The 243,266-nt window shown below is 43.1% G+C and overlaps 7 protein-coding genes, 1 non-coding gene and 5 pseudogenes across 18 annotated transcripts; 8 read left to right on the top strand and 5 right to left on the bottom strand.

Moving 5' to 3' along the window:
* Window positions 1-25,882: 25,882 nt before the first annotated feature.
* PRDX1 (peroxiredoxin 1) lies at window positions 25,883-38,205 on the top strand. Its single transcript, XM_070404869.1, has 6 exons — window positions 25,883-25,975; window positions 28,268-28,384; window positions 30,540-30,693; window positions 31,060-31,182; window positions 32,433-32,563; window positions 37,892-38,205. The coding sequence occupies exons 2-6, from the start codon at window positions 28,279-28,281 to the stop codon at window positions 37,975-37,977; spliced, it is 600 nt and encodes a 199-aa protein (XP_070260970.1). The 5' UTR covers window positions 25,883-25,975; window positions 28,268-28,278; the 3' UTR covers window positions 37,978-38,205.
* Window positions 38,206-39,799: 1,594 nt separating this feature from the next.
* On the bottom strand, window positions 39,800-46,008 carry MMACHC (metabolism of cobalamin associated C). Of its 2 annotated transcripts, none has more exons than XM_070404867.1 (4): window positions 45,914-46,008; window positions 42,306-42,500; window positions 41,505-41,657; window positions 39,800-40,641 (listed from the first exon to the last, which is right to left on the bottom strand). In XM_070404867.1, the coding sequence occupies exons 1-4, from the start codon at window positions 45,992-45,994 to the stop codon at window positions 40,225-40,227; spliced, it is 846 nt and encodes a 281-aa protein (XP_070260968.1). In that variant the 5' UTR covers window positions 45,995-46,008; the 3' UTR covers window positions 39,800-40,224. The 2 variants fall into 2 exon arrangements, with proteins under 2 accessions (XP_070260968.1, XP_070260969.1); XM_070404868.1 differs by lacking the exon at window positions 45,914-46,008 and adding an exon at window positions 45,434-45,506.
* Window positions 46,009-46,317: 309 nt separating this feature from the next.
* Window positions 46,318-53,496, top strand: CCDC163 (CCDC163 homolog). 3 transcript variants are annotated; one of them, XM_070404870.1, is made up of 11 exons: window positions 46,318-46,760; window positions 46,851-46,884; window positions 47,111-47,301; window positions 47,402-47,483; window positions 47,649-47,835; window positions 47,947-48,014; window positions 48,457-48,524; window positions 48,765-48,853; window positions 49,143-49,270; window positions 49,503-49,617; window positions 53,357-53,496. In XM_070404870.1, exons 1-11 carry the CDS (start codon window positions 46,689-46,691, stop codon window positions 53,379-53,381), a joined length of 1,059 nt encoding a protein of 352 aa, XP_070260971.1. In that variant the 5' UTR covers window positions 46,318-46,688; the 3' UTR covers window positions 53,382-53,496. The 3 variants fall into 3 exon arrangements, with proteins under 3 accessions (XP_070260971.1, XP_070260973.1, XP_070260972.1); XM_070404872.1 differs by having other exon boundaries at window positions 49,215-49,270; XM_070404871.1 differs by having other exon boundaries at window positions 47,114-47,301.
* A 1,034-nt stretch (window positions 53,497-54,530) lies between these two features.
* TESK2 (testis associated actin remodelling kinase 2) lies at window positions 54,531-180,225 on the top strand. Of its 2 annotated transcripts, none has more exons than XM_070404879.1 (11): window positions 54,531-54,843; window positions 67,065-67,374; window positions 105,220-105,341; window positions 133,081-133,129; window positions 169,653-169,799; window positions 176,543-176,625; window positions 176,865-176,949; window positions 177,184-177,267; window positions 177,489-177,575; window positions 178,260-178,359; window positions 178,640-180,225. In XM_070404879.1, exons 2-11 carry the CDS (start codon window positions 67,153-67,155, stop codon window positions 179,356-179,358), a joined length of 1,698 nt encoding a protein of 565 aa, XP_070260980.1. In that variant the 5' UTR covers window positions 54,531-54,843; window positions 67,065-67,152; the 3' UTR covers window positions 179,359-180,225. The 2 variants fall into 2 exon arrangements, with proteins under 2 accessions (XP_070260980.1, XP_070260981.1); XM_070404880.1 differs by lacking the exon at window positions 54,531-54,843 and adding an exon at window positions 77,566-77,658 and having other exon boundaries at window positions 67,297-67,374.
* Window positions 94,143-94,270, top strand: LOC139004677 (small nucleolar RNA SNORA24). The gene has a single exon (XR_011470526.1). It is a non-coding gene; the product is annotated as a small nucleolar RNA SNORA24 (small nucleolar RNA).
* LOC139004476 (U4 spliceosomal RNA) lies at window positions 109,267-109,421 on the top strand (annotated as a pseudogene).
* On the bottom strand, window positions 164,287-164,824 carry LOC139001739 (prefoldin subunit 3-like; annotated as a pseudogene).
* On the top strand, window positions 174,455-174,542 carry LOC139004775 (small nucleolar RNA U13; annotated as a pseudogene).
* Window positions 180,069-184,264, bottom strand: TOE1 (target of EGR1, exonuclease). 2 transcript variants are annotated; one of them, XM_070404881.1, is made up of 8 exons: window positions 183,875-184,264; window positions 182,930-183,072; window positions 182,802-182,842; window positions 182,556-182,652; window positions 182,071-182,229; window positions 181,556-181,815; window positions 181,210-181,369; window positions 180,069-181,128 (listed from the first exon to the last, which is right to left on the bottom strand). In XM_070404881.1, the coding sequence occupies exons 1-8, from the start codon at window positions 183,918-183,920 to the stop codon at window positions 180,508-180,510; spliced, it is 1,527 nt and encodes a 508-aa protein (XP_070260982.1). In that variant the 5' UTR covers window positions 183,921-184,264; the 3' UTR covers window positions 180,069-180,507. The 2 variants fall into 2 exon arrangements, with proteins under 2 accessions (XP_070260982.1, XP_070260983.1); XM_070404882.1 differs by having other exon boundaries at window positions 182,930-183,068; window positions 183,875-184,263.
* MUTYH (mutY DNA glycosylase) lies at window positions 184,026-191,801 on the top strand. Of its 6 annotated transcripts, XM_070404876.1 has the most exons (17): window positions 184,149-184,216; window positions 186,588-186,734; window positions 187,461-187,581; window positions 188,047-188,252; window positions 188,340-188,379; window positions 188,501-188,574; window positions 188,711-188,752; window positions 188,836-188,907; window positions 188,986-189,099; window positions 189,181-189,278; window positions 189,361-189,505; window positions 189,584-189,647; window positions 189,828-190,019; window positions 190,123-190,259; window positions 190,343-190,495; window positions 190,646-190,687; window positions 191,629-191,801. In XM_070404876.1, exons 3-17 carry the CDS (start codon window positions 187,467-187,469, stop codon window positions 191,758-191,760), a joined length of 1,626 nt encoding a protein of 541 aa, XP_070260977.1. In that variant the 5' UTR covers window positions 184,149-184,216; window positions 186,588-186,734; window positions 187,461-187,466; the 3' UTR covers window positions 191,761-191,801. The 6 variants fall into 6 exon arrangements, with proteins under 6 accessions (XP_070260975.1, XP_070260976.1, XP_070260974.1 ...); XM_070404874.1 differs by lacking the exon at window positions 186,588-186,734 and having other exon boundaries at window positions 184,026-184,216; XM_070404875.1 differs by lacking the exon at window positions 186,588-186,734 and having other exon boundaries at window positions 184,026-184,216; window positions 188,104-188,252.
* A 709-nt stretch (window positions 191,802-192,510) lies between these two features.
* HPDL (4-hydroxyphenylpyruvate dioxygenase like) lies at window positions 192,511-194,248 on the bottom strand. The gene has a single exon (XM_070403259.1). It carries the CDS (start codon window positions 194,014-194,016, stop codon window positions 192,910-192,912), a length of 1,107 nt encoding a protein of 368 aa, XP_070259360.1. The 5' UTR covers window positions 194,017-194,248; the 3' UTR covers window positions 192,511-192,909.
* Window positions 194,249-208,247: 13,999 nt separating this feature from the next.
* Window positions 208,248-208,632, bottom strand: LOC139002378 (small ribosomal subunit protein uS8-like; annotated as a pseudogene).
* A 4,145-nt stretch (window positions 208,633-212,777) lies between these two features.
* On the top strand, window positions 212,778-227,072 carry LOC139002379 (probable protein BRICK1 pseudogene; annotated as a pseudogene).
* The last annotated feature ends 16,194 nt before the right edge of the window (window positions 227,073-243,266 follow it).

Consider the following 243,266-nt stretch of genomic DNA (forward strand, 5'->3'; position numbering starts at 1 on the left):
GGATTTTCTGCTCTGTGAATTGGAATATACACTATTACAGTGGGTCATGTGCTGATCCAGCATAGTGAGAAAAATGGAAAATTTAGTAGAAAGAGAAATTAATTACAGGAGCAGTATCCTTGAGTAGGCAAGAGAATTCGTGCATTTCAGGCCTTAGAGAGGAGAGCAAACTAGTAAATACTTTTTAAAGTCATTTGAGTCCTGATCTCAACAGTAACCCAGCACATTGGTATTTAATCCCCACAGTAACCCAGCACATTGGTATTTTCATCCTTATCTTAAAGTGGAGTAAATTGAGTATCAAAGAGGTTTAGTGACTTCCTTAAGATGACATAGTGGTAACCCTAGCCAGTTTGGCTCAGTGGATAGAGTGCTGACCTGTGGACTGAAAGGTCCCAGGTTTGATTCCCTCCAAGGGCACATGCCTGGGATGCGGGCTTGATTCCCAGTAGGGGGCATGCAGGAGGCAACCAATTGGTGATTCTCATTGGTGATTCTCATTGATGTTTCATGTTTCTCTCTTCCTCTCTGAAATCAATAAAAAAATATATATTTAAAAAAAATGTTGCCACAGAAGTCCAAAATGGCCCCTTCCAACTTCCTCTTTCCGTCTATAAAAGCAAACCCAGCTTCTTTGTTCTTGGGACTTGCCTATGGTTCCACCATAGTTTGCCTGCCCTCAGTTGAAATTCCTCCGCTATTTCCGAAAAAAAACAAATTTTGCTGGTAAAATAATTGGCTCTTTGTCTTTTTTAAGGTCAACAGATTAAATGAAACAATGGGTGTAAAGTGCCTGGCAGTACATAGTAGGACTTGGTGAATGGCAGTGATTATTATCTGTATTCAGAATAAACTGTTGCAAGCTCGGCTGGGGGAGGGACAACTATCCCCTCCTCACCCAGTGAAGCTGCTGAAACTCTTCCCCAGATTCAGGAGAGATAGCCGGACTACTGAATGGAGGAGGATTCTGCAGAAGGATTGCCCCCTCTCTCTCACACTCGGACATGTGTGTGCACACACATTTATGTAGCACTCCAGGTGTTGTATAGAAACTAATTGTATTAGGGCAGCAATCACAGTCACACAGAACAATGCTGCAGTGAAGTAGAGGAAAGGAGGCTGCAGCCAAATGAAACCATTAGTCTGGGGCTGGAAAGGGGAGGTGAAGAGGATGGAGTGGTATGGGTGGTGCTGGCAAGGCAAGGCAGAACCACAGCAGGAAGCTGACAGATTAAGTCATGTGGCAGTGTGGATTTCTCCTGTGTACTTCCCAATTTTACATCTTTCCATTGCACATCACCCACAGAGGCCACTCTGTGCTAAAACTGGGTAGAAGTGATTGGTTTATTTATTAATCGACAAACATTTAACCCTAACTATCACATGTCAGGAACTTTCTGGAAGGATAAACATTTGTTGGATTTAAAAGTAGCTGGGAGGGGTGGTGTGGGCAGAAGAACTAACATGTCCCAAGCTGTGGTGAAATGAAGCCGGCAGGATGTTACCTTCCAGGAACTATATGTGGTTTGATGAGAAGGGAGCATAGGATTCCTGGGAGAAAAGTAGGAGGTGAAACTGGAGAGGTAGGATAAGGCCAGTTCATAAAGATCCTGAGCTGGCACATTAAATGTCTAGATTGACTAACCATTTTGGGCGGGGGGAAGGGGCAGGGATTAAACTATTTCATACTAAACACAAAAGTAAATTTCAGAAAGTTTAAAGGTTTGAATATTAAAATACTAAAAGAAGAAATAAGAGACTGTATAATCTTGGGGTGGAGAAGGCCTTTTTAAAATTTTATTTATTGATTTTATTGATTTATTTTTTAATACAAGGAAATAGGACTTTATTAGCAGTGTAAGAGGTGTTGCATTACATAGGAACTGATCCTTAGCATGTACAACACCAATTGAGCTTTGAGGAGATAAATCATAGGAGAAATAAAATCAACATCGAATTTCAAATAAAAGTTGTAAGTTCACCTTACAAAAAGATAAAAAGAAAACCCCTTTTTACATCTTAAGCAGCAGAACATTTCTGTTAGGTTAGGTGGCTCAGGAGGCGACAAAGGAAATAAAGAGAGTTGATCAGAAAAGGAAGGAAGGAAGGAAAGTTTATTCTGCGTCCCCGGGAGACCCACATACCCTCAAGGATGGGGCACGTGGATTCACGCCAACAGGGAGGGGGGCGACTGCGGTTGGGTGAGGGGCGGGGACATGAGCTGAGGTATTCAGCTGAGGAAGTTTCAGCTGCAGGGGGTCAGCAAGGTATTCAGGAGTGAGTCAGTATCTGTGTGGGGGTCGGTGTTGATTCAGGGAGAAGCCAGTATCTGTGTCTGGCATGCTGATCTGTTAGGAATGCAGGGGGAGTCCATTATCTCGTCACATGTCTGCATGTATCCGATCCTGGGCTCTCTCCAACCTAACAATTTCAAATATGAAAGTTTGCCCAATCACCTTCCCATCATGCTTGAGTCCTTGACTACACTAGAGATTACTTGATTTTTTTTTTTTTTTAAGCTTTAAGATTTGTGTAGGAAGCAGCTATAGGGTCAAGCCTCTCACTGACCTGTGGCAGGGCCACAAACAAGTCCCAGCTTGGAGGGCAGAGCCCTCCTAGCATGATTAAGCTTGACCTTATAGTCCTCCCTAGTTCCTTCCTAGGTAGCCAATGGGCTGTGGGAGGTGCAGCAAGTGCTGCCAAACAAGGTGAAACTCACAAGAACATTGTAAACATGTTGACCACTTCCCTTGTTTTGCTTTGTGTGCTCTGACTATAAAATAAAGCTTCAGCTTGCAGGCTGGGTCTCTCTGTGTCAGAGATCCAGGTAGCCCCACCTGTATTCTCTTTGTCTTCTTTAATCCTTCACTGCCCCTCCTCTGGCTCTCCGAACCTGGCTGTGCTGAGGGCGGCACAATTTGTGTCTATCTTTTGTGGCGCTTTATGTTATAATTTTTTATTCTCTTGAATTTTGAATTTTGTAAAGTGTTAGCAAAATAATTGTAAAAGCTAGTGCCTTGCACACATAGAGATCTAGTGAGACAGGACCCAGCTTCTATCCCACTGTCCTTTTGGAGCTGGGGATGGACCGTGTGACTGCAGCATTCACTTTGGCCCAGCCCTGTGGGGTCTTTATGAATTGGGCTGGCTCTGGTGAGGCGGGAAGTCTGGTCCAGCCTGGAGCCCCTTCTCACAGACATGCTATAGAAGACACTCCCTGGCTGTTCCTCCCACCCAGAGAGGATGGCAGTGGCTCTGTTTTTGGCTGTGGTTACAGATAGAATGGACAAGACTGTTGTGCCCAGATTTCAAGATTCCCAAGAAACCACATCAGGGAGCCAATTCGATGTAAAAACATAAGAATCTGTATTCAAGCTAGCTAGCTTGGGCCCCCCATCCATATCAAGGCAAAACCAAATGGCTGAGCCCCCCAACCCCGCCCGAAGACTGGTTATATAGGGGGGGGTTGGAGAAAGGGGAGGAGAAAGAACTGTGCTCTGCCGCCTGGGTGTGGCTAGCAGAGTAGGATGTGGCCCCCTACCCTGGGGCAACCTAGCCCTCGCCCTTTCATTCCCCCCTTTGTCTTGGAACTTCCGGCTCAATCATGAGACGGACTGATTCCACCGTTGCTAGAGGCCCGTACTGGGCATATTTTAACAAATGGTCTGGTGGAGGGGAAAGAAACCATTTTAGCTTTAACAATTTCTATTGAAATAGGATTTTTCTTCTTAAAATTCCTCCATGGCTATCAAAAAGCCAAATCAAGATTAATTTATTTACTGTCCTGATGTTTGCATAAACACAACAAGAATGGTGATTGACTACCTTTGCTGGAATCTCATGGTTGAATCTTAATGTGCCCCGTAGGGCCAGGAAGCCACGCCATCCAGCTGCCATCAGGCCCGCCTGCAGTATCTGCTGAGTTAGGTGAATTCTTCACCTGTATTCCACCTGAGCCCACGCTCCAGGCTTTAAGGCCCATTTCAGTAGCTCTCCTACCCATTGCGGTCCAGAGTGTGTGGGGGTTTTGCAGGAATGTAGAGGCATTCCTACTGCTCCCCTTTTTACCAACCGCCAGTGATGGTAGGGCATTGGCCTGACACTCCAGCGCCAGCCATCTTCAGGGCTTCCAAGCAGGATACCAGGCTTTCTTCGTGGCATTCTTACTGGCTTCAAGTCTTTAGAGCTCAGACAGGGCTCTTTAAAACATGATACTCCAGTCAAAGTTTTCCGTTAATAAAATCACTATTAGGAACCGGTCTTATTGAATTTATGCAAAGAAATGTATTGCCATGTTAGCATTGCCAACTTTCGGAGGAATTACATAAGAAGAAAGACATAATGATCTACTCTAAGATTTGCTGACTTTCTTTGCTAATTCCTTTTAATTGTTGGCATTAAATTTTCTTTCTATGCGTAACCATGCCTTAGATCTTCTATTCTAAACAGGCTGTTTTTCAGACTACCCCTGACATGGGCATGGTCATAAAGGCCTGCAAGCAGTATACAGGCTGCCAACTGTTAGCTGTCTCTCAACAGAGACCAAAACCTGATGGGCACTGTTCCCTGCCCAGGTGGGCACCTGCCCTCTTGGCAGCTAGGCATCTTTTACTTTTTGGGGTTTACCCCACATAGTATCCTTCCAGGACAGCCAACATACATTCAAACCTGCAAGAGAATTAAAGGTCAATATAACACATCAATACAATGAAACATAATATAGGCATCATGGCCGCTTTAGGCAGCCACATCTTCTGCTACTAAATATGTGATACTAAAGTCTATTTTTTGACCTTCCTATGAATTGTCCTTGTCTCTTTGGAGCCATGTCCATGAAGATGCAGGCATTATCTAAGTCTATTCAATGTTACTAGCATCGGGCAGGTTGAGCATGCCATAGCAGGTTGCGTTGATCTCGATCGATGCTCCATTTGGTAATGAAGTCTTTCCGGATCATGGATGGGTCCGCTGACCGGACGTGGGTGTGATGGACCCAGGTCGCACGTGCAGGGCTGCCAGGGCCTCGTCTATGGCAGACAGTTAGTCAGGCAGCAGGTCCAGGAGACAGGTGGCCAGAAACACACCTCCGACAAAGCAGCTTACCAGGCTCAGGACTTTCTGGCAGAAGGCTGAGGCTTCCGGGCTGGCTCCCGGTCGGCGCAGCACACAGATGGGCACCAGACTGCAGATGAGCATGAGCACCAGCAGGAGCACCAGGGCCCCTAATTTCACCTCCAGGCCCACAGGCAGTGGGGGAGCCGAGGCTACTGCCTCTGGGCGACACACCAGGAGCTCTGGTTCTCCCCAGGGCCCCATGGTGGCCGGCTGCTCCAGTGACTCTCAGACCTCGCGAGGGTTTTACTCCATGGCCCTCACCAGGTTCAGCAACCAGGCCTCTTTCAAGGGAGTGCGCTAGGACCAAACTTTTTATCAGCTTCATTCCCGCTTATCTTTATAGATTTTAAGGCCTATTAAGTCTTTGCCTCGGGGAACTGAGCCCCATTCTTAAATGTTATTAGAAAAGCCACAAAATACCTTTTAAATTACCCCAGAATTCTAAAATTTTAACCCAGCACAGAATATCACATAGAAAATCAAAGTTCCCAGTAAACAACAGAGATGCTTATAAACATCAAATAAACATTTACACTTACACCTTTTTAGTGAACAAGTATTTTTACAGCCTTGGGCTCTTGAGCAGATAACAGGAACACCACCCGAGTCCCCTGATTGGGGGCCTGACAGGAACAGATGTGAGGGTCTTCCCTTTCCCACATCTCAGGACAGGATTCTTGACCTATGTCTTATTTAGATAGAAATGGTATTTATCACAAACAAACAAACAAATCCAAAACCAAGAAAATCAAGGCCAGAAGTACCCTCTGATGTTTTAGGGGTACCAAGGAAGGAGAAGTTAGGCAGTGTCCAGTCCTTCTCACAATCCACCAGTGACCAGTCCCAGCTCACTGGTTTATCATTTATTTATATTAAAGCCATGCCTTCCAGTTAGAACTCTTGGCCTTAATTTTTAGGTTTTATGTAAGAGACATAGAAATTTTCAAAATGCAATGTTTAAAGATAAAGTCCATCTGTAATAAAGCGAAAATAAGCCCTAAGCTCCAGTTAGCATTGTTAGGCATGCCCATGAAATTAGCGGTACCCAGGAAATAAACGCCTGGGAGCCATTTTTGCCATTTTTTTCCCCATTTCATCTGATATCCAAAATATACCAGGTTACATAGCCAACCGGCTTCCTATTCCGACCAGCACCCTCTTGTGTTGCTCCTTGGCTGCCTCAGGCCAGGTCACTTGGTGCAGCCTCAGAATGGAAAACGCATCGACATCCAGGACTAATGTCAGCATTTTATCAGAATTTACCTTTTCTACCTGAAATAATTGTACTTTAGAAATTGGATTACTGCTATCAGTTCCTTTTAAAGACTTGGCTATAATCTTTAATTGTCTTTAGTTTAAGGAAAGCAGGGTTTTCTAGATTTAAGAGATTAGTTTAAAAATAAATCCGCGAAGCAAGCACGCTTGCAGCCTTAGAAAACTTTGCCTTAAAGCTCCACCCCCGACTAAATCAGAGGGCGGGGCCTTTGCTGTTTCAAGATGGCGGCCCCCAGGGGCACGGCAATCCATGTGGCCAACATGGCGGCAGCCAAGTTATGCAGCTTCTAAACTGTTCTCTGATAGCAATACTAGTAGAAAGCTGATTTCAAAGGAGCCACCTCTTGGCCGCTTGAATGTTGGTTGGCAAGAGGTGTAGCCATTGAAATGCAAATTAACATTTCTAAAGATGACTGCAGGCGGAATTGGACCACCTGCATGCTAGGGAAAGGGCGTGTCTGCCCTGCTCTCCATCAAAAAAAGGTGTAACTTCAGACTTAAAAAAGATTTTAAACTTTTAGCTGGTAAGTTAAATATTCAGTTCTTTAGATTTTTCATCAGGTAAACTAGAGCAAACCATTTCTTTATCTCCAATGGGCTCTGGAAAACCACATTCGAGTCCCGTAAACAGACTCTGGCCCCTCTGGTCTTTTTTTTTTTTTTCCTTCTTTCAGATGTAAATTGATTACATTCCCCAGGACCATCCCTTCAAGACCAAAATAGTCCTGGGCCTCTACTCTGCATACAGCAAAAGTCCGGCCCAGCCCAAAACTATGCTCATTCGTTTTTAAACTGGCCCTTCTCCCTTTACACGTGCACAGAAATCCCGGATGCATTTTAAAACTTTTACATTTCTAGCTGGGGCGATCTCCATGGGAAGAGGCCAGCTCGCGCGGCCGCCGCCGCCGCTAGGTGTCCGGCCCTCAGGCTCCGCGGGGGACCCTTCCCAGACCTTCCCCCGGACCCGACGCTGCCGGGGGCCTCGCTGCTCCGGCATCCCGCAAGCGACCCGCCGGCCTTGCTCCCCTGTGCTCCGCCCAGCTCCACTCGCTCGACACAAGCCCCCAGGGGTCAACACCCTGCCGCCGCCACCGCGGCCATGCTCCGCGAACGAGCTTGTCCGCGCCCGGCCCGAGCCTCCAGGGCCGCCCCCCGAAGGCGCGCCACCGCTCAAGGTGCTGAGCGCAGGCTGCGGGGCTCGGGCTGCCCGGGCTGCCGCCGCCTCTCCCGGCCTCCGGCCTCTTCCAGGCCACGCCGCTCGGGCTCTGGCTCCGGCCCAGCGCCTGCCGCCGACCGGGCCGGAGGCCGAGCCTCCAGGGCCGCCGGCGCCGCAGCCGAGCCACCCGGCCCGCGGCGTGGCCGGGCTCCGGGGCAGCCGCGCGCCGCTCCCGCACGCCTGCCCCCGGCTGCAGAGCAAGCGGCTCCCGGGGCCCCAGGCACAGTGACACCCGATCACCCTCCCTGCCTGGGAGGCGCGCGGGCGGGCAGGGACCTCTCCCCTGCTTCCACATTCACATATTTTCACCAGATATTTACTCAGAGTTCAAACAATCCATTCAATTTCTAACAATTTCCCAATTTCTGAGGGAGCTCTAAAGCCTCCCGCAATCTCCTTGAAATGATCAATCACAATACCCAAAAGAGTCCACAGAAAACAAAAACACAGACAGACAAACAGGGCTCGAAACAGCCTTCCAATTCCATGGAAGAAACAGACGGCGGCATTATGCCAAACCTTTTCAGATTGGGATTTCTACAGACCCCTCGACCTCGGGAGCAAAGCTACCAATACAGATGGCGAAGCTACTCGCCTACAGATCCCCCGACCTCGGGAGCAAAGCTACCAATACAGATGGCGAAGCTACTCGCCTACAGATCCCCCGACCTCGGGAGCAAAGCTACCAATACAGATGGAGGATCGAGGCGTCCCCCGACTCCTCCCGCCCTTTGACCTCCATGTGCGTCCACGGTCAATGTGGGCGAATACAGATTTCAGAAGTGAGCTCACACAGAACAGACAAACATAATACAGACACTTACCGCGGTCATGCAGATTCTACGAATTGGGGAAGTCCCTACATGGTCTTGGGAACCCCGGGCGAGCCCCCAAATGTTGTGCCCAGATTTCAAGATTCCCAAGAAACCACATCAGGGAGCCAATTCGATGTAAAAACATAAGAATCTGTATTCAAGCTAGCTAGCTTGGGCCCCCCATCCATATCAAGGCAAAACCAAATGGCTGAGCCCCCCAACCCCGCCCGAAGACTGGTTATATAGGGGGGGGTTGGAGAAAGGGGAGGAGAAAGAACTGTGCTCTGCCGCCTGGGTGTGGCTAGCAGAGTAGGATGTGGCCCCCTACCCTGGGGCAACCTAGCCCTCGCCCTTTCAAAGACAAGTCTGACATAGGACTGAGGGTACCTCCCAAGTTGCAGACTCATGATGGTCTACCAGCTTAAGATCCTTTTGAGGAAAGGTGGTGAGTGTGGGAGTGGGAGTGTGCCATGTGGGAGAACTCTGGAGTCCTGGAGATGACCTCTCAGTCCTCACTCTGCTCCCGCTTTGCTCCTGAGCATAACGAAGGCCAGCAAGGGGGCAGCCTATCTTTGCTGGGGACCTGTGGCCAGTTAATGGTAGAGTTGGGACCAGAGCCCAGGCCTCCTATTCCAACATACTGCTCTTCCTGTTTCAACAAGAGTAGTTGGCCCAGTTCTTCCTGATGCTGGGAGACCTGGGAGCTGGGGAAACATGGCTGCCCCAGTCTTCTGGGCAGGTCTCTGCTCCCTAGGTCGCACTAGCTGTCGTCACCAAACTGGTCCTTGTGGGCAGACATTTCCTCCCCATTTTCTTCTCATCGCCTTCCACAGGGGTTTGTGATTCTAGGTTTCAGGTGCAGGGTGGGGCTTCCCCCTCAGATGGAAAAGGTGGACCCTGGGGTGTGAGCTCCAGAAGGGCAAGGTCTCACTGTTTTATTCACAGTTCTAGTCCTTGTCCCCTAGAATGTGGCCTGGCTACAGGACACTCACTACATTTAAAAAATATTTTTATTGATTTTTAGAGAGAGAGGAAAGGACAGGGGGAGAGAGAGAGAAAGAGAGAGAGAGAGAGAGAGAGACATGGATGTTTCCCTCTCACATCTATTGGTTGCCTCCTACATGACCCCCTACTAGGGATTATACCTGAAACCGGGGCTTGTGCTCCAACCGGAATCACACTAGCAACCCTTCAGTGAAGGGGGCAGTGAACACCCAACCAGCCGAGCCACTCCACCCAGGACAGACACTCACTACACTTTCAAAAAGTGAGTGAAGAAATGAGTAAATGACCGTTGCATTAAGGGCTGGCTCTGAGCAAAATTGTAAAGTGGACCAAGTTTGCTCTGAGGGGACTTCAAGTCCAATGTTGTTGTGTCTGTCCCTCCCAGGGTCACTTTCCTGCCCTGAGGCACCTGGTCACAGAGGCTACAAGTGACCCACCCCTCCATCTTAAGGTACTACCTCTGACTTAGACGATGACACTCAGAGAAAGGAAAAGGTATCTCAGGAGGGAGGGTCAGATGATGGTGAAGTTTCTGTCAACATGTTTGGGTAGCAAAGAAGTCTGATTTCCCCTGAGTTTTAGGAAAGGGTGGCCTTGGTCTGCTGAATGCATCAAATACTAAAGGTAAGAGAGTCCAGGGGGCGAGCTGTGAGGGGCCCTCAGGAACCTTGAGCTGTGGCCTGTGAGGAGGAGGATGGAGCAGCCAGCAGCAGTGGCTGCTTCTTCCTGCTTGGGGAGCAAAGGCCCTCCTCCTGATGGATGCAGGACTCACTTCTCTCCCTCCCCCTAGTTGGGCCTGGACTCACCTGGCACAGCTTTGAGTTCTCATCAGAAGTGGGGTTCTTCGACACGCTGGAGAGGACTGAACCTGGTCACACCCACCCCCCAAGGCTTTGCAGACGGTGCCCGCATCTCAGCCCCTGGACATCAGGCTCTGCAGCTGCACCGAGTGTTTGTTATATTAGAAATCACATGTGCCTGGGTTGCGGGCACATCCCCAGTGGGAGATGTGCAGGAGGCAGCTGGTCGATGTTTCTCTCTCATTGATGTTTCTGACTTTCTATCTCTCTCCCTTCCTCTCTGTGAAAAATCAATAAAATATATTTAAAAAAAAAAAAGAAAAGAAAAGAAATCAGTGAGCTGAACAGAAGACGCCAAATTTGGAGTCATTATTACGCCAGCAGTCTCAGAGGAGTAGCCTCCAGATCTGAGGCAAAGCAACATGGAAGAAACTTTCCCTTTATACCCCTCTCCCCCATTTCTTTGTCTCCTAAATTTGGGGCTTCCGGACCTTTTGCAGGCTTTACAAAGAGCCCTATGTACTGGGAGATAGATATTTTGCAGGAAGCTTGTAGCCTCAAGCACAGCATAATTCAGTAACCTTGAGCACAACACAATTCAGATAACTAAAAGACACCTGGCATGGGAGTAACCAGGGACGGACCAGACCCTTATGTCAGCAGAGCGGCTTGCAAGGTCAGATAATTGAGCTTATTTTCCCTATTATTCAAGCAAGCATGTTTACAGAAGCCAAGAATAGTAGAGTTAATTCACAGAACAAAGGACCATCTATGTTTAGTGGAAAATTTCAAACAGTTTTTACAACATAGAGGTTACGGGAACAAGATGGAGTGCCTATGCTTCATGTTGTCCCATAAAGTGCTCATGCTTTTGCTTGTCCAGTCTGAAGCTGAGGCAGGGCTGGCGCATTGCCTGTGGCACAGCCTGCTCACTACTGTTCCCTGCCTGGGTGGTCATAAACACACAGACATGGCACTTGGGAGTCTTGAGGTAGCCATTCTCTAGGCAGGGACCCCAGAGCCATGAGGCCTAGACTAGAAACAGTTAGGTTCTCCCTGCAGTTGTGTTCCGTTCCTGGCCTCTCTAAACCAGCGCCATCCTCCCTGGAGCATCAAGGACAAGGCTGCAGACCAGCTGGGGCAGCACTCGTGGGGCAATAACATGTCCAACAGCATGACAGTGTATCACTTGGCCCTATTGATTTGAGGGAGAGAGAGAAAGATCAATTTGTTGTTCCACTTATTTATGCATGCATTAATTGATTCTTGTATGTGTCCTGTCTGGGGATCGAATCTGCAGCCTTGGTGTATGGGGATGAGACTCTAACCAATTGAGCTACCCGGTCAGGGCGAGAAAGCCTTTCTTAATTTTACAACCAAAGTTAGAAATTATAAAGGAAAATATTGACAGTTTTCACTAACTAAAAGTGAAAGTTGGTCAGCAAAAGTCAGCATAAGCAAGATTAAAAGACAAATGACAAAATAGGAAAACACTTCAATATTTAATGGTTGAAGTGTTCAAATCTTACTTTATAAAGAACTGATACAGTCCTAGCTGGTTTGGCTCCGTGGATAGAGCGTCAGCCTGTGGACTGAAGGGTCCCAGGTTCAATTCAGGTAAAGGGCACATGCTCCGGTTGCAGGCTTGATCCCCAGTAGGGGGCGTGCAGGAGGCAGCCAATCAAAGATTCTCTCTAGTCATTGATGTTTCTATCTCTCTCTCCCTTCCTATCTGAAATCAATAAAAATATATTTTTAAAAATAATTGATATAAAATCAATAAGAGAAAGACAAATATTTTGGTAAAAAGTTTGTAACAGGTATTTCTCAAGAGAAGAAAAATGGCTATAAAAAGATTCTTGAAACACACTAATGATGAAAGAATCATTGCAAATCACTTTTCCCATTAGATTGATAAAATATCAAACCCCAGTGTTTGGCCCTGACCAGTTTGGCTCAGTGGATAGAGCGTCGGCCTGCGGACTCAAGGGTCCCAGGTTCGGTTCCGGTCAAGGGCATATACCTTGGTTGCGGGCACATCCCCAGTAGGGGTTGTGCAGGAGGCAGCTTATCGATGTTTCTCTCTCATCGATGTTTCTAACTTTCTATCCTTCTCCCTTCCTCTCTGTAAAAAATCAATAAAATATATTTTTAAAAAAACAAAAAACCCCAGTGTTTGGGACAGTATAAAAAAAAAGGATCTAAACAGTGTTGATGGGAGTGCAAATGGTATATATTGTTGCATGTGTTTTTTTTCCAACTATAAGATAAAGTTTAGAAAATCACAGAGGTTGAAGAAATTTGGCTCAGAAAACAAGTTACAGAGGCAAAAGAAGGGCCCTTGGAGCTTAAGAGAAAGAGAGAAGCAAGGAAAACATACCTGGGGGAAGGGAATAGGAAAAGGAGATGAGGGAAGGGAATGGGGGAGCGAGTGGAGAAAAGCCAGGGTGTGCTCCATAGAGAGAACTGCCTATAGTATATAATCTTTATAGGGTAATTTGGTAATATATATTAAAATTTTAAGTGTGTATTCCTTCTGATTCAGCAATTTAAAGGAATTTAGCCAAAGGAAATAATAAAATTGTGACAAGGGTAGTTACTGTATTGTTTATAGGAAAGAAAAATTACCCAAATGCTCATAATAAATTAATTATTGTGCTTCTGTAGAATAAAAACTATACAGTCACAAGGATAAAGTAGACATATAATCGTTAGTGGGAAAATGTCCATGATATGTTGTTAAATGGGAAAATTCAAAAAACAAGAAAGGTTACAAAAAGCAGGTTTGGTATTAGCTGTGTTCAGCTAATTCAGTTGCAAAGACCAAAGTCCTAGGGCTTCAGAAGGCCAGGGTGCCAGTTCCTGCCCCTGGATCTAGGTTGTGCAATCTGAGGGAGGAGGCTGGCCATGAGCCCACAGTAGGGGTGGGGATTGCTTCTCCAACTTCTGCAATCATTACAGAGCCCAAGAGCCAGATCCCTGCAACTGGAGCCTGGATTTCCTTCTCTGGGCAGAATGGGGGTGAGGGTTAAAGTCCTGTGTAGGTATTGATGCCCTTCCCATTTCATTAGGGTAAGAAGGTGATGTCTCTGAGTTCTGCTAGTGTTGGGCTTTGGGAATCTGGTTTCCTTTTACTAGGAAATCTAGCAGATAAGCCTTTGCCATAAAGCTGCTCTTTCAGTCATACACCAACTATAGACAAGCGACTTGTCTTGATCATGTTCAGGAGAGACATTTGAGCCCATTTCTGAAAGGCAAGAGGATCATTAGATTTCAGAAGAAATTTGGCTCAGGAAACAAGTTACAGAGGCAAGAGAAGGGCCCTTGGAGCTTAGGAGAAAGAGAGAAGCAAGGAAAACATACCTGGGGGAAGGGAATAGGAAAAGGAGACGAGGGAAGGGAGTGGGGGAAGGGGGTGGAGAAAAGCCAGGGTGTGCTCCATAGAACTGCCCAGGAATAAAATAGTAGGCTCTTGATAAAGACTGATTAAGCTTCACATAAGCCTGAGCTTCCATGGAGATGCTAGGAAGCAAAATAGTTTCTTCATTATATGAAATATTTAGAAATCTGAACATTAGAAAGACCAAGCTATTATTACTTAAATGGCCAGTTAGTAACAAATTAGAGCTCTGGGACTCCCTGGCCAGGCCCTGTCTGGAAATATTCTTGGGACTGAGGTAGTAAATGCAATTTGTAACACTTACTAATCAAAAACATTCTCCAGCCCCCAGTTAGTAACAAATTAGAGCTCTGGGACTCCCTGGCCAGGCCCTGTCTGGAAATATTCTTGGGACTGAGGTAGTAAATGCAATTTATAACACTTACTGATCAAAAACATTCTCCAGTCCTCGCCAGTTTTGCTCAGTGGATAGAACGTCAGCCTGTGGACTGGAGGGTCCCACGTTCGATTCTGGTCAAGGACATGTACCTCAGGTGCAGGCTCGATCCCTGGCCCTGGGTTGGCCTTGGTAGAGGTACATGAGGGAGGCAAACAATCAATGTGTCCCTCTCACATCGAAGTTTCTATCTCTCCCTCTCACTCTCACTCTCTCTAAAAATCAATGGAAAAATATCCTTGGATGAGGATTAACAACAAAAATACATTTTCCAGCTGGTTGGAGCAATGTCCCTTACAGCAAAGGTTGCAGGCTCAATTTACAGTCGGGGCGTATATCTAGGTTTTGGGTTTGATCCTGGTGGGGCACACATGGGAGCCAACTGATTGATGTTTCTCTCTCACATCAATGATTCTCTCCCCTTCCTCTCTCTCAAAAATTTAATTAAAAAATAATAATGATTTAAAAAATATTCTCCAGTGAAAATCCTCATGCTGGCTTTTCCCACCTAAGGTACTAATGTCCCAATTCTTAAACACTGAAATAATGCCTGCAGCCCGGCTGGAGTGGCTCAGTTGGTTGGAGCGTCATCTCAGGCTCTAGAAGGTTTCCAGTTAGATTTCAGGTCAAAGCACATACCTGGATTGTGGATTCGATCCTTGCTTGGGGTGTGTTAAGGAAGGCAACCAATCAATGTCTCTCTCTCTCTCTCTCTCTCTCCCCCTTCCTCTCTCTCTAAAAATCAATAAAACATATCTTTAGGTGAGGAATAAAAATATGATCACCAAAAGTGTGGCTAGTCCCCTGAGAGCAATGCCTGACTCATTCATGTATTTATTCCACATTCATTGAGCACCAACTGCTTGCAGGCCAAATGCTGGAGATGTGGAGGTGAAGATGTGGCACTGTCCTCAAGGAATGTACAGTCTAACGCAATTGTTCTCAGTCTTTTTTCTCTTCAATGCTATGAAGTACTTACTACCACCATCACTTAATCTATCAAGGGTTCTTCTAGGAGACAGAAAAAGAATCAGTAATTACAGAATGAAGTGATAAATGCTATCGGTGATAGAAATAAGCGTAAAGTATAGTGGAAATACAGAGGAAGGACTACTGAAAGACAGATTGGTAATGGGGAGATTGTCAAGAAAGTTATTCCAGAATGGTGACAATTGAGCCCAGTTTTGAGAGATAAGCAAGAGTTAGGCAAAAAAGAGTAAGCAAATAGGATGTGGGAGATCTGTAGTATCATGATACACCCAGGGATAGTATGCAATGCTATATTGTTAGAGCAACATAAGGTAAACGTGAGGGAAGAAAGACAAGGCATCAGTTAATGGAAGGCCTGCGTGTCAAGATTATGCTGAACATTACGCTAAGCTAAATGCTATGGAGGTAGATATCAGCAAGGGGTTTGGAAATCATGTCACATAAGGAACAGTTGTAGAAATGGAGCTATTTAAACAGTTGAAGAGCCTTGGCCGGGTAGCTCAGTTGGCTAGAGCATTGTCCTATTACTCCAAGGTTGCAGGTTTGAACCTCAGTCAGGCCACATACAAGAATCAACCAATGAGTGCATAAATAAGTGGAACAACAAATCAGTGTTTCTCTTTCTTTCCCTCCCTTTCTCTTTCCCTCTTTCTTTAAAATCAATCAATAAAAAAATTTTAAAAATGTTAAACAGTTGAAGAAAAGACTTAGAGGAGAAAAATCTTCTGGTTTATAACATTGCAGAGTTTTTTATTTTGTGTTACTTCAGAATTAGAAAGGGCCAACTTTTCTCCTGGCTTGGCAAACCAAATACGATGAGCAGGTTAGGGGCAGGTACCAGACCTCTACTAACCTCTTTGATCAGGTGCCCAAACTGCAGTCATATGGGATGGCCCTGGCTTCTATCCCACTCCAGTCAGAGTTTCCAAATGAGGGTCCAAATGTTCCTCTGGAGAAGGTGAAAGGAGAGAATGTAGAGAAGCCTCTAGTTGCAGAACTGTGGCTTGCAGAGGGGCAAGGCAATATGACTCAGGGCACCATTTACAGGCATGTTCCCAGCTTGTGGTTATAGGTGTGGTTGAGGCTAGGAATGAATCAGTGAGGCCTTCTTGCACAGAGGTAAAGCTCTCTTTTTCCATCTGTAAGCTTTCTCAGAGCCTTTTGTCCTTTGTCTCCCATTCTCTCCCATCTGTCAGTGTCAGAAGAACAAGCCAGAGAGTCATTACAATGGGTGTGATTCTTTCTAGTTCCAACATCATCACTTTCCTAATTGCCATGGTTCTGACAAGCAAGGCACTCTTTTCTGGAAGCTTTGGCCAAAATGTCTAGAAATAAAGTAGGAATTATGAGAGAATGAAATGAATCACCCCCCCAACCCCACCCCTACTTCCAGGCAGAGAAGACCCTACCAACCAGGACAAATGAAATGGCAAATGGGCCAGAAGGTTGGACAGGCTAGAAGTCCTCAAGTCATTTATTTGACTTTCTCTAACTCAGAGGTTCTCAACCTGGGGCAATTTTGTCCTCCCAGGGGACATTTGGCCCTGTATGTGTGGGGTGCTACTGGCATCTAGAAGGCAGGATATTGCTAAACATCTTATTATGATCAATATAGCCCCCCTCCACACACCACACACACACACACACACACACACACACACACACACACACACAGAATTATCAGATTCAAGATGTTCATAGCAGTGAGGTTGAAAAATAACTGATAAATTCTTATGTTTATAAGGATTTGGTTGTAGGAAGGGATTTGAGCATTAGTCCCTGAGGCATCAGGTGGCTATAAGTAAAAACCAACTTTAATTCTATAAACATAGACTGCAAGTCCCCTGAGAGTCTGGCTTGTACCTATGCTATGATTGATCCAGTTTGGGCACTTCCCCTTTACTGCTCTGGTCTGGATTGTATATGTGCATTCATTCCAGATCTCCTAAAATGGGAGGGGAAGGAAGATGAAGTAAAAGAAGAGAAATCAACACTTTTATTATATTTCTAGTTAGGTATGGGAGCATGTAAACTTGAGCCTAAAATCAAGAATTCAGTGTCCTAAATGCATGCCTCATTTAATTATGAACAGCAGCTCAGTATAAAACAGGACAGCTGGGCTGCGTATGGCTCAGCAATTGAACATCCACCCAGGAACCAAGAGGTCACTGGTTCGATTCCCAGTGGGGGCATATGCCTGGGTTGTGGGCTTGATCTCCAGTGTGGGGCGTGCAGAAGGCAGCTGATCGATAATTCTCTCTCATCATTGATGTTTTTATCTTTCTCCTTCACCCTTCCTCTCTGAAATAATTTTAAAAAATTAAAAATCTATACTAATAAAAGGGTAATATGCTAATTAGAAAGGACATCTTCCAGATGTCCTTCCAGACAAAGCCATGGTGGCGGGGCCGAGGCCAAGGTGGTTAGGGGAGATCAGGTGATCAGGCTGGCAGGGGAGGGCATTTAGAGTGATCAGGCCAGCAGGGGAGGGCAGTTAGGGGCAATCAGGCTGGCAGGCAGAGGCAGTTAGGGGTGATCAGGCAAGCAGGTAAACAGTTAGGAGCCAGCGATCCTGAATTGTGAGAGGGATGTCCGAGGAGTCCTGGATTGGAGAGGGTGCAGGCCGGGCTGAGGGACCCTTCTCCTCTCCCCGCCACCCCTGTGCACAAATTTTGTGCACCGGCCCTCTAGTAAATTAATAAAACAGAACAATGACAGAAGATAACAGATACCAAATCATGCTTGAATTTAAGGTAGAAATTTGATTAAAAATGTAGAAATTGAGATGTTAGATTTGTAAAAATACAAACCATAAATATGAATAGAAATAAGTTCAAGTAATGATTAAAAAGCTATGTTAAATACATTTCTTTTTTTTTTCTTTTTATGATTTGAGGGAGAGAAAGAGAGAAAGAAAGAAAGATTGAGAAACATCAATTTGTTGCTCCACTTATTTATGTATTCATTGGTTGCTTCTTGCATGTGCCTGACCAGGAATTGAACCTGCCATCAGTTGAGCTACCTGACCAGGACCTAAATACTGTTGATGGACTCAAATGATGGGGTGAAGTCAAACCAAAACAACAAACATTTTTAAAAGAATACTTTATTGATTTTTAGAGAGAGAGGAAGGGAGAGGGAGAGAGAAAAAAATGTTGATGTCAGAGCCCCCTGTACCTTCCCTACCCAGGATAGAGCATGCAACCCAGGCATCTGACCTTGACCAGAAATCGAACTGGTAACCTTTTGGTATATGGGATGATCCCCAACCAACTGAGCCTTACCAGCTAGGGCTCAAACCAACAAATTTTAACACAGATAATAACCATAAGAATGATGATGAAAATGATCTTGTCTTAAGCACTTACACTGTGCCTAAGATATAACTCTCATATCTTAAGATATGAGATAACTTAAGTGCTAGAGATAACTCTCATACTGTTTTTTCAAAATATTATTAGTGTTATTTTTTTCTTACTATTATTACTTTTTAAAAAATATAATTTTATTGATTTCAGATAGGAAGGGGGGGAGAGAGAGAGAGACATCAATGATGAGAGAGGATCATTGATCGGCTGCCTTTTGCATGCCCCCTACTGGGGATTGAGCCCACAACCTGGGCATGTACCATTGACTGGAATTGAACCTGGGACCCTTCAGTCCGAAGGCTGAATCTCTATCCACTGAGCCAAACCAGCCAGGGCTGTCATACTGTTTTAATGAGGAGAAAACTGAGGCTGAGGGGAACTACATGGGGTCTCAGTTATCCATGTTTGTGTAACAAATTACTTCAGAACTTGGTGGGCAGATCAAGGCAGGGAGTCAGTTCCACTGTATTCTACATGGGTAGTACTGTAGTCTGTTCCTTCCTTCCTTCCTTCCTTCCTTCCTTCCTTCCTTCCTTCCTTCCTTTTCTCTCTCTCTCTCTCTCTCCTCTCTTTTCTTATTTATTATAAAGAGAGAGAGGAAAAGAGAGAGAAGTATTGATTTGTTTTTCACCACTGGTTAATTCTGTATGTGCCCTAAGAATCAAACTGCAACCTTGGTGCATTGGGATGACACTCTAACCACCTGAGCTACTTGCCAAGGGCTAACACTGTAATCTTATACAACTGAATTGCTGCCCACTTTTATGAACACTTGGAGGAAGGTGATCCAGACAGAAAGGAGTTATCACTGAAGTGTTCAAGCCAAGGCCCAGGGACTGTTAGGTCTATTAAAGAAGGGATTCTTGTAATGGGTAGAAGGTTAGATGTTAAGCTCTCTGTTCAGTGCAATGCACAAAGGGCAGGAGCTAGGATAGTACATGGCACATAGTGGGAACTTAATTGTTAAATTAGTTAACTGTGATTCCTTCCAACTCTGAGGGTCTAGGTCACGATTTTTTTTTTAATTTTTTTTTTAGGGCTTGATATTTTTTGAAGAGATAACAGTTCAATAAGAAAATATTTAATTGTTCAAGTAGCCAAGAGTTATATATCATTTCATGAAAGGTCTAAAGACCAAAAACATCACTACAAATAGGGTTGCTGTTACCCAATTAGAGGGGCACTATTCACATAGAATATAATGTATAGATAACCCCCTGAAGTTGTGCAACACAGAGGCCCTTATTATAAATATAAAGCAATCTTTTTAAAAATATATTTTATTGATTTTTTTACAGAGAGGAAGGGAGAGGAATAGAGAGAAACATAGATGAGAAAGAAACATCGACCAGCTGCCTCCTGCACACCTGCTACTGGGCATGTGCCCACAACCAAGGTACATGCCCTTGACTGGAATCGAACCCAGGACCCTTCAGTCTGCAGGCTGATGCTCTATCCACTGAGCCAAACTGGTTAGGGCTAAAGCAATCTTAATAAAACAAACTACCACCTAGCAAGTTTAGAAAACACACACACAAAACCATTAGAGTCTTTTAACATGCTTAGATGCTCCCAATCAGAATTCTAAGTTTCTCCTTTCAAATTTCATCAAGGTTAATCACTCTACTTGCCTATCCAATGTCTTCTCCCTTCCTAATGAAATCTTAATTATATTAGGAGTGGACGTATGCTGAACTAATAAAAACAATTCCCAGCCAGCACTGGTTTGGCTCAGTGGATAGAGCGTCAGCCTGTGGACTGAAGGGTCCCGGGTTCAATTCCGGTCAAGGGCATGTACCTTGGTTGCAGGCACATCCCCAGTGGGACATGTGCAGGAGGCAGCTGATTGATGTTTCTAACTCTCTATCCCTCTCCCTTCCTCTCTGTAAAAAAAGCAATAAAATATATTAAAAAAAACAAAAACAATTCCCAGCCTCCCTTACAGCTAGGAGAGGCCATGTCACATGGTTCTGGTATAGGGTATGCAATCAGAGGGTTTCTGGGAATGCTTTGCTTCATCATTATAGTACCTAGTCACTTCTGGCTGCCTTTTACTGTCTCCCTGCCTGGAATATAGGTATAAATGGGAAGTAGAACAGACATTACCCTATATAATAAAAGCCCAGTGACCATAACGGTGTAACGACCAGAATGACCGCTTGACCAATCACTATGAGGTGCATTGACCATCTCTCGGTCCCTCCCCCTGCCGGCCTACAGCTTAGATTGCAGGATGGTGAATGGGGAACCGGGGTGGGTGGCAGTGGGGTGAGACTGGGGACTGGTGAGCGGGAGGAAGATGGCCCTGATCGCAGGCTAGGCCTAGGGACCCTACCCACGCATGATTTTGTGCGCTGGGCTTCTAGTATAACTATAAGTTAATTATAAGAATGAAAGTGCATATGCTAGGGTTTTCAGAACAGCCGGCAAAAGAAGTCTGAATCACTGACAGCAGCATGGAATCCCCATACCATCCTTGGACTGCCCACTTGTTAAATAGGACAAAATTAATCCCTTATTTGGTTAAGCTTGTTATTTGAATTTAATCTGTTTTTTGCAGCTGTATTAAACTCTAATAACCATATTATCCTTGATAATAGTATTTCTCAAAATGGTATCTGTTGGGTTCCAAATGTAATTTTATAAATTAAATTATTGTAAATGTAAGGACTCAAGTGTTCTTTGAGAACTGTTAAATGTAATATTTCCTTTCTGTAATAATTTAAAACATTAGCTTGGTCAGTGTGGCTCAGTGGTTGAGCTTGAGCCATGCACCAAGAGGTCACATCGCCCTAGCTGGTTTGGCTCAGTGGATAGAGTGTCCCAGGTTCAATTCCAGTCAAGGGCACATGCTGGGGTTGGGATTGCAGGATGGATCCTCAGCAGGAGGCATGCAAGAAGCAGCTGATGGATGTTAATGTTTCTCTTTCATTGATGTTTCTATCTCTCTTTCCCTCTCCCTTCTTCTCTCTCTAAAAATCAATTAAAAATATATTTAAAAAATTTAACATGCCCTGACTGGTTTGGCTCAGTGGATAGAGCATTTGCCTGCGATCTGAAGGGTCCCAGGTTTGATTCCGGTCGGGGGCATGTACCTTGGTTGCAGGCACATCCCCACTTGGGGGTGTGCAGAAGGCAGCTGATTGATGTTTCTAACTCTCTATCCCTCTCCCTTCCTCTCTGTGAAAAATCAATAAAAAATATATTTAAAAAAAAATTTAACATAAACATATTCTGAATCACCTGGATGTTCTCATACTGACTTCTGTCCTGTAATTTTGTTGTTACAATTATAGGAAAGCATTTAGCTTTAATGGTTTATAGGTTTAACTTTAATGGTTTACAGGTTTAACTCTAATGGTTTATAAGTATACACAAGTTGTGGTTAGCAAGTCCTAATGTTAAAATGATTACTGTTTTAGGACTTCTGCTTTAAACTCATATTGAATTGCCTTACCTGTTGTATCTAGTTAGCTATCAAGAGGGGAAATGGCTGTTGATGAGTCAGTTAACTGTCTACTACAGCAACTCAGTGCAGTGATTTAACTACTGCTTTGTTAAGTGAATGCCAGATTCCAGGTCAGTAAACATGCTGGGTTGTGGGTTCTCTCCCCAGTGGGGGGCTTGTGGGAAGTAGTGGAATGATTTTCATCATTCATATTTCTACCTCTCTCCTCCCTCCCTCCCTCTCCATCTGAAATTTAAAAAAAAAATTAAGAAAAGGGGGTGTTGGGGACAGGTTCAGGGGGTTTGCCTGGGGCCAACTGCTGCTGCCCATTGCTGCCCTAGTTGCAAGCCTCATGGGGTCCCTTAGAGTTTAGGAGATGCATGCCTGTGAGGGAAGAAGGGGGTGGGGTGGGAGGTGTAGGCATGCCCCCTGGAGGGAGAGAAGTAGGTGGGTCCTTTGTCTTGAGGCTTTTATCTCCGTCTTGCAGGCAGGCGGGAATCTTAGGGGAAGTCTCAGGGAAGGGTTTTAGCAGAATATTAGTCAGTTTTCTAAGTATGCTCCGTCAAGATCCTGGTCTCCACTGATTGGTCAGTGTCAGGGCACGGGGTACTTAGTCATTTCAGCTGGTCCTGGTGCTGCCCACCTGGTTTTGCTGCTTTTTTGGATCTGGGGCTGAAATACAACTGAGGCCTGGATGTTATTTCTAGGGAGGTGACCTTCTGTGTGTGCTGTAAATTGCTCTGTGTCCGTTTGTTCAGCTATCTGTCTCAGTTTCCCTATTCCACTTGTGCTGGCTTTCTGGCCTGTCTCAATATCATGATGAACAAGGCAGATATCCCAAAGGCTTACCCTCAAGTTTACACATTTCCAACTTCCTCTTAGCTATCTTCCCCTGGAATCCCAAATTTGACATGCCTCAAAGCGGGCTCTTAATAATCTGCTCCAAAATCTGTTTCACTGCATTTCTGTGAATTTCACCACTCCTCATCCAATTCACCCATTTAATGATTATTCAAAACACCTCAATAGATGGTGTCTCATTTGTCTTGCATGTCTGGTACCTAGCAGAGTATAGGCCTCCTGTAAATGTAATTAAACCTCTGTGCTGCTGATTCTAAATGTACATCTCCAGCAGTGACCTCTGAACATCTCCACCTGGATGTCTTGAGGGTATTTCAATGTTGTTTGCCTCAAACCAAACTGATTATCTTCTCCTTTAAAAGAGAAATCAAGCCGTGGCCGGTTTGGCTCAGTGGATGGAGCGTCAGCCTGCGGACTGAAGGGTCCCAGGTTCGATTCTGGTCAAGGGCATGTGCCTTAGTTGCGGGCACATCCCAGTGGGGGGGTGTGAGGAGGCAGCTGATGTTTCTCTCTCATTGATGTTTCTGACTCTCTGTCCCTCTCTCTTCCTCTCTGTAAAAAATCAATAAAATATATTAAAAAAAATAAAAGAGAAATCAATAATAGGGTGGACTCCAGAGTTATACAACCTGGCCATAACACTGTAAGGCACAACTCCACTCCATGGGGCACCATTCATATCATAATCTCTATAATATCACATTACATATTGTACAACATGATGGCTCTGCTCCCTGTAGAAATATTCTTTCTTTCCTTTTTCCCATTCTGCTGTCAATGTCATATGACAGTCCTGAGAATTCTCTTGTCTGGACTATTGAAGTAGCCTTCCAATTGTTTTCTTTAGGTTCTGGTACTATAAAGATAAAGAGGTAAAAGCCTTCCTAGACATACTGCTGAACAAATGAGGATAAAACAATGGCATTTTTGTAAAAATGGAGATAGAGATTTATACCAAGCCCTACAGAAGAATAAAGGAAGAAACCCCTCATTTCTGAAATTGTTACTGCTTTCTGAGGAAAGACTCCACAATCATTTAATTAAACAAAAAATATTTAACAGATTTCTCTTTTTAGAACTCTGTTCTGCTGTTTAATTTTTTTATATTCCCATGGGGATAGGTTGTTGCCATTTCCCTGGGCCATGGTAACTCTTTTGGTTCTTAAATGAAGCAAGCCCAAGTGCCCAGTCCAGGACCTGGCACATGGGAGATACAATAAATGGTAATTTTCTTTTGGTTGAAGTAGGACAGTGTGTTGTTGGTTTAATCTGCTCAGACCATTAATCATCCATAGTTAAGCTCTGAAATCTAGGTCTCTCCTGCCTCCTCAAGAAGGAAATGAATAATGGCCAAATAACTGTTCAACCTCAGGCAGGGAAGGAAAAACAAATAAAAAAATCACTACTATTGCAAGGTAGGATGATAAATACTAAAAAAGAATTGAGATGCTCAGTCAGCATGACATAGCACTTCTCCATTTCCTACCCTGCTGTAAGGTCCAAAGGAATTGTGGGGGGTGGAGGCAGAGCTGGGGACATAACACTATTTATTAAATGCTCCTATTTTAACATCAGGTGCTCTATTGTCACCTGGGGGCATAGAGATGACAGGAAAATCAACCTAGCAAGGAGAGGCAGACATGTAAATAAGTAAAATAGCTTAATTTTTTTTTTTTTTTTGTGGCTCTACAGGCTATTGTTTGGATACAAAGGCAAGAATGGTCAATACTGGGGATGAGCAAAATTCAGAACAACTTTAGAGGAATTCTGGGGATGAGCCAAGGCCAAGAACCGTTTCAGCTGCATCTTTAAAGACTTTAGGCCAACTAGGAGGGAACAGTTTCTGCGATAGCACCGGGACCTGGGCCAGGATCCCAAGGACACCGGGTAAGAAAAACCACAGAGCTGATGCTACTCCTCTCCCTGGCAGGGGATCCCAGAGTCAAAAGGCCAGAAAAAACACACCTGGTAAGCCTACCACAAAAATGAAACCACTCCTCTTCCTTGGAAAAAAGTCTTATCTTCCTTCTAAGGACTTGCTCCTCATACACTGACAACCAAAATTCCACAAGCCCGGTCTCCTGCCCCACCCCCGGAAAAAAGCTCGCCTTTCACAAAAGTCGGCTTTGCCTCCAGCTTATAAAAACAGCCAAGCAGAGCCAGTCCCCTGGCTAGTTCAGAGGACCTTCCTCTCCTCTATGCTGCCTCCGTTGTGCTCAGGCTTAAGTTTAATAAAAATCTGTCTGGAAATTTCTCTGGGGGTTCCCCCTGATTTCTATCTTGGGGAACCCAAGAACCCTAACAGTGGTAACATTTCTTCATGCTTGAACAAAAACCTGAGGGCTTGAAACAGCCACACACTGTTCTGGGTGTTACAATCGAGACGCAAAAGTTAGAGTAATAACAGATAACATTTCTACTGTGTAGTAAGAACTGGGTACTGTGCTAAATAAACTACATAGAGGATCTCAATAAAGAATAGTATTCCCATTTTACAAGTAAGAAAAGTAAAGCTAGAGGATTAAGACTCTTGCCTGAAGGCCACACATAAAATGGCAGTGAGATGCTTTAATTCAGGAAATTGCCCCAGTTTTTGAAACCACAAATCAGAGGAGTGATACGGTCAGATTTCAAAAATATTCCCTCCAGACTTAGTGGAAGGGATGGATGGAGATGGAAGCAGCAATCTTGTAATTGGAACAACGAAGGAGGCTAAGCACTGAGGGGTACTGAGGATCAACACTAAGGCAGAGGATGTGGGGGCCCGAGGGGAACATTCGGATAGCTCGCAGGGCTCGTTGCGGTTAAATGTGGTGCAGCCGCGAGACCCTCTATCCAGGTTTGGGTTTTGCGCGCCAGGCACGCTCCCCCTTACCTCCCATCCCCCCCCCCCCCCCTACCTCCCCACCCCCGTTCCTGAAGAAATCCCTGATAACGGAGCGTCTGGAGTCGATCCAGAGTGTGTGTGTGCCTCACTCCGACCCCGACCACGGGTGGCAGGTACGGGGGATTGGTACTTTGGGCACCGAGCCCGCCCCTAGGGAAAGCGCTGAGTCATTCTGGCTGGGAGCGTTGGATCCGGACTGGGCTCCGGCCAGATCCCCCTCCCCTCTCCCCCTCCCGCACCCGGACCCGCTCTGACTCTCGCGAGAACCATACCGGCTATAAAAGCAGCGCTGCGAGGCCGCGCGCGCTTTTCGTGCGTCTTCCTGCTTGACTGGTTTTGCCATTTTTGCTTCAGTGCTGGTGAGTATGTGGGCCGCGCGGCCTCTGCAGGTGGAGCGCCCCGCATTCCGCAGGTCGCCTTTTATTCCCCTCCCAGCCCCCCCGCAACCTCCGGGCTGAACTGGGGGTGCTGTGACTGGGGAGGCGTCCGGGCGCGGCCTGCCGCCCCAGAGTGGCCAGGCGGTTTGCGCACCTTCGCGTGGACACACCTGTGGGTCCTGGGGGTTGGGTGAACCCCGAGGCTCACGCAGGCTCGAGTCCCCTCCCGTCCACCAGGGCACAGGGCACGGATTGGCTCGGAGGGGCGGGCTGGTGGTGGTGTCCCCTCGATTAGGGCGGTTCGAGAAGCTTCTGGAATGGACTCGGAAGCTGACCTGAGGTCACCCCTCTTTCACGTGGTAGGTGTAAAAAAGCTGTGCCCTGGTCTGGGCCGTTACTAGCCGTGAAGCTTCAGATATTACGGTTCCCTTCCCCGCCTTTCTTTTTCCACCTGCAGAATGGGGATGGTGGTGATCCCCGGTGCCTCGGGAAGACGGCTCTTTCCTGCGGGCGCTCCCCGAAGTGCTGGGGTGGGAGTGATGGCGGGAGGGGACCTTCAGTGCGGTTTGAGGGTGTGGTTTTCGGCTGGGAAGTTCTTGGGCTGATCTGAAGAGTCCCGCCCGGGCTGGAAGTCCAACGGGCTTTTCCCGATTGGTCCGGCCTTAGTGGGGGCCGCCTGGAAAAGCAGGTTCCGACGAGGCCACTTATGTTAGGGTCACACTCTGTATTTGGTCGCCAAGTTGCAACGTCCCTTACCGTTTTTTGTTTTTTAAATTGTTGTTATGAAGGGTATTAGGCAGTAAAAAGTTTGAGATAATCAATGCTCACAACGTTTCTTTAGGTTGTGGTAGTGTGACCCCAAACCGTTGGTACTAGAAAATGAGCTTGTTGAGGCTTTCAAACCCATGGCTTACCTGCACCTAATTCTTAACTCCTTGGAGTTGACCTGGGTGAATCCAGTGCAGCATTCCTGTTTAGCAATAGGTTGGCTCTTGTACTTATTGCCCCAGGCTCTTGACCCTGAGGTCAGACACCCATTTTTGAAAGGACTTGTAGGGCTTAAACACAAATACCTAAAGTTTTGAGATTGAGCAGATGCCAGAATTCTGGTCTTGCCTCTTAAAAGGCTGGATGGGCTTTAGGGTATGTGTTCTTGGCAAACCAGCACGTGTGCTTGAATATCAAGTGTGCTTCCCACGTTATGAATACAGATGGAGGCGCAGCCCAGGGAAAGGGCAGTATTACCCGCTTTTGGGAGTCCGGCACTCTGGCATTTGTGCATTTGGGTTCAGGTTTGAGAGTCTCCAGCCCCCCTCCCCTCTCTGCTTCTGTATGATGAAATTATAGAGGAAAATGCCATTTCATTGCACAAATGATGGTTCAGAAAAAGTCATGGAGGTTACTTCAATTATTAAAGAAATTGCTGTTTTTAAATGAAAACAAAAGTTGATATTCAGAGATGTGTAATATCTGGTTTTCTTTCAAAAACTGGAAAGCTAAGTGTATGCTTCTTACTAATCTAAAAGTTAACGTAGGTGACAGGGGAAGATTTAACTTCGAGTGGTGGGCACACGGTGCAATATATAAAGATCTTGTAACAGAAACCCACACCTGAAACCTATGTGACCATGTTGACCAATGTCACCCCTGTAAAATTAATTTTTAAAAAAGTTAATGTAGCCCTAGCTCAGTGATGGCGAACCTTTTGAGCTCGTCATGTCAGTATTTTGAAAAACCCTAACTTAACTCTGGTGCTGTGTCACATACAGAAATTTTTTGATATTTGCAACCATAGTAAAACAAAGACTTATATTTTTGATATTTATTTTATATATTTAAATGCCATTTAACAAAAATCAACCAAAAAAAGAGTTCGCGTGTCATAGGTTTGCCATCACTGCCCTAGCTGGTTTGGCTCAGTGGATAGAGCGTCGGCCTGCGGACTCAAGGGTCCCGGGTTCGATTCCGGTCAAGGGCATGTACCTTGGTTGCAGGCACATCCCCAGTAGGGAGTGTGCAGGAGGCAGCTGATCAATGTTTCTCTCCCATCGATGTTTCTAAATCTCTATCCCTCTCCCTTCCTCTCTGTAAAAAAATCAATAGGATATATTTTTTAAAAAGTTAATGTAAAAACAAAACAAAAAATAAAATAAAAAACTTAATGTATATATTCAGGGCCACCAGGTAAATCCTTTATTGTTCTACAGTTAAGTCTACAGTTAAGTTGATGGAGAGTACTGGTTTCAAGTTAATTTCCTCTTTTATCCTTTCCAGCTGATAGCAAGATGTCTTCAGGAAATGCTAAAATCGGCCACCCTGCCCCCAACTTCAAAGCCACAGCTGTTATGCCTGATGGTCAGTTCAAAGATATCAGCCTATCTGACTACAAAGGTAAGCCTATTACATTAGGTTCATTGAAGTGCAATTATTTTGCTATTTAGAGATGGCTTGTTGGATATTTGTATTTCTGTATTTTTGATTGTAAAATGATTTATGTCTCCTAGATCAAGGTGTTCAGGGTGGTAGGCTGTTGCCTTTAGGTTGAAGTGAAATGGTGATTATCGATAGTTATCCTAGGTCCAGACTATTTTGGAGAAAGCACATGCTTCATTTTGCCTAAACTAATATATTAGCTCATTTATCTTCTCAGTACTCCTCAGTTGTATTATTGGAGACAATCTGATTATCTCAGTCTTACTATTTCATTATAAGAAGTCTTCAACAATTTAAAATCTCAGAGCTCATATTTGGAGCTGTGACAGTGCTTGTTCAGTTTATGAACTATGTGTCATAGCTACTGTATTAGTAGAGGGTTTAGGCACATTCACTTGTCTGTTTTGCCCCCAAGGGAGAGTTGATGTCATCGTTGGAATAGCTCTCTTTTCTGTTAGAGATTCATGCAGACACTTGTCAGGTTCTAATAAGGTTCTCTTTTACCTCACAGTTGGGAGCAGCTGGGTCTTCTGGGACAATTGAACGCAAACCTCAAACTCCTGTGTCAAGTATAGTGATGTGTGTAGTGATCAGTTCCTGGAGTCAGTTTTTGGATAGAACATGTGACTAGGTTTCCTAACACACTTGTTGGTTGGAATGAGAGCAGGTTAGTGGGATCCTATTGAGGGAAGCTTCTGGCAAAACATGGTAAGTAGGATCATAGAGCGGTGGCCCTAGCGCAAGGGTAAACGTAGGATGTGTGGGAAGAGCTGCTTTCTGCCCACCAGGGCTTGACCTGCTGAGGCCTTAAAGTGCTTGTTAGGCAAAGCCCTGGTGTTTAGAGGAGTTTCTAGTGATTCTAATTTTCAAAGTGAATGTCAAAGGAACAACTTGTTTTGACTCTCAAACATGGCTGCTGCCTGGAAGTGAGTGAGTCGTCTAATTGAACTGTTGTAATAGCCCAGCGCATTAGGTGTGAGAGGCTACCTGGCCTTTGAAGAGCTATTCAGTTGGTAATCTGAGTGACTTCAGTAAAAGTCCAACTGGAAGTCCTGTTAACTACCAGGATTTTTGGAATGTTTGCCACATAAAATTTTTCTTATCAGGCTGATTAGGAACGTATTTGTGGTGATTCAGGCGATCACTTAAAGCTTACCCACTCCATTACTGTGGTTCATTGTGAAAGAAGTGCAAAGGCTCTGACTTCTTGTTGGTCTCTTACTACCCTGCAGCAGAGAACTCAGCATTTCAGCTTTTTATTGGGCACTGATTGCAAGCATTGGCATTGGACTATCCAGTAGATAACTGCATTCTTGTTTTTGCTTTTCTTCATTGGAGAACTTGGTATCTGTGCTAATTTTTTAAAAATATATTTTATTGATTTTTTACTGAGAGGAAGGGGGAGGGATAGAGAGTTCGAAACACCAATGAGAGAGAAACATTGATCAGCTGCCTCCTGCACACCTCCTACTGGGGATGTGCCTGCAACCAAGGTACATGCCCTTGACCGGAATTGAACCTGGGACCGGACCTTTCAGTCTGCAGGCTGACGCTCTATTCACCGAGCCAAACCGGTTAGGGCCTGTGCTAATTTTAACTATCCAGAGAAGATAAAAATTAGACTGAACAGCCTGGCCGGTATGGCTCAGTGGTTGAGTGTCCACCTAAGAAAAGGTTCGATTCCTGGTCAGGGCACATGCCCAGTTTGTGAACTTGATCCCCAGGAGGGTACGTGCAGGAGGCAACTAATCAATGATTCTCTCTCTTCATCATTGATGCTTTTGTCTCTCTCTTCCTCTCCCTTCCTCTCTGAAATCAATAAAAATATATTTTTAAAAAATTTAGTTCTGTATTTGGCAGCTAATATGGAGACAGAAAAATAAAGCATGGACTGGGAAGGAACTTTTCCATGCAGGTCCTCCTGCAAGAGGTTCTGAAAGTGGCTGCCAGGAGACATCTATGTTTGAGCATCTTGACATCTAGCAATTGTGTCTGGCATCAACTTAAAAGGGCCTCTTTTTCTGTTGGTATATGTATTTTCTTGTCTATTCTCTATAAAGCAAGGATGTCTGTTTCAAAGGCTAACTTGGGGTTCTTTTTTTCTTTTTTCCAGGAAAATATGTGGTGTTCTTCTTTTACCCTCTTGACTTTACCTTTGTGTGCCCCACGGAGATCATTGCTTTCAGTGATAGGGCAGAAGAATTTAAGAAAATCAACTGCCAAGTGATTGGTGCTTCTGTGGATTCTCACTTCTGTCACCTGGCATGGTAAATCCGTTGGTCCATTTGACATATGGACTTTTTAACTAAGCAGGAACTGGGATTAGGAGGCTTTGGCAATAGACTTTCTCAAGTATTGGCTTCTGGCTCCTCATGGAAGGAGTGCAAAGGCTCTGGCTTCCTCTTGTTGCTTTCTTATTACTTGGCAGCAGAGGAGAAGCAGCTTGGGTTGCAGCTGAGTGTACCCTGATGACCTTAACTATCCTGAGCCATTCAGTTTACTGCTGGAAAAGTTTGAAGTTTCTGGGAACTAGGTTAGAAATGTTGGAAAGGGGGAGTGTGTAGATACAGTTAATGTATTTGCTACACAAGAGTTTGAGTGAATGTGATTTATATGTGTGCCCTTTGCTGTAGGATCAACACACCCAAGAAACAAGGAGGACTGGGTCCCATGAACATTCCTTTGGTGTCAGACCCCAAGCGCACCATTGCTCAGGACTACGGAGTCTTAAAGGCTGATGAAGGCATCTCATTCAGGTATATACCTGGGGGCGGGGCTGTTGCTGACATTTATTGTGATAGATATGATTGACTGAGGCCCTTTTATTTGGAGAAAGGTAGAGCCCTGATCTGTACAGACTCCTTTCTCATTTCATTTTCTTAATCAGTTTTATTAAGAAATAATTGATATACCCTCGCTAGTTTGGCTCAGTTGATAGAATGTTATTCTGCAGACTTAAGGGTCCCGGGTTTGATTTCCAGTCAAGGGCACCTACCTTGGTTGCAGGCTCAATCCCTGGCCCTGGTCGGGGCATATATGTTAGGCAACCAACCCATGTCACTTTGATGTTTCTCTCTGTCTTTTCCTCTCCCTTCCACTCTCTAAAATCAGTGGAAAGATATCCTCAGACGAGGATCAACAAAAAAATGAAATGAAATAATTGATATACATCACTATATTAAATTTAAGGTGTACAGCATGATGGTCTCATTTAAAAAATATATATTTTTTTATTGATTTCAGAGAGGAAGAGAGAGATTGAAACATCAATGATGAGAGAGAATCACTGGGCTACCTTCTGCATGCCCCCCACGGAGGATTGAGCCCAAACCTGGGCATGTGCCCTGACTGGGAATTGAACTGTGACCTCCTGGTTCATAGGTCGACACTCAACAGCTGAGCCATGCTGGCCAGGGATTGGTCTCATTCTTTATACAGGGGCATCCTCACTAAGGGCAAGGCCTGTGCACGTCTGGGAGACCAGCCCATTTCCATTGCTTCTCTATTCTAATAAACCAGTTTTTTTTTTAATTTTAAAAAAAGTACATTTTATTGATTTTTTACAGAGAGGAAGGGAGAGGGATAGAGAGTTAGAAACATCGATGAGAGAGAAACATCGATCAGCTGCCTCCTGCACACCCCATACTGGGGATGTGCCTGCAACCAAGGTACATGCCCTTGACTGGAATTGAACCTGGGACCTTTAAGTCTGCAGGCCAATGCTCTATCCACTGAGCCAAACCGGTTAGGGCAAACCAGTTTTTAATTTTTAGAAATTTATTGATTAATTTTAGAGAGAGAGGAAGGAGAGAGAAACATCAATTTATTGTTCCGCTTATTTATGCATTTATTGGTTGCTTTTTGTATGTGCCCTGACCAGGAATCAAACCCGTAATTTTGGCGTATCAGGACAACACTAAGCTACTGAGTTACCCAGCCAGGGCTGCCTAACCACTTGTTAAATCTGTACTGCCTCTTTCTCAAACCTTCAATCTTTTCTTCCCAGGGGCCTCTTTATCATTGATGATAAAGGTATCCTTCGCCAGATCACCGTGAATGACCTTCCTGTTGGCCGCTCTGTGGATGAGACTCTGAGACTAGTTCAGGCTTTCCAGTTCACTGACAAACATGGGGAAGGTAATTCAGTCTGTTTGGTGACAAGACAACAAAATGGTGGATGGGAAAGATGTGGTAGGAACAAAGTCTACCAAACAAAGAGAGTGATTATGTTTCTTTAAGAAATTGAAGTTTCTGGATTATAGTGCGTTGTGGGGGTGGGGTAATAGAAAAGCTTGGGGAGAAGACTATAAAGCAGTGGTTCTCAACCTGTGGGTCGCAACCCCTTTGGGGATCGAATGACCCTTTCACAGGGGTCGCCTAAGACCATCAGAAAACACATATATAATTACGTATTGTTTTTGTGATTAATCACTATGCTTTCATTATGTTCAATTTGTAACAATGAAAATACATCCTGCATATCAGACATTTACATTACAATTCATAACAGTAGCAAAATTACAGTTATGAAGTAGCAACGAAAATAATTTTATGGTTGGGGGTCACCACAACATGAGGAACTGTGTTAAAGGGTTGCAGCATTAGGAAGGTTGAGAACCACTGCTATAAAGGCTTTTTAAAAAATATATATATTTTTTTATTGATTTCAGAGAGGAATGGAGAGGGAGAGAGACATAGAAACATCAATGATGAGGGAGAATCATTGATTGGCTGCCTCCTGCACGCCCCCTATTGTGGATTGAGCCTGCAACCCAGGCATTTGCCCTTGACTGGAATCGAACCTGGGACCCTTCACAGCCCATAGTCCGATGCTCTATCCAATGAGCTAAACTGGCTAGGGCTATAAAACCAGTTAGGGCAGTGATGGTGAACCTCTGACACGTGAACTCATTTTTTTGGTTGATTTTTCTTTGTTAAATGGCATTTAAATATATAAAATAAATATCAAAAATATAAGTCTTCATTTTACTATGGTTGCAAATATCACAAAATTTCTATATGTGACACGGCACCAAAGTTAAGCTAGGGTTTTTTAAAATGCTGACATGCTGATCTCAAAAGGTTCGCCATCACTGGGTTAGGGCATACATAGCAAATTTACCATCTTTTTTTTTTTTTTTTTTTTTTTTTGTGGAGGCACTCATATTTTATTGAGGTGCACAAAGAAGCAAACAGACAGTTATAATATAGAATGAGAAAAACTGAGTTACAGGTAAATGCAAAATGCTGAGGGATTAGAATGGGCACATAACTGCAAATTTACCATCTTAACCATTTTTAAGTGTACAACCCAGTGACATTTAAAAAAAAATTTTTTTTTTAAGGAGAGGTTAGGCCTAGAGGGTTTCAAATGAAATATCAAGGTTCTTAATTTAATTTAGAAGTTTCAGGATCAAGGATAATGTGTTTGTGGGTGTGACTTTGTAAAGTCTAAGCATAACTGAGCAGATTCAACATAAGGTTTTTAATCCAGCATTTGCTAAGAGTGTAGCCTTTTTTTATGGCTCCAGCACTAGTACTTCTCTCCTTAAATATTCTGATTGCAAGTATTGAACTACTTGATCCCATCTTTTGAGTTTGTAAGGCTATAGCTTTTTTACTCCCAACCCAACTCTTCCTCCCCTCCCCCATGCAATTGTTGCTGGAATGAAACAACCATATCCCAACTAAGAGTTAATTAGTTTTGCCCTGACTAGTTTGGCTCAGTGGATAGAGCGTCAGCCTGTGGACTTAAGGGTCCCAGGTTCGATTCCAGTCAAGGGCACCAAAAAAAAAAAAAAAAGAGTTAGTTTTAAGGACTCAGTTCCTGAGGCTGCAGGTAGAAGAGGATCTTGAAAACCCCCTCCCCCCCCAACTTAATGTAATTGAGAACAAAATAGTTGTGATTAAGTGCTACTGATAACAGATCAAGTACACAGGTGGGCTTGGACAAATTTCTTGTCTTACTTCATTTTCCCTAGAAGTTAAGTATTTCAAACTAACTTTCTAAGGCCAATTCAACTCTGATATTGTGACTTTTAAAGAAAGCGGAAGTTGTTAGTCTGGATTAATGTCCTCATTTTGGGGGACCCAAAAATGAAACTTGGCTGTAGTGGAAGGCTAGTAGGGATCAGTGAACACTGATATCAGAAGGCACCATTTACAGAAGCTCCCTTGGGAGTAGATTGAAAGAGCAGACAGCTGCTGATACTGCCCCCTGGTGTGGGGTATGAGGTTCAGCACAAAGACTGGAGTCGCAAAATTAACTGCAGAGAACAAAGCAGCATGAAAGCAAAGACCAGGCTACAGGCAGACAAAAGTTTGGCAGTCAGTCCTAATAAGCAACCAAAAAGATTGTTTTGTCTAGAAGAAAACAAAGCTTTAGAACAACCCAATTATAACACAGAGAGGAAGAATAATGAACCAGGATAAAGAGACCTTGCCAATTTAGTCTCGTTGGCCCTAAAGTCATGGCACTTAACCATTTGAGTCCCAAGCATGCGATCGCGCTGCTTGGTATTTCTCGACATAAAATAAAACAAGCGCTATCACGCTGTTTGGGTCTTTTCGTACTCATTTAGAGAAAGCACGGTTGCACTGTTTGGGATTCTTTGACAGTGTTTTTTCAATACCCCCTGGGACTCAAACGAATCGTATGTTTTCTCGACATAAAATCTCAGCAGCGTGATCGCGCTGCTTGGGACTCAAACGGTTAAGACCATACCAGTAATTAGAAAGATCCACACTTAGATGTTTCACTCAAATTCAAGTGTTGGTTTTTTAAAAATATTTTTTTATTGATTTGAGAGAGGAAGGGAGGAGAGTGATAGAAACATCAATGATGAGAGAGAATCATTGATCGGCTGTCTCTTGCACGCCCCCTACTGGGGACCAAGCCTGCAACCTGGGCATGTGCCCTTGACTGGAATCGAACCCGGGACTCTTCATTCCTTAGGCTGACACTCTATCCACTGAGCCAAACCAGCTGGTGCTGTTTTTACAATATTGTTAACTATACTAGAGGCCTGGTGCACAGATTTGTGCACTGGTGGGGTCCCTCGGCCTGGCCTGCGAGGATGAGACCTGAAGTTGGTTGATTCTTATATGTGCCCTGACGGGGGTTGGAAAACGGGCTGGAACCCACAACCGTGGCATATCAGGGAGATATGCCACTCATGCTCTCACAAGTGGCAAGATTTCATTCTTTTTTATGGCCAATATTCCATTGTAGATATGTACCTCAACTTTTTTTATCCACTCATGTATTGATGTTTTGCTCATTTTTGAATTTTTTTGTGTGTGGTTGAATTGCAGGAATTCTTTTTGCATTTTGGATATTAGTCCCTTATTAGATATATGATTCATAAGTATTTTCTCCCATTCTGTGGGTTGCCTTTACTCTCTTTATAATGTTCTAAAAGTTCTTAATTTGGATCAAGTCCAACTTATCTGTTTTTTTATTGTTGCTTGTGCTTTTAGCATCATATCTAAGAATACATTTCCAAATCCAAGATCATGAAGTTTATGCAGAAAGCATAGCCTTCAATCTTTCCCTGCCATCCTGAACTAGCAGTGCTCCTTAGGCTAACCTGAGGAAAGTGAGGCAAGGGATTAATCGTGATTTTCCACTTTGAAGAGTTAATGATTTTAGCCCTTATATTTATTTCATTAATCCATTTTAAAAAATATATATATTTTATTGATTTTTTTACAGAGAGGAAGGGAGAGGGATAGAGAGTTAGAAACATCGATGAGAGAGAAACATCGATTCAGCTACCTCCTGCACACTCCCCACTGGGGATATGCCCGCAACCAAGGTACATGCCCTTGACCGGAATCGAACCTGGGACCCTTCAGTCTGCAGGCCGACGCTTTATCCACTGAGCCAAACTGCTTAGGGCCATTAATCCATTTTTTAAAAATTGATTTCTAGACAGGGGAGAGAGAGAAATGTTGATCTGTAGTCCCACTTATTTATGAATTCATTGGTTGATTCTTTAAAAAAAGTTTTTTTTTTTATATATATATACACTAGAGGCCTCGTGCACAAAAATTTGTGCACTCGGGTGTCCCTCAGCCCGGCCTATGCCCTCTTGCAGTCTGGGACCCCTTAGAGGATGTCCACCTGCTGGCTTAGGCCTGCTCCCTGGGGGATCAGGCCCAAGCTGGCAGTCAGACATCCCTCTGGCAGCCCAGCAGCCCTCAGGGGATGTCCACTTACCAGCAGGGAGCAGACCTAAGCTGCAGTCGGACATCCTTAGTGCTGCTGAGGAGGCGGGAGAGGCTCCCACCACCACTGCTGTGCTGGCAGCCATCAGCCTGGCTTGTGGCTGAGCAGAGCTCCCCCTGTGGGAGCGCAGTGACCACCAGAGGACAGCTCCTGCAATAAGCGTCTGCCCCCTGGTGGTCAGTGTGTGTCATAGTGACCAATCATTCCCAGTCGTTCTGCTGTTAGGGTCAATTTGCATATTACCCTTTTATTATATAGGATTTAAATATATATTTTTATTTCAGAGAGGAAGGAAGTAATATGTTTTTATTTCAAGGGAGGAAGGGATAGGAAGATAGAAACATCAATGAAAATCATCCATTGGCTGTCTTCTGCAAGCCCCCTACTGGGGATAAAGCCCACAACCTGCACATGTACTCTGGCAGTGGAACTGTGACCTGGTTCATAGGTTGACACTGAACCATTGAGCCACACCGGCCGGGCCATTGATCCATTTTTGAGTTATTTCTTTTTAAGTTTGGAGTCTAGTGTTATTCTTTTGCATGTGGAAATCAGCTGTCCCAGCACCTTTTTTGGTTTTTTAAAAATATATCTTTATTGATTTCAGAGAGGAAGGGAGAGGGAAAGAGTGATAGAAACATCAATGATGAGAGAGAATCATTGATTGGCTGCCTCCTGCACATCCCCTACTTGGGGATCAAGCCTGAAATCCAGGTATGTGCCCTTGACCAGAATCGAACCTGGGACCCTTCAGTTTGCAGGCTGATGCTCTATCCACTTAGCCAAACTAGCTAGGGTAGCACCACTTTTTTAAGAGCAGCATTTAAGCTTATTTTTTAAAAGATGCATTTGAAGCATACATAAAATTATAGAGAACATGAGTACCCCTTTATCTACTATCTACTGTTAACAAATCTTGCCTCACATGTTTTAGGTTTTTTTGAACAAAGCCTACAGTTGAAGCTATTGCTTTTTTAAAAAATAAATGTCAGGTGCGGAATGAATAAACTAGGTATAATAGTAATGGGGCTATAGAGAGGATTAAATTGCATGTTTGTTGTTAGCCTTGAACTAAAAGGCTTTTATACTTATGATCTTAGACTGTAGGTTAGGCTTCCTGGTGCTTATTACAGGCTCTTTAGGGCTCAGATTTAGTTTTGAGGAATCCATTTGTTCATGAGAGTTCACTACTGAGCAAATTACTATTACTAATTAGTGGTAACTTTCTCTTGCAGTGTGCCCAGCTGGCTGGAAACCTGGCAGTGATACCATCAAGCCTGATGTCCAGAAGAGCAAAGAATATTTCTCTAAGCAGAAGTGAGCACTGGGTCATTATAGGGTCATGCGGCAATGTACAGCCATGAGAACAGAACCTCTCTTTTACTATTGTCATACTTAAAACAAGATCTTAGACTTAGCCCAGATGTGGCCTTTCCTGTAGGGTTTGGGGAGGGTCAGCCATACTTCCTCTGGAGGAAATTATCTAATGTAAACAGTAGTTGGACATCACTTTTGATCTTTTGTGGTTTCTATTAAACTTGAACTGAGACCTTGTTGTTTCTTCATTTTATTTTATTATTTTTTTAAATTTTGTTTTATTGCTTAAAGTATTACAAAGAGTAGTACATATGTCTCCTTTTTATTTTTTTTCCCCACTTGACCTTCCCCCGGCCTCCCCTACCCCCTTTTCTTCATTTTAGGGGCATTATTAGCCTTTGCTTTATTCTTTGCTTTCCTTATGGGAAAATAAGTGAGAGCTGCTTCAGAAACAGGAAATTATAGAGGGGAAATGCAAGACACAGGGAATGGAATTGAACCAAGGTGTTAACTTTATTTTTTTAATTTATTTTAATATATTTTATTGGTTTTTTACAGAGAGTAAGGGAGAGGAATAGAGAGTTAAAAACACAGACCAGCTGCCTTTTGCACACCTCCCACTGGGGATCTGACCACAACCAAGGCACATGCCCTTACCGGAATCGAACCTGGGACCCCTCAGTCCACAGGCGGACACTCCATCCACTGAACTAAACCCGTCAGGGCAACTTTATTTTTTTTAAATTTTTTTTATTGATTTCAGAGAGAGGGTTAGAAATATCAATGCTGAGAGAATCATTGATTGGCTGCTTCCTGCACGCCCCCTGCTGGGGATTGCACTGGCAACCTGGGCTTGTGCCCACTGGGAATTGAACTGTGACCTTTTGCTTCATGGGTAAATGCTCAATCACTGAGCCACACCCACACCAGCTGGGCAAGGTGTTAACTTTTTTTTTGGTTATATCTGGGAAGAAGAGCAAGACCTGTTCTGGTGTTATCCAAGGTACTTACGTTTATTTTATAGGCTGCATTTTAAGTTAAGGCACCAATGATGTTGATTACTTGGGCATTTGTTCTTTATAGTATAGGGAGGGCTGCATGAGAACCTGAAGATTGACTTCCTTTTTTTGTGTGTTTTTGTTTTTAAACCTTTACTCGATATTTCATTGGTTTTTAGAGAGAGGGGAATGGAGAGAGAGAATCATCAATGTGAGAAACATTGATCAGTTGTCTTCCACATGTGCCCTGAATGGGCATTGAACCTGCAATCTCTATGTGCCCTGACCGGGAATGAAACCTGCAGCCTTTTGGTGTACAGGACAGTTGTTCAACCAACTGAGCCACCCGGCCCAGGGAAGATTAGCTTCTGATGAAAATCTGGTACTGGCTTTGTAAAAGATGAGAATTAGAGGCTCTGTAACTTTATAACTGCAAGGGGGAGAAGATAAGCACTGTGTTGGTATTTGTAGGATAGAACCTTGCAAATCAAAAGCATAAGGTTGAACACCTCACCTTCCCTGGGTTCTAACCTTGATTTGAGGTAGTCCTTTTTTTTGCCCTCATTCATATCATTGTCCTGAGAGAGGTATTGGTGGGGGTTGGGGTACCTCGTAGGCCCTTAAAGCTAGGGCAGATTCAGAACTGAGGATATATTATATGGCGACCTTCCATACACTTGTTTTTATCAGCTACCCCAGCCTACCAGACATCAAGACATATGAGCAGCATTACAGAATTCCTAGGGCCTTCAAGAACAGCTGATAATACTGCAGTAAGCTAGGCTGTTTCAGAAATGCTTTACATGTATTCAGTCCACACAACAACACTATGATACATTATTTATTTATATTATTGCTTAGAGGATTAGTTGTCCCTTAGGCCCTATGTATGGTAACATCTTGGAGCATTGCAGATAAACGGTAACAGGCAATAAATACCCCTTTGTCCTTGTAACATGTAGCACTGCAGACTAATGGTAACAGGCAAGAATTCCATATGACAAGGCAGGTGGGAATTCAGAGTCTGCCTTTGTCTTTTTTCCTATTGAAATATTAACTAATATTGATTAGTCTTTGATTTCTGTTTTGACCAGACTTCTGAACCTCATTATCTTCATTGAAGATTTCTACTATAATTCTTTTATCAAAAGTAATAATCTTTTAGCCAAAATAAAACCTTTGCCTTGCCAAAGCCAGGTAAGTCTTAGCAAGTACCATTGGTATAAATAGGGATCCCACAGGGGAGGAGGGTATCAAGGGCCAGGGGATGCAGGTGGTGAAACCCTGGGGCTGAGCCACCCCCTGGCTCTGCTGAGATTCTGAGATTTGGGTATCAATGTGGTGAAGAGAAGCTCGTGGGATGCAGAACTAGGCTCCTCTGAGGGTTGGGCCAAGCCCAACAAGGCCAAGCGCTGGGCAGGTGGTGTGGAAAAGTAGGCCTTCTGCTCTTCTGAGTAGCGCTCCTGGGGTGTCACAGCATCCCGGTAAGCCCAGTCACGCCAATGAAAATTGAAGCTTTCAAGCAGGGCGATTCGGTCAGTTCTTGTTGGTACACAGTCGAGGGGTTTAGTGGGTGGCAGATCTGGCACTTCTATTCCTGGCAGCAGCAATACCCCTCGGATGGCAAACCAGCCCCCAAATCGGGGATGTATGCACACACCTGATATATGCTGGGGAGAGGGTAAAGAAAAGCAAGGTCATGGACATCATCTTGGCACAAAGTTCAACTACTATCACGGCAACTAGGCTTTTTCACTTATTCACACTCAATGGACACTGATTCCACATGTGAGCCTCATCTACTCTTGTAGATGAGCTCACTCTGGCCATGAGGAAGGGTTTCTTAAGCTGAGCCTCAATTTCAGAGTCTCACCACTGACCCAATCACTGCTCTGCCCCCTCCATTTTGTAACAGTTCTATGAATAGACTAGGTCTGTGGTCGGCAAACTGCGGCTCTCGAGCCACATGCGGCTTTTTGGCCCCTTGAGTGTGGCTCTTCACCAAAATACCATGTGCGGGCGCATGTACAGTGCGATTGAAACTCCGTGGCCCATGCGCAGAAATCGGTTTTCTGCCTGGGCGAGTCTATTTTGAAGAAGTACTGTTGATATTTGGCTCTGCTAACTAATGAGTTTGTTGACCACTGGACTAGGTTCTCTGATTTGACTAGGGACTCCAGAAAGCACATGGGTATTCCTGGGTAGGGAATACCTTTATCCTGGATTGTGTCTACAAACGCCTTTACCCCGGGATGTGGAAGAATGTGAGACCTGATATCTTGATGGGCCTTCACCATTTTTTTAGTCCCTAGTCCAGTTATTCTCAACCTTCCTAATGCTGCGACCCTTTAATACAGTTCCTCATGTTGTGGTGACCCCAACCATAAAATTATTTTCGTTGCTATTTCATAACTGTAATTTTGCTACTGTTATGAATCATAATGTAAATATCTGATATGCTATATGTGTTTTCCAATGGTCGCGACCCACAGGTTGAGAACCGCTGCCTAGTTGTTCATACTTGCCCTCTGACCTGAGTTCCCCAGGGGTCAGCCTCTACATCCTGTCGTTGGTAGTAGTAAGCAGCCCCTGCCACATGGGCTGCTGTCTGGGCCAGAATCTTGGGACGCCGGTTGGGGTGTACCTCGTAGTCAGCGATAACTTCAATCTGCAGCTCTGGGAGGCTCTGGGATGGAGGACAAAGATAGAGGCTTCTTTCAGCATGACAGGAATCATGACTGCTTCCTAGAGAGCCCTAATTTGTGTTAACAAGGTCCTGTCCCCAGAAGTCATATTTGAAAGGTAAGGGGGGTCCAGTGTGAAGAAAATGATATTCAGTCCAGGAGGGCCCACGTTTGAAGGTCCTGCTCAGAAACCTCCATTATGAGAGGTAAGCTGGCTCTGCCCTCCAGAGCCCCAGTGTATGTATATATGTAAATATGTACATGTGAGTGTGTGGTGGGGAAATACTGTTTTGTCCTTAAAAGGCCCCAAAGACAGCATAAAACTTCCAGGTCTAGGGCAAAGACAGGTGAGAGATGCCTGGGAAATGTTATTCCTATTTCACTTGGAGGTCAAGGGAAATCTGGTCTGAGGTTCATTTAGTTGCCCATCAGTGTAGGGTGAGTGAGACTGATTTCAGGCCTGGGGGGCTGTTAGAGGAAGGTGGCCCGACTTGGATTGAGAATGCAGAATGGGGAGAGATCACAATGTCAAGGCTGTATTTCATCCTATGGAAGTGGCTCCTAACCCTAGGTCTAGTCCTGCACTGAGCTTGCAGTAGCTAGAAGCAGTTGCAGGTTTGAAGCTGGGAGAGGATATGAATGTTGCTCACCTTTTTCACACGGCCTAGGTGGTAGGCCACACATTGGTCCACAGGGTCAGTCAGTGGTTTGAGGTGGCCACTCTGCAGGAAGGGCTTGAGAGCCCGGTCAAACATGGCAGGTGTGCTGAGTACCAGGAAGGCCAGGGTAGGTCCTGGCAGGGGCAGGTGGAAGGCTGAAGGCAGGACTGCATTGTACCATGCCACCTGGAACAGAAAATACATACCTTAACCTGGCATTGAAGGTCTCATATATCGTGCCCCAGCCTCCATCTCATTCGTTCAATCATTGAATTTCTAATGATGCTCTGTGATGAGTGTTTATGGGGGATTTGTCTGAATTTGACAGGAAGTTTAGAATAGAGAGGGAATTAATGAACAACTGAGAACAAAAAAGTTGCCCTAACCATTTTTGGCTCAGTGGATAGAGCGTCGGCCTGCAGACTGAAGGGTCCCAGGTTTGATTCTGATCAAGGGCATGTACCTTAGTTGCGGGCACATCCCCAGTAGAAGGCAGCTGATTGATGTTTCTCTCTCATCGATATTTCTAACACTCTATCCTCTCCCTTCCTCTTTGTAAAAAAATCAATAAAATATATTTTTTTAAAAAGTTGACTGGTGCGCCGAAACCGGTTTGGCTCAGTGGATAGAGCGTCGGCCTGTGGACTGAAAGGTCCCAGGTTCGATTCCGGTCAAGGGCATGTACCTGGGTTGCGGGCACATCCCCAGTAGGAGATGTGCAGGAGGCAGCTGATCGATGTTTCTCTCTCATCGATGTTTCTAACTCTCTATCTCTCTCCCTTTCTCTCTGTAAAAAATCAATAAAATATATTAAAAAAAAAAAAAGTTGACTGGTGCAACGACAGGGCCAAGTGACAGTCCTCTGAAATTAGAAAAGGCTTCTTGGAAACTGAGTCTTTAAGGCTGGGAGGGAAGTTAACAGACTGATGTAGGGAGGGAGAAAGAATCTGGTGTATATTCTAAAAGATGACAGCATAAAGTCAGGAAAAAAGTACAGGGCACATTAGGAGAATTGCAAATTGTTTAGTTTGATAGAAGTGGAGTTGAAGGGTCTGCAGAGGAGAGCAGAGGGAGAGAAGGCTGGAGATCAGTAGGAGTGAGATTGTGACTGGCTTTGGATACCAATTTAGGAATATGGATCTAATTTGGTAATAATGCAGGTCATTAAAGATTTAAGGAGTAAACTGACATGATCAGTTTTGGGAAAGATTAATATAGCTGCAGTGTGCAGGATGGGTTAGACTCTAACCGTTAGAGGCAAAATGACAGCAAGATTATTGCAGTAAATCCAAATGTGAAATGGCTTGGACTAGAGCATATATTGGATGGAAGAGAATGGATTTGGGAGATTCAGGAGACAGATTCCTAAAGGTCCTGGTGGCTGATTGGATGTAGGGTGGGGAAGTGAGAGTAGGAGCCTAGAATGACTGGCAGAGCTTCAGTGCAATAGCTTCAACTATCCAAGTCCACTTGACCCACCAGATAGGCATCCTTACTGTCCTCCAATATCTGCTACCCACCAACTCCTTTACTCAAGCTGATCCTGATATTTGGCATGTACATAACCCTCCTTCCTTCCAATCTATCTTTTAAAAATGTTTTATTTATATTGCTCTAACTGGTTTGGCTCAGTGGATAGAGTGTCGGCCTGCGGACTGAAAGGTCCCAGGTTCGATTCCGGTCAAGGGCATGTACCTGGATTGTGGGCATAGGAGGCAGCTGATCGATGTTTCTCTCTCATTGATGTTTCTAACTCTCTATCTCTCTCCCTTCCTCTCTGTAAAAAATCAATAAAATATATTTAAAAAAAATAAAAATAAAAATGTTTTTATTAACTTTTAGAGAAAGAGAGAGAGAAACATCGATCAGCTGCCTTTGGGGTTTGAGCCTGCAACCTGGGCATGTGCCTTGACTGGGAATTGAACTGGTGACTTCTTGGTGCATGGGACGATGCTCAACCAACTCACCCACACTGGCTGGGACCAATCTATCTTTTCATATAAAGCTCAACTCCATTTTTTTTTTTCTGGAAAGTCCTCTCTTTCAAACTAGACCCAACCTATCCCCTCTCTCTATAACCTCTCCTAGCACTGCTGTGGGCCACTCAGCGGAAGGGGTGAGAGTGGGCTGTCTCTTAAGTGTTGTAAAATGTTTCCCTTCCACGTCCCGCGTGGTTCAGGGTTCAGGATCTGAAAGAGGAGCCACACACAAATGAAAGAGAAGCCGAAACTGGTTTGGCTCAGTGGATAGAGCGTTGGCTTGCGGACTGAAGGGTTCCAGGTTTGATTCCGGTCAGAGGCATGTACCTGGGTTGCGGGCACATCCCCGGTGGGAGATGTGCAGGAGGCGGCTAATCGATGTTTCTCTCTCATCGATGTTTCTCTCTATCTCTCTCCCTTCCTCTCTGTAAAAAATCAATAAAATATACTAAAAAAAAAAAAAAAAAAAAAAAGAAAGAGAAAAGACACGAGACATGAGATAATTTGGAAATATTGGGGAGCCAGGCGGGCAAGTCCAACTCAAGGAGTTCCACTGGTGCTCAGGCCGCACCAACCTTTTATTTGATTTGGGATCCACCCATAGTATAGCCCTTAGGCAGGGAGGTTCCAGTGACACACAGACTATTCTTATCAATAAGGATTTACATGATTAAAGGTGGGGAGGTTGCTTCAGCTACCATTATCTGGGTTAACAGAGGTGGTGCACAGCTCTGACCTTTGTTAGGGCTTCAAGGGTACCCAGCCTTTGAGGGGTTCTCTGTCTACGCTTATCAGCTAGTGAAGACAATAGGTGGTCTTCCACACTTAAGCAACAAGCAAAGGGTTCAAGCTGAGCTGATTTAGCTTTCTGTCCAAGTATATAGGTCAATGGAGCGGGCACCGGATAAGGAGAAAATGAACTTATATAAACAAGGGAAAGTGGTGGTGGTGGTGCAAGACTTGTGTGTCAGTCGGGTGCAGTTGCTATACCCAACCCAGTGGCTGGTGATTGGCAACACTATGACTTATTCTTCTGTTGGAAGGAACAAACCAGCCAGTTGTTTGCTTGTTCAACAGCAGGAATGCCCTTTCCTTTTCAAATGACCTAAATCCTAGCCATGCAAACCTTCCAAGACTTACCCTCTTCTAATTCCTTCAGAAAGCTTCCCAAATGGGCCCTGACGGGTTTGGCTCAGTGGATAGGGCGTCGGCCTTCGGACTGAAGGGTCCCAGGTTCGATCCCGGTCAAGGGCATGTACCTTGGTTGTGGCAGGAGGCAGCTGATCGATGTTTCTAACTCTCTATCCTTCTCCCTTCCTCTCTCTAAAAAAATCAATAAAATATATTTTAAAAAAAAGAAAAGAAAGAAAGCTTCCCAAATGACCTTGGCCCTAAGAGTGCCTTTCTTCACATCGATTATGTTAAGTGACAGCCACAAGGTTACTGGATCAGCGACAGCTCCTACCTACCCAAGCCGCTCTTGCTGTTCTGTCCCGGGAGATCAGATGTACATGGGACCAGAGAAGCTCCGGAAAGACCAGGAGGCTTAAGGGCCTCACGCCAGTGGCGCCGAGGCCAATCATATACCTCACCCTAGAACCGCAGGAGAGAGAAACCAACCTGGAAGGGGTAAACCTCGAAGCCAAAAGGGCACAACGTGTCCTCAATCTTCTGCTTCAGTTCAGCGACTTGCGGCTCCATGCTGTATGCTACACGCTGAGCTTGCTGGGGAATGGAGTCTCAGAATAACCGGGACCGTTAATTTTCAGGAGAGCTTGGACTCAATTTCCCAAGAACGTGTGGGACCCAGTTGACTTTGCGCGATGCATCCTGGGATACGTAGTTCATTTGTTCCTTGGAAACAACCACTATAGACTCAGAAAAACTCAGTTTCCCGACAAGCTTCACGGTGGGGATGTACGTACACGTATTGCCTCCAGGGAAATGTAGTTCGGTTGCCTCCATCGTGGGTTGTTTCCGCGAGACGAAAACTCAGTTTCCCAAATGGCGCTGCGGCAGCCAGTCCAAAGTCAGACTTTCCTGGCCTACTAGACGTTTTGAACGCTGCGGCGGCAGTAGTAGCTGGCCTAGGATCGGTGTGATGGCGCCAGTATCCTACGTCTGGAAAGGTCTTAACCAAGATTCGGCGCCTTAAACTCCCTCCTAATATGTGCATATGAGGGTATCCCGCTTTCCCCCCAATTTCCCAAGTACGCCTCTCCCCTGACTAGTCCCAGAAGCGTAGTTTTGGTCTGATATTGCATCCCTACCCCTAGTATTCCCTCTTTCAATTTGACGTTGTGGCCTTTCCTGGGTTGTGCGTCGGTTGTTCGGTGCTGGGAGAGCAAGGGCACAAGACGCCAGGGAGACAGACCCCTTGCCGTACGCTGTGAGTATGAACCTGAGCTGGTCTGAGCAGCTCGATGCGCTTCTCAATGCTACTGACGGAAATGTGGCCAGGACTAAGGTAAGGGGAAGTGAGGCCCCCCCCCGTTTGGGAGTGTGGGATAAAGGACTCAGACAAATCTCATTGAACATGCACGTGTTTCTATTGTAGCAGCGGTTGTATCCCCTTGGCGTCTCTGCTGCAGGTAAGTATGGTCTCCTTTTCTACCCACTTTCCGGATCTCTTCCTTTCAGGAAGATCTCTTTCAGGATCTTCCTTTTCCAGTGCCTGTACCATCCATTATTCCTTCCGGAGCCCAACTATTTCCTTTCTTGAACAAACATCTGTCCCCTCTTATCCCCCTCAACACTCCCTCTTCCCCCTCCGCCCCCGCGCTAAGTCTTGCATTTGTCCTTTCTTTATTTCCTCAGCAGGAGATCTGACTGGGACCTGGATTCCCCCTAATCACTTGCTTCCCCAACCAGGAGCCCAAGCTCAACAGCCTTGGGCTCTAGAGACTCCTATTGTTCCAGAGAGGCTAAATTGGGCTGAGGTCCATAGGACACCTTCTCTCCGGGATGAAGTTACTATTCTTAGATCCCAGCTACGATCCCAGGGTCAGGTGAGGCTTGGAATCCTAGGTGTGTATATGTGGTGTTTGTGTGAGCCAAGGATACCAGGAGTTGGGGTATCACAGCTCATGTGGTTTTCTGCCTGGGTAGGTGACTGAGGCACTAAGACAAACTGTGCAGGGCCTGCTGAAAGAGCAAGAGCAGCAGAAGTACCAAATCTGTGCCCTGGAAGGTATCTGGCCAGTTCTTTTCTTCATACACAAAGCCTCATACATATGCAAACAATTTTTTTGCACACCTGTTGTGTGTGCATTTGTATCTTGATTCACAGTGGAGTCTCTAGGCTCATGTGTGAAGTTCTTAGAGGGGTTGACCCCCCCAACTTGTCCTATTATAGCATCACTAAAGTTGCTGCAGGGGGGCCCAGAGCGGAAGACTCTTCTCCTGGAGCAATGTCTGGACCGGCTGAGAAGGGAACTGAGGGGCCTTCGAAGCCAGGTGCAGGAACAGGCCCAAGCCCAAATACAAGCAGGTCCACAAAAGTGCAGTGTTACCAGTGGCCTTCACCAAGAGGTGCAGAATGAGTAAGTGATGGCAAGACCTCTTCTTCAGGCCTTTGAACTCCAGGTACTCTGGTAGCCTCCTCTGGGTTTCTTGGTTGGCTTTTTAGAATGAACCTGCTGTCATCCCTGTAGGAGGCAACTGCTATGGGAGGAGTCAGAGGTTCTGAGGGAGGAACTGAAGTTGCTGCGGGATCAGCTGAGTGAGTAAAAGACGGAGGGAGGTTCACTTGTCCTCTTTTCTGGAAAGCCTTCTTATTCTCCCAGTAAATGGCCATAGCTCTAAATGCTTGTGCTACTCAGAAGTCTGGCCAAGTATTTGTTTTGCCTCCAAATGTGTGATCCTACTCTCCCCAGTCAGCTTGGAAACTTGCTATCAGCTGGACCAGAATGCTTCTATCACAGTTTTCAGCACCAGACTGGGAACAAGGCAGGGAGGAAGAAGTAAAGAAGTTGGGGAACAGCCTTCTTCTTAAGAAAAAAAAAAATCTTTATTGATTTTAGAGAGGAAGGGAGAGGGAGATAGAAATATCACTGATGAGAGAGAATTATTGATCGGCTGCCTCCTGCATGCCCCACACTGGGGATTGAGCCCACAAGCTGGACATTAGAGAACAGCCTTCTTACATGTTCCTTCATCTGCAGCCCAGCATCAGGAGCTGATGCTGAAACAGATGGCTGAGGGGCAGCAAGTTCAGGCCCGCAGCTGGAAGGTAGGACCAGGATTGAACTTATCCCTTCATAACTTCCTGTTGTGGCTCCTCCCTTCTCTGTATATCCTGTTCTGCAGGCAGGCCAGGATACTCTTTCCCATCCCTATCTCTTCCTCTTCCTGTGATGACTTCACCTCCCTTCAAAGCTCTTCTTCCTAAGCCCTCTCCTCCAATTATGGGGAGGGGGGTTTCTCCTGGAGAGGGAGAGGTTTGGTTCTACCTGGGACCATAATCTGGCAGATGTTGGAGCAGCAGCAGAGTGGCCAGGAGGGCAAGGAGGCTGCCAGGACAGAGGCTGAGGATGCCCGGCGGGAGCATGACCTCCTCAGGTCAGGGGGTGTGGGTACCTGTGTCAGTGGAAGGGATTTGTCTTACAGAAGCCAGGAATTGGGGACCAAAATTCAGCTCTCCTATTTTTGACATGGGCCAATAGGGGCAGCATAAGTATCTGGGTTACAGCCCTAAAGGGCAGTACTGGATATTCTTTATTTGATATGGAGTCAGTGAGGTATCTATATGTTTGGAAGATAAATTGTGAGTTCTGGCCTCAGGAAGGAGGACAGTTCCATGCTGGAAGGGCCCCTTTGACCCACCATCACCATTTCTTTCCCTTTCCAGGACCTCTGTTCACGTCCTTGAGTCGAAGCTACCCCTGGCTGCCACCTTTGCCATGTCTCTTTCTTCATCTAGCTCTGAAGTCAGTCATCAGGACAACAACAGTAGCTGGGAACTTTTAAAGAAGCTGGGTGAGGATAAGGGCAGGGATCCCAGTTGTGGGGAAGGCTGAATCTAAATGATGCCTGAATGCCACCTGCCTAATTGTTTGGTACTAGGTAGTATGGAGTCTCTGCCTTTTTATTTGTGAATCCGTCGGCCTCTGTTGCTACTTCTCCCAAGTCAGGCCTATATGTACTTCTCCAACAGACAAGCCCAGTGCTTGCTGATGGTTTATTCTTTCTTTCCTTTCTCTCCTCTTAGATCTCCAGAAGAGTACCCTCTCTAACCTGGAACCCAGCAACTTTCAGCTCCAGGTCCAGGGCCTTGAGCAGGAGGACCTATCCTTTAATGGCTCCAAGATACTCCTGAGTGACCTGTAAGGACGTGTAAGAGTAGTAGGATAAAGTCTTTGCTCACCTTCCCCTCCAAGGCCCGGTTTCTGGGCTCCCTGCCCCTTCCCTCTTGATCTAGCTGGTTTCTGCCCTCCCTACTGAGGCTTGTCACTGCCTGCTCACCTGTACCAACTGCAGTAAAATGGCTTAACCCACCCTGATGTGTTTCCTGTGAATCAGCACCCACGTGGGATAGACTCAGCTGTACCTTTTCTTCCTCCTGTAACATGACTACTTCCTACCACCTCTCCCTCGGAAATCCAAGTTCATAGACATTTATATCTGTACCTTCTGAATTCAAACCCTGTGCTCAGTAGAACTTGCAAGGAGGTGGGAGCTCTCATTTTGGTGGGAGAGGTAGGACAGTGCTCTGGGGCAGTACTGCTGTGGGGATGCAGGGGAGGAGGAGACATTCTAGTGGGCCCTGGACCGTAATAGGAGGCTTTCTCTCCTTGTCTCCACTTCTGCTCTTGAGGCTTACTCCAGCCCTTCCACACCTCTTCATCCTTAAGCAGTCCAGGCTATGCTTCTGTAGCAGTCTACTTCCTGGTCTCCTTTCAGTCTCTCTGCCTCTAATCCAATGGTTTTACAATTTTTTGGACTGTGACCTTCAGTAAGAAATAGGTTACATTATAGCTTAGTAAATATAGATGTACACTGAGTGGCCAGATTATTATGACCACCTCATCAGTACTTCATTGACACTTCCAAAAATACTGAATATTGAAAACTTCCTAAGCAAATACTCTCAAAGTTTTATTAATATTATTATTTGCATAACTAATTCACTTCATTGTCCTGATGGGGTGGTCATAATAATCTGGCCGGTCATAATAATCTGGCCACTCAGTGTATATACTTATTAACTGAAACAAATCTAATGATTCAATACTTATGCTTACTAGGAGTGATGCCCTCTGATATTTCCTATTATATTAAAAAATGTTTTTAATGATCCTTCCACCATTGGTTGCTCTCTGGAAAATATATTTTCCTAGGTAGACTATGGGTACATTACTTTCTCCTTACTTGGGCTTTGTATTTTAGACAATGCAGTTCAGGATTTCCTTAGTAGCAATAGCATCTCACTGAGGTCTCATAAGATCTCTTCCACTGCTAAATATAGCCAAACGATAATGCCATTCATTCAAGTTGATGTTTGTTGAGCATAATACATACCAGTTCTAGTGTGTATTTAGCCTGAGCTAAGATATGCGGTGGGCTCATGTAAAAGTCCCACTTCTTAGCTCAGTCCAGCTGGGAAGAGGAAACAGTTACCTGAAGTAAAAGCATCATAAAAGACTGATGGCAGGAACTATTTCCTTCATGGGTGCATTCAAGGCCCTGAAATAATTAGCAGACAGGTCATGAAGAGTGGTCTTTGATACCCAAATAAGGCATTCCTTGGTTTTTACCCCACGGCATTAGGGAGATTGCTGAGAGTGGGATGGTAGAGATCAGGCCTGGGTCAAACAGAATCTGTTTAAAAAAACAAAACCAAAAAACTTCCATCAAGACTCACCTTCCTGCTAAACCAGGTATAAGGAATTCCTTATTGTTAAATCTTTTACTGGTCAGGTGATACATCTGGCATGGTGGCATTATTCAATTAGTTCTATTTACTACCAGTGCTCTACTTCTTTATCAGCTACTTTATATCCGGCTCTGTGGAAGATATGTTTGCAAGGGTGCCAGAGCTCTTAACAGCAGAAACATTTAATAGCTATGTGGATCAATGGTATTTGAACCGTCACCAGGTGGCAGCATATGACCTGTTTCCAGAAGAAGAATACAGAAAAGGTTTCTGGCCAAGAGGACTAGGCTACAGTGCTCTTCCTTCAGAGATCCTGTGAGCTAACAATTAATCTTCCTAAAACAGTGTCCTATTAAGGCTTCTCTCCTGCTCAGGAATCTTTTATACACATAAAAAAAAAGAAAGGACAAATTTGGTATTGAAGTTCAACCCACATTTAAACCTCTTATCTTTCCATTCTTATCCTCTACCAAAAACTTTATTGCTACAAGAATGCACATCACCTATATTCCAACTATAATAATCTCTTCATACCCATGGGGAATATGTTCCAAGACCTTGAGTGGATTCCTGAAACCACAGAGTACAAAACCCTGTGTATACTATGTTTTTTCCTAAACATACATATCTATAACAAAGTTTAATTTATAAATTAGGCACAGTAAGAGATTAACAACTAATAACATAGAACAATTATGACAATATACTGTCATTAAAGTTATGTGAATGTGGTCTCTCAAATATTGTACTGTACTCACCCTTTTTGTGATTTGAGATTATAAAATTCCTATGTGAAGAGATGAAATGAGGTGAATGAGACATTATTAAGGGTTACTTGAACGCAAGCACTGATCAGTTGATCTGATAACCTAGATGGCTGTTAAGTGGCTAGCCAGCAAGTGTGTAGCATATGCAGCATGGATATGCTGGACAAAGGGATGATTCACATTCCAGCAGGATGTAGCAGGACTACATGAAATTTCCTAACACTATTCAGAATGGCTATAACAGGGGTGGGCAACCTTTTTGTGAGTGCGTGCCAAAACCAACAAAATCTCTGACTCAAAATTCTTCTGCGTGCCAACCCTAATTTTTTGAGAACATGTTACGCCTACTTGATATCTCTTAAGGTGTATGTATGTGAAGAACCTTGAAGAAATAATAAAATTCATTCGAGCGACAAAAACACAGTATAATGATGAAAAATACATTTATTTTTTAATGTATACATGTACACTGATAGTCCGACAGAAAACTTTATGACTCCGTTTGATATTATCAGTGGGACTTTTGCTGCTGCATCACTGATGACAGAGATTTTACATCAGGTTTATATTTCGTGACCTTCAGAGATATGCACGAGCTACTACTTTCATTGGTCAGGCTACTCCTATGACGAGACTTAACAAAATTCATCACTGAGAACAAAGATTCACAAGCGAATGTGGATGAAAACATGGAGAGTAATGCTGTTGCAAAGTTTTTTAAACAGAAAAAAATTTCTGGAATGGCATTCCAAGTCCTCAATAGTTTGTTTTCGACACTTTTCTCTGGTACTTCTGTCTCTAATCACTTTTTCCCAATGTTTTCCAAGTCAACTCTAAGGTCAATAAATTTCTGCTTTCAAATTGAGCTACTCTGAAATTCAATCAACTGCATTTCAAAGTCAGCCATGTCTATCCATGAAAACATTTGTAAGTTTAGTTCCTCCAGTTTCATGCTGTCTGGATACCTCATGAATTTTGCTGTCTCTTCCAGTTCTCTGAATTTGGCAAATCTTGAGAACAACTGCTCAATAGTTGACTCAATGTTTAAAAACAGCGTTTGAAGGCTTTGACAGTCTGTTCTGTCATCTTTTGGGAGGTCTTTGAATGTGCCTCTTGAGGTTTGGGAAATATCTAAATCTCTCACCATCCACATCCCTCTTAAAGACTTCCAGTTTCTTTTCAAAAGCCTTTATGTAACCAAACATAACATCAAGTGTCTTGCCAGTTCCTTGTAATTTAACATTTAAGTCATTCACATGTTCACAAAAATTGTAAATGGAAGATTATAAGAGGGTTTTGCGTGCCAGCAAAAGTTACTGGTGTGCCATGTTTGGCACGTGTGCCAAGGGGTTGCCCACCCCTGGGCTATAATTAAAAATTATGAATTGTTTATTTCTGGAATTTTCCATTTAATTTTTTCAGACCACAGTTGACCATGGGTAACTGAAACCACAGAAGTGAAACAAGATTCTGCTGTATTCAAATTCCACTCATCTGTCAAGACCCTTGACAGCAGGTATAGGAGACAAGTCTAAATATGTAGGAAAGGTGAACTCTAAACCCCAGGCATGCTGATCAATGACTCTCTCTCATCATGGACGTTTCTGTCTCTCCCTCTAACTTCCTCTCTGAAATAAATAAAAATCATTGATTGGCTACCTCCTCCACGCCCCCCCACTGAAGATTGAGCCCACAAACTAGGCACGGGGAATCAAACTGTGACCTCCTGGTTCATAGGTCCACACTCAACCACTGAGCCATGCCAGCGGGCTCAATAAAAAAAAGGTTATAAGTGCCCAAGGTCCAGGCATATGGAAAGCATGAAGAAATGTGTGCCTGATGAACAGCTGAATAGAATTTTAGTCTCTACCCAGCTCTTTCAAAATCCTCCGTTTTCAAGCCAACTCAAGTGTTACCTCCTCTAAGTAGTCTTCACCAGAATTAATCTCTTAACCTAGATGAATTGCTCCCTCAGCATTTTGTTTAACCCTATCCATTGCTGTTACTATCTCTCGTCGTTAACACAGTAATTGTTTATGTAACAGTTTCCCCCCTGCCGGCCCCTCCCACCCACTTCCACTATGCTGAGATGCAGGAGGCTGTGTTCACAAGACTTTCCCTTAAACAGTCTTACTCAATTATACTTTCACCAACCCAAAAGCTGCGCCAATCGAATACATTTTCTTTGGGTTTGTTAATTAGCACTCGTTGATGTGTTTGGAATTTCGATTGGTCTATTTTGTGTTTACTGTCCCGCCTTCAGCGAGGCTCTCGGCCTGGGGTTTCCCCCAGGTGCATTCCCTCCGCCCCGTTCCTCCTTTCCAGCACACTGCCTCTTCTGTTTTCACCTCCACTTCCTTCTTATTGGTTCCCTTCCTCCTCAGAGTTGGCGCCTCGGGCTGTTGATTGGCTTTTCTCGACGCCCATTGTGCCCACCCTCAGACCACGTGGCATTCCGGACACTAATTGGTCAGTCTCACCACCTCGTTGATTAAGGATTGACTATTGATTGGCTGCTATGAGGGAGGGCTTGAGGGGAGGGGCGTGGCCCACCGAAGCCACGCCCCCGACTCCTCTGACCGGCTGGGCAGGCGTTTCAGTCGCTGGCGGCTGGGGAGCCCTGCGGGTCTTCCATCTGCTCTCTCTGGCTCCCCGGACGGATCATCCTGGTCCCGCCAAGCCGGCGGGGGGAGCGGCCCTGACTGTGGGGCCATGGCAGTAGACTCCTCGTCCGCCGCCGCCGCCAGCCCCGCGGAGTCTCCGGCTTCTGCGCGAGGGACCCCCACCGCCTCGGCAGGCTAAGAGCCGCCGCCGCCTCCGAGCTGTGAGGGCGACTATGCTCCCTCTTGGCCGCCGCTTCCCCCTCCCGCTCGCGCAGGCACCCCTCTGGCTGCTCAGTCCCGCCTCAGGTAACGCCAGCGGAGCACGTGAGGCTCCAATCCGGGGCCCGGGCCCGCGCGCGCGGCTGCTACGCCGCCTCGGCTCCGGAGCACAGGCGCTCGGGTGGCTTGACCCCGACAGGACCGCTTGGTTTCCCGGAGGTGTGCCTCTCAGCCCTCGGGGACAGTCCTCGCCTCCTTCCCCTTCCCTTTTCACTTCCCCGAAGGTCCCGGGACCACCCCCGCCCCCGCCCCTCTCCCTCACCCTCACCCTCGCAGCCTCGGAGGCCTGGAACCCATTACAAGTTCCTTCGTATCACGACCTGGTCCTCGACTCCTCTCAGGGACCTTCCTCACTTCAGAGACTCAAGAAATTTCATTTCTTCAGAGAACTGTTTCTGAGCCCTCCAACTCCACACGGGGAGCCTCTTCCTCTCAGTGTACCCTCCTCCCTCACATCTGGTCTCCCGCACTTCGCTTCCCGCAAACAGACTTCCCTCCCCAACACCCACTTCCACCCTCGCAAGGCTCTTCCCCCTCAGACGCCACTGCCTCTCTTCTCCCCTGTCATCCCCCTTCGCCGCCGCCGCCTCTGCCTTTTACACTCACTTTGGAGACTCTGGGCTACGTCAGTGTTGTTTTAAAACCTTTCCATTTATACCTCCAAGTAAACCTTGCTGAGGAACTTGGACTTTATTCTGCAGGCATGGGGAGCCATTGCAGGGTTTGTGAGGAGGAGTTCGGTATGATTGGTTATCTGATGAAAACGTGGAGGAAGAACTGAAAGTGAAGACAGTGTGGAGGCAGAAAGCCTAGGTAGGCAGGAAAACGAGTGTGCTAACTGGAGTAATGTAGGAAAACGAAGAGAAGGGCATGCAGTTGTATGAAGTTTCAAAACAGTTGACAGAATTAGTGGCAGGTTTGGCTGATGGGGTGGATCGGTAGTGTTCATTGAAGTGGGGAACATAAGCAATTTTGAGGGAAGGTAATGGATTTGGTTTTGGACAAGTTCAGTTTGAGGTGTTTTTCAGATATTACTGTGGGTAGCTGGAAATTTTGGTCTGAAAATTGGGAAAAAGGGTAGAACTGAATATATACATTTGAAGGATCAGCAGAGAATATAGGGATGATATTTGAAGCCTTAGTATGGATGGTAATACTGTAAGAAGAGAAGAAAAGGGCTTCAGACCACAAGGAAGATTATTGTTGGAAGGGTAATAGACACTGAGAAGGACAGGAATGGGACAGGAACTGGAATAGAATGGCATTATAATAGAAGCCACAGGAAGAAAGAGTTCAGGAGGGAGGGGGTAACCATCAGCATGAGGGGCCCCAGAGGTCAAGTAGAATGAGGATTAGGAAGAAGCCGCTGAACTTTGCAATTAGGAAAGCACTTGTTTCCTTTGAAAGACACTTTAGAGACCATGATGATGGCAATAATAGCAGTAGTCCAATCATGGTGGATTGAGGAGTAAATGGGAGGCAGTGAGTAAAATTACTCTTTCAAGTGTGGTTGTGAAGGAGAGTTGATGGCAGTGAAACTTTATTTCGAATATATTATATTCTAGGCACCATGAAGATGCTTTGTAGATCACACAGCCTTGTGACTTAGGAATCAGTATCCCTCTTATAGTTGGGAAGACTATAGGCAAGAGTTTGAACCAGGTCTGTCTAGCTTTGAAACCTGTGTTCTTTCCACTATGGCACATGTGTATTTTTCTTTTTAGTATGGGTGAAACAGTATTGTAAGTTGAGGGGAAATTTACCTGGGAAATATATTGGACATTTCATTCTTTGACACCAAAAGGATAGAAGTCAAGGTGGATAATGATGTGAAGGTAATGTTAGATGGGAAAGAAAGTGAGGGGATTTGACAGATGGCCTTATTTTCTTGGTGTGATCAATTATCTGTGAAGTCAGTTTTCTCTGGAGATGGAATGAACTATGGTGAGTTTATGATTTGAGTGTTACAGTTATGGCTATGGAAATCTTTTGTGGAAAATGAAAGAGGAATGGATTAAGGAGTTAAAAAACAAAGATTGCTGACCACATTGAGGGCCCAGTTAAAATTAGAAATAATAACCCTAGCAGCCTAGCTGGTTTGGCTCAGGCTGACGCTCTGCGGACTGAAGGGTCCCGGGTTCTATTCTGGTCAAGGGCACATGCCTGGGTTGTGGACTCGGTCCCCAGTAGGGGGCCTGCAGGAGGCAGCCGATCAATGATTCTCTCATCATTGTTGTTTCTATCTCTCCCTCTCCCTTCCTCTCTGAAATCAATAAAAAAATATTTTTAAAAAATAAAATAAAATTAGAAACAATATATTTGTAATAGGGCACAGTAGCATGGATTTTACACTTGCTCCAGTAGCCTAAGAGTAGGAGGGCAAAAAAGATGGTTGGGTTAATCCAGAATTGGAATTTATAAGAAGAAGAAAAAAGCAGAGTAACTTTACACTACTAGTGATAGTGCAGGACATATGATGGGCCCTGAGTGTCCGAGCTGGGATTATAAGGAGTAAAACCTTCAGAGGGGCTGGCGTTCTTAGAGAATAAGGACACAAACAGAAATGTGTTGAAGACGAGGTTTTCTATGAAATACAGAATGGGAAAGCTGAGAGTTCAGTATTTCAAGGTAAAAACAAAAAAACGGTGTAACTGTCTTAGTGCTGTTGAAGGGGAATGGAGGTATAGTTTATTGAAGTAGTGGGAGGTTAAGGTGCTAAGTATATTGAACATGTCATCAGTGTGAATGTCAATAGTGACCCAATATGATAGCAGCAAATGGATCAAAGTAGATATTGGGTCCTATAGGTGGGGCTGCTCAGAATGAGGCACTCAGAATTGCATTGGAGTTCCTTGGCACTTGTTAGAAAGTAGTTCTAGGTGGTACAGATGTTTGTATGTGAATTAATGTTGAGATCCTCAGGTAGTTGGTGCCCTGGATGTATGATGTATTATTCTCTTATACAGATGATCTCAAACACAAATCCTTTGCAAGTTGGCATATGATGGGCCTGTTTAATTCTGTTTAGAAGTATATGTTTTGGAAGGCTAGGTTAGGGATTCACCACACAAGGATCCCGAATAACATTTTGTACTTACGTTAATTGTAAACAGAAAATTATGTATTTACATATGCACTCATTCATTATCTCATTTAGAGTAGAAAGCTGACTTACTTTGATGCTTTTTCCCTATATGAAAGTGTTTATAGATATGTTCTTAGTGTCATACACTTTATTGTTTGCCAGATGAATGTTGTGTTGGAATTTGAAACCTATGATAAGGGCTTTTATGAGAGTTTCGTCTCCTATCAATGAATGAAGCCCAATCATCACATTGTATAGTGTAGGTGATAGTCAATGTTTTGGACCAACAATGAGTATTATACTCTTTTCCAAGTCATCTTATGGAGATGACTTCAGTGTGAACATACTAGTGTAATTTTTTGCTGAGCATTCAGTGGGAGTAGTTGTTTCAGAAAAAAAACCCTGTGATAATTTTTTAAGTCTTCCATTCCTGAAAATTTCAGAAAGGAAAAGCAATGGAAATCCTAATTATAATCAACCCTTGTTAGCTATATGGTTGTAGGCAAATTTCTTATCCTTTGAGAGCTTTAGTTGTTTTTTTAAAATTTAATCTTTGACTAGGTAACACATTCAATTGGTTAATTAAATATTTGCATATTTATGTTTTATGTAAACAGTGAAAGTGTCACTCCTCTGCCTATTCCCCCATCTACCTAGTTCCATGCCCATTCCCAACCACTTTAACTAGTTTCTTTATATTCTTTTAGACTTTCTTTAGGCAAATGCTTATTATTTTCATTTTTCATGCAAAAATTAACCCATGGTTCCCCACTGTTCTGTACCTTCTCTCTCCCTAGCCCCCAAACTGCTTTTTTCACTTAATATATCTTAGAAACCTTTCAGATCAGTATATAGAGAGCTTCTGCTTTAAATAAACAAACAAACAAAAAAACACCTGCATAGTATTCCATTGAGTGAATGTATCATAATTTAACTATTTCTTTATTGTTGGACATTTGTGTTGCTTCTGGCCTTTTGATATTCTAAGCAACTTTATAATGAAGACCCTTGAACAAATGTCATTTTACATGTGTGCCGAAGTATTTGTGGGATACATTTGCAAAAAGTGGGACTTCTAAGTAAAAGGACATATATAATTATGAAAAATATTGCCAAGTTGCTTTTCTAGTGATTGTTCTAATATACATTGCCTGTTCACTCAACATTAGCTATATCACAGCTAATACTTATATGGTACTTACTATGGGCCATATACTATTCTAAGTGCTTGATATACATAACCTCATTTAAACTTAGTAACATTTTTTTAGATAGGTACTATTATTATCTCCACTTTCAGATGAATAATTGAGTAGTATAGAGAATTTAAGTGACTTGCCCAAATCACACAGCTAATGTGGCAGAAATTCAAATTAAGCACTCTGGCTCCAGGATCAGTGTTGTTAATATTATGCTTTGCTATTATCAAACTTGAAGTTTTGCCAATCTGACAGAGAAAAATGATACCTCAGAGAAATTTTTTAAAATTATATTAAGGTTAACCATCTTTTTATTTTGTTTGAGGTACTCATTTTCCTTTTCTGTAAACTGTTTAAATTCTTTACCTATTTTTCTGTGGGGTCATAGGTCTCTTTCCTATTGATTTATAGGCCTCTCTTTATGATATATAAATATCATACACATAAGATAATTTTTTGTCTGTGGTATTGCAAATATTTTTTCATCTTGATATTGTCTTCTGACTTCTTTTATTTTATTCCCATGCAGAACTTTTAGATTTTTACGTAGACAAACTTCTCAATCTTTTTCTTTATACCTTTTGGATTTTGAGTCATCGTTAGAAAGGCCTTTTCCATTTGAATCCTTAGTATTTTTATCTACCCAACAGGAGTGAGAAAATTGAATTATTGTGAAGGTCAAGGTGCTTTGTCAACTGTAAATCATGATACAGATTTAATATGGTGTTATTTATTAATTTGTCTTCTGAACAAGCTGTATAGAGACTGTCATATCTTCTCCTACATTAAATGTAATAGAATGACATATTTTTTTCCCCACAATGTGGGAAACTAGGGTGGTATTGATCTTTTGGTCAGTGTTTTCATTGGATAATTTGCATGGGGTCTTTTTCAAAAGTAGGGACTGTGGAAATCCTGAAGTATTTTTGCATACTTTAGTCTTGTTCTTTGTGTTAGGTATAATTAGAATCTGACTAAAAGTTCTGAAAAATTGTTTTGCTCTTACATTAGCCATGGTTCACTAATTTTCACATTATTTACTATGTGCATCTCCAAATAAGTCTTATATAATCTTAATATTATCACACTTAACAAAATTAATACTTTTCTACTATCCTCTAATAGTAATCCTTGTTAAGATTTCCCCAGTTGTCTTTTCTTTTTATTAATTTTTTTTTTTTTTTAAGGAAGAGAGAGAGAAAAACATCGACTTGTTATTTCACTTATTTATGCATTCATTGATTGATTCTTGTATGTACCCTGACCAGGGATCAAATCTCCAATCTTGGCTTATCAGGACAATGCTCCAACCAACTGAGCTACCTCTCAGAGCTTCCCACTTGTCCTTCATAACAATTTGTTCAAATTAGAATCCAATAAAATATCCTTATTGTATTTAATTGTTACAACTCTTAGTTTTCCTTTAGAGTCAGACTTTAAACATAATATTATGCTTTTCCTATGCTTTTCTTTCCTTGGAAAGAAGAAGCTTTGGCCAGGCCAGCATGGCTCAGTGGTTGAGCATTGATCTATGAACCAGGAGGTCACATTTCGATTCCCTGTCAGGGCACATGTCCAGGTGGTGGGCTCAATCCTCAGTGTGGGGTGTGCAGGAGGCAGCCAATTAATGATTCTCATCATTGATGTTTCTATTATTCTCTCCCTCTTCTTTCCTCTCTGAAATAAATAAAAATGTATTAAAAAAAAGAAAAAGAAAAAAGAAGCTTTGTAACATTCAAAACTTTCCAATAATAGAATGGCTGCTGCCCTGGCCATATGGCTTAGTTGGTTCAACGTCGAAAGGTTAGATTCCTGATTTGATTCCTAGTCAGGGGACATGCCCAGGTTGTGGGCTTCATCCCTGGTAGGGGGCATGCAGGAGGCAGCTAGCCGATTGATGTTCTCCTCTCACACTGATGTTTCTATCTCTCTCTTGCTCTCCCTTCCTCTCTCTCTAAAAACCAATAAAAAATCTTAAAAAAACACAACAAGCTGCTAGAGGAATTACTGTGCTCTTTGTAGTGTAGTAGTGTAGTGGTATAGTAGGCTGAACTCTCTCTGACTTCCATAGTGTCCAATCCAGTGACACTTTTCTTCACATTATTTGACTGCTTGCTGGAACCGGTTTGGCTCAGTGGATAGAGCGTCGGCCTGCGGACTGAAAGGTCCCAGGTTCGATTCCGGTCAAGGGCATGTACCTTGGTTGCGGGCACATCCCCAATGGGGGGTGTGCAGGAGGCAGCTGATCGATGTTTCTGACTCTCTATCTCTCTCCCTTCTTCTCTGTAAAAGATCAATAAAATATATTTAAAAAAAAATTATTTGACTGCTTTGTGGCTTTTGATATAATTGTTGTTTTCATCTTTACTTTGTGTGACATACTTTTTCTTGGTTTATTCTTACCTCTGTTATTCCTTTTTTTGTCCTATGTATGTTGATATATTTCATTGGCCTCTTATCTGATTTCACCTAAGGACATCATGAAGGAGACTAGGTTTTGGCATATAGTAGCAACTCAGTAAATATTACTTATTACTCATATTCTCTACTTTGGAGAACTCTTTAGAATATGTGTAAATGCTATTGACTTTCAAGTATGCATCTCCAGTCTAGTCCTTTCTCCTGAGTTTTAGTTTGGTGTCTCCCAACTTCTTCTTACATGTTGTTACTTGGTTTTTCTTTAGGCACCTCAAACTCAGAAAATCAGCAAAAAATTTACATCTCTTCACAAATCTTTTCCTTTTGGTCAATGCCTAGTCATTTCCCCAATCAAACCAGAAACATGGGAAGGATTCTAAGTAAACTATGAGTCATCCTAGATACTTCTTGCACCTACTACATCCATTTGCTCACCTCTTAAAAAATATTTTTTTTATTGATTTCAGAGGAAGGGAGAGAATCTTTGATCAGCTGCCTCCTGCACATAGGGATCGAGCCTGCAATCCAGTCATATGCTCTAACCTGGACTCCAACTGTAGCCTCCTGGTTTATAGGTCCACACTCAACCACTGAGCCACACCGGCCAGGCCATTTGCTCACCTTTTTAAAGTCACTTACCCTGGTCAGTGTTGTGAAGTGGTTAGAATGTTGGCCTGCACAGTGAAGGTTCACGGGTTCCCCATGAATCTGGGTTGCTGTTTGCTCCCCACCTCCTGTAGAGGCATATGCAGGAGGCAACCAATTGATGTGTCTCACATCAATGTATCTTTCTCCCCTCCCTACCCTCCAACCCCCTTCCACTCTCTCTCTAAAAAGCAATGAAAAAAATATCCTCGGGTGAGAAGTAACAAAAATAAAAAAATTAAGTCACTTATCATCTTTCCCACTTCTCTGTCCTTACTGCCAGGGCCTTAATTAAGCTGTCCTTACTTTTAATGTGTCATTAGCAGTTATCACACAGAATTGTAGTCATAGAGGTACATGTTCTTCCTGTGAGACTAAGCTCCTGGAGGGGTGGAGTCATTTTTCATTCTGTTTTCTCTATCCTTCTCCCAGAGAGGCAGTACTGTATTAGTATAGTGATTAAGAGCACAGTGTTGGGCTGTAGATGTTTTTCTTTCATTGATGTTTCTATCTTTCTCTCCCTCTCCCTTCCTCTCTCTCTCTTAAAAAAGCCCTAGCTGGTTTGGCTCAGTGAATAGAGCATCATTCTGCAGACTGAAGGGTCCTGGGTTCGATTCCGATCAAGGGCACATACCTCGGTTGCAGGCTTCTCCCTGGCCTGGGCCCTTGTCAGGCACGTGCAGGAAGCAACTAATCGATGTGTTTCTCTCACATCGATATTTCTCTCTGTCCTTCCCTCTCTCTTCCACTCTCTCTAAAAGTTAATGGAAAAAATCCTTGTGTGAGGATTAAAAATAATAATAAAAAAATCAAAAAGAAAGTACAGTATCTAGATTTGAATTCTGGCTCTATCACTTCTTGACTGAGAGAGCTTGGATAAGTTAACTAATTCCTTCATATTTTTTTCTCACATTGGTAAAATTTTTAGTAATAGTATTTATTTTATAGGGCTATTATGAATATTAAATATAAAGCACTTAGAAAAGTGTATGGATTATAGTAAATGCTCAGTATATATAGCACCTATCATAATGCTTTGTACCTAGGGGGAACCCAATTAACATTTGACTTCACTAATAGAAGGGATTTCTGAATCGGCCAAAAGATTGGACTAGTTAACCTCCAAATGCCTTTACAGCTTTCAACATAAGTTTATGTCATGATCTAGGGCCTCATGGATTGTGATTATAACAGCAAATAAGATATTTATCTAAAAGCGGTAATACAATTTTAAGAACTGGCTTTTGATCTGTCACTAATATATGCCATTGTATATATTCGTGGCTAATTAAATAAATAGGGATGTCAGTTTTTATGTTAGATTGCCTTTGGTTTGAATGGAAACTGCAACTCATGATTTCATAGCAGGATAGTAAGTTCAGCAGTATTGCTTTTATTTTTAATTAGGCAGTCATCCTGAAGTGTGTCTGTATTTGCTATATTGGTCCATAGAAAGGATAGCAGCTGAGCAAACCTGTCATATAGATTTGCCATGTGGTTGGTCTTGATACACACAGCTAATGCACTTGTTAGTATTCCTATTGTGGGAAATGACCAGTTTTCTGGGCTATATCTTATTCATAACAAGCCTATCAAATTGTTTAGTTAATTTAGCAGGCAACTATGTTTCATATATTGTTTTAACTTCAATATCTGTATTTTATTTTCTTAAAATTAAGTTTCTTTTCCCTCCTGTTCTATCTCTGTCCAAATTACAATTAGCTTGGCCTTCCTCTGCACTAAGTCCTGGCCCTCCTTTCTACCCAGATGACTAACTTAACTCCTTACAACTCTCATAGTGGAAAAACACTGAACTAAGTAATAATGATGTGGGGAAAGCTTGAGTTTTTTTGGTGCTGGATGGACCTTGCTTCCAATTCTGGTTCTACCAGCTATGTATCCTTAGGCAAGTTAACCTCCTGAGCCTACATTTCTTTTTCTGTAAAATGGGGATCATACTTTGGGGGTATGTTTTGAGGAATAAATGAGAAAATGCTTGTAAAATTTCTATTTTAAAAAAGCTATTAACATTTCCCCTTCCTAAGAATCACTGGGGAGCTTGGTAAAATTCCCAGGTCTCACTCCAAGAGATTCTGATTTAGGAGATCAAGGTTGAAACCCAGGAATCTGGGTTTTAAGATCCTTGGGTAATTTTGAAGCAGATAGATGATCAATTGGCTTTTTCATCCTTATAGGCTGCATGGCAGGAAATGGTCATGGCCAACACTCCTGAGTTGACAAGGCTTTCTTTTTAGAAACCAGTTAGACTGAGGCTGAAATATCTTAATTACAATTCCAATTGCTAGGAAAGGAACTATAATTGGTTCATATTTTGTAGAGTGGCACCAATTTCTGACTATTGGTAGAGAGTCAGGGTCATATTGTAAGGATTGTCCTGGGAGCCTTGTCATTCTCCCTGGTTGGAGGTGGTAAAGGTAACCAGGGCTATATATTCATCACATTTTCACTAATTGAAAGCATTTCACTAATTGAAGAGTCACTTTGGTATACTTTGCATAAGACCCTTAAAATCAGTTCTCCAGGAAAAAAGTAGATGTAGGGGGAGATAGGCTAAAAGAAAATATAGGCTTGTGGTTTTTTGTTTGTTTGTTTGTTTTTTTCTTTTTTTTTTTATTGCTTAAAGTATTACAAAGGGTATTACATATGTGTCCTTTTTTTTCTTCCCCGCCCTTGACAATCCCCTGGCCCCCCCTACCCCCCAGTGTCTTATGTCCATTGGTTATGCTTATATGCATGCATACAAGTCCTTCGGTTGATCTCTTACCCCCTCCCTCCTGCCCCCCAACCCTCCCTGGCCTTCCCACTGCAGTTTGACAATCAGTTTGAGGCAGCTCTGCCTCTGTATCTATTATTGTTCAAAAGTTTATAATGGTCTTTATTATCCATGAATGAGTGAGATCATGTGGTATTTTTCCTTCATTGACTGGCTTATTTCACTTAGCATAATGCTCTCCAGTTCCATCCATGCCGTTGCAAATGGTAAGAGTTCCTTCTTTTTTACAGCAGCATAATATTCCATCGTGTAGATGTACCACAGTTTTCTAATCCATTCATCTACTGATGGGCACTTAGGCTGTTTCCAGATCTTAGCTATGGTGAATTGTGCTGCTATGAACATATGGGTGCATATATCCTTTCTGATTGGTGTTTCTGGTTTCTTGGGATATATTCCTAGAAGTGGGATCACAGGGTCAAATGGGAGTTCCATTTTTAGTTTTTTGAGGAAACTCCATACTGTCTTCCATAGTGGCTGCACCAGTCTGCATTCCCACCCGCAGTGCACGAGTGTTCCTTTTTCTCCACATCCTCTCCAGCACTTGTTGTTTGTTGATTTGTTGATGATAGCCAGCCTGACAGGTGTGAGATGGTACCTCATTGTTGTTTTGATTTGCATCTCTCGGATGATTAGTGACTTTGAGCATGTTTTCATATGTCTCTTGGCTTTCTGAATGTCCTCTTTTGAAAGGTGTCTATTTAGATCCTTTGCCCATTTTTTGATTGGATTGTTTATCTTCTTTTTGTTAAGTTGTGTGAGTTCCCTATAAATTTTGGAGATTAGGCCCTTATCAGATATGACGTTGGCAAATGTTTTCCCACGCAGTGGGTTTTCTTTTTGTTTTGTTGATGGTTTTTTTTTGCTGTGCAGAAGCTTTTTATTTTGATGTAGTCCCATTTGTTCATTTTCTCTTTAGTTTCAATTGCCCTAGGAGCTGTATCAGTGAAGAAATTGCTTCGGCATATGTCTGAGATTTTGTTGCCTTTGGATTCTTCTAGAGTTTTTATGGTTTCCCGTCGTACATTTAAGTCCTTTATCCATTTTGAGTTTATTCTTGTGTATGGTGTAAGTTGGTGGTCTAGTTTCATTTTCTTGCATATATCTGTCCAATTTTCCCAACACCATTTATTGAAGAGACTATCTTGGCTCCATTGTATGTTCTTGCCTCCTTTGTCAAATATTAATTGAGCATATTGTTTCGGGCTGATTTCTGGGCTCTCTATTCTATTCCATTGATCTATATGTCTGTTCTTGTGCCAGTACCAGGCAGTTTTGAGAAAAGTGGCTTTGTAATACAGCTTGATATCTGGTATTGAGATCCCACCTACTTTGTTCTTTCTCAGGATCGCTGCAGCTGTTCGGGGTCTTTTTTTATTCCAGATGAATTTTTGGAGAGTTCGTTCTAGATCTGTGAATAGGCTTGTGTTTTATTCTTACTTATGTACCAGCTAGGGTTGAGCCTTCTACAGTCACTTCTGCTGGACTGTGCTGTTTAATCAACACTGAATTTTTAAGTTACTTTTGGATATAGTTTTCTTCTTTTAGAATTATATAGTTTTATAGTATAAAATCTTTGTCATCTTTGTTTTGTATATTTGGACTTAATTTTTCAAATAAAAAGAAAATTATGTGAGGCTATGCAGGGCATTAGTAGGAGCACAGGCTTTTTAAAAAGACAGTCTTGCATTTTAATGTTATCTCTGCCATTTAGTGAGCTGTATGGTTACTTGATTGTTCTGTGAAATGAACATAATAATCCTTATATCATAAATTATTTGAGAATCAAATGACATGACATATTTTGGGCTTTTATACTTGTTTCCTAGGTAGTGTGTGCTCATTGAATGAGAGATATTACCATTGTTACTTTGTTTTCTAGAATGTAAGTGGTGATCTTCATTATATTCTACTCATGTTAAACACTGATTATATCGGAGCTTTAAATATATCAGTGTTTTTTGAAGGTAAAGGCATAAAGTATTTTTTAGGTCTGAAAATTAGGAACTAGAATGTGAAAGAAGAAATATTTTTATATTGCTAGTTCATTGGTTTGTATGTGTTTATTAATGGTTTTAATGAAGTATCTTTTTGATCTCTTATTTAGTGTCAAACCGGAAGAGAAGTAAAACTCAACAAAAATATATTATGTGTGGAGTTCCTTCTTAAAAGAAGAAAAAGTGATTATTACAACTATGGATCGGAGCAAACGGAATTCAATTGCAGGATTTCCTCCACGTGTGGAGCGTCTTGAAGATTTTGAAGGAGGTGTTGGAAACGATGGGAATATGACCCAGGTGGGAAGAGTTGGGACATCTTCATATCGAGCTCTTATAAGTGCCTTTTCCAGACTGACACGTTTAGATGACTTCACCTGTGAAAAAATAGGATCTGGCTTCTTTTCTGAAGTGTTCAAGGTAAGTGATGCCTCATCTTTTCACATATTGTATTGTTGATGGTCAGCTTCACTGAAGAATTGATAGTTGTATTTAATTAATTAGGACATAGGCTTTGCCTAGTCAGTATGCTGTGGATCTTGAACAGTGTTCTAACCAGCGGTCACCAACCGGTGGTCTGCGGACCACTGGTGGTCCGTGAGGTCTGAAAGGTTGGTAACCGCTGTCCTAAACTGTCCCCTCAGGTTATTTATTAACTTGTGAGATATCTTATTATTTTAATTATAAATAATACATGCTGATACAAAAAAATAATATAGGAGACTCTTTCACTTTTCCCTCCATCTATATCTATATATCTATATCTATATATCTATATTTATATCTATATCTATATCTCCAATTATAAGCACTGTTAAAATTTGGTGTGTATACTCTGGATCCTTTTCTAAGCTTATGCATATATTATACAAGCACCTTATGTACATATATAAAATTTTATTTGTACATAAAAAAACCACACACACATATATTTATACCTGCACATATAGTTTTTGTTTGCTTCAAAATATATATATAGTATACATTATACTTCATTTAAAGATTTTTCACTGATTTTTTAGAGAGAGAGGAAGAGAAAGGGAGAGAGAGAAGCATCAATGTGAGAGCAAAATACTGATTGGCATGCACCCTTACCAGGGGTTGAACCTACAACCAAGGCATGTGCCCTGATGGGGAATCAAACTGGTAATTTTTTGGTGCATGGGCTGACACCCAACCAACTTAGCCACACAGGCAAGGACTTGTTTGCTTCCTTTTATTTATTTATTCACTAGAGGCCTGGCACACAAAATTTGTGTACTTGCGGGGGGGCGGGGGGGAGGGGGGTCTTTCAGCCTGGCCTGCGCCCTCTCACAGTCAGGGAGCCCCCAGGGGATGTCCGACTGACGGCTTAGGTCCACGCCCTCTGGCGGGCCTAAGCCATCAGTCGGATATCCTTATCGCTGCTGCTGTGGAGGCAGGAGAGGCTCCCACCACCGCCACTGAGCTCTCCAGCCGTGAGCTGGCTTCTGGCTGAGCGATGCTCCCCCTGTGGGAGTGCACTGACCACCAGGGGGCAGCTCCTGCGTTGAGTGTCTGCCCCCTGGTGGTCAGTGTGCGTCATAGTGACCGGTAGTACTGCTGTTTGGTCGATTTGCATATTAGCCTTTTATTATATAGGATATAGGACTAGAGGCCCAGTGCACGAAATTTGTGCACTCAGGGCCCTGGAGGGGGGCCCCTCAGCCCAGCCTGTGCCCTCTCACAGTCCGGGAGCCCCGCAGTTGGTCACCCTAAAGGGGTAGGCCCCACCCACCCGCCCGGGGCTCTGTGATGGATCGCCCCTGCAGAGGGAGGCCCCGTCCACCGCCGCAGCCTGCTGGTCGGTGACCTGAGCCTTCCTCTTTGGGGCGATCGTGGAGCCCCTCAATTGATTGCCCTGCTGGCCAGTGGCCTAGGCCTCCCTCCCCTCTCCCTCCTCCCTCCTCCCTCTTCCCTCCTCCCTCCTCCCTCCTCCCTCCTCCTCCCTCTCCCTCTCCCTCTCTTCTTTTGTTAATCCTCACCGGAGGGCTAATGCTCTATCCACTGAGCCAAATCCTCTCCCTCTCCCTCTCCCTCTCCCTCTCCCTCTCCCTCTTCCCTCTCCCCTCTCCCCTCTCCCCTCCCCCCTCCCCCCTCCCCCCTCCCCCCTCCTCCTTCCTCCCTCCTCCCTCTCCCTCTCCCTCTCCCTCTCCCTCTCCCTCTCCCTCTCCCTCTCCCTCTCTTCTTTTGTTAATCCTCACCGGAGGGCTAATGCTCTATCCACTGAGCCAAATCCTCTCCCTCTCCCTCTCCCTCTCCCTCTCCCTCTCCCTCTCCCCCCTCCCCCCTCCCCTCTCCCCTCTCCCTCTCCCCCCTCCCCTCTCCCCTCTCCCTCTCCCCTCTCCCCTCTCCCCTCTCCCCCTCTCCCCTCCCCTCTCCCCTCTCCCCTCCCCCTCCCCTCTCCCCTCTCCCCTCTCCCCTCCCCCTCCCCCCTCCCCTCTCCCCTCTCCCCTCTCCCTCTCCCTCTCCCCTCCCCCTCCCCCCTCCCCTCTCCCCTTTCCCTCTCCCCTCTCCCCTCTCCCTCTCCCTCTCCCTCTCCCTCTCTCTCCCCCCTCCCCCCTCCCCTCTCCCCCTCCCTCTCCCCTCTCCCCCTCCCCCTCCCTCTCCCCCCTCCCCCCCTCCTCCCCCTTCCCTCTCCTCTCTCCCCTCCCCCCTCCCCCCTCCCCTCTCCCCTCTCCCCTCTCCCCCTCCCCCTCTCCCTCTCCCTCTCTTCTTTTGTTAATCCTCACCGGAGGGTATTTTCTCCATTGATTTTCAGAGAGAGAATGAAAGGAAGGGGAAGAGACAGAGAGAGAGAGAAACATCGATGTGAGAGAGTCACATTGGATTGATGGCCTCCTGCACTTGCCCTGATGGGGGCCAGGGATTGAGCCTGCAACTGAGGTATGTGCCCTTGACTGAATCGAAACCTAGACCCTTCAGTCCTTGGGCTGACGCTGTGTCCACTGAGCCAAACCAGCTAGGGCTCTCTCTCTCTTTTTAACTTAAATTTCTTATTTTAACCATGTGTATAGTTCAGAGGCGTTAAGTACATTTACAGTGTTGTGTATTATCTGTTTCCAGAACTTTTTCATCATCCCAAACAGAAACTTTGTATCCATTAAACAATAACTCCCTATTTGTCCCTACCCTGAACCCCTGTTAACTCTATTCTACATTCATAGAATTTGCCTATTCTAGGTACCTCATATTAATGAAATCATACAATATTTGTCCTTTTGTGTCTGGCTTATTTCACTTAGCTGAATGTCCTCAAGTTTCATCCCTGCTGTAGCATATGTCAGAACTTGATTCCTTTTTTTTTTTTTTTACTTCATTCCTTTTTAAAAAATATATATTTTATTGATTTTTTTAGAGAGGAAGGGAGAGGGATAAAGAGGTAGAAACATCAGTGAGAGAGAAACATCGATCAGCTGCCTTTGCACACTCGCTACTGGGGATGTGCCCAAAACCAAGGTACATGCCCTTGACTGGAATCAAACCTGGGACCTTTCAATCCGCAGGCCGGTGCTCTATCCACTCAGCCAAACCGGGTTGGGTAGAACTTAATTCCTTTTTATGGCTGAATATATCCCATTGTATGTACATATCTTATTTTGGGTTTCCATTCATCTGTTGATGGACATTTATGTTGTTCCCATCTTTTGATTATTGTGAATAATGCTGCTATGAACTTGTTGTACAAGTATTTGTTTGAATCCCTGTTTTCAATTCTTTTGGGTATTTACCTATAAGTGGAATTTTTGGTCATATAGTAATTCTTTGTTTAACTTTTTAAAAAAATGTATTTTTATTGATTTCAGAGAGGAAGGGAGAGGGAGAGAGAGAAACATTAATGATGAAAGAGAATCATTGATCGGCTGCCTCCTGCACGCCCCCTACTGGAGATTGAGCCTGAAACCTGGGCATGTACCCTGACTGGGAATCAAACCATGACCTCCTGGTTCCTAGGTCAACACTCAACCACTGAGCCACACTGCCCAGATCTGTGTTTAATTATAAAAAAAGAAGGTAAAATACACATAACATAAAATTATTATTTTAACTATTTTTAAGTGTACAGTTAAGTAATGTTAAGTATATTCACATTGTTGTGTAACCAATCTCTAGAACTTTTTCATCTTGCGAAACTGAAACTCTATACCCATTAAACAACAACTCCCCCCACTTTTTCCTTACCCCCCACATCCTGGCAACAACTATTCTACTTTCTGTTTCTCTGAGTTTGTCTACTCGAGATACCTTATTTAAATGAAATCATGTAGTATTTGTCTTTCTATGACTGCCTTATTTCACTTAGTCTATGCTTAACTTTTTAAGGCACCACCATACTATTTTTCACTGTGGCTGTACCATTTTACATTCCCACCAGCAATGCAAAAGGGTTCCAATGTCTCCACATTCTCACCAACACTTGTTATTTTTCTTTTTAATAGTAGCAATCCTGGAGGGTATGAAGTGATATCTCCTTGTGGCTTTGATTTATATTTCTTTAATGATTAGTGATGTTGAACAAATTTTTATGTGCTTATAGCCTTTTTGGTTATTTTATTTGAGAAATGTCTATTCAAGTCCTTAGCTCATTTTTTTTTTTTGACCCTGCCAAAACTGAATTTTATTTATTTTATTTATTTTTTATTTTTTAAATTAAATCTTTATTGTTCAGATTATTACATTAGTTACTCTTTTTTCCCACCATAACTCCCCTCCACCCAGTTCCCACCCCACCCTCTGCCCTCACTCCCCACCCACTGTCCTCATCCATAGGTGCACGATTATTGTCTAATCTCTTCACTCACCCCCACACCCCTTTCCCCTGCCCCAAGAATAGTCAGTCCATTCCCATTCTATGTCCCTGATTCTATTACAATCACCAGTTCATACTATTCATCAGATTATTTATTCACTTGATTTTTAGATTCACTTGTTGATAGATGTGTATTTGTTGTTCATAATTTGTATCTTTACCTTTTTCTTCTTCTTCCTCTTCTTAAAGGATACCTTTCAGCATTTCATATAATACTGGTTTGGTGGTGATGAACTCCTTTAGCTTTTCCTTCTGTGAAGCTCTTTATCTGGCCTTCACTTCTGAATGATCTCTTTGCTGGATAAAGTAGTCTTGGTTATAGGTTCTTGGTATTCATCACTTTGAATATTTCTTGCCACTCCCTTCTGGCCTGCAAAGTTTCTGTTGAGCAATCAGCTGACAGTCGTATGGGTACTCCCTTGTAGGTAACTGATTTTCTTTCTCTTGCTGCTTTTAGGATTCTCTCTTTGTCTTTTGCTCTTGGCATTTTAATTATGATGTGTCTTGGTATGGTCCTCTTTGGGTTCCTTTTGTTTGGGGTTCTCTGCACTTCCTGGACTTGGAAGTCTATTCCTTTCACCAGGTAGGGGAAGTTTTCTGTCATTATTTCTTCAAATAGGTTTTCAATATCTTGCTCTCTCTCATCTTCTGGCACCCCTATAATTCGGATGTTGATATGCTTGAAGCTGTCCCAGAGGCTCCTTACACTATCTTCTTTTTTTTGGATTCTTTTTTCATTTTGCTTTTCCAGTTGGGTGTTTTTTGCTTCTTCGTATTTCAAATCTTTGACTTGATTCTTGCGATCCTCTGGTCTGCTGTTGGGAGTCTGTATAATGTTCTTTATTTCAGTCAGTGTATGCTTAATTTCTAGTTGGTCCTTTATCACAACATCAAGGGTCTCATTAGATTTCTTGAGGATCTCACTATATTTATCGGCGGTCTCACCAGTCTTCTTGAAGATCTCACTACATTTATCAGCAGTCTCACCAGTCTTTTTGAGGGCCTTATTAAATTTATCGGCGGCTTCTAGACAGTTCTTTAAAGACCTTAAAAGTGTGATTTTGAACTCTATATCCAACAGTTTGCTTTCCTCCAATTCTGTCGTTTGTGTCCTGTTTCTTTGTCTCAGCATTTTTTATGCTTCGCTGTGTCAATAGAGTGCCTTTCTGTACTAAGTGTCCCAATTACGTGAGGTAGACACTCTTGGTGCACCCCCTTGTGGGCTTTGTGTACAGTCTTGTTGTAGTTAAGCCTTGATTGTTGTAGTTATCACTGTGAGGAATTGACCTCCAGGCCAATTGGCTGTGAGAATCAGCTGTATCTGCAGTGGGAGAACTTCTGTGCTGGAGACACCCCTCTGGGGCTAGACTTGCTTCGATGGGGCTTTGGTGCTCACTGAGTCTGCCCCCTGAGTGTGTCTTTTATGGTTCCACGGAGCTGCAAACTGGATGGTCCCACTCTGACCTCTGGGCTTCCTGGCTCCTGGATCTCTAGGGAGGTGCTAATCTAGCCTTTGCCTGAGGCTATTCAGCAAAAGTCTCCTTGCAGGGCTTGGGCGGGGCGGGTCCCACAAGATCAACAGGGCGGGGTTAGCAGTTATGGCTGCTCTGAGTCTTGTCCTCAGAGGCTCTGCTTCTCAGTGTCCCAGTAGTTGCTGCAAGCCCCACAGAGAGAAAGCTGCCCTAGGGTTCTGAGCGATGCCAGACAGTCCCGCTTCCCCCGTATGAGCCTGGGTCCCTAGAGACTGGCCCGGAACTGGAGCTCAGAGCCTGAGACTTCCTCCCGATTGAAAACGACAACCACGCCCTCAGCAGCCGGCCCGCTCCGCATGCACTCCGAACCTTAGTATTTTACTTCAGCACTGTGCCTCCTCTGAGCCTCGGTATGCTTTTCTCTTTCCTCCTAGTTGTAGAACTTCCACTCAGCCAGTCTTCCTGTGGTTCTGGATGATGTCTGTTCTGCCTTTTAGTTGTATTTTTGAAGTGGTTGTTCGAGGCAGCAAACTCTGGTGTTTACCTATGCCGCCATCTTGGTTTCTCTCCCAAAACTCCTTTGCTCATTTTTTAATTAGGTTCTATGTAAGGGATATGTATATCTTATCAGATATATGATTTAAAACTATTCTATAGGTTGTCTTCACTTTCTTGATTGTGTCCTTTGATGCACACAAGTTTTTTTTTTTTTTTTTTTTAAATATATTTTATTGATTTTTTTACAGAGAGGAAGGGAGAAAGAGATAGAGAGATAGAAACATCGATGAGAGAGAAACATCGACCAGCTGCCTCCTGCACATCTCCTACTGGGGATGTGCCCGCAACCCAGGTACATGCCCTTGACTGGAATCGAACCTGGGACCTTTCAGTCCGCAGGCCGACGCTCTATCCACTGAGCCAAACCGGTTTCGGCAAGTTTTTAACTCTGATTAAGTTCAGTATATCTATTTTTTCTTTTGTTACTTATACTTTTGGTGTCATATCCAAGAAATATGCCAAATTCAACATCATGAAGATTTTTCTTGTGTTTGTCCTAAGAATTTTATAGTTTTAGCTCTTACACTTAGTACTTTGATCCATGTAAGTTAATTCTTTTGTATATGGTGTAAAGTAAGGGTCTAACTTCATTCTTTTGCATGTGGATATACAATTTTCCCAGCAACATTTGTTGAAAAGACTGTTCTTTCTCCATTGAATGGTCCTGGCACCCTGTCAAAAATCAATTGACCATATGTTCCAGGCTTATTAACTTATTTAAATTTGTATGCTCTGATTAATGAAATCCTTTTCTGTTGGTTATTTATATAATTTGCGTATATTTTTATTGTGTTGATTTTTTGGTAGTTCTTTATAAATCCTGATAATAATTCTTTATTACATGTGTTACAAGTATTTTCTCTCTGCCTGTCTTTTGTCTTTCTAATTTTTATGTAGTTAGATCTATCAATCTTTTCATTTATAACTTGTGGATTTTATATTTTGCCAAAGAGAGCCTTCCCACTGCAAGGTTTTGAAAATATTATGCTAGCCCTAGCTGGTTTGGCTCAGTGGATAGAGCATTGGCCTACAGACTGAAGGGTCTCAGGTTTGATTCTGGCCAAGGGCATATGCCTGGGTTTGTGGGCTTGATCCCCAGTAGGGAGCATGCAGGAGGCAGACAATCAATGATTCTCTCTCATCATTGATGTTTCTATCTCTCTCTCCCTCTCCCTTCCTCTCTGAAATCAATAAAAATGTTAAAAAAAAAATATTATGCTGTTTCTTCTAATGTTTTTATGACATATTTCATTTAATTTAATATACTGTTGATTTTAAGATGTACATGTTGCTAATTAAATTGTAACAGTTCTTATTACTTAGATATATAATTTTTATTTAAAGGGGGACTCTTATAGACTTGATTAGGTAGGTATAGCTTATTATCATGTTACTAGAGGCCTGGTGCACGAAATTCATGCACTGGGGAGGGGGAGTCCCCCTCAGCCCAGCCTGTGCCCTCTCACAGTCCGGGACCCCTCGCTCCTTACAGCCTGCCTTCAGCAGAGGCAGGAGAGGCTCCTGCCACCGCTGCTGCGCTTGCCAGCTGTGAGCCTGGCTTCTGGTTGAATGGTGCTCCCTCTATGGTCAGTGCACGTCATAGTGACCTGTCATTCCACCGGTCATTCTGCTGTTTGTTCGATTTGCATATTAGGATTTTATTATATAGGATATTTTTGAAAAAGGAACGGTGTATTGGAAATAAATTGGTTAAGGCTTTTTTTTCTTTGATCCCCTCCCCTAGTTAAGACATTTTAAAATCTTATTTATATTCAGAGTATAACTGTCTAGAATCTTTTTTCAACTCAGGGGGTTTAATGTCAGTTTCTAGACTTTTTTCTGTTGTATTGACTTGTCTATTCATATATCAATACACACTGTTAATAATTTAATCATTGTGGCTTTATTTTAATATCTAGTTAGACTAGTTACCCATTGTTATTCTTCCTTTTCAGAATTTTCTTGGTGTTTTTTCCTTATTTTTTTACGGGAGTTTTAGAATCAATTTGCCAGTTTCCAAAAACATAACTGTCGCTATTTTTTATTGAAATTAGAGTAAATTTATAGATTAATTTAGGGAGAATTGATATCTTTATGATATTGAGACTTTATATAATCACATGGCATGCCTTTATATCTGTTCAAGTATTTTGTGCTCCTTGGTAGAAATTAAAAATTTAAAAAATATGTGTTTCTTGCAATGTTTATTCTTAGTTTGTTCTCCTGTTGCAGTTGTAAATGGGAACTCTCCTTCCATTTTATCTTTTGTTTGTTATTTGCATATGAAGGCTATTAATTTTTACATACTGATCTTTGATGCAGCTGGCATACTGAATTTTTAAAATATTTGCAATAGTTTTTGAGTTGATTTGTTTTTATGGTGTATAATCATATCAGCTGTAAATGATGATAAATTTATTTCCCATTTTTATACCTCACATTCCTCTCAACAAACTGCTTGACTAATACTCCCTAAAATGTTAAACAATAGAGCTATTAGACATCTTTGTCATGTTCCTGACTGGCATACTTGGGGTGTTTCCTAATTAAACATTATATGATTTGGGGCTGAAATATATATCTTTTATTCTATTGGATATTCAAAATCTTAACAAAAAAACCCTGCTATTTTGTTAAGAATTGCTGTTATTGCCGAAACCGGTTTGGCTCAGTGGATAGAGCGTTGGCCTGCGGACTGAAAGGTCCCAGGTTCGATTCTGGTCAAGGGCATGTACATGGGTTGCGGGCACATCCCCCGTGGGGGATGTGCAGGAGGTGGCTGATCAATGTTTCTCTCTCATCGATGTTTCTAACTCTCTATCTCTCTCCCTTCCTCTCTGTAAAAAATCAATAAAAAAAATATTTAAAAAATTGCTATGGATTTCTGAATACTAATTAAAAAAAAAAAAAAGAATTGTTGCTATGAAGAATGGATGTTGCCTGGCCAGTGTGGTTGTCGTTGATCTATGAAATGGGAGGTCACAGTTCCATCCTGGTCAGGGCAAATGCCAAGTTGTGGACTCGATCCCCAGTAGCAGGCGAGCAGGAGGTGGCCAATCAATGATTCTCTCTCATCATTAATGTTTCTGTTTCTCTTTCCCTCTCCCTTTCTCTCTAAAATCAATAAAATACATATCTATATTTTTAAAAAAATGAGTGTTGAATTTTAACAAAAGTCTTTTCAGAATCTGTAGTATGATGGTTAATTTTATGTCAACATGACTGGGCCACGGAGTGCCTACATATTTGATCAAACATTATTTTGAGATTAACATTTTAAAAAATATATTCTTGTTGATTTCAGAGAGGGAGAGAGAGAGAGATAGAAACATCAATGATGAAAGAGAATCATTGATTGGCTGCCTGCTGCATGCCCCCTACTGGGGATCAAGCCCGAACCCAGGCATGTGCCCTTGATCGAAATCGAACCTGGGACCCTTCAGTCCGAAGGCCGAAGGCCGATACTCTCCCCTGAGCCAAACCGGCTAGGGCGAGATTAACATTTGAATCAGTAGACTGAGTAAAGCAGATTGCCCTCCCTAATGTGAGTTGCCCTCATCCAATTATTTGAAGGCCTGCATAGAACAAAAAGGCTGACCCTCCTGTGATTAAGAGGGAACTTCTACCTAATTGCTTGAGATGGGACATCAGTCTTCTGCCTTTTGCTTGGAATTGAAATATTGGCTCTTCTTTGGCCTTGAGCCTGTCAACTTTTGGACTGGAACTTACACCATTGGCTCTCCTGGTTCTCAGGCCTTTGGACTCAGATTGGAACTTCACCTTTGGCTTCCTGGGTCTCCAGCTTGCTAACTGCAGATCTTGGGACTTCTCAGCATCCATAATCGTGTGAGCCATTTTCTAATAATAAATCTCTTTCTATCTGTATATATCCCTTTGGTTCTATTTCTCTGGGAACTCTTAATACATATTGTGATAAAAGTATTTTTTTTGATACTTTATTAAAGGGAATTATATTAGTAGGTATTCTAATAATGAGCTATCCTTGCATTCCTGGTGTATTCTTCTTTTTTTTTTTTTATAATAGATTTTGGACATCTTTTTTTTTTTTTTATATTTTATTGATTTTTTACAGAGAGGAAGGGAGAGAGATAGAGAGTTAGAAACATCGATGAGAGAGAAACATCGATCAGCTGCCTCCTGCACATCTCCCACTGGGGATGTGCCCACAACCCAGGTACATGCCCTTGACCGGAATCGAACCCGGGACCCTTCAGTCCGCAGGCCGACGCTCTATCCACTGAGCCAAACCGGTTTCGGCCCTGGTGTATTATTCTTTAATGTGCTGCTAATTTCTTTTTTAAAAATATTTTTGATATTTATTTTATATATTTAAACTAGAGGCCCGGTGCACAAAAATTTGTGCACTCAGGAGGGAGAGGGGGTCCCTCAGCCCGGCCTGTGCCCTCTCGCAGTCTGGGACCCCTCAGGAGATAATGATCTGCTGGCTTAGGCCTGCTCCTGGGTGGCAGAGGGCAGGCCCAATCCCTAGGTGCAGCCCCTGGTCGGGCTCAGAGCAGGGCCGATTGGGGAGTTGGGGCGCCGCCCCCTGTCATGCACAGAGCAGGGCGGATGGGGAGGTTGCGATGCTACCCCTAGTCACGCTCAGGGTAGGGCCGATTGGGGGGTTGGGGCACCGCCCTCTGTCACACTCAAGGCAGGGTCGATAGGGAAGTTGTGGCGCCACCCCTTGCCACGCACAGAGCAGGGCCGATCAGGGGGTTGGGGCACTGCCCCCTGTCACTCACAGAGCAGGGACCATCGGGGCTTGGGGCTCCGTACTCTGTCACACACAGAGCAGGGCCCATCAGGGGTTTGGGGAGCTCCCCCTTGTCATGCACAGAGCAGGGTCAATCAGGGGTTTTGGGGGCTCCCCACTGTCATGCACAGAGCAGGGCTGATCAGGGGGTTGGGGAGCTGCCCCCTGTCACACACAGAGCAGGGCCGATCAGGGGGTTGGGGAGCTGCCCCCTGTCACACACAGAGCAGGGCCAATCAGGGGGTTGAGGAGCTCCCCCCTGTCACGCACAGAGTAGGGCCAATAGGGGAGCTGGGGCACTGCCCCCTGTCACATACAGAGCAGGGCCCGTGGGGGGGGAGGGTAGTTGAGGCGCCACACCCTGTCACACTCAGGGCAGGGCCGATGGGGAGGTATGGCTCTACCCCGTCTCACATAGAGCAGGGCCCGTTGGGGGGTTGGGGCGCCGCCACTGTCACACACAGAGCCGCAGGGCAATCGGGGTTGGGGCGCCGCCCTCTATCACACACAGAGCCGCAGGGCAATCAGGGCGTTTGGGCGCTGCCCCTTGTCATGCTGATCCTGGTGCCGGGAGGCCTCGAGGCTCCGCTGATCCCGCCTGGCAGGGTCACAGATCCGGGTCCCAGACCGCAGACAGCCTTGCCTGCTGCCGCCTGCCTTCAGTATGCAAATTAGCCGCCATCTTGTTGCTTCAGGGTGGGGGTCCCCACTGGGGTGCCTGGCCAGTCTGGGTGAGGGGCTGAGGGCTGTTTTCAGGCTGGCGGGCGACTGGAGCTCCAAACCTCTCCTTTTTTTCTTTTTTTTTTTTATTCTGGCATTTATTTACCTTCTATGGCTGTCTCTGGAGCTGAGAGCCGGCTTTCTCTCTGAGGCTCGGCTGAAAGCAGGTTTCTGGCCTTTGTTTTCTGTATTCGAAACAATGTTGTGACTCCAGCTCTGAGATCCCGGCTGACTGACAGGAGGTTTCTGGAGTTTTGTTTATCTTCTGTAAATGTTACTATGTTTCCAACTGAAGCTCAGAGGCCGGGGGGAACGTTGGAGTCCACAGCAAGCAAGCCTCCTGTTAGCTTCCAGCTGCCTGGCTGCCGGCCGCCATCTTGGCTGACAGTTAATTTGCATAAGGATACGCTGATTAGCCAATGGGAAGGGTAGCGGTCGTACGCCAATTACCATGTTTCTCTTTTATTAGTGTAGATGCCATTTAACAAAGAAAAATCAACCAAAAAAATGAGTTTGCATGTCACCTCTGCCATGCGTCATAGGTTCGCCATCGCTGGGTTAGAGCTTCAGCCTGAGCACTGAAGGGTCCGATTCCCCGTCAAGGGCACATGCTTGGGTTGCAGGTTTGAACCCCAGGGTTGTTTGGGGCACGTGGAGGAGTAAATTCAGAAGTCACGAAGAGTTTGCTGTACATCCATCCATTTTTACTTTTAGTTGTGTAAAAAGCATGTGGGTTTCTCCTCACCCGATGGAGAGAGATATGTTCTCCCCGAGAGCTGTCCAGATGGCTGGAAACGGCTCTTCTAACACCTCCATATCTGAGGGTTGGGCATGTTCAGCCAAAGGATCGTTTTCACAAACCACCAGGAAAGGTTACTGAGCAGCGGAGCCTCTCACACGTGGAAGTTCTCGTCACAGGTTCAGCACTTCACACTGCCCGGCCCGGAGGGTAGATGGTGCTGAGATTTCAGTGACCTCAGACCTGCTTGCACACTTGAGCCTGGTTATTGGACTAATTTCATTTTGCTGGGGTGTTTTTGCTTTGATATTTGTGAGATTGGTTTGTGGTTTTCTTTTACTATTTTTTTCTTTTTAACTTTATTTTAAAATTTTTATTATTATTATTATTTGTTAGTCCTCACCCGAGGATATTTTTCCATTAATTTTTAGGAAGAGTGGAAGAGAGAGGGAAAGACAGAGAGAAACATCAATGTAAGAGAAGCACATCGATTGGTTGCCACCTGTATGAGCCCCAACCAGGGCCCCGGGGGGGGGGGGGAGGGGGAAGGGAGGAGCCTGCAACCAAGGTACGTGCCCTTGACTAGAATCGAACCCAGGACCCTTTGGTCCACAGGCTGATGCTCTATCCACTGGACCATACCAGCTAGGGTTATTTTTTTATTAAAAAAATGTTTTTATTGATTTCAGAGAGGAAGGAAGAGGGAGAGGGAATCAATCAGCTATCTCCTGCACCGCCACCCTACCCCCCCCCCCCCCCCCCAACTGGGGATCAAGTCCACAACCCAGAATCAAACTGTGACCTACTGGTTCATGGGTCAGTGTTCAACCACCAAGCCACTTTATTTTTATTGTTGACACTATTATGGATTCTTCCACCACCACCACCCCGCTTTGGCCACCCCCACCTAGCCCCTGCCCTCTCCTTCCCTCTGGCCATCACCACACTGTTGACTGTGTCTGTAGGGAATGCATATATTTTCTTTTTTTTTTTTTTAAATATATTTTATTGATTTTTTACAGAGAGGAAGGGAGAGAGATAGAGAGTTAGAAACATCGATGAGAGAGAAACATCGACCAGCTGCCTCCTGCACACTCCCTACTGGGGATGTGCCTGCAACCCAGGTACATGCCCTTGACCGGAATCGAACCTGGGACCTTTCAGTCCGCAGGCCGACGCTCTATCCACTGAGCCAAACCGGCTTCGGCCATATATTTTCTTTGGTTAATTCCCTTCACCTTCTTTCATTCAGTCCCCCCTCAACCCTCCCCTCTGTCATTTGTCATTCTGTTCCATGTATTCATACCTCTGGTTCTATTTTGTTGGCCAGTTTATTTTGTTCATTAGATTTCACATATAAGTGAGATCATATGGTATTTGTCTTTCTCTGACTAGCTTATTTCACTTAACATAATACTCTCCAGGTCCATCTATGCTCTGGTGTGTGGTTTTCTCTTTCATGCTTTTGTTGGTAAGCATGTTAGGTTTTGGTAACAATGGTACCTCATAAAAATAAGAGGTAACAATGTTGCCTCATAAAAATAATTTGGAAGATTTTTACCTCCCTGTGTCTTGGAAAAGTTTAAATAATATTGGAATAATTTATTCCTTAAATATTTGATAGAATTACCCTGTGAAATGCTTGGCCAATTGCTTGAAAACTTTTCCTATTCTTCTAGGGTAATTGGCTTATTTAGATTTTTGTTTCTTCTGAGTCAATTTTGGTAAATTATTTTTACTAGAAAAATATTTCTTATAGGTTTCTAATATGCTTGCATAGAGATGAGTAAGCTTTGGCCATTAAAATTTTTTGTTTGTTTTAAGTCCCTTTCAAATTAGTTGTAACTCTTAGAGTTTGGATCCTGTTGCTGTTTGTTCTGCTGGTTCTTTTTCTTGGTTTTTCATTTCTCCTGTGATTTATAATTTTTTATTGAAAGCCTATCATCAGTGGGAAATGTTTTTCCTTGGAGTTCTTGTGTTCTAGATTGTGGATGATATGTGATATGTCCCAATACAATGGTCTCACAGTTGCCTCTGCTGGGATCATATAGATTCTGGATCTGAACTTAAAGCCTTTATTTTTATTTTTTGGCTCAGGTTTCTGTACAGTGTTTATAGTACAAATCTTTTTTTTTTTTACCTTACATTTAGATTTATTTTATGCTAAATTTACTCCTGGGCCATAAGTTTTTGTTTCTTCAGTTTCTTCTGAGGTAATCTTTTTCTTCTGTGCAACCTCCTCTTCTGGTTTAGGAGCAACCTGCTCCTTTTCAGTAAGGATCATTTCAGTGTGGCAGGGAGAGCTCATGTATGGGTTAATATGCCCATGAGCTCTGTAGGTTCTATGCCGCATCTTGGGAGTTTTGTTCACCTGAATGTGCGCAATGACCAGACAGTTTACATCTAAACCCTTAAGTTCAGCATTGCTCTCTGCGTTTTTAAGCATGTGCAGCAAAAATTCAGCACTCTTTTTGGGCCACCGACCCTGTGTCCAGCCCCACTGTTTTGCCTGGGCACACCTACCAACTCCACCATTGTAACGACGGAATGACACACATTGCTTCTTTAAAGTGATGTCCTTCACATACTTGGTGGCTTTTCGAATATGCATACCCTTGATGGTTTGGACAGTTTCACGAGTGTTCTTAAAGTGAACACGAAGATTTGAGCCTCTTGATATACATGATTTTGTGGGGTTTTCTGTGTCTAGCGAATAGCGAACCATTTTCAGAGGTCACACAACTTCACAAGGCTATAGTACAAATTTTAATTCTGAACTTGATTCTCATAGTTGGTTCTTATTCCTCATTTAAGGCAATAGAGTCTAGCATTATTCCACTGTGAATGTCCATTACAAAATAGGAGAAAGCTAGTTAATTGTATTTTGTAGTATTTTAGTAAGTAATTAGTATTATGGTCAGAACATTATCATTGGGAAAGAGAGGAATAGGTCTATTTATTTCTTCTCATATGTAATAGTTTGATTCAAGGTTTGGCAAACCATAGCCCTTGTACCAAATCCAGTCTGCCGCTTTTTTTGGTAAGGTTTTATTGGAACACGTCCACACCCATTTGTTAGTGTATGTTCTGTGGCTGATTCTGTGTTACAATGACATAACTGAGTAGTTGCAACAGTGACTATAGGCTCTCATAGCCTAAGATGTATACTATCTAGCCCCTTTACAGAAAAAGTTAACCAACCTCTGGTCTAATAACTAACTATAGTGCATAGCTATGTGATGGTTAGTTTTTATCTTTGATTACAAAGTACAGATGATTACAGAGCTTTAAGGTCAGGTTAAATAAAAAGTATATTCATGGCAATAAAAGGAAATATTTGACTTCTCATGTGGGAGATTATGCAGATATCTTAAGGCCTTTTAGTTGCCTTAGATAGCAAAAGAAAGACTGTTTGATTGATGATTTCACATTGAGAAATGTGGATTTATGCTGCTGCTTATTTGTATTTCTTCAAAATAATTCACTTTAGAAATTAGGACCTTCTGGTCATTCATCTGTTCAATTTACACTATTCTTTATTTAGTTCTGAAGCCTGGCTTTATGTAATTAACAAAGACTATTAGGCTGTACTTTATGAAGGATGAAAAACTACAACTTGCAAAATCCTCATGATTTTTGTTTTACACTGTGTGGGTCAGTAGCCCCGTGAATTACAATTAGGATAATTTGTTGTTTTCTTTACCAAAAATTATTTTGTCTTAAGTAACCTTATTTAGTTGTATAGCTGTAAAAATATCTGTTTGAGCAGTTGGTTTGGAAGGAACTTGGGCTCCTTCAGATTGTGACTGTCAGAGGTAGCGCACATTTTTATTTTATTTATTATTTTTTAAAATATTTAAAAAATATGTTTTATTGATTTTTTACAGAGAGGAAGAGAGAGGGATAGAGAGTTAGAAACATCGATCAGCTGCCTCCTGCACACCTCCTACTGGGGATGTGCCCACAACCAAGGTACATGCCCATGACCAGAATTGAACCTGGGACCTTTCAGTCTGCAGGCCAATACTCTATATCCACTGAGCCAAACCAGTTAGGGCAGTAGCACACATTTTTAAATTAATCAACCTGGTAATTTTGTTGGTTAAACTTGGGCTATGTTTATGGATTGTAAATGTCTTAGAACCTCAAAAACAATTATATTGTTATTGGGTAACATGTATTTTAGGTTGCAATTAATTTATCATTGTTCTACAGATTAGCATGGTAGAAGTAGAAAGTTTTGAACATAAAGTTCTCTTTCAATGCCTGCATAATTATTGATTATGAGTAGAGATTATTATTTAAAAAAAATTTTTTTTAATTGATTTCAGAGAGGAAGGGAGAGGGAGAGAGAGCTAGAAACATCAATGATGAGAGAGAATCATTGATCGGCTTTCTCCTGCATGCCCCACACTGGGGATTGACCCTGCAACCCGAGCACGTGCCCTGACTGGGAATGGAACCCTGACCTCCTGGTTCATAGACTGATGCTCAACCACTGAACCACCTTGGCCGGACAATGAGTAGAGATTATTAATACTGGTTATAAGAAGAGAAGAAGAGAGACACAGAGATAGATAAGCTGGTACTTTTTTGTATTCTGGGAAAGGTATGTGTAGAAGAAAACCTAAATTCATTAGTTTTGAAGCATAGTTCTGTTTTTCCACACTGTATATTTGGGAATATACATTAATATTTTAAAAATGTATTTAAAAGATTGGTTTTATAGTCATTCCAGGTATTGATTTATTAAAAAACAACAACACAAATAGATCTCCTCTTTTAGGTATATTCAGTTGCTGTATTTCACAAAAATATGTTTAGCTAATTTGCTCTGTCAGTAAATAATTAAGACTGATGAACTAGGGCAGTGGTTCTCAACCATAAGCATTAGAGAAGTTGAAAGTATTTTATGACCTATATTACTGAATTTGGGAAAATTTACTTTTATAAACAAAATGAGTTGGATTTATATACATTTAAAACTGTTTGTGAGCTTCATATATTTTCTTTTGATTATTAATTGTTTTCATTTTTTTAAAAACCATAAAACAGATTAATTTCATTGTTTCTAAGAAAATAACTTGGAATATTGTGGATGTTAGTGAAATCTACTCAGGGAAAAATCGAGTTGTGTGTAAATGGAGGTGGCGTGAGTGTACATTTGCAGAGTAAGGGAAAAAACCTTAAAACCAAATGGCCCTAGTCTTTCATCCTCCGGTAAGTGGCAGAACTATTCAGCACCAGGGTAGCAGTGGCTGACAAACAAACATTTGTTTAATGTTTTAAATTAAGAGTGCTTCTGTTGGAATATAGTAGAAAGCTCTTACTTTCTTTTTACATTAGTGCTTGTTATATTTGGTAGTATACTTGAAAGGAGACTTTCTAGGAAGATGATTATTCCAGTCTATTGAGATAACTTAACTACCCTTTATTACCCCATAAGATAACTCTGTATTTTAGTATGTAATGTGAAAACTATAAAACCTGGAATTGCATTCCAGAACAAAGTATCATTATATTTTTCTGAGAAATAATTCACATGTCATAAAAAATATAATCCATGATTTTTAGTATACAAGGTTCTGTATCCATCACCCTCTACTTTAAAAATATTTTTATCATCTTAGAAAGAAATCCTGTGCTTATTAATTTCTCTATAACCTCTCCAACACTTGTTACTTTCTTTCTCTCTTTTTCTTAATTAAGTCATTATAACTATACTGGTGGTGAAATAGTATCTCACTGTGGTTTTGATTTACATTTCCCTAATGACTAGTGATGTTGAGCATTTTTTCAGTTGCTTATTGGCCATTTGTATATCTTCTTTTGAGAAATGTCTATTCAAGTTCTTTGCCTATTTTTGAATTGGATTGTTTGTTTTTATTTTTAACTAGAGGCCCAGTGCACGACATTCTTGCACTGGGCGGGGGGGGAGTTCCTCAGCCCGACCTGCACCCCCTCGCAGTTGGACATCCCCTGAGGGGTCCTTAGTGCTGCTGTGGAGGCGGGAGAGGCTCCTGCCACTGCCACCATCGCTGTGCTAGTTAGCTGTGAGCCCGGCTTCTGGCTGACAGCCAGGGGGCAGCTTCTGTGTTGAGTATCTGCCCCCTGGTGGTCAGTGTGCATCATAGCAACCGGTTGTTCCACTGTTTGGTCACTTTGCATATTAGGGTTGTATTATAAAGGATTGTAGAAATTCTTTATGTAAGTATCCTTTGATGCATAGAAGTTCTTAATTTTGATGAAGTCCAATTTATTTTTTTTCTATTGTTGTTTGTGTTTTTGGTGTCATATCCATGAAATTGTGGGCAAATTCATTGTTATGAAGATTTTTACCAATGTTTTCTTCTAAGAATTCTATAGATTAGCTGTTAAGTTTTGATGCTATTGTAAATTGGATTTTTTTTTTCTTTGCTCTCTTTTGTAGATGTTAAAAAGGAAATTTTTACTAAAACGAAAGTGACTATAATTAAAGGGGTTGTACAAAAAAACTAAGAGAGTGATCTTTGGTTTGGGAGGATTCTTATATGTACTCGTGCAACGAGGACCCTCCCTTTAACTTCAGCAGTGGGAGTACTGGAAGAATGCAGTGGCTTAGATCAAGTGAGGAAAAGAATCCAATGGCAGGCCAAAGCCAGTTGGTGCTCTCCAAAGTGACAGCAGGGCATACTGCTTGGAAAAACACACGCAGAAGTGCATCCTTTTTTCCTCAGAGGAGAACTTTATGTAAGGAGAATGCCCCAGCTACCCTGAGTTCTAGGGATAGGAAGTTGTTTGTAGCAGTTTTGTTATAGATGGAATTATTTCCTTAATTTCATTTTCAGATTGGTAATAGCTAGTGTAGAAAAATACAGTTGATTTTTATATATTTATCTTGTATCCTATAACCTTGCTGAGCTCTTTTATTAGTTCTAATAGTTTCTGTGGTGTGGATTTTTTAAAAGAATTTTCTGATCAATATAAATCTTTTACATAGGTGATCTCTTGAGAATCAATATCCAAACACTCCTTGAGAAGATTATTTGAATTTCTTTGGAATCACTGGTTTTCTTGTTAACTAATATTGTACTAAAATGTGGCTTTCCACATCACCACATAAAAATATTTGGTCACTTTGAAAGTAGATTATATTCTAAAGGTATTTTTGTTAATGAAATCTTAGTACTGATTTCATCACCAAAACAAGCATTGTTTATCTTACTGCTCTTGAGGAGGTTTTCTTTTCTTCTGTACCTAGACCCTTGCAAGTCTGAGTTAAATGCCCATATTTCATAGAAACCTATGTTACTTTTATCATATTCTGTTGAAATTACCTGTTTAAGTATCTGTCATCCCACTTAGAATTAAGCTCCGTTAGAACAGGGATCATGTCTTACTTTTATTTCTCCAGGATACAGTATTGTGCCTGGCATAGAGTAGGCATCCGTCCATCCATCCATCCATCCATCCAGTATATTCTGGTTCTTCTGTATGCCAGGCACTACACTAAGTGCTAAGATACAGTGGTGATTAAGACTTGTGATTCCTGCCATTGAGAACTTTATAATCTACACTAATAAAAGAGAAACATGGTAATTAGCGTACGACCGCTACCCTTCCCATTGGCTAATCAGCATATCCTTATGCAAATTAACTGTCAGCCAAGATGGCGGCCGGCAGCCAGGCAGCTGGAAGCGAACATGAGGCTTGCTTGCTCCCGTGACTGCAGACTCCAACGTTCCCCGCCTGACTTGCAGGCCTCTGAGCTGGCAGTTTGAAACTTTGTAACAAATATAGCCGGCTGGGATCTCAGAGCTGAAGTTATACATTGTTTCGATTACAGAACGGCAAACAAACCAGCAGCGGAAGCCTCAGAGCTAGAGCCAGAGCTAAAGCTGGCCCAGAAGAAAAAAAAAAAAAAGAAAAAAAGGAGTGGTTGGGAGCTTCTGTCAAAACCGCCAGCCTGAAAGCAGCCCTCAGCCCCTCACCCAGGCTGGCCAGGCACCCCAGTAGGGACCCCCACCCTGATCCAGGACACCCTTCAGGGCAAACCAGCTGGCCCCCAGGCCTCTATCCTATATAGTAAAAGGGTAATATGCCTCCCAGCACCGGGATCAGCGGAGCCGCAAGGTCTCCTGGCACCGGATCAGCATGACAGGGTGCAGCACCCAAACCCCCTGATCGCCCTGTGGCTCTGTGTGTGACAGGGTGCGGCGCCCCAACCCCCTGATCAGCCCTGCTCTGTGTGTGACAGGGTGTGGCATCCCAACCCCCTGATCGGCCCTGCTCTGTGTGTGACGGGGGTGGTGCCCCAACGCCCCCCCCTCCTCCACGGGCCCTGCTCTGTCTGTGACGGGGTAGAGTCATAACCTCCCCATCGGCCCTGCCCTGAGTGTGACAGTGGTGGCGCCCCAACCCCCTGATCCGCCCTGCTCTGTGTATGACAGGGGGCGGTGCCCTAACTCCCCTATCGGCCCTACTCTGTGCGTGACAGGGGAGCTCCCCAACCCCCTGATGGGCCCTGCTCTGTGCGTGATGGGGGGGTGGGGGGGGCAGTGCCCCAACCCTCTGATTGGCCCTGCTCTGTGAGTGACAGGGGGCAGCGCCCCAACCCCCTGATGGGCCCTGCTCTGTGCATCACAGGGGGTGGTGCCACAACCTCCCCATCGACCCTGCCTTGAGTGTGATAGGGGGCGGTGCCCCAACCCCCCAATCAGCCCTACCCTGAGCGTGACTGAGGGTGGCATCACAACCTCCCAATCCGCCGTGCTCTGTGCATGACAGGGGGTGACGCCCCAACTCCCCAATCAGCCCTGCTCTGAGCCCGACCAGGGGCTGCACCTAGGGATTGGGCCTGCCCTCTGCCACCCAGGAGCAGGCCTAAGCCAGCAGGTTGTTATCTCCCGAGGGGTCCCAGACTGCAAGAGGGCACAGGCTGGGCTGAGGGACCCCCCCTTTCCCCCCCAAGTGCACAAATTTTTGTGCACCGGGCCTCTAGTCCTATATAATAAAAGGCTAATATGCAACTTGACCGAATGGCGGAACGACCAGTTGCTCTGATGCGCACTGACCACCAGGGGGCAAACGCTCAATGCAGGAGCTGCCTCTGGTGGTCAGTGCACTCCCACAGGGGGAACACCACTCAGCCAGAAGCTGGGCTCATGGCTGGCGAGCACAGCGGCGGTGGGGGGAGCCTCTCCTGCCTCCATGGCAACACTAAGGATGTCTGACTGCCAGCTTAGGCTCACTCCCCATCAGTTGGACATTCCCTGAGGGCTCCTGGACTGGGAGAGGGCGCAGGCCGGGCTAAGGACCCCCTCCCCCCCCAGTCCCTGAGTGAACGAATTTCGTGTGCTGGGCCTCTAGTCTAATGATAAATATTTATATTAAGTAATCAAAAGGGTAATGTAACATAAGAGAAGCATGGTATATTAGTTACCTATAGCTGCATAACAGTATTAACACAAATGCAGTGGTTTAAAAGAACACATGTTTGTTATATCTGTTTCTGTGGTTCAAGAGTCCAGATATTACTTACCTGGGCTCCCTGCTTCAGGTTTCACAAAGCTGCAATAGGTGTCATCTGGGATTGCCATCTTATCCAGGCTCAACTGGGGAAGGATCTGCTACTAAGCTCATAAAGTTGTTGGCAGCATTCATTTTCTTGCAGCCTGCTGAATTGAGGGCATCACGTTTTTGTTTTTTTAAATATATTTTTATTGATTTTAGAGAGAGGGAGAGGGAGAGAGAAATACAAACATCAGTGAGAGAGAATTATTGATTGGCTGCCTCCTGCACGCCCCCTACTGGTGATTGAGCCTGAAACCTGGCCATATGCCCTGACCAGGAGTCAAACCGTGACCTTCTGGTTCATAGGTCAATGCTCTACCACTAAGCCACATTGACTGGGTAGGCTTCAGGTTCTTGCTGGCGGCTGCCTTCAGTTCCTTGCCATGTGTCCCTTTCCATATGGCAGCTTGATTCTTCAAAGCCAGCAAGTGAGAGTTTCCTAGAAAGATAGGTTATAATCTTGTATAACATCATTATATTTAAGTTGAAGGTAATAGATGCTTTAAATTTAGATTAAAGTTACCTTTGCCATATTGTATTGATTAGAAGTAAGTCACAAATCCTGCCAGCTTAAGGGGAGAAGACCACACAATGGCACCAGGAAACAAGAATCATGGAGGGCAACCTAAAGTCTGTTGGCTCATACAGGTTGCAGTGGCCGTAATCTGATTTGGAGAGGGAAAATGATGATCTTGAGAAAGTGAAGTTTAAGTTGAGAACTGAAGGGTGAGTAGGAACTAGCTAAGTGAAGGAGTGGGTTGGAGATGAGCATTCCAAGGGGGAAGGAACAGTTTATTCACAGGCCTTACGTGAGAGAAGCCTGAGGTGCGGCTAGAGCAGAGAGGGGTAAGGGGAGATTGGTAAGAGATGAAATGGTGCTGCAGAGGTAAGTAGGGATTTATTGTTCAGGACATCATCATCTGTAGAGGTCCTCAAGGATGAGGGTTTTGGAATTTATCTTAAGAGATTTGCTTTTAAATATATTTTATTGATTTTTTACAGAGAGGAAGGGAGAGGGATAGAGAGTTAGAAACATCGATGAGAGAGAAACATCGATCAGCTGCCTCCTGCACATCTCCTACGAGGGATGTGTCCGCAACCCAGGTACATGCCCCTGACCGGAATCGAACCTGGGACCCTTCAGTCCGAAGGCCGACGCTCTATCCACTGAGCCAAACCGGTTTCGGCGAGATTTGCTTTTAAACAAGGATTTAATATGTTCTGTTATGCATTATAATAAAACGTTTACTCTAACTATAGTTATCAAATGAATTGGAGAGGGTAAGAATAGATTCAGTTTGGCAATGTGATTTGTGGTGGAAGCAAGTGTGTTGGCAATGGGGATGGAGAAGAGTGAAATGATTTGAAGTTCTAAACATGCTTTTTATTTTATTTTATTTATTTATTTTTGAATATATTTTTTGTTGATTTCAGAGAGGAAAAGAGAGGGAGAGAGAATAGAAACATCAATGATGAGAGAGAATCATTGATCGACTGCCTTCTGCATGCCCCACACTGGGGATTGAGCCTGCAACCCAGGCATATGCCCTGACCAGGAATCGAGCCATGACCTCCTGGTTCATAGGTTGATGCTCAACCACTGAGCGATGCCCGCTGGGCAAAATATTTCATTTTTTTTTAAACCACTGATTTATTGTTCTTGACAGTATCAGGGACATTTTTTATTTTTTGTTTTATTTGTTAATCCTCACCCGAGGATATTTTTCCGTTGATTTTTAGAGAGACTGGAGGGAAAAGGGAGAGACAGAGAGAGAGAAACATTGATGTGAAAGAGACAAGTTGATTGGTTGCCTCCCAAATGAGCCCTGACCAGGACCAGTGATTGAGCTTGCAACCTAGGCACGTGCCCTTGACCAGAATCAAACCCAGGACCCTTCAATCTGCAGGCTGACGCTCTATCCACTGAGCCAAACTGGCTAGGGTTCAATTGATGTTACTTTCATTTCAGAGTTAACCTATTGGAATTAATAATTATTCAAAGTGTGTATATATTTTTTGGGACTGCCTATATATTCCAAAAATACTTTCTTATAGAGTTTAACCTGATTCAGTTTGTGTGATAAGTATATAAATAGTTATATAAGATAGAGACTTAAGTTCCTACTTTTTCTCCCTGAAATATTTTCCTAAATTGACAGCACTATGTCTGGAAATGCCAAGCTATAAGAAAATAGTAAACTTACAAAACAAAAAGCCACATATCTGCCATCTGCTTGGTCCTGAAAAATTGATTTATTTGCATTCATGGTTATACATTTATTATTTAGTGCCATGGAGTTTGTCATGCAAACTCTAAATCTGTAGCATTATTAACAGTTGTGGTATAAGGAAAGCAAGGGGCACATTTCAGTATGAATGTTATTTTGTTCTGGGATATTTTATTTTTGTGCTTGGGAAGGTAAAGGCTTTTCGTTCTTCAGTAGCCTTGTCTGCTTTGAGAAGTAAGAACCTGGGTATCAAAATGGTAGTGTTACTACAGTGATCTGTGTCCCAACTGACCATAATTTTTTAGCCTGTCAAACTGTAACTTGTGAAATTTGCAAGAGAGTGAATCTTTTCTCTTTTAAATGTGAGCATGTTGCAGCCTGCTTACAGATAACTCATAGATTTTCTCAGATTGTCTGTTTTTACTTGATGGTTGGGTTTGTCCATCTTTATATGCTTCTTTGAGACCTTACTGTAAGAAGTGTTTTCATCAACACCAGGTGGTCCTGTTCTAACAAGATGTAATTAATGCCTATATTTTTAAAATAACTACTGTGTCAGAAAAGAGTTAAGCTCTATGTCTTGAGATGTATAAGGAAGCTTTTGTAAGATGACTAAGAATTGGACAGTGAGGATGATGTGAGGTAGTATATATTTTATTTGAGGATGAGGGTTATGAGAAAGCCTATTAGACCTTTCTGACATACCAGTTTTCAGTTGTTGCTCTGACTAGAAATCAGTTTATACCAAGGCCATTTGGGAAACAAAATAGTGAATTCTGGGAGTGATCTCAACCACCCCAACTCCAAAACATCATGAGCAAGATGGGTGGTGTATGTGTGTCTGTCTGCTTGCCTTTCTCCTCACATCAAATAAACCATTTCAGAATTAAACTACCCCAGGTAGTCAGAGAATAAAGGTAACCTTCAAAATCAAGAATGGCATTAAGGAAAAATAAATATAGAGAAAATCCTTAATTGTACAGAATTACTCTGGCATGAAAGCAGTGTTATGTAGGAACTGAGCATATTTTTAACCATCAGGGAAATGTTTTCAATGTCAGAAACAGTCAAGGAAAGAGCATGGGCAGAGAAGACTAGGGCAGCATGGATTGAGCCTTGAGAAGTAAGTACCTTTATTTGGGTAGAGAAGAAGAAAAAGAGAGACAAGCAGCAGAGATAGATAGGTTCCTAACGATCAGAGAAGCTGCCACATCTACAAACACAAATTCCAAGGGGCTGACACCGTATTAGATTTACAAAAGAAAGAATAAAGAGGAAAAAGAACTTCCTTCCTCACTTCCCACCCCCCTTTTCAAGGAGTTTAGCATTGAAAAGCCTGGCAGAAAGAGGGTGATAGCAGTCCAATGCTTAGAACTCTGCATCTTGGAAATGGTCTTGGTTGTATATCCTTATTGTCTGTCAAAACAGTTTGTTGCTAAATTTCCTATTGGCTTTCTTGTTGCATTTATCTGGTTTTGCAAACTCTTTGAGTCACAGGGGGTTTCAGAGAAAAAACTCTCATGGAAGGTTCAATGTTTTGGGGTGAAAAATGTGTTTTAAAGGAGACTCTGTATTATATGTATACTTAAGGTTCACACACAACAGTGCATGATTGTAGCTTTTGGCCATGTTCAGGACATTTAATATTTCCTCTAGAGCTGATGTGGAAAGTTGGGCTGCTAATTAGTAAAATATTTGCAGATGTCTCTGTGGGCTGAGCTCAGCCCTAGGTGACATCAAGGGATAATTTATCAGGTAGCAAATTTTACTGTGTGTATATTGCTATGCAGAAATATCTCCCAAGATCCTTTACTTGAATTGATAATCCAGCTGGAAAAAAAATAACTGGAAGCACACAAGTTGTATGGACAACTTGGATTCACTCAGTATGTAGAAGTATTTCTGTAAATATGATACATGTGAAGGCATGTGAAAGATATTACAGATAGCTGATTCTAGAGTGTATTATTTTGCAGTGAGGAGAGTAAGAGGGTTGGTTGCTTCCCCTTTGTGATCTCATAGCTCTCTGCTTTTATTCCAGCATGTAATAAACATTGGGACTACTTGCTATCTTATTCATTTATTTAATTACTCAACTGATATTTACTTAGTGAATGCTCATTAGGTATAGGACTTTGAGCTAGATGCTAGGGATAGAGAAATAAATAAAATCCTGCCCTAAAAGAGCTTTTTGCTTAGGGCGGAAGATAGGAAATGTATTTAAAACACAGCATTTGCTAAAGTTGAGCCTTTAGCCAGAGCCTAAAATTGCTCAATACATAGCTACTAAATGTGTGAAATTATGCATAAAGTGCTCAAGAATATAATACTGGGTCACTGTGGCAGTCTACCTTCCTAGCCATGGAAGAGCATTTTCTTGTTTATTGGCAAAGCTGTCACCATTTAATTGGTATCAGATTCTGACTTGCACAAGTGACATTCTTCACGTCTAAAGCCCTGTGGAGTGCGGGGTTACTGCACAAAGATGTATTTTTCAAATGTTTCTGCGAAGTTGAACTAATTGCTGCAATGGGTGATGGAAAACATACGATATGGTACGTTCCTTTTCGTCTGTATTTCAGAGCTAGTCTTACCTGCGAAGGAACTGGGAGGCCAGAACTGGCCCGTTCTGCTGGCATTTTGTAATTCAGAAGAATAATTAGCCAGCTGAGTGGGGAGTAACTGAACGCCCTGAGGTGGTCTCCGCCCTGTGAGTTAGCTACACAGACGGGATTTTATTTAAGAAAAAGAAAAAAAAGAATATAATACTGGGCACTAGTACAAACCTGTCAACGTAAGGAACATCCAAACCTCTAAGGATTTTTATGAGTTTATTTGAGCCAAACTGACAACAATTGCTGGGAAGCCAAATCTCAATGTGTTATTTTTTAAAAAAATATATTTTATTGATTTTTTACAGAGAGGAAGGGAGAGAGAGAGCGAGAAACATCGATGAGAGAGAAACATCGATCAGCTGCCTCCTGCACATCTCCTACTGGGGATGTGCCCGCAACCCAGGTACATGCCCTTGACCGGAATCGAACCTGGGACCCTTCAGTCCGCAGACCGACGCTCTATCCACTGAGCCAAACCGGTTTTGGCTCAATGTGTTATTGGTGAAAGTGGGGGATCGATCCCTTTCCCCACTAGGTGTTAGGGGTCAGATTCTTACGATACCTTGAAAAAAACATTTTTCTAAGACTTGCGTGGAAGGATAAGTGATCTTTTTTTTTTTTTTACGTGGAATTACATCCAGTTCTGAAGATGTGCAGCTGAGGATTCAGCAGGACCAAAAACAAAGCCAGCGTCCAAAGTTTCCATTACATGTGGAGTTGTGTCCCGTACAACATTAGACTAGTTGCAGTCCATTAGTCCACCATGTGTGGAGTCTACATGGCATGAGCCGTGTGGGCAACTGCTGGGGAGTCAGGATTCCAGTGTGCAAGACAGAGGGAACTCTTTTGTTTAGGAGCTTATGTATCTCAAATCTTCCCATGCTTGCAGTGGACACACCTGTTCTGTCCAATGACCTATTCCCAGGTGTGACTGACGGACAAGTACCTTCCCTATTTCATCCATACTTTACTGGGCATGTATCTATTTGGCCTTCCCTTTACTCCTTTCTAGTTATTTATAACTAGTTAATTTCAACAGTACCAAATGGATTGAGAAAATGCTCCAGAGAATGGCAGGTTTGCACCTTATTATATACATTGCAATCATAAAGGGGTTACATGAAATTCATTGGTGATAGATTAGGGAGGGAGGAGAAAGCAAGCAAGGAAATTTCTGAGATTGGATACAAAGTAAAAAAAGGAATAGACACACACTTCCTTTACACCTGGGGGTATGGGACCGTTAACAATCAATAACATGATAATAACAATAAGAGGATTTGTGGTCTGCCCTAGCTGGTTTGGCTCAGTGGATAGAGCGTTGGCCTGTGGACTGAAGGGTCCAGGGTTTGATTCTGGTCAAGGGCAGGCTCGATCCCCAGTAGGGGGTGTGCAGGCGGCCAATCAATGATTCTCTCTCATCATTGATGTTTCTCTTTCTCTCCCTCTCCCTTCCTTTCTGAAATCAATAAAAATATATTTTGTACAAAAAGGATTTCTGGTCTATGTCTTGGGGTTGTGCCTGGAAGGGTGTGGAAAAAGGGAAGTTACCTTGACATTCTAAAGGTATGCTATTTTAGATGCAAAAAGACAATAGACCAGCTCAGTTAAGGTAAACACTGACCTTTTGTCAAGGGAGATACCAGTTTAGGACATGACTACCCACCATGACTCGCTTTTAGTTTAAAAGTTTTAGTTTCAGACCATCCTATGTGCTTACTTATAGTCTAGTCTCTAAGTTTGTAAGACTGCTATGCAGGCCTCCCCTGAGCTTCTCAGGTTTAGTATGTGACCCCTTCTTTGTCTACAAACCTTATTTGAAGGGGTCATAGAAGAAGGTCACTCTTGAGTTTTCTTGAAGGAGAGGAAAGCTTGTCTGGTGAACAAGCAGGGAAGGCATTTCAAGCAGGAGGAGAAGCATGTGTGGAGGCACAGAGGAATGTGAGCATGGAATATTCTAGGAATGGTGAGCAATTAGGTTTGTTTCAAGTCTAGGGGGTACAGGTAAAGGAAAGGCAAGCCTGTGAAGACTAGAATGGTAGGCAGAGACCAGAAAAGTAAACATTTTTTTCTTGATCCAGAGTCACTGGAGCTTTGTTTCTTCATTTTATTAGGTTTTATTTTCCTCCTCCAAATCAGCCTTTGGTTTGTTGAACCTCTCTGTTGTTTCCTTGTTTTCCATTTCATTAATTTTTGTTTTTATCTTTATTACACTTTCTTGTTTTTTAGCACTTTTGGTTGAATTCTAGCTCATTTATGTTTTAATCTTTTGCAAATCAGGTAGGATTGTCTTGGGCAGTATGTTACAGAAACCTGAAGACAGTGGCTTATTCAAATAAGAGATTAATTTTTCTCAAGAAATTTTGATAAATTTCTCTGCTATGCATCTGCTTGAGGATGTCATCAACAATCAATCTTCTAGCTTTTTATATGTAGTGTGTAACTTTTGTTTTTTTTGGTTACATGATAGCTGTTTTTGATGCAAGCACCACACATCTTTGCTCCAGTCTATAACAAGGGAGAAGGATAAAGGACAGTTTCACTAAGAAAACAGTAGCATTCTCAGATGCCACCTAGCAATACTTAATCTCCTTACTAGGGCTCTGCCACCTGGCCCAACCCAGCTGCAAGGAAGATTGCCAGATTGAATGTGTCAACTGAGAACATTGTCATCTAAGATGTTGGGTAAATAATTAGTATTGTCCATTATTATTGTTTTTAACTATCTTTTTATTGTTCATTTCTAATTTTATTTTATCGTGGTTTAGGAATGTGGTTTTTGAGAATTGAAATTTTTGGAGAATTCGTTTATGTGCATTTTAGTAAATGTTTTATGTATACTTGAAAAACCCCCCACACCTGTCTTGTTGGGACAGGATTAGATCAAGTATGTCAAATTTATTAATATGTATGTTATATCCATACTCATTTCTTATCTATTTGAGCTTTTACTGTCTAAGAAGTAGGTTAAATTATGCCATGAAGATTGTGGATTTGCCATTTTCCTTGTTTTTTGTGTGTCAGTTTTTATGTTCTATATTACTGTTACTGGACAGGAGACCTGGCCCTGAGCCTAGCACCGGCCGGTAGTGTGTGGATTCTTGAATTCATGCAGGAAAGATTTCACATTATGGGTCCAAGTGAGTTTTAGAGGACAGCTATTAAATCTGGGGACAGTGAAACAAGGAAGGGCCTAGGATAGAAAAAGCAACAGGAGGGAGATTAGCTAAGAAGTCAGAGAAGCCCTGGCATGTGTGGCTCAGTTGGTTGGGCATCATCCCATGCACCAAAGGGTCACTGGTTTGAGGTGTGCAGGAGGCAACCGATCTGTCTTTCACTCTCACATCAATGGTCTCTCTCTCTCTGTCTCTCTCTCCCTCCCTTCCTCTTTCTCTAAAATCAATAAACTATTCTTAAAAAAAACAAACCACAAGACAAAACAGAAAAAAGGAGGCCTTAGGGATAGGGTTAGGGGGTTAGCCCAGGATGAGCTGCTGCTGCCCATTGCTCCCAGGTTGCAAGTCTTGTGAGGGGTCCCTTAGATGGAGCTTTCATTTTGAGGGTTTTTTAAGGCTGGGGGGGTGGGGGGAGTTATGGGAGGTCTTAGGGGAGGACCTGAATAGAATATTCATCAGCTTTATGCTGATGTGCCAAAATGAGATTTATTCCCTCCTTGAGTGTGGTTGGCAAATGGCATTAATTGGATTTCTGCTATCTGTCTCCCTGAGCAGGGGATTCAAGCTATAAAATAGGGGATGTTAATAATACCTACCTCATAGAATTATTTTGAGGATTCAATGAGTTAATATATATAAAGCAATTACACAGCAGAACCTAGTATGTAGCTAGTGCTATAAATGTTACCTATATTATTGCTATTATAACAATTTTTTTTTATGGTGAAAACATCTTTATAGTTAGAATTAGCCAGCTGGACTCAGTTTAGGTGACCCCAGTTTTGTTGACAACATCGAAAGCGTCATAGTCACAAGTCAGTTGAATATGTGCCTTCTTTCTCCCTCAGGCCTGATCAGGTTTTGACCTTGGCAACGTCATTTTCTTAGTGCTTCGTCACAGCTTGTTTGATCTTGTGCTTGTTGGCCTTGACATCCACAAATGAACAGAACAAATGTGTTGTTGTTTTCTATCTTCTTCATGGCTGACTCAGTAGTTAGGAATCATAGCGTTCAAGCTTGCTTCACCTGGGGACGCTCTTCCAAGGATATTTGGGCTGCTTTCAGAGCTGCTGTGTCGGGCTGTGGGAAGGTGGGTGATATGCATATCTTTTTTGTTGTGGCTGTGGACTCCTTTCAGCCCTGCTTTCTTGACCTTGAAAGCCTTTGCTTTGGCTTCTGCTTTGGGAGGGGCAAGGACTTCTGTTGCTTTTGATGCCATCTTCATGAAAAGCAATGACAGTTTTTTTTAAACATAACTCTTAACTACTCTAGAATGAAATTAATAGGTAATTAAGGTTATTATTGCTGGTAAGTATAAAACATCACCATGATACCCTAACTTTATGATAAAAGTAAAAGAAAATTAAATTAGTAAAAATAAAGATTTCAGTATGCAAATTTTGGGGCCTGACCATTCTAGAAGAAATAATGAAGTAGTCAGATACTAGTTTTAGATTTAAGAAGAGACAATCAGAAGCCACTCCATGCAAGAAGAAAAATTAAATATTAGAGATAGCAGTGGATATTAGAATAAAAGTGTAATAATCGACCAGACTTACTTATATGTTACTAGTGGCTTGGTGCATGAAATTCGTGCATGGGGCGGGTATCTCTCAGCCCGGCCTGCTCCCTTTCGCAATCCAGGACCGCTCGCTCCTAACCGCTCACCTGCCTGCCTGCCTGATCACCCGTAACCACTCTGCCTGCCAGCCTGATCAACCCCAATTGCCCCCCCTTCTGGCCTGATCACCCCTAACTGCCTGCCCCTGCTGGCCTGCTTGCTCCCACCTGCCTCCCCTTGCCGACCTGCTTTGGGGTGAGGGTCCCTGCTGGGGGGCATGGCCAACCTGGGTTGGGAGGGGCTGAGGGCCATTTGCAGGCTGGCCACGCTCCCAGCTTTGTACAGAAGATGTCCGGAAGGTCTCCCATTCTAATTAGCATATTACCCTTTTATTAGTATAGATAAGGGAAGAAGGGAAGTAAACTCAGTTGAAATAGGGATTGCATGCCAAGACAAATTACAGATTGATGAAGGAGAGGAAACAAGGAGGCATGATATATCTTTGCCAACTTTATCAGTGTCTCTTTGTAAAATGTTCATTTAGTCTTGAATATTTTATTGTTTCAATATTTTATTGTTTTAATAGAATATTTTATTGTTTAATAGGCAGAAGAGACACACTGATAACTTTGTGGGTAGAGCAAAAATAAATTTTTTACTTATATTTGTTATTTTGAAACAAAAGCTAAATCACTATGAATATAAAAACTAGAAATGGCCTGGCTGATGTGGTTCAGTGGTTGAGTGTCAACCTATGAACCAAGAGGTTCAATTCCCAGGCAGGGTACATGCCCAGGTTGCCGGCTCGATCCCTAGTGTGGGGTGTTTGGGAGGCAGCTGACTAATGATTCTCTCTCCTTGCCCCCAATCATTGTTATACTCAAAACATTTCACCTGAGCCCTAGCTGGTTTGGCTCAGTGATAGAGCATCGACCTGCAGACTGAAGGGTCCCTCATTTGATTCCAGTCAAGGGCACATGCCTGGGTTGTGGGCTCAATCCCCAGTAGAGGGCATGCAAGAGGCAGCCAATCGATGATTCTCTCTCATCATTAATGTTTCTATTTCTCCCTCTGCCTTCCTCTCTGAAATCAATAAAAAATATATGTTAAAAAAACATTTCACCTGAAAACTTCAAAAACACCTATTAATATTGCTATACCAGCTTACTGTATACTTATGTATACTCACTGTGATTTCTTGACTGCAAGTCCTAAACCATTCATTTAATGGTTAACTTTATTATTAACTAGAGGCCCAGTGCATAAAATTTGTGCATGGGTAGGGTTCCTAGGCCTGGCTGGCGATCAGGGCCGATTGGGGCCTTCCTTCCCCCAGCTGCCAGCTGCCGGCAGCTGGCTGGGGCCTTCCTTCATTCCGTGCCGCCTCCTGGTGGTCAGTGCATGTCATAGTGAGTGGTCGAACTCCTGGTTGGTGGAACTCCCCTCCCCTCCCCTCTCTTTCCCTTCTCTCCACTCCAACCCTTCATAATTATAGTAAAATTCACACAACATAAAATTTACCATCTTAACTATTTTTTAAAATATATTTTTATTGATTTCAGAGAGAAAGGTAGAGGGAGAGAGAGATAGAAACATCAATGAGGAGAGAGAATCATTGATCAGCTGCCTCCTGCACACCCCTCACTGAGGATCGAGCCCACAACCCGGGCATGTGCCCTGACTGGGAATCAAACCGTGACCTCCTGGTTTACAGGTCGACACTCAAACACTGAGCCACGCTAGCCGGGCCCATCTTAACTATTTTTAAGTTTACAATTCAGTTCACATTGTTGTGCCACCAGTCTCCAGAACTCTTCTTGTAAGGTTGAAACTCTTTACCCATTAAACAACTGCAAATTCCTTCCTTCCCCACAGCCCTTAGCAACAACCATTCTACATTCTGACTATATGAATTTGACTATCCTAGGTACCTCATGTAAGTGGAATCATGCAGTATTTCAACTATATTGTAGAATTCCTTTCCTATTTCAAGGCTGAATAATATTCCATTGTATGTATATACCACATTTTGTTTATCCATTCATCTGTTGATGGAAATTTAGGTTGCTTCTACCTTTTGACTGTTGTGAATAATGCTGCTATGAACATAGGTGTATAAATATTTTTGGGACCCTGCTTTTAATTCTTTTGTGTATATACCAGAAGTAAAATTGCTGGATCATATGGGAATTCTATCTTTAATTTTTAGAGGTTTTACCTTTATTGTAAAAGATATTTAAAGAGTCCGGCCGGCGTGGCTTAGTGGTTGAGTGTCGACTTATGAACCAGGAGGTAAGGGTTCGATTCCAGGGCACATGCCTGGGTTGCAGGCTGGATTACCAGTGTGGGGCATGCTTTTTTAAAAACATTTTTTAAAAATCTTCACTCAAGGATATTTCCCCATTGATTTTTAGAGAGAGTGGAAGAGAGAGGGAAAGACAGAGAAATATTGATGTCAGAGAAGCACATCGATTGGTTGCCTCCTGCATGAGCCCCAATCAGGTTCCGGGCTAGGGAGGAGCCTGCAGCTGAGGCATGTGCCCTTGACCAGAATTGAACCTGGGACCCTTTGGTTGGCAGGCTGAAGCTCTGTCCACTGAGCCAAAACAGCTAGGGCTATTCTGCTCTTAAAAATACACACACACACACACACACACACACACACTAGTGGCCTGGTGCACAGATTCATACACATTGTAAAGAAATTAATTAGAAAAAATATTTTAATATCACTATTCACCCTTTCTCTATAATGGAAGTGTCAGAGATAAAAGAAAATTAGTAAAATGTGTATGAAAATAATATATAAATTGATGAATAAATAAACAACATAATATAAAAACAACAAAAACATGATATAAAAACAACATTGATAAAAACAATGACTGATATATTGATTAGACTTATTCTAATATCTCCCTGTATACCACATTAAGAGTAAAAACACTTTCAGAGTGCTTGACTAATTTCCCTTGTGATGAAGTATTTACAACTTTAACTTTAACGTCACACACTCTTCAAACTCGAGAGAAAGCAACATATAACTGACCATGTCCGAAAATGGGTTCAGGTAGGAATATTCCTAGTCTGTCTCTAGAGTTTGTCCTTGTGATTTATTAATAGTCATCACAAATGCTGGCATCACAGGAAACTGTCTTCGAATTAATTTAAATGGGAGGCCAGTGTCATATGGGGACAAATCAATTCTTGGAATCAGAACAACCTCTCCTTCCACAGATCCTGTTAATACTTCAGCTTCGATTATGTTAGGTCACAATCTTTTTTTTAAAAAATATATTTTATTGATTTTTTACAGGGAGGAAGAGAGAGGGATAGAGTTAGAAACATCGATGAAAGAGAAACATCGATTAGCTGCCTCCTGCACACCCCCGACTGAAGATGTGCCTGCAACCAAGGTACATGCCCTTGGCCGGAATCGAACCCGGGACCCTTCAGTCCACAGGCCGACGCTCTACCCACCGAGCCAAACCAGTCAGGGCAAGGTCACAATCTTTTGATAATAAACCTAGTACCATTACAAAGACCCCATTTACTATTAAGATTTCTCAGTAGCATGATGATTGCACCTACTTTCAATTTTAATTTATGACATGGCATTCCCGAAGGATTAATACTATTAAGAAATTGATGGGAAAATTTTCCTTTTTGGCATCATCTGTTGAATTGATGGAATCATCACTCAAATGGTACATTGTGCCAATAGTTGGTCTTCAGACATATTCTGCTGACGATGCTGCTTTCTTTCAGCTTCAGAATGTCAACAAAAACAACCAAATTCATGACCGACAATGACAGATCGAAACACACATGTGTGATTGGTGTCAGCGAGAGCTTTATATGTATCACGCATGCGCAAGTCAACGTTTATTTTTATACTTAAAAAATTTTTTTTTATTGATTTCAGAGAGGAAGGGAGAGGGAGAGAGATAGTAACACCAATAATGAGAATCATTGGTAGGCTGACTCCTGCATGCCCCCTACTGGGGATCGAACCTGGGACCCTTCAGTCCGCAGGTGGATGCTCTATCCACTGAGCCAAACTAGCGTGGATTCAATGTTTATTTTTAAATTGCCAGTGTGCATCATATATACTGGCTGGTTGGTTGGTCAGATGGTTGGTTAGACGGACAGTTGGTCACTTAGCCTTTTATATAGATTTATTTATTTATTATTTATTTATTTATTTTAGAGAGGGAGATAGAAACATCAATGATGATCGGGCTCGCCCTACCGGGGATGGAGCCTGAAACCCAGGCATGTGCCCTGGCTGGGAATCGAACCATGACTTCCTGGTTCATAGGTCGATGCTCAACTACTGAGCACACCAGCCAGACACTTTATTCTAGTTTTTTAAAAAAAGAATTTATCCAAATCTATGAATCCTTTGAGATTTCACTGAAGCCCCATGAAGTTTTTCCCTGAGTGCTCATTTCATCAACATATATATAAATACCTCTGTGCTATATCCAAGGATATGTTTTTATTAAATTTAGAGAGAGAGGAAGGGGAGGAGAGAGAGACAGAGAGAGAAAGAAAGAGAAACATCAATCAGTTGCCTCCCATACATGCCCTGACCTGGGATTGAACCTGCAACCTTTTTGATGTATAAGATGGACGATGCTCCAACCAACTGATTCTTTATTCTCTTTCTTATCTGACTAGCCATATAGCTTATTGCTTGTCATTTTCTAGATGGTAAAATTGAGAAAAATTTGACCAAAACATGTACTACTTTTCTATTTCCATTCTCCCCCCAACCTGTGCCACCAAAAAAGAAAAAGAAAGAAAAGCACTCTCTGCCCCACCACCCACCCCAAATAAATAAATAAATGGTTTATTGGCCATTAGAAATTATATTAAAAGTATAATTTAACTGTTGTTGCTATTGTTTTCACTGTGCCCTTATGTGTGACAAGGCCTTCTAGGTACTGTAAGACAAGAATGAATATAATATACTTCCCAGTCTCAAGAAGCTTTATAGCCTAGTGAGGAGATATGTAAATTTATAGACAGAACTGTGTGATGAATGGAATACTGGTGTTATGAATGGTGTCCTGAGGTAGTATAAATAATTTCCAGAGAGAGTAAAGGAAGACTTCAGCAAGGATGGGATATTTGAGTATAGCTTGAAAGATAAATAAAATTTGAGGAGCTAGAAGAAAGGAGAATAATATTTGATGCAGATGAAAGACAAAATACAATGAGTTATGAACATGTTCATCATCTTGTCCACTTGTTTAAGGAAGTAGGGTTCTTCCTGATTAGTTTGAAACACAAGTTGTTTATCCCTGAATTTCACACATTGTTTTAATATCAGACTTTCTTAAAAGCAGACATTTTGTTAACAACTCAGTGTTAGTTTTTAGATGATGGAGGGGAAAAAAAGAAGAGTGACTTTCAGAATGGAGAGCTCTTATCAAAACACAGATGTCTTCTGTAAATAGAGTTGGAAAAATACTGTCAGTGTGTTCTTTGTATATAAATGTCTCATTTAACTTATCCATGCAGGATCTGAAAAGGAAAGCTAGTTCTCTTTTATCAATCACGAGGTACATGACAACAGAATCATTGAAGCACTAGGAAGAGAGTTGAATTCCAAATCTTACTAAGTGATCTAGAAGAGAGGAGAGATAGCCAGTGTTCTAAGTTTTTCTGATTAGGGTTCTTGTGGTTCTGAGTGTTTTCCTTCCTCCTCCCCCTTCTTCTGTCTGGCCACATTGTTCCTTTGAATTCTACCATAAGCTGTGATGTCTGTCCTATATTAATAGATATGCTAAACTTCTGGGCTATTGTCATTTCAATGAATTTCTGTGAAACAATTTTGGTCTTGGATGGAATAAATTCATCTTCATCAATAGACATGAGACCCTAATGTAATCACAGAGTTTACAGGAAAACATCCCCTACCGAGTCTATTTTATCTAAACTGGCACTAAAACACATTGGCATGTTCTTCATTTTGACCTCATATATTCCTGTTGTCCTTGAGCCTCTTTCTTGTCCTATTTTATTTTCCAGGTGCGCCACCGAGCTTCTGGTCAGGTGATGGCTCTTAAGATGAACACATTGAGTAGTAACCGGGCAAACATGCTGAAGGAAATCCAGCTTATGAATAGACTCTCCCACCCCAACATCCTTAGGTAATGGCTTTTTTTTTCCTTCCTAGGGGTCAGTGAAAAAGTTAAAACATTATTAGAAGCTTGTTAAATAGCATTAACAGCTAAAAAGAAGGATTCAAGATTTCTTGCTGTATCTGTCTTGCTGGGGTTTAGCTGTTGTATAGGTCTTTTTCTACCTTTTGAGACTTAATTTTTCTGGTAGTTAACTCTCCCTCCCTCTCTGAAATCAATAAAAATATATATATATATTTTTTAAAAAGAGAAACTTCGCCGAAACCGGTTTGGCTCAGTGGATAGAGCGTCGGCCTGCGGACTGAAAGGTCCCGGGTTCGATTCCGGTCAAGGGCATGTACCTGGGTTGCGGGCACATCCCCAGTAGGAGATGTGCAGGAGGCAGCTGATCAATGTTTCTCTCTCATCGATGTTTCCAACTCTCTATCTCTCTCCCTTCCTCTCTGTAAAAAATAAATCAATAAAATATATTAAAAAAATAAAATAAAATAAAAAAGAGAAACTTTTCTTTACCTTCCCAGATTCTTTTGGCTGGTTTAATAATTAAATCTACATGAAACAGATTAATAAGAGAAAATAATTAAATTTAATTACATACATACTCATGGGAACTCCACATACCTGAGAGAATCAAAGGTCCTCACATATATGAGAGCTTTAAAGACAGACAAGGAAAATGACATACTTATATGACATTTTGAATTAAGGATGAGATAAGGCACCTTGGGGCTTCAGAAATTCATTGCAGGGGCATAAGAAGAACAGATATTCAGTAATTAATAGTTTGCCCTGCCATATAGATGGGTCAAAAAAAGTTATCTCTGATAATCTCTTATTATGAGCAAGGCCCCTAATTCAAATTCTTTTAGTTAATTAAAGGAGTGGGGGCGGAGGGCAGCAGCAGAAGTTTCTCCTCAGCCTACAGGGTCTAAATTGCCTTTAGCTCAAAATAATCTGCGTACCAAGAGATTATGTGTTGGCTAAGGGCTATGACTCTGAGGACTGGACTCTTACCATGCTTCTCTTAGAAGTATTGAGGATTTGGTAGGATAGTATTGGTAGATAAAGGTGGAAAGGTAGAATTAGGCCAAATTATTCAGAAGTATTTTACATAAAGCCAAGATTATATTTTATGCTCTGTGTATTGGAGTCGGAACAAGGACTGGCATGACAGAGGGTGACTGATGGCAATCTCAAAATGGTTGTTTAGTGTTGAGGAGACTAGTGGCCAAGAGATCAATTAGGGGGCCTCTTCAATATTTGAGAGTGAGATTTGATATTCTGCTTAGGAATTTTTAAACTGACCATATTTTCATCTTGCTTAAAAATAATATTTTTATGGTTTTTGCTCCTGTTATAGAAGTGATACATCATCACTATGGAATATTTAAAAAATAAAGTTAGCAAAAACAAGAAAAAAGTTACCCTTAATCTCAACATCTAAGGATCAAACTAGTATTAACATTTTTTATATTTCCTACCAATATTTTTTTATTTCACCACTTCTTATTGTTTTCACTGTGAACTTGATTTGGGAATGTATGAGAAGACTAACTTTAAATAAATTTTATTGCGTCACAGCAAAACTTAAAAAAATATAATTATTATGCCCTGGCCAGTGCACTCAATGGTTAGCACTTTGGCCTGCCCACTGAAGGATTGAGGGTTTGATTCCTGGGGGCACATACCTGGGTTGCAGGTTCAATCCTTGGCCTGGTTGGTGTGGCTGGTGGGAGGCAACCAATTGATGTGTCTTTCTCACATCAATGTTTCTCTCTCTCTCTCTCTCTCTCTCTCTCTCTCTCTCCTACACACCCCTCCCTCCCTTCATTTCTTTCCTATATGATAAAAGGAATTTCTTTCCTATATAATAAAAATCGACCCAATGGCAGAATGACCAGTTGCTATGACACGCACTGACCAACAGGGGGCAGACACTTAACTCAGGAGCTGCCCTTGGTGGTCAGTGTGCTCCCACAGGGGGAGCTCCGCTCAGCCAGAAGCCAGGCTCACAGCTGGCGAGCACAGCAGTATTGGCGGCAGAGGTGGCAGCACTAAGGATGTCCGACTATGTAGGGAGCGGGCCTAAGCTGTCAGTTGGAATCCCCTGAGGGCTCCCTGACTGCGAGATGGCACAGGCTGAGCTGAGGGGGGACCCCCCTCCCAGTGCACGAATCTTGTGCACCGGGCCTCTTAGTATATATATAAATATGTTTGTTATACAATGGAAGTAGTATAGTATAATGATTAGAAATAAAGCCTCTAGCCCTAGCTGGTGTGGCTCGGTTGGAGCATGATCCCGTGCACCCAAAGGGTCTTGGGTTCAATTCCTTTTTAGGGCATATGCCCAGGTTGTGAGTTCCATCCCTCTTCCTCTCCCTCTCCCTTCCCGTCCCCCTCAAAAAAAAATATATATATATCCTCGGGTGGCGAATTAAAAAAAGTTATAAAAGAAATGAAGGCTTTAGATTCTAGATCAGGGGTGGGCAACCTTTTTGTGAGTGTGTGGCCAACACCAGCAAAATCTCTGACTCAAAATTCTTCTGCGTGCCAACTCTAATTTTTTGAGAACATGTTATGCCTACTTGATATCTCTTAAGGTGTACATATGTGAAGAAACTTGAAGAAATAATAAAATTGATTCAAGCGACAAAAACACAGTATATGATGATGAAAAATACATTTATTTTTTAATGTATACATGTACACTGATAGTCTGACAGAAAACTTTATGACTCCGTTTGATATTATCAGTGGGACTTTTGCTGCTGCATCACTGATGACAGAGATTTTACATCAGGTTTATATTTCGTGACCTTCAGAGATATGCACGAGCTACTACTTTCATCCGTCAGGCTACTCCTATTACGAAACTTAACAAATTTATCACTGAGAACAAAGATTCACAAGCGTATGTGAATGAAACCAAAACACTGGTCGGATCTAGGAAGGCAGGGAGAGTTAAGGCAGAGGCATAGAAATTGCTCTTTCCTTCTCTCGTCAATCCATGTCTATGGTCTTTAAGATAACTTGTTATGTAAAATTATTTATTTATCTAAGATGCACCTACACTGAATTTATCTGAAAAATAAAAAAGTTGATATTAAGAAAAAAAATGTAAACGGAAGATTATAAGAGAGGGTTTCGTGTGCCAGCAAAAGTTACAGGCGTGCCATGTTTGGCACGCGTGCCAGGGGTTGCCCACCCCTGTTCTAGATCAAGCTGCCCGGATTCAAATCCTTGATTTGGGAAAAATTACTCAACCTCTTGGATTCTTAGTTTTCCTGTCTATAAAATGAGGGTAATGACAGTAAATATCTCATAGAGTTGTTATCAAGCATTCATTAAATTAGCACATGTAAAGCACATGGAATAGTACCTGGCATGTGTTAAGTGCCTACTAAGTGTTAGTTATTATAATTAGCTTATTTTCCTGTGGCTAGTTCTTTAAGGCCTAATGAAGCCTCTCTGCCTTTTATCATTCATTCACTCACCAAACATTTGTTGTGTATCTACTGCTGTTTTGAATACATTCAAGGGTTTTCTGCTAAGTGATGCTGTTGAATAGAACTTTCTGCAGTGATGGAAATATTTTTTATCATGCTGTCCAAAAAGCCACATATAGCTAATGAGCATTGAAATGTGGCTGGAGTGAACAGGCACTAAATTTTTTATTTTATTTAAATTACCACATGAAGCTTTTTTTTTTTTTTTTTAAATATATTTTATTGATTTTTTACAGAGAGGAAGGGAGAAAGATAGAGAGTTAGAAACATCGATGAGAGAGAAACATCGATCAGCTGCCTCCTGCACATCCCCTGGGGATGTGCCCGCAACCCAGGTACATGCCCTTGACCGGAATCGAACCTGGGACCTTTCAGTCCACAGGCCAACGCTCTATCCACCGAGCCAAACCGGTTTCGGCACCACATGAAGCTTTGCGCAGTGGCAGTATGGTAGCCAATGAGGTTTATCTGAGATGCGATTATTGCTAATTGGAAAAAAAAACTACCACATGAATAGTGGCTACTGTACTGGACAATACTGGGTTAGAGTCCATCTACATCTTTGCTCTTGTTTTGCTAAATGTATATATGTTCCAGTCTAGAACCATAGTGGTGTGATGAGACCAATGATACTATTACTATTCTAATGTTTCCTTGATCTACTTTCTTAGCCTATCCATTTTTGGTTCCATTGCTCAAAAATGACACACCCTCTCTTTTAACTTACAGGAAGTTATATTCTTGTTCTCAGCTAAGTTCTCTAATATAAAGACTAGTTGCCCTAACTGGTGTGGCTCAGTGGATAGTGCACCGGCCTGTGGACTGAAGGGTCCCGGGTTCGATTCCAGTCAAGGGCATGGACCTTGGTTGCGGGCACATCCCCAGGGGCGGGGGGCATGCAGGAGGCAGCTGATCGATGTTTCTCTCTCATCGATGTTTCTAACTCCCTTTCCCTCTCCCTTCCTCTCTGTAAAAAAAATCAGTAAAATATATTTTTTAAAAAACTAGTGTTTTGTCAAGGGCGGGGGGGGGGGGGAAAGGATACTTATGTAATACCCTTTGTAATACTTTAAGAGGAAAATAATAAAAAAAAAACAAAAACAAAAAAAAACAAACTAGTGTTAACTCTGTCTTGATCTTCACAATAAGTCAACAAATGAGGTAATGTATATAAAGCCTATAGACCTGTGGTACAGTGAGTATATTATACATGAAAATTATTACAATTAATAATTTATGTTTTTGAGTCTCCACTTTTATAGAGTATTTTGAACACAATGAAAGGAGATTCTCCTACCAATGGCCTAAAGCAAGCAGAGACCTCTTGGCTTTTGTTACCCAGAGGAATTCTATTTTAGTATATGTGCTGCCGAAGCAAGCACCAGAGGAATACTATAGCAGTGGAAACATCCTATCTAATAAAAGACAAACAGGGTAATTGACCGTACCTTCGCTACGCTTCCCATTGGCTAATCAGGGTGACATGCAAATTAACTGCCAAGAAAGATGGCAGTTAACTGCCAAGAAAGATGGTGGTTAACCACCAACAAAGATGGCGGCTAATTTGCATAGGTAGGCGCAATGATGGGAGGTGAAAGGGGAAGGACGGAAGAACGGTGATTGGAAACCCAGGCGGCAGGCAAGAGCTGGAGAACTGGAGCGCCTTTGCCCGCCCCCCAGCCAGTGATTGCGATCGGAAAGCTGGGCCGCAGGCAAGGCGGCACCCCTGGGACCCAGGAGCCGCCTTGCCTGTGGCCCGTGATCCTGATTGTGAAGACTTGGAGGCGGCTCCGGCCGGAACAGACATGGACAGGGACAGGGGGCTGGCCTGTAGCCTCTGCAGCTGAGCGCAGGCCCGGAGAGGAGATGGCGGGCCTGCCTCCCGCAGAAGCAGCGCGGGTCCCTTCCACCTCCCACGGAATCTGCACGAGTCCCTCCATGCTCCAGCAGAAGTGACGTGACTCCCTCCCACCTTCCACAGAATCAGCGCGGCTCCCTCCTGCCTCTGGTGGAAGCAGCGCAGCTCCGGGCGGTGCACTGTGGTTCCTGCCAGCTCCTGCGGAAGCAGTGGGCTACTAGTCCTATATAATAAAAGAGAAACATGTAAATTGACCATCCCTCCGCGATACACCACCAGCCAATCAGGAGTGAGTATGCAAATTAACCCAACAAAGATAGCGGGTTAATTTGCATACACAGGCGCCAAGTGGAGAGCAGAGCAGGAGAGCCGGTGGAGAGTGGAGCGGCTTGGGGAAATTGGCTCCCCAAGCCGCCAGATGGAGAGCAGAGAGGGAGAGCTGGCGTCTTGGAGGACTTGGCAGAATGGGAGGCCATGGGACAGAGACAGAGCAGGAAAGGAAAACCAAGATCGCGGGGAGCACCAGGAATTCTGGGAATCGTATTTTTGGTGGCAGCCCCAGGACCGGAAGCAGAAGCCCAGAGCGCAGGGAGCACCAGGAATGCTGGGAATCGTAGTTCTGGTGGCAGATGGATCTCCTAGACGCTAGAGCAAAGTGAGCCTGGAACAAGTTACTATGGGCGGGGGGGATATGGAGGGAAAGCAAAGGTAAGAGACATAAGTAAAATCAGAGTGTCTAGGAAAAATTAAAGGGACGATATCCTAAAACTTCCAGGAAATCTCCACCAATGAAGCAAAGAAAAAAAAAAAAGCCTCTATTATTCTGTGAGCAACAAACCAAACTGAGTTGGGGTCTCAGACAATTTGCTCATATGATTGCAAAGACAGACAGAAACTTCCGGATTAGAGAGGGCTTCCTTGAGGGCACCCGGGACCCCCACACCTCCCAGTGCATGAATGTCGTGTACCGGGCCTCTAGTTTATTATACTTCCCTAGGATGTTTTTTAAATTTATTTTTAAATTCTTTATTGTGTAAAGTATTACATATAGTATTACACATGTCTCCATTTCCTCGCTTTTTTCCCAGCCACCCCCAACCCCCAGCACAAGCCCTCACTCCGTTAGTGTCTGTGTCCATTGGTTATGCTTATATGCATGCATACAAGTCCTTTGGTTGATCTTTTACCCCCCGCCTTCCCACTGAAGTTTGGCAATCTGTTTGATGCTTCTCTGTCTCTGTATCTATTTTTGTTCATCAATTTATGTTGTTCATTATATTTCACAAATTAGTGAGATCATGTGATATTTATCTTTCTCTGATTGGCTTATTTCACTTAGCATAATGTTCTCTAGGCCCATCCATGCTGTTGCAAATGGTAAGAGTTCTTTCTTTTTTACAGCAGCGTAGTATTCCATTGTGTAGATATACCACAGTTTTTTAAAAAAATATATATTTTATTGATTTTTTATAGAGAGGCATAGAGAGCTAGAAACATAGATGAGAGAGAAATATCGATCAGCTGCCTCCTGCACACCTCCCACTGGGGATGTGCCTGCAACCAAGGTACATGCCCTTGACTGGAATCGAACCCGGGACCCTTCAGTCCGCAGGCCGACGCTCTATCCACTGAGCCAAACCAGTAGGGCTATACCACAGTTTTTTAATCCACTCATCTGCTGATGGCACTTAGGCTGTTTCCAAATCTTAGCTATTGAAAATTGTGCTGCTATGAACATAGGGGTGCATATGTCCTTTCTGTTTGGTGTTTCTGGTTTCTTGGGATATATTCCTAGAAGTGGGATTACTGGGTGAAATGAGAGTTCCATTTTTAATTTTTTGAGGAAACTCCATCCTGTTCTCCACAGTGGCTTCATTCCCACCAGCAGTGTATGAGGGTTCCTTTTTCTCCACATCCTCACCAGCACTTGACGTTTGTTGGTTTATTGATAATAGACATCTTGACAGGTGTGAGATGGTACCTCATTGTTGTTTTGATTTGCATCTCTTGGATGATTAATGACTTTGAGCATGTTTCCATATATCTCTTGGCCTTCAGTATGTCACTTTTGAGAAGTGTCTGTTTCAGTCCTTTACACAATCTAAGCATGACTGTTCCATTCTCAAAATTCTGAGAATTTGCCTGGTCGGCATGGCCCAGTGGTTGAGCATTGATTTATGAACCAGGAGATCCTGGTTGATTTCAGGTCAGGGCACATAAAAATATATATTTTTTAAAAAATTCTTAGAATTTTAATTTTCTAAATGAATTTCTAGTTGTCTTAGAAATTTACTAAAACTATACTTTTTATAATTTAAAATTTTTGTGACTGTTAGTATGGCTCATAGTCTGTTTTCAAGCTGTAAATACTATGTTCTCTTTAAAAATATATTTTATTTTTTAATTTTTCTTGACTTCAGAGAAGGATGAGGGATAGAGAGATAGAAACATCAACGATGAGAGAGAATCATTGATCAGCTGCCTCTTGTACACCCCCTACTGGGGATTGAGCCCGCAACTCAGGCATGTGCCTAACTAGGAATTGAACCATGATCTTCTGGTTCATCGGTCGATGCTGAACCACTGAGCCACATTGGCCGGGCATAAGTTCTCTTTTCTATGCGCAGAAACTGAGGCAGAAGTATAAACTAAAGTTTTCCCTCAAATTGAGATTATTTGATTTAAATTGGGAAGAATCCATCTCATGGAACTCTAGGATTTTCACAGACATGCCTCCTCAGGGACAATCTCAGAAGGGAGATTGCTGAGAAGCTGAGGCTTTCAGTGCCCTTCTCTGTTTCCAGCTAGAGCAGCTCTACTTTTTATCTGTTTTGTATTGAACTTCTATATAAGAGTTTTGAAGGTAGGGTTTCCTGCTTAATGGACATGGACAACAGGGGGATGAGAGCATGGGGGGGGGGGGGTTAGTGGGGGGGGGACTGAGGACACATTTGTAATTCTTTAATAAAGAATTAAAAAAACAAAACAAAAAAACCAGAAAATATTGAAAATAACTGCATTAGTGATTTGGAAAATTCTGCTTGGGAAAGGAGGCTACCTGCATGATCTGACAGATGCTCGGCATCTAATCTTCTGGGCATGTCTTGGTCCTCTGCTGACACAGCTATTTTGTGCTCAGTAGGAGTGAGTGAGCTGAACTTTCACAGTTTTCTTTTTCTATTTTTCTTGACCCCCAACCTCACTACTTCCTCTTTTCCTTTCATCTTTCTCCCTCCTAAGATATCTAGTTGGAAGTAAAAGAGTGGGCCTGGTAAGTCATAAAAGCAGTAAGTTTACATATTTTGTTTGTGTGGGTATATACATATATATTTTAATACATGGATACAGTTCAGATTGGTTGTTTTATCATCAGTTGCTCTAAGTTATCAGTTAAAAAAACGGAACAATAAAGTACTTTGTTGAATGCAGAGACTGATTCTTTGGTCCTCTTGTGAATAAGGTTGTTTATGCCAGGAAGTCTTGTGCTCAAGATCTGTAACCCAATGCTATGCCCTACTCACTTCCACTCCCCAATGGCCTTTCTGAGGACCTGTACCAAGATTTGTTCTTATACCTCTTTGTTATTCTTCATGTCATGAGAAATTTAATATTACTTTTAGACTCCTCATTCACATTCTCATGCTTACTTTTTTTAAGGCCACATTGTAAATTTATTTTTCTGTCTATTAATTTTTGTTCAGAATTGTTTTATCTCAAAATTCATTTGTAACAATATGATTATCATTTTGTTAAAATGGAGAATATGCTTTTAATTTTCCAAATATTTATTTGGAACTATTTATACTCAGTCTAGCTCCATGCTAGGTAATAATATCATGGATAACACAAGAGAAGTAGAGAGCTGTTGTCTCCCAGTCTCCTTAGGAAACAAACTATACATCTAATGCTATGAGGATATGGCAGGATATTTTCCTAATCTCAGTTATTAAGATTGCTATCTTTCCAGGTACCCATTCTGAAAATATCCAAATCATCATTAGTTATTTTATTTCTTGCTTCTAATCAGAAACTAAGCTCTTGGTTCTAAATCTTCAAAGCTTTCTGCATCTTTTTCTTCCCTTATATTAATCTGTCAGTTTAGCCTTCTTCTTTTCCCTATCTCTTCCCCTCACCCCCTTCACTCAGAGAGGAAGGGAGAGGGAGAGAGAAAGAAACATCAATGGCCCTGGATGGTTTGGCTCAGTGGACAGAGCGTCGGCCTGTGGACTGAAGGGTCCTGGGTTCGATTCCAGTCAAGGGCATGTACCTTGGTTGTGGGCACATCCTCAGTAGGGGGTGTGCAGGAGGCAGCTGATCGATGTTTCTTTCTCATCGATGTTTCTAACTCTCTATCCCTCTCCCTTCCTCTATGTAAAATCAATAAAATATTTTTTTTAAAAAAAGAAACATCAATGATGAGAGAGAATCATTGATTGGCTGCCTCCCGCAAACCCCCTATTGGGGGTCGAGCCCACAACCTGGGCATGTGCCCTGACTGGGAATCAAACCGTGACCTGGTTCATAGGTCGTCAACCACTGAGCCACACCAGTCGGACTATTTATTTTTTAATTTAGATATTTTATTTCTGATATGGAGAGGATCTAGAAATTTTATTCCCTACATGTATTCCCTACATATTTTAGGGAATACAGGAATTGAGTGAAATATGTTCAACCTCGGCCACTTTTCAGCCTGGGAGTATGTGGTGCACATTTTATGGTGCCCACACCTCAGAGCTGGGAGAGAATAGTGCTCAAGTGGTAGTATTTTAAGTCTATAGAGATGTTCATCTGAATTCTGCCTCTGTTTTATTTTTTGGTAATATATTTGATTTATTTTAATTATTTTATTGAATTTATTGGGGTGGCATCCTATATAATAAAAGGCTAATATGCAAATTGTCCTCTCAACCGGGAGTTCAACCGGGAGTTTGACCAGGAGCGGGGTCGGCTGGACCCCACTCGTGCACGAATTTGTGCACCGGGCCTCTCGTTGGTTAACAAAACCATACATGTTTCAAGTGTACAACTTAATAAAATATCTTCTGCATACTTCATCATGTGCTCACCATCCAAAGTCAGTCTCTTTCCATCCCCATTTATCCGCCCTTTGCCCTCTGGCTATCACTGTACTGTTGTCTATGTCTATGTGTCAGGTATTTTGTATAAATTTTTTTGCTTAATACTTTCACCTTTTTCACCCCATCTCCCAACCCCCCTCCCCTCTAACAGCTGTTTGTTCTGTATATATATGCTTCTGTTTCTATTTTGTTTGTAAAACTTATTTCTTAAAGAACTCACAGTTAAAGTCTGATCTGTTTTTCCAGCCCTATCTTCCACTATTCCTCTTATGGGCTTAACACAGGTCCATGATTTACTAATGTGTTCTCTTGGATAAGTTATTTGACCTCTGGACTTTGGTTTCTTCTTTTTAACTAGGGAAATGGAGCAGATCAGTGGTTGGAAATCACACTGAATTAATGCTGAATAATTTTTAAATATCAGGTTAGAAAATATATTATCTCAGAGGTGTATGTGTGTTCCAGAATAAGTAGGAAGTGTTTAAAAATAATGGGTTGCCCAACCGGAGTGGCTCAGTGGTTGAACGTTGACCTATGAACCAAGAGGTCACGGTTCGATTCCCAGTCAGGGCATATGTCCTGGTTACAGGCTCAGGCCCTGGTCCGGGGCAGTCAGGAGGCAGCCTACCAATGATTCTCTCTCATCATGGATGTTTCCATCTCTCCCTCTCCCTTTCTTTCTGAAATCAATAAAAATATTTTTAACATGATGGATTAAAGTGGATCTTTCTGATTTTATCATTGTAATCCTAGTAACTAGGTGAAAATCTCATATAGCCCTCAACACAAATTTTATAACACTAGTATAATTGGTAAGAGGTCTTAACATTTGCCGAAACCGGTTTGGCTCAGTGGACAGAGCATCGGCCTGCGGACTGAAGGGTCCCAGGTTCGATTCCGGTCAAGGGCATGTACCTGGGTTGCGGGCACATCCCCAGTAGGAGATGTGCAGGAGGCAGCTGATAGATGTTTCTCTCTCATCGATGTTTCTAACTCTCTATCTCTCTCCCTTCCTCTCTGTGGAAAATCAATAAAATATATTAAAAAAAAAAAAAAGAGGTCTTAACATTTATTTCTCTTCTCTGTATGTACCAAAGTAGAAGGTCTAATGACTTAGGACTTGAGTCTAAGTTCCAATTTCATGTAACCAGAAAAATTATGTAAAGTAAAATATGGAATAAGCTTCAGTAATATTTATGTCATTGTCTGTGGGTAGTGAAGGTAGTACAACCTTAGGAGGTGATTTTCTAAAAAATTATTTTTAATTAAATATAATTGACATGTAATAGAAAATGATTTTTAATATAAACATTGGCAACCATTTGTTGAGTACCTGTTATGGACCACTGATAATCATTTTTCTTTCTCCCATCTCAGCAAATGGAATCATCGTTTATCTATTACTTAGATTAAAAACCTAAGAGTTGTCCTTAATGTCTTTTCTTCTCTCTATTTCAAACCATCATGTGGTTCAACATTATGACCTGAGTCTGACTAGTACTTATCACCTTCATAGCCATGGTCCTAGGCCCATCCTCCTAATTGATCTCCTAGATTCCCCTCTTGCCCCATAATAGACAGATTGAACTTTAAGAAGGTAAATCAGATTATACCATCCCCCCTGCTGAATTTTCCTTCTTTGACTTTTTGTCTCCTTTCAAATAAAATACAAACTCTGGGCTTTGACAAATACAATGCTTTGACCTACCTGCCTCTCTGACTTTATTTCTGGTTACTCTTCCTTTATAGTATTATACCATTCTAACTTCCCTTACTGGCCTTTTTCTTTCTCAAACACACCAACCTCTTTCCCACTTTAGGATCTTTGTACTTACTTTTCTCAAAATGTCTTTATCCCAGAATCATATGGTGTGCTTCTGCTGAGATATCTCCTCTTCAAAGAGACCTTTGTTGACTAGCCTGCCTAAAATAGCCATTCATATCACTATCCCTCCCCTGTTTTGTCTTCATAGCTCATATCATTTCTGAAAATATCTTGTTCATTTATTATCTTATTTATTGTTTGTAGCCTTTAGTATAGGTTGAGCTCCCTGAGGATAGAACTTGATCTTGTTCACTATTGTATTTCCAGTAATTATAAAACAGTATCTTATAGAAATGGATACTAATTAGAAGCAAGCCAGTTTGCATTACAGAAACCTACAAAAGTTCAGGAGCTGAAGGTGGGTATCAGGCTTAGGGTGAAAACAGGAGGACTATTGAAAGTCCCCTCCCCCCCACCCCCCAACCCAAGGATATACTTTAAAAAAAATTTTTTTTGATTTTAGGGAGAAGAAAAGAGAAATATTGATGTGAGAGAGAAACATCGATTGGTTGCCTCCTGTGGGTTCAACTGGGGATTGAACCCACAACCCAGGTATGTTCCCTGACTAGGAATCAAATCTGCCACCTTTCAGTATACGAAATGATGCTTCAAGCAACTAAGCCACACCGGGCAGGACTATTGAAAGTCTTTTAAGGGAGAAACTGGGCCTGCAAGTCACCATCCCCATTCATTGCAATTAATAAGTTAACTCTCATCCATACTGATACGATGAGTTACAATGAGTTTTAATTTTGGAGAAAAATTGAACCAGAAAGGATTCATACTAGGTAAGCATCTAGCATGACAGAGATAGGGAAGAAGTGCTATACTGAGAAGAGGGAAAGAAAGAGATAGTCTGCATACTGAATAGTGAAGCTTTTGCTATTTCTAGCCCTCATCTATCACTTAGCTCTCATGAAGGCAGGGATCATCTCCATCCCTCACTCCCACCTGCCAGGAAATTGGTGGATTTAGAGGAGGCAGCCCATCTCTAAAAATCAATGGAAAAAATATCCTTGGGTGAGAATTAACAAAACAAAAGAAAGAAAAAAGAAAAAGAATTCTATATTCAGCCAAACTGTCCAGTCCAGCATGAGGGTAAAGACATTTTCAAATATGCAAAGTTTTGAAAATTTTGTTCTCATGTGCCTTTTTTGTTGTTAATCCTCATTGGAGGATACTTTTCCCATTTTTTTTTTTTTTTTTTTTAGAGAGAGAGTGGAAGGGAGGAGGAGGGGAAGAGATACAAAGAGAGAAACATCAATGTGAGAGAGACACATCAGTTGGTTGCCTCCCACACACTCCCTGATGGAGGCCAGGGATCGAGCCTGTAACTGAGGTACATACCCTTGAATAGAATTGTACCCGAGACCCTTCAGTTCATGGGCTGATGCTCTAATCAGCTAGGGCTCATGTGCATTTTTTAATGAAGCTACTGGAGGAGGGGTTGCATCAAAACAAAGGGATAAATAAAACAACAAAATAAAAAGGAAGTCATAGGATCTAGAAAGAAGGGGGTAGAAAGATGAAAGCAAGTCCCAGGGCAACTGTTGGGCAACAGTCTATAAAATAAGCAGTCCAGATTGGAGTAGAAGGAGCAAGAGCTCCAGGAGAGATGTTAGAAAGGATGGTTTTTTTTGTTTGTTTGTTTTTAATATATTTTATTGATTTTTTTTTACAGAGAAGAAGGGAGAGGGATAGAGACTTAGAAACATCAATCAGCTGCCTCCTGCACACCATCTACTGGGGATGTGCCCGCAACCAAGGTACATGCCCTTGACCGGAATCGAACCCGGGACCCTTGAGTCCGCAGGCTGACGCTCTATCCACTGAGCCAAACCGGCTAGGGCAGAAAGGATGGTTTTGAGGAAAGAATGTGTAGATGTACAGATGTGTTTGGGAGGGCCAAAATTCTTATACAGTAGAATTTTACAATTCTGTTGGAGGCTTTGGAAAGAGTTAGTGGTAGGCATATAATAACTAAGCAAATGAAAAATGAGGGAAAATAAAAATTCGTGCAAGAAATAAAAATATAATCATAATACATTACTTGGGCTAATCTTATATAATAAAGAGCGCACTACTACATCCCTCAGTGCATAGGATCGGGCTCCCTCCTGTCTGGATTGGGCCTGCAGGAATTGGGCTCCCTCCTGTCCCCACCTAATCTTAACCCTTTAAGTGTTCTGTTTATTTATGGAGAGCACAAACCTTGCACATAGTAATTTCTTGATACATGTTTGTTAGATTGAATTGTTCTTTTTCCTCATTACATTTCTCCCACTTTGGTAGAGGGGGAAGAAATAAATCATTGTGAGAGTGTTGTTTCAGACGTGTGCTCACATAAATTGAAGTTTGTGTTTACATTTTGCTATTTTGGTATGAGTTTATGAGTAACTTATAATACAAGATGAATGATAAGGAGGAGGAAGCTTTTTCAGTGCTTGGGGAGATAATCTAGATACTTGGGTTTCTGGATAATAGTTCTCTTCTAAGCTTCCTGGATATTTTCTTTAAAAAGCATTTGGAAACATTTGAAGTCACTGCATATCTGTATTAATAGTTCTGCCTTTATCTGGAGACTTAGTATTTTGCTGCTTGTGTGGCAGTTTTGAGCAATGAGATTTAAAATTTTCTGTGAAATAAAATACAGAATTAACTCAGTCTCAGTTTACTTTCAGTTGTTATTCAAGATAGAGAATATTTTTTCTCTCAGAAATCTGTTTTTGTATTTATTAATAAACTGGTTTAATATTTATAAGCAAGCAGATCTACTTTTAACTTTTTAAAAATATTTTTTATTGATTTTAGAGAGAAAGGGAGAGGGGGAGAGAGAGAGGGAGAGAGATAGTAACATCAGTGATAAGAGAGAATTATTGATTGGCTGCCTCCTGCACGTCCCCTACTGGTGGTCAAACCTATGACCTCCTGGTTCATAGGTCAATGCTTAACCACTAAGCCATTTCAACTTTTTAGATTTTTGTATTGTTTCATTTTTTAAAAAAAATATGTTTATTGATTTCAGAGAAGAAGGGAAAGGAAGAGAGAGATAGAAACATCAATGATGAGAGGGAATCATTGATCAGCTGCCTGCTGCACGCCCCCTACCGGGGACCGAGCCCGCAATCCAGGCATGTGCCCTTGACTGGAATTGACCACAGGACCCTTGAGTCTCCAGGTCGATGCTTTATCTACTGAGCCAAACAGGCCAGGGTGTATTGTTTCATTTTAAAAAAAGTAAAATTAGACCACGAGTTTGATTGGTCCTCTTTTTATTATATGTAGTGCTATTGCTCAGGTGATTGCTGAGCAATGTTTATTCTGCCTTTAGCTGTCTTAATTGGACTATAAAAACTAGGGACAGAAAAGAGAAAGCCAGACTGAACCAGTTCTGTTTAGTGTCACCTGATGTGAGGCTCAGGTGGATAATGTCTGTTCAGCAGAGTTTTCCTTATAAGTCATCATATCTAGGACCTAGCACAACCAGTTTTCCATGATGTAATATCTCTAAAACATGTTTAATTGCACCAAACCTTACCCAAGGATATTATTTTTTTTTTATGGGTCTAGATTTATAGCTCTTTGGGGCCTTGAGATCTGAGCCATTGCCTTCTCTTTTGCTTTTTAGTTATTGGTGATTTTTTTCTTGTCCAAGAGAGTGATGGTATCTTTGCTTTATTTGGAACTAAAATGCAAAGCACTTCCTTTTATTGCTGTATGTTAAAACTTAGTGGAATCTGATAGAGTATGTTACTTGACGTTTCCTTCCAAAATTATGGGAGGAAATCAGATAAAAATATACCATAACTTCTGGAAACACTTTTTTAAAGAAAAGTAAAGCATTCTTAGTAGGTCTCGGATATAGGCCATTTAGAAAGCATATTAATATAAACATCATTCCGATATTTTAATATTTCGTTGTGGGTTTATTTCAGGCCTCTTAATTGTTTTTATCAGAACTTTGGAGTCAGACATTTTTTTTCCTGGAAAGACCAGTACAAGTCAAAAGAACTCTTACAATATGTATAGTGCTTATTGCTCAAAGTTGGCAGTAGGAAGGCTTATAAAGCAAACCAGTTAGATTTTCATTGGTTTGCAGATCAGATAGGCAGTTTTTTTTTTTTTAATTAAAAAAAATGAAGGTATTTTTGAACCACTGGCCTTTTTTCTTCCATATCCATTGTCACAGAACAAAACATGGTCTCTGGAGCCAAACAGATCCAGATTCTAGTACTCTCTCCAAGTTGCTTAAATGCTCTGAACCTCATTTTCAATAATAAAATAGGGATAATTTCATCTCAGGTAAACACCCAGCACAGTTTCCAGGTATATTGTAGGTGAGCAATAAGTAGTAATTTTCTTGACAGCTTTGATATAATGACCACAGAACTCTTATTCAGTCCTGATATACAGTATTGAGGAAGTCCAAGTCTAATAGTAGTGTCAGTGTGTGTTTTTTCCAGAATGAAATAGCTAGGTGTGTTTTAAACCGCTGTCATACCTCTCCCTCACTTTTCTGTTTAGGTAATAAACTTTTGAGGAGGGACAGCATTTAAACTCTTATGTTTAGCTCTGAGCTTTACACAGAACTGTGAGCTCAATAAATATTTGACTGATGACACCAAGAAACATAATATTATTTTCCTTGTGCTTGTTTAGCGTCAAAACTCAATGTCTATCCTAGATTTGTGAACATTATGATATAAAATAGTGACCCATACATTTTTGATTATGTATCTATTATTAGTTTTCTGTGGCTGCCATATCAAATTACCACAAACCTACTGGCTTAAAACAACACAAAATTATTATTTTACAATTCTGTAGGTCAGAAGTCTGCCATGGGTCTTATTGGGCTAAAATCAAGGTTTAGGAGGGCTGTATTCCGTTTCTGGAGGCTCTAGGAGAGAATCTGTTTACTTTTTTTCAGCTTCTGGTGCTGCTTGCATTCCTTGGCTTGTAACCCTCTTCCATCTTCAAAGCTAATAGTGACTAATTTAGTCTTTTTTGCATTGTATCTCTCTGACATTAACTCTTCTGCCTCCCTCTTCCACCTTGAGGACCATTTGATTACATTGTATCCACCTTGATAACCCAGGATAATCTCCCTATTTAAAGTCAGCTGAACACCAAAACACACACACACACACACACACACCCCAAAATCTCCCCCAAACAATCCAATTAAAAAATGGGCAAAGGACCTGAATATCCACCTCTCCAAAAAAGACATACAGATGGTCAATAGACATATGAAAAGATACTCAATATCACTAATCATTAGAGAATGCAAATTAAAATCACAATGAGATACCACCTCACACCTATCAGAATGGTTATCATCAATAAATCAACAAACGTGTTGGTGAGGATGTTGAGAAAAGGGAACCCTCATGCTCTGTTGATGAGAATGCAGACTGGTACATCCACTGTGGAAAGCAGTATAGAGTTACCTCAAAAAATTAAAGATGGGCCCTGGTTTGGCTCAGTGGATAGAGCGTTAGCCTGTGGACTAAAGGATCCCGGGTTTGATTCCAGTCAGGGGCATGTACCTCGGTTGCAGGCTCTATTAGGGGGCATGCAGGAAGCAGCCGATTGATGATTCTCATTCATCATTGATGTTTCTATCTCTCTCCTCTCTGAAATCAATACAAATATTTAAAAAAAATTAAAGATGGAACTGTCTATGATCTAGTGATTCTACTGGGAATTTATCAGAAAAAACCTGAAGCATTAATTTGAAAGAATGTATGCATCCTATGTTCATTGCAGCATTATTTACAGCTAGAGGCCCGGTGCACGAATTGTGCACAGGTGGGCTCCCTCAGCCTGGCCAGCGATTGAGGCTGATAGGGGCAGAGGGGCGGCCTGCTGTTGGGAGCGACCGTGGGAGGTTGGCCAGCCAGGGGAGGGACCGCAGGAGGTTGGCTGGCTGGGGGGAGGGACCAAGGAAGGTTGGCCAGCTGTGGGGGGGGGGGGACGACGACTGTGGGAGGTTGGCTGTGGGAATGCACTGACCACCAGGGGGCAGCTCCTGCATTGAGCATCTGCCCCTGGTGGTCAGTGCGTGTCATAGCAACCTGTCGACTGGTCATTCGGTCGCTTAGGCTTTTATATATATAGACCAGAGGTCCAGTGCACGAAATTCGTGCACTAGGTGGGTGGGGGGTCCCTCAGCCTGGCCTGCACCCTCTCACAGTCCAGGAGCCCCACAATCAATCGCCTCACAGAGGGAGGCCCTGCCCACTTGCTGCAGCCTGCTGGTTGGTGGCCTGGGCCTCCCTCTTTGGGGTGGTCGCGGAGCCCCACTGATTGATCACCCCACCGGCCGGTGGCCTGGGCTTCCCTCTGCAGGGCGATCGTGGGGTGATGGCAGGGCCCTCTGATCATTCTCATTGCACCTGCTTTGGCTGGCCTGGTGCCAGTGTGGTCATCTGGACGGTCGTTCTGCTGTCCAGCTGTTCAGTCGATTTGCATATTATGCTTTTATTATTATTATAGATAGCCAAGATGTAGAAGCAGTCCAAGTGTCCATCAGTAGATGATTGGATAAAAAAGCTGTGGTACATTTACACAATGGAATACTATTTGGCCATAAAAAAGGAAATCTTACCTTTTGTGACAGCATAGTGGACCTGGAGAGCATTATGCTAAGTAAAATATGCCAGTGAGACAAAGACAAGTACCATATGATTTCACTCATATGTGGAATCTAATGAACAAATGAACTAACAAGCAAAATAGAGACAGACTTATAGCCAGCGAGCAGGCTGACAGCTGTCAGAGGTGGGGACTATGGAGGAGGGGGAAGGGATTGAGCAAAAAAAGAAAAAAATTCATGAGCATGGACAACAGTGTGGGGATTATGGGGATAAGGGGGACCGGTAAGAGGGTATGGGGGGATAAATGGTGATGGATGGAGACTGGACTTAGGGTGGTGAACATACAATACAATGTATATAGATGATGTGTTATAGGATTGTGCACCTGAAATCTGTATAATTTTGTTAACCAGTGTCACCCCAATAAATTCAATAAAAAAGAAAAAAAATAAAGTCAGGTGATTAGCAGCCTTAATTCCATCTGCAATTTTATTTTATTTTTTTTTATTTATTTTTTATATAATTTTATTGATTTTTTTACAGAGAGGAAGGGAGAGGGATAGAGAGTTAGAAACATCAATGAGAGAGAAGCATCGATCAGCTGCCTCCTGCACACCCCCTACTGGGCATGTGCCTGCAACTAAGATACATGCCCTTGGCTGGAATCGAACCTGGGACCCTTCAGTCCCCAGGCCGAGGCTCTATCCAGTGAGCCAAACCAGCTAGGGCTCCATCTGCAATTTTAATTCATCCCCCTTGCAATAGAACATAACATATTCACAAATTCTGGGGATTAGGACACGGACATCTTTGGACATCTGCCTACCATAGTGTCCCATTAGGAAAACATTTTTTAGCACATCCCCATGTGCTACTATTTAAAAAAATATATATTTTATTGATTTTTTACAGAGAGGAAGGGAGAGGGATAGAGAGTTAGAAACGTTGATGAGAGAGAAACATCGATCAGCTGCCTCCTGCACACCCACTACTGGGGATGTGCCCGCAACCAAGGCACATGCCCTTGACTGGAATCGAACCTGGGACCCTTCAGTCTGCAGGCCAATGCTCTATCCACTGAGCCAAACTGGGTAGGGCCCCATGTGCTACTATTAATCCATATTAAATATTAGTAAAACTATTTTTTATATATAAATAATATAAGTAAAAATTCTAATTTTGTCCCATACTTTAATGGATAACCTGGCTCATTTCCCATTTTGGAGACTACTGGCTAGCAATACGGCCTAGAAAAGATCCTGCCCTGGAGTAAGAATTTTAACTTTTAATTGAATTCAATAAATATTTACTAGGCACTAGCTATGAACAAGGCAGTGTTTTAGGTATAAATAGAGACACAAAACTACAGGGTGTATTTAATCCAGGTGGGCTAACTACTGTAGTAAACAACTTAAAATCTTGTTGGCTTAAAAGCTTGTTTCTTATTCATGTTCCAGTCCAACCCATGTTGGGTGGTGGGGAAAGAGGAGCTCTTTCTTTTTTTACCAAGGACAGGGCCTTCGATTTCTTCGCTGGATCTTCATCTGTTGGCAGATGAAAAAATAAAATGTGGAGAATAGAGTTGAGGGTTTTTATGGAACAGGCCTAGGAATGACACAATCATCTCAGCCCCTATACTACTGGCCAGAGCTCAGTGTTATGGTCTTAACCAATTGTTAATAGACATATAGTATACTTCAAGAAAATGTAGTATACTTTGGAAGAAAAAGAGGAGCAGTTTAGTAAAAAAAAAAAAAAAAAAAAAAAAAAAACATAAAAAATTAGACATTTCCTTCCACATGTAATAACATCTTTGTCCTCAAGAACCCTTTAATTTAGTGGAAGAAACAAATATAGATAAAACTTGATGTAGAAGGCAGGCCTTATAAGTGTTACAGCAGAGGTTTGTATGGAGTGATATGTGTGTAGAGGGAAGAGAAAGACTAATTTTAGTTAGGAAGATTGGGGAAATATTTGAAATTACTAGTATGTCTCTGAGATAGGAATTATTCTAATTATCCTCAAAGGGCCATTTTAAGATTTAAATTACTTAATATAAGGTGGTGCCTGGCTTACTAAATGATATACAAGTGTTTGGTGCTATTGTTGTTGTTATTATTTGGAGTTATTCTTGAACTGAGTTTTTAAGGATTGGTATAACTTTGAAAAAAAGGAATTCTAAACAGGCTGTTTCTAGCAACAATATGGAATTCAGAACATATTTAGGAGTGGCAGATTATATAACCAAACCATAGAGAATGCAGGTGGATGTAATAGAAGATAAGGAAGAGAGGCTTGAGTCAGATCATTCAGATTCTTGAATAACATGCTAAGGAATTTAGACTTTGAGCAGGAGCTGTGAGGTGCCACAAAAAGTTTTTGAATAACCAATAGCTTCTTAAGGAAAGGGATTGTGTCTTGTTCATTTTTATATCCCTTATATAACTATGATTAAGAGCACAGACACTAGAACCCACAATTTAGGTTTGAGAGGGGAAGGAAGAGAAAGATAAACATCGATTTGTTGTTTCACTCATTTATGCATTCATTGGTTGATTCTTATATGTGTCCTGACTGGGGATGTTCCAACCAGCTGAGCTACCCAGCCAGGGCCAAGCCTCAGTTTCTTTATCAATATGATTGTGATAATAAAAGTACTATTCACTGGGGCTATTGTGAGGATTAAATGAATATAATGTAAACTGCTTAGAATAATGCTTGAATAGGAAGTGCTCTTTAAGAGATTGTTGTTACCATAATCATTATAATCATTAACATAATCAAAGGTAGGAAATGATACTATGGGAGAATGGTGTACATGGAGTGCCTAAATGGTTCAGAAGCATGTTAGTTCAGAAGGGAGCTAAATTTGTTCTGTGGGAAAGGATGTATTTGAACCTGGTTTTGAGGATGGGTAGATTCTGTGTAGAAATGAGGGGGTAGGGGCATTCTAACCAGTGGGAATGGCCTGAGAAAAGACGAAGGTGTGGGAAAGCATGGCAATGACACTATGGGAAATGGTAAATCATGCTATAGGAAAGACTGAGACAAATTAAGTTTCAGGTCAAAGTTGAATTTACTAATAGTATCAGAGTTGGGAGTTCCTTGTCGTGGTCTTACTAACTTTAGAGATCAGCTGTCTTTTGTACAGACTGAGCCTTGCTACTCAATGGATGGTCCATGTACCAAACAACATTGAATCACCTAGGAGCTTGTTAGGAATTCAGACTCTCAGACATCCCCCCACACAATAGAATTAGAGTCTGCAATTTACATGATTCCTAGGTGATTCATTTCCACATTAAAATTTATGAAACGTTGATCTAAAAACAAAAGCAACTCTCCTACTTCTCAATATGAATGTGTGTGTGATATAAAACTAAAATTTACAAAGTTGAATAATCACTCTTTCTTAATGCAAACACATGCATTAAGAAAGTGCTTCCTTCTTGCGCTAAGTAATTCTAGCTGACATGATTTGAGCCGGGGCGGGGGGGGGGGGGGTAGTAGGGAATAAAAATCACTCGGGATATAATTTTTTTAGGTCTTGTCTCATACCAAAATGATTTGAGGTTTTATCCACAACTTAAGAGTTTGATATAATTAGGCAATAACAATTTTAGTGAAAACTTATTGTTAGTATGAAATGCTTTTCTAGGCATATATCACTTCCCTGTTAAGGTTGAGTAATATTTCCCTTTTAAAATATATTCTGTTTATAGCAACTGGAATGATTAAGCTCCTCTTCCAATATAAAGCTAATGTCTGCCGCAGCTTGCCAGCTCTGTGACACCTTTTTGCATGTGGTGGTGGTGGAGCAGAAATGGGGTTGAGGTCAGGCAGAAAAGCTTCACATTGAAGTAGAGTTGTGCGACTCCACTGTGATGTGGTGATGTGAGTAGGGGGAGTGGAAGAAAGCAGACAGAAAACTGTCACATGAAGCCAGTGCCTCTCTGAATGTGCTGTCTGTGATGCCTCTGTGGGTGATGTGGTCATAGTGATTGTGGGTCTTGGGGGAAGGGAAGCAGGTATATCACACTGAAGCCAGGTCTTTTCAGCTTCTAGGAGTCCCATTACTTTAGAGTGTAGCCATTGTTTTGCTATTAGAATCCTACTGCCTAGCTTCTATATAAATAATTTACTTAATAAAATAAATACCTCTTGGCTTTCCAGCCTTGTACCTGCCTCTAAGTGTTTTTTCTTATAAAATGAGTTTACACCATGAAGCTAACTTGATGGTTATTGTTTTTTTTTTCCATTCAAGAAATGGTTTTTTAGCCTCTTAGGTGCAAAGCATTGTGTTTCAGGCAAAACATATATGAACAGATTAAAAAATCTTTCCTATATTACAGTTTGGAGGAAATGTTAAAAGAGGAAGAATAGCTAACATTTTCTAGTGCTTCTTATGTTCCAGGAGCCCAAGTTACCTCATTTCATCTTCACAGTAACCATATAGGTTAGTTAACATTAATATTTCCACTTTGCATGTGAAGAACCTGAAATATATAGAAGTCATCAGTAAGTAGCAGAGCCAGGATTCAAATCCAAGCAGTCTGATTCCAGACCCTGGACCACTTTGCTTATGTTAATGAGCAATCTTTCAGAGGAGGGTGAAAGTGCTAGCAGTACTGTGAGGAGGGGGAGAGTGGAGAGAAAAGGAGAGGAGAGAGAGAGAGAGAGAGAGAGAGAGAGAGAGAGAGAGAGAGAGAGAGAGAAGATTAATGCTGAGGACATCCAGGAGATAGTTTAGCTGATTCTGGAAGACTGATCTTCAGTAAGTAAGTAAAATCTTCCAGCTCAGGGAGAAGCTTGAACTAAAGTTTCCAGGTCATAAAAATCATTCATGCCATTCAATAAATCTTTACTGAGAGTTTGCTTACTGTGTGCCAGTTGCTATACTAGATACTAGAAATGCAGAGATAAATAAAACTCTGAATCTTCTGCAATAAGGAAAGGTACAAAAAAGTGATGTGGGTTATTATCCTACTAGTGGCCTGGTGCATGAATTCATGCACATTGAAAGGAAATTAATTAGAAGAAATATTTTAATATCGCTATTCACTCTTAGAAGTGTCAAACAAATTCATAATCGACAATGACAGATAAAAACACACGTGTGCAATTGGTGCCAGCTAGAGCTTTATATGTATCAAGCATGCACAAATCAACTTAGCCTTTTATATATATACACTTGCTTAATTAGACCTGTTTTCTGATTTAGCTAAACTTTTTCCAGCCCAGTGAAGCACCCCAACTTCTCTTTCAGGTAATTGTCAACAACACAGTGGTAAATATCAACATGAAGCAGATTATTATTGTAGATCAGGGGGTCCTCAAACTTTTTAAACAGGGGGCCAATTCACTGTCCCACAGACCGTTGGAGGGCCGGACTATAGTTTAAAAAAAACACCTATGAACAAATTCCTATGCACACTGCACATATCTTATTTTGAAGTAAAAAAACAAAACGGGAACAAATACAATATTTGTATTTGCACGTGGCCCGCGGGCCATAGTTTGAGGACCCCTGTTGTAGATCATACTGGGAAAACATAGGGTAAAATATTTAACTGCAGCAGTGTTTGACTATATTCTGTGCAGTGAGAAAACCTGAAGTCATTTTCAAGGTCCACCGTTTCTTCTTTTCAGTTGGGTCAAGTTTCTAAGCTTTGTAAATCTTCATTTTCTGGCTGATGAAAGGAAAATAGAATTCCACCGAGTCTCCTATCTAACTACTCCAGGACTTCTGTGAGGATCAAATGAGATGAGGCACGGGAAAAATGCTTCATAGACATTTGGTTAAAGTGTAAAATGTTTCTACCTGGCTATAAAGCAAGTTGTGTTCCTGGGCTGAAGAAATTGCAAGGAAACTAGTCACGAGGGAGAGGAAGCCAGGCATTGCTACCTGACGTCATTCCCCGGACAGATACTTAGCATATTAGCCTTTTATATATATAGATTTTACAGAGAGGGAAACTAATGCTTGCCAAGTAAAGGGTGGAGGTGAGATTTGAACCCATACCCTCTAACTTCAGAGCCCTTTTAACCATTCTACTATTTTGCTTTCCATTTCTTACCAAGCCAGAGGTAAATTTCAGCTAGTTATTGGAGTTTACATTCTATTTTCAGTACTGCCTAGATCTTTCCTCAGGTTCTTCTTTTCTCAAATCCCACCAAGTCTCTGAATGCACTTAGAAAAAACCAGTGGTCACCTTTGGCTGGATGACTCAGTTGGTTGGAGCACCATCCCATAAAACAGGAGGTTGCAGGTTCGATTCCCCGTTGGGGCACATACCTAGGTTGCAGGTTCAATCCCTGGTTGGGACGTTTGCGGGAGGCCACAATTGATGTTTCTCTCACATTGATGTTTCTCTCTCTCTTTCTCCCTTCATCACTCTTTATAATCAATAAAAAACTTATCAATAGGTGAGGATTTTAAAAGAAAGGAAAGAAAGAAAACATAAACACAGTGGTCCAGAAATCACATCCTAGAGAAACTCTGAAATTTCCACATATGTTAATTTTGGTTGAAGCAGCATGTCTGGTGCCCTAGCTGGTTTGGCTCCATGGATAGAATGTCAGCCTGCGACTGAAGGGTCTCAGGTTCTATTCCGGTCAAGGGCACATGCCTGGGTTGTGGGCTTGATCCCCAGTAGGAGGCATGCAGGAAGCAGCCAATCAATGATTCTCTCTCATCATTGATGTTTCTATCTCTCTCCCTCTCCCTTCCTCTCTGAAATCAATAAAAATATATTAAAAACAAACAAACAAACAATAAAAATTCTGCTGTTATATCCAACCAGGCATTATTTCTCATTCAGTCCTTTCACTCAACAGTTGTTTACTGAATGTGCATACTCTTTGGTAGGTGCTATTAGGTGTTGTGATCACAGAGAAGAATTTGACCTGGACTCTGCCTTCATGAAACTTTTATGGTCCTTTCCAGCACTGTCACTGCTGTGCCAACATTTTCACTTATAGATAGTCCTATTCCCTTTTCTTTGTTCTTCTAAACTAGAACTTATTTGAGGCTTATGTGTATTATTAGTGAGACTTCCTTCTTGGCAACCCAAACCCCGATTGTCACAGGCTTTATGACATTTGACTTCTCCACTTTATTTTTTATTTATTTATTTTTTACTTCCCCCATTTTATGATCATCAGTCATAATCATTGGTTTATAGTTTTTATTTAAAAATTAAGTTAGGCTCTGGCTGGGTAGCTCAGTTGGTTAGAGCGTCATCCCAATATGCCAAGATTGCAGGTTCAATTCCTGGTCAGGGCACATAAATAAGTGGAACAACAAATCGATGTTTCTCTCTCTCTCTCTCTAAAATCAATAAATTTTTAAAAATTAAAAAAAGGAGACAAATGTACTACTCTTTGTAATATTTTAAGCAATAAAAAAAGCAAAAAAATTTTTTATATGTAAGTATAACTTGTTGGCTGAAAAAAACTTCAAATATAATATGTGTGTACACTAAAAAATAAAGTCACTTTTTACCCCCTCAGTACCACTTATTACTGTTTCTAGACATTTTAAATTAATATGCAGACTTTTAAAAAAATGTGTTTTTATTGATTTCAGAGAGAGGGAGAGAGATAGAAACATTGATGAGAGAGAAGCATCCATTGGCTGCCTATATGCCTCCTATTGGGTATCGAGCCCACAACCCTAGCATGTTCCTTGACTGGGAATTGAACTGTGACCTCCTGGTTCATGAGTTGACACTCAACCACTAAGCCACACTGGCCAGACAATATGCAAACATTTTTACACAAATGGGATTTATAGCTCAGTGTTTTCATTTAACAGTATATTTTAGATATCTTCCCATATCAGTGCATAAAGGCCTATTTCATTTTTTTAAATGGCTGTATAGTTTTCCAATCTAGGGATATACCACAAATATTTAACCAGTTTCTTATTGGAGGGTTTTAGATTCATATATACTGATGAAGTAGATATCCGTTTACATGTATTTTTGCTCAATCAAGCAGTATAATTGTAAGATAAATTACTAGAAATGAGATATTTGCAGCAATTAAAATTTTTGCTAGATATGATCAATTACCATTTGAAAAATTATGCCAAGTACTCAACAGTGTTTTCTGTTCATATTTTCTCACCTTCTTTACATTATGAATTTTAATCATTGTTCATTTGATAGATTTCAAAAGCAGTATATCGAGAAAAGCAATATCTCCTTGTTTTAATGTACATTTCTTTAATTATGAGTAAATTTGAGCACATTTTGATATTTTTATTAGTCATTTAAACTTATTTTTTCTGTGAATTAAGTACATACTATTTGCTTTTAAAAAAAATTAGGTTCTTTTTTTATTACATATTTGGAAGAGTTTTTTATGTTAAGGAAGTTAGTTCTTTGTCATTCAGCAAATGTGGGCTACCCCATCTCCCCCCACCCCACTTTGTTTGTAGAATATAGACCTTCAGATTGGGTAGTCTATCCTGCTTACTTTCTAGATGAGGAAACCAAGCCCAAAATAGGATTAGGGTTAGTGACTTTTTTTGGTGGTGGTGGGGTGAACGTGTAGTTAGATAGTGGCAGAGCTGAAATCAGCATTCAAGTTTTTTTACTTCCAGTTTGGTACTTTTTTCATTATACCATGCTATTTTTAAGGCTTACCTCTCTCTCGTACCATTGCATTTTACCACTAGGTCTTAACCCAACCAGAAGTTTCATGTAAACTTTTTTATAGCCTGGTATCAAAATTTGAGAAGCTATAGCAGCCCAGGAGACTTCACAGGTATTAGCTTATTTCTAAAGCATAAATAACTAAACTAGTTTTTCTATGTGGCAGTTATGTTTATGTCCTTTTTGTTTGTTTAAAAAAACACTTTTGTTTTATAGGTTCATGGGTGTATGTGTACATCAAGGACAATTGCATGCACTTACAGAGGTAAGACAGACTTCAATAAACATGTTGAAGATGACTTCTTTGCCTTAGTTTCAGCAACTTATGGTTCCATAGTGATTGTTACTTGCATAAGTAAGCAAAATGTGTGTGCATTTATGTTCATGCAGGGTTAACAGTGGCAGGGTTAACAATGCTTTCTTCTGTTGCCTGGGGACAATGTCCATATCTATTAATACTCTTGGATTTCCTCAAAATACTTGATAAATACTCTGATGCTATGAGGGCTCAAATATTAAATTGGTTCTTGCTGCCTGCAACAAATTCCCAGACTACCCAGAAATGTTTGGTGTCCTGATTTAGAATACCACTGTCACTGCTGTAGTTTCCTGGTTGGTCATATTACTCCTTGGAATCAGTTTACACCTCCATTCTCATTTCATTTTCTGCCTCTTCAAGGCAGATAAATGTGTAATAGTGATTAATGAGCCTTTGAGAACAAGAGAATCCTCTCTAAAACAAAGGCTTCCCCAATTCAGGTACTGAGTTATCAGCTTCAGAATTTGCTTGGGTGCTTCTTAGAAACACAGATTGCTAGAATCTTCTAGGTTTAAAGGTCTGCATAAGACCCATATGTATTTAAAACTCCCCAGGTTATTGTAATGAGCATCTAGATTTTAGAATCTGTTCTAAAATATTTTCACATTCCTTCTTGAGAAGTAAGTACCAAAATACAAAGTGAAGAAACTTAGGAAAGAAAATTGTTTAATAGAATTTGCAAGAATACTGGTATCCTGCTGGCTTGGTGCCTGGTATTGGTCTTATGAAGGAGGGTCCCATGTGCCTCTCTCTGTGTCTCTTTTCTTACTGAGGGCACCAGAATGTGGAATGTGTGTAGCTATGTGCTACCTTTTATATAGAAGGCTGAATAAGGTGGAATAGTGAGGTGGTTAAGAGCATGGGCTCTGGCCCAGCTGGTGTGGCTCAGTGGTTAAGCGTCGACCTATGAACCAGGAGGTCATGGTTTGATTCCTGGTCAGGGCACATGCCTGGGTTGTGGGCTCGATCCCCAGTGTGGGATGTGCAGGAGGCAGCTGGTCAGTGATTCTCTCTCATCACTGATGTTTCTATCTCTCTTTCCCTCTCCCTTCCTCTGTGAAGTCAATAGAGATATATTTAAAAAAAAAAAAAGAGCATGGAATGGACTCTGAAGTCTTTGATTATCTAGGTTTGAATTTCACTGTGCCTCAGTGTTTTCATCTGTAAAATGGAAATAATAATAGTACCTGCCTCAGGGAGTCTAGATAGAGAAAAGGACCAGTACCTAAGCCCTAGAGCAGGGTGGGCAACCTTTTTGTGAGTGCGTGCCAAAACCAGCAAAATCTCTGACTCAAAATTCTTCTGCGTGCCAACCCTAATTTTTTGAGAACATGTTACGCCTACTTGATATTTCTTAAGGTGTACGTATGCGAAGAACCTTGAAGAAATAATAAAATTCATTCGAGCGACAAAAAAATGTATATAATGATGAAAAATACATTTTTTAAATTAATAAATCTTTATTGTTCAGATTACAGATGTTCCTCTTTTTTCCCCCCATAGCTCCCCTCCACCTGGTTCCCACCCCACCCCACCCCATGCCCTTACCCCCTGCCACTGTCCTTATCCATAGGTGTAAGATTTTTGACCAGTCTCTTCCCGCACCCCCCACACCTCCTTCCCCCCAAGAATTGTCAGTCCGCTCCCTTTCTATGCCCCTGCTTCTATTATATTCACCAGTTTATTCTGACTTAATTTTTAGGTTCACTTGTTGATAGATATTTATTTGTTGTCACTTTGTTGTTCATAATTTTTATCTTTACCTTTTTCTTCTTCTTCCTCTTCTTAAAGAATATCCTTCAGTATTTCATATAATCCTGGTTAAGTGGTGATGAACTCCTTTAGCTTTTCTTATCTGTGAAGCTCTTTATCTGACCTTCAATTCTACATGATAGCTTTGCTGGGTAGAGTAATCTTGGTTGTAGGTTCTTGCTATTCATCACTTTGAATATTTCTTGCCACTCCCTTCTGGCCTGCATGGTTTCTGTTGAGAAATCAGTCGTATGGGTACACCCTTGTAGGTAACTAACTGTTTTTCTCTTGCTGCTTTTAAGATTCTCTCTTTGTCTTTAGCCCTTGGCATTTTAATTATGATGTGTCTTGGTGTGGTCCTCTTTGGATTCCTCTTATTTGGGGTTCTCTTCGCTTCCTGGACTTGTAAGTCTATTTCTTTCATCAGGTAGGGGAAGTTTTCTGTCATGATTTCTTCTAATAGGCTTTCAGTATCTTGCTCTCTCTCTTCTTCTGGCACCCCGATAATTCGGATGTTAGTATGTTTGAAGTTGTCCCAGAGGCTCCTTACACTATCTTCATATTTTTGGATTCTTTTTTCGTTTTGCTTTTCTGGATGGGTGTTTTTGCTTCTTTGTATTTCAAATCTTTGACTTGATTCTTGGGATCCTCTAGTCTGCTGTTGGATCTCTGTATATTATTTTTAATTTCAGTCAGTGTATGTTTAATTTCTGACTGGTCCTTTTCCATTTTTTTGGCATTCTCATTAAGATCCTTGAAGGTCTCACTGTTCCTCGGAGGTTCGTAGAAGATTCTTGAGTAGCCTTATAACTGTGGTTTTGAACTCTATGTCCTCCATTAGTTTGTTTTCCTCCATTTCTTTCATTTGTGACATGTTTCTTTGTCTCCACATTTTTGGCTGACTGTGAGGACCTGCTGTGTCTACAGTGGAAGAACTGCTGTGCTGGAGACACCCTTATGGGGTAGGACTTGCTTCAGTGGGGCTTTGGTGCTCACTGAGTCTGCTTCATGAGTGTGTCCCTTATGGATGTGAGGAGTTGAAATCTGGTATCTGACCAGGGGTACCGTGGCTCCTGGATCTCCAAGTCAACCACTGTGTGAGTAGGAGCTACAGCGATATCAGCAGATTTCTCCTCTTTGTTTGGGGTTTGGAAGTTTTGGAGCTCTCTGACCCAGCTGCAGTTTGTTAGGTTAGGCTGCAAAAGCGCAGGTGATTCCTTTGCGCCGCTGCACACAGCTTGGGTGGGGATGTAAATTGAGTGGGCTGGGGTCTCAGAGAATCACCAGGGCGGAGCAAACAGCAATGGCTGTCGTCAGCCTCTCCGTGATTCCGCGTCTCTGCGTCCCGAGTCCTTCTGCATCCCCGAATCCCGCGCCCCCACAGCAACAATGATCCTTGCAAGCAGCTCGGCGAGAGAGCCACCTTCGCTTTCCGACCCACTGCAAGACAGTCCAGTTTCTCCCCGTAGGAGTCTGGGACCCCAGAGTCTTGCCGTAAATGAGTTCAGTGCATTCGAGAGCTTGTATGCCCTTCCGATTGAAAAAAAACTGCGCACCCAGGTGCAGCCGCCTCGCGTGCACCTTTGTACCTCTGTTTTTGGCGCCTCTGCACCTCCTACCCGATCTCAATGTGCTTTTTTATTTCCTTCTAGTTGTAGAACTTCCACTTGGGCAGCTTTCCTGTGGTTCTGGATGATAGCTGCTTTGTCTTATAGTTGTAGTTTTAATGTTGTTGTGGGGGGCAGCACGTACAAGTTTATACCTTATGCCACCATCTTGGTTCTCCCCGATGGTCCATTTATTTTTTAATGTATACATGTACACTGATAGTCTGACAGAAAACTTTATGACTCCGTTTGATATAATCAGTGGGACTTTTGCTGCTGCATCACTGATGACAGAGATTTTACATCAGGTTTATATTTCGTGACCTTCAGAGATATGCACGAACTACTACTTTCATTGGTCAGGCTACTCCTATGACGAGACTTAACAAAATTCATCACTGAGAACAAAGATTCACAAGCGAATGTGGATGAAAACATGGAGAGTAACGCTGTTGCGAAGTTTTTTAAACAGAAAAAATTTTCTGGAATGGCATTCCAAGTCCTCAATAGTTCGTTTTCGACACTTCTCTCTGGTACTCCTGTCTCTAATTGCTTTTTTTTTTCAATGTTTTCCAAGTCAACTCTAAGGTCAATACATTTCTGTTTCCAAATTGAGCTACTCTGAAATTCAATCAACTGCATTTCAAATTCAGCCATGTCTATCCATGAAAACATTTGTAAGTTTAGTTCCTCCAGTTTCATGCTGTCTGGAAACCTCATGAATTTTGCTGTCTCTTCCAGTTCTCTGAATTTCGCAAATCTTGAGAACAACTGCTCAATAGTTGACTCGATGTTTAAAAACAGCTTTTGAAGGCTTTGACAGTCTGTTCTGTCATCTTTTGGGAGGTCTTTGAATGTGCCTCTTGAGGTTTGGGAAATATCTAAATCTCTCACCATCCACATCCCTCTTAAAGACTTCCAGTTTCTTTTCAAAAGCCTTTATGTAACCAAACATAACATCAAGTGTCTTGCCAGTTCCTTGTAATTTAACATTTAAGTCATTCACATGTTCACAAAAATTGTAAATGGAAGATTATAAGAGGGTTTTGCGTGCCAGCAAAAGTTACTGGCGTGCCATGTTTGGCACGCATGCCAGGGGTTGCCCACCCCTGCCCTAGAGTATTTCAATTTTAAAAGTCTGGGAGAAGGGCAGATTAAGGAGTGGCTAGTGAGGTAGAAAGAAAACCTGGAATGGAAAGGAAGAAGGAGTTTCAAGGAAGATAGAATAATAATTGTGGCAAATGCTGCTGCTGATAAGATGATGACGATCTCACAGGGATGTTGTGAGGAAGAAATGTAAAATGTTTATTTAGCACAGTGCCTGGCATGTATTAATTGCTAAATACATTTAACTATTAGAGCTTTTATTAATAACAGTGACTAGTCCCTCTTGAACTCCTTGAAATGTCAGTATTTTTCATTTGATACTTAGATCTATGCTGTTGATAATGTCTTAAAATTTTTTAAATCTTTTATTGAAATAAAGCATAACAGATAAAACACACATATGAAAAGTGTACAGCTTACTAAATTTTTATAAATGAACACACCCATAACCAGCATCCCAGATCAAGAAACATTTTCTGTGTATTTCTTTTCTCAGAAGTGAGTCTATAAATTCTTCAAAGACAGCTCTCTCCTTTCAAGCCTTCTATCCGGCCAGAGCTCTGACACTAATAATTGTAAAAGTATTTATTATTCCCTGCTTATATCATTGTTCTCTGAAATGTGAGTTCATTGGAAGGAATTGTGTATTGGTTTTGCTGACACGCTTTAATATTTGTGATCATGTCGCAAATTTAGAAGTGGACTCTAATGGGAATGGTAGAAATTAATGACTTTAATACAACATTCCCTTGGCCATATTGCACTTAAATAATGTTTTCTGTTGCTTTTTAGCTTGTTTATAGCTATATACAACATGCATATATGAATGTTGAAAGAGTGTGTTTTTCTAGTATCGTTAATGAGATACTGACATAGCTTATGATATTAATACTTTTTATTATGATACTAATAGGCTGATGGTCATAAAGTCCAAATATCCAAATGGCCTTGGATATTTTTGGAAAGGGATCAACAAAGGTCATCAAGGCATAGTTCTCTGGACTCTTACATTAAATTGCCTTATAATTTTGGCTTGGCAGCACAGCTATTGGTTTCACTAGAATCATAAAAATAAATTACTAATAACATCTATCACAGCACTTGGAACTTGGATGACATTTAGTAAATATTTCCTGATTGGTACTATGTCTGCTCTCCACAGTAATGTGAGTACCATTCCTTATTTCTCTTGGAATAGTTTGTCAATAATTACAGTAGACAAGCATAGCTTTTATTAATGCCTGTGAAGTAGTGATATTAGGAAGAATATTTCCCACATCCAGTAGTAATCTGGACTCTTCTGGGCTTGAATCATTTCTACAAGTCTTTTTTAAATATGTTTTTAAAATTGATTTTAGAGAGAGACAGGAAATGAGAGAGAGAGAGAGAGAGAAACTTTGATGTGAGAAACACCTATTGGCTGCTTCCTGCACACCATTTGAATTAAGAATTCATTCCCTAGCCAGTTTGCTCAGTGGATAAAGCATCTACCTGCAGATTGAAGGGTTGTGGCTTCATTTCCAGTCACTGGCATGTACCTTGGTTGCAGGCTCTGGTTGGGGAGCTTGCAAAAGGCTACCAATCGATGTGTCTCTCTCACATCGATGTTTCTCTCTCTCTGTCTCCCCCTCTTCCTTCCACTCTCTCTAAAAATCAATGGAAAAATATCCTTGGGTGAAGATTAATAAAAGGATGCTGAGAAAATTGGTTATGAAAAAAAAAGAATTCATACTGTGTTGAGTAGGAATGCTCCTTGAGTATGTCTTTAACTCAGAAGAACTTGTCTTTCACGCATATCAAGGAAGTGGAAGTCTTTGGTTTTTATTTTTTTAAATTATTTTGTTGCTTATGATTTAACCACTACCTCAAACCTATTTTACTTATTGATGTTTTTTTGAGAGAGCGAAATATCGATTTGCTGTTCCACTTATTTATGCATTTATTGGTTGCTTCTTGTGTGTGCCCTGACCAGAGATCGAACCTGCAACCTTGGCATATTGGGACGACACTTTAACCAACTTAGCTACCCTGTATATCAGTTAGCTATTGCTATATAATATCCAACCATAAAACTCAAAAGCAAACAGCAATAAACTTTTATTTTTCTTAAGTCTGCAGGATTTAGCTGATTTGAGCTGGGCCCAGTTGGGCAGTCTGCTGGTCTCACTTGGACTCACTCATGCATCAGTGGGTCAGTGGTGGTCTTCTCTAGGCTGGGCTTTACTGGGGCAACTTTGCTCCAGTTGCTTCTCATATTTCCTTCTGGGACTAGTAGGCTAGCCTGGGTATGTTCTTTTTAAGATGATACCAGAATAGCAAAAGTATGCCAGCCCATTTGCACAAGTGCTCTTCATGATTCTGCTCATGTTCAAATTTGCTTGGCTAACATCCCATTGGACAAAGCAAGTCACCTGCCTGAGTCCACACTGGGGGCAAAGTTACATGTCAAAGAGCATGGATTTAGTAAGGGGTGAAGAATTGGAATAATTGTTGCAATCTTCCATATCCTATAAATATCCCAATTATTAAATCATAATTATTTGTCCTTTTACACTACTTGAGGGGAAAAGCTTTCTCTGTCTTTTTAAAATGAACTTTCTTTTTAAAAAAAATCATAACTACCAGTTATTAAACACCACTATGGGTTAAGTGCTATATTTGGTGCTTTTGTATATTAGCATAAGTATCAAAATTCTGTAGTCCAATTTCCTCCATTTTATAGGTGAGAAAACTAAGGCTTAGAGCAGTGGTTCTCAACCTTCCCAATGCCACAACCCTTTAATACAGTTCCTCATGTTGTGGTGACCCCCAACCATAAAATTATTTTCATTGCTACTTCATAACTGTAATTTTGCTACTGTTATGAATCGTAATGTAAATATCTGATATGCAGGATGTATTTTCATTGTTACAAATTGAACATAATTAAAGCATAGTGATTAATCACAAAAACAATATGTAATTATATATGTGTTTTCCGATGGTCTTAGGCGACCCCTGTGAAAGGGTCGTTCGACCCCCAAAGGGGTCGCGACCCATAGGTTGGCGACCGACAGGTTGAGAACCGCTGGCTTAGAGAAATTAAGTAAGTTCCTCTAAGTAGGCTTTGGATCCAGATTCATCTGACTTCAAAGGCTATACTCTTTCCATTGCAACATGCTGTCCTTCATTCATTTATGTATTCCCCACATTGCTAACTGAGCACGGGTTCTTGTATGTGTAGAATGTGTATATGATTCTTACTAATTTGATATACATGTTGGGTTATTTGGAAAAGATATTCCCTGGCTATTGGGTATATTATAATGTATTTGGGTGCAAGTAACAGAAAATAGTTAAAAGGATGTAAAAAAGAAGGCTCATATAACTGGAATTTCAGCAGTTTATTAGGTTAAGGATTGGTTTGATTCAGCAGCTAAGTAGATGCTATCCAGAGACCCCACTTCTTTCTGTCTCTGCTCCGTCTTTACATTGTTAGCTTCATCCTAAGGTTGACTGTCATTCATAATAAAAAAAGTAGCTGCCACCAATTTATATGTTATATGTTTTCTCTTCCATATACAAGATGGAGGGTGTGGGTCAAAGAAGGAAAGAAGAGAAAGGTTCTTCTGGTCAGATTATGTGTCATTTCATAATGCTATTCTTTTTTAATCTTAAAGACAGAGAGGGAAATATCTTTGTAATCAGTTTGGGAAACTTCTTTTTTTTTTTTTAATTTTTTTATTGCTTAAAGCATTACAAAGGGTATTACATATGTGTCCTTTTTTTTCCCCACCCTTGACAATACCCCGGCTTCCCCTACCCCCCAGTGTCTTATGTTCATTGGTTATGCTCATATGCATGCATACAAGTCCTTTAGTGGGAAACTTCTTTGTGTAGAACCTCTCAGTGCCTAGAAGACGGAATTTGGAGAATGAGTAGGATATAAGGTTGTGGGGTAGGGGTCCCAAGTAACAATACTTGAGTGAAAGGAGTTGGCAAAAATTGCTTGGCAAGTAGGATTTTGGAGGTCTCTCTTGCTTTTCCTGCCATGGATAAACTATTGTTTCCCCCCATTGTGGCACTGAGAACCACTAAGGTATAAACAAGTGAGGTGATGTAGTCTCTTTACAGCAATGTCTCCTCAGTCTGGCAGATATTTGGTACAGAAAGAAATGCTTTTAGCTCATGAGGGAATGGATCAGCCCTGCAAGGTGACTAAAGATAATTTTTTATTCCCATAGCCCTCATCCTCTTGTTAATCACTATTTCCACCCCCATTATACACCTTCTTTCTTTATTAAAGAATAGTTCATACATACTGATTCTGAGTTGTTTTTTGTCAGACCTGTAAGAAGCCTTATATAATTAGAGAGCTTACAATGAAAGGAAACTCTATGGGTTCAGTGACCAAACTTATGCATTATTTATAAAACTGAGCAGCCAGACCCCGATTCCAGTTTCTTGATGTGCTGTGATATTGCCATTACTGTGCCTGCTTCTTTTCTTGATTCTGTGTGACCCAGTACAGAGTATTCTTCTGGCCTTATTTACCTTGAAGCAGATGTGAAATCGTCTCGTGCTTGCCTTGGGTTAACTTTGGCAGCATAGCCATACTTATCTTTTAAGCAAGGGGTGGATTTGGGGAGGCCACACCAAAGGTACTAACGATGATTGCCTCTGTGATTTAGGACTTCCTAACAGAATGGTGAGGGTAGGGGAAATGACAAAGATGTGAATTAGCCTCTGCGAGAGAAGAAAGATTCACTTTATATATACCATGTCACCTTAAGTAAATCTGCTGTAGGCTAGGCGCTCTGCTAGGCTCTGGGCTTACCAGGATAAAAAAGAAGGCTGCTCCCCAATCTACTGCTGCATAACAAACTACCCTGAAACAGTGGCTTAAAGCAACCATTTTATTTTGCTTGTGATTTTGTAGGTCAGGAATTTGGAAGGGCTTTGCTGAATCTCTGATCCTCATGCGTCAGCTGGGGGGGGGGCGGGGGGGGGCAGTGCGTGGAGGCAGGCGCGAGGGAGCGGGGACGGCGGCGCTGAGCTGGTGGACCCATTTCTACTTCATTTACCTGTCCGGTGCCATGGTGCTCCTGGGCCCCTCTCTTCCTTCCTTCCTTCCTTTTTTTTTTTTTCAGTCCGCAGGCCGACGCTCTATCCGCTGAGCCAAACCAGCTAGGGCACTTTTTTTTTTTTTTTAATATATTTTATTGATTTTTTACAGAGAGGAAGGGGAGGGATAGAGAGTTAGAAACATCGATGAGAGAGAAACATCGATCAGCTGCCTCCTGCACACTCCCTACTGGGGATGTGCCTGCAACCAAGGTACATGCCCTTGACCGGAATCGAACCTGGGACCCTTCAGTCCGCAGGCCGACGCTCTATCCACTGAGCCAAACCAGTTAGGGCCGTTTCTTTCTTTTTAGTTGAATTTATTGAGTTACAGATTTCAAGTGTACAATTCAATAAAAGACCACCTGCACACTGCATTGCACGCCCATTGCCCCAAGCAAAGCCTGTTCCCATTTTGCCTCTCTTTGCCCACCTCCACCTATCCCCCAATCCTCTTTCCTTCTGACTGTCACCACACCATTGTCTGTGTCTATGTGATATGTGTGTGTGTGTGTGTGTGTGTGTGTGTGTTCTTTTGCTTAATCCCTTCATCTTCTTTCATCCAGTTCTCCAACCTCCTCCCTTCTGACAGCTGTCCATGCCTCTGTTTCTATTTTGTTCATCTGTTTATTTTGTTCATTAGATTCCACATATAAATGAGATCATATGGTATTTGTCTTTCTCTGTCTGTGGGCCTCTTTTTCACTACATGGTGTCTCATTCTTTAGGTCATCTCCTCATGGCTTGAGCTCCCCACAGCTTAGTGATCTCAGGATAGTGTTAGACTTCTTATGGTGACTAACGAGAGGTACAAGTCACCCAAATGGAAAAAGCAAGATCAAGACTTCTTATGACCTAGCTTTGGAAGTTCCATAATGTCACTTAAGCTGCATTTTATTGGTAAGCTTTGATTCAAAGGAAGGTGAATTATTAGACTGTACATCTTAAAGACCATTTTTATTCCACTGTAGTGTCTTTCATGAACTCAGTGTTTAGTGACTGGGATAACAAAATATTTCTTACTGTGCCCTTCCTTAGAAACTATTTTTCTTTAAATACATTTTTATTGATTTCAGAGAGGAAGGGAGAGGGAGAGAGATAGAAACATCAATGATGATGTTCCTGCATGCCCCCTACTGGGGATTGAGCCTGCAACCCGGGCGTGTGCCCTTGACTGGAATCAACTGCAGGACCCTTTAGTCTGCAGGTCAACGCTCTATCCACTGAGCCAAACTGGCTAGAGCTGTTTTCCACTATTTTAAATACAACTTAGCTCAGGTCACCCTTTTCAGTCTTACCATTTGCTATTGTTAGGATCCTTATCCAGCCAAATAAAAAGATATGATGTTAGTTTTGACTTTTTCCTCATCTCTTTTTTTTTTTTTTTAATATATTTTATTGATTTTTCACAGAGAAGAAGGGAGAGGGACAGAGAGTTAGAAACATCGATCAGCTGCCTCCTGCATGCCCCTCACTGGGGATGTGCCCGCAACCAGGGTACATGCCCTTGACCGGAATCGAACCCGGGACCCTTGAGTCCGCAGGCCGACGCTCTATCCACTGAGCCAAACCGGTTCGGCTTTCCTCATCTCTTGAATTGAATCAGTTCCCAATCCTACCCTAATATTTTCTCTTTAATGTCTTTCTGGTTATTTTTTCTCTCCATTCTTGTCACAATCTTATTCCGTGGCTGAATTCCTGCAAATACTTTGTGGCTCGTTTTCCTGTCACTAGTCTTTCTTTGCTTCAATTTGATATGCTACTACTTAGATAATCTTCATTAGACATACTTTGATAGTGTATGCTTCTGTTTAAAAACTTCTGTTTAGCATTCTAGACTCTCTCTAATCTGATTTCAGAATATGAATCCCTCCCTTTAGTTAGATGGGTCTTTTTTTTTTTTTTAATGTATTTTATTGATTTTTTACAGAGAGGAAGGGAGAGGGATAGAGAGTTAGAAACATCGATGAGAGAGAAACATCAAGCAGCTGCCTCCTGCACACTCCCCACTGGGTATGTGCCCGCAACCAAGGTGTACATGCTCTTGACCGGAATCGAACCTGGGACCCTTGAGTTCGCAGGCCGACGCTGTATCCACTAAGCCAAACCGGTTAGGGCTAGATGGGTCTTTTTGCTGTCTTCTATACATGCTGGTCCTAGATATACCTTCCAGGGCCTAGAATGCTCTTACTTCTCTTCACTCTCCCACTTTCCAAGTTATGTCAAATCCCAGGTTTTCTAATGGAGTTCAGTCTTCTGAATTCCTGACCTACAAAAATCACACAGGGCTGTAATAATGCACTGTATGGGTGTGCTGATAGTACAGTTGACCCTTGAACAACATGACTTGAACTGTGAGTCCACTTATACACATAATTTTTTCCTTTTTCCCCCCCCAGAATTTTTTCAATAAAATCTGTAAAATGTATTTTATTTCCCTTTAACACTTTACTTTCTTTAGCTTATCCTATATAATAAAAACCTAATATGCTAAGTGTCCGGTCATCCGGTCAGCCGTTCAACCAATCAAAGTGTAATATGCTAATGATATGCCAAGGCCTCTCAACCACTTGCTATGACGTGCACTGACCACCAGGGGGCAGACGCTCCAACCAGTAGGTTAGCTTGCTGCTGGGGTCTGGCTGATCAGGACTGAGTGAGACAGGCTGGACATGCCCTGGAACCCTCCCACGGTCCTTCCCCAGCCGGCCAACCTCCTGCGTCCCTCCCCAGCCCTGATCATGCACCAATGGGGTCCCTCGGCCTGGCCTGCACTCTCTCACAATCCGGGACCCCTCGGGGGATGTCGGAAAGCCGGTTTCAGCCTGATCCCGCAGGCCAAACCAAAGGACTCCACTAGTGCACGAATCTGTGCAGTGGGCCTCTAGTTTTATTATAAGAATACAGTATGTAATATATATTACATACAAAATATATGTTAATCAACAGTGTGTTATCTGTAAGGCTTCTCATCAACAGTAGGCTACTAGTAGTTAAGTTTTTGGGGAGTCAAAAGTTATATAAGGATTTTCGACTGCACAGAGGGGTCGACTCCCATAACCTTACCTTGTTCAAGGGTCAACTGTATAAGTGTAAGATGTTTATAGTTGATTGTTTAGTGTAGACCTAGTTTTAAGAAAACTGAATTAGCCCCAGTGGAAAGAGCCAGAAGTCAAAAGTAGTGTGAAATGTCACATCAAGTCCCGTCATAAATTAGAAGTTTGCTTATTTCATTTATACTTGTAAAAATAGCTAAAAGTATTCCTATAAATACATGTTGGCATCTTATTTACTTTTAAAAAAGCTTTAATTTTTTGATTTGGTCATTTAGCAATAAAAAACCTAAATAAATTGTACATGTTTTAGGCTCTTATTTTTAGTAACTCCTTATGACATTTAAGAAACAAGAATTTAAAATTGGCAGTCTAGCCAAACCGGTTTGGCTCAGTGGATAGAGCGTCGGCCTGCGGACTGAAAGGTCCCAGGTTCGATTCCGGTCAAGGGCATGTACCTTGGTTGCGGGCACATCCCCAGTGGGAGGTGTGCAGGAGGCAGCTGGTCGATGTTTCTCTCTCATCGATGTTTCTAACTCTCTATCCCTCTCCCTTCCTCTCTGTAAAAAATCAATAAAAAATATATTTAAAAATAAATAAATAAATAAATAAAATTGGCAGTCTAACCCACAAGTAATAAAAGAGTTCATTTAGTTTACTTTATTCTTAAAGCAGTTTTTCCCTGACTTGCTAGTTTGCTTCTGGCTCATTTATTTATTAAAAAAAAAGATGTATTGGGCTCCTACAATGTGTCCAGCACTATTCCAGGTGCTGGGAATATAATAATGAACAAATAATAATGTCTGCCCTTTGGGAATTTACATTGTAATCAGCAGTGTGTGGGCAGAAGAGTTAGACTAACTAAGAAAACAAACAGTAATATATATGGTGTCAAGTGTTGTGGAGTTTGCAATTTCAATTATATGGACAGGGAAGATCTTACAGAAAAGGCAAAAGTTAAGAAGCTAGCAGTGGTTGGCAAACTCATTAGTCAACAGAGCCAAATATCAACAGTACAACGATTTAAATTTCTTTTGAGAGCCAATTTTTTTAAACTTAAACTATATAGGTAGGTACATTGTTCTTAACTTAATTAGGGTACTCCTAAGGCTTAGGAAGAGCCACACTCAAGGGGCCAAAGAGCCGCATGTGGCTCGCGAGCCGCAGTTTGCCGACCACGGAAATATCTGGAGAAAGAGTGTTCTAGGCTGTGGGAACAGCAAGTACAAAGACATAGTGGCAGATCTGTGCCTGGTGTAGTCAAGGAACTCCAACGAGGGTGACGTGGCGGCAGTGGTGAGAGTAAAAAGAATAGTCGTAGATGGCGGTCAGAGAGGAAACACAGGCCAGGTCACATAGAGTCTTATAGATCATTGTAAGAGCTTCAGGCTTTACTCAGGATGAATTATGAAATCTTTGGAGGTTTTTGAGTAGAGGTCTGACATGATGTGACTTAACTTTTAAGAGGATCACCCTGGCTACTGTACAGTGAATTAGAACGAAAAGGAGGCAAGGGTGAAAGTAGGAAGATTAGTTAAGAGACTATTGCAATAGAGTCTGTGCAATAAATAACAACAGTGCAAAAAAGATGAGAGATATGCAAAGGTAACTTGGACCAGAGTGGTTGCAGTGGAGTTGGTGGTTCTGCATCTACTTAGAAAGTAGAGAAAACAGGTTTTCCTGAAGCATTCAGTTTGGGATGTAAGAAGATGAAAGAAGTCAAGGATAACTCTGAGATTTGAGGCCTGAACACTTGAAGGATAGAGTTGCTGTTGATGGAGATGGATAAGACGATAAGAAATACATGATGGGAGATGATCAAGAGGTCAATTTTGAAATGAGCCAAAAGCAAACTAGCAAGGTTTAGTTTGAAATATTTATTAGACATCCAAGAGGAGATAACTTCATAGAGGATCAGCATTCTAAGAAATACTGAGTGATACCTTCGTTGTTCAGATCCTGTTTATTAGCTTTTTCACTAGGAAACATTTCACTGATTTGGAAGGAGCCATTCTAAACTGCTGTATTACTTCCTGAGTAATAATAATGAAAAATAAGTTATTTTTCACCAAGCTGGTGTGGCTCAGTGGTTGAGCGTCAACCTATGAACCAGGAGGTCACAGTTTGATTCCCCGTCAGGGCACATGCCTGGGTTGCAGGCTTGATCCCCAGTGAGAGGCGAGCAGGAGGCAGCCCATCAATGATTCTCTCTCATCATTGAGGTTTCTATCTCTTTCTTCCTCTCTGAAATCAATAAAAATATATTTTTTAAATAATAAGTCATTTTTCTTTCTAATGTTTTCTATATGCCAGAGCCTGCTAAACTTCACCTACCCCCATATGTTGTTTAATTATCACTCAATCCCATGAAATAGGTGGTATTTTTTCTGTTTTACAGATTAGAAATCTGAGGGCTGTGAAAGAAATTATCTAAAATCTCTTAGCTAAGTAGTGGAGCTGGGATTTGAATCAGGTTCTGGCTGGTTATAAGTGTGTTTACTAGACTTTAAGCTCTTTAGGCTTGGCTATTTTGTTACTGCCGAGGCTTCATAACTGGCACATAAAAGCATACAATAAATATTATGGATATAAGTTGCATGGATGAATAAATGAATACTGCTTCCTAATACTTGAGCTTCCGGCAGTTAAACTGTTAGCCACAAAGACATCTGATATACATATGGAGCTACCTTAAAATGGAGCCAGAGCCCTAGCTGGTTTGGCTCACTGGATAGAGCGTCAGCCTGGGGACTGAAGGGTCCCAGGTTCGATTCCGGTCAAGGGCATGTACCTTGGTTGCAGGTACATCTCCAGTAGGGGGTGTGCAGGAGGCAGCTGATCGATGCTTCTCTCTCATCGATGTTTCTAACTCTCTATCCCCCTCCCTTCCTCTCTGTAAAAAATCAATAAAATATATTAAAAAAAAAAAATGGAGCCAGAAATGCAATTTGGAGCTGCCATCCCAAAGGAGCTGCCTTGTGCCTCTTAGGCCTCAAACTTTTGGTATGATGTGTGCATATATGCATAACCCATGGACATAGTAGGGTGGTGAAGGCCTGGGGTGGGGAGCAGGTGGGCTAGCATTGGTCAATGGGAGGAAAAGGGGAAATATGTAATACTTTCAACAATAAAGATTTAAAAAAAAACAAATCTTTGGTATGTTAAAAGAGGGCAAAATAACCTTTGGACTAGGCCTAAAGCAACCTTGTGTCCTAAAGAACTGTTTGCAAAAATAACAGGAAAGCAGATATTATGACTACCAACTGATGGCTACTGGACTGAAAATTAGCATTGTTTAGAATTTGCATCACAATGCTAGCTTGTGTATATCAGTAGAATACTTTTTTAGCCCTAGCTGGTTTGGCTCAGTGGATAGAGCTTTGGCCTATGGTCTGAAGGGTCCCAGATTTGATTCCTGTCAAAGGCACATACCTTGGTTGCAGGCACCTGGCCCTGGTCAGGGACATGCGGGAGGAAACCAATTGATGTGGTCTCTCTCACATCAGTGTTTCTCTCTGTCTCTTCCTCTCCCGTCTACTCTCTCTAAAAATCAATGGAAAAAAATACCTTGGGAGGTGCAGTTGAATTTACAGAACTCTTTTTAAGTTTAGGCTGATCCTGTTTCTAATAGAAGTTTTGACAACTGTTTTTTCTTAACTTGAAAAGTGGTATATCATTCACAGGAATTGGGTCTGTGCTGACTCTTTTCTTAAAAAAACTATATTTTTATTGATTTTAGACAGGAAGGGAGAAGGAGAGATAGAAACATCACCTTGCTAGTTTGCTTCTGGCAAGTTAATAACTTGCAAAAGTATTTGTATAGTGCTTACTTTTTTTACAAATGACAATTAACTTTTTTTTTTTAACTTTAGAGAGGAAACGAGAGGAAGAGAGAGATAGCAACATCAATAGAGAGAAACATTATTGATTGGCTGCTTCCTGCATGCTCCCTTCTGGGGATCAAGCCTGCAACTTGGGCATGTGCCTTGACCAGGAATCAACCGGTGAACTCTTGGTTCTTAGGTCGATACTCAATCAATGAGCCACACCAGCCGGGCAGATAGTTCTCTTTTCCTTCATCCCTGACCTCTCCTTTTTTAAATCTCATCACTGTTACTGGAAAGGGAACCTGGCCCTGAGTGGGTCTACCTAGAGCTGACTGGTAGTGTGTGGGTTCTTGACTTCATGCAGGAAAGGTTTCACAAAGCGAGTCCAGGTGATTTTGAGGGTACATTTATTAAAGCTGGGATCTCTAACACAAAGAAGGGCTTAGGATAGAAGAAGCAACAGGAGAGCCTAGGATGGGCTACTTTTCGGGGATAGCACCGTTTATTAAGAAAGATCAAGACAAAGACCATAGGAGGGTCCCTTCTGGATACAGAGGCCAGGCATCCTGACCCAGCATCTGGGGAGCTACTGGTGGGGAGGGCACTTGCCCCCAGTTGGGCCCTCAGGTTCCCGCAGATGGGGCAGGGCTGTCATAGCCCCTTCCTGCCCCTCCTTCATGAGTCCTGGCTTCTCCCACCCAAGGCACTAGCTCTTTCCAACCAGCACCCTCCTCCCTCCATATCCTTTGGGCCTTCACTTCCAGAACAGTGGGGGGATGTGGCGGAGACCCTCTCAGTGCTGGGCTCTGCCTGCACCGGAATAATATTATACACATTTTACTTATCCAGTCATCTGTTGATGGGTATTTGGGTTGAACACTGGTATGCATAGATCTCTTCGAGATCCTGCTTGCAATTCTTTTTATTTTATCTTATTTTTTAATTCTTTTTAGATATAAACCCAGAAGTGGGATTGCTGGATGATATGGTAGTTCTATTTTTAATTTTTTGAGGAACTGCCATACTGTTTTCTGTAGTAGTTTTACCATTTTACAATCCCACCAATAGTGTACAAGGGTTCCAGTTTCTCCACATCCTCATCAACTCTAGTTACTTTCTGTTTTGTTTTTTTCTATAGTAGTCAACCTAATGGGTGTGAGCTGATATCTCACTGTGGTTTTTATTTGCATTTCTCATTTGTTACAGAGACTGTCCTTTCCCCATTGATACATGAGGGTTTGTTTCTGGGCTTTCTATTCTATTCCATTGGCCTGTTTGTCTGTCTTATACCAACACCACAGTGTTTAATACAAATATAATTTTGTTTTACTCTGCAAAACCCTTTTATGACTCCTCATTGCCCTCAGGATAAAGTAAAAATATCTGATCCTGCTGCTTTTGATCTGTGTGGCTTCACTGCTTACCTCTCTGACCTCTTTGCTCCTGTCTCAGCTGAGCACTATAGCTGTACTAAACCTCTTTCAGTTCCACAAATAGGACATGACCCTTTCTACCTTTGAGCCGTTACACCAACTCTTCCCTCTGTCTAAAACACAACCTCTCCATCTCGCATTGGCTTAACCATCAGGACCCAGCTTAGTTATATGTCACTCTGGGGAGCCTTTTATGGTCTCCCAAGATTAGTTAGGTAAGTCTTCTGTATGCTCCCATAATACAATAGTATTTGTCATAATGTTTATTACTAGAGGCCCAGTGCACGAAATTTGTGCATGGGTAGGGTTCTTAGGCCTGGCCAGCGATCAGGGCCGATCTGTGGGGTGACCAGTGGGGCAATCGGGGGGCCCCCCACTGGCATCTACCTTGGCTGGCCTGGGGCTAGGGCTGGAGGCAGCTCCTGCGTTGAGCATCTGCCCCCTGGTGGTCAGTGTGTGTCATAGTGACCGGTCATCCCGCTGGTCATTCCGTCATTTGGTCGATTTGCATATTAGGCTTTTATTATATAGGATTGATTTTAATTCTTTGTGTGTGTTATGCAGATTATAAATTCCTTGACTATTTTATTTATATTGCTATCCATTGATTCCTAGCGCAGTGCCTGACAAATAATAGCTGCTCATTACATTTGTTGATTGAATAAACAGTGGCATTTTCTAGCTTAAAACCTTTAGTGATTTCCTCATTGATTACAGTGTAGTTTATAACCTTAGTTGCATACCTCAGTTGCAGGTTCATCCTGGTCCCTTTTATGGCATGTGCAGGGAGGCAACCAATCGATGTGTCTCTTTCATGTCGATGTTTCTCTCACTTCCTTTCTTTCCCTCCCTTCCCCTCTCTCTAAAAAATTATTGGGAAAAATATCCTCGGGTGAGGATTAAAAAAAAAAAAAGGATGACAAGAATGTCTCAAGATGCTACAAGGTTAAAAGAAGTTACTATGAAAGTGCTTTGTAAAACCAGTTAGTTTCTGGTTATTATATACTAGAGGCCCGATGCACGAAGATTCGTGCAAGAACAGGCCTTCCTTCCCCTGGCTGCCAGCACCGCCTTCACTCATCTTTGTTGGGTTAATTTGCATACTCACTCCTGATTGGCTGGTTGTGTGTCGCAAAGGCACGGTCAATTTGCATCTTTCTCTTTTGTTAGTGTAGATGACAGCAGGGATAGTATCTTACTCATTTGTATACTTCTAATCTTTCAATAGTGCCCTGTGTTTGGAAGATACTTTATGGATATTGGCTGATGATTAAATAAGGAGGAAAGGAAGCAAACATTTTATGCCATCTAAGAAGTGAAGTCAAAGTGCCTCGTTAGTGCAGTAGGTAGCACGTCAGTCTCATAATAAGTGAAGTCAAGGTAAATTTTCTAACACATTTTAGCACCTGTAAATGGCTGGAACACTTGCCTCATGAATGGAATAATTTCTGAATGGCCTAATGGCCTTTTGCACTATTCAATTGTAAGACCTCTTGTGTAGTCATACTTTGACTCTCTAACTAACTTGCTTAACAACTTATTTTCTATCCAGCTAGCCACTCAAACATGTATTTCTGGTATACCCAGAAGGAACAGAACTGAGCACTAGACTTCTTTAAAAAAAAAAAAAAATTTATTGATTTCAGAGAGGAAGGAAGTGGGAGAGAGAGATAGAAACATCAATAATGAGAGAGAATAATTGATTGGCTGCCTCCTGCATGCCCCACACTGGGGATCCAGCCCGCAACCTGGGCATGTGCCCTGACCAAGAATTGAACCATGACCTCCTGGTTTATAGCTTGATACTCAACCACTGAGCCATGCTGGCTGGGCAAAATATTTCAATTTTTTTTAAACCAATGATTTATTGTACTTGGCAGTATCAGGGACACTTTTTATTTAATTTTTATTTTTTGTTTTGTTTATTAATCCTCACCCGAGGCTATTTTTTCCATTGATTTTAGAGAGAGTGGAAGGGAGGGGGGGGTGGAGAGAGAGAGTGAGAGAGAAACATTGATGCGCGAGAGACATATGGATTGGTTACCTCACACACGTGCCCTGACCAGGGCTGGGTATTGAACCTGCAACCCAGGTATGTGCCCTTGATGGAGAATTGAACCTGTCACCCTTTGGTGTGTGGGCCGACACTCTAAGCACGCTCAGTGAACACTGACCAGGGCAGGGACACTTTCTAAAAAACTTTTCTGATGATAAATCATTACATATTCATTAAAGAAGTAGCTCATATTTTTAGAATGTTAATTGCATTTTCTTTTTTCATCCTTATGACAGCCCTCTGAGATATAGCCATTATTATTGCTATTTTATGTAAGAAGAAACAGAGACTTAGAGAGATTAAATAATACTTGAAAAGCTGGCCTCCCACTTTTTACCTACTTAGTTCTTCAATTTTCAAATCTTAGTTTAAATTTTCACTTCATTGTAGTGGCTTTTCCTCATAACCTCCCCCCAACTAGGTCATGACTTCACTTATTATTCTCTTGGAAACCACCCTTTCCTTTTTCATTGTAGCACATCTCATAACATCCTAGAATCCTTCATTTATTTGAATATTTGTTTGTTTATGTCTCTTTCCATATATCAGTTCAGTGAGGACTGGGACCATTTTCTGTTTTGTTTGCCACAAATTGGTAGAGGTCACTGAAGAGGTAGGGGTGGGTAGAGGATGTAGTCAGGCTTCTTCACACACTGTTTTTCCATCAAGCTAGGGAAGCTAAAGACCAAGTTCTTAAATGTTGGAAGGCTGGAGTGTTGACACAATTGAGGGCACCACAATTAAGGATAGTTATGGTGAGTGTGCTTCTTATTCTATTTACTAACTTGTTAACCTGATAAAGCTAAAATATGAATTGCTTTAACTCCTTGGCAAGGATGTTATAGAAGGAAAGTGTATGATATGGGCCTTATAATGGGTTGCCTTTCAGTTCTGCTCTTTCATATTACATTATTATTTCATGCCCTTGGACATTGTTTTCCCTATGAACGTGTACTCTTGAAAAATTTTTTTATCTATCCATGGCAAGTGAGTTAAATAAGGGTAGTGTAATGTATGTTGATATCAACTAACTTATCCTATACATAAGATCATAGAAATACTTTTCTGAGAATACCTAGAAGATAAGGAAACATTCATGAAGATGAGATAGAAGATTAAAATTTGAAAGATGTCTTGATAAGCCCATCATAAGTTAAAAATATCAAGTTGAACCGAACCAGTTTGGCTCAGTGGATAGAGCGTCGGCCTGCGGACTGAAGGGTCCCAGGTTCGATTTCAGTCAAGGGCATGTGCCTTGGTGGTGGGCACATCCCCAGTGGGGGGCGTGCAGGAGGCAGCTGATCAATCTCTCTCATCGATGTTTCTGACTCTCTATCCCTCTCCCTTCTTCTCTGTAAAAAAAAAAATCAATAAAATATATATTTTAAAAAAATATATCAAGTTGAAAATGTATTTAATACACCTAACCTGCTGAACATCATAGTTTAGCCTACCCTGCCTTAAACTTGCTCAGAACACACTATTCAAAAACACTGGTGACACAGTACACTGTAGAGTACCAGTTGTTTGCCCTCATGATTGCATGCCTGACTGGGAGTTGTGGCTCACTGCTGCTGCCCAGCATAATGAGAGAGTATCGTACTGCATATCGATAGCCCAGGAAAATATCAAAATTCAAAGTGTGATTTCTACTGAATGCATATTGCTTTGCACCATCATTATGTCAAAAAATTGTTAAGTCAAACCATTGTAAGTTGGGGATCATCTGTAGCCTCTTCACTATAGAAGACCAGACAGTCTTTGTCTGAGCCTTCCAAGAATAGCACACCCCTGCATCTTTAAGGCCCTTCCTTGGACAAGACCTTAAGCTCTAAAGACTGAGTGAGTTATCTGATAAGAGCTGATTATGGAGAGTGGAGAAGGGATCCCTATATGTAAGTTAGGGACATACAATGATTAGGGACACTTTACTTATTTTATGTAACAACTATTTATTGAGGCCTATTTTGCCAGTCACTGATCTAAGCATGGCATCACACCTGTTCTCAATGAACTTATGAAATGAAATTGTGTGTCAGGACCATCTGAATTTGTTTGGAAAAGGGTTCAGAATTCTGTGCTATGATTATTTTCTGCTTCTAGTCATTTTTTTTTTTTTTTTTACAATTTAGAATCCCCAAAACCCTTCTGAGTGACATTATATCCAGATCTGCTGCTTTGCTTGAATTGGGAGTTGGCCATAGATCAGCATTAGCTGCTTCCCAGAGTCCCAGTGGCTGACAGAGGAAAGATACTTTGAACAACTTGGTAAAATAAATTTAGACTACTTCACTCAAAATTAACCATCTGAATTTTTCTCGTTTACTCTCTCATTTAGGAGGGCACATCATTCTGACACTTGAGATGGTCTGAAACTAAGGAAAAGAAAAGGCTCTCTCTTTTTCCTTGAAGATGTAGATACTTAATGTGTACACCAGACCTCAAATCTGTTTTCTCTGCAATAGAAGCAGAACTGATTGGTTCCTCTTTCCCCACCCCTTCCTTTGATAGTGCCAAGAAATCTTTGTGAATTTCTGTTATGCCCAGATTTCAAGATTCCCAAGAAACCACATCAGGGAGCCAACCAATCTGATGCAAAAGCATAAGAATCTGTATTTCAAGCTAGCTTGAGCTCCCCGTCCACCAGACTCACCGACACAACGGCAAACCAAGTGGCTGAGAGAGACAGAACCCCGCCTAGAGACGGGTTTTAAAGGGGGGGTTGGAATAAGGGGAGGAGAAAGGACTGTGCTCTGCCAATTGGCCAGGAGAAAGGACTGTGCTCTGCCGATTGGCCAGGCGCAAGTCGATGTCTTGTTCCTGGGTGTGGCTAGCAGAGTCTTAGACTTCCGGGAAGAAGCTCCTTGCCAAGCATGTGGCCAAGGTAAGATGGAGGACGTAGCCCTTACCCTGGGGCAAGATGGAGGGCGTAACCTTTACCCTGGGGCAAGGTGGAGGGCCTAGCCCTCGCCCTTTCAATTTCTAGGTAGTTACCTATCTGACCCTTAGCCTTCAGAGGAGATTTCTGCCTGCAGTTGGAGTGACTGTTGTGCCGGGAAGCTGTCTTCTACATAGCAAATTGGAAAGCTCTAAAGCCTTTTCTCCCTTTCTACCCCCCTGCCAACCTTCTGCCACTAGAAGATACCATTTGAGCTTTTAGTTTGCCTTCTTTAACTTTTGCTTGACTTCTTCCTTATCCAGAGGTCAAGCCATGTTCTGATATTGGCAGAAGAGGTAAAAGAAATGATTGCTTCATTTGAGGACAGAGTTTCCTTTAATATAAATCACCCTAATTAGAAATCTAACCTCTTTTGGTTTCCACTTTTATTTTGTTACTGTGAAGCCCCTGCTCCTCAAATCTGGTGGGCAAGCAGGGTGCTTTGTCTTCCTTAACAGATTGCTCTGTGCTCCTTTCACTGAGCTCAATCACCAGGAGAATGTCAGAGATTTCTGTCTGGGTGTGGAGAGTGCCAGGTTGTAGCAGATGTAGGTAGCAAGCTGGAAGGAAGAATGCTTTTAAAACATGGCTCCAATAGCCATGTATTGGTAGAGTTATTATGAATTTTGGATAGGAAAGCAGACTGGATGAATGGTCAGGAGCCCTGGCTTGAACTTAAATCATGTCTGAGACCATTGATTGCTAGCTGCTTCATGGGGTAAAGGGAACAGTTTTCTTATCTTAGTTTATTTCTTTGAGACAATTTGTTCTACAGATTTATCTTTTTAATGTTTATTTAAACAAATTTGAGTTTGATTATGAGTTGTTTGATTAAAAGTTAAAAATCTATGGGGAAAGCTTAATCATACTTTTTTGAATCTGTGGGTAAACAATCATTTTAATGTTTATAGTAGCTTACATGCATAGAAAAACACTTGTACTACTTCAGGTATGTTAAACCTATGTTCCTTAAAGTGGTGAGTGGGTTTATAGTAAGTGTCTCTCTGTGGGAAACATGAAGGAAGTGAGGGAAGATATCTTTATGGCCTCTTCTACTTGGCTTTCAGGGGCTGATAAAAGAACTATCTTCTATAATTTCCAAAAAAAGATATCAGTTATATTTTTTTAAGTTCATGTGATTCTGACTACTTTAAGGAGTCTGCTGATTAGAGTGGTAAAAGGTTTCTCAGAACTTCATATCACCCAGTGGCCAAACACACTGTTTTGTATTACTCTTTATATTCAGTGCTACCATAGTATCTGCCATATAATAGGCATTATTAATATTTGTTTTGCATGGTATTTATCAGAAAATTGCTCTAAAAGCATATTTCTCTTTTTGATCTTAAATTACCATAATGACTAAATTGGGAGGGTTTCCAGTAAAAGAGGGAAGTTAAAACCTGCCTCCATTTATTTAACTGTACTTATTCATTTGTTCATTCAACAATTTATTGTTCACTTTACTGGCTCCTGGGCTGACAAAGTTGAGAAACACCTGGTCTCTGCCATCAAGGTTTTAGTACAATGTGATAAACAATAGTAGAAATACATACAGGACGCTAAAATGGTACAAAGTATGGGATGGGGTATCAGGAAATGCTTTCTAAAATAAGAGACTCAGACTGGGTTTAGAAGGATGAATAAAAATTAGCAAAGCTATGAAGGGGAAGAAGAGTATTCTGGGCAGTAGATGAGCATATCTGAAAGCAGAAAGTGAAACATTAAATATTCTGAAACACATTTTGGGTTCCCTTTCTCTGAGTCAATTTAGTACTGCTGATTAAGTCAGACAGGCCCTGGTGGACTTCCTGGAGTGGAGGCTGAACCAGCACACACTTGGGCCTTGGCAGATGTACGGATGTGTGCTTGCAGTGGCTTGGAACCTTGAGCTGAGAACAGGAGGCTCCTTTGGAGCACAACCCTCCCACAGGGTACTCTTGGGATGCCTGTCCTAGAATTACCCAGGGCAGTAACAGAGCTCTCCTTTCTTCTTTAAACCAAGCCAGCAGGATGGGATGTCTGCTAGCCTTTGTGTTTGGAGCCGACCAACAAACATACAGTGGCCAGCACAATGGCATTGTTGGACTTCAGTGAAAAGTAGGTCGAGGCCCAGTCCTTCCTCTGTCGAGGGCCCATCCAAAGAACAGAGGTTCAACAAGCCACTGATTTGGCTGTTTGACATTGATGCTGGTTTCTGACTTACTGATAGCACATAAGATTACAGGATCTCTTCCCACTGCTTCTCTGAACACCTCAATTTGGAATTGCTGAATTGCCTTTAACTCTTTTTTTCCTCAGTTTCATATCTACCACTCACTTGCTAAATTCTTTCTGCATATTCTAACTCTAGCCCACTTTTTCATGCCTAAAATAGCACTCTAAATCAGGCATTTGGTCATCTCTCATGTGGTCTGTTGCAGTACCCTCCCTTCAGCCCTTCTCCCGTACTTATACTTTATGCAGGGGAAAAAAGAATAACTACTAATCTCTGTACTTTATATTTGTCTTCCATGAAATGGAAATGAATCCTCAACAGTGAGTGATTAGCCAGGCCTCAGTGGGGGGAGGGTAATCCAGGTAAAGGGATCAGGAATGTGTACAAATGTGCTGGTAGGCAGGGAATGAAATCTTTATAAGCAGGAGTGAAAGGCTTGTTTGCCATGCTGATTGTGGGTTTTATTCTAAGAGTAATAGGGCATCATTGAATAATTTTAAGAGGAGAGTGACTTCAGGTTGACATTTCAGAAGGTTTTGGCTGTATTATATAAAATGGATGGGAATAAGGACTAAGCATGTTCAAGATATACGAAGGAAACCAGAAGACTAGTTAGAAAGCTAAACCCAGGGGAGGAATAATGATGATGAGATATTGATTGTGGGGGGAATGCGTCGTGTAGTATGAGGTAAGCATTGTGTTAGACATACTCTGTACACATTATATCTTTTAATTATTACCTGCCTTTGATTAAACATCGCATCCTGTTGATTCTACCTCAGAGATGTCTTCAGATATTAACCTTCTTTTCATTCTTTCTGCCATTGTCTTATTCAGGCCTTTATTGCTTCCCACCTGGATGATTCTAGAAACCTCATAACTATTCTCCAGGCCCTAATTCCTGACCTTTCCATACAGTTTTTTTGTTTTGTTTTTTGTTTTTAATCCTCACCCGAGGATATTTTTCTATTGACTTTTTTTTTTAAATATATTTTATTGATTTTTAACAGAGAAGAAGGGAGAGAGATAGAGAGTTAGAAACATCGATGAGAGAGAAACATCGATCAGCTGCCTCCTGCACATCTCCTACTGGGAATGTGCTCGCAACCCAGGTACATGCCCTTGACCGGAATCGAACCTGGGACCTTTCAGTCCGCAGGCCGACGCTCTATCCACTGAGCCAAACCGGTTTTGGCTCTATTGACTTTTAGAGAGAATGGAAGAGCCCTAGCTGGTTTGGCTCAGTGGATTGAGCATCATTCTGTAGACTGAAAGGTCCCGGCTTCAATTCCGGTAAAGGGCACATGTCTGGGTTGTGGGCTTGATCCCCAGTGGGGGGTGTGCAGGAGGCAGCCGATCAATGATTCTCTCTCATTATTGATGTTTCTCTCTCTCTCCCTCTCCCTTCCTCTCTGAAGTAAATAAAAATATATATATATATTTTTTAAAATATATTTTATTGATTTTTTACAGAGAGGAAGGGAGAGAGATAGAGAGTTAGAAACATCAATGAGAGAGAAACATCGATCAGCTGCCTCCTGCACATCTCCTACTGGGAATGTGCTCGCAACCCAGGTACATGCCCTTGACCGGAATCGAACCTGGGACCTTTCAGTCCGCAGGCCGACGCTCTATCCACTGAGCCAAACCGGTTTTGGCTCTATTGACTTTTAGAGAGAATGGAAGAGCCCTAGCTGGTTTGGCTCAGTGGATTGAGCATCATTCTGTAGACTGAAAGGTCCCGGCTTCAATTCCGGTAAAGGGCACATGTCTGGGTTGTGGGCTTGATCCCCAGTGGGGGGTGTGCAGGAGGCAGCCGATCAATGATTCTCTCTCATTATTGATGTTTCTCTCTCTCTCCCTCTCCCTTCCTCTCTGAAGTAAATAAAAATATATATATATATTTTTTAAAATATATTTTATTGATTTTTTACAGAGAGGAAGGGAGAGAGATAGAGAGTTAGAAACATCGATGAGAGAGAAACATCGATCAGCTGCCTCCTGCACATCTCCCACTGGGGATGTGCCCGCAACCCAGGTACATGCCCTTGACCGGAACCGAACCCGGGACCTCTCAGTCCGCAAGCCGACGCTCTATCCACTGAGCCAAACCGGTTTCGGCTGAAGTAAATAAAAATATATTTAAAAGAGAGAGAGAGAGAGAGAGAGAGAGAGAGAGAGAGAGAGAGAGAAAGACAAAGAGAAATATCGATGTGAGAGAGAGACATCGATTGGTTGCCTCCTACATGAACCCTGACTAGGGCCGGGGCCAGGGAGGAGCCTGCAACCAAGGTATGTACTTTTTGACTGGAATTGAACCTGGGACCCTTTCGTCCGCAGGCTGACGCTCTGTTCACTGAGCCAGACTGGCTAGGGTTCTGTAAGTTATTATATTACTTTTTAAAAAATATATATTTTATTGATATTTTACAGAGAAGAAGGGAGAAGGATAGAGAGTTAGAAACATTGATGAGAGAGAAACATCGATCAGCTGCCTCCTGCACACCTCCTACTGGGGATGTGCCAGCAACCAAGGTACATGCTCTTGATTGGAATCGAACCCGGGACCCTTCAGTCCACAGACCGATGCTCTATCCACTGAGCCAAACCGGTTAGGGCTATATTACTTTTAAAATGATATTTCTGTGTAGCATATCTGATCATATTATTGTCCTGTGTGAAAAAACTTTTTAGTTGATTGTCTGTCCTCTTCTACTAGACTGTGAACTATGGGCAGAAACTGGACCCACTTATCTTTGTTTCCACATAGTAGGTTTTTAATGTTTGGTGGATGGATCTTCCTCAGGACAATCATGCTAATTAGGTGGAAGCAAATGATCTCTGCTAGTTGGATAGCAGCACATTTATCTGCCTTGGGTAAATGCTCTAGCTTTAGTCCAGTCAGGTAGATTTTTCAAAAAGGAATATTACAGTTGAAATTTTCTTCAGAGCCTCTCAGAATATGGGTTTGAACCACTGTACAGAGATAAGCTTGTTTGGTTGCAGATTAATACATTGATAATTCAAAGTAAACTAAAATAAAAGCAACCATTTTGTATTCTTCTTACTGTTATGATCAGGTGAGGCTACTGTAGCTCACTAGAATCAGCAAGAATTGGGAACAGGAGCTCTGGGTGGAGTGAGTGGTAGGTATTGCCTAGTGCTGCTCCAGAATATGCTCTGTGTGGACACGTTTATGTGTATCTGTGCCTGAGTTGGTATCATCAAAGCCAATAGGGGATATATGGAAAGAACCATACTTTCAGCCTAGACAACTCCTAATTATCTTTTAGGATCCAACTGAGATGTTACTTCCTCTCTGAAATTTTCCAAACTCCTCAGGCAGAGTCAGTTTCTACTTTCATACCCTTAGTATTTATTTCTGTTAAAGGCCTATTGGTATTATTTTCTTGCCTGTGTGTCTTTCACTGAACTTCTTTAAAGTATAATCTGAGTGTTATTTTTATATGTTTACTATGTGCTAAGCATTCTTCAGTCACTGGGGGATATAATGTTGATGTAAATGAACTGGTTCTTATTCTCATACTAGAGGCACAGTGCACGAATTCGTGCACAGGTGGGGTCCTGCTCCCAATCGGAGTGGGGGAGGCCATTTGGGGCCAGGCCAGCCGTAGGAGGTTGGCCGGCCACAGTGGGTGTCATAGCGATCGGTCGTTCTGGTTGCTTGGCTTTTTTTATTTTTTATTTTTTGCTTTTTTTTTTTTTACTTTTAATTTCTTTGTTGATTAGGTATTACATATGTATCCTTACCCCCCCATTAGCCCCCCACTCATGCCCTCACCCCCCTGTTGTCTGTGTCCCTTGGTTAGGCTTATATGCATGCATACAAGTCCTTTGGTTGATCTCTTCCCCTTACCCCCACCTTTTCCTACCTTCCCTCTGAAGTTTGATGTTCTGATTGATGATTCTCTGTCTCTGGATCTGCTTTTGTTCATCAGTTTATGTTATTCATTATATTCCATAAATGAGTAAGATCATGTGCTCTTTATCTTTCTCTGACTGGCTTATTTCACTTAGCATAATGCTCTCCAGTTCCATCCATGCTGTTGCAAATGGTAAGAACTTCTTTTTTACCGAAGCATAGTATTCCATTGTGTAGATGTACCACAGTTTTTTAATCCACTCATCTGCTGATGGGCACTTAGGCTGTTTCCAAATCTTAGCTATGGTGAATTGTGCTGCTATGAACATAGGGGTCCATATATCCTTTCTGATGTAATTTTGTTATTTCTTGTTGGCTGAAATCTCCCTTATGTTGACATTGCAAAGACACTGTGCACTGACAGAGAACAGGAAAAAGTATTGTCTTCACAGCCCTCTAAAAACTTAGGAAGGTAAATGACCATTTTCTGTAAAGTACAGAATAGTATAATAAATAACAGCAACAGAGGACCATAAAGCCCCACATGTGCCAAAAAAAGCAAGTTTGCAAATATTTAAGTGAGAGTAACATCCTATATAATAAAGAGGGAATATGCAAATTGATCATCACTCCACCACAAAAGATGGCTGCACCCACAGTGGAGATGGGGGAGGGCAGGTTTCTGTAACACAAGATGGCTGCGCCCACAGCGGAGATGGGGAGGGTGTTTCCGTAACACAAGATGGCTGCTAGTTTCCATAACAAGCCTTAATGAGCAATCAGCAGGGACCTGAGACTGCGCCCCCCCAACTCCCCCACCTCTGCGTGGGGTTTGACGGGACCTCAGGCTGCAACCCCGCCCCGGCATTGGGCCAGGGGACCTGAGGCCGTGCCCCCCACCCCAGTGCTGGGCCAGGGGACCTCAGGCCATGCCTCCCACCCCAGTGCTGGGCCAGGGGACCTCAGGCCACGCCCCCCGCCCGGCGGGGCTTGACGAGGACCTCAAGGCGTGCCCCTTGCCCCGGCGCCAGGCCTGGGGGCCCTGAGGATGCGCTTGGGGACCTGAGGCTGTGCCCACCACCCGGCAGGGCTTGATGGGGGACCTGAGGCTGCGCCCACCACCCGGCAGGGCTTGATGGGGGACCTGAGGCTGCACCCCTCACCCTGCGGGGCTTGACGTGGGCCCTGAGGCTGCACCCCCACCTGGTGGGGCTTGACAAGGGCTGGGCCGGCCGGGTCTGGATCTCGCCCAATGGGGGTGGTGCCAGCTGGGTCTGGGTCTCACATGATTTTGAGGCACCGTGGGTGTGTGGGGACTTGACTCTGGGTCCTGCAGCGCGCCCCAGACTCTGACAGGAAGAAGATTTTCATATACATTTTACTAATTTTCATCTTTGACATTTCTATTATAGAGAAAGGGCAAATAGCAATATTAAAATATTTTCTCTAATTAATCCCCCCCTTTAATGTGCATGAATTTTGTGCACCGGGCCATTAGTCATATAAAAAGAAAAAGTAAACTGCCTAAGTATCCAGAATTCAGCCTCCACAGCATACATCCATTTTCAAGCCATTTCAATGAAGACTTTTCTTACAATAAACAAACAAAAAAAAAATGATGAAAGTTCTACTTACTATGTTGGAAATGCAAAATAAATAAATAAAACTGCTAATTCCATAAAATATTTGGAACTAATTTTGTTTTCATAAATACATAAAATGGTGTGGTGTTTATCTCTTTTTAAAGTTTTAATCGTCATTCATTCTTACTGTTTAAAAAAAACAAACACGGCCGAAACCGGTTTGGCTCAGTGGATAGAGCATCGGCCTGCGGACTGAAAGGTCCCAGGTTCGATTCCGGTCGAGGGCATGTACCTGGGTTGCGGGCACATCCCCAGTAGGAGATGTGCAGGAGGCAGCTGGTCGATGTTTCTCTCTCGATGTTTCTAACTCTCTATCTCTCTCTCCCTTCCTCTCTGTAAAAAATCAATAAAATATATTTAAAAAAACAACAACAACAACAACAAAAAAAACACGTTCAAACTAATGTCAACCTTTAAGAATAAACTTTGGAATATTAAAAAAAACATGTTTAGAAAAATGAACCACATTTTTCATTGCCAGAATTATGCTTTGTTCTTGGTAGAATCATCTTTGTTCCTTCTTTTTACGTCCCAATGATAAACTCTGACCCTATTGACTTCAGTGGCAGTCAATGGATCTCAATGAAAATCAAGGTCTTCCTTAAGAGAATCCAGATTCTTTGTGGCAGTGGTTAAATTCTTTTTCAATGATGCCTGAGCTTCATCAATATCATAGTCAAGCATTACATTAGCCCCCAACCACAGACACACTTTATTAGTAGTAGGAGGAACTGAAGCTTTGCCATACAGGTTATCTGCCAGTAAGAATCTGGTCTCCATTGAATTGGTGGACTCCTTCTGCATGTATTTCCGAATTTCTAAAGTCTGCTTAATTTCAGGAATCTGACCCTTTAGCCTCCTTCTTTTGAGCAAGGTTGAGTTCCATAAACTTATACTTCTGGTACTGTTCATCCAACTTCTTTAGCACTGTATCCACAGTCTCATTCCCAGGCTGTTTCATGTAGGAATCCACATCTTCCACAAACACGGCCTCAGGAATCCCCAGGTGGAGCCACCACCCGTTCCCGAATCGAGTTCTCCTAAACCACGGCCATCTCTAGCCTTGCTTGGCTTTTATATATGTAGATGGATGTGGTGGGAAGGGGAAGGGTACTCAGTAAATGTTTGTTAGAAATAACCTGAATTGATAATTCTTATGTGGAGAACTGAGTATCCACTTATCTGTCCTTTTGGTATTTTTTTTTAGGGTGTTGGCATATGATTTCTTGCATATGTAATGTTGTTTAGTAAACATACATTTATCTATTGAGCACTTTCTAGGAAAAGGAGTCTTTTTGACGAAATCAAGTATCAAACAGAAATGAAATGGCAGGAACTCTGTTCTAATATTTATTAGATCATGAAGAGAAGAGGCAGGTTTTGGTGTAGGTGAAGTTGAGGGACAATCACTGAGGGGTATTGAAGTACCTAAAACATGTGGCTGATATTATAGTTTTCTGAACTTGAAAGTTTAAAAGAACAATAAGAAATGGAAAGTGTAAAAACTTCTCTTTCTGGTAAATTATGCAAATATATTGCCATTGCCCTAGGTTGTTTTGTAGGGCTGCCCAAGGGACTGGTCTGGAAGAAAAAGACAGCGAAGCAGCTGTTATTCTCATCCGGGAAAGCTGAATGTGCTAGTGCAGTTGCTCTTGTCTCTGCTTCCCTGATTTGCTCAGAGGACATACCAGCTGAGTCTGCACTGGGAGTTGCTATGGGGAAGTAAACGTTCCAACTAATGGGCACACAGTGTGTAGCAACTTAGAAATCTTCCTTGTTGGCAGATCTCAAACTTCCTTTCCTCATAGCTGCAAAAGGTCTTGAGACATTGAGAAGTTGTGGTTTCTGAGGCCCAGAGACTTATCAGCCCCACCAGAGTATTCACCAAAGACCAGCAAGAGAGATTGGTTGTAACAATAAACTTCATTTGGTTTCCGTCTCTGGTCTGTACTTTTTCCATTTTGCCTGGAAAATTCAGAGCCTAGCCAGTGTGATTCCTCACCTTGTCTCACCTTTCTTCTCTGCCCTCCATCCTCTGGCTTGGTCTGTGAATCTCTCAGGCCTTCAGAGACATGGCTGAAGAGAGTAAATGTGTTTCTCTGAACCAGAATCCAAAGTTCTGGCTTAGTCTGGCCTACAGATAGTGCACATACAGACAGTCTTTACGTCAGCTTTTCTGCATGGCCTCAGATGGGAAACCTGAGTGACTCCTGGTCAGGCCTTCCATGTTACAGTGTCACCCTGCCAAACAAGTGAACCACCACCCCTTCAGATCTTTCTGACTCTCAGAGCTAAAGGAATTTGTCTGCATGATTAGGTGTCAGCTTTATTGCTTCCATGTAGCTTGGAGTTTGCAGGTTCAGTTTCTTCTTAGCAAATGAGCACTTCATATGTGAACGACAGATTCAACTGCAGTGAATAAATGAAGGAAGGCACTGTGTAATGCCATCAGTATGCCTCATTTTGAGATTTCCAAAGATGGATTATCAAGCAGGATGAAGCAGATTGGCAGGTTTTCCTTTTGAGAAGTTAGGTGTATTTTTAGCCATTCTCCCTGCCTTGCCAAACCTGATCTGCCTCATCCAAGGATCTGAAGTGCTGCATCGTGCTGCCCCCAACTGGTTCTTTTGGTGCTTATGTTACCACATCAGAAAATCTCAGATTAATTGGCATTTAAAAAAAATTTTAAATACATTTTTATTGATTTCAGAGAGGAAGGGAGAGGGAGAGAGAGATAGAAACATCAATGATGAGAGAATCATTAATCAGCTGCCTTCTGCAGGCCCCCTACTGGGGACCGAGCCCACAACCCAGGCATGTGCCCTTGACCGGAATCGAACCTGGGACCCTTTAGTCCGCAGGCCGGTGCTCTGTCCACTGAGCCAAACAGGCTAGGGCTTAAATTTTTTTTAAGCACTTTCATATATTTGTATTAGATTCTCATAATAACATTGTGAGTTATATGGATCAGAAATGATCACACCTACTTTATAGGTGGGAAAACTGAAGGATAGCTTTATTAGTTGACTTGTCCAAAGTTAAATGACTATTAAAAGGCAGAATTCGCCCTAGCCAGTTTGGCTCAGCGGATAGAGTGTCGGCCTGTGGACTGAAGGATCCCAAGTTCGATTCTGGCCAAGGGCACATGCCTGGGTTGTGGGCTCGATCCCCAGTGGGGGGCGTACAGGAGGCAGCCAATCAATGATTCTCTCTCATCATTGATGTTTCTATCTCTCTCCCTCTTCCTTCCTCTCTGAAATCAATAAAAGAAATATATTTAAAAAGGCAGAATTGGACTAAAATTCAGATGTCTTGCCCTCGATCCTATTAAGTTCCCTGGTCTTTTGTAAATTCAATAATACCCCCCATAGTAGATATTAAGAGATTAATTTAGACTTGGAGGAATTTTCCCCCATTTTCTCCCCTGGAAGGAGGAGGGAGATAATACCAAATCATGTGAGGTTTGAATAAATTCATTAACCTAATTGGCAAAAAACTTTGAGCTCCTGTTTTGCATGAGGCTCTCTGATTTGGGTACTGCGGTCTCCTACCTCTGAGGTGTAATGTAGTGGTAAAGTATATGGATGCTGGAGCCAGGCTGCCTGGGCTTGAACCCTGGCTCTGCTCCTTAATAACTGGGTAACCTTGAGCAAGTTTGTTAACGTGTAAATGCCTTTTGTCAAATGAGGATAATAGTATACTTTACCTCATAGGGTTATATGCAGTGAATGAGATAATTTTAAGTTCTTAGAATAGTGCCTGGCACAAAGTAAGCACATATAAATAACTATTAGCTGCTGTTATTATCATCATCTCCATATAAATGCTTATTTGCTCTTTTTAAAAATATTTTTGATTTCAGAGAGGAAAGGAGAAGGAGAAAGAGAGAGAGAAACATCAATGATGAGAGAGAATCATTGATCAGCTGCCTCCTGCACATCCTCCACTAGGGATCAAGCCTGCAACCTGGACATGTGCCCTGACCGGGAATTGAACTGTGACCTCCTGGTTTATAGGTCGACACTCAACCACTGAGCCACACCAGCCGGGCACTTATTTATTCTTTTAAAAAGAAAAATCAAAACAGCCCTTCATGGGTATGTAGGAATGACAAACAGCCAGATTTCTTAAAAGAGTACATCTTCACAAACTTTCTCCATAGTTTTCTCTCCTACTCACTTGGCTCTTACTCTGGTCTTAATCACTTTACTGAAACTGCTCTGGCCATGGATGCCAGTGACTTAGTTATAAATTCTGTAGATACTTTTAATGCTCATCTTACTTGATACTTTTGGTCTTTTCCTCTTTGGAGTATTATCTTTCTTTGACTTCTGTGATGATATTCTTACTTGGTTCTTCTTTTCCTGCCTGCTTCTGTAAATGTTCTTTTCTCACCTTACATGTTAACCCCTGGGAAATTTCATACATTCCTTGGCTTCAGTGATTACTTTAGCTCAATGTTATTGCTTCTTAAATCTTAGTGTCTAGCCTAACTTTGTTCCTGAACTTTAAACAACTCTCTATATGACACCTCCACTTTGGTTGTTCCACAAGCCTTTAAACTCAACATCGCCTTCAGAGAGGAAGGGAGAGGGAGAAAGAGAGATAGAAACATCAATGATGAGAGAGAATCATTGACTGGCTGACTCCTGCATGCCTCCTACTGGGGATCGAGCCTGAAACCCAGGCATGTGCCCTTGACTGGAATCTGAACCTTGGACCCTTCAGTCTGCAGGCCAACGCTTTATCCACTCAGCCAAACTGGCTGGGGCTCAAGTTTTGTTTTTTTACTCTTCCATCTAAGTACATCTTTAAAAAAAAAAAAAAGTTTTTGTTGATTTTAGAGAGAGAGGAAGGGAGAGAGGGAGAGAGAGAAGCATCAATGAGAGAGAAACATCTATTGGCTGCCTCCTGCATGCCCCTTATCCACAACCCAGTCTCGATCCCCATTTACCCTGACTGGGAATTGAACTATTGACCTCTTGGTACATGGGATGACACTCAACCAACAGCCACACCGGCCAGGGCTCTAAGTACATCTTGAATCTTGCTCTGTTCCATTGCCTCCACGATTGCCTTAACTGAGACACCCTTCTTTCACCAGGATTATTGCAATACTCTTCTATTTTTCCTTTTCCATATTCTTCACTCTATTCTATCATACCATTGCTAAAATAGTATTTTCTTTAAAAGCAAATATAAATGTTATTTTGTCTAAAAGACTTTCTTTTATTCCCTGTAGACAAGGTAAAGCCCATATATTAGTGGTTCTCAACCTTGGTTGCACATTAGAATCACTTGGGAATTTTTAAAAAATCCTAAGGTGATTCTAATGTGCAGCCAAGGTTGAGAACCACTGCCATATATCTTAGCAAAGCATTATCAGCCTCACCTGCTTCTTTTGGCCATATTGAGTAAATTGGTTTTCTATGTGCATCATGCATTTAACCTATATCTTGCATATGCTACTCCCTTTGTGTGGACTGTGTTTCTTTTATGTTCCCCCAGCTTATCCTTTTGACTCCTTATTTCCTTTGTGCAGCTTTCTCTGACATGTTCAGATTGAGTTAGTAACTTTATTCTGTTTGCTACATAGCACTGTGGTGGTACATGTACAAAGCTATATTTTAGCATTTACCAAATGTTGTTTGTCTGTATCCCTTAATAGATTGTGATCTCCTTAAAGAAAGGTATCTTTGTGTATAGATGTAGAATAAGCCCTCAGTCACCTAAAAAAACAACAATGAACAAAACATCCAGTCTCTTTCTTCTAAGTGTTACTCTCTAGTGGTTTCACCACCAGCCTTATATTCCTGACAAATGGTAGCTGGGTTTTCCTTGTTTTACAGTATATCAACGCTGGAAACCTGGAACAGTTGCTAGACAGTAACCTGTACTTGCCCTGGACTGTGAGGGTGAAACTGGCCTATGACATAGCAGTGGGCCTCAGCTATCTTCACTTCAAAGGCATTTTCCATCGGGACCTCACATCTAAGGTATGAAGGCTTTCCTTGCACCACTCGACACTGTCCTCCATTACCAAGAAAGCGGTGTTAAGAAACCAGTCATTAATAAGCTTTGAAATGATAGAGTTCTCTTATAGATTTAACATTTAATCACAGAGGATACAAATTAATACTCTATATAGCTATTCCTTAGAAAGCCAATCTCGGCTCACAGCAGGTACCTTTCAGTGTCGAGCCAGGCAACACATACATCTTGAGAACCTTCACGCTTTACTTTAATATCCTGAATATGTGTGTTGCAGGAGCAGATGGCATGAGGAGGGTTAAGAGGTTCTTGCCCAATAGGATGACAGCAGTCAAGACAATGTGGGAGCCTGTCTCTTATTGTTCTCGCTCATGGCCTCCAGGAAGTAGCTCTTAACTGAGAGCAGGAGTTTGGAGATTTTTAGTCACTTGAGTGCAGGTTTTGAGGGCCATAATGTATTGACCCATTTTCTGTGTGTGTGATTGAGTTTCTGCCATTCTGCCAGTTTCTCTTTGGTGTTAGCTGGTCTCTGTAGTATTCTCTTGCTGTCCAAATTGCTGTGTGACCAGGTTAGAAAACAGTTGCTTTTAGAGGAAATTGGCCATGCTACAGGCAGGCACCACAGGGCCAAGTGGCCCAGGATACCACTGGGACAAGACTTATATATAATACTGTTTGATCATTGATGTGGGAAATACAAGTCATCTAATATGACTTATGTCCAAGAGCTGGTTTAAAGTCTTCTAGGGAGGTATATGGGAGTTTTGTACCTGCCCAAGAATAGCAGTCTTTTTATTCCCCATCCTCAACATATACACGTGCACACATATACATGCATACACATTCCCACACCTCTTCTGTCATGGATGAGGGGTAAGGGAGATTGTTATAAGAAAAAGTTTGCAAAGAGAACAAAAGCAGGCTGTACTCCCAGAGAAGTAAGTTTTTGTCTTCCTCGGTACCTGCAAGGACTGGACAGTTGGAGAACTGGGACCTTTTTTCCAGATGATCCTGAGCCTGTGATAGAAGCACAGATCCCTAGTTCCTATCAGAGCAGCTCCTGAAAGTAGTATTGCCTTTGCAAGGTTCACATCCCAGTGGTTACTGTAGTACTGCTTTCAGAGGTAGCTGTTCAATCTAATTTTGTAATTACTTCTAAGAAATCGTCTGATACAGTTTTGTGCAGTGGTGATACTGATAGTTTACTTAGAAGGAAGTGGGAGGCAATGTGGGAGGTAATGTGGCTTTAAAACTATTCAGTTCTTGAGCCATCAAGAAGTGACAATAACCACACACCGGCTTTTACCTGTGGCTCTAAGAGAAGCTAGTACAACTGTGCACAAGTCTTGGCTCTCAGAGGCAGCTGAGAAAGCAGTTTGTTTCTGCTTATTACCATTACTGCCCTGAGTCGGGCAAGCACCACTGCATTTGGTTACCCCTAGGAGTATGAATTGTGAATTGTAGCTCTATTCTTGGTTGTTAGATTTTGTATATATGTATTACTTCATTGACTCCATAGGAGCCACTCTGGTGAATCCATCTGAGTGAAAAGCCTTTCCCACTATGGTCTTAGGCTGTACTATGCAACAGCTAGGAACAGAAAATGTCCATTTTCAGAGACTGAAGAGAGCATGAATTAGGAACAAAGCTGAATGCTGGAGGGAGTAGTGTGTGTCTATCAGGGCACCCTATAGTCGTTTTTATAATGAGATTCATCAATAGCTTTTGAAAATCATTTATACTGTGCTATTATTAGAGAACATAGTATCAGGGACATAGAAATTACTGGAACACAATCTGTACCATCCTTGGGCTTTTATTTTATTTTTTTGTTCTTGGGCTTTTAGACTAGTTGAGGAGACAGATACGTGAGCAGATTAGTACATAAGAGCTATGGGATCCCATGGTGGGATGGAGGGCAAGAGATGGGACAGCAAACCAGATAATCTTCCGAGAGACTTAAACAGTCTCTGGGGCATTTAGGAGGGCAGTTCAGTCTCTGGCCTCCCTGTGCTGTGTTGGTTTTATTCGGTGCCAATAGTGACTCTGCAGTTGCTCTTGGAGACCTCAGGAAGTGCTCTCAGGTGTCTACTCTGGCCCAGTTTTTTGTTTTTAAATAGATTTTTATTGATTTCAGAGAGGAAGGAAGAGGGAGAGAGAAATAGAAACATCAATGATGAGAGGGAATCATTGATCAGTTGCCTCCTGCATGCCCCCTACTGGGGATTGAGCCTGCAACCCGGACATGTGCCCTGACTGGGAATCAATCATGACCTCCTGGTTCATAGGTTGATGCTCAACCACTGAACTACACTGGCCCAGGCATTAAGTGGTTTTTAGTATATTCAACCAACACCACTATCTAATTTCAGAACTTTTCATCATTCCAAAAAGAAACCCCCCTTAACCTATTCCCCTCTCCCTTCAGCCCTTGGCAACCACTAATCTATTTTTAGTTTCTATGGGTTTCCTTATTCTGGACATTTCATATAAATGGAATCATATAATTTGCTGGCTTTTAAATAGGGGAGTATCACAGTTAGGTTTGCATTTTATGAAGATCATGCTGGCAGGAATGAGAAAGGTGGATTATGGAGATCAAGCCTGGACCAAGTTAGAAGAGTATTGCAATATTCAGGGGAGGAATGAAGAGGACCTGAACTAGAGCAATAGTAATAAGGATGAAGAGGGAGGGACTGATTTGAAAAACATTTCGAACATGATCTCACTCATTCATGGATAATAAAGACCATTACAAACTTTTGAACAATAATAGATACAGAGGCAGAGCTGCCTCAAACTGATTGTCAAACTGCAGTGGGAAGGCCAGGGAGGGTTGGGGGGGAGGAGGGAGGGGATTAAGAGATCAACCGAAGGACTGGTATGCATCCATATAACCATAACTAATGGACATAAGACACTGGGGGGTAAGGGAGGGCAGGGGTCTGTCAAGGGCGGGGGGGAAAAAAGGACACTTATGTAATACACTTTGTAATACTTTTAGCGGAAAAAAAAATAAAAATTAAAATTAAAAAAAAAAAAAAAAAAAAAAGAAAAACATTTCGAAGAGAAAATTAGTTGGAGTAAGAGTAAAAATCTAAGATAAATCCCAGGTTTCTAGCTTAGCAAACTGAATGGAAAAAAGGCAGTACCAGCTGACATAAAAAAAAAAAAAATAGCTTGAGTTTTAGTTCTTGGGAGAAAAGTTGAGTTCAGGTTTGCATGTGTGTAATTCAACATGGCAATCCAGAATTTGTCCAGAAATAGACGGGCTGTCTAAATCTGCAGCTTGAGGATCAAGGTCAGGGTTGAGGACATACATTTGGGAGCCATGAGCACAAAGATGGTAATTAGAAAAGAAATGTAGGATAGCCTCCGCAAAAGAGCACAAGAGCTGTAGGCCTATTATCTTCCTACAGCAGAGCTGTAGGCCCACAATTGCTTTCATAAAACCCTGAAAGCAATCATCCTCATCGGATGGGAAGAAAAGCCTGCAGTGTAGTCTGCAGAATAGCCAAAGATAGACAAGGAAATCCAGAATTATAGTTGTCATAGAAGCCAGGAGCGCCTGGCCAGTGTAGCTCAGCTGGTTGAGCGTTGGTTGGCCTGTGCACCAAAAGGTTGCTGGTTGCTAGTGCGATTCCCATCAGGGTAAATGCTCAGGTTGGGGGCTTGATCCCCCAGTCGGGTGCATGCAGAAGGCAACTAATCAATGTTTCTCTCTCTCTCCCTCTCTCTCTAAAATCAATAAAAACATTAAAAAAGAAAAAGCCAGAAGAGAAGAATAAAAAAGGAATGGGAGCTCTAACCGGTTTGGCTCAGTGGATAGAGCATCGGCCTGCAGACTCAAAGGTCCCGGGTTCAATTCTGGTCAAGGGCATGTACCTTGGTTGAGGGCACATCCCCAGCAGGGAGTGTGCAGGAGGCAGCTGATCGATGTTTCTCTCTCATCAATGTTTCTAACTCTCTAATCCCTCTCCCTTCCTCTCTGTAAAAAATCAATAAAATATGTTAAAAAAAAAAAAAAGGAATGGGAGTGGCTCAGTGGTTGAGTGTCAACCTGTGAACCAGGAGGTCACAGTTCAATTCCTGGTCAGGGCACAGGCCTGGGGTTTTGGGCTTAATCTGCAGGAGGCAGCCAATTGATGATTCTCTCATCACTGATGTTTCTATCTCTCTCCCTCTCCCTCCCCCTTTCTCTCTGAAAAAAATAAATTAAAACGAAAGGAATAGCCTCTAACTAGCCCAGCCATGGGCAAACTACGGCCCGCGGGCCGGATCCAGCCCGTTTGAAATGAATAAAACTAAAAAAAAAAAAAAAGACCGTACCCTTTTATGTAATGATGTTTACTTTGAATTTATATTAGTTCACACAAACACTCCATCCATGCTTTTGTTCCGGCCCTCCGGTCCAGTTTAAGAACCCATTGTGGCCCTCGAGTCAAAAAGTTTGCCCACCCCTGATCTAGCCTCTAATAGCTAATCTCTTAGCTCCAGTACCACAACTGATTATTCTCTACATGCCTAGTACTAACACAATTCCTGATTGATACCTAAAAACACTGATGGAAGTGACCAGCAGTGTCAACAGCAGGAAGATCAAGTAATAGAACTTATTGGGATCTTTCATAATAATATTTCTATCAGAAATCAGTGAAGAATTAATGGGAGATTCATAGTCATGATAATTGTGTGAGATGTGCTTCTCACAAACCTTATTATGACTTTGGCACATTACCCTTCTGATGTGAACTTAGGAAAAAAAAAAGAATGAGAGATAAGGAAATAAAAACAGCAGGTGTTGCCAGACAAACCTCACTAGCCTGGGCCCTTTTAAGGGCAGGCCCAGGAGTTTGTTGGAAAACCCTAGGGGCTAATTCTGGCCAGAGTTCCTCCCCATTTTGTTTATCACCTCAGATTCAGACTCCTAAAATTTGGTTCTTTTGGTTTTCAGTATCCCATCTTTGTCTTCGGCTCTAATGCCTGGTTAGTGGCTGTGAATGAGCTTTAAGAGGGACAGTGGTCACATTGCAGACCAGGGCAGATGCCACCTCACCCCATTTTGTAAGGCTCTGATCATCCCTGCCTTAGCCATTTCTCAGCCGCTCAGAGAAGCTACTGTGAAGTCACTTACTCCTGATGGGTGATTTGCAGTGAATGAGCAGGTCTCCATGAATGTGAAGATGGAGCAGAAACGGAACAGCTTTGACAAGGCAGTGCACTGTGGCCAAACTCTGTTCCTTATTTGCTGCTCCCAAGCTGTATTTAACAAGGTTGTTTCTGAGGGCTATAAAACAAATAGTAAAAAGGACTTTAGACTGAGCCTTGGAGAAAGGAGCCCGAGCTGTTAGTGAAATAGGAGGAGAGAGAAATAGGTGACAGATCTGAGCTGCCTCACAGACCAGTGCCCTAAGCCTGGGCTTTGGCTGTCTAATAGTCACACTGGCTTAGGGCCCCAAAGACATTCCAAGTCAATGAGCTGGGGGAGGCTGAGCCAGCAGGACTGATGGGAGGGCTAACACCAGGACAGGCACAAGGATGCTCCTACTTGAACGCTAGAAATGATACGTGTCTCCCTGGTATCCAGGGCAGGAGAGGATGTGATGAAATCACAAGCTTATTCTACTTCATGGAAAAAGAGAATATAGTGTAATTGCATCAAGGTCAGAGTAAGGAAGTGATTTGTACCTAGATGCCAAGGCTGGTGAGGAGGAGGGAGGGCTGGTTTGGGTCAGATAGGGCCTTGCTGGCCCCAGAAATGTCCCTGTGAGCCAAGGATCCCTACTCTCTGCTGCCTCTGGAGAAAATGGGTAGAGCAGAGTGGTGTAGGACTATTTTGAATGCAACTATTTGAGGAGAGTTTGTTGCTTTGTATTTATTTACAAGCTGTTTGGGTTTATCCTTTTTTCTGGAGACAGTAGCAGTTGTTTAGTGAGCATGACCTGAGCCTCTCTTATGAGTTGAATACTGTGAGGAACCAGAACTTGCTCCTGAGGAGCTGATAGCCTGCTAGACTTTAAGAGGAAGTGGCATAGAGGAGGAGTTAAAGGAGTTGAAATGAGAAAGAAATAAAGATGAGAGCTGGAGAGGATAGGACTGGAAAGGTATCTTGCCTTAAAACATAACATTTTGAGGTGAAAAGGAGAATTGGGAGAACACCAAATGGAACAGAACGGTATAAGCATGACCTTGCCACTGGCTGGTGTAATGGGATATCTGAACAGGGCTTGAAGGCCCTGTTCAGGCTTCACAAGTCAAGCATGTCTATGAAAGTCTGGATGAAGATGTGTGCAGTCGGGCATCAGGGGCAGACAGGAGCTGGTGGGGGGTAGGCAATTGGTTTAGAGCCAGATCATAGACTTTTAATACCAGAGAGGAGGTTATTTGTGATCCTGTGGGCAATGAAAGTTAGTTTATGTTTGGAGACTTGTTCTATGCTTGTATTTCTTGGCAAGGTCTTTGGTCTGTACATTTTGAAGAGGGAAGCCAGGGGCCTGATTGTCTTCCTCACTAGATTGTTAGCTCCAAGAAGACAGGGGTTTCTGTTTGTTGAGGTATCTCTGGCCGTTAGAACCTTGCCTGGCACATAGAAAGTAAAGATAAGTATTTGTGTTTGGAGCGTAATACGAATCCTAGGGCAACCACTCAAGATCCAGGCCTACCTCATCTCACATGGCTGTCATGGTAATTTTATGAATAGCTGGTCCCCACTTCTGAGCCACACTGTCTTCTTCTTTGGGAACCCTAGAACTGCCTGATAAAGAGGGATGAAAATGGTTACTCTGCGGTGGTAGGTGACTTTGGCCTGGCTGAGAAGATCCCTGATGTCAGGTGAGTAGCCCTAATGGGTACTGGGGTTACAGAAGCAACTAAGGCAAACAAACAAACACCCCAAAACACTCCTGCTTCCTCCCCAGAGGCCAGGACTTGGTCACAGCTCAACCTCAGCTCCCTAAATTTGGTAATTCCTCGTCTATACCCATCCTTGGGGGAGAAGAATTCCCAATATTCAGATATCCTATTATACCAGCCAGTAGCAAGCTCATTTTTTATATCATCTCACCCTACAGCATGGGGAGGGAGAAGCTGGCTGTGGTGGGCTCACCCTTCTGGATGGCACCTGAAGTTCTCCGTGATGAGCCCTACAATGAGAAGGTGAGTCTGGGGGTCCCAAGGCTTGGTTGTCCTTAGAATCCACTCTTAGCAGTGTCCAGGATCACCCTTTATGTTTAGGGGAGGATCTACAACCAAGAGCAGGGCTGGTACCTGGCAGCTACCCAGTGAATGAAATATGGGCAGTAGAGTCTAGGCCTGGGCTGTGGACATGAGGGGCAGAAACCTCACTTCTCAGCCCACTGAAAGGGAAACTGAGGTCTCACTACCCATCAGGCGGACGTATTCTCCTATGGTATCATCCTCTGTGAGATCATCGCCCGTATCCAGGCTGATCCGGACTATCTTCCCCGCACAGAGGTGAGCTGCAGGCATGGGGATCAGTGCCACTGGGGTGGGGCTGCTTTTGAGGCTGTGGAACCATTTTGTTCTTGGGGTGGAGTTGCTGGAACTTAGTATATGTGGCTACTTCGCAGGGGCAATTCCCAGCCTCTCCTTCTGAGCAAGCCAGGATGGATGGAGGGATTAATGACCTGTCTACCCATGTCCTCTGTTCCCTCCCCCCCAACACCCATTCACAGAACTTCGGGCTGGACTATGACGCTTTCCAGCACATGGTGGGAGACTGTCCCCCAGACTTTTTGCAGCTTACCTTCAACTGCTGTAATGTGAGTGTATCCTCCTGCCCCCAGCTTTGGTCAGGGGCTGGGTTTACCTGGTTAGAACTGTAGAAAGAGCCTAATTAGCCTAATGAGGGGCCTCATTTTCACTGATGAATGACAATGCTCATGGCTCCTCCTCTGGAGGCCTGCCAGACTCTCCAGAGCCCTGGACCAAATAAAGGAAAATTGCTTTGTAATATCTGCTCCTCAGCCTGCAGGGTAGACCCACCACCCCTTGCCTTGGGTGTTGGTGGAGCTCTGGTCAGGTTTTAGACTGTGGATCCAGCTGGTCCTAAGGCTGATGGGAAAGGCTCTTGTTAGCTTTCATTTTATTCTGAGCTTGACTTACCTGTTATGACCAAGGAGTAGATGGGCTTTGTCTAGGTAATCTCGAGAAACACATTAGCAGCAGAACTCAAGAAAGAACAAACCAATGTGAGCATAACCTGTTGGAGGGTTCTGTGCCAAAAGAGGGTAAGGCACAGAAAGATTACTGAGACGGGAGGGTATTAGACGATAGCATCTTCCTTGACCTTAGCTCTGGGAATCATCCTCAGGGTCTGCGGCCTTCAGAAAAGGTCTCTTAGCTGCACATCTGAGTCTTAAAAGATGCTAGAAACAGACTAAAATGCTATCCTTGTGGGTGGAAGGTAGGAGGGCAGGGCTAATTGCTGCTGTGGATAACTACAGATGGACCCCAAACTGCGCCCATCCTTTGTGGAGACTGGGAAGAACCTTGAGGAAATTCTGAACCACCTACAGGAGGAAGAGCTGCAGCCCACTGCTAAGGGTAAGAAATTAGGGTTGTGGGGTGGGGGGCCTTCCCCCCTAGGGCTGTGAAGGCAGGATCCTATGTCCAAACGAAAGGTGCAGGGATGGGGGACATGGGAAAAATACTGAACTCCAAGAGTTGTGATTTGGTATGCTGCCTCCTTCTTTCAGTCTGTTTTCTCACTGGTGAAATGGGGACAACAGTACCTACTTTGTTTTCCCCAGAAAAAACACTTAGTGTAGTGCTTGTATTTGTTATGACTAGTGCAGTAATCTTGACTTGATGTACTGTCCTTCAGGACTCCTGGAGAAAGGACCTGGGATAAAGCGACTGAGCTCACTAGATGAGAAGATCCCTCCCAAGTCCCCACGCCCAAGACGTACTATCTGGCTGTCTCGAAGCCAGTCAGACATCTTCTCCCATAAGCCCCCACATACAGTGAATGTCTTGGACCCCTACTACCAGCCACGAGGTGGTGCTGCCAGCACCCCCAAAATCAACCCTTTCAGTGCTCGCCAGGACCTCAAGGGTGGCAAGGTCAAGTTCTTTGACCTGCCCAGCAAGTCTGTTATTTCCCTGGTATTTGACCTGGATGCACCAGGGCCTGGAACTTTGCCTATGGCTGACTGGCAGGAACCTCTGGCCCCACCTGCTCGCCGGTGGCATTCTTTGCCTGGTTCACCAGAGTTCTTGCATCAAGAGGCCTGTCCATTTGTAGGCCGAGAAGAATCACTGTCTGATGGGCCCCCACCACGTCTCAGTAGTCTCAAGTACAAAGTAAGAGAGATCCCGCCATTCCGAGCATCTGCCCTACCAGCTGCTCCAGCCCATGAAGCCATGGACTGCTCCAGTTCCCAGGAAGAAAATGGTTTTGGGCCCAGGCCTCAGGGGGCCAGTCCATGCCTTGCAGGTGCCTCTGAAGAGATGGAGGTAGAAGAAAGGCCAAGAGATTCGGCTCCAGTCCCCTTCTCTGTCTCAGGCAGAGGCCTGAAAACCCAGGGAGAGCAGGATGGTTGAGGGGTTAATCCTTGTCTCACCATGGGGATGGACCTTCAGCTGAAGCCACAGGGCCCCCTTGGTGCACAGCCTTGACTCTTCCCTGGAGCCCACAGAGCAGGCAGGCTAGGCCAAGTCAGGCTCAACTTTGGGGCTCCAGGTGCCCAGTGACTGTGAGAGGGGAGGCAGCAGTGAGAAGCCTTCCTTGTTGGGGCCAACAGCTGATTCCAAGCCTCTGAAATCCTGCAAGGAGCTCTGGCTCCCAGCTGACCCACAATGCGTTTCTGCAGACAAGACCAGAGGACTCCTAGTTCTAGTTTGAGCTGGCAGACTATTACCCCAGGTTCTTCTTCCACCCCAGGTCTGTCTCTTGCCCTTCCCCGGGGCATAAGTTACTGGATGGAACGTGGAGCTGACCAGGAGGCCGAAAAGGGCATGGCTATTTCTCAGACCTAAAGACTGGGGTGCTTCTTGCCAGTATGTCTAAGACACTTGAATAATTGCTGTTTGCACTTACTGCACAGTCAGACCACGTCACTACATTTCTATGCAAGGGGAGGACAAGGCAGCGTGGTGGTCATGGCTCTTAGCTAACCTATTCAAAGATCTTTTCCAGTTCATTAACCTATTTTCATATTTATGAAGGGAGTCTTAATGTTCTGCCCTATAAGACTTTCAGCCTTGTGGTTGGGAGTGGGGCTGGTTTTGTAGGCCCTAGGGCCTGCCCCATATATTTGTCAACATGTGATACACCCAATTGGTTAAACGGTTTATACATGGACTGATTTTCTTCCTTCCCTGCTATGGCTGGAGCTACGGGAACAGTCTGTCTTTATAGAGCCGCAATAAGAAATAACCAAAGATAAAGCTGGTCAAACATTTTCATAACTTGTTTCTGCTGATTTTTTGGTAAAACTTTCCCAAGACACTCTGAGACTTAAAAATAAAGTTGGTTACTACAGGTGCTGGTCAGCCTTCTTACTTGTACCATTGTTTCTGAGCCTCTGGGGTAAAGAAAGTCCAGAGCAATGCAGCAGTATCTCTGTCAGGAGCCCCCTCCCCAACTCTGTAGTAGTTGGGAGCAGGACATTCATAGGCTAGAGGGTCCAGACCCCTCTGCTCTACCCTCAGCTTCTCTTCTTGGGCTCTGGGTGCTAAGCAGAAGTTAGGTCAGCTGCTGCCCCAAGCCAGCTTCATCTTCTGGTTGTGGGCTTTGGAGGAACGGGAGAACTGGCTCTTGGCCACCGTGAGGGGTACAGCTTTGCCACTCAGGTATACCTTGTTGTGGCATTCAGGTAGCCAGGGTCCAGAGCTACAGGGCTGAGGTTCTTGGCTTACTCCCATGTAAGCCATTACATAACCTGTCATAAAGGCATCAAAACCAGCCCGATGCAATCCATCCCCAGGCACTGGGTTAGGACTGGCTTGACTCCCTGGTGCTTCTAAGGCAGCCATGTCAGCTGTCTCAGGTCTTGTTGCTTTAAGTCCCATCTCCAAGTCATTTTTGTGATCTTGCTCAGAGCCAGGCTGGTTGCTAGTCTCGTCCTGAGCCACCTCCTGCTCAGTTTCCTCAGCCTTGACGCCATCCCCACAGACCTGCTTAGTGGGAGGACCATCCTCGGCTTCCCCAGAGCTCTGTTTCCCAGGCAGGCCCAACAAAGCCCTCCGTCGTTTTTCCTTACGTCGTCGCCGTCGCCGCTTATCCTTTGTGGCAGCTTCATCAGTGTCAATGATAAGGTCAATATCATGGGACCGAGAACACTGTGATCCCAAGGGGCACCAGCCATAGGCCTAGAGGCAGGAAAGAGGCTTAGAGAGGGGTCCCAGGCATCAGAACCTTCCCTCTCCCAGGAAATGGGTGGGAGTTCTCACCGAGAAGTTATCACAGATGATGGTGGAATGAGGACGGTGGGATGTAGGGGGCATACAGCAGCGGTAGTCTACATGGGCCCTCATGCTAGAAGGATAGTTGCAGAACTCCAGGATAAGGTGTGGGCTGCCGGCTGCCCGCTGCTTTCCATTTTCCCGCTCACTGAAATAGCGCAAGAGGGTATTGGTCCACTAGCATATAAGCTCCATGCGAACAGGGGTTTTTATCTGTTTTGTTCACTGCTGAATCCCCAGCACTAAAACAGTGCCTGGCACATGATAGGCACTCACTAAATATAAAAATAGGTTTATACCAGGCCCCACCGCTTCCCCTCAACCAGCCCCTCACCATTTCCGGAAGGCATATTCTAGGTAGGAGGCCACAAAGCGGGCATGAAACTCAGCAGCATATTTGGTGTCATAAATGCCAGCTGGGAACATTTCACACAGGTCAGCAGTGAAGGTTCCCAAGCTCTCGGGCAGATGTGCATAGAAATTCTGGTATAGGAACACCAAATCTATGAGACCATTATGCAGTATCAGGGGCCGGCGGGCCCGGATTAGCTCCAGGAACAGTGTCCTCACCGACTGGCTCTGGCTCTCATCGCCCTGGTTGGAAAGAAAGGGGTCATAGGGAAGGGCAGTCCCATACGGAGCCTCTTTCACAATATATTTATCCCAAACTCCCCCACCTGGAAAGCTCTTCCTCCGCACCTAACCCAATGCTCTTCACCCACATACTCGTCTTATTTCCCCAGCCCTGTCACTAGTGACTCCCTAAGAAGCAGATCCTCCCACACATCCAGCCTGTGGTAGGAAGAAGATGAAATCACAGAAGAGGCAGTCTCAAGGCTGGAGACCTACCTTGTCATTGCCCTTATGGTATGGGATACCCTGGGCATACTGCCTGTTAAAGTTGAAGCCATGCTGTACCAGGAACTGCACAGACTTTGGTTCTATGACATACTCTTCCACACACAGCAGGGTCAGATTGAACACCTGGGTCAGGTATGAGTGTTCACCCTGGGAGAGAAGGAGGATTCGCTACATCAAAACCTCACATGTGCCTGGCCAGTGTGGCTCAATGGTTGAGCATGGACCCATGAACCAGGGTTCATGATTTAATTCCAGGTTGCGGGCTTGATCCCCAGTAGGGGGTGTGCATGAGACAGCTGATCAATGATTCTCATCATTCATGTTTCGATCTCTCCCTCTCCCTTATTCTCTCTCAAATCAATAAAAAACATTTAGAAAACAACAAAAAAACCTTCCACATAATGTTCCCAGGATCCCAACCCTCCTCTTTCCCCCAGCCACAAACCTGGGAAGGGAATGAAATCAGCACATACCTTGTCTGGCTGCTGCTTGAAGCAGGCGAGGCCCAGGGAGAGGATAGAACGGGTCCTGGCAGCATGACACACAGCCTTATAACGTTCTTCGATGCACCTTGGGGTTGGGTTTGGGGGTGGCTGTGGCTAGGAGTTAGCCTCATGAAGGGCCCAAACCACCCAGGGTGACTTCCACTCCAGGGCTAAGGTTTGCCCCCACTTCCCCTCATCAGGGTTGGAACTAAAGAGATCACAGATTATACTTACGGGTTCAGCAAACTCTTCCTATCCCCAAGCCCACTCAGTTCCTATGGGTGGTTAAAGGGAGAACTGAATTAGGTCCCCAACACCAGCCCTTTCACAACCACCTGCCCTCCCAGTTCCCCAACCCTCACCGTGTCTACAGCCACGAAGCTAGCTGTCTTTATGGCCAGCAGAAGGGATGGCCACATCTCCTTAAAGTTGTCACTTTGCACATCCAGCACTGGAACTTGTACTACCAGCTCTTCCCCAGGTTTTGTGCTTTTGCTGACACTATCTGGGGGTAAGGAGAACAGAATAATGGAAGTTAATGATCAGGCAAGGGGGACGGGGAGTAGACACCAAGGTAGGCCATGGCTTGGGGGCATTTTCCATGATGGCAAGAAATGGCAGCTTTCCCCCTCAAGCCTTTGTATCAGCATGCTCTACACACAGACCTTGGAGTGAATAGTGCCCTGAATTTGGGGAGAAAAAGCCTGCGTCTTCCAGGGGCTTATGTTAGACTTTGGGAAAATCACTTCTCCCTCAGCATCACTATCTGTAGAAGGTGAAGTTGGGACTAGAATAACTCTAGTCACTAGATGATCTGTGAGGTACCTTTTTCCCAAGTCCTGCAGGAACTATTTGTTACGGCTCCAGGAGTTGAGCTCCTTTAATATCCCATCAGGTTCCATATGACTGTTCCCTTGGTGCCCTAGCAGCCACAGGTGGCAGTAGCCTGTATGGCCCGGAGCCCAATAATAATTAGGCCCCAGAGATAATGCCCTAGACCTGGCTTCCCAAAATATCCCACTTCCTTTGGACCACAACTCCCAACCTGCCCCACTTAACAGAGAAATGAGTTCCAGACTACATTTCCCGACATGCCCCCTAACGATCCTAACTGTGCTCCTAACACTCCAGGCTTTTGCAGCCCGAGCCGCGGTGCACACTGGGACTTGTAGTCTCCTCGTGGCTAGTTAAAAAGGGAGAAGTTAGTCCTCTGAAACTTGAGTTCGGTTTCTAGAACTATGAGCCAGAGGCCTTCCCCTCCCCCAGGGCGCACAGGCTTTTAAGTCGGCCCCTGAAAAGCCACTCACTGTCAGAGATCGCTGGAGCTGCGCCATCGTCACTGTCGGCTGCCATGACACCGCGCGGCCCTTGCCTGACTAGTCGGTGGCAAGAAACGGCAGGACTTCCGCTTTGTCTCCTGGCGCGACTATTGAGTTCGGGGTTAGGGGTAGGCTCTCGCCTCCGGAAGTCGCTGTGGGGCTGGAGTTCCGTTCAGACCTCCGGGGTCTGGCGCGCGAGGAGCGGGTTCGGAGCGTTCTGGGATGCTATTGGCTGTCACGGTTCAGCTCGCCGCCCGGATTGGCCGGAGCCACGCCCCCTGGGAACGTGGGGTATTCGGACACGGGAAAACGTGGGAGGTAATTCTTCGTGTACGTTCGTGGGGACGTGGGAGTGAGCTTTACGCTGTCTTCAGGGACACGGCTCGGGGTAGGGGTGGGTGTCCGCAGAGGAGGTGGCGCTGCCAGGGCTAAGCTTAAAGTAGCCATAGGAGTTAGACAAAGACCGGGGAATGTGGGGGAAAGATGTCTATTCTGGGAAAGGGCGAGTTCCCTGGGAGGATGGAACTCACTGCGTTCCAGAAAGTGAAAGGCGGGCAGGAGGACTCGAGCCGAGGCTGCAGAGGGGTTAGAGCGATCCACTAGCAGGGAAGCTTTTGAAATAATCCAGGCAGGTGACAAGAATGACTTGCATTAGGCTCCAGCAGTAGAGACGAAGAGGAAGGGACACAGTGTAAGCAACTGGGAGGTACCGGTGATGTAGGGGATTGGACGGGACTCCTGCTACTGCGAGCGAGGTGTGCCTGCCAGAGACCGCGCTTTCCCTGGAGCTGCGTTCCCATCCTCTCAGCCCAGCAAGGACTCAACGCTTTCTCCGTGGTTACTCACTGTTCCTTGTTCACTTTCAACCTTTCTACTGAGTCTTCATCATTATTCAGAATTGTTTGGATTTCTCCTACTCTTAAAAAAAAGGAAAATCCTTTCATCCCATGAATTAATTTAACAAGGATTTACTGTATACAATTTACCTGGCACTGTGCTCAGCTCAGAGGATACAGCAGTCACCAAAACAGACCCAGTACTTGCTCTCATGGAGTCAAGCTGGGGAAGTGGACGCTGATTAAAGAATCACCAAAAAAAATGTGAAATTGTAATTGGTGTGAAAGCAGCAATGGAGAAAAACACAAGAGGGTAGGACTGGGGGGGGGGGCCTGATGTGGACATTTAAGTCAAGACCTGAAGAATGAGTGGATGTTAGGTAAAGCATAGAAGAGCTGTCCAAGTAGAGGAAATGGATTGGGTCAGGCCTCAAGGTAGACAGACACTTGGTGGATGGAAGCATCTATTTCAGGCAAACATGGCTGGAGCATAGTGATGAGGTGATGAGGCAAATGGGGCCCTGGAGTCTACAAGGCTTATATTAAGAGGATTAGCTTTAAGAGCAATGGGTGTGACAGCCAAAGTCCTCCAGTGGCCTACAAGGTATTTTGTGATCCTGTGCCCCCTTCTTTAGCTCTCTGACTTTATTTCCTGTCCTTACCCCCTCCTCATTCTATTTTAACCACACTGGCTTCCTTATTGTTCTACAAACACACCAGGCACCATCCTTAGGGCCTTTGCACTAGCTCCTTCTTAGTATGCCTTTCCCACAGGTATCCACGTGGCTAACTTCTTCAACTGCTTTAAGTCATTGGTCAAATAACACTTTAACAAGGCCCACCAGGACCACATTTCTTTAAAATTGCAACATTCCACCCCCTCCCCATTTGTTATCCCCTTTACCTGCTTTATTTTTTCTCCTTATGCTTATATTTATCACCTAATATCCTATATAATTTGCTTATGTATGTTATTTATAGTCTGCCTCCATTAGAATATAAACCCTGAGAGGGCAGGAACCTTTGATGTTTTATTTAGTGAAGTACCTAAAACTGCTTGACACAAAGTAGGCACTTTATAAATATTTTTCAGTGAATTAATGGGAAGCCATTGAAGGTTTTAAGTAAGAAAGTGCTGTTATCATGTCTTAAAATATTGCTTTATGGAGAATGGATTGTAGAATGAATTATGGAAGGAAGTTTGGCTGTGAAGGAGAGGAAAGTGGGTCTTGTGGAAGGGATTGGAGGAGCAGGACCCTGAGCTCAGACAATTTAGGAAGAGGGACCTTTCTTTCATAGAAGGAAAGTGAAGATGGAGGTAAGTTTATTTCATTCATTTTTTTTTCTCTCTCAAGAAGGAAGCAAGCTCTTTTGATGAAAATGAGGTGATAAAGTCAAGAGTTTGAGGAGAGAGTTTGAACCAGAGGTTCAGCAGGGACTGCCGTATAGCAGAGTGCAAGAATGTAGACTCTGGAAGCAAACCTTTTGGGTTGGAGTGAACAAGTTGCTTAATCTCTACAAGTCTCAGTTTCCTCATAACTGAAATGGAAGTAATACTAGAACATACTTCATGGTATCATCAGGAGATTGAGAAATCTGGTAAAGCACTTAAGGTCTGGCGTATAGTCAGCACGTACTGTTAGCTACATTTAACTATTAGAAAAAAGCAGCTACAAGTACAGTAAGGGAGAAATGAAGATCAACCGGATGCATTTTCTCTGCTAATGGTCAGCTGGCTATGATTTTCTAGATCACAAAAGATTAGGCATAAAAATAGCTCATCTCTCTCCCCCCCACCCCAACTTGACATCTGCTCTCAGGCAAATCTTTTCCCCTTTCTGAGCCTTGGTTTCTCCTTTCTACAGAATGAAGGTTTGGACTAGATGACTGTTAAAGACTGCTTCACTGTAAACGTGCTGCGACTCTAAGCAGATAACCCTCCTACCCACGCCCGTGCTCCTAGACACATCTAAAGAACCCCTGTCCACACACGTAGTCACAATAAGCATCAGGTATACACAGGTGCTCCCACACAGGAAGCTTTTGGTCCTTGACCCAGCCCAGCCCTGGCCTCTTACTCTGTGTACGTCTCCAGGACTATACTAATGCTGGTGGTCCCTCTTAGGCCATTTGGAGAAGCTCAGCCCTATTGGTCATATCTCAGGGCCACAGCCAGTCAAGAGCAAGCCCATGAGCATCTAGAGCAGTGGTTCTCAACCTTCCTAATGCCGCGACCCTTTAATACAGTTCCTCGTGTTGTGGTGACCCCCAATTTCATTGTTACAAATTGAACATGATTAAAGCATAGTGATTAATCACAAAAACAATATGTAATTATATATGTGTTTTCCGATGGTCTTAGGTGACCCCTGTGAAAGGGTCGTTCGAGAACCGCTGATCTAGAGAGTTGTTCGTTTTAGAAAATATGTTTTTATTGATTTTTCAGAGAGGAAGGGATTGGGAGATAGAACCATTGAATGGCTGCCTCCTGCATGCCCCCTGCTGGCTCCTGTATACCCCTACTGAGGATAGAGCCCACAACCTAACCTGGGCACGTGACCTGACCAGGAATCGAGCCAATGAGTTCAACCACTGAGCACACTGGCCAGTCTAGAGAGTTGTTGAGAAAAGCTAGACACTGTGAATGGTGTATCGACGAAGGTGGCTCCACCCCCTACAGGGCCCCAAGATTCAGCCTAATTTTGACTGACTACTTTGGCTGGGCCTTTGTGTTCTAGGTCGTCATGAAGAAGCCACGCGCAGCTGTGGGAAGTCGTCACAGGAAGCAGACATCCAGTGGGGAAGAAAGGGAGAAGCATGCCCTCAGCAGCAGCCAGGCCAGGCCTACTACCCCTGATGGTGAGGAACTCGGACCTAGGAAAAAACTCATGGGCTGGTTTCACTGGCTATGAAAGGGGACAGGTTCAGGCCTGCAGGGACTAATTAAGGATCTAATTCTGACTTTGCAATGTGATTTTGGGATAATTGCTCTGAACGGCTGCTTTCTTACCAGTGACATGGAGCAGTAGTCTGTGCATTTTCTTCCTCATGTGGCTTTCATAGGATCAAATGAGTTGATCTGCCTGAAAGTATTTTGTAAATGGGAAACCCCTGCACAGGTATGTTATGCTTGACTGAAACTGTTGGATTTTCATTATAACCCAGAGAAAAAGGAGCCAGCAGTGCCACTCTGGGAAGATTAAGGCTAGAAACTTGGCTAAGGCTACACACAGCTAGATAATTCTGGACTGACTCCAGGTCAAGGGGTCAGGGGTTGGGGAGCCCTAAGTGGAAGCAGACTGCAACCAGGCTGTAGTGTCCCAGGTTCCTGGTGCACAGCCTGTGCAGGGACAACTCCTGAGTTTCCTGAGGCCCCAGCAGGCCAGGCCAGGCGTCAGGAGGAGGTGGTATTGCAGGCCTCTGTCTCCCAGTACCACCAATTCAGAGATACAGCCGAGGTCACCGTCTTCCGGGAGAGCCTGCTGAGCTGGTATGACCAAAAGAAGCGGGACCTGCCCTGGAGAAGGCGGGTAGGCAGGCGAGGGACAGGGACCGGGGTGGGAGGCTAGTGCCCAGCCCCCTCCACACTAACTCCCCATCTGGGATTGCGTTGGCAGGCAGAGGGTGAGGTGGACCTGGACAGGCGGGCATATGCTGGTGAGTACATCTCCTGAGAACAGAGCTGCTTTCTGCCCCGACACCCTCAGATTGGAGTCCAGGCTATGGGGTAGGAGCAGGGCAGGTCAGCAGTGTCCTCATGCCAACCCCTCTTCCCCAGTATGGGTCTCAGAGGTCATGCTGCAGCAGACCCAGGTTGCCAAGGTGATCGACTATTATACCAGATGGATGCAGGTGACTTCAGGGAAGGAAGGGGAGGGTGATGGGCTAGACCCCAGATGAGAGCCTGTCTTTGGGCTGGGGGGAAAGAAGGCTTCTTTTTCCTCCCTCGCCCTTGACCTCTCTATTTTTGCCTGTCTTCTGGCTATAGAAGTGGCCAACACTGCAGGATCTGGCCAGTGCTTCCCTGGAGGTGAGACCCACCCTAGGGGAGGGGGAAATGAGGACAACAGAGGACTGAGTGCTGATTTCTCTGACCTCTGACCCCACCCACAGGAAGTGAACCAGCTCTGGGCTGGCCTGGGGTACTACTCCCGAGGCCGGCGGCTGCAGGAGGGAGCCCGGAAGGTAAGGGGATAGCAGGGAGGGTGGGATCCCCAGGCCCTCAGCTGTCTCCTAACCTTGAACCTTTCCCACCCCATTCAGGTGGTAGAGGAGCTAGGGGGCCATGTGCCACGCACAGCAGAGACCTTGCAGCGGCTCCTGCCTGGCGTGGGGCGGTACACAGCTGGAGCCATTGCTTCCATTGCCTTTGGCCAGGTGAGCCCATAGTCCACCCCCATTCTGTGCATGCCCACTTTCCTCCCAGACCAGGCTGACTCCTGGACTCCTCTGTGTCAGGTGACCGGTGTGGTGGATGGAAACGTAGTGCGGGTGCTATGCCGTGTCCGAGGCATTGGTGCCGATCCCAGCAACACCTTTGTCTCCCAGCAGCTCTGGTAGGATATTGGGGTAATGCAGGACATTGGGAGGGGTGCCTCCAAAGGATCTTTGGCTCACAGAAATGTTCCCTTCTGGTAGGAGCCTAGCCCAGCAGCTGGTAGACCCAGCCCGGCCCGGAGACTTTAACCAAGCAGCCATGGAGCTGGGAGCCATAGTGTGCACCCCGCAACACCCACACTGCAGCCAGTGCCCTGTCCAGAGCCTGTGCCGGGCACACAGGAGGGTGAGCCATCTGGGGAAGGGGCAGCGAGGTCCTGGGGAGTCCCCCGTGCACCGTGACTTCCTTCCCTGTGTCTGCCAGGTGGAGCGGGAGCGGCTTCCAGCCTCACAGAGCCTGCCAGGCAGCCCTGACGTGGAGGAGTGTGGTGAGTCTGGTTCTAGCCCCAGCCCTTCCCTGCACGGTCACTGAGCTGCCTGGGAAGCCTCATTCAATCTAGTTCATCCTACAACCTGTTAGATTCTGCACAGCCGGGCCAAGACCTGCTCTCTGGGCCTGGCACGTAAGCCCACTTGGCCTGAGTGGGGCTTGGGATCTCTGTTCCCAGCTCCCAACACTGGACAGTGCCAGCTGTGCGCACCTCCTACCGAGCCCTGGGACCCGACGCTGGGAGTGGCCAATTTTCCCAGAAAGGCCAGCCGTAAGCCCCCCAGGGAGGAGTGCTCTGCCACCTGTGTTCTGGAGCAGCCCGGGGCCCCTGGCGGTGCCCGGATTCTGCTGGTGCAGAGGCCCAACTCAGGTGCCTGGATCCTGGGAGTGGAGGGCAGTGGTGTGAGCAAAAGGGGAGGAACGGAGGAGTCAGCAGCTACGGCCTAACTCACACCTGCTGACCGCTGTCTCAGGTCTGCTGGCAGGACTGTGGGAGTTCCCATCTGTGCCTGTGGACCCCTCAGGACGGCATCAGCGCAAGGCCCTGCTGCAGGAACTGCAGAATTGGGCTGGGCCCCTCCCAGCCACCCACCTGCATCACCTCGGGCAGGTAAGTGAGCAGTGAGGGGCCAAAAATGACGGCTTTTTCAGCCACATCCACGGGCCTGTTTCAGCCCCTTGGTCCTCCCCCAGGTGGTCCACACCTTCTCTCACATCAAGCTGACCTATCAAGTATATGGTCTGGCCCTGGAAGGGCAGGCCCCAGTGACAGTCACAGCACCTGGCGCTCGCTGGCTGACTCGGGAAGAGTTTCACACCGCAGCTGTCTCCACCGCCATGAAAAAGGCACTATCTTTGTTGTCTTTGTTGTGCTCCCGACATGTTCTGCATGAACCTATTACCATATAAACAGGAAAAATAAAAATAAAAAAGGACAGGGTTCTGGCTTTGGAGGAAGATGCCAGCCCTGCACTCTCCCCCTCTCTTCTTGGCTAGGTGTTCCGCGTGTATGAAGGCCAACAGTCGGGGACCTGCAAGGTGAGTCCCCTGGCCCTCGCCCAGCCATCTCTCTCCCTAGGCCTGAATCCACAGGTTTTCAGTGAGTTAAGGGACATATTTGGGTGAACATTGTCCACTCCGAGTTTCACCAGGGGCCGAGGAATGACGTAGAGACCTTACAGTCTAGGGTCCAGGTGGAGAGGGAACAAGAGAAAATGATGGAGACAGTAGTGTCAGATGTGTGAAATGTTTGTACTAGATTTTGTTGGATATGAGGTAGAGAGCTCTCAGGTCTGTCTGGGAGGAAAGGATCAGGGAAAGGCTGCTTGAAAGAAGTGGCTGGTAATGTGGGTCCTAGAAATGAATCATTTTTTCCAGGTTTGGGAAGGGAATCAGCAATAAGGATGTTCTTCCAGGCCTAAGAATAGTTTAAGTAGCCCTGGTTTGTGTTGCTCAGTGGTTAGATCTTGACTCAAGCACTGAAGGATTCTGGTCAAGGGCATGTACCTGGGTTACAGGTTTGATCCGCGCCCCAGTCGGGCCTGCACGGGAGACCATCATTCAATGTTTTCTCTCTCTCTCTCTCTAAAAATCAATGGAAAAAATATCCTCAGGTGAGGATTAAAAATCAATGGAAAAGGCCTCCTCGGGTGAGGATTAACAAAACAATAAAAGGTAGTGTAAGTAATGATGGGCACAATGCAGTCTGCGTGTGTGAGGAACTCTGAGCATCTAGCCGGAGCAATCAGCAGGGCCAGGAACACCAGCCCAATGAAGCATGTTAGGTGGAGAGAGGAGTCGGATTTATATTTGAGGAAGATTACCTTGGACTGCCGTTTAGAGAGTTGATGGAAGAGGCAGATCCTGGAGATAGGTTGGAAGCTTTCCTACATTCAGGCTAGAGTCAGCTAGAGCAGTGGAGTGGGGGTAGGGGTGAAAGGAGAATATTCTTCACTGCCCCCTTAATGCCTTCTAAACAGAGTTCCAAAAGATCCCAGGTGTCTACTCCATCCAGCCGGAAAAAGCCCAGCCCAGGCCAGCAAGTCCTGGATCGTTTCTTTCGGCCCCATATCCCCACAGATGCACCTAGACTCAACAGTGCGGCCCAGTGACGCATCTGGAAACGCCCTCCCCTTGAGAATCCTGTTTTTTAATAAAGTACTTATTTTTATAGTCATTTGGAGACTTTCCATCCTCTGCCTAGCCCCCTTCCTCCTCACCTCTGAGGGTTCCAGGAAGTGGTCAAGTCCTGCTTGGTCCTGACTTCCTCTGGCTGAGCTCCCAGCCAGCCCTGGGCAGATAGAGGAGCATGTTCTATCCAGAGTGATCTGCCCTCCCTCAGCCCCAGGAAAGAGGGAGAAGGCAGCCGCAGGAAGTCCTTGCCAGTGGCTGATACCCACACCTTCACTCCAGGTCTCTGGTTAGTTCTGTAGCAGTGGTATCACTCTAGAGCAGCGGTTCTCAACCTGTGGGTCACGACCCCTTTGGGGGTCGACCGACCCTTTCACAGGGGTTGCCTAAGACCATCGGAAAACACATATATAATTACATATTGTTTTTGTGATTAATTACTATGCTTTAATTATGTTCAATTTGTAACAATGAAAATACATCCTGCATATCAGATATTTACATTACGATTCATAACAGTAGCAAAATTACAGTTATGAAGTAGCAACGAAAATAATTTTATGGTTGGGGGTCACCACAACATGAGGAACTGTATTAAAGGGTCGCGGCATTAGGAAGGTTGAGAACCACTGCTCTAGAGCAAGTGGTTTGACTCAGCCTTGACCTAGCCCCTCCCCCTTCTGTGGCTGCTCCTGAGGGAGAAGGGAAAGAAGCACAGAGAAAGATTTATTCTGTCTTAAATTCCTACCTCAAATAAGAAATCATTTATTTAGGGATCGATTACATATGTAGTGAATCAATACAGAAAAGCAAGGGGTTAATAATCCTAAAATTGGGAGTGGGTGAAGGGAAATGAGGTCAGAGAAGGACATAAAAGTCTTCAAGAGTATTGGTTATGTTCCATTTCCTAAAGGAGTTACACTCCTTTATTCTTTATTTAGATATAGACTGTAAAAAGTGTTTTATCGTTAAAAACAAACTTCTTTGGACCCCAGTGAGAGATTCAACTTCTGGCAGGTACTGATGAAATGGAGGCCACACCTGGCCCCTAGGGACAAAGCCTTGTTCCACCAGGCCCTGGGCTGAACTCCCCAGACCTCCAGGACAGGTGGCTGTCAGCTCTGGCTTCCTCAGTCCCTGGCAGCTTGCTCCTCCACGGACTGCCACAAGGCCCGGATGTTGCCCTGGCCAAAGCCTGTGGCCCCCTGCCTCTGAATCAGCTCCAGGAAGAAGGTGTCCTCTGCAAAGAGCGACTTGGTGAAGACCTGAAGCAAAAACTTGCCTTTCTCGCCGTCTAGCAGAATTCCCTGCAGGGCCAGCTGGTTGGGCTCATGGCCTGCAGCTCGGATCTGACTTTCCTTGCCCGGCTGCTGGTAGTAGGCCTTTGGAGGAGTCAGGAGCCGGCCCCCAGCCAAAGTCACCCCTTCAGTGGCTTCTATGATGTTTGGTGTGTACAGTCCCACGTGCTGCAGGCCTGGCCCTCTGTGCTGGGCCAGGAACTGCTGCACCTGGTCCAGTCCTCTGGTGGCCCCCGGCAGGGACTCAGCCAGCACAAGGGTGGGGACAGCACTGCATGGCCGGGTCTGCAGGGCAGTGAGCCTCAGCCCCCCTTGTCCAGACCCCGCTGTCACCTCGAAGCCCAGCTCCGGATCCTCACCTGGGCTCAGTGGCAGGTGGTGAAAGCCTAGACAGTCGTGGAACCAGCGCACCAGTGTAGGGGAGCTGCCGCGGGTGCAGGCCAGGGTCAGGTGGTCCACGTGGCTGAACCATCCCGGGCCGGTTTTGGCGGACAGAGGTTGGAAACCGGGCAGGAAGGGCCCGCGGTAGCCGGTGCGCTCCAGCAGCGTCAGGCTGAGGTTGCCTGCCGGCGAGCTGACCACGGTGTAGGTGGCAGCACCCAGTGCATCTTGCACACGAACAGGGGGCACCAGCACGCAGCTGCCCTTTGCCGCCAGCGCCCGGGCGGCTGCACCCGCGTCCGCCACATCAAAGCACAGGTTGGTGGCGCTGGGCACGGCGTGACGCGAGTCCAGGCCGTAGAGCGGCTCCTGGGGCCCCGCGCCCTCATTCACCAAAAAGACCGCGTCGCCGCTGCGCAGGGCCAGCTGCCGCCAGCCGCCGGCCTCCCGCGCCGCCCAGGGCTGGAAGCCGAAGAGGCGCTGCAGGTCCCTGGCCAGAGGCTGCCCTGTGGGCACGTGGAAGGCGATATGGCACAGTCGGCGGGCGGGCGCGGCCATGGCGGTCTGGTTGGTGACCCCGGACTGTCCTTCCCTTTGGTCCGCTCACTCGTCCTCACCTGTCGTTCGGGACTCCGACTCTCCGTCGCAAGCTTGTCGTCGGAAGCCGGTGGAGTCCAGTTTTCCCCGCAGAGCGCGCTCCTTGCACGTTTCGGGGAGAAGTCACAGACCGACCCTCCAGGCTGCTTGCGGTTCTTTCCACCGCACCACCCCAACCTGGAGATCCCTTGGGACCACCAGGTCCCCGGGGCGAGTGGCGAAAACCACGTGGAGCCGGTGCTGGGCGGAGCGGGGGCGAGGGGGCGGAGCCCGTGACTCCGAGACTGAAGGCTCCCAGCTCCCGCCCGAGGCTAACGCGGAGGTGCTGCGGGTCGCCGGCCGCTCCCTCCTTCCAGAGCCTCTGGGACGCACTGAGCGTCCCCTCCCCGGCCTCCCGAGATCACAATAGCTGCCTTCACTCGTTGCCCGGCGTTGGCTCTCATCCCGCAACCTCAGAGCAAAAGGAATCTGCCCCAGCTGGGAGAGGAGCCCAAATTCTCCCCCACAAGCAAGGGATATTTTATTTTATTTGCAATTTCATGTTTAGCTTAAAAATTCTGGAGAATTTTGCTATTAACCCTAATATCCTGTTAAGACTTTCAAAATATTTTAGGATATTTAACTTAAAGCGTTTAACTTTAAAATGTTTTAGGTGAGAGGCCTGGCGGGGTAGCTCAGTTTGTTAGAGCATCATCCCGATACACCAAGCTTGCAGGTTCCATACCTGGGTTAGGGCACATACAAGAGTCAACCAATGAGTGCATAAATAAGTGGAACAGCAAATTGATCTCTCTCTCTCTCTCTCTCTCTCAAAGCAATCAATAAAAATTTTAAAAAATGTTTTAGGTTACAGATTTTCATTCCCTGCCCAACATGGTCCAGAGAAATGGATATTATAGGAAGATAGGCCGCCTACATGGCTTCTACACAATCTCCTTTCTCTTGGGCAATCTCTCAGCTCCACCTGTCTCTTTCTTCAGCCCTGTTTTTCTCCCAACATCATTTTACCTCCTTGTCCCAAGCAAGAAACAAACCAGTGGTTCAGGACCTGAAAGAAACAGCTGCACCAGTGTCTTTTCTCCCCCTCTGAGCCCTACAGGACTAGAACTCTAGCTCTCCTTGTTCTTTGTAGCTTCCTGACTTTGTATTGGGCCAGAGGAGCTTTCTGGGGGTGTTTCTGGCCTTGAGCCCCAGAATTGTGTGACGTAACTGGATTGAGGAATTAGGAGTCTTCCAGGACTTCAGCTGGCGCTCCTGGATGGCTTGGGAAGGGTATTCCAAGAAGGGCAAATGGAATGAGCAAAAGGTCAGTGAGGAATGTGAGCCAAATCCTCAAAGGAGCAATGAAGCATAAGGTTCGGGAAGCATTTGGGATGGATGTCTTGGTTCCAGGCATTAAAAAGAGATTCATTGTGATGTGATGACTTACAGTTGAGTTTCATTGCCAAGAGGGAGAAGGATATGATCAGGGGATGGGGCTTAAAAAAGAAAACAAACAAACAACAACAAAAAACAGGTCTGGCTGGGTGTTCAGGTCTGCAGCCAGGAGGGCAGTACCCAGAAGCTGGTCAATGGTGGTGAAAAGCAAAAGGCAGTTGGTCTACTCTGCAGACCAGGGAATTTGAGGACATGGGTTCCAAAAGCCAGGCGGACCTTGGTTTGAAATCTACCTCCAAGATTCACTAGCTGTATGACTTGGGCAAATTGCTTAATTTCTCTGAGCCTTCGTTTTCTCATCTGTAAAAAATGGCAATAATAAATAGTACTTCATAGGGTTGCTGTGATTAAATGAAATAGTACATGCTTCAGCCTGGCAAGGAATTCAGGTTTTAGCCGTTGAAACTGGGCCTGACTATGATGGTTTAGGGGGTGGAGGGACATGTCACAAGGAGAGGGGCTGTAATAGGACCCAGAATAACAGGCACAGTAGGGCTATTCCCTAGGCCTGAGCACTGGGAAGGCACTGGGAGAGCCCCAGCTTTGGTGATAAACTCTGGGGGAAGAGACCCTGAAAATAGGGCTCTTTGAGAGCTGGGCAGAATAGGCTGTCATGACCAGGGTCTCAAGATAGAATAGTGCTTTCATGGTCAGGATCCTAAGTGAGCAGCTCTAATGCCTCCAGGCCTTTGCTCCAGCCAAAGGGGTTTCCACTCAAGGGTTCTAGACAGAGGGAGCAGAAACAGCACCCCTGACCCATCTTGGCTGGGATACAAGAGCACCGTTGTCCTGCTTAGGCACCGTGCTTGATCTTGACCCAGGTCTCAGACTGGCCTCTAAAGAGGTCATCTGGGGGTAGAAGTGGTCACAGATATTAGTCTCTCTGTCTCTCTGGGTCAGACTCAACTTCCTGCCCTGCTGGCATCTGGCAGTGACCAATATAGGACCCCTGTCCCCTTGGGGTCAGGACTTTCCAAAGATGGGTCCTTCGAGCCTGGCCACAATTGCTTTCTTGCTGGGGCTATGGATACGGAGGGTGGGCATGCAGGTTGAGACCAAAACAAACTGTACCACGTCACGGAAGGGCACGCAGGTGGAAGGCACGAGGCAGTGACGGTGCGGGCCCTCCTGCTGTATCTGCTTCTACAGCGACCAGGTCAGCAGAGGTGGTGGCAGGGGCTGTGAAGGGCCAAGGAGCTGAACTAGGGGAACCACATCCTTCCTGCAGGTGTAGGCCCAGGCTAGCTCCTCCGAAATACTGACCCTCACCTCTACTCAATCTCTCCTCTCCCAGAAAGCAAATCGCCCTGGGAACTCACGCCTGTCTGCTTCTGCACCTCCCAGATCCTGCCTTTTTGAAACCCCCTCCCTTTTCCCTTCTCCCAGGCGTCCCGGAAGTTCCCAGGTTCTGGCCCTGTCCCTGCCCTGCCAAACCAGGATTCCATCCCTCTTCCAGTCTGCCCAGCAGTTGACATTTTATAAAGGGTGGCTCAGAAGACTTCACGATGAAGGTGGCTTTTTGTTGTGGTGGTAAAATATGCACAACAATAGTTACCCTGTTAACCATTTTTAAGTGTAGAGATCAGTGGTATTAAGTACATTGTTCTGCAACCAGCATCTTCATCCATCCACTGAACTCATCTTCCCCAACTGAAACTCCCTACTATCCCCTCCCCGAAGCCCCTGGCAACCTCTCTTATCCTTTCTGCCTCTAGGTACCTCATGTAAATGTCAAAGTAAGAAATATTCAAACCTATAGAGAATTTTTGTGAGTTTATTTGAGCCAAACTATTGGCAATTGCTGGGAAGCAGAATCTCAATGGATTGGGATAATGCTCCAGAGAATGGAAGTTTTTTTTTTTTAACCTATTTTTATAAATTACAATCAAAGGAGGAGTTGTAGGTGTGTTACATGAAATCCATTGGTGATAGATTAGAGAGGCGGGAGAAAGCAAAGGTGGGGGAACTTCTGGGATTGGATAAAAAGTAATATGATAGACACATACTTCTTTTACTTAGGTGGGTACTGGATAGTTAACAGTCAACAATTAACATGATGACAATAACAATGAAGGAATTTGTGGTATCTGTCCTGGCACCCAGGACATTTGGTTGTGCCCGGAGGGGTCTGGAAAAAGGGAAGTTACAAGTAACCTTGACATTTCTAGGATATGTTATCATAGATGCAAAAAGACTAAGATAAAGATAAAGGTTAAGGTAAAGATTGACCTTGTCAGGGAAGATACCAGCCTAGGAGGTGACTACCCACCATAACTGTTTTCAGTTAAAGTTTAATTTCAGACCATCCTTTGTGGTTACTTTAGGTCTTACGTAGGCCTTCCCTGAGCTTGTCAGGTTAGCATGTGGCCCCTTTCGTCCACACAGGCTTCTTTCACTTAGAGTAATTCCTTCAAGTTTCATCCATTTGTAGCAGATGTCAGATTTCAAGAAGGTGACTTTTGAGTTAATTCCCGAAGGAAGTGAGGAAGCTAGAGAAATGCGAAAAGGCCCTGAGGTAGGGATGGAGCTGGTGTTAGATAAAAAGGCCAGTGCATCTGGAAGAAGATGGGGGCGGAGGGGGGGGGGGGGGATAATAGTGATAAGGCAAATTTTAAATGAAAGTTAACAAAATAAAATTTATTTGCTTTGAAGATCTAATTGTCTTTTTGTGTGTGTGTGTTTTTTTTAAATGTGCCCTTGACCAGAATTGAACCCAGGACCCTTTGATTCTAAGGCTGATGCTGTATCCACTGAGCCAAACCAGCCAGGGTGAGCTAATTGTCTTTATTAAACGATTCATGAATTGATTGGGCAGCATCTCCTCTAGCAACTAAAAGGACCACTCTGAGGGGTTGTACAAAATGGAGGGTTTTTATAAGAAGAGGAGTAGGGCAAGGGGGCTATTAACAAAAGAAAAGATGATTTGGGGGTCAATATCTTTTCTTTAGGGGAAGGAAAAGGGGAAGGGTTTTATCTTGCAAATTTCCTCTTGTGTGTGTGTGTGTGTGTGTGTGTGTGTGGAGGGCAGGGGTGGGGTGGGGGGGGTTGGAGAAGGCCTCTATGACAAATTGCCTTTCTGGTGCTTGACCAGAAAATTCCAGACCAACTAGTTGATTAAGATTATGTTACTGGGAGAAGTTGGAACTGTAATTAGATCAGGTATTAAATCTAGGTTTGGTATCATAAGCTTTTTAGCAGAAGTGATGCTACCCCGGTCCTGTGATTTTTATCTTTAACAACTCTGAGTGAGCTAGGAAGTCATTGGAGGGTCTTGAGCTAATTCTACTGAACGTTTCTGGCTGCTGTGTTGATAACAGAAGGACGGGAAGCAAGGGCAGAATAGGGAAGCCATTGAGGAGGCTGTTGCTTCTAACATTGGCTGGAAGATTCCCTGGGGAAGGGAATTTATTTTATATATATATATATATATATATATATATATATATATATATATATTATATATATTATATATATATATATAATATATATAATATATATATATATATTTTAAGTTGATTTAAGGGGGAAAGGGAGGGAGAGAGAGAGAAACATCGATTGGCTGCCTCCCACATGCACCCAAACTAACTGACAATTTCACTGGTACATGGGGCAATACTCAACAACTGAGCCACACCTGCCAGGGCTGAGGGGCACTTTTACGTGTTGGAGGATGGGAGTGGAGTAAAGTATTCCAGATGGAGGGCACAGCTTATCAAAGCTCATAGATAAGAGGTGCCTTTTCATTTCCAAAGCCCTAGGGCAGGGCCCTCTACTGGCCCTTCCTAGCTGTAGAAGGAGAATTGGAACCATTTCTTATTATTTGTAGTACCCCCCTCTCCCCCCGCATCCCCTCATCTGTGGTTTCATTTTTCACTGTTTCATCTGCTGTCCACTGAGGTTTGAAAATATTAAATAGAAGATTCTAGAAATAAACAACTCATATGTTTTAAATTGCATGCCGTTCTCAGAAGCATGATGAAATCTTGCACTTTTCCACTCTGCCCCACCCAGCACAGGAATCATCCCTTTGTGGAGCGTGTCCAGGCTGTGTGCATATAAGTTAGTCATTTCGCTGCCTTCTCCGTTTTCAGATCCACTGTCCGATAACTCCCCCTTAAAAGGATGGCAGGTCACTAATGATTTCCACGTTGTCCAATGGGCAGTTCTCTGCCTCTCAGAAATGTTTTATACTGTCAACCCTCTCTCCTTACTGAAACACTTTTTCCTTGGGTTTCCTAACACCGCATTTCCTCCGACGAGGTTAGCTCTCTTTCCCCACTTTTAAGTGTTGGTGCTGCTTTGGGGTTTGGTTGCTGTTTACATGCAGATGATCCCCATGTTTATGTCCCCCTCCTAATCTTTTTTTCTTCCCCTTCCTAATCTTTATTCAACTGTTAACTTGCCATCCTGACTTGCATGCCCCATAGGAACCTCAAGTTCAACATGCACATTATCCTCCTTCTAGTGCTCCCATCTCAACAGTTGTCCCACTGTTCTTCAGTGGTCCTAGCTAGCAACCTGCAAGTCATTTTTCTTTTCTTTCTCATCGAACTTATGGGGGTAACACTGGTTAACAAAATTATACAGGTTTCAGGGGCGCAATTCCACAACACATCTGTGCAATGTGTTGTGTGTTCACCACCCAAGTCAAGTCTCTTCCCATCACCATTTATCCCCCATACTCTCCTTGCAAGTAATTTTTGAACCTCCCTGTCCCTCAACCCTTACCTCCAGTCAATCACCATGCCTCTGCCCATTTCCGTATCTCCCAAACTGTCACATCTTGCTTCATTCCTCCTTTCCCCCCTCTCCCCCCTCAAGTCCAGGTCCTTACTGTCTCTTCACCACCTAGGCACTGCAAAGACCTTCTAATTGCCTTCCTGGCTTCAGGCTTTCCTCCCTGCAAACCAGTCTCCACCTTGAGGCTAGAGTTAGCTTTGAGAAATGCAAATCTGATTATGTTTCTGTCAGGCTTAGAACCCTTCACTAAGTTCTGATTGCATTTGGGATAAAGAAAAAAAAAAAAAAATTCCTGGGGCTGCTTAGACCCTGCCAACATTTCCAGTTTTTTGGGTTTCTTTGGTTACACTCTCCAACTCCCCTATGCTATAATTAGTGTCTTGAGAGTTTTATGCTCCCTCCCACTCAGAGCTTTTGTCTTTGCTGTCCCCTCCTGTCTTGACCTGGCTAACATCTTCTTCATCAGTAGGTCTCAGCAACTTTAACTTGCTTCAGGATGCCTTCCAAGATCCCCCCGTCCCCACCCCAAGACTTATTATCGGTGCCTAACACAAGGGTTGGCACAAGCTGAGAGCTCAATACAGTAAACTTAATGAACCAACTCAGGCCTCCAGGGCCAGGTGGGTTATTACCAGACGGTGCAGTTTTTCACGTTACCTCTAGGTGTCAACCTTGGCCTCAGCTTAACCAGGCTTCGTCTGAGAAGGGCCCTAGTAGGAGGGGCCCAACCAACAAGCTCTGGGAAGCTTTCCGGAAACACAGCTTCTCCTCCGCCTGCTCTGGCTCAGCTGCCTTGATAGGGTGACCAATCACCCCAGTTTTCCCCAAACTGAACTTTCATGCTCCCAGGATGTGGAACTCTCAATCCTAAAACTGGGACAAGCCCAGGCTAATTGGGGTGGATGGTTACTCAACCATGGACAGAATGGCCAACCCCCCCATGTCTGCACCAGGTAAAGTCTGGGCCCAGCAGGAGCGCTTAGTTCCAAGCTAGACAAGCCCTTCATAGCAACACCACTGGTGGGCTGGCCTGAAGACGGTAAGAATTTAGGAAGAGAAAGTATATATTCTTTAAAAGACTATAAAAGGACCTACCTCTGTGTGACAATAGCTACCATTTATTGAGTGCTACTGGGTACAACACACCTATTTACATTGTTTCTCGTCCTCACAGAAACCCTAACAGTACAGATTATTCCCTTTCCAGAGATAAGAAAAATGACCAGCCCAAATCACACAGGCTCTTAAATAACATGGTAACATGGTGAAAGTCAAACCCATGTCTGCCCAACTACAGAGCCTCTTTTATTTTCACTGAATCTGCAGCCTGGCCATTTCCCTCCTGCTCCAGTCTTCACTTGGGAGTCCCAGGGCTGTGAGTAAGAGGCAAGGAGCAGGTGTGGGTAGAAGAGACTGAGGAAGAAGGCCTGTGACCAGGGCCTGGGGGCGGGGTCCAATACCATTACCAGCTTGCCTGTCCACACTTGAGTGGGCTCTGCCACCTTGAACTGGGACAGAGCCTGGGGACCTCCAGGAGGCCCCTTCATAGGCTTTTGTCGTGACACCAGGCTGTGCCCGCATGGCGGAGCCAGGGCTGTGTTTCCCAGAGTCCAGGATGACCCCAGCCAGCTCTTATCTGATTGCAAATGGACATCTGGACGTGGGAGAGGCCCAGGGGAAGAGCCATCAGGAGCTAGCCATAAACCAGAGGGGCACGTGAGGAGTGGGGGGATGGGTGGAGGCTGTGACCAGGGTCACCCTAAGCACAATGCCTTGCCTAAAGTTGGGTCTCAGTGAATGGTTGCCATGAATGATGCAGCCAGCTGCCTCTCTTTCACGGAGATATTTAAGACTGAGTTTTGTTTTTGCCCAGGTGGTTGTTTAGGAGCTGAGCTGCTTTTGAATATTAATCAAGAGTTGGTTGTATAGACGTGTGAGCAGAGGACTGACTTTGGTTAGGCAGAGGCCTGATGGGCCGGTCAGAGCCCTGGTGGGCACTCATTGGTCTGACAACCAGATGTTTGTTTCACAGGAGGAGGTATAATGACCCAGTCTCTGGGATCCTTTACATTAAAAAACAAAATGCAGACATTCCTCAAAAATGTCAAGTTCTCTGGTAGCAAGGTGCTCTGGTGCTGGGGTCCAATCCCAGCGGGTCCAGGGGTCCCCAAAGGTGTGGACGGAGTCGGCGAAGAAGGAATGACACGAAGACAGCCTTCAGTTGGTCAGCAGCCTAGTCAGGACCTATAGCCAGGATTTCCAGGCAAAGTTCTGGTCGGAGCTCTGGTTAGGAACTGATGAGGTTCTGATGTTTATTGTCTTGTTACATCCATATTTATACCAGCCGATTTTAATCCTGTCAATTTCTATTACAAAGGTTAGGGCGTTTCTTATCTCCATTCCAGGGAGTAAAGATTATGTAGCTTAACTACCCGCCTGGCACTTAATTAAGGGGTTGTATCCCCTCCCTAACCTCAGGGAAAGATCCCCACCTGGGGAAACAACCTTTCTCGGAGAGGTGACCTTGGTTAAAACACATGGCGCTAAAGGGAGCAAACATATTAAGAACAGTATGTTATATATGCCAGGTCCATTGAAACATATGCTGTGCAGATGTTTCTTTCCTGCAGCGATTGTGTCAAGCAGCAAGGATGGACCGGCTCCCGGCACTCTGGGCCATGCAGTTTCACTTTATTTCCTTGGTGATATCCAAAGACTTTAAGGTACAAGGTCTGTCCTGGGCCATCTTGGCCTCAGACCTGCCCAGCCGCAGAACCTGGTGAGGCCTGGTGCCCTGTGGCCAGGTTCTGCCCTCTGGCCCTACTCTGCCAGCTAAGTAATCAGGGGGATAGAACTTGAGTGAGTCCTCACTGATCTGGACCATGTTTCTGCTCCACCCTAGCTGGCCTTCCACCTGAGAACTGGGCTTTTACTTTCTAGGGCAAGTTGAGGGCCTTGGCATAACGTCAGGAAGGAGAGGAGAGAAACCATTGATTATGATGTCTTATATACAGGACTCTTCTGTCCTCCATTCTGAAAATACCTGGTGTGTTCCAATTGTGACTAAAGGGAGGAGGAACTTGTGAAGCAGTCACCAACAATATACTGTCACAACTGATGGGGACCTCTTGCCAGGAGCTCAGGGAAGACAGTGAGCTGATGCAGTGAAAAGCACATGACTTTAGAGTCAGACAGAATTGAGTTCTGCTACTCTCTTGCTGTGTGACCTGGGGAAAATTACTCAGCCTCTCTGAATCTTGATTTCCTCAACTGATAAATAAGGGTAATACTAATAATGTCCATGTCACAGGTTTGAGGTCTAAATTTGCTGATCAATGTACACAAAGCCCTAAACAAGTATATAAAAATGATATTTATTGAGTGTTTATTATGGGGCAGACCATGTTTAAATGCCTTATAAGCACAGTATGAACTCACATCACCCTATGAGTTGTGCACTTTCATTGTCTGTGATTTAGATGCAAAACTGAGACATGAGGAATTTGAGTAACTCGAGTGACTCGCTCAGTCCCAGGCCTGGTAACTCGCTGAGCCCGGATTTGGACCCAGGCAGTCAGGCTCCAGCTCACACTGACTTACTACCAAGCCCTGATGCCATCTGGAGTAAGGCTGAATAACGAATAGCTATTATGATCATAGTAATTTAGTATTAAGTGCTTTTTATATCCATGGTGCTAAGTGTTAATTATTAGCATGTTTGGATGCAACGTTTATCCTTTTTGTTCCTATTTTTTTGCACAGCCATGGCAACAAAGGGCCTTGTACTCACTACAGCAGTGTCCTGCCTTTGTCTGATCCAGCCCGGTGCGTCACTCTCTGTAAACAACAAAAGATGTGTCCACCCAGCTGCCTGTCCCTGCCCCCACGAGAGCACCAAGGGAAGCTGAGGCCTCTCCGCCTGGAACCGAGCTAGAAGAGCAGCCGACAGGTACAGATCTGCAGTCGGGGAGCAGGGCTCACAAAAGAGAGGTCATACTTAATAAACCTGATTAATTTCTTTGAGTGGCAACAAAGCCAGCAGACAGGGGTGAAAGGAGGGACAGTAATTCATTCTGATTCCAAAGCACAGGAGTGTAGCTAAAACCAACAGAGATTTTATAGAGATGCTGCCGGCGTCTGGCGGGGTATTGCTCATGGTGACCTAGTGAAGGGGAAACCAGAGCAGGGACGAACCCCAAGCTTCCTAATCAAGTCCCAAATCTGACCAGGACACTGGCCTATTAATTCCCTACCAATGGCTTCCCACCACCTAATATGATAACAATGTGGATGATAATAAAACAATAATAGCTTCGTCTATTTGATACTTAGTGTGTATAGGGTACTTTACAGAGAGGAAACGGAGGCAGAGAATTTAAGCAACCTGCCCACTCACACAGTTATTAATGTACAACTGGGACTCCAACCCAGTCTGCTCTGAGGCCCTGCGCCGACCCCAGCTGTAGTTCCAGTTCATGGGTAACTGTTTAATGGTGAGCTCATCCATGCTTCAGTTCCTGCCTCCTGGAGGAGGACTGCTGGAGAAGGCGTTGTGGAGGACCCCTAACCTCTGTTCCCCGAGGGGACTCGTCAGAGCCCATTGCATCAAGTCCATGCTCCTTGCCAGTGATTGGTTTAGGAACGGAGATATGCTCTGGTCTTGCCCAGTGCCACTAAGGGGGGCATTTGCTTGTGGTGGTGTGTGTGTTGGGGGGGAGTTCTGGGAAAGGTTTTCTCACTCCTGTGGGAGAGCCGTGGGAGACAGTGCCTCTTCTTCCTGGGAATGTTGTCCTGCAACTGTTGCCACTTTTGTGCTGACAGCGGAGGATGGAGCCAACAGCAGTCTCTGCTACAGAGGGCGAAGTTAAAGATACAGGAGATGGGGTGGGAGTGAGAGAAAAGGATAATGGAAAGAGATTCTCTATGAAAATTCCCTCTGTCCTCTGTGAGGCTAAATGAGTTTGGGGGCTTTTGTTGACAGAGGCAAAGACAAAGTAGTTGAATAGGTGACGACCTTTAAATTTGGCCTTTTTAACCCAAAGGGCAAACATTTGGCCCGGCTGGTGTGGCTCAGTGGTTGAGCATTAACCTATGAACCAGGAGGTCATGGTTTGATTTCCGGACAGGGCACATGCCTGGGTTGCAGGCTTGATCCCCAGTAGAGGCCATGTAGAAGGCAGATGACCAATGATTCTTTCTCATCATTGATGTTTCTCTCTCTATGAAATAAAAAAAAAATATATGTATATATTTTTAAAAAGAAAAACATTTTGTAAAAGCATGAAATGACACGTAAATCAACCTTATTGGCTTAAAAACTGGGTTAAAAAATCTACATATAAGATTTAAAAAACAAAAACAAAACTTCTCTTGACCAAAATTTCACCATAATTTGATGATCCTTAAGAGTTTTTGCCTTGCCTGCTTTACTTTTAAGGCAACGAATCCTTGGCAATGTGTAAAGAGCAAACATAATTAATCTTTCCTCCCACTGAAACCACTGGGCTGAACACAGTCTTACAAGGGCTGGTAGGATGCAACATCCATTGTTCCCTGTTGCCGCCGCAGCACAGAAGCAATGCCTGGCACATGCAAGTGTTCAAAAAGTACTTGTTGAGTAAACAAACGAGTGAATAAATCTTTTTACTCATTATAATAATTCAAATGTTAAAAGTTGTTCGAGTTGCCTAAGTAGAAATGAATACATAGCTAACACTATCTGCCAAAAAAAACCCCACAACAGAAATGTCTAAATTATGTAGTATCAATCTGACAAATGATGTGAACTACTGTGTTATTGTTTGTTTGCTTATGTTTACATTTTCTTCACAAAAATATAATTTTTGTTTTACAACTGTGGGACCAGTTAGGGGTGTGGCAGGTTCTGTGGGTTCACTCAACATCTGTTGGAGTCTCATTATGGTGCGTCTTCCTGGAATGCAGACACTACAAAGTTTAAAACAACATTTTCCAGACTCCTTTGCTGCTAGGGTTCCGAAAGAGACTTAGGTTCCTGCAATCAAATGCATTCACCTGAGGCCTGAAAATGAACTGAGTTAAGAGAGGGAGAGCTTGAGGCATCTGTCTCGCTGGTCTTAATGATGGTTTAAGAGGGAAGCAGTTTGGTCTGGACCTGGAAGTAGAGGTAAGGCCTCCCTAATTTGGCAGGTAGCTTCCTGATGTGGAAGAGGTGGCCTGATTTCAGAGCCAGTGGCTCCTCGTAGTTACACACTGAATCAGCAGGTTGACAGACTCCCGTTCTTGGCAGGAGCCGTAGCCTCCTTCTCAGCCCGGTTCTGCAGTATGGACTGGAGAGTTTTTCCTGGGAGATCAGCCTTGAGTCCCATCTAACAATATTGTGAGCCATTTAATGCCTTGCAATAAATCCCTTTCTGTCCAAAGGATTAGTTTTTTTCTCTGCCACTGACCCTAACCAAAGCAAGGGGCTGAAAATTACTATACAACTGACAAAATGATTTATGGCTATGTAGATCATTAGAATACAGAGTACTTTAATATTTATGAAATATCACATACTCTATTGTCTGGGAGATCCAGTTTCAAACAAAAATATGTGCTCCTGCAACAATCTGTACATTGATTAAAAAAAAAAATAATCCTACCAAATTTGAATTCTATTGAAGTATTCTTCTGTTGTTTGCTAATGCTATTAGGACTGTGGTTTGCACGCAACAGAATTCTACTAGATTTAATCAAAAGGAAAACGAATTTATATAAGAATACAGACCCTCTCAGAGAACCCAAGGGCAAGGATGCATCTGGGCCTCAGGAATGGCCTGGAGCCAAGGACTATAGAGCCACCGAGAACCCAGGAAGCCCTCTCACCACGTCTCGTCCTTGTTTCTCTCTGAATATATGCTTCATTCTTTCTCACTACTAATTTTCTCTGTATCCCAATTGGCAAAGTGAGGGGAAAAAAAAAGAAAGGGTATCATTTCCACATATATATCCTCAGTTTAAAAGGACAGACAGACAGACTGAATCAGGAATTTCCTAGACTCAGTTCCAGAGTCTTAAGGGAAGATATGAGTAGCCCATCTCAGTCAAAGTTGTACAGCTCAAAGGATGCCGTTCCCTTGTTTTTTAAGCAAAGGGCATCCCTGAGTACAACATTCTGTAGAGCAGAATGTGAATGATGCTTATTGGAGTCGTACCACCATCCTGAACCAATCAGCTGGAGCCTGGGTTAGTGCCCTGACGTGGGAGCCTGGCAGTGGGTGCTCTGCTCCTGGAACCACTGTGGGTACTGGGCGGTGACCCATAGGAAGGGGAAGTCACCATATCTGAAGGGATATTTGGAAGCTCAGGAGACAATCTCATTGATGTCCATTACAAAAATTATATACTGATTTCATTTCATTTTATTATTTACATTTTTAAAATTGATTTTAGAGAGAGAAAGGAAGGGAGAGAGAGAGAGAGAGAGAGAGAGAGAGAGACAGACAAGAATTATATACTGATTTTAAATATAGTCAGCAAACTATAGCCCACAGGCCCAATCCAGTTTGCCCCGGTTTTTGTAAATACAGTTTTATTGGAACACAACCACACCCATTTGCTTGTGTTGTCTGTGACTGCTTTGTTCTATACTGGCAGTATCGAGCATAGAATTCATAAAGCCTACAATATTTGCTATCTGGCCCTTTACAAAAAAAGTCTGAGGACCCCATATTAGACCCCTGCTACTCAAAATGAGGTTCACAAGCTAGCAGGCAGCATCACCTGGGAGCTTGTCAGGCCTCCACTCACAGGCCTTGGCAGGGCCATTTGGATATTTATAACATTATTTGTGGGCCATACAAAACTATCAACTTTAAAATTAGCCTTCCATATTTGGTCAAACATTTAACTAACTCACCCTTAATGCCTTGGCAGGGCCAGACCGAGTGATTTCTCGGGCCATACAAGGGCTGGACATTCCCCACCCCTGGTACAACTACTGAATCAGACCTGTATTTTTTGTTCCCTGGCAGCATTTTATTTGCATGTAGGTATTACTTCTCTAGAAAAAGAATCGTAAGATTTTCTCTTCCTCTGTGTTTTTGTCTTGCTTCTTCGTGGTCCATGATGCTAGCTGAAGCCGTCAGTACAATGAAACCAAACCGATGAGAGAAGAGCAGGTTATTCTGCCACTTTTGTAGATCTTCAAGTTGCACATCAGATCTGGGGCTGATCACTGCACACCATGAGGTGCACAACAATTTTCCCAGCTCTGTGATCCGTGACTTCAAATTCTCCAATGTATCTGTGCTTCATTGCCACAGCCAGAAATTGGACAATGACTTTGGAGCAGGGCCTAATAAGAATCTAGTGTCCACCTCTCTCACTGGCATTGTTGATGCTCTTCAGAGCATCAGCCAGGACGTTCGTGCGCACCATATGGCGGCACGGAAAGATGGCGATGGAAGGCACACTAAGGTTTGAGAAGCACTATATTCAATTCCTCAATAGGGACAATCAATATTATTGCTACTTTTATTTCACACAAGCCTTTTTTGGGGTGCAATTTCTCAGGCACATTAGAGTAGTGTTTGCCCTGGGTTTGAAGTAGAGATTTTAGAGATTTTTTTTTTTTTTTTTTTTTTTTTACTGTGTCAGGACAGAGTATCATTACCACCAGCCAGAATCGGCCCAGACAACGGAATACGGGCTAATTTCTTAGGTGCCTATCATTCAATTGTCACACATACTTATTGAGGGAATAGTCTGTGCCAAGCATTGGACTACAAATGGTGAACACATTGGCACAGCCTCAGCTCTCATAGTTTGTGGACCTTTCACACACCATCTCATTTGATTCTTCCTATGACCTATGAGGCGGGCACTTTAATCCACATCAGGAAACTGAGGCTCAAAATCATACGCCAGTGAGTGGCAGAGCTGAAAAATCAAACCTCTCTCTATCACACCACCGTTTATGCTTTTTTCTATGCAGCACGGCCGGACATGATTCTAGGAGATTATCATCTAAATTAGGTTTACAGCCAGAGAGCCAGTGTTTTATAGATAAGAAACCAAGAATTCTTATCTCCTGCTTCCCAGTTACAGCCAAGATGCTGCTGCAGGACTGGGGCAGGCTGGAAACTAGAGGATCCCAGCTCCTCTCCTAAGACCTTCTCTTCAGAAGTGACAGACCTGCCACCTTCATGTGTGAGAGAGACAGATGATGACTCTGGTTCAATTATTCCTTCCAGACACTGTGGTGAAGGATTCACCTGAGGCCCTAGGGTAAGATGTGAACACTACGGTGTCGGGTGAATTTCCCGCCAAAATATAAGATGGCGCGGGCAATTATTTAGGTTTCCCGCGCAAAATCAGAGTTAGTTTAAGATACCTATTACCCCAATGGGTATGAAACGGTTCGCATACGCAGGTAGGTATCTTTGTGAACGGCAAACAAACAAATATTTGGTAATACGCAGTTACAATCGGCCCGAGTTTACACGTTTCCCCGCACTCCACCGCAAATCTATATGAACCAAGTTAAGACGGCTCCCGCGGAGTACGCGCAATTCACGCGAGCCGACTTAACTCGTTTCCCGCAATCCAAGTGTGAAAAGCACTGCCCTGGGGAGAGAAGGGGTCAGGGCTGACGCTCCTTCCTCCACGGGACTCTCAGGATGAACCCCATCCCCTGGGTCACCCTGCCATTCTGGCCTTCTCCCCCACCTGTTCTGTGCATCCCCTCAGCTGACCAGCCCTCCTTCCTTGCCTTGATCCTCAATCATTCCATCGGACCCTCTTAAACTTCTATTCTGCAACCTACTAATAGACCTCTTCTTTATATTTAAATCCTCAACTGGAGGAGAGAGAGGAGGTGGGGAGGCGGAGGTATGAGAAATGGGAGGTCCAGGACACAAATTGCTTGATGGAGAGACATATTGGGCTGGACTCCAGTAGAGAGGGTCGAGGATGAGGTTGAGGAAGTGGCTGGTTAGGGGAAGGAGGAAGGAAGTGCAGGGATGAAAGGCCAGAAGAAGAAGATGGAAGGAATGAGCCAAAAAACACACAAACATCAACACTATCATCCCCATTCCCATTTCAATAACAGCAACCTTAGGAGATAGGTTCTGTTATTATCTCCAATTTATATTTGAGGTAATTGAGAAATAGAGGGGTTGGGCTCATTGTTGCCGGTCACCTGGCTGTAAGTGGTGGAACCAAGATCGAAACTGAGGCAGGCTGGCTTCAAAGTCTGTGAAGTCTCATAAGGGCATCTCACTGAAAACAACAAGACATGTTTCTCTTTAGATACCTCTGGTCCTGGCTGGCCTGCTTTTGTTCATTCAAGCAACACATTTTCTTAGTAAGCAGATATTAATAAACAATTATCTCAGTTCATCTACACAACCTAAATCAAAGCAGCCAACATAAACAGGTTTTTTTTTTTTTTTCATTTAAAATTATTTTTATTATTTACCTTCATGATAATGCTATCACTAATTTTATCATCATAATTAACTAGTTATTAATGTTTTTTTTTATTTTAATAATTTTTATTTCTTAAAGTATTACAAGGAGTATTACATGTCTCCTTTTTTCCCCCCCTTGACATTCCCCCGGCCCCTACCCCCCCGCCCCCCCCCGCCCCGTGTCTTGTGTCCACTGGTTAATCTTATATGCATGCATATAAGTCCTTCAGTTGGTCTCTTAATCCCCCCCCGCAACCCTCCCCAGGCTTCCCACTGTAGTTTAACATTCTGTTCAATGTTGCTCTGCTTCTGTATCTACCCCTGTTCATCAGTCCATACTGGTCCCCTTTATTTGTCCCAACCTCACTGGAGTAGTCTCAACCTCACCAGGGCCGTCTGAGCCTCACCAGGGCCGTTTCAACCTCACCGGGGTCGTCCCTACCACACCGGGGCCCTTTCAACCTGACCGGGGTTGTCCCTACCACACCGGGGCCGTTTCAACCTGACCGGGGTTGTCCCTACCACACCGGGGCCGTTTCGACCTGACCGGGGTTGTCCATACCACACCGGGGTCGTCCCTACCTCACGGGGGCCGTTTCAACCTCACCGGGGTCGTCCCTACCTCACGGGGGCCGTTTCAACCTCACCGGGGTTGTCCCTACCACACCGGGGCTGTTTCAACCTGACCGGGGTTGTCCCTACCACATGGGGGCCGTTTCGACCTGACTGGGGTCGTCCCTACCTCACGGGGGCCGTTTCAACCTCACCGGGGTTGTCCCTACCACACCGGGGCCGTTTCGACCTGACCAGGGTCGTCCCTACCTCACGGGGGCCGTTTCAACCTCACCGGGGTTGTCCCTACCACACCGGGGCTGTTTCAACCTGACCGGGGTTGTCCCTACCACACCGGGGCCGTTTCGACCTGACCAGGGTCGTCCCTACCTCACGGGGGCCGTTTCAACCTCACCGGGGTCGTCCCTACCACACCGGGGCCGCATAAACAGGTTTTTATTTTAAAAGAAAAACTGTCAGAATTAATATCTAAATCTAATAAATTTCTGGATTTCTTTCCAGCTCATTTCTGATTGGAGCCAAGGAAGAATTTAGTCTGGTTTTGTTACAGCCTCTGTGTGTTGGTTTTAGCACTTGTAAATAGTTCCAAACCTAAAGGTAATACAGGCACTCCTCACTTTAGTGCACTTGGCTTTATTGCACTTCCCAGATGTTTCTTTTTTTATAAATAGAAGGTAAGACCCTCTCCCAGCAAAAAAGATTCCAACGGCCTTTATTGTGAGACTCGTTTTATTGTGAGACTCGCTTTATCGAGGTCAATGGTCGCCTACACTACAATATCTCCAAGGTATGCCTGTACAAGGTTTCTTGGGAAGGTGGTGCGGATTAATCAATTAAAATGTAAGAAGGACTTGCAATAATTCAGCTCATTCAGCGACATTCAATGAGCAGGTCTGGTGTGTTGCAAGTAAGAAGGACAAAGAGCCCTGACCGGTTTGGCTTGGTGGATAGAGCATCGGCCTGTGGACTGAAAGGCCCCAGGTTCGATTCTGGTCAAGGGCATGTACCTTGGTTGTGGGCACATCCCCAGGGGGAGTGTGCAGGAGGCAGCTGATCGATGTTTCTCTCTCATCGATGTTTCTGGCTCTCTATCTTTCTCCCTTCGTCTCTGTAAAAAATCAGTAAAATATATTAAAAAAAAAAAAAAAAAGGACAAAGAACAGGGCATCGACCCTGAACTCTTCAAAATGGGCTGGTCAGGCCCACAATTAGAAAGGCTCCAGGAGAGAGTGACAAAAAAAAAGGGGAAGCTGGAGCAAAGGGAGTGGCGAGGGGGGAGCATGGACTGTGCCTGGGGCCTGAGAGAAGGCTTTGCAAAGCTGCACAAGGAGGGCCTCTGTCTTAGTTTGGGTCCCCTACGTGGACTCGGAGGCAAGTGGGAGTAGTTCATTAGAGGGTGATCCCAAGAAGTTTGGTGAGGGAGTAGGAGAGTGAGACAGAAAAAGGAAGAAAGCCAGTAAAGGTACATTAATGAGAGGGTTGTAGCTATGGGCAACTGGGGCTCCATCCTGCGGGATACCCTCTGAGGAAATGCGTAGAATGTTCCTCCGGATGAGGAAGCACCTGGAGTATTTTTCACCAACTGCCACCCCATATTGGTTGAGGATTACTCCTGCAGGTGCCAATTCTCAAGCACCTCAGCCTGCCTCACCCATGGGCCAAGAGTCCTGCAGCCAGATGAAGCCTTCAAGCCAAGAGATGCAGGTGTTTGAGGCATAAGCCATCCACAGGCTTCAGAAGCTGCAGGTGTCTCTAGGCTGGGCACCAATATTATCTGTTCTACCTTCAATAATTGTTTGTGTGAAAGAATAACCATGGGTCAGAAAATGAAGTGACGTTTGAGGGCTGGGGAACTGAAGCTGAGTGTGGCAGGGCCAGGGTGCCATAGGCAGGGCAGGCTGCTGTAGTGGAAAGATATTTTAGGGTCAGATGAGCATGGATTCAGTATCAGCTCTATCATTTTCTGAGTGACCTTAAACATGACATTTACAAAAATATATATTTTTAAATTGATTTCAGAGAGAAAGGGAGAGGGGGAGAGGGAGAGAGAGAAAGAGAGAGGGAGAGAGAGAGAGAGAGATATCAATGATGAGCCCTAGCCAGTTTGGCTCAGTGGATACAGCATCGGCCTGTGGACTGAAGGGTCCCGGGTTCCATTCCAGTCAAGGGCACACGCTCAGGTTGTGGGCTCGATCCCCAGTAGGGGGTGTGCAGGAGGCAGCTGATCAATAATTCTCTCTCATCATTGATGTTTCTCTCCCTCTCTCTTCCTCTCTGAAATCAATTTAAAAAAGAAAGAAAGAAACATCAATGATTAAAATCATTGACCGGCTGCCTCCTGCATGCCCTCTACTGGGGATCGAGCCTGCAACCTGGGCATGTGCCCTGACCGGGAATTGAACAGTGACCTGGTTCATAGGTTGACACTCAACCACTGAGCAACACTAGCCAAGCTGAACATGACAGTTAAGTTCAGTTTCCTCATTTGGAAAATGAGAACAACAAAATTTACTTCATAAGTCTGTTTTCAGGATTAAATAAAATAGTATCTGTAAAGTTCCTGGCACATGGTAGGTGTTTTATAGAGCCAAGATTGCCCAACGGCCGATGCTCTATCCACTGAGCCAAACCAGCTAGGGCGCTCCTGGTGTCTTTAAATTACAAATATAGTCTCCACAGCCATTTGAATTTGACTTTCTATATCATGGGGTACTTTTGTGAGTTCTTTGGAGACTCCCTGCTCTGGGGTCCAATCCCAGCGGGTCCAGGGGTCCCCAAAGGTGTGGACGGAGTCGGCGAAGAAGGAAGGACACGGAGACAGCGTTCAGTCCATCAGCATAGCCAGGTTCTCCCTCCAGGATCTCCAGCGAAGTTCTGGTTAGGAACTCCAACCAAGTTCTGGTGCCATGTTCTCTCGCTAGGTTCTCCAGCCAGGTTCTCCAGGTTCTCCAGCCAGGTTCAGTCACCAGGTTCTTTAGCCAGGTTTTATCCAGGTTCTTTTGCCATGTTCTGTCTAGGTTCTCCAGTGAAGTTCTGTAGCCAGGTTCTGTCCAGGATCTTTTGCCATGTTCTCTGGCTAGGTTCTGGTTAGGATCTGATGAAGATCTGATGTTTATTGTCTTGTTACATCCGTATTTATACCAGCTGATTTTAATCCTGTCAATTTCTATTACAAAGGTTAGGGCGTTTCTTATCTCCATTCCAGGGAGTAAAGATTATGTAGCTTAACTACCCGCCTGGCACTTAATTAAGGGGTTGTATCCCCTCCCTAACCTCAGGGAAAGATCCCCACCTGGGGAAACAACCTTTCTCAGAGAGGTGACCTTGGTTAAAACACATGGCGCTAAAGGGAGCAAACATATTAAGAACAGTATGCTATATATGCCAGGTCCATTGAAACATATGCTGTGCAGATGTTTCTTTCCTGCAGCGACTGTGTCAAGCAGCAAGGATGGCCCGGCTTCTGGCACCCTGCCATAATGGAGATTCCTCATGGGCACTTATCTGATGTGGGTAAAAGCGTCTTTTCCAGCCAGTCTCTAATGACTCCTGCCTTCTTCAGCCCTAGGCATCTGAGTTCTTTTACTCCTCTGGGGGTCCCTCTTGGACAGACTCTATCATGGTCCCAAAGCAACTCTCTTCCATGCCTGTGGTTCACTCATGCATCCTTGGCTCTGACCAACTCAGAGAGCACAGGCCCATTCTAACAAGACTTCCATACCTCTCCCTTTTTGGAATAAATTTAAGAGGTCAGTGGAAAACAAAAATAATGCTGCTTTAAAATGTCCTCCCTCTCTCTCTCTCTCTCCCTCTCCCTTTTCCTCTCTCTCTCTCCCTCTCCCTTCCTCTCTGAAATCAATGTAAAAATATATATTTTTGTAAATGTCATGTTTAAGGTCACTCAGAAAATGATAGAGCTGATACTGAATCCATGTTCATCTGACCCTAAAAAGTCTTTCCACTACAGCAGCCTGCCCTGCCTATGGCACCCTGGCCCTGCCACACTCAGCTTCAGTTCCCCAGCCCTCAAATGCCACTTCATTTTCTGACCCATGGTTATTCTTTCACGTAATACAGTTTGTGACCGAACTGTATTTCCATTGTGTTCCCATGACACTTAGAGCAGTCATTACCTCTTACCACAATTATTAGTTACCCAATGTGGTGTGAACTAAAATCTGTGGACTAGAACTAAAAAATCTCATTTGCGCCAAAACCAGTTTGGCTCAGTGGATAGAGTGTCGGCCTGCGGACTGAAAGGTTCCAGGTTCAATTCCGGTCAAGGGCATGTACCTGGGTTGCGGGCACATCCCCAGTAGGAGATGTGCAGGAGGCAGCTGATCGATGTTTTTCTCACATCGATGTTTCTAACTCTCTATCTCTCTCCCTTCCTCTCTGTAAAAAATCATTAAAATATTTTTAAAAAAATCTCATTTGCAAGTCCTGCATGGTAATTTTCTTTTTTTTTTTCTTTTTTTAAAAAATATATTTTATTATTGAGTTTTTACAGAGAGGAAGGAAGAGGGATAGAGAGTTAGAAACATCGATCAGCTGCCTCTTGCACACCCACTACTGGGGATGTGCCTGCAATCAAGGTAAATGCCCTTGACAAGAATCGAACCTGGGACCCTTCAGTCTGCAAGCCGACTCTCTATCCAATGAGCCAAACCGGTTAGGGTAAGGCAGCGATTTCTAAATGTGAAAAATCATGGTTTGCAATTCTTTGTATGGCAACCTTAAGTTGAGTTGCTTGTTTTCTGCTATTTCTGTTATCCTATCAGTAAAATGAGAATAATCATAGAACAATATAATTGCTACAAGACTCGAATGTGATGATATATAAAGAACTTAGCACAGTGTCTGCAGCACATCGTAACCGCTCAAAAAATAGCTTTTCAGTCAATATGCAGTGGTTACAATCATCTTTCAAATCTTTGTATTAGCTATTGTTGCCAAATAAATTAACACTAAACATCAATAGCTTGCCAACTGACAGGTCATCTGGGAAGTTCTTCTGCAGAGCTAACCATTCTCCGAGGGGTTCACCCACACACCTATGGTCATCTTCTGGTAGCCTTTATGCTTACAGCCGAGCTCTCATGCATACCTGGAGTCTCAACTGGGATGGCTCATCTCTGCTCCTCATGGTCCCTCATGCACCAGGGAGCTAGTGTTCAGAGGCCAGCTGTCCGAGTTACAAGAGAGAGAGAGAAAGCCCTGAAGGCCTCTTGAGGTGTGAGCTCAGATCAGGCACAGCATCACTCCCACTGCAGTTTATTGCCCACAGCAAGTTACAAGAAAGCCTTGATTCAAGAGGTGGAAAAAAGAGACTTTTTTGATGTGAGGAGCTATAAAAGCACGTCCCTAAGGGGCAGACACATGAGGAAGGGTGAGAATTGTGCCGATATTTGCAATCTACAGCAAAAATTTCTCATCCATATGACACAATCATTATTTTTCCCTGGCACCTTTGCTGATCACAAAACTTACTCTTGGGCCCACACTAACAGAGAAACTTGGGTCATTTGCTGTAGGAGAAAAAAAAATTGACAGGATTTTGTTCTGACTATACATTCTCTAGCCCAGGAGTGGACACACCTCACTTATACTCACAACTAATTGCCCAGAATAGTTCTAGGATTAAATTGTGTTAAGTTGTGGGGCTCAATGCAAAATTAAAATTTGATACTTCTTATTCAAAAACTTTTAAGACTTTAAAGATAATGACAGCATAAAGTAAAATCAAATATGGGGACCTTCTAACCAGGGCCCTCTGTGGCTGCACCCATCACATGCCCACAAATCAGCCCTGTCTAGTTTACAATCCTTCACCCAACAATAAGTAGGTAAGAAAATGAAAACTATAACTTCTGGAGAATTTAAAATGTCTAAAGAACAGCACCAAAGATTCCCACACTTTTTCTTTTAGTTGTTATTTTTGAGATAAGTCAAGGTAAGGTTCGTTCTGATACCCTGCCACCACTTACTCAGCACACCATTGACTGATACCTCTGTCCTCTGAGAAGTCTAGTGCTGCGACCCTTGCCTCAGGTGCACAGAAGCCCTCAATCGAACATAGGACACAAGCCCAACCCAACCAGGTTGAATCTAGATTTTTCACTCTACCAAGTTATATTTTACTAAGTTCAACCATGAAAAAAGACTCACGCAAATAACTATTTGCACTGAACTGTTAATCATGATTTAAAGTAGTCAGCATTTAGTGTACATAATTACATAATGTTAGTAAGAGATCCTATCATAATCAACTAGAATAAGTATCTAGTGAACATTTGAATATAAATAATTATCTTGCAGGGGAATTTTTTTTAAAACATGCGACTCCCTGATGTCCACTTAATCACACTGGATAGAAGCAATTCCAGCCCATGTAGAAAGATGCACACCTAGTATTCCATCTGTCACCTTAAATATCGAGCCCTCTTTCCATTTCTGTGGAGCCATATTTATTAATTATTGTAATAAGACTGTGCTATGGACAGGACTAACTGAAGTCCAAAAAGAGACAGAACCTGATTTATCAATCCTCTCTTTTCCTGCTCTGATAATAGAAGGCCAATAATAGGTGATGACACTATGAGATATGAATATTCCATCAGTTTGGGTCCCTGAGCGACTGCATAAAATAAAGGTCCTCACCAACCTACATTGTTCATGTAGTATGGGAGAAAAATAGCTTTCATTGTATGATGCCTCAGAAAAGGCTTTTATTCAGAAAAATAAAAACAAATTAAAAGAATCCTATCTAATAAAAGCAGCGGCTCTCAACCTGTGGGTCACGACCCCTTTGGGGGTCGAATGACCCTTTCACAGGGGTCGCCTAAGACCATCGGAAAACACATATATAATTACCTATTCTTTTTGTGATTAATCACTATGCTTTAATTATATTCAATTTGTAACAATGAAAATACATACTGCATATCAGATATTTACATTACGATTCATAACAGTAGCAAAATTACAGTTATGAAGTAGCAACGAAAATAATTTTATGGTTGGGGGGTCACCACAACATGAGGAACTGTATTAAAGGGTCATGGTATTAGGAAGGTTGAGAACCACTGAATAAAAGAGTAATATGCAAATTGACCATCACTCCAACAAACAAGATGGCCACCACAAGATGGCCAGCAGGGGAGGGCAGTTGGGGGCAACCAAGCCTGCAGGGGAGGACAGTTGAGGGGGACCCAGGCCTACAGGGGAGGGCAGTTGGGGGCAACCAGGTCTGCAGGGGAGGGCAGTTAGGAGTGACCAGGCCGGCAGGGGAGGGCAGTTGGGAGCAAACAGGCCTGCAGGTGAGGACAGTTAGGGGCAATCAGGCTGGCAGGGGAGTGGTTAGGGGGTGATCAGGCCGGCAGGCAGAAGCAGCCAGGGGCAATCAGGCAGGCAGACAGGAGAGCGGTTGGGAGCCAGCAGTCCTGGACTGCGAGAGGGATGTCCAACTGGGGGGTCCCAGATTGGAGAGGGTGCAGGCCGGACCCAGGGACACACACCCCGCCCCCCCATGCACAAATTTTGTGCACCGGGCCTATAGTGTTATTAATCACTTTATGCCTATAAATTATACTGCTTAGATAAAGGACAAGTATCTTGAAATATACAAACCACTAAAGTTCACTCAGGGGTGATAAGTCCTGCATGGTAATTTTCCATCTGAATTTGGAATGGAACTAAAATACAATAGTTCAATTTTAACATCTTTCTCACATTCATAAATATACGATAGCTTATTTATCCCGTTCCCTGATAATGGACATTTAGATTGTTGCCAATTTTCTACTGTCATGAATAATGCTTCAAGGAATAGTATTATCTTCTTTTATTCGTATCGCCTTATGCACATGTACATATATTGCAATTTTATTTTGCATATGTATCTAAAAGTATAATTGCTTCACCAGAGGATGTGTCTTTATTTTTACCAGATACAGTGGGGCCTTGACTTACGAGTGTCCCGACTAACGAGTTTTTCGAGATACGAGCTGTCTCTCGGCCGATTTTTTGCTTTGAGTTGCGAGCTAAAATTCGGGTTATGAGCCAGTTTCAGATACCCCACCGTTAGTTGGTGCAGCGAACGTCACAGTGAACGCCACAACATCAGCCCAGCATCACGTGTCTCACTCGTTCGCTTTATGATTTGACATATGAGTAATTTGAGTTATGAGCTCCGTCACGGAACAAATTAAACTCATAAGTCAAGGCCCCACTGTATTGTCAAATTGCTCTCCTAGGTGGTTTTATGAGATTTTGCTCTCTGCAACAATGTATGAGAGTTCCAATTTCTCCACATCTTCTCCAAAACTTGTTATTGCTAGACTTTCACATTTTAGCTCATTTGATTTGCATTTTAAAAAATGTTTATTGATTTCAGAGAGGGAGAGAGAGATAGAAACATCAATGATGAGAGAGAATCATTGATCGGCTGCCTCCTGCATGCCCCACACTGGAGATCGAGCCCACAACCGGGCACGTGCCCTTGACCGGAATCGAACCCAGGACCTTCAGTCCACTGAGGGGTCTACCACTGAGCAAAACTGGCTAGGGCTGATTTGCATTTTGATTTTCAAATTTATTAACCTTTTATTTTATGGTTATAACCTTTGGAGTCTTGTTTAAGAACTCTAAGCACCATTTTGAGGTCAAAAATATTCTCCTATATTGTCTTCTAAAAGATTTATATGCTTTTTTGCATATCAAGTCTTTGATCTCCTGGGGCTGAGTTTTGTAAATGACATGAATAGGGATCTATTTTTCCCCCATATGGGAAACTAATTGCCCCCAAACTAAATATTGAATAATCTATCATTTCTTCCACTGATTTGTAAGGCTACCTTGCTACATATCAAGTTTCCATTTAGGTGTAGATCTGTTTCGGGGCTTTTTATTCTATTTCCTTGTGGACATTTAAGTCCTTACCTTACTAGACTCCTTGGCATTGGATCCCGCTGACTTTCTCCTAAACATTATACTCTTCCCCACTGGGTTGTGTGTTCCTGAGGGTAGGGACCATATCTGATTCAACTTTGCAGCTCCCTCCTCCTGCCACTCAGCATGGTGCCTGCCAGTCAGACTGAAGCTGCTGAGAAAATGTTTGTGACCGAACTGTATTTCCACTGTGTTCCCATGACACTTAGAGCAGTCGCTACCTCTTACCATAATTATTAGTGAAAATGCCTGGCACGCCACTGGGGAGGTGAGCTCCAGGAAGACAGTCTGAGTCTGATCACCCTACAGGCCCAGCGTTTGGAATACAATATATGCTTAATAACTAATGACTGGATGGATGTTCAGCGCAGGAATTGCTTTTCTCATGACTCTTCGGCCAAATATCAGCCAAACCGTTCTAAGGGAAGTTTGGTCTTTGTCAGGAAGGTGTTACCCAATCTACTCAAGTCCAGAAAAAATACATGGCTGATAATGGCACAAAAATGACTAAAGAGGTAATGTGAACATCACTGGATGAGAAACTTAAAGCTCACTGATTTCTCATAAATATTACAAAGTAGGCATCACTTTCCCTTAGCCAGCCACAATAATACAGAATTGGATAGTATTCATCCTATGCTAAAGCATCGCCACTCAGGAAGAGTGAGACAGGTAACTGAGACGTTGCAAAATCCAGCAACTGGAATCAGGAGAGCTCCAAGAATCAGGTCTACCGGAGACTGAGGGCCCAGCACCAAGAGAAGGAGAGGCGGGGCATGAATGGGGAGAGAGGAGGGGAGGGGTGATGTAAGATTAAGGAAAAGAAAGTCTGGCAATTAGGAGAGAAAGGAAGTAGTTTGACATTGGAAAGTGCCTGGCAAGGAAGATGAGAACCTGGCAAGGAAAGGACAGGTGACGAATCAATTACAGCAGATCTTGCCTGCTGTTGTCTGGGCTTTGGAAACAAGTTGATGAGGTTTGGATTTAATAAATATTAAAATTCTGAGAACACTTAAGAACTGCCAAGGGAGGCCGTGCAGCAATCATCACATGAGTAGATTTCTAAGGCTAGCCTAGGCATCCATCTATTATGGATGGTTTGAGACTAACACATCCATCCTTCTACCACAGAGAAAATTTAAGGACCCTTGGGCCTTCCTTCCTAACTTCAGAAAGGCTGGGCTATGTGGGAAGTGAGGTTAAATGGTGCTAACTTTCATTCTGCTATTTCATCACGGACTCCTTGCTGTTAATTCAGGTGCAATTGACAAACAAAAGAAGAGATTTTATTATCTTTTTATGTACATTGCTGTCCAACCTTTATCCACCCTTATATACTAGGTATAGTTAATGCTTTACAGTTACATACCTCTAAACACAGTAAAGTTCCATTTAATAAGTTGTTTTGAAATTTGCAATAAGTTGAACAGTGGCAACTCTCCACTTCATCTTGGGGAATGTATCTTTACATGCCTCAGACCACTAGACCTCTGGAAAATTCATCAATGTGACAGTCTTCTTAATTTTTACGATGTTTATTTTCCACCCTTAGCGTGTGTGTGTCTTACAAAGGCATCTAGGGTATTTGCTAAGTAACTTCTTTTTTTAAAAAAATATTTTTTATTGATTTTTTACAGAGAGGAAGGGAGAGGGATAGAGAGTTAGAAACATCGATGAGAGAGAAACATTGACCAGCTGCCTCCTGCACATCTCCCACTGGGGATGTGCCCGCAACCAATGTACATGCCCTTGACCGGAATCGAACCTGGGACCCTTCAGTCCGCAGGCCGATGCTCTATCCACTGAGCCAAACCGGTTTGGCAACTTCTTGTTCATAACTTCTTGTTAGGTACAGTCATCAAGATGTCCTCAAGAGTGAATCAACTATGTTTGGAAGCTGATTAGGTAATGTGGAAAGGTGATATGACCAAGTTCTCTACAGTCTGGATTGCAACAGCATTAGAGAGTTGACACAGACTTGAGGCAAGATGTGAAGGTGTACCTGCAAGTAAAAGTGCACTGCTCTGGTAGCCTTTGCACACGTGCACACACATGTACCCCCCCCCACACACACACATACATGCTCATAGAAACAGAGATAGAGAGTGGGCTTGTGAACTTCTGGGAAGTATATCAGAGGTGAAGTGCCCTTCTCAGGGTAAATGTGGTATTCATCACTTGGTTAAGGTTGTGTTTGCCAGATTTTGCCACTGTAAATTACTAGTTTTCCCTTCCCCTGCGCTAGTTTTACATAGAGAGTTAGTTAGTATAGCCTACCCTCAGAGGGGAGAGGGCAGGATTTAAGGTACATGTCCTAAATGTGGGATGTAATTCTACATACATTATCAGGAATTCTTCTGAAAGAAAGATGTACTACTGTTTTAACTATATTTTTAACACACAAAGTTTCTGTGAAGGGATGATCTTCACTCATTTTTTATTTTATATTCTTCCAGAAGATATCCGAGTGACCTTTGAATCATGTTTCAATTAAAAAATTAACGTGATAATTGCTTAGAATTTCACTTAACAGTACATTAATTGGGGAAGAACTGACATCTAGGTGTATGGTCTTGGCTCCATTTAGTCAAATCTTCCTTTATATTGTTAGAAATTCTTATGTGCTGATAACTAAATTCTGGAAGCACAGAAACAGATATGCAAGGGTCTGTTTTGTAGTCAGACACTGCAGTCCTGTGGCCTGACTCTAATCTGAAGAAGATTGAAGTAACATCTGGGTCGCCCCAGGGAAGACACTTGTCAGAGATAAGCTTGAGGTTGCTACGGAATGTTGCTACATCAAAGTAAAATATATGGAAAACAAGATTACGAAACCCAGAATGAGGTTTGGGGGAAAGGCTGACGAAAACCATGCATTCCTTGAGGTCAGGGCCCAGGTTTGATTCCTTTTTGTGTCTCCACTAGTAGCACAACTGGCACACATGAGCACTTGTTAAATAAATGAATAAATCTGTGCCTAAATATTCACAAAGTCTTGGCCTGAAACACTTGACCACACCAACATGCATTCTGATCATCATTATGATTCACCTGCATCCATGGATGATTCATTATACGTGCTGATTATTTGAATGACTTGCCACTAGGTTTTTTATTAGTGTCAATATTTCACATTCAAGTTGAGATGATGACAGAATCACTAAAAGTGACAAATATAACACCATAAAATATGTGCTTATGATCAGTCAAGCACAATGAAATATAACTCTATAGAATATTATGTTTAAAAAGCAGGATATAAAATAACATCCGGGTCATGATTATAGTGATAAAACAAATAAAGTTTGCACCTGATAGCAGGTATATATTGCTTATGCTGCTTAGCATCTCTTCTCTTTTTTTCCTAAGAGACACATATATTTTGTTTTGAAGGAAACCGCTCCTCACCAGTGCTCCGCCATGTGTGTGGGTCCAGATAATTCAGGTCAATCTGAACTTTACCTCCACGGCCCCGGTGGTTGGTTCAGGGATAGGCAAGTAACCACAGCGTTTTGCTAGGGGTGGATGAGGTGTGAGGATATGGGATCTAGAACTTCTGCGGCTGTTTTGCTACCACACTGATAAGGTTGCCATGTGGAGCCTGAAGATAAAGCAACACAGCGAGGAAGAATAGAGTAGATGAAAAAGACTTGGTATTTACTTGGTGATTTAGTTTGGGCTGTTGGGTCAAGCCTCATCTGAAGCTAGGCTTTTCAGTAATTTCTTTATTGTTTAGTTATTTGCAAGTAAAATACCTAATGGATACACAGGCAAGGACCTGAAGGGAAGGGGGAGAAATGAAAAGAGTTTTGATTTGTTATGGTGGTGAGATAGAGTAATTTTTTCTTTCTTTGATTTCTACTAATGTTTACACGATTCATAGCTGGCGAGGATTTCTGGATGTTGAAAATACCTCAAAAGACTAAAGGCCTCAATAGGCATAGTATTATAAATGATGTGTATTTACAGCACAGCATCCACTGTAAATATTATGACAGTTCTCTAATTCTCTTCTGTATTAAGCATGAACCAGTAGAAAGCTCAGTGGTAGACCACATGCTCTCAGAATGGAAGCGAGGCCAGTTCACAATTCACATATATTCATATATAAATATACAGCTACTAGTGGTCTAGTATGCAGCACTTTTCAAATCTTACTAGAAAATATAAGAATTAAATCTGGGTTGATCCCTTTTATCTAGTGGCAGTACCCTGGAAGAACAGAACAAGTGCACAATAGCCAGTTCATCAGTGACCCTACTTCTTTCTTCATTTTCCTCTCAGATCCCTGTGCCACTGCCACCTTCACTGAACACCAACCCCAGCCGTGAGGAGGCAAGGGCTGAGCCCCCCTCTCTGGCGTCCTTCATAAAGTAGAATGCAAGGTGGTCCCTTGTCTCCATCAGTTGCCAGAGAGCTGCATTTCAAAGCTCCTTTTGGGGTCTGACCTCCTAGGAGAAGAGGGAGAACACACTCCAGGGACAGAAAGAGGACTGAAAGGTGTCAAGAGCCTCTTTAGGTAGAAATGCTTAAAGTGAAGGAGACTAGGAAATGACAAGAACACTTGAAGTCTTCCCAAAGACTAAACAGTTTATAAAGGTACCACAAACATCTTTGAAATGTTACTGGATTTTGTTAACACTGTCCCAAAAGTGCAGTATACCAGTAAGTAAATTCAACTAACAGAAGTAAACTCAGGAGTGAAGAAAAGACAAGACTTTGTACTTTCAACCACTCACTTTGTGTGTGGGCGTTAGCGTGCCTTTGGAGAGCTAGGAGCAGAGACACTCTACCGCGTCTAAGGGCTATGTGTCCCTCTCATTGGTGGCCATCAAACTGAGCATTTTGAGGTTACATCTTTGAGTTTGACCCTATCAATTTGATTCCAGCAACAAAGCCTTTATCATTGCTCAGTGAATCAAAATTTCTATTAATATTTGTGTTTAAAACTGTTCAATAATTAGGCTCTATACAGAAACCACACAGCAAAACCCTGCACTCTATTTGAACTAAACCCTGACTAAAATAGTGAATAGTTTTAATCATAGAATTTGGAGGAATCTGAAAATGTGAAGTTTCTTCTGGTTGTTTATAAAATTTAATGTTTAAAAAAATTTTTTTTAAATTGATTTATAGAGAGAGTGAGGAAGGGAGAGGGAGAGAGAGAGAAAAACATCAATGTGAGAAACATTGATCGGCTGCCCCCTACAGACTCCCTACCAGGGATCGAGCCTGCAACCTGGGCATATGCCCTGTCAACCTTTCAGTGCACAGGATGACCAACTGAGCTACACCAGCCAGAGCTGAAGTTTTATTTATTATTATTATTATTATTTTACCTTTAGCTGTTTATTTTTCCCCTTTATTGATTAAGGTATTACATATGTGTCCTTATTCCCCCATTGCCCCCCTGAAGTTTTATGTTTTGAACAGCATAATCATATCACATAGATTATGCCTCCCCTCCGTTCCTTCAGCATCCAGATTTCCCCCCTCAAAATTGCACATAACAGCACTTTAGATTTTACTTAGGTATTTGACAAGCTTTTTTTGAGTGCTCATTTTTTAAAAAGTATTTTTATTGATTTCAGAGAGGAAGGGAGAGGTAGAGAGAGATAGAAACATCAATGATGAGAGAGTCATTGATCGGCTGCCTCCTGCACACCCCGCCACTGGGGATCAAGCCCACAACCTGGGCATGTGCCTTTACCGGGAATCGAACCCATGACCTCCTGGTTCTTAGATTGATGCTCAACCACTCAGCCATGCCGGCTGGGCGAGTGCTCATTTTGTCCAATCCTTGACTTCTGAGTATTCGGTCTGCTGAGAGATATGGTATATGCCCATACAAAGCGACAGAGATAAGAACCCTATGCCCAGGAGAGGGAAGGCTTCCTAGGCCAGGATAGAATAAATGGGAATTACTCACGTAAGAAAGGGAAGAAGGGCTTTGAGACAGAGGAAGCAGCATGTACAAGACTTGAGAATAAAGTTCACAGAAATGGAGACTTGTTGCTAATGTAGCAAAGCCAGATCACAGCTGGGGCAGTGGGGGCAGCGTGAGTCAAGGGGTAGTGTCAAGAATAGCATTTTACTTATTGTTTTTAAACTGTACAAAATCCATTAATTGGTCATTAAAACAATATTTTTTTTTTTTTGAAAAAGGAATGGAATAGAAAATACCAGAATGCTTTATATGCAGTAAGGGTATGTATTGGTCTGTGAGTGTGCTACTTTATAGTTATATACGTATGTGTATATGTGTATACCAGGTCATGATATAACATGTATTTCTTACTGTGGGACATGGTCCAAAAAGTTTGAAAGTCACTGTTTATAGTATAGAACATTTTATTTACAGTCTACAAGGTGAATAGTCTTTAAGTATTCCATTTTTATTATAATACCCTCTCTCCATTTTTTATTTGTCATTTACTCATGACTCAGATTTTCATCCAGTGCATATTTTATGCCCAGTGCTAAGAAACTCCCTGAAAGGAATGTACAGTCTATGGGAGGCAGACAAGTAAAGAGATAATAATAGCTACTGTTTATAACAGTCCTCAAAGTATGTTTTGTGAACCACATGCTTTTCAATTCCCAGGGGGAAATGCTTATTAAAACACAGGTAAGAGTCGCTTTTCCTTAGGCGGAGGCCGTGGCGGGACAAGAGGATCCTGTGCAGCGGGAAATTCACCAGGACTGGGCGAACCGGAAGTACACTGAAGTCATCACCAGCAGCATCAAGAAAATTGCGGACTTTCTCCACTCGTTCGGTATGTCTTGTCCTTCAAGACTCACAACACTAAATGAGAAATTGACAGCCCTGGAACGGAGAAGAGCGTACACGAAGCACAGGTGACAAAAGGTGAGGCCCTCACCTAGAACTGTGCCAGGCTGCTGCTGGGATGTTGCTTTACAGAACACAGGCCTACCTGGGAATGGTCCCAGTAGCTTTCACTCTTTTGTGTGTTTTTTGTTAATCCCCACCGGAGGGTATTTTCCCATGATTTTTAGGGAGAGTGGAAGAGAGAGGGAAAGAGAGAGAAACATCAACGTGACAGAAACACACTGATTGGTTGCCTCCTGCAAGAGCCCTGACCAGGGCCCAGGCCAGGGAGGAGCCAGCAACCAAGGTACGTGCTCTTAACCCCGAATCAAAATCGGGACCCTTTGATCCAAAGGCCCAGCTCTATCCACTGAGCCAAACCCACTAGGTGCCTTTGACTCTTTAAAGAGCAACAGGACTTATTCTTGTTTTTCTTTCTTAAAAAATGTGGCCTTTGGGCTCTGCCACGTTCATCTGGCAGTGTGATCTGGCATGTGGGGAGAAGTCCAGGGGAACTCTTGCAAATATTAGGCATTTTACCTTTTCTGTAACATTTTGTAGAACTACTTGTCAATGTATTTGAGGTGCTCAGAGCCAAAAGCCTGGGACTCTGTTACGGTCCTCCCCGCCTCTCTCTTCCCTTCTCTCTCTCAGACTTTCCTTACAGCTCTCATGGCCTCTGTATCTATTCTATAAACAGTCTTTTCTCCTCCCTCCCTTTGTTGGGAGGTGGCAGACAGTCCTGGCTGAGAGACTCACACCCTGGCAAGTGGCTGTCAGAGAATGTTGTTGCTAATCCACCGTTGTTGTTTTTTTTTTTTTTGTCCTTCTGGGGAGGTCAAGGCCAGGCCCCTATTTGGCTTGAAGGAACATTTTCAGATTTTTCTTTCTGTCACTTGGGGTGTTTACCTCAGATTTTTCCCTAATAAACACCTAAACGTTATCTGACTGCTGTGTGGGAGGAGAGCTAGAGATGGAACTCCGGTATTCCACAGAAATCTGCTGTGTGGAATAATTATTCTCACAAAACTTTCAGGTGTAGCTGCTTGATCAAAACCTAGGTGGCTTACCAGCCCAAGCCCTCGCATTTGGACTTTGAGCTGACTAATTTATCCTGGGAATCATTTGGTCACCCAGCAGGCATTTGCCTAGTGCTTACTTTGTAGATACGTTATGTTCCAATAAAAGATACAGCGTTGAAAAAACAAACAAACACTACAACACAGGTAATGAATGGGCTTTGCACTAGACCTAGTGAGTCAGAATCTCTGGGTGGGGCCCAGGGATCTGCATGTTTAGTTAGAGGTCCTCAAAAAAGTCTTACATTCAATTTGAAAGAGATTCATTTATTTTTTAAAATTATTTTTTAAAATTAAGTTTATTGGGGTAACATTGGTTAATAACATTTTATAAATTTTAAGATTCATTTCTTGAGTTCATGCTGGAATCAACATTGTGTCCAACTCTGTGCTCAGCCACAGGGTCTGTTTTCAGTTCCTTCAAGGATCCAACACTCTTGCTTTAGAGCAGCCGTTCTCAACCTGTGGGTCACGACCCCTTTGGGGGTCGAACGACCCTTTCACAAGGGTCTCCTAAGGCCATCGGAAAACACGTATATAATTACATATTGTTTTTGTGATTAATCACTATGCTTTAATTATGTTCAATTTGTAACAATGAAAATACATCCTCCATATCAGATATTTACATTACGATTCATAACAGTAGCAAAATTACAGTTATGAAGTAGCAACGAAAATAATTTTATGGTTGGGGGTCACCACAACATGAGGAACTGTATTAAAGGGTCGCGGCCTTGGGAAGGTTGAGAACCACTGCTTTAGAGCCTTCCCACATACTATTCCTTGGGTTGGAGTATTCTCACGCTTCCCTGGCCAATTTTAATCCGTTCCACAGCCCTTAATTCAAATGTCATTTCTTTAGGAAGTGTTCCCTAATCCCCTAGCTTCAGTAGGCGCTTTTGTTATATGCCCCCTTGTGGCAGATATGCAATAGCTGCTCCTTCAAAAAAAAGTACCCGGTCAAGGAATAAAGTCAACTGTCCAAGGAATAAGGCTCCAGCTGTTAACTCCTTCAGTTCCACCTCAGCTTAGTCATGGCCCCCGCTGACCGGCAAAGGTGTTTTTCACTTTCTCTCGGAAATGTTTTGTAGTTTTTAGTGTACAGGTATTGCACATACTTTTAAAATTTATACATAAATATTTCATGGGTTTTTTATGCTACTGAAAATTGAATTATTTCAATATTATTTTCTAATTATTTACTTTCATCTCATGTACAGAGTTGATCTGATATTTTGAGGAACTGTGGGATTCATACTATGGGTTTGTTTCAGGATCCCATGACTGTCCCAATTTTAGGAAGTGATTGGCTGTCCCCTGCACGCCTCCTATTGGGAATAGAGCTGGCAACCTGGGCATGTGCCCTTGACCAAAATCGAACCTGGGACCCTTCGGTCTGCAGGCCGACGCTCTATCCACAGAGCCAAACCAGATAGGGCAGTAAGGTGTTCTTTTATCGATTGCATGAAATTGGGCCGTCAGAATGTGCTGACATGATGATTTTGGGTGAATAAAATTGTTTATATTGCCAGAGGCCCTGTAAAAAACTGTGTCCAGTACCCTGAAGTTTTTAGGGGCAGCCCTGATGAGGGGCATGGTTGGCCCCCTTAGAGGAGGAGAGAAACAGCCTATCAGGGGAGCTCTCCCCTCTGGTATATACTCTCACTTATTCTGGCAAGAAGTACTACTTTCTGTATCTCTCTGAGACCTGAGAGAAGGGTAGGCCACTATTGTCCCCCACCACTACCACCAGCAAAGCCTCTGGAATGGGTCATTGTTGTAAAATAATTTATTTCAAGGTCACACTGCACCCCTGGTCAAAAATTTACCCTTTATTTCTACTTCTGTACACCTGATAGTGTGCAAAAGGCATGTCAAGGAAACTGATTCCTTACCCCTGCAGCATGTCTATTGCACAAAAATGAGTTATTTATATATCTGACGTGTGGCTGGGCCCAGGTGAGTCTTATTGTCACGTCCCATCTCACTGAACTTTGGAGACTTTGAAGTCTGTGAAGTTGAGATAGGAACCATTATGAAAAGTTAATGTGAATGTTGTTTACTCGTGGCTTTCATATAATTTATTCATGCTGTTTTAGGCTAGCAAAACTATTCCAATGTTATTTTAATATTTCTAATTAACCAAAGGGATCATCCCTCATGAGTGGCAAGGCCTCTCAAATGAAGGTTGTCTTTATGCTGAAATCAGCACCACTCTGTCAGCCAAGGAAAAATTTAAGCCTGTTCTTCTGCACTGATGAGTCGCTTTCTGGATTCTTACCTGCTTCTGTTCCCGGCAGGAATGAGACAGTGATTTTCTTGTTCTAGGTCTGAATATGTCTTCAACCTATACTTTATTTTATTTTTTAGAGAGAGTGGAAGAGAGAGGGAAAGACAGAAATATCGAAGTGAGAGAAACACATCAATTGGTTTCTTCCTGCATGAGCCCAGATATCAATATCAGTATTAGTTTCAAGCTTACAGCATAGTGGTTAGATATTATATAACTTATGAAGTGATTCCCCCAACAAGTCTAATATCCACCTGATGCCATACATAGTAATTACAATCCTATTGACTATATTCCCTACTTCAAACTGTATTTTAAAATGTTGATTCTCATAGAACTAGTGGCCTAAAAAGCGAGTGTATTTGATATAGCTACAAAGTAATTAGCTGGCTAGATATTTTCTAGTAAGGAATCCTGATGTACTCATGGCCAGTATTCCACTAGCCATATGGGTAACAAGTTGAAAGGACAGCTGAGTGGGTAAAAATGAGAGAGTTATGGTTTGAACTTAAGAAGGATAACTAATTCATAATTTAATTATATATACCGTAGATGTGGGAAGCTGAATAACATGGTTTAAGGGCCCAAAAGATGCATCCTCTAAGAAAGTAACACAAGCCAAAAAGAAAGTCTGAACATATGCAATTCACAGATTCCAGATGCACTTTTTATTGTAAAAGTTTTTAATATATTCTTTGATGACTGTTACTTGTCCATTTTTCCTTCTTCAGACCTCTCACTTTAGCCCAAGAAGAATGAGAAGCTCACTGTAAATACATGATCATTCCTAGAAATTTCACATGATTTATGTGAATTGATTATGCTTCTAATGCTGATTTTCCCATAGTACTATTTCTTCACTTCCGTTTGGACCTAAAGCACTTGCTGCTTATCACTAAGAATGATTATCAGTGAATCTTAATAGTCGTCTTTTCTTTAAACCCTTTCCCCCCAAATTTAGCCATTAGTTCAAAATTAGAGTGTTCTTCCTAAATGGGGCAACGGAGACAAATTAAAACAATTAGGTTCCCCCTTCCCAAATAAACTCCACGTCCCCTTATATTTTCAGCCTATAAAAAAAAGTCATAGTGGGAGCAGCATCTTCTTTCTTTCTTAGGATGTTATCTCCCTCCTATGAGATATGATACATCTCTCAACTTGAGCATTAAAAAAAAGTCATATTGACTTGGGAGTGTGTGACCTAACACCATGGGCAACTGGTGAGAGTGAGCGCCATGTGTTAGTGACAGCGAGAGACTGCTTTATGCTGCTGACGGCAGCAGCCCAGAGGAAGGACCAGAGAGAAGATCTTTCTGAGCAGAGATAAACCTCCCGTTTCCTCTGGTAGAGGGTGGGCAAAGCCTAAGGCCATGAAATTTTTATTTTAAATTTATTTCTTTTTTTAAACCACTTTATTGAGTTCAAGAAGTGGTTGACATGCAAAAAGTGGTACCTATTTAATGTGTACAATTTGATGAGTTTAGAGATAAGTATGCATCCACAAAACCATCACCACAATTTATGCCATAAACATATCCATCACTTCCACAGGCAGGAGTCTGTGGAAACTAGCCTTGTTTTGCTTGAAAACCTTGCAATATTCTGACTGGAGACAGATACTTTGCAAGGAGGTCCTTAAGAACCACCACAATCATCCTTGCTTGCCACTAGAACCATAAGTAGGGTCAAATCTCTGTTTGCTCTAGGGAGTTTGGTATACATATGACCCAGAAAGGAATAGCTAATGCATTAAATGAATTATTATAAGGTTCAGCTAATGTATAGTATCAGCAGAAATATGTGTCAGAATAGATTCTAAGGTAAAATAGAGCTAGAAGAGGAAGAATTCACTGATATGAACTTGCTTCGTGGAGATTCCAGATTTACTGTGTTAATTTGTGCAGATGGAAGTGTCTCTAACAGCTTAATGGGTTGGCTGACTAAAATTTTTACTTACTGGTGGCCTGTGCTTAATGAGGATAAGATACCAGAGCTTCACTGGCATCAAGTAAAGAAGGGAATCCAAAGACCTAAGGAGACAGGAAGGTGGAGTGGGTTTATCGTGTGCAGACTGCACACCCACTATAATTCCCTAGGAGGCCTGGAAGGCACCCCTGTCACTCACTAAGGCACTGAGAAATACATTAGTGAGAAAGGAATACTAAGGCATTGAACAATACATCAGAGAGGTCTGTGGTTGCTTTCCTTTGTGGGAAATGTATGACCATGCAAGATGCTGCCATTGAGACAAACTCCCTGATTTTACTCGCAATAATGGGATCCCAAGTAGCAGAGGTCAAGTGGCAGCACTTACCCATGAGAGACGAGGTGTGTGTGTTTACTGTAAAGGCCAGCAGGGTTTTATCAGGAGTAAGAATACTGTGACCCACAGGGGCCTTTGGTTGTGGCTAATTGATCACGATATCCCTTGCAGTGAAAGAGATGAACGGCCTGGTCTGTGTCTGGTGGCCAAAACCCTGACTTGAGTTACCACAATAAAGAGTCATGCCTCTTGCTCACTTTCCAGGCTCAAGCCTGTTTGCAGATGTGGAGTCCTTGATTGAATGGGAGGCTTCTTTCCCTTGAGGAATGATCCTGCAGCATTGCCACAAGAGCACATCATCAATCTTCCTCCAGGCCTGGTCAAAGGTACCCTCACCCATTTGCTAAAGTGGCTGTGCACTGGGAAAAAATGGATTACCCATACCTTTCAGGTATTAATCTACACTCCTCCGAATTGAGGCTAATTACTGGGGACCCAAAATGACATTGTGTCTCACAGTGTGACTATTGGTAGGTGAGACATGCAGTCTTAGCCTAAATTAAGGTGACCAAGTTGCTCCACAGACACACTCTATGCTTGTTTCCCTAGTTTCTGAATGTAAAATATAAATAATCTTGTTTCTAAGAAGCACTGTGGTAGAAGGGCTAACCCTCAAAATAGTAATACTGCATCCCTGTAGGAACTGCAGATGTTAGTGCCACCACCTGAACCCTGCTGGCATACTGATTCCTATCACGTCTGTATTTAACATACCTGTCTGGCCTCTCTGGAAGGTGGGTGGACCTTGGAGAATGACTGTGGATTATCAGGTTAGGGGACAACACCATGAACCGATGAGACTCTGTCTTACAGCCGGCAGCATATGCTTTGAATCAGAGACCATTATATGGTGCTGTCTCCTCCATAACCAGAGTCTGGAAATCAAGGGGTGAAAGTGGGAGTGGCTTCTCTCACAATTAATACCTAATAACTCACTCACAGGATTTTTGCTTCCTCTTTCAGCTACTTTGAGGTCTGCAGATTTGGTGATCTTTGTTTCTAACTGGGAATACAACAATGGCTCCCTTGTATAAGAAGATGAAACTTTATTTGGCTATATGGGCTTCTTAAGTCAATGAACCATCAGGCAGATAAAAGAATTATTCTTCTGGGTGATTATTCACTGATTACCATGGGCACATAAAGTTGTTGCTTTTACACAACAGAGCAAACAGAATGATTTTGGAACCAGGGGATTCCCTGGTCTACTCTTAATACTTCCACAACCAAAGTAAAGGTCATGGAAAACTACAGGGGGAAAAAAAAAAAGGCAGGACTATCAAGGACCCTTCCAGAATAAAGTTCAGGTCATCCTACTACTTAAAAGACTACAATGGTTAATGTGATTAGTGGAAGAAGGAAGTCATAGATATGAACTATGGTGTCATGACCAATTACTAAAATGAGAAAATGAGGACTGTAGTAGCTTTGCCTACTTCCTCTTCACTATATATATATTTTTTCCCCAAAAACGTATAGACACACTTTGAATAATTATAAAGGCAATGTTTATTAAAATACATTTCATTTTCAAAATTGGGCTATCAGCTGTTAAAGTATGTATATATTTTGGGGGGACACCCTGTATTTATTTGTATATTTAGCTATTTTATTCTCCTTGCTCCATCTTCTCATTATTTTTCTATACATGTTGCTGGAGGTTAACTTTACAATTATATCTTTAGGTAGCAGAATATTCCGTGAGATGGTAACTGAATTTGAGGAGTAATTAATACAGCCAATAATGGATATAACAACTGTTTAGACTATGTTTCTCCTCATTTGGGGGAGAGGGGGAGAACTTCACTTTTATGAGGAATAGCTGTGTCTCATTGGGTGTAAGCATAGAGTTGTTTTATTGTTGTATGGAAGTTTGTGTGCAGAAGGATGCATATGAAAGCCAAAGGGGTGAACTAGACCAGTGATTAATTTATTGCTTCTCAGATATTAATCATTCTTCTTTGTCCTGATTTTGATACTGGACCCTGTAAACCTTTCTATTTTTCAGTTGGCTCAAAATTAGCTTTTATTAATAAAGAGTTCTGGCGGGACAGGACATAGCAAGGCCATAGGATAAAGTAACTATTTTTGTACCTGTGACTTGTGTACCCCTTAAGTCTTCTTTTATAATTTTATTAGTTAACCTTTTACTAGTTAGCAATTCTTTATATTAAATTTTCCTTGTTCTGCCGAAACCGGTTTGGCTCAGTGGATAGAGCGTCGGCCTGCGGACTGAAGGGTCCCGGGTTCGATTCCGGTCAAGGGCATGTGCCTGGGTTGCGGGCGCATCCCCAGTGGGAGATGTGCAGGAGGCAGCTGGTCGATGTTTCTCTCTCATCGATGTTTCTAACTCTCTATCTCTCTTCCTTCCTCGCTGTAAAAAATCAATAAAATATATTTAAAAAAAAAATTTTCCTTGTTCTAATTACTGGTGTAGTTTCCATTTCCTTACTGGACCCTGACTGATAGAAAGTTGAATTCTTGTGCCCATATAGCAGCTTAGAATGAAATGTCTGAGTCTTAGTCCTTTAATGTGAGATTTAAAATTGTTTGCATCTATCACCATAACTATTTGTTTCTATTTTGGATACCTTTTTAAATGTATTTGTTTCTTGTGCTTCCTTGACATTTCCTTTATTTACTTTTTAGTCCTTTTATTAAAGTACACTTTTTATTCAAAAAGGATAATTGGAACAGAGACAATGTATTTATGTTGTTGTTTTTTAATTCAGTGTTTAATTCTTTGTCCTTAACCTAGAAAGAGCTCTGGACTAACCACATAGGATCAAATAATATCTGCCATTTACCAAGAATGTTACTTTGGACAAGTAATTTAACTTTTTAAAAAGTTTATTGGTGAGAGAGAAAGAGAGAGAAACATCAGTTTGTTGTTGTGCTTATGTATGCATTCATTGGTTGCTTCTTGTATGTGTCCTGACAGAAGACTGAACCTGCAACCCTGGCATATCAAGTCAAAGCTCTAACCAACTTAGCTGCCCAACCAGGCCCTTAACTTCTTAATCAGTTTCCTCACCTGTAAAATACAGATAAAGAATTTAGCACAGCGTCTGACGCCCAGTAAGTGCTCATTTTATGTTAGTTATTATTATTTTCCTCCGTATTTCCCATCTGTCTCCAGTCTCTTATCTGCCAGGGGATATTTGAGGACATTGGAAAATGTTTCCAGTCACTTTCTGTGGTTTGCTTCAAGTCCAGAAGTCTGGGGAAGAACCTGAACTTGGCTCATGTTTGAGTTCTGGCATACACATGTCCGTCTGCAGGACAGGGCTGGAAGGAGAGTTCATGGAGCTTCTAAGAGAAAAACATCCTGAATGGAAATGTCTGGCACAGGAAGTAGACTGAATGACAAGTCCCGGAGCGTGGTGGCCGTAGTAGTTGCAGGTATGAGGAAAGTCTGTGCTGACCAGTATTTAATCCAAACCTCTTCAACCCCTTCTGGAGTGCCTAAGTGTCCTGGAAAGGAGAGGGCTGGATGGAAGAAAATCCTGCTACTAGGGGCCTGAGCTGCTAGTCCTAGGACACAGAATGTGTTCTCCTTTTGAATGGGCAAGGGGGGGCCCTACTGGAGGTGGGGACATGGGCACTGTCGTGTGGGTAGCTGGGGAGGGGCCAGCAGTCTGAAGGAAGTCAGCTACCATGGAGACAACAGACTGTGAGCAGGAGCAGAAGAATACTGTATATGTATATCTTCTAATACTATACACATATGCCTTGTACTGCTGTTATTTTTTACATGTCCTCATTTCTTCCCTTCCCATTCAATCCGTAAGAAACTAAAGTCTGGCCCTAGCTGGTTTGGTTCAGTGGATAGAGTGTTGGCCTGCGGACTGAAGGGTCCTGGGTTCGATTCCAGTCAAGGGCACATGCCCGCGTTGAGTTGCGGGCTCTATCCCCAGTGGGGGGCGTGCAGGAGGCAGCTGATCAGTGATTCTCTCATCATTGATGTTTCTATCTCTTAGCTGATCAGTGATTCTCTCATCATTGATTTTTCTATCTCTCTCCCTCTCCCTTCATCTCTGAAATCAATATATATACACACACACACACATATATATACTATCTAATAATAGACAAACATGGTAATTGACTGTACCTTTGCTACTCCTCCCATTGGCTAACCAGCGAGATATGCAAATTAACTGCCAACATAGGCACACTAAGCAGCAGAGCGAAGGCTTGAAGGCGGCTCCGGCTGGAGTGAAGGCCTGGGTCCTGGGTGCCAGAGGAAAACCGGTGCCGGCAGCCAGGGGAAGGGAAGGCCTATTGCACAAATCTTTTCATGCAACAGGCCTCTAGTATATATATATAAAGAAAGACACTAAAGTCTGGTATATGACCCACCACAGTATTGAAACTGAATCTCTTAATGGTCAAATCAAAAATTTTTTCTATCCTTAATCTATCTTACCTCTTTAATTTTTTTGTTGTTTTGCCTTTCCTTCTTAACTTTCATTCTTCATTTGGCTTGTATGATCCTAATCTCTGCTTCTTGTATGACTTCACTTCTCCTTTGCTTGTTTTTCCCTGTGTCTACCCTTTAATGGTTGGTGATCACTTGGTTTCATTCTAGTTTGTCTCTGTCTACCCACTTCCCCATTCTATATACATGCCCTGGGTGATCCCATTTCTTCCAAAGACCCAAACTTTACCCGAACCCTAATCAAATTCTCCCTTGTTCTAAGGCAGTCTCTTCAGTTTCAGTTCATTTACACCTGGATGTTTCCCATGCACCTCAACCCTAATGTCCTAAATGAACTTGTTATCCTTTCCTTTAAATCTTCTACTCCTGAATTTTCTATGTTGGTTATTGACTTTTAACTTTTACTATGTAATCCAAATTAGAAACCTGGGAGCCATTTTCTACTTTCTTTGTTTTCCATCAAATTTTCTTTATTGTTCCAAGTTTGCCTTGTTTATATCTTAAATAGCTTTTAAGTATGCTTCAACAGTCTTTTCTTAACCATTAATATACTATCTAATCTGGTCATTCCCTACAGAGAAATATCTGCTAGCTCCTAAGTGCCTACAGGATAAAATTTAAGCCCCTTGGAATAGTTTAGAAGGCCCTAAACTTCTTATGCTCTAGTCACTTCAAACTTTTTGCAATAGCACTTTTAAATCTAGAACTCATGTATCTCAATTCTGGGAAATTTAAAAAATTATTTCAGCAAAGATTCCCTTCCTTTTCTGGCATGCCAATTATTCTGATGTTGTACCTTTTGGACTGGTTATCTAATATTTTCATATTTTCTTTCTTATTTTTCATCTTTAACTTTTTTGCACTATTTTGAAGATATTTCTTCAAATTTATCTATTAATATTTGGATTTTTGCTATTATGTACTTAATTTCCAAAACTCTTTTCTTCTTTTAAAAAATTTATTTATTGATTTTAGGGAGAGGAAGGTGGAGGGAGTGATAGAGAGAACATCCATTTGTTGTTCCACTTTTTTATGCATTCATTGGTTCATTCTTGTATGTGCCCTACCCAGGGATTGAACCCACAACCTTGGTTAGACCATGCTCTAACCAACTGAGCTACCTGGCCAGGGCAGCTTTTCTCTTTTTTAATTAACATATTACATTATATTAGTTTCAAGTGTGTAACATAATGATTTGATATTTGTATATGTTGCAAAATGATCACCACAATAAGTCTAGTTAACATTCATCGGCAGAGTTACATCATTTTTTTATTGTGATAAGAAGTTTTAACATTTTCTCTCTTAGTAACTTTTAAATATGCCACCCGGTATTATCCTATATAATAAAGAGGTAATATGCAAATTGACTGTCACACTTTCACACAAGATGGCCGTCCCCATGTGGTCACAAGATGTCCACCACAAGATGGCCAGCAGGGGAGGGCAGTTGGGGGCAACTGGGCGGCAGGGGAGAGCAGTTGGGGGGACCAGGCCTGCAGGGGAGGGCAGTTAGGGGCGGCCAGTCCGGCAGGGAAAGGCAGTTAGGGGTGACTAGGCCTGCAGGGGAGGGCAATTAGGGGGACCAGGCCTGCAGCGGAGGACTGTTAGGGGCAACCAGGCCTGCAGGGGAGCAGTTAGGCGTCGATCAGGCTGGCAGGGGAGTGGTTAGGGGCTGATCAGGCTGGCAGGAAGAAGTGGTTAGGGACAATCAGGCAGGCAGGCGAGTGGTTGGGAGCCAGCAGCCCAGGATTGTGAGAGGGCTGTCCAACTGCCAGTTTAGGCCTGATCCCACAGGGATCAGGCCCACAGGGATCGGGCCTAAACCGGCAGTCAGACATCCCCTGAGGGGTCCCAGATTGGAGAGGGTTCAGGCTGGGCTGAGGGACAACCACCCCCCCCCCCAGTGCACGAATTTCGTGCACTGGGCCTCTAGTTCACTATAATCACCATACTGTACATTATATCCCATGACTTATTTTATAACTGGAAGTTTGTACCTTTAGACTCCCTCCACCCCCAAGAGGAATTTACCCTCCCCCGTGTTATCATTTTATGAATTCATTTATTAATGACATCCTATTCTTGTTTTTTGGATGTGTCACTTTCTCTTCTTTCTAAAGGATTTCTTCTACGTGCAGAGATTTGTTTTCTCAGAGATTTCTTTTCTTCCTGTTTGCTGTTTGGTTGTTTTTATCTATGTCTTTCATGTCAGAGGCTTTCTTCAGAGATATGGTAATTCTTGGTTGCCTGCTCATGATTACAACTTGAAAGGCTGATTAGAAGCTTGAACATGAGATGGCTGGCATGGCTGAGTGGTTGAGCGTTGACCCATGTACCAGGAGGTCACGGTTCGATTCCTGATCAGGACACATGCCCGGGTTGCTGGCTTGATCCCCAGCAGAGGGCAAGTAGGAGGCAGCCAGTTGATGTTGACCTTGATGTTTCCATCTCCTTCTCCCTTTCTCTCTCTCTCTAAAATCAATAAAAAGACTTTTTTTTTCCCTAAAGAACCTTGAGCATGAGCGAGGCTTATTGACTTTGAGTCTCCCTGTGGACAGACCTGGACAAGTTTTTTGTTGGGAAAACCCCTGATGTTAGTGCGATTAATCTTAAAACACTACCTATGGTCATGTTACTCTTCTGCTCAAAACACATTTATGGTTTCCCTCTGCCAACCTAATAGAATTCAGATTCCTTAAGTTAGCATTTTAAAGGTTTTCACAGTGTCTCTCAAGTCTCCTTTACAGTCTTTTCCTGCTACTTCTCACCGGGATCTTTGTGTTCCAATTAACCTAGAGTACTCGCTATTCCCAATCACATTTTACATGTTCCTCAAAGTCTTATATGCCATGTCATTACCATCTGTATTTATATATTTATACATTTATTTGTTTCATGTCTATTTCCCAAACTAGACTAGAAGCTTCACACTGCATGTTGATGTTAGTATTTAAAGCATTAGAATAATTACACTAACATCAACAAACTGGTATTATTTTCATCTGAACCAATGTTTGAGGCTGATCTTGAAAAGAGCTGGCAGATATCAACAATGGCTTCACATAGCTCTCAATAACACCCTCAGTGTTTACTCCACAGAAGCCACATGTGAACAAGGCCTTACTTTGGGCCTCATTATTATTCTACTTGCTGATAGTTCCAGGGGATTACGGTTTCTCACCATAAGGCACTGCTGCTTTTCCTGTTCCCTTCCATCTTTTTCTTCACCTTCCTCTAGTTCTTGCCCCCCTTTCCCTCCTTCTTTAAGTTTCACTATTTGACTACTGCCAGTGGGATGGTTCTCATGCTTCACTGAGATATCTGCCAATTCCCTTCTAAAATTACACAATCTAATAGCCCATTTGTGGTCAAATTTGAGTCCCTGTCCAGGAGAGAGAACATACATCACTTTGATTCTGTCCTTACAAAATCCTTTGGTTCCTGGGTGAGACAACTATAGTATTTTTAAAAAATATATTTTTTATTGACTTCAGAGAGGAAGGGAGAGGGAGAGAGAGGTAGAAACATCAATGATGAGCCCTAACCGGTTTGGCCTAGTGGATAGAGCATCGGCCTGCAGACTGAAAGGTCCCAGGTCCGATTCCGGTCAAGGGCATGTACCTTGGCTGTGGGCACATCCCCAGTAGGGGGTGTGAAGGAGGCAGCTGATCGATGTTTCTCACTCATCGATGTTTCTAACTCTCTATCCCTCTCCCTTCCTCTCTGTAAAAAATCAATAAAATATATTAAAAAAATAAATAAATATTAATTATATCAGTTTTTAGTAACAACAGGGCAGAGCACTTTATTCAGGTTTTGTTTTCCTACTGTCATCTGAATTGAGGCCACTAAAAACTCATGACCATGTTATTGGGATAGGTACCTAAGAGGTTTCTATATCTCTCATTTCTCCCCTTCAAATAGGTTCTCCTCATCACAGCCTGATCATTCATTTATTCATTCATGAAATATTTATAGAGGATTTATTAAATTGCTAAGTACAAAGCACAGACTAATTTGGGCAAAGATGTAAAAAAAATAGGTTATATTCACTGTTATAATGCTATACTGATGTGTAACAATTTTCACTGTGCTGGTTCTCCATTGCCCATATTGTATATTCAACTTCAAATTCCTTAACCTTGCATTTAAGATTATCCATAATTTGACTTTAGCCGAAACCGGTTTGGCTCAGTGGATAGAGCGTCGGCTTGCGGACTGAAGGGTCCCAGGTTCGATTCCGGTCAAGGGCATGTACCTGGGTTGCGGGCACATCCCCAGTAGGAGATGTGCAGGAGGCAGCTGATCGATGTTTCTCTCTCATCGATGTTTCTAACTCTCTGTCTCTCTCCCTTCCTCTCTGTAAAAAATCAATAAAATATATTTTAAAAAAAATTGACTTTAAAAGACCTAATATTTACTTACCACTCTTTATAACCAGATTTTTTATTTTAAAAATAAGCTTTATTTATTTATTTTACTGATTTTAAAGGGAGAGAGAGAGAGAGAGTGAGAAAGTGAGAGAAAGAGAGAAAGTGAGAGAGGTGAGAAACATTGGCTGCCTCCTGCACTTGCCCCAACTGGGGATCAAATCCACAACCTGGGAATGCAACCTGACTGGGAATCAAACCTGCCACCTTTCGGCATACCAGACAATGCTCCAAACAACTGAGCCACACTGGCCAGTGCAGCCAGATTTATTTTTAACAATTCCATGAAAATGTTTTGTATTTTCAGCTTTTCGGTTTTTGCTGAAGTTGTTCAACCCCATTAAAATTCCCTCCCTAAGCTTTTGGCCTATTCCAATTCTCATCCTTCAAGATCTAGATGAAATGAGACTATACAGCCTTAACCGGTTCGGCTCAGTGGATAGAGCACCAGCCCGCAGATTGAAGGGTCCTGGGTTCCATTTTGGTCAAGGGCACATATTTTGGTTGCAGGTTCCCTGGCCCTGGTTGGGGTGTGTGCAAGAGGCAATCAATCGATGTGTCTCCCTCACATCGATGTTTCTCTCTGAATCTCCCTCTCCCTTCCACTCTCTAAAAATCGATGGAAAAATATCCTCAGGTGAGGATTAACAACAACAAAAAGACTATACAATAGTTTCCCCTCATAATTTCTTCTAAAAGGGATCTTTCTTCTAATTCCCCAAATAATTACTGCTTTTTCTTTTTTTTCAATATATTTTTCAGATTATGAAATATATGATTTCAGAGAGGAAGGGAGAGGGAGAGATAGAAATATCAATGATGAGCCCTAGCTGGCTTGGCTCAGTGGATAGAGCGTCAGCCTGCGGACTGAGGGGTCCCGGGTTCGATTCCGGCCAAGGGCACATGCCTGGGTTTCGGGCTCGTTCCCCAGTGGGGGGTGTGAGGGAGGCGGCCAATCAATGATTCTCTCTCATCATTGATGTTCCTATCTCTCTCTCCTTCTCCCTTCCTCTCTGAAGTCAATAAATGAATATAAAAAAAAACATCAATGATGAGATAGAGAATCATGGATCAGCTGCCTCCTGCATGCCCCCCACTGGGGATCGAGCCTCCAACCCGGGCATGTGCCCCTGACCAGAATTGAACCCGGGACCCTTTAATCCGCAGGCCGATGCTCTATCCACTGAGCCAAACCAGCTAGGGCAATTACTGTTTTTTCAAGTCACTTGACAATCTCTGAAGCTATTGCTTTTTTGGTATTGTTCTAGTCTTTCACTGTTATTAATTTTTCATGTTTCATCTTATCTCGCTAACTAGATGTTAGAGGCGAGATTGTTTCTTGTTTGTTCTTTTATTTATTTTTTTAAAGAGAGAGGGAGAGAGAAAAACATTGATTGGCGGATCCACCCACTCCTGCATTCATTGGTCGACCCCAACTTGTGCCCTGACTGGGGATGGAACGTGGATGATGCTCCAACCAACCGAGCCATGCGGCCAGGGCCAGATTGTTTCTTGTTTAATGGTATTTTGGAAGAGATCTAGCAAGCACTAGGATCACAAAATAAATGTTAACAAAATATTTAGATCTAAAAAGATTGATCAATAAGACCTAATATAAATGAAGAGATATACTATATTTATGAAGACTCATTTATAAAGATCGTATTTGCCCCCAAATTAA

The sequence above is a fragment of the Myotis yumanensis genome, unplaced genomic scaffold (genome assembly GCF_028538775.1).
Source record: "Myotis yumanensis isolate MYYU_CA2020_CCGP unplaced genomic scaffold, mMyoYum1.0.hap1 SCAF_2, whole genome shotgun sequence".
NCBI classification, from domain to species: domain Eukaryota; kingdom Metazoa; phylum Chordata; class Mammalia; order Chiroptera; family Vespertilionidae; genus Myotis; species Myotis yumanensis.

Coding starts and splice junctions, on each gene's coding strand:
- PRDX1 (XM_070404869.1), top strand. CDS start 28,279: ATGTCTTCAGGAAATGCTAAAATCGGCCACCCTGCCCCCAACTTCAAA. Junction 28,385..30,539: donor CAGCCTATCTGACTACAAAG/GTAAGCCTATTA, acceptor TCTTTTTTCCAG/GAAAATATGTGGTGTTCTTC. Junction 31,183..32,432: donor GATGAAGGCATCTCATTCAG/GTATATACCTGG, acceptor TTTTCTTCCCAG/GGGCCTCTTTATCATTGATG.
- MMACHC (XM_070404867.1), bottom strand. CDS start 45,994: ATGGAGCCGCAAGTCGCTGAACTGAAGCAGAAGATTGAGGACACGTTG. Junction 41,658..42,305: donor ACCTAGGCCGTGTGAAAAAG/GTGAGCAACATT, acceptor CCTCCATCCCAG/AGCCTCCCAGAGCTGCAGAT. Junction 40,642..41,504: donor CTGACCCCTGGGGAACTCAG/GTCAGAGGGCAA, acceptor CCCTCTCCCCAG/CATATATCAGGTGTGTGCAT.
- CCDC163 (XM_070404870.1), top strand. CDS start 46,689: ATGAACCTGAGCTGGTCTGAGCAGCTCGATGCGCTTCTCAATGCTACT. Junction 47,836..47,946: donor CACCAAGAGGTGCAGAATGA/GTAAGTGATGGC, acceptor TCATCCCTGTAG/GAGGCAACTGCTATGGGAGG. Junction 49,271..49,502: donor GGAACTTTTAAAGAAGCTGG/GTGAGGATAAGG, acceptor CTCTCCTCTTAG/ATCTCCAGAAGAGTACCCTC.
- TESK2 (XM_070404879.1), top strand. CDS start 67,153: ATGGATCGGAGCAAACGGAATTCAATTGCAGGATTTCCTCCACGTGTG. Junction 105,342..133,080: donor TCCCACCCCAACATCCTTAG/GTAATGGCTTTT, acceptor TTTGTTTTATAG/GTTCATGGGTGTATGTGTAC. Junction 176,950..177,183: donor ATGAGCCCTACAATGAGAAG/GTGAGTCTGGGG, acceptor ACTACCCATCAG/GCGGACGTATTCTCCTATGG.
- TOE1 (XM_070404881.1), bottom strand. CDS start 183,920: ATGGCAGCCGACAGTGACGATGGCGCAGCTCCAGCGATCTCTGACA. Junction 181,370..181,555: donor GAATATGCCTTCCGGAAATG/GTGAGGGGCTGG, acceptor GCGCTATTTCAG/TGAGCGGGAAAATGGAAAGC. Junction 181,129..181,209: donor TCATCTGTGATAACTTCTCG/GTGAGAACTCCC, acceptor TCCTGCCTCTAG/GCCTATGGCTGGTGCCCCTT.
- MUTYH (XM_070404874.1), top strand. CDS start 184,109: ATGCTATTGGCTGTCACGGTTCAGCTCGCCGCCCGGATTGGCCGGAGC. Junction 184,217..187,460: donor CGTGGGAGGTAATTCTTCGT/GTACGTTCGTGG, acceptor TTTGTGTTCTAG/GTCGTCATGAAGAAGCCACG. Junction 188,380..188,500: donor GGACAGGCGGGCATATGCTG/GTGAGTACATCT, acceptor CCTCTTCCCCAG/TATGGGTCTCAGAGGTCATG.
- HPDL (XM_070403259.1), bottom strand. CDS start 194,016: ATGGCCGCGCCCGCCCGCCGACTGTGCCATATCGCCTTCCACGTGCCC.